General features: G+C 36.5%; 6 protein-coding genes and 1 non-coding gene across 27 annotated transcripts in view; 3 read left to right on the top strand and 4 right to left on the bottom strand.

Moving 5' to 3' along the window:
* LOC106075897 (protocadherin gamma-B1-like) overlaps positions 1 to 30,508 on the top strand; it is a 49,861-nt gene extending 19,353 nt beyond the window's left edge. The window contains exons 2-10 of the mRNA XM_056038138.1: positions 8,570 to 8,981; positions 9,594 to 10,298; positions 10,958 to 11,091; positions 12,038 to 12,236; positions 13,616 to 13,771; positions 14,920 to 16,222; positions 20,255 to 20,386; positions 22,660 to 22,789; positions 29,670 to 30,508. Of these exons, the coding sequence (XP_055894113.1) occupies positions 8,701 to 8,981; positions 9,594 to 10,298; positions 10,958 to 11,091; positions 12,038 to 12,236; positions 13,616 to 13,771; positions 14,920 to 16,222; positions 20,255 to 20,386; positions 22,660 to 22,789; positions 29,670 to 30,313 (3,684 nt within the window). The 5' untranslated portion in view covers positions 8,570 to 8,700 and the 3' untranslated portion in view covers positions 30,314 to 30,508. The remainder of the gene's footprint in view (positions 1 to 8,569; positions 8,982 to 9,593; positions 10,299 to 10,957; positions 11,092 to 12,037; positions 12,237 to 13,615; positions 13,772 to 14,919; positions 16,223 to 20,254; positions 20,387 to 22,659; positions 22,790 to 29,669) is intronic.
* An 18,135-nt stretch (positions 30,509 to 48,643) lies between these two features.
* Positions 48,644 to 48,716, bottom strand: Trnav-uac (transfer RNA valine (anticodon UAC)). The gene has a single exon. It is a non-coding gene; the product is annotated as a tRNA-Val (tRNA).
* Positions 48,717 to 52,571: 3,855 nt separating this feature from the next.
* Positions 52,572 to 103,322, bottom strand: LOC106075909 (nucleoprotein TPR-like). 6 transcript variants are annotated; one of them, XM_013236788.2, is made up of 12 exons: positions 103,241 to 103,309; positions 98,097 to 98,420; positions 91,930 to 92,598; positions 86,770 to 86,975; positions 65,822 to 66,120; positions 63,415 to 63,520; positions 61,158 to 61,289; positions 59,529 to 60,209; positions 58,219 to 58,407; positions 55,224 to 57,916; positions 54,381 to 54,499; positions 52,572 to 52,794 (listed from the first exon to the last, which is right to left on the bottom strand). In XM_013236788.2, exons 3-10 carry the CDS (start codon positions 92,297 to 92,299, stop codon positions 57,752 to 57,754), a joined length of 2,148 nt encoding a protein of 715 aa, XP_013092242.2. In that variant the 5' UTR covers positions 92,300 to 92,598; positions 98,097 to 98,420; positions 103,241 to 103,309; the 3' UTR covers positions 52,572 to 52,794; positions 54,381 to 54,499; positions 55,224 to 57,751. The 6 variants fall into 6 exon arrangements, with proteins under 6 accessions (XP_013092242.2, XP_055894117.1, XP_013092248.2 ...); XM_056038142.1 differs by lacking the exon at positions 103,241 to 103,309 and adding an exon at positions 100,280 to 100,501 and having other exon boundaries at positions 54,381 to 54,537; XM_013236794.2 differs by lacking the exon at positions 103,241 to 103,309 and adding an exon at positions 100,280 to 100,501.
* Positions 103,323 to 117,200: 13,878 nt separating this feature from the next.
* On the top strand, positions 117,201 to 157,193 carry LOC106075931 (tripartite motif-containing protein 2-like). Of its 7 annotated transcripts, none has more exons than XM_013236818.2 (14): positions 117,201 to 117,390; positions 119,107 to 119,457; positions 141,076 to 141,191; positions 141,359 to 141,554; positions 143,591 to 143,946; positions 144,898 to 145,077; positions 145,706 to 145,936; positions 146,719 to 146,995; positions 148,834 to 149,023; positions 149,646 to 149,785; positions 151,161 to 151,410; positions 151,774 to 152,011; positions 153,130 to 153,270; positions 154,307 to 157,193. In XM_013236818.2, exons 3-14 carry the CDS (start codon positions 141,090 to 141,092, stop codon positions 154,457 to 154,459), a joined length of 2,454 nt encoding a protein of 817 aa, XP_013092272.2. In that variant the 5' UTR covers positions 117,201 to 117,390; positions 119,107 to 119,457; positions 141,076 to 141,089; the 3' UTR covers positions 154,460 to 157,193. The 7 variants fall into 7 exon arrangements, with proteins under 7 accessions (XP_013092272.2, XP_055895536.1, XP_055895538.1 ...); XM_056039561.1 differs by having other exon boundaries at positions 117,201 to 117,394; XM_056039563.1 differs by lacking the exons at positions 117,201 to 117,390; positions 119,107 to 119,457 and adding an exon at positions 119,686 to 119,748.
* Positions 157,194 to 158,744: 1,551 nt separating this feature from the next.
* On the bottom strand, positions 158,745 to 168,748 carry LOC106075969 (CCR4-NOT transcription complex subunit 7-like). Of its 2 annotated transcripts, none has more exons than XM_056039573.1 (7): positions 168,557 to 168,748; positions 166,987 to 167,135; positions 164,177 to 164,370; positions 163,403 to 163,561; positions 161,056 to 161,233; positions 160,271 to 160,348; positions 158,745 to 159,445 (listed from the first exon to the last, which is right to left on the bottom strand). In XM_056039573.1, exons 2-7 carry the CDS (start codon positions 167,095 to 167,097, stop codon positions 159,290 to 159,292), a joined length of 876 nt encoding a protein of 291 aa, XP_055895548.1. In that variant the 5' UTR covers positions 167,098 to 167,135; positions 168,557 to 168,748; the 3' UTR covers positions 158,745 to 159,289. The 2 variants fall into 2 exon arrangements, with proteins under 2 accessions (XP_055895548.1, XP_055895547.1); XM_056039572.1 differs by having other exon boundaries at positions 166,987 to 167,117; positions 168,557 to 168,747.
* A 68-nt stretch (positions 168,749 to 168,816) lies between these two features.
* LOC106075977 (vacuolar protein sorting-associated protein 37A-like) lies at positions 168,817 to 205,663 on the top strand. Of its 8 annotated transcripts, none has more exons than XM_056039568.1 (12): positions 168,839 to 168,965; positions 185,001 to 185,072; positions 188,059 to 188,305; positions 189,517 to 189,591; positions 190,634 to 190,748; positions 193,509 to 193,597; positions 194,061 to 194,297; positions 195,202 to 195,329; positions 197,514 to 197,572; positions 199,397 to 199,559; positions 200,446 to 200,495; positions 200,818 to 205,663. In XM_056039568.1, the coding sequence occupies exons 3-12, from the start codon at positions 188,202 to 188,204 to the stop codon at positions 200,887 to 200,889; spliced, it is 1,092 nt and encodes a 363-aa protein (XP_055895543.1). In that variant the 5' UTR covers positions 168,839 to 168,965; positions 185,001 to 185,072; positions 188,059 to 188,201; the 3' UTR covers positions 200,890 to 205,663. The 8 variants fall into 8 exon arrangements, with proteins under 8 accessions (XP_055895539.1, XP_055895543.1, XP_055895542.1 ...); XM_056039567.1 differs by having other exon boundaries at positions 185,001 to 185,153; XM_056039569.1 differs by lacking the exon at positions 168,839 to 168,965 and adding an exon at positions 183,324 to 183,676.
* On the bottom strand, positions 178,239 to 183,272 carry LOC129927887 (uncharacterized). Of its 2 annotated transcripts, none has more exons than XM_056039559.1 (5): positions 183,154 to 183,272; positions 179,004 to 181,464; positions 178,811 to 178,875; positions 178,565 to 178,646; positions 178,239 to 178,454 (listed from the first exon to the last, which is right to left on the bottom strand). In XM_056039559.1, exons 2-5 carry the CDS (start codon positions 181,453 to 181,455, stop codon positions 178,258 to 178,260), a joined length of 2,796 nt encoding a protein of 931 aa, XP_055895534.1. In that variant the 5' UTR covers positions 181,456 to 181,464; positions 183,154 to 183,272; the 3' UTR covers positions 178,239 to 178,257. The 2 variants fall into 2 exon arrangements, with proteins under 2 accessions (XP_055895534.1, XP_055895535.1); XM_056039560.1 differs by lacking the exon at positions 183,154 to 183,272 and adding an exon at positions 182,314 to 182,443.
* Positions 205,664 to 213,894: the final 8,231 nt, after the last annotated feature.

Here is a 213,894-nt window from a genome sequence, read left to right as displayed (position 1 = left end):
TGGGAGACTGACAGACAGAGAAAAAATAGAAAGAGAGACAGTGACAGAGAAAAAGAGAGAAAGAAAGACTTTAGGCGTGTTCCTCACAGAATGCAAAATTAGTGTAAGTTAAACCCGAGACTGGATTAGAGCATCTCTTTAGACGTGTTCCTCATGGAACCGGAAGTTCCCCTTTCAGACGTTTCTAGAATGTTATTCCTCAGTCCTCATAGGGTATTACAAAACTGGAAACACTCTGCATTTGTTTTATTATTTCAACGCAATTAGTCACAATATCTGTGTGTGTGTGTGTGTGTGTAAATCTTTTTTTTCTTTTGTTCTCGTTTTTGTTTTTTTTAGATATTAGAAATGACCGATATTACAAATGTATTCCTCCCCCCCCCCCCCACTTTGTATGAATACGAAGAAAAACAAAATCTCTTCCTCTCCCTATCTGTTATTCTCTAACACTCTCTGCTGGTCTCCATGCGCCCTTCCCCCCCCCCCCCCCTGCCCCTTACACATACACTAATTCAAAAATTCGGCCTATATACATTTGAAAAGTAAATTAAGACCTGGTGTTCGTACACACACGTGGCGCCCCCTGCTTCAGCGCCACACAGAGCTTTGATGAGGCCATCCAGAAGCCAGGCAGTGCACTGGATTGTCTTGTAATTTAATAGCGCCCCGTACCACCCTCTACCCCGACGCCGAGGACAATTTCCTTTAGTCCCTCGGGAGATAAAACAAGGGGAGGCCACTTAGCTCTGCGGGAGACAAGAAGCTGGTGTAGCAAAGTTGTTGTGTCCCTTTGAATTTCACTTTTCTCTCTCTCTCTCTCTCTCTCCCCTCTTGTTCATTTTATACTCTCGTTGCTTCTCACCCTCCTAGACTTCCTTTCGCCCACTCTCTAATGAGTTCTGTCTTTTTTTCCTTTTGTCTCTCTAAGACTTTCCCTCTCTCTCTCTCTCTCTCTCTGGCTCTCTCTCTCTCTCTATCTAGTTCTCTCACTCTCTCTCTTTCTCTCTCTCTAGCTATCTCTCTCTAGCTCTCTTTCTCTCTCTCTATATATATATATATATCTCACTCTCTAGCTATCTCTCTGTAGCTCTCTCACTCTCTCTCTCTTTCTCTCTCTCTCTCTAGCTCTCTCTCACTCTCTAGCTCTCTCTCTCTCTCTCTCTCCCTCTCTAGCTATCTCTCTCTCTAGCTATCTCACTCTCTAGCTCTCTCTCTCTCTCTAGCTATCTCTCTTTAGCTCTCTATCTCTATCTCTATCTCTTTCCTTCTCTAGCTCTCTCTCTCTCTAGCTCTCTCTCTCTCTATCTCTCTCCCTCTCTAGCTCTCTCTCTCTCTAGCTCTCTCGCTCTCTCTAGCTCTCTCTCTCTCTCTATCTCTCTCCCTCTCTAGCTCTCTCTCTCTCTCTCTAGCTCTCTCTCTCTCTCTAGCTCTATCGCTCTCTCTAGCTCTCTCTCTGTCTCTCTCTATCTCTCTCCCTCTCTAGCTCTCTCTCTCTAGCTCTCTCCCTCTCTAGCTCCCTCTCTAGCTCTCTCTCTCTCTCCCTCTCACTCCCTCTCTCTGTTTCCTCACATCACAGCTCATGTCACTTAGCCTCTCCCCACGAATGTACTCAACTATTACGGCTCTACCAAAACCGTAAGATTCAATTTTAGTTCTTCGCCACGGACTGCACCAACCACGTGACCTCACCAACCACGTGACCTCACCAGGACCGGGAAGTAGTTGAGACGGCCAAAAGACAACATGTTAAAACGACGTTAGGTTTTTAGTGTCGGCCAAGCTCGAGGAGACAGAACTACGACACGCAAAAAAAAACCAAAAACAAAAAAAAAAAACCCTCCACAGAATTAAACCCTCATCAGTTACAACCTCGAGTGTTGTCCAAGTCGTCTGCTTGACCAATGAAAAGAAATGTTCTTGGGAAGGGGGGAGGGAGAGTGAGAGGATACAAAATAATGCTGGCAACATTAGGACTAGTTTAGATATTGTTTGAAATGATACAATAAGGAGGCTGGTATTGACTCTAAAAGAAGCGCCTCGCGATGCTAACTCTGGCTATTTGTAGGCCGGATGTTCTTCTTCCTGCCTCTGTGTCTCTAGGTCTTTCTTATGCAGACACATATTTTTTCTCTCTCTCTTTCTCTCTCGCCCTCTCTCGTTTCTCTCAATCCCTGTCTCGCTTACAGTTTCTCCTTCTTCCTCTCTCTCTCCCTCTGTCTCCCACCCTCTCTGTCTCTCCCTTTCCCTCTCTATCTCTCCCTCTTCGTCTCTCTCCCTCACCCCCCCCCCTCTCTGCTTTCGTCCCTCTCCGTCACAGACTCTCCCTCACACACAAAATCCCTCTCAAATACATTCACTCCCATATACACACGTTTTCTCTCTCTCTCTCTCTCTCTCTCTCTCTCTTAGCCAGGCGAAATAATTTAATAACCCCCTTCTTTTCAAAACGATGAAACTTTAATGCCACACTGACATCTAGAAATAGACCTCGGAGAGACGTGATGACAGGTTACTTGATTGAAACAAAATGACAGAAAATATTTCCAATGACATTTCTGCCTCCGCAGTCCATTCTCAATTGAACGTGAAACTATAGAGACTCGCAAACGAGGACTTTTATTCTCTCACTTTTATATGCTTCTAATCAATGTTGATCTTCTGTTTTTTTTTGGAATATAAAATGTATCTCTCTATATATTTATATGTATTTATAATAAATGCTACAACATTCTCATATTTTCGACCGTACATAAAAAAAGAAAAAAGCAATAAATAATTTGAATTCATTTATTTTTGTTTATATGACTTCCGAAGTCATAATATGACTGAAATCTACACATCGCTTTTTTTTTTTTTTTTTTTTTTTTATGAATCTATATTTTAGTGAAAATATTATAGGACAAGAAAAACATTTTTTTTAAATAAAAAAAATACTTTAAAAAAAACAAAAAAAAAACCTTTATTAACTCTTTCTCTCCTAACTGACGATACCAACGTTGATTCCACCAGAATGTGGTAAATAATTACGGAGAGAAAGAGTTAAGTGTAATTGCTACCAATGGTCTTAGAACAACTTTAGATATTCTAAGATCTCCGCTATTATCTAAGGAACGTTCAGACCAGGTTTCACTAACATTGGTCCAACAGATTTGATTTCTATAGAGAGCATATATATATATATTCTTACATGCATACATACATACATACATACATACATACATACATACATACATACATACATACATACATACATACATACATACATACATACATACATACATACATACATACATACGCCTTACATTTTACTTTATATATTAGATATCTGAAAAAAAAATCAAAGTAAAGAAAATGCGCAATTGATAACATACAAGTCTTACCAGTGTCTATATCTATATCAATATAGGATATACTTCTGTGCAACCAACTGTATAGTTACGTCGCTTAAATTCAATGTTTGGCACTGGCCTATAAATCTCTCTTTATGCATCTTAAAATAGATTCATTTACTATTCTTCATCCAATTGCAACTAAAGGCCAAAGGCATTTTTAAAAAATGTTCTAATGATGATGAATTCCTAGAAATCTTGGTGGACTGACCAATTAGGGAAATAAGATGTTATCTATTCGAAGATATTTTAATTCCTTTAGAATATAAATTAATGAGATTTTATGTTACATCATCATCATTTGTCCTTTGAATTTTGTCGTAGGGGTGCTGTGACAGTTTGCGCAACCAAATTCTATCAACTTTTTCCGGTCAGCAGCTGTTCTTATCAGGCCATCAAGAGAGAGGCTGGTCCTATTTATGTTATCCAGCCAGCTTTTCTTTTATACTACACTTTCTCCGTACTTCCTTCACTGTACCTTGAAGATAGAACTTTTATGTATCTTTAAAAAAAAAAAGTGAACATTCTTTAAAATATACAATTTTTCGTGATTGGTTTTGAATTTGTTTTGTTACTCTAAAGTCTAGACAGTCTAGGTTATGAGTCTGACGGTAGGATACTAACATCTAATGTATGTATCAATCGAACTTGACATTCTTCTAACAAGTCAAGGATGTAAGCACACCTAAAGTCAACACAGGTACTCGGTCCCAAGTCACGTTCAGTCAAGTGCACGCCCTGGAAAACTGACACCGAGGGGCACTTCTCCCTCTAGCGGGACATGAGACCCCCCCCCCCCCAACCCCTCCCGTCGTGTCCCTTTCATTCGGTCCAGTCCTTCTTCACATTTGAACGGTAAACACAAACCTGGGACGCAGAAAGTGCTGTGGAGATTTTGACGTATGTTATGTCTGCCTCCGCGCCCCCCCCATTCCAACACTTGTCTTGCACCCCCCTCCCCCTTCTTCAATATTAGTCTACGCCTTGCCCACCTGTTGACTCCAAGAGTTCTGTTACTTCGCTTTTCTTTTATGTGTGTTTCTGATGTTACCTACTGGAGAAATATGTCCGATGATTACCAGGGAATTTTTGAGCAGTGAGGACGTCATATCTGGATGACACTCCAAAAAAAAAAAGTCATTAGTTTTATGACTAATTGTGCTTCTATTTTAATCCTGTGTTCACAGCCGGAATCGGCTACTGCGATTCGTCACACCTAAACACTTAGATTGATGGCTGCCTGGTCGCGTGCAATGAGATGTATTTGCAACTGACAATCGACCACTTTCGGAGTCTTATATAATACAGACGTTACTTAAAAGATGATTACGTCCTACGCGTCATGCATTTAGTCATGCATGTTAACCAATGACCTCAGGCAACCCATTCCATGCTTTAAGAGCACTAGGGAAGAAGGAACATTTGTACGAATTTGTCCTAGCATATGGAACAAGGAATGTGCCTTTATCTTTGTGTCTTTCTGAGTATTTTATTCGTAAATATGAAGCTCCTAAATGAAAATTGTATTAAATAAACCTAGATCTAAGTATCTAACCCTCTTTATGCTGTTATATAAAGGAATGTGTGTTATGCCCTTATGCGACGCTTGATAAAAGTAGTTATATTTTGTATCTAGATTTTGACATATTTTTAAGTTTTTATTCTTGGTCTTCGTGCTCCTAGCTAGATAATACCTTTATTTCTTGTATACATAGAACCAAATCTTCCTAATTGTCCTACGGGTTGAGTTGAAGACTCTTTGGAACTTCAGACCTATCTGCCTGTCTTAATCAAACTTCTGTTTGGTAAAGATCTGAGCAAATTCTTAAGTTTTACATCCCTATTATTAATGCTCGGGTTATATAAGTGAGGCCAAAGGCCGAGAACATGTTTGAAACTCCACCATATTTATCCTCTGTACGACACTAGCCGTGCAGGTGTCCACCAAATATGTGTTGAAGGTGACATTTTTCAGGGGCTCTCTTCCATCTTTGTCAGTGCAATGGACTCGCCCCTTAGGAACCCCAACGGCGATCTTGTTCTGCTTCCCCATTTGCGAGTCTTCTCTGACGACAGTTTCCACTCGGGCGAGACGTTGAAGCTGAGAAGCATTATCTGGACATAGAACTAGATCCAGATTTTTATGAATTCTAAGAAACAGCGAACCGCGTTCAAAACCAGGCTATATGCACAGCATGTTAAAGATTAACAATTTTTTTTTATGTACACATTACACACACTCACAAACTATAACAAAATACATTAATCACATACACAAATGTACATAATTGTAGTGCAACACTTATATTACTCGTGTATTGTTTGTTTAACTGTGTACAGATGTAGCTTGTCTTGTAGTCCTTGTGATTTGATATTTCGTTTCATGTAAATCTCGGCTGCATGTTTTCTATCAGAATATTGAGTTTTGTAGACCGAATATTGACTTTCAAAATTTTAATTTGCTTTTTTTATGCCCCTCTCTCTCTCTCTCTTATCTCTATGAATCTATCTATCTATCTATCTATCTATCTATCTATCTATCTATCTATCTATCTATCTATCTATCTATCTATCTATCTATCTATCTATCTATCTATCTATCTATCTATCTATCTATCTATCTATCTATCTATCTATCTATGTTTTAGTTCATTCTACTCTTTCTTTCTGTAGTCTCTTTCCTTTTTCTCTTTCATTCTCTTTGCCTTTCTCTCTCTTTAAACTCTCTGTTGCTATCTCTATTTGTTTCTTTATCTCTCTTCCTTCTTTTTGTTTTTTTCTCTTCTCCTCCTCTTAGCTTCACTCTCTCTCTCTTTTAGTCTATCTTCTCTTATTTTCTTTTCAGACTTTCTCTTTTTTTTTCTGTTTTTCTCTATGTTCATTCTCTTCTCCTCCTCTTAGTTTCACTCTATCTTTCTCTTAGTCTATCTTCTCTTCAGCATTTTAATTTTTGTTTTTTTGTTTTCTCTATTTTCATTCTTTTTAAAATTGTTTTGTATTTACATTCATGTACCAGGCTAGAAGACATCACATCCCTACATGTCATCTACGTGTGTCCTTGCCGAATTACATAGCTCGCAATAAAACGAGAGGCAAGGGCCCCCCCCCCCCCCCCAATGATGATCGAAAGGCTGTCACCATATCAACCCTCCACCTGTCAAACCTTTCCCCTCTTCCATCTCTCTCTCTTTCTCCCTCTCCCTCTCTCTCTCTCTCCATCTGTCTGTCTGTCTGTCTCCCCCCCTCTCTCTCTCTCTAGGTAACTTAATTGTGATATCTCTGTTCTAGCAGGGACCAACTAAAAAAAAACAACTTGACAAACTCCAAGGCTTAGAACGCCCGGATAAAGGTTAGATGTAAATATCTCAAGAATTTGACGGGAAATATTTTCGCACTTTTTAACCTTAATAAGGTTGTTAGTGCTTAGCCCCCCCCCCTCCCCCACATGAACCTTCCTTCCAGTCTTCTACAAAATCCTCAAATCACAGCCCCCACCCTTTCTCCCTCCTTTCCCCCGTGGCCCAATACGAATCTGGACGTCTATCCCCGCAGCTTAAATATTGACACATCCAAAGCCTGGAGTGACATCAGTGTCAACAAGGCGCGTCTCTTTTGATGGACATCCTGGCATATTTTGACGAAGTCATCAGTGGTCATTATGACAAACCATTTGAGAAATTTGGGGGGGGGGGGAATTACTCCGCATTTGGATGTTCGACTCCAAACGTTTACAGGCCGGAGAGAAGGAGGCAGACGGGAAGAAAAATCTTCTGCAGTTTTTTTGATGAAATGATTGAATAGTTTTGACGCCATCTTCGTTTTCGCGCTCATCGAGTCTCGGTTTAACATCAGCCATGGAGTGGGCTTTTTTTTTCTTGTTTCTTGTTGGCCAGATTTATCAAAGTTTTACAGCTGAGTTCACCTCCTATGCTTCAAGATGGATGCCCTGGCATGCACATTTGATCAAATGCCCGTAACTTGTGTCAAAGGGGAGAGAATTGATTGATTCCAACGTCCATTAAACATCTTTCCCTTTCACTTACGTCCCTTGACGGTGCCCCAATCATTCTCCTTTAGTTTGAATTGGGTTAATTACTTGCGTTATCTATTCACATATCTAGTATGGAGGCCCATGATGCTTCGAGGGGCGGACGGGCGCCCTGATTATTTCTGATTTTGTTATCTCCTGCAATGCTGATTTATTTCCCTTTTTTTTTGTTGTCTCCAGTAATTTAAATGTAATCTTCAAAAAAGAAAAAAAAAAAAGATGTACGAAATTTATCAAGCTTTGCAGTAGACTGGACATTCAAGAAAACGAATCTTTCCTTTAGGTTACATTGTCTGGTCATCTTTGTATCTATTTCATGATTTTTTTAATAAAGTTCATAAATTGACACACCAAAAAAAAAAAGAAGTGAATTTAAAAGAATAAAATGTTCATCATCTTTGTGGGTTTGAATCTCTTCAGCTTTTATGCACAATATGTATACCGATTTTGTGATTGTGCTTTGACAAATGAGAGATTTTCATCAATATGGGCCAATCTAAGTATAGCAACATACATAGTGTATCCGGTGTGCATAATAAGGAAGAAATGATAAACTAAACTGAAGTGCACTTTTAATCACTGTAGAATCAAATCTCTAAGCTCATTATTTAGTTGGCAACTGGGAACTTTCTACATGGCCTCCTTGACATTGTGTAGTTTCTGTTTTTGTTTTGTTTTCGAAATGTCAATAGAATGTCATTTAATTTTGTAAGTAAATATTTTACTTACCTTTCTTTCTGCGAAAAATTTGCGTCAGTCAGTCAATCAGACAGTCAGCTAGTTAGTCATTTAACCACCAGGCGGTCCAAACAGTTTTGGTTTTCCAGACGCCCTGTTCCCTCTAACAGTGTACACAGTTTAAATGACTTAATGCTTAACACAATTTGCTGCCGCCTATAAATAGATCGAATGTAGAAAACCTTGTTTGTTTTAAATGAAGCTAGATTTCATCCTGTACATCATATATCCGTGCAGATATTGCGCTATATTTTCCAACCATTCTAGTTCCAACATTGTTTTGTTGAATATATAAAACATTCAAAGCCGATATAACAGTTTGTTTTTTAAACTTTGTTTCCATCAAGGCTATAATTACACATTGTATAACTTATATTTGTATTTTATTTCACAGATGATATTCGATTCAAAACCAGGACACTGTGGATAATGTTATGTCACGTGACTAAAAGAGTTCATCTAAGTCAGTCGTCGTAATAAACAGTCCTAGTTTTTGGAATCACTGTCTAGAGAAGGGAGATAACCATGTCTCATCACTCAGCCTGGAAAAATTGCGTCTTTTTCTCACTGTGCGTCGTGTTGATGGCCGAGGCTAGCGCGCAGAAGATCGAGCTGGAGTATAGCATCCAGGAAGAGGTCCCCATCAACCAACCCATCGGCAACATAGTCCAGCACCCGGTTCTGTTCAACTACGTTCAAGGTCTGGCCACCAGGGATCTTCGCTTCAGCTTTCTGGCGGAGGGGAATCCCCAGGCATCCTACATATCAATCAACGAGACGTCAGGAGACCTGAAGACCGCCTCCAGGTAACGTCAAACTATGTCTTAATTAACCCATTACTGCCTGGTGGTAGATTTGAATCCTAGCAACAATCAAAACTAGTCATCCAAAGTAGTAGGTTTACTATCGTTATGTTTTCTTATTCTGTCATACATCGATACTACAGATCTTAGAGTCAAAATAAGGATCTTATCTTATCTTATCTTCAAAAGAGAAGATAATTACATTCTACGTGCATCCATTTGTTAATCTAGCCATGCATGTTGATTAGAGACTTAAACTCTGCTAAGTCATTGGTTTTCCTGGCTGATTCAGGCAACTCGGGAAAAAGAAATTACTTAAGTTAAATCATATATATACAACAAACGTATATTACATTATAAGAACATGGTTACATATATAGTCATTTGTTTCATGTAAAAAAAAAAGTTTCAGATTGATTCGAGATTGGGTGTTTGAGAAATAACGTGTATAAACTTTTCGCCAGACAGACAGACAGACAGAGTGTGTTGATATACGTTTTGTAAAAACACAGGCCCGTAGTTAAAGAATTTTCTCAATCATTTTATGCAATTTTTATCATTATTATTCTTGGAAGGACCATGTGATGTTTAATATGACCTCTTTGTGTTTTGCAGGATTGACCGTGAGACACTGTGTCGGCGCCAAGTTACGTGTGAGCTACGTGTCCAGACAGCAGTTCAGGCAGACCTCAGCTCCTTCTTCATGTTAGTCCTGGTCAAGATTGTCATCCTGGATATTAATGACAACGCTCCTGCCTTTGCGTCCAACGTTTTTTCATTGAGAATACCAGAGAGCGAAGGGGCGGGAGCGACTTACCTTCTTCCGACGGCGACGGACCCGGACACTGGGGTCGGGAACTCGATCATCGCCTACAACACGGTGGAAACGGGGGCCCCATTCACGCTCCTGGTTAGCGGCAGCTTGGCCGCTTCCTTCGAGATACGGCTACGCCTGGACGACAGCCTGGACAGGGAGGTCACCCCTTCCTACCAGGTGCTGGTCAGGGCGCTGGACGGTGGTGAGCCCAGGCTGACTGGCACCCTGACTGTTAACGTGGAGATCGCTGACGTCAACGACAACGCCCCAGTGTTTGAACGCCGCCGCTACTCGGCCAACGTCTCCGAGGGAAACCCCGTGGATACGGTGGTCGTGACAGTGAGGGCCGCAGACCAGGACGTAGGGCCCAATGGCACGGTGACCTACGTGATGCTGCCCACACAGGACGACCTTGACGTATTCTCCATGTTCGCCATCAATAATGTCACCGGGGAGATTCGAACCCTGGCTCCGTTGGACAAATACGCAGGTAGAACCTACAGGTAAGTAATTGTAACTCTAGACACGCAGTAGATCTATGAACTCATCCATTCTAATACTCATTGAAGGCTACAACTACAAGGAATGAATGCTTAAACAAACAGTATACACTCTTGTCATAAGCTCTTAGAGGCGAGAAAACTACAGTTATTATTAAATAATAGATCTATAACTATAGGTTTCTTATTTGGACTACCTACAAAAAGAGTTTTTAGAGAATTTCTCTATCGCGAAAGATTAAAATCAGTGCACTAAGTACGTTTTGGCTACACAAGCTTAAGGCCCCGACTTTCTTGAGAGCCCCATAAAAATTAAGAGAGTTTGTGATGAATAATGCTGATTTTAAATCAAAATTTTATTATTTCCCTATCTATACACTTCTTTAATTTGTTTACCCCTCTAGTTAGGCCTATCTAAATATAATACTTTGCACTTACCTGTAATAGCTCGTAAAGCTTAGCTAGGGCCTTATTATGTCTTAAAAAAGGTCCTGGACAAAATGCTGTAGTAAGCTTTTCATGTCAGTAGAGTTGAACAGTATTGCTAAATTAGGACACACAGACCTTCATTGTTTCAACTCTAAGATAAAAATCTAAGCGTAGTTTCCCATCTCTACCACCAATCTATGTCCTATCCAAATGTGCTATCTCAATGTCCTCAGTTTGAGCATCCAAGCCCAGGATTCAGGTCCGACACCCAAAGCTGACCAGACATATGTAGACATCTCAGTGCTGGACACTCGGAACAGTCCACCTAACATTTTGCTTCATGTGCTTCGAACAGCAGGCAAAACATGTGAGTAGCTGTAGTGTTTAGGTCATTTACTTTTAGCATGTGAGTAGCTCTAGTGTTTAGGTCATTTACTTTTAGCATGTGAGTAGTTCTAGTGTTTAGGTCATTTACTTTTAGCATGTGAGTAGCTCTAGTGTTTAGGGCATTTACTTTTAGCATGTGAGTAGTTCTAGTGTTTAGGTCATTTACTTTTAGCATGTGAGTAGTTCTAGTGTTTAGGTCATTTACTTTTAGCATGTGAGTAGTTCTAGTGTTTAGGTCATTTACTTTTAGCATGTGAGTAGTTCCAGTGTTTAGGGCATTTACTTTTAGCATGTGAGTAGGTCTAGTGTTTAGGTCATTTACTTTTAGCATGTGAGTAGTTCTAGTGTTTAGGTCATTTACTTTTAGCATGTGAGTAGTTGTAGTGTTTAGGGCATTTACTTTTAGCATGTGAGTAGTTCTAGTGTTTAGGTCATTTACTAATAACGTTTAAGTAATTATTTGATTACCTCGTTTGATATGAATAGATATATATTAAGGAGTCAATGTTGAATTCACAGAGGTAGGTTTGGTATAAGGATACATCCCAGACCCTCCAAAGTTTGATCTCTGTTTAAATATGAACATAAATAAATGCATGCAGTTTGAAACTTTAGAATATCAAATTGGGTTTTCTGTGTAGTTTTATGAATGGTAATCTGGTTAAAAGAAAGAAAAGATTGTGTCTTTTATGTTACTTTTGTTTCAACATATTTTGTAGCAGAAGGTGCAATCCAGTCCAATTATTTTGACTGTTAAGTTTACCAACTTGAGTATCTTTATCAACTTTCTAATCATATTTTAAACAACCAATTGGAAATAATATTTGGGGAACCGTTTCTAAAGATAATGCTTTGATAAGCATTAGATGCTTGTGAATATTATCAATGACAATAATGACACAAGATCACGTGACTGTACCTTGCAGCTCAGGTCTCAGAACTGGCCGAGTTAGGACGTGTGGTGGCCTATTTCTCAGTATCAGATCCCGACCCCAAGACCAGCCCAAACAGTGTGGTCACTTGCTCTACGGACAGTGACCAGTTTGAACTTCAGGCCATGGATCAGAATCAGTACAAGGTCATTTTGTCGAAACGTCTGGACAGGGAGCAGGCAGCTTATCACAGGTGAAAGAATTGTATCTATAGCACATGCTAAACAATGTATTCTATTTTACAAGTTAAGTATTCTCCTCTCACTGAAAGGATAAAGATTCTCCTCTCTCTCACAGGCTAGATAAACTGTATTCTATTTTTCACAGATTAAATACTGCCTCCACCCTCTCTCTCTTTTTTATTCCTCTCTTCTCTTTTGTTCATTCTCTTTCAGATCTACACATTCTCTTTCAGATCTACACATTGTCTTTTCGATCTACACATTGTCTTTCAGATCTACACATTCTATTTCAAATCTACACATTCTCTTTCCGAGCTACACATTCTATTTCAAATCTACACATTCTTTTTCCGATCTACACATTCTATTTCAAATCTACACATTCTATTTCAAATCTACACATTCTATTTCAAATCTACACATTCTCTTTCAAATCTACACATTCTCTATCTGATCTACACATTCTCTTTCAGATCTACACATTCTCATTCAGATCTGCACATTCTATTTCAGATCTACACATTCTATTTCAAATCTACACATTCTCTTTCAAATCTACACATTCTATATCAGATCTACACATTCTCTTTCATATCTACACATTCTCTTTCAGATGTACACATTCTCTTTCAGATGTACACATTCTCTTTCAGATGTACACATTCTCTTTCAGATCTACACATTCTCTTTTCAGATCTACACATTCTCTTTCAGATCTACACATTCTCTTTCAGATCTACAAATTCTCTTTCAGATCTACACATTCTCTTTTCAGATCTGCACATTCTCTTTCATCCTTTGCTCATCTCTTCACAATTGTCTTCTCTATTCCTTTTCTCTTCTGTTTCAGGTACTTTTTTCTCTTCTCAACTCATTCTTAAACTTTCTCTTTTAATGTCTCCCTTTTTCTCCGTTTTACCTCTATCTCTCACACATAACACACGCCTCAAATAAAATGTCATCGACTTAATGTTCTTACATTACCATTAGCTTTGCTTAGTCTGGCTTGTCATGCTTCCCAATGTTGATATTATCCATTTATTCTACCCAAAACAACTTGGTTCAAGATAGCTTTTGCCGGCTGCATACCGTTGGTACTTCCATTCGGATTTAGCATTCAATGGACCTCAATCACCAATCGTAAACAAACAACATTGAGCCACGTGATAATATTGATAAAACAACGGGAAAAAAAACTGTCACGTGATAGCCTTTGTGTATAAAAAATAGATCGTAATTTGTATAGAAGAGATAGAGAATCACGTGGCTATATCTTGTTTGTTTACGATTGGTGAATGAGGTCCATTCTTCTTTACTTGTTTTTAATTAAGAACTCATAACAAGGGAATCTCATGCATAGAGAAATCATTTCTTGCTCTGATGTTCACAGTGTCAGTGTCACGTGTTTTGACGCTGGGAGTCCGCCCCTAAACGCCACCGCCAACTTCTTGGTAGAGGTGCAGGACGAGAACGACAACGCCCCTGTATTCGACTCCCTGTTCTACACCGCTGACGTCAGCGAGGGGCCAGTCATCGCGGACAACAGGTAATCTCCCCACTCCCCTCCATCTTTTTACTAGTTTCTCATTAGTTTCAGCTTTGGTTTAGATCCAACAGCCCTGGACATCTCGGCACAGTTTCTTGTTACATCATTAGCAGCTTCGGTGGCAGTTACTATAGCAACTACATGACAGCCTCCATTGTGACACTTAGATCTCATGCCACGTGACCCTAACAAGATCTAGAGTGTCATATTTTACCTCAGTGCCGAGGAGAGGTGCTCAAATGCCAAAGTGAACAAAATAGAATAAAAAATTAGAATATTAAAAAAAAATGTCCATTTCCACATAATGATGAAGGAATTAATTACTTGTAAAATGAAACATTTACTTCACGTCTTTGGAGCTGGTCTGCGATCAACTAGAGATCATTATAAAATATTAATATTATTATTTTTAATTGTGTTTCAGAGATCATATAGGCATACATATGAGAATGACCTGGAGGTCAGAAGGATATTGGACATTACATATTGCAGGGGTCAAGTGATTACTATGAGTAATCTGTTTTATTGTCCATGTCTATTACGCTTTATTACTGGACTGACTCTGGCCAGAGTATTAACACCCCCTCTTATTCACCCCCCCCCCCAAAAAAAATAAAAAAATCCTTTTCTCTTTTAAAGCTTTAACTTAAAAATCGTGGTTTGGTAAAGTTTTGTTAACACATCTCCAAGACACATAAAGTTAAAAAAAAAAAAGAACTCTTTCTAGACTTTGCGATCTGTAAGGCTGATAATATAAAGGTCATCTGATTTTCTATGGCCTACGATAAACGAGGGTGTAATGTGGCCAGAACGACGACAACCTTATTTACTTTCCCAAATTAATGTCAGACAGCTATGGGAGTCGTAAAAATTCCGAAATTTAAAAATATCAAAAACCTTTGTCGAGTATCGAACTCGAGACTTCCCTTTATGGAACGTCTCCAAGACAAATTCTTAATTATGGTCTAATAAAACCAGGAATGGTAGATTTCTAGATTATGCTATGATTATATGATCTTTAATCATTACTTTTCTACACATAATAAACATAAAAACACTGCCTGAAACTTACAATTCACTTAATGTAAAACACTAACTACAAATCGTTACATTCCATGGTTAATCCCTTTTTTTTTTGTTACCCACAGCATTATTCTGCGTGTCCACGCCTCGGACAACGATGTGGGAATCAACTCGCAGATCACCTACAAGCTGGCAGACAGGTCCGACAACGATTTTGGGATAAACGGAGAAGGAGATCTCTATGTGTCCAGGGCCAGGGGACTGGACAGAGAAGACAAGGTCAAGGGACCCAGGCGAGAGCTGACAGTTATGGCGATCGATGGGGGAAATCCGGCGCTGACCGGAATCGCCACGGTGGTTGTGACTGTGCGTGACGTCAATGACAACCCGCCTAAATTCTCGGAGCCGGTCTATTATTTTAACGTCCCAGAGAACTCTCAGAGCGGGCGCATCGTGAACAACCTGTCCGCCACGGACGACGACGCGGACATGAACGCCATTTTTTACTTCAAGATGTTACCGTTGTACAAGCATAAGATGCCCTTCGAGGTGGGCCTTGACGGAAACATCCGGGTATCCGGAGATCTTGACAGAGAGAGGCAAGCCAACTACGACTTCCAGGTTATTGTTTACGACCTGGGAGAGCCGCCTCTGACCTCCACTGTGACGGTGCACGTGAAGGTCACAGACGTGAATGACAACGCCCCTGTCTTCATGTTCCCCAATGACGACAACTACACTCTGCACATCCCACACACCCTGGGCGCCAACACTGTATTCGCAAATATAATAGCCAAGGACAAGGACGAAGGCAGGAACGGCGCCCTTGTGTACAGCTTAGAGGGGGGAAACGGCTCCAGGTTCTTTGACATAGTCTCCGATTCCGGAAAAGTTCTGCTCACTCGGCCTCTGTCCGTCAGCGATGTTGGTGTCCACGTTCTTAATGTCATGGCCCATGACCTAGGCTACCACAACCAAGAATCCACGCAAGCAGTCCTGCATATCCACGTCTTTGAAGGCAACGCCACCTTGGCGCATCTAGAGGGCGGGATCGGCTTCAGGAACATCCTGGTGGTCATCATTCTCATCGTGGTCACCCTGGTCCTCGCGCTGATCATCCTCATGACCATCATCCTCATCCGCCGAGTGGACAGGCAGCGCAGGCTGTACCACGCCAAGCAGGAGGAGACCAAGGCTGACACCAGCGTGCGGCACTTCTACCCATGCCAGGTTCAGGATGTGGAGTCTCCAAGCGGCGTCTCAGACGACAACGATGACTTCAAAGAGTGCAGCAAGAAAAAGAAGGAAGTTAGTTTCTCCTTGGATGAGGACAACAACATCAATCAGACGCCAACCATGACAACCTTCAACCCTGTTGTATCTGAAAAGTATGATCCACTGGTAGAGGCAGACAGAGATAAGCTAAAGGTAAGACATATTGTCTTCTTTTTTTTTCTCTATTCTCCCATCTAGTTGTGTAGTAATTGTCCACCACTGTGCATATAATCGGACTACCACCAATGGGTTGATGATATTAAGTTTTTTTGTAAATGTAAAGTAAAATCCGTTGGAAGCGATTCTTTCGTTTCTAATAACAGGCTGGTGCGATTAGCCGGATTAAACTGTATAACAGCATTTGTTTGGGTACTTCAGAATTGGATCCGAATAACCGATGTTTCAACTAACCGGATTCAATATAGACTAGGATGAAAAATACATTGTTTCAACCCTACAGCCAATGGAATGTATAGGAAGTGTTCTATAGGAGATATTCAAGCATGGAGGCCATTATATAAAAAAAACAAACTTTTATGGAGTATCCGGTTTATAGAATAAGGAAGAACCGAAGCATTTTAAAGAACTAAAAAGTAAATTAGGTGTAATGTTCAGCAGTGTGGAATCCATTTCTAAGTTCTATCACTTGCAAGACAAAGCTAATGGTATTACCTTGTTGGCAACAGCGATCTTTCAATAAGACGTCCTTGACCTTGTTTATATGGTCTATTTTAAAACGTTTTCCAATCTTAAAGTAAAGTAAAAAGCAAGTTCCCCTTTCAAACCTTGGGTATATATAGAAGATGATATAAAGGTCATCTGTTTCTATGGCCTATGGTTAACGAGGGTGTCATGTGACCAGCACAACGACCAACCGACTTTACTTTTCCCCAACTAATGTCAGGTATCCATTAAAGCTGGGTGGGCTCAAAAGCACCCGGAATTAAAAATTTGAGTCATCACCAGGATTTGAGCCCGGGACCCCGGTTCGGAAGCCAAGCGCTTTACCACTCAGCCACCGCACCTACTTTTCCCAATCTTATAATTTTTTTTTGTTCTTAGGTTCCATTATATGTCCGCCATATTTCTTCATCTCTCTTTCTTTTTTTCATTCTGTACTTCTGAAATTTGTAGCTTAAAGAACGGATGTAAAACGTATCTGTTTGAATGACCGACATTAGACAAGGTGTCCTGTGGTCATCACAATGACCAACCGCCTTTACTTTTCCCACTGTAGGTCAGGTTCACAATACAATTTGGTGGACACAGAACGTCCTAAAAAAAATCCTCTAATCCCAGTCTTCACCTGGACTTGAACTCAAGACCTTAGTTGATAGTTGCACACTATTTCAATTTAAGAAAATGTGTTTAGAGACTCAGTCGTGTTACCCTACTAACTCAGTCATGTTACCCAACTAATTCAGTCATGTTACCCTACTAACTCAGTCATAATATCCTACTAACTCAGTCATGTTACCCTACTAATTCAGTCATTTTACCCAACTAATTCAGTCATGTTACCCTACTAACTCAGTCATTTTACCCAACTAATTCAGTCATGTTATCCTACTAACTCAGTCATAATATCCTACTAACTCAGTCATGTTATCCTACTAATTCAGTCATGTTACCCTACTAATTCAGTCATGTTACCCTACTAACTCAGTCATGTTGTCCTACTAACTCAGTCATGTTGCCCTACTAGCTCAGTCATGTTGCCCTACTAACTCAGTCATGTTACCCTACTAACTCAGTCATAATATCCTACTAACTCAGTCATGTTACCCTACTAATTCAGTCATTTTACCCAACTAATTCAGTCATGTTACCCTACTAACTCAGTCATTTTACCCAACTAATTCAGTCATGTTATCCTACTAACTCAGTCATAATATCCTACTAACTCAGTCATGTTACCCTACTAACTCAGTCATAATATCCTACTAACTCATTCATGTTACCCTACTAGCTCAGTCATATTGTCCTACTAACTCAGTCATGTTATCCTACTAATTCAGTCATGTTACCCTACTAATTCAGTCATGTTACCCTACTAACTCAGTCATGTTGTCCTACTAACTCAGTCATGTTGCCCTACTAACTCAGTCATGTTGCCCTACTAACTCAGTCATGTTACCCTACTAACTCAGTCATGTTGTCCTACTAAAAATATTTAATGTCATTATAAAAAAAAATGTAAGGTACTCAGACTCAGACCTTACGATCTATTGGGTAGTTGATGTAGGAGTCATCTGTTGCTCTGACCCACGGGTTAACTAAGGTGTTATATTGCCTGCACAACAAACAATCGCATTTGCTTTTTCTTAATTAACGTCAGGCACCCTAAGCATCTCACAATTATAAATTTGTCTTCTTTAAGATTTGAACACAGAATGTTTTTTTTTTAATATTAATATTTACAGTTTAACCTGAAAGCATGGAATACTTAGTGTAAAGGTATAATTAAAATGGTTTCAGAATGTATAAAATGATGTTAATTCTGACAATTGTTAATAATATAAAAATGTGTTATTATTTAGGTCAATAATAGTTAGAATATTCGGGAATATTGTTTTAATTATATAATAATTTTAATGAAAGTTAACACTAGCGAGACTAACTAAAGATTGAAACGTATTATGTCACATATAATAATCTTCAAAAATGTATATATTAAAACGTCTAATTTCTGTTAAATCAATAGGTTAATAAAATAATCTTAATTTAGCTTTAGTTTTAAAGAAATATTACTCAGGATAGTCCTTTACAAATTACTCTCATCTATCTATCTGTGTATGGCTCAACAGTTTGGACACCACCAAGAAGTCATGAAAATATCACTCTTTTATTACTGCAAGTCGGACTAGAGTTACCCACATAGCCATAGTCACAAAAAAAAAAGGGGGGGGGGAAGTAATTTACTCTGTATTCACCCGTCTCTAAATAGCAGGGCCGGGCTTAACCATTGTGGGACCCTATGCGAAACGGACTTCGCGGGCCAAGTTTGGCTAGGGATACAGATAATACATGAAAATTAAGAGTTTGTATTGGAAAATAAATTCGTCTTTGGATTTTATTCATTCTTTACTACCTACAGAATTACTTTACGAGTCTTAGGTGTAGCGAAGTCCTACAGTATATCATAAAAATTCTATTTCCTACATAGATCACGCTCAGTAGCAAGAATTATCAAATGTTTCAATCTATCTTTGAGATTTGTTGACCTCAAGTAATTCTTGATTAGTTTGAGGCGCGAGAAGCTTCTTTCACCAGATTCCACGATTACGGGTATTGCATGATGCTGTTATTGTTTTGTTTTTTTTTTTTACCGCGCGTAGGAATTTCGTTTTCCATATTGAATAACACCCCAAAATGACAATTTTTGTCTATATATTTCAGGAGATTTATATGAGTTTTCAAAAGATTTTAATAATTTCCGGAGATTTCCGGGACTTTTTCGTATATTTTGCAATTTCAGGAGATTTCCAGGAGCTCCTGGTAAATCAGGAGGCCGCGGGAAATCTGTTATAATTTATAAAATGGTTTAATGTAATAATTTACACCTAGAATTAGCGCGGGTCCTATGAAATTGCGGGGCCCTTTGTGGTCGCATAGGTTTCAGTGGCCTAGCCGGCCATGCAAAATAGCGGCGTATGCTACGCCGTGGGTCGACTAGTTGTATATATATACATAAAGGATATATATATATATATAAAGGATATAATGGTCGATCTGATATATTGGTCTAAATGATATATGGTTGATATGATATAGGGTTCTAAAGGATATTGTGGTCGATATGATGTAGTGGTCATTATACGATATATTGGTCTAAAAGATTTAGTGATCGATATGATATAGTAGTCTAAAGGATATAGTGGTCTAAACGATTTAGTGGTCGATATGATATAGTGGTCTAAACGATTTAGTGATCGATATGATATATTGATCTAAAGGATATAGTGGTCTAAACGATTTAGTGGTCGATATGATATAGTGGTCTAAAGGATATAGTGGTCTAAACGATTTAGTGGTCGATATGATATAGTGTTCTAAAGGATATAGTTGGTCTATACTAGTCTATATGATTAAGTGACTTTTCGGATTTAGTGGTCTATAGTGCCTTCTTCAGGACGTAGTGGCGAAGACATAACACTAGCCATTGGTTCACTTGTATGCTTTCAGAACGACGTACTGACCAGCAACCACTACCAGGCCGAGAGTCTTCACAAAAGTTCCAGCTCTAAGAAGGACATTAATTCTTTCAACTTTCACCAGGTCCACCCTACGGGCAGCAACGTCCTAACCAATAGACAGGTAAAGAATGCATCTTGAAACGGTTCGGACGTCGTGGCGTTGGGGCTACCGATATTTTCATCAATGGCGGATACCTAAAAATAGCTTGTTCCCCCCCCCCCTTTTTTACTTCTTTGGTGTATCCGGTGTGCAGGATAATCTTTTTTTTTTTAAAGTTTACGATAGTATTATATACAAAGAAAAGAAAGCGATAGGTAGATATGTATTGGCGATATAATGGAATCTAAACAAAAAGAGTAAGAAAAGTGGATGCCTCTTTCAAAATGACTAGACGAAATAAACAAAGTCAAGGACTCCATATTGAAAGATTATTGTTACCAACGAAATTGTAAAATTACTTAGCGAGCTAAACAAGGAAAATATATTTTAAAAATATTATTGAAATAAAACTGATTTAAATCACTGCCATATATCTTAATACTGCAGGAAAAAGCTCTCGTTTTCTAGAGAAAAAAAAACATAATTAAATAACTACAACTAATAGAGCCATTAACTGGTCAATTTTGTGATTGATTGACGTAATGCCATCAACTATGAATAATTAGGTAAAATCTCAACTTGATCCGAGGATGGGAAATAGTAGAAAAAAAATGTATACATACAGTAATAAGGGGAATAAATCCATTTATATAGCCACATCTATCAATAAGCAGCATTTCTTTCCCTTAATTGATACCAAACAAAATAACTAATTACCTATAATTAGTTAACTCATTGGTTAATTTCTTTTTAGTAATATATGTTTTGTTAGTTAAAAGAAATATTTTTTTATTTAGGTACAATAAATAATTTTGTTAAGTTTCAACTTCATCCGAGAATGGGTGAGGGAGGAGAAATAATGTACAAAAATAGTACTTGACAGAGAGTGGGAGTTGATATAAGCTTTGTAACAAAAATGTGATTCTACAGTAGTGAAAAGTGAAAAAAAAAACAACTCTTTGCTTTATCAAATTCTTTGATCATTATGTCCATACTTTCCACACCCCACCTGATACACACACTCATACACCACATCAGATACATACACACGCGCACACACACACATACACACACACACATGCCAAAGCTTTCTATTTATGGATTCGCCTTTTTTTTTTTTTTTTTTTGAAATCTTCACTTGCATGCATGTTTAGACTGTTAGGGACCTGGCTGTAGACTTGAGTAGACGTCTCCTAATCTTCTTCTTCTGCTTCCTGGTTCTCATTGTTATGTTGGAGCATGCAGACGACAAGTCCGAGGCCAATACACGAGATGAACTGCGCAGTGGTTTCCAAATCAGGCAGCTCTCCGTATAGTTTCTTTCTATAGGGGGTATTTAGGGGTCAGCGATTTGCAGAGGTGTCTTATCTGGGTCTGTAGAATTTGTATTGATCAGAAGATAGGTTGCGGGTTTCTGTGCGCATAGTATTACTCGTGAGTTTGAAGCAATGCACACACAGATCAAGACACAATAAAGTAAGTCAACAGGTGCTTATAGAGTGTGAATGTTTAACTCTTTATCTCCGTAATTATTTTCCACGTTCTGACAGAATTGTTCTTTTTTCACATTTGTACATTCTACCCTGTTATGATTAAACTTCAATAACATTTTTGTTTGTAATCAGAAAACGTTACTTTTGGTATAGAACTATAGGAGAATGAATGCTCTTTTTATCAAACACAAAATTAAAGTTTATAAAATCAAAAAATTGAATTTATTGGGGTCAAATCAACGATGGTGTCGTTTATTAGGAGAGAAAGAGTTAATCCAAAACGTGTGCAGCCTAGTCTCAGTCACTGCAATAAACGGTGTCAATCCTGTGAAAACCTAGCTTCACATCTCCGTTTATCTATAACTAACATACAGCCTCGCTTTCAGACCATGCGTTCTAAAGGGAAGATGTTATTAAGGTCATTTGTTTCTTTGGCCAACGGTTAACGAGCAGGGTGTCATGTGGCCAGCACAACGACCAACCGTCTTTACTTTTTCCCAACTTAAGTCAGGTACCCATTAGAGTTGGGTGGACTCAGGGGCGCCCTAAAAATCACGAAGCTCAAAATCTCAGTCTTCAATGAGATTCGAACACAGGACCCCAGGTTCGAAAGCAAAACGCTTAACCACTCAGCCACCGCTGGGGAAGCCCTTTGCTTTGAATTTATGTCGTCCTAATTGTGCGTTCACTAGCAGTCCCCTAAAGTGCGTCTCTTTAGTATTTAGTGTTCGGATCTCTTGGTAAAGACTGCATTCTACTCATCAGCTCTTAAACCTTTGCCTCTCTCTACAATTCTTTTAGGCTGCTCACCCGCACCGTCACCATGACGACAACCTCAGCGACGCCAGCGGTGACCTCAGCACCAGCGACAGCGGCAGGGGCGGCAGTGATGTGGAGCTCCAAAGCCACGGCGGGGTGTCTAAGGACTCAGGTATGTGGGACTAAGTCAAAGTCTGTGTGTCCTTTGTTCCAGGAAATTAAAATATTTCTGTACATCATTCTGTTGTCACTGTTGTAACATATTCACACTCTCTTAAGATCCTTAATGTCTTCTGACATGGATCACCCAACCATCAATCCGTTTCACCCAATCATTTCATCCAATTCATTTCACTCAATCAATTCCACCCAATCCATTTCACCCATACCAATTCACCCAATTCATTTCACCCAATCCATTTTATCCAATCACCTCACCCAATCCATTTCACTTAATCAATTCAACCCAACCCATTTCATCTAATCCATTTCACCCAATCCATTTCACCTAATCCATTTAATCCAATCCATTACATTTATTTCATTGTACTCACTCGTTACAATCACTTTTTTTGACGGTTCAAATCCTCTTCTAATTTTTTTTTCATTATTTCCATCCGAACTAAACACAGAGAATACAATGACTGTAATAAGAACAGTCTGTAACACTAGTTCTACAATGACGGAGACCGGTCCCGTCCACAGCCACCACGAATTAACCACAAATCATTATGTTCTAACCAAATGTTTCGCCGGACCATATCGTCGATCTCTTGACCAGCTCGACCGAGTCCAGACATTAAATTGCACACCCCAAACACACCCACAAATATTCTTACAGCCAAAAACTCACCCAAAAACGCACAAGTGTCAAAAACCATTACCATCTGGAGATATTACGCGATGCCATGTAAACGTTTAAAAATCTGGCTATTTCATTAACGTGCATTAGGCCAGCTAGTTTCAAATGTGGAATCTAGAGCAGGGTCGCCCAAACTGTATTCCTTGTTCCCCGAGACCCGAATGGGTGTTCCACGAACTACTGAGATAATTCACTAGTAGGCCACCATGTGAATTAATTTACCTAAAAAATAAGCAAAGTGTTCCGATAAATACTCAGAATGTGCGAAGTGTTCTGTTAAGGAAAACGTTTGAGAAACACTGGAAGATAGAAAACAAGAAATAGGTTTATATTTGTAAGTTTTAGAAGTAATTTAAAGCTTAACTATACTTCTTCGACTTAGAATCAAACCAATTTACTCGGAGCATAGGTATTTAGCCATTGTGAAATAACTATACACTAAGAATTGAGAATCTGTTACAGGTGCAATTAATACTAGTGGGAGTGTTATGAGGCGGATTCATAGTAGAAGTTAGGGGAGAATGATTTGAAAAGTGTATCCTTTGGGTACATTATTAACATTGTTTATGATTGAAATGAGTTTAGGAGTGAATAGGCCAGAAGTGGGAGAAGCTGAGTTGATAAATAAGAGAAGGAGAAGGGGATATTGAGATATATAATAAGAGAAAGCATGTCACTTTAGTGTTTGTGTGTAGTTTTGTGTTGATTTGATTTTATAAGTGATTATAAAGATGAGAACAAAATCAGAGTTAAGCTTATGTGAAATTTGTTATTATTGTGATTGAAGAATTGCAATTTAGACCAAATAGACCAAGACTTGATTTAAATACTGTACAAATAGACGAAGACTTCATTTAATTACGTGTGCAAATAGACCAAGAGTTCATTTAATTACTGTGCAAATAGACCAAGATTTATATTAAAATCTAAATTCTCCACCAGCTTTATCAAATCCCATTGTAGTGCTGACTGTATCGAATCAATGTTCTTCTTCTACTTATAAATACAGACGTTACTTTAAAAAAGAAGATTACGTCCTACCTTGATAATTGCATATGCATAATGACTACATTGCAATATTGTTTACAAATGATATTAATATTGACTGCATAAAATTGGTATTGACTGTATGGAATAATGTTGTCAAAACTCAAATTTTATACCTAACTTTCGACTTAGCATAGCTGTTGATAGAAAATAAAAATAAAAAGTTGTCCGCTGTTGGTGACTGTATCAAACTAAGCTACGTAACAATTGTTATCATTATTTATTAGTCGGCATCACATTCCCCAGACTGCCTCGTGTATTTGAAAGTCTCGCCACTGGATTAGATTTAAACCCTTTGAAATTTCTTGACACAATTATCTTCCCTGACTTCAAGATTTATGCTCTTTTTGGCTTTAAATTCGTTTCCACATTTGGTGGCATCGCTCTTCCATCAACCCCCCCCCCCCCGTCATTCTCAATGCCCACATCACACACACACACACACACACACACACACACGCCCCTGAATCTCTTAGTCCGCGGCGATAACACGATAACGCTCAGCCATAATTTCAGTCGCCCCTATCATATCACGTCGCGTCTCGAGACATATCGAAAGAGCTGAGGGAGGGAACTAATACGCAGGGGTGGGGGTGGGGGTCAGAGAGGGAGGGAGGGGAAGGGCTTTCCTCATAATCGCCAGCTTATCCAGCCTCCTCCCTCTTAACCCAGCACGTGTAATCCAGCTCCACGCTCACCCTCTTTAAAGCTACGACGTATTAATGCGCTTTAGGGTGCCCACCAGGGGGGGGGGCCCATGTGACGGGCTGGGCGCTGAACAGGCTATTAGGATCAGGGGAGGGGGATGCACTCAGTGGATACTGCATGTCCTCATTTAGTTTGGATTAAAAGACGGGACTAGAGAAGATGTGAGAAGATATTATTATAACATTTTTATAGTTAGATCTCGCTGTTACAATTTCCTTTCATGATCTCTAGGATGCCTAAATATTAGCCTGTCCCAGACACAAATAATAGGTGATAATTATACACAGGTGCTTTTTTTTTAAATATCCATTTCATGCCATTGCTTTACTCAATACTGTAATGTAAAAGGAGACGGGATGGCTGAGTGGTTAAGCACTTGGCTTCCGAACCTGGAGTCCTGGGTTCGAATCTCGGTGAAGACTGGGATTTTGAATTTCTAATGTTTACCTGACTTAAGTTGAAGAAAGTAAAGACGGTTGGTTGTTGTGCTGGCCATATAACACCCTGCTCGTTAACCATTGTTTAAATAAACAGATGCCCTTAACATCTTCTGCCCTATAGACTGTATGGTCTGAAAGGGGAACTTTATTTTACAAGTTATGTAAAAAGCCCCCCCTCCCCCCATTTTCAGTCCATGTTAAGCTCATATGTTTCTATGGTCCAGGGTGTCATGTGACCAGCCCAACCGTCTCAACTAGGGAAATTAAAGTTGGGTACTCACTATTCATTGGGCTTCGAACTTGTCAGTCATGCGCGTCACCTCTAAGGCCACCACACCGCGTGTTGTAGTTGAAGAGAAATTTGTATTAGCTATAATTCTTAATGTGAACCAATTGGACTCAATAAAGGCTAACCGAATAGACGCCTGTCACCATCCACCTCTCAAAACATCTTATATTCTTCGTCCGTAGTAGCTACCAAACAATATCTACAGATTAAACTATTCAACTATATAGATACTCTTTATTAGAACAATACTTCATATTAAATTTGAGAGCGTTTCATGTACATACACTATCCGATTTCAACTTGGAGAGACGATTAAAAAAAAAATTCATAGCTTTTATATAGCGTTACTTTCATGCTTATAGCTTGCTCAGAGCAGTATGGTTCAATTTCATTGGTGGACCAGCCAGAGGAGGGGTATCTTGGAGAAGGTTTTTCCGTGCTGCCTTTAAACACAACTCTGTTCGAGACGGGTGTCGAACCTCGAGCCCCCTTTCATAGGTAGCCAAGTTCAAGCGTACTTAGCCTCTCGACCGCAGAGGCGTAGTGAGGTACCGTTTGGGGAAAGGCGGGCACGATTCCCGGGCGCCATCCTCAGAGGGAGACGCCACACGCAACTATAAAGTTTGTGTAGATATTTTAGCTAGGTAATACATTATAGAATTCAAAGTAGGCCTACTAGATTATTATTACACTCTTTTTACTTAGGCGGCTATATTTCTATGTGATGGTCATGGAAAATGGGGAGGGGGGGGCCAATAAAGTACTTTGAACCGGGCCCACGTTTTGCTCACTACGCCTCTGGACCATACGTTATTCACGCCCTGAAAAAGAGGCTGATTAAAATTAAAACTTTTATTGTGGTAAAATACTTCATGGTCCTTAATATGAGAACTCCTGCTAGTTCTTCACCTATATGGTGTTACTTTGTGCATTGAGTTAGCGCCCTTGTTGATTGGATGTAACATCCGAATGACCTCCCTTTGGTTATTTTAATGGCAGGTCCCCCGTGAGTAAAACTCCAGATTGAGCGTGTGATCTAAGCGTGGCGCGCTTCCTTAGCGTTCGCTAATTTACTGCTCCCAGTATGATTATTGAATTGCTCGGCAGAGTCTGGCCGGGATGGTCCTGCCTCAGCCAAGCGAACCTTTTTTTTTGTGTTGTTGTAGCCCCCCAGAGACTTCCATGCTCTTATTTATGTGCCCTCTAGCAGATGACCCGTGCCTCTTTTATCTGTTTGAGGGAGGAAATTATTTCTATTAATACTCACGCTAAAGTTCAGGGCATCGAGTTTTAAATAGTCTCACCTATGCGTATAGTAGGACTAGAACATTACAGAGACAAAGTGTTGAAGGTGTCTTCCCGCTTAGCAGTCACGTGACATACGTTGATCAAATGCAGTTTTGTTCGTTGACTGACAGTGACTGTAGTTTTATTGAAAACCCCCACCCCCATTCTTCGATTAAGTATTTAAACATCAATCCCACATTCTTCGATTAAGGCGTTAAACACCAACCCCCATTCCTCGATTAAGGAGTTAAACACAGAACTCATTAATCTTGCAATAATCTTTGTATTAAAGCTATAAGAGTTAAGTACCCCCTTTCAGACCTTCAAGGTCTATAGGGCAGCTTCGTCTGTTACTATGGATGACGACTAACGATGGCGTCATGTGGACAGCACAACGATCAACCTAAAGAAATACAAGAAATGCTCAAGTTCATTCCGAGACACACACACGCGCGCGCACGCACACAGAATGAGAGAGAGAGAGGGAGAGGCCCTATCAATTAGTTTTTTTTTCTTTGTTTCTTAAACTAACGTGATATTTACACGTTCGGACGTACTTCCACACACTGAAGACAAACAGCATTGAATACAATTTCCAAGAGTTTAATTTTCTTCAAACCCAACCCAACGAAACTACTCCATCAGATGAACCAATAGTCTTATGAAACATATATCACGTGACTAACAATTACTACCCTTGTTAAATAAAACACAGTGGATGTTTGCTAGACTAATGACTAATGACCTCGAGATCTAGTCTCGTTTTAGTTTTATAGTCTTTCAAAAGACTTTTTAGACAGCTACATAATTCTCTTGTGCCCTTCTTCCAAGATACTATCTGTCTGTCTGTCTGTCTGTCGCCCGCCTACTTGTTGAGATAAATATAGGTCATCTATGTCATCTGTTGATCTGCCATCTTTATTTCAAATCTGGTACAGATCTGAGTTTAAGATCGGCTGCTCTGTGTTACTAGTAGTATTAGCCTTCAATACTGAATCGACTCTTCTATTCGCCCAACCTAAAAATAGAACAAGTTACTTACAGTAATACCGATGGGAAGCTTAAATCAAACTAAATAAACTAACATAGTACCATACATCAGTGAGCTACATTATTACACAGTAGACAAGAGAACATCCTATCTGATCTACTTTAGTAACAGCCACATGGGCTATAAGTCATAAGAGCTATTGCCTCATACTCGTACACCCCTAAACAAATGTCCTGGTTGACCATAAACCAGTCTGTCCTTTCCAGTAGACCAGCCAGGTCACATCCCGCATCGAAACTTTACGTCATCTTGGCCAGAATCGATGACCAGTGACCATTAAAAACTGCCAGCCACTTTCATGTAAATCATGGACTTTTCAAGGATGCAGCTTTTATTATGTAGCTTTGGTTCACCGTGGACTGGTTCTATGTACATAGCATGACACCGAACAGAACATCTACGCATTTTAAAGCAGTAAACAATACATTCATGTATTTCAATACAATTAGCAGTATTCTGGTCATCTATGTATTTCAATACAATTAGCAGTATTCTGTTCATCTATGTATTCCAAGACAATAAGCAGTATTCTGTTCATCTATGTATTCCAAGACAATAAGCAGTATTCTGTTCATCTATGTATTCCAAGACAATAAGCAGTATTCTGTTCATCTATGTATTCCAAGACAATAAGCAGTATTCTGTTTATCTATATATTCCAATACAATCTGTTCATCTATGTGTGGTCGCGTTGGTTAAGTGGTAAAGCGCTTGGCTTTTGAATCTCGGTAAAGACTGAGTTTTGAATTTCGGGTTTTTAAGGGCGCGTCTGAGTCCACCCAACTCTAATGGGTAAAGGAAAGTAAAGGTGATAGGTCATTGTGGTGGCTACATGACACCCTGCTCTTTAACCGTTGGCCAAAGAATTAGATGAGCTTAACATCATCTGCCCTAAAGATTGCAAGGTCTGAAAGGGGAACTTTACTGTTCATACATTATTTCAAGACGATTAGCAGAACATCTATTTCAATTTACATAACAGAACATCTAGGTATATCAACTCACATTAAAGTATTTAATGCACTGAACTATACATCAAAGTATTTCATGGCTCTTAACTATGTTACCTTTGAAAACAGCAGTCAACATCTGTACTAAAATTTAAAATCTAAAAGTCATCACACTATTGTTGTAAAGAAGAATATTTATATAAAATTGTATCACTAGCATTGAGCTATACATCCAACTATTTCAAAGCACTGAACTATACATGTAATTATTTTAATGCACTGAACTATACATCTAATTATTTCAAACCACTGAACTATGCATCTAATCATTGTAATGCACTGAACAATATATCTAATTAAATCATGATAAATATTCTGAACAAAATCTCAAAGTAATTCATTAATTACTTCATTTCAGGTGATTCATCCTTTACTTCGCAGCGAGTTTTCAATTCACACAACAACCTCAGCAGCATCAGCAGCACCAGCAGCAACGTATTCAACAACAGCAGCGCTGGCGTCAGGGGCGCTGCCAGCAACAAGTCTGTTCATTTCCAGAACATCCACCCTGACCCTGTGAATGTCGGCTCTTTTCTGTCGCCCATGGCGTCAGCGTCTTTCATGGGCCGCCAGCCCCGTGTGGCGAACTACGCCATTGGAGGAGCCCCCACCACCATGGCTGGTGCTTCGGGTTCGCCGCTCTTCGCCCCGAACTTAAGCCCGAACGAGGTGATAAGTAATCGCCATGCCACTTTTAACATGAACGGGCGCCGGCCGAGTCCGTCCAGCCTAGCAACGGATGGACACCGAAATCAGTCCTTAATCAACTTTTCAGCCCACCCAAACACGAGGCACCCGATCCCATTCAACCCCACCGGCGGGGAGAGCACAGACCTGACTTCTGGGCGAAGATCCAACATGTCCCAGAGGTCGAATTCCGGGATGGACGTCACATGGGATGCTGACACCACAACCTCTGGCAGCTATACAGTGGATCCTCAGGAGCTGTGTGATGAGATTGACAAGCTCTTCTTCGATGAAGTTAAGGATGTGATTGTGTAGGTGCTGAAATCACTTCCACACAAACACACTCATACAGACTTTAGTGACTAAAGCACATCATTTTGGAAACTATTGACCACACGTAATAGGCGAGCAAAATATTTACACGGACCAAATGTTTAAAAAAAAAAAACAGCAAACAATAAATGATTCAACACACAAATAGATGTAGATTGTATTTTAAAAAAAACAAAACATCTATCCTATACGTCGTCGTTTGTTATAGACTGTACCACTAATGCCTATTTCTCTATGATTCCAGTCATCTTATAAGAAATATCATTGGAAAGTGTATTAACAGGAAGACTAAAAAATTCAGAAACTATAAACCACAAATATGACAAGTAATGGTTATAAAAAAATATAATTACATTCTTTATTGTGTCCACATTATGGAAAAGTTGTTCATTCACTGATGTGTTTGAAAGTGAATGTTATACCTATGTAATCACATTAAGTTATATGTGACTCATCTGTGTCAGATGACATACTAGTGACACCATACCCTTGAAATCTTTTATGTGATTTGAGACTTCATAGTATCATTTATTTATGTTCCATGAGAACTGTGAGATACTCCGTATGTATAGGCCATGAATTATAGTACTAGCTAGTTATTAGTTAAAATTTACCGCGAATGTAAATTCAAGAAAAAAGAGCTTTAAATTTGTGACATTTTTTTTAGTAGGATATGAGTGTCCAAGTCTTAGTCCAAGAACAGAGAATAAAAAAATAACGAAATAGAGAGAGAAAGAGAAAGAAAAAGAGGCAAAGAGAGAGAGAAGGAAAAAGAGAGCGAGGAATACAGAGAGAAAAAGAGAGAGGAAACAAATACGAGTGATATGAGCATGTAAAACGGTTACAAAGAGATTGAAATATCAATTAAAATCAAAATCAATTAAAATCAACTCTCATGCACATTGGGGTTATAATCCGACAATTTGTCAACAGTTTCCTTGAAGAGACTCCCCCTCAGTCGGTCTGGACCATCAATGCTGTAGCGGTATCCCCGTGTAACACCCAAACCACTCAAATGTATGTCCTCGCAGCTAGTCCAGCTCGTGACCAGTGGCGCAGCCAGGGTGGGGGGAGGTGGGGGGGGGGATTTTCAAAATCCCCTCGGGCCCACACTTAAGAGGGGGGGGTCCCCAAATGAGTGTTTATTTACATTGGATATATGCAGGGGCCCTAAAAGAGGCCAAGCCTCGAGTCCCAAAGGATGTCAAATTCCTAGCTACGCCCCTGCTCGTTGCTTTATTTGAACCTTCTGCTCACAATGCAGGAAAGTCGGAATGCTAAATAAAAGATAAAATGGAAGAAAAAGTACTGAGTCGTCCTGTAACACCTGTGTCAAACATGTATGTGTCCCTCTGGCTCAGAAAGGTGTATCACTGACATAGACTATTTCCACGTACTTCAGTATCCTATCTTATAGATTACAGACGTTACTTCAAAATTACACGTACTTCAGTATTTTATCTTATAGATTACAGACGTTACTTCAAAACAAGAAAATAGCAACGTCCTATGCATTTCATGTGACAATCCTAGTCATGCATGTTAATCAATGACTTACACTCAAAATCATTGGTTTACATGGCTGATTCAAGCAACCCATTCCATGTTCTAACAGCTCTAGGGAATCAGAAGCACTTGTACGATTTTGTTCTAGCAAATGGAACACGAACTGTATTCTCAAATCGGTCTATTCCAGGCATACAAAGTAGGAACATTAGGTTTAGTGTGAGTTCAGTTTTCAGGTGTCATTGAGTCTCTACTAGCTTTAAACACCAAACATTCGGTGTACATGTAGTCAGTTTAAATTGTGTACAAATATCACTAGTTATTGTTGCTGTAAATATTGTACATATGCTAGTGTATCTTTATGTCTATCTATTTATTTGTTGAACTATTTGGTTTCACTGGCAATGTAGCATTTTTGTCTGTGTGTTTGACTGAATCGTTTAACCCTTAAGATACGCATGGGTTTGGCCTCTTAACATCAAAATTGTAATTTCATTTTGTATGCATTCATTGTAAAACAGCTCAGCACTTTAAGGGTTAAGAGCAACTTTAGGAAGTTACATGGTTCTTAATACAGAGACGTCCATTTCTTAAACATTGGAACCTGTTGTCAGAGAAACATACAAATATTTTTGCTGCTAAGCCTTCGAGCCTCCTATATGTGGATAAATATGTCTCTGGTTGTTAGCAGATAAACTGAATCACTTCTGACACCATTACATCGTAGACTAAAGAATAGCTCACAAGTCAATGTTTAAAATAACTGTATCAATTGTAATGAATACGTGACTGTATAAAATTGTGATGTATGATTGTACAGATTGTGATGTATGATTGTACAGATTGTGATGTATGATTGTACAGATTGTGATGTATGATTGTACGAATTGTGACGTGTTAACTGATTGGTATATGACTGTGTAATCAATCACAGACGCCGGTGAGATGGAAGCTGCTTTTGAGTCTCGTCACTGAATCGTTCGACTGAATCTTTCAAATCATTTGATAATTTCTATTTATGTTTGATAGATACCGATTTTAAAAAAGAAAAAACAACACATGCTAATTTGTAATTTATTTATAATTATTGCCACATTTGATACTATTGCGCTTTTGTTTTGTTTATGTTCTTCTGCTTGTCGGATGTAGCTAATGGCGCCCATTTTCAAATTGTTGATGTAGATTTTATATTTATGTAGCAAAAAAAGCTTGCTTGTTTTATACAGCGTTGCTTGGGACTCAAATCGAAACCAATCGTGATAGTAGCCGTGAGCACTGACCTGCAACGTCTCAACCCGTGGGCAGCTTAAACCAATAGCTTGATGCAACTGCCACAGGTCTGTTGTGCCCACGGGTTGTGACGTCGCAGGCCAGTGCTCAGGCCTTCTGTCACGACTGGCCTCGCTCTAATCCTGACAGTTTTATACATGGACATGATTTCTTTCGCTGCATTTATATGTGTTGGCATTATGTATATGACCATAAGATGATATAAGACTAGTTAATATTGAAACCTAATGTGTTGGCATAATATATGTATGAAAGTGACTCTATCATTTGCTTACACTTTTGGGCTGGTGTATCGAGGTATTCTATTAGTGTGAGACATTGTGAGTCTGGTGGGCGGTTCTTCAAGTACAACTTTAAACTAACAGCTGTTAGTTTCTTCTTCTAAAGCTATAAATGAATTATTTGCACGGTATTATTAGGTGTCCGAATAATATTGAGTTTAACATACAGATTTATATTTTATGGCTCCATTTCTCTTGAGGTAGCGTACAACGGATACGCTCAGGTAGTTGACAGGCCTTGATTTCTTTGAGTCAGCGTAGGATCTGTTTTGACTAAACGTGCGGTACTGTGAAAACCTATACAAAAGATATAAAATAATAATTCTTCTTTTTCTGTATCTTCGTGTTTCGAAAACAATTTGCTGGAGAGGAAGCGCAGCCTGGAAGGTGGTGGTTGGGGGGGGGGCTATGTAGAGGCCTGTATCGCCTGGAAGGTGTGTGGGGGGGGGGGGGTATCTAGAGGCCTGTATCGTCTGGAAGATGGGGGGGGGGGGGTCTAGAGGCCTGTATCGTCTGGAAGGTGGGGGGGGGCCTAGAGGCCTGTATCGTCTGGAAGGTGGGGGGGAGGGGGTCTAGAGGCCTGTATGTGGCAAGTCAAGACCAGCTTTTTATGTTGTATGTTGAAACTTGTATTTATTTAATGATGTTCGCTGACTGATGTATGAGCCAACTGGTTGTACTTATTGCGTGATGAACTGATGTTCGGTATATTGTATAATTGTTATAAAAACTGAACTTTTCATTAATAAAATATTTTCAATTTTTTACAAACTTGTTGACCTATTTGCTTTGATATTAGAATGAGTTTTGTGGGGGTTTTTGTTTGTTTGTTTTTTTTTAGATATAAATAAGCAAATCAACACTTACTTTTAATAACGTGATGAGATACCTAACAAGAACATAATTATGAGGAAGACCAGACTCCCAAAGCCCAAAGCTTGACTGTCTTGCCAACAGAATATAATGCTTGTTTTCAAAACCGGCATTCTAAAATCTCATTGCTATAGGTCAGTGTGCTTGCCTTTATATTACCATGTGTAGCTATGGCACAATGAAATGTCCAAACGTGATTCTAAGACCAGACGTCACTTCCGGTAGCTCTAGTGTAATCAGTCTATGAATAGCAAGCAAACCGGTTTGTTTTGTTTTGTTTTTGGTGGCTTCTCAAGAAAAAAAAACTTCACCCCTACTTTAATTCAAATACAGTAATGTAGCAACCATGTTTCGAAGGTTTTTTTAAGCACAGGCCTACGAGCAGTTGTGGCCCAAACGGTCTCTTGCAAGAGAAAAATGTATCGACTGTAAGAGTTAAATTGTTCAAAAAATTACTGAAACCTGGTGAAGACTGGGATCTTTATATCAACCGAAGTGGTAATGACAACTGAACTCACATTTGAAGGCCTAAAGAGATGATCCTTTTTACCTGTCACAAGGCAGTACTGCTGCAGTCCTGTCACATCACTAGCAAATTTCTCATTGGACACTGTTAAAGGGACTACAATGAATTTTTTTTTTCCATTTAACGAAGCTCGTCCCTTGATGTGCCAGAGAATGAATATTGATTAATTTCCATATTACTAATCGATAAACAATGTGAAAAATTATGTATATTTGTAATAGTTATTTCTTTCTTATTGCGATAAATATTTACTAGTTAAGATACATGAATTAATAGTGTAAGTATACAGCAAAATTAAATCCAAGTTAATGTTAATTTTATGTAATTTTGCTGTATAATACAACGCTGGCAATGTAATCTTCTACTGGAAATAAAACGTTGGCTTTATATATTATAAGTATCTATATATTAGAGTTTAAACTCAACCCCTCTCCCTTGGCTGCACTGGGGCAAGTGATGGTCTAACTTGAACATTTAACCCACAATAAACAAAATAAAAGCAAACAACAGTTATCGAATTTCCCGGTGGGGAATTTCATTTCGGGGAGGGGGAGGCTGAACCCCAAATTCAAGCAGATCCATTTGTTTCCCGTCACGCTCAATTTACCAGAATGAGCCCATTGTCGTAATCCCAAATCCGAACCCACGGTTCCTTGCTAGGTCATTGTTTAAAACTTAAAATAGACTTTTTTTTTTTACATGATGATATTTCTTATCTTATCTTATCTTATATAATACAGACGTTACTTCAAAAAAGAAGATGATTACGTCCTACGCGTCATGCATTTAGTCATGCATATTAACCAATGACTTAAATTCTGCCGAGTCCCTGGTTTTCCTGGCTAGCTCAGGCAACCCATTCCATGCTCTAATAGCACTAGGGAAGAAGGAGTATTTGTACAAATTTGTCCTAGTATATGGGACGAGGAGTGATATTTGTGATAGTAAGTGTATGTGTTTTGAGTGGCTGGTAGTGCAGTGTGTGTGCCTGTGTATGAAATGACCAGTGGACCTTGATTGTACATGGCTGAGTTAACAGCAGCGTGTCAGGACTGTGTGTAAAAGGAAGTCAGTTTAGAGAACAAGTGGCTGGAGTAAAGAACATAAATAGAGACTAATAAAATCATTGTGTTTATTGAAGCTCATGTTGTTTTTATGGGTCTATTACAATATTCAAATTATTTTTACAGAAGTAGATGCAATTCCTTGTCAACCAGTTTTTGAAAACAAATAATTTACTTTTGTTAATTCATCATTAGTTTTTACTTCATGAGGAACACGCTGATATTACTTTTATACCATCAAATAAAATAGTAAATAAATAAAATTACTAGCGAAGGTTCAAGCTGAAAATAAAGTGGTTGATACTAAAATCTGACACATGTGTGCTCCTAGGTCCTGGGCACTGTCTTGTATGCTTGAGAAGGTAGGACGCTTACTGAAGAATTAGAGAGGAGGATCCTAGCAATGGAGATAGATAGAATACATGGATTCTAGCAATAGAGATAGATAGAATATAAGGATCCTAGCAATGGAGATAGATAGAATATAAGGATCCTAGCAATGGAAATAGATAGAATATAAGGATCCTAGCAATGGAGATAGATAGAATATAAGGATCCTAGCAATGGAGATAGATAGAATATAAGGATCCTAGCAATGGAGATAGAATATAAGGATCCTAGCAATGGAGATAGAATATAAGGATCCTAGCAATGGAGATAGATAGAATATAAGGATCCTAGCAATGGAAATAGATAGAATATAAGGATCCTAGCAATGGAGATAGATAGAATATAAGGATCCTAGCAATGGAGATAGATAGAATATAAGGATCCTAGCAATGGAGATAGATAGAATATAAGGATCCTAGCAATGGAGATAGATAGAATATAAGGATCCTAGCAATGGAGATAGATAGAATATAAGGATCCTAGCAATGGAGATAGAATATAAGGATCCTAGCAATGGAGATAGAATATAAGGATCCTAGCAATGGAGATAGATAGAATATAAGGATCCTAGCAATGGAAATAGATAGAATATAAGGATCCTAGCAATGGAGATAGATAGAATATAAGGATCCTAGCAATGGAGATAGATAGAATATAAGGATCCTAGCAATGGAGATAGATAGAATATAAGGATCCTAGCAATGGAGATAGAATATAAGGATCCTAGTAATGGAACTAGATAGAATATAAGGATCCTAGCAATGGAGATAGATAGAATATAAGGATCCTAGCAATGGAGATAGAATATAAGGATCCTAGTAATGGAGATAGATAGAATATAAGGATCCTAGCAATGGAGATAGAATATAAGGATCCTAGTAATGGAGATAGATAGAATATAAGGATCCTAGCAATGGAGATAGAATATAAGGATCCTAGCAATGGAGATAGATAGAATATAAGGATCCTAGCAATGGAGATAGAATATAAGGATCCTAGTAATGGAGATAGATAGAATATAAGGATCCTAGCAATGGAGATAGATAGAATATAAGGATCCTAGTAATGGAGATAGATAGAATATAAGGATCCTAGCAATGGAGATAGATAGAATACAAGGATCCTAGTAATGGAAATAGATAGAATATAAGGATCCTAGCAATGGAGATAGATAGAATATAAGGATCCTAGCAATGGAGATAGAATATAAGGATCCTAGTAATGGAGATAGATAGAATATAAGGATCCTAGCAATGGAGATAGAATATAAGGATCCTAGCAATGGAGATAGAATATAAGGATCCTAGTAATGGAGATAGATAGAATATAAGGATCCTAGCAATGGAGATAGATAGAATATAAGGATCCTAGCAATGGAGATAGATAGAATATAAGGATCCTAGTAATGGAGATAGATAGAATATAAGGATCCTAGGCATCACGTACAAGACAAGATCACAAGGGCAATAGGGCCCCATGTTAACTGCAAACCGATGTAAAAAAAAAACAAACAAACACGTAAATTAAAACTTTATGGCCATATCATAAGGTCCTCATGGCCCACGCTTTGTCTCTTTTCCTCACCCTCCAGTATCTCTCCTTCACTCTCTTTCTGGTCTTTTTTTCATCTTCTGCATTCTTTTCTCAACAATGTCTCATTCTTTCTCTCTCTCTCTCTCTCTCTTTCTCTCTTCTAAACACTCTCTTTCACTCTCCTGAACCATGTTTCTGACCGTTACTCCTTCTACTTCTCTTTCTCTCCTCTACCATCTCTCTTTCTCACCTCTACCGTCTCTCTTTCTCTCCTCTACCATCTCTCTTTCTCTCCTCTATCATCTCTCTTTCTCTCCTCTACCGTCTCTCTTTCTCTCCTCTAACGTCTCTCTTTCTCTCCTCTACCATCTCTCTTTCTCTCCTCTACCGTCTCTCTTTCTCTCCTCTACCGTCTCTCTTTCTCTCCTCTACCGTCTCTCTTTCTCTCCTCTACCGTCTCTCTTTCTCTCCTCTACCGTCTCTCTTTCTCTCCTCTACCGTCTCTCTTTCTCTCCTCTACCGTCTCTCTTTCTCTCCTCTACCGTCTCTCTTTCTCTCCTCTACCGTCTCTCTTTCTCTCTTCTACCGTCTCTCTTTCTCTCCTCTACCGTCTCTTTCTCTCCTCTACCGTCTCTCTTTCTCTCCTCTACCGTCTCTCTTTCTCTCCTCTACCGTCTCTCTTTCTCTCCTCTACCGTCTCTCTTTCTCTTCTCTACCGTCTCTCTTTCTCTCCTCTACCGTCTCTCTTTCTCTCCTCTACCGTCTCTCTTTCTCTCCTCTACCGTCTCTCTTTCTCTCTTCTACCGTCTCTCTTTCTCTCCTCTACCGTCTCTCTTTCTCTCCTCTACCGTCTCTCTTTCTCTCCCCTACCGTCTCTCTTTCTCTCCTCTACCATCTCTGTCTTTCCTCTACCGTCTCTCTCTTTCTCTCCTCTACCGTCTCTTTCTCTCCTCTACCGTCTCTCTTTCTTTCCTCTACCGTCTCTCTTTCTCTCCTCTACCGTCTCTCTTTCTCTCCTCTACCGTCTCTCTTTCTCTCCTCTACCGTCTCTTTCTCTCCTCTACCGTCTCTCTTTCTCTCCTCTACCATCTCTTTCTCTCCTCTACCGTCTCTTTCTCTCCCGTCTCTTTCTCTCCTCTACCGTCTCTTTCTCTCCTCTACCGTCTCTCTTTCTCTCCTCTACCGTCTCTCTTTCTCTCCTCTACCGTCTCTCTTTCTCTCCTCTACCGTCTCTCCTCTACTTCTCTTATTTAATTGCTCTTGTGCGTTGCAGTTATAGAGAAATATTTTCACTGATTTGCAGACTTTTATAGAGCCACTGCAGCAGAATAATTCACCAAAAAGCTTTAGCTCAATCAAACTGATGGCTAGTTAGAAAAGTAACTCTAAAAGTCTTATACCATCCACTAACGTCCGGTGGGCTTAAGTGGCGACTGGTCAAGATACTGACCGGGGCCAGTCAAAGATGCATCTGTTTGCAGAGGCAATATTAGCTCAAGGGGGGAAAAGTCAATGATCCCATGTTGTGGTGTGAATGTGTGTATGTGTGTTGGGAAGAAATGGGTGGGAGGGGGGGGAACTCTGCGGGACATTTTTAGAGATTGAAAAGAAAATAGCGAGAGTCACGGACTTTGGGTGGATTAAGGGTAGGGGGTGCTCTGGTATTGAGGGTGTCACCACTAAACCAGGAGAGTGCATTTCCAGCGCTTCCGGTGAATGGAGAGTCGAGTGTGAATGGTTCAGGGCCAGCCTTGCGGTCAATGACGTCATAGGGGACATATTTTGGTGTGTTTGCCGTGCCTCTAAACTCTCTAATACAAAATGACAGTCACGATCGAAAGATGTCATCCGCGTGACACCATAAAGATTCCATGGGACAGTTCTGTGAAAGAAAGGCTGACACTATTTGGCTCTGACTGTGTTTGTATGCCTCGAATTATGATCTCAAGCACGATGAACATTTCACTTGTCCCTGTCCTCTCAACCTATATTAGTTGAGAACCTTGCTACTGCCTGTCTGCTAACGTATCATGCTATCGATCTATGGAATTACTGCTTTTAAAAAAAATATTTGCTGCAAAATTTTTTAAGAGCGAAGGGAAATTTATCTTTGTAAAGCCAAGCCTTGAAGATATTTTACACACGCTGAATATTGATTGTTAATTTTTTGTTATAACGTTAATATTTTTTAAAGAGAACACATTGTATCGCCTTCATCTACTAAAAACTTTCTAACATTAAAGAATATTCTATTGGTTCTTAGGTTCTAAAGATTGTATATGAGTCCTATATTTAATGTAGTAAGTTCTCAATTGGTGGCAACTGGAATGACCTATCTCTCCTGACTCACACAGTGGCATTCCAAAGCGGAAAATATGGAGTCCCGGACCGGAAGTCTTTTTGGCATTGTATGAAGTAGGAGTTGGATTGAAGAAATGCTGGACAAGGGGCAAGTGGCTATAGGAGAAGGAAATGAACGAATTTATTTGGAACCAGGCATAGATTACCCAGCGTCCACTCTGATGGCTATTAGTAGGAACGAAGCGAAGATGGGAATTTATTATTCGTGAACAAATAAGTAGAAACTATCTGTGGAGAAATAGATCTCTCTACCTCTCTCTCTCTCTCTCTCTCTCTCTCTCTCTATCTATCTATCTATCTATCTATCTATCTATCTATCTATCTATCTATCTATCTATCTATCTATCTATCTATCTATTTATCTAGTACTCTATGGCCATAAAACATGCGGTTTTAAATCCTATGTCCCCTCTCTTGACACAGATTGCACGACTACTTCCTTATATTAACAATGTTTCGCACCAACCTTTTCATATACTTTTTGTTTATTCTATTTATTATTTTACATTATTCATCACCTTCACAACTCCCATATCTGTTGGACCGTCGGGGCACCACACTTGATTTCCATTCCTCTCGTGTCTAGAATCTCTAGACCTCCATTCTTTGATTTTGTCTTACATCGCTTTCTCTGTCTGACTCGTCTTCTTTTACCTGTTTTTGTCCCTTGCAGGAATGTGCTTGTGAGACTTGAATAGCTTGTGATATGGGTATATAGTTTAAGTTTGCGTTTTCTGAATTTCCTCTTGACGTCATTAACCACAAGGCTGGCCATGAGTTTCCTCATTAGTGGTGGGGCCTTTTTAGTTAACACCTAGGATCTTTCGATAGCATCTCAATTCCATGTCTAGTATCCATCTTTCTGCCCGGGCATGCTACCCAGCCTCATAGTGGCACCCGGGTGGAAACGATCGTAAGAGGAAACGATTAGGCTAAAGGGTAGCGAAACAAGACTCCCGTGGGGGTGCCTAAGGGGGTGCGAAAGCATCCTCATTGCATTGCGCGGAGTTGTAAAAAAGCTCCCACAACCTTGTCACAATCCAGGCGCTGTTCCTCAAGGGGCCGTTACATAAATGGCGTGTCCCGCACAGTTAGCCTGGTATAGAAAAGGAAAATGGCGGGGGTCTTAGTGTACGCGGTCTCTTACCGCGAGTCTGACCCACCCGTCAGACAGAACAGTGTACACTGTTCTCATTCATGCCGGTGAGAGGGAGCTCTTGTTCACTTTTGCTGGCCTAGAGTTCCAAGAGCCGAAGGCTCAACTCTACCTGACAGTTTAAGAAGAAGAAGAAGAAAAATCCATCTTTCTGGTTCTTCAGTTAGCGTCCAACGTTCGCAAGTATACAAGAATGTGGACAAGGCCAAGAAGTGCATCTGTCTGATTTTAATGCCGAGTGATACACTTTTGACTTTCCAAAACATCTTCAGCGACACTTTTGACTTTCCAAAACATCTTCAGCGACACTTTTGACTTTCCAAAACATCTTCAGCGACACTTTTGACTTTCCAAAACATCTTCAGCGACACTTTTGACTTTCCAAAACATCTTCAGCGACACTTTTGACTTTCCAAAACATCTTCAGCGACACTTTTGACTTTCCAAAACATCTTCAGCGACACTTTTGACTTTCCAAAACATCTTCAGCGACACTTTTGACTTTCCAAAACATCTTCAGCTTCGAAAGTGCTGCGGTGGGTTGAAGTCTGTCATTCTAGCAAGCAGTTCAGGTTCGGTTCCTCCATCTGAAACAACTGTTCCGAGGTAGTCAAAAAAACAACTTCTGAAACAGTTTTTTCGACTCCCAATAAACACCCATGTCCCTTGAAAGCTTTGATCGCATTTGGTCTTATGTGCGGTTTTTGTGTTTTTTTTTGGAGGGGGGGGGAAGGGGCATCGATTTTTATAGTGTATGCTCAGTTGACTTATGTATTCACACCAATAAGTATACTAGCTCCTCTCAGTTCCTACCACACCATGTTTGTCATCCACAAATCGCTAGCTAATAATTTTCCATCCGCCAATGCCTACAATACTTTGTAGTATTCAACACAGCACAAAGGGAGTTAATTTAGGTGTGAGTGTGAGTAAAAGCAACAAAGTGGCAGTGGAGGTGTGGCAGTGTGAGTAGATGCTTAGAGGTGAGAGGGTTAAACATCATGCCTTTCATGTTGTATTCTTCTTTTACTTCCCCAACCAAATCATTTCAAACTCTCACGTCAACAGTCTGTCGAGTTTTACGTTTTAGCTGCCCAAAGATGCGGCTTTTTGACCTTCCTCACGTCTGCGTATCACTCTGGTCACTCTAGATTGACCCATCCGTTCAGCGGACCCTATAGAATGACCTAGTTATTCAGTGGACTTCTAAAGAAACACCCACAAATTCAATGACCTCACGCTGGCCCTGTTCTGCCGTTTTTTTTTTTTTTTTCATCATTAACTTCATCAAGTTAAGAAATGGTTCCTCACCATCTTCTATTGTTGCACCCTCTAGTGGTCAATTGTCCACGTATTGTCTTTCCGGAGGTCACTCTCATTCTCAATATTCAACCTCCTTCCCCGATTCTTGGTTAATCCGTGCTTTGAAAACTTCCCACTCCCTCCCCGGGTCCCTCACAGCTGGTCACTATTGTGTCGCGTTCCGAGCTCGCGCTCCGTGTTTGCGTGACCAAATATTTGCTCAGCAGACGATGCCACTTGTCCGTAGCGGAGAGCCGTGACGCGGCATTGTAATGTTTTCCCCGCGTTCTGGCGATTCCCGAGATTAAGTCCCTTCCGTGACCGCCAATAGTTTGTGGTCATTAACGGACAGTAGATAGGGATACTTAGTCAAAGTAGCTGACCTGTGGTAGACTAACAAGGTCGATGAAGTTGCTGGCTCGCAAGAAAAGAGTTAGAATATTTATTACCCCCTTTTTTACCTTTTGAATCTAAAACAGGCGATTGGAGGTTTGCTACTACGGCTGTTGAGCATCTATTTATCTATGTATTTAGAATGTTATATTTACTGGATAAGGCTTATTACTAATCATTAGACCTTTTGTTGTTGCTTTTTTAAGAAGTTAAATTTTTTTAGCCTATATATTTTTTTATTATAAATTTCTAATAGATCTTTGGATCTACTTCTGGACGTTTTTAGTTTATACTATTACCTTATAAATTACAGACGTTACTTTAAAAGACAAGATGATTACGTCCCACGCGTGTCCCTGTGTAAGTCTAGTCATGCCTGTTTTAACCAGTGACTTAAAATCTGCCTAAAATAAAATGCTAAGCTTTTATGCTAGTAGCTTTGGATTTCGCCTCAGGCAACAATAAGCTTTTGGCCATTTTCCTATACGATTTCGACTGTTAGATCTAACCATAGATCTAACATTTCGAAGTAATGTTGAGGTGTCAGCCGTATCGTCATAATTTCCCCGGAACGCAAACACACACACACACGCACACACAGATTATTGCTAAAAATCATGCTAAAAATGTAGGACTCCTTCTTTTTGATGTAGATCTTGTGTTTTTTGATCCTTTAAAACTGAAGATCAAAATGGTTCTTTTCGGGGAAGAGCAAATTTACAGAAACTTTAATGTTCATTGTTTTCGACTATTGAATTACATTACAAGAGATGAAATTAGCGACTAGAAATTGTCTCTGTAATTCTATGTTTTATGTCTATGCTAATGAGCTATTCTAAAAGTTACTATCAGTAATTAGCCCTTTTATTAGCTTGTTTGACTTGCTCCTATTTTATCTAAAAGACAAAATAATGGAAGAGAAACAAGATTAATTTCACTTCCTTTCTCTCCAGCCCCCCCCCCACACACACACACACACGCACACACACACATTTCTTCCAACTGGTCCAGACCAAGTGATAGGATTTCAAATTCTATGAAACAACTATTTGTAACTTTTTCTTCTTAAAACTCTTCTGAGACCATTGAACTCATAAGAGCACCTTTCATACATTGCGGAAGGCGGTTGTTGTGGACACGTGACACCTTTGTTAACCTTTGGCCTTTGGCTTTATATCGTCTGTGCCTAGACTCCCTAGAGATAACAATGTCTAAAATGGCTACCTTTTTTTATATGTAAGAAGTAAGGACAAGTGGTGAATTTGTTACAAGCTCACAGAATATCAAGATGGGTGCTTCTGTTATTCAATATGGCGAGGCAGTGGCGTAGCTAGGGTGGGGGGAAGGGGAGAGAATTTGAACATCCCTCCAGGCCCCCACTTGAGGGGGGCCCTCAAATGAGTGTTCGAATTTTTTTTTACATTAAATTTACATTTACATTTACATTTTCTCATGTAACGATGCCGAATATCAAAACGCAGGCAAAGAGATTAAGCTCCCGGGCCCCCAAATGATGGCTAATTCCTAGCTACGCGACTGGGCGATGTTATCCAAATCTCCAACTGAGTTGTTTGGAATCCATGTACTCTCTACTATGCCAGTTCACGCAAGATGGCGCCTTAGCTGCTTTTTAAAGCGTATTTGGTTGGCATCTTTGTTACGCCTATTAATTTTCATCTTACCCAAAAAAAAAAAATTCTTTTTGCGCACCGTCGTTCATCATACGGACTATATGCCCTGCCTAGCGTAACTGTTGATGCCCTACCTAGAGTAACTGTTGATGCCCTGCCTAGAGTAACTGTTGATGCCCTGCCTAGCGTAACTGTTGATGCCCTGCCTAGAGTAACTGTTGATGCCCTGCCTAGAGTAACTGTTGATGCCCTGCCTAGAGTAACTGTTGATGCCCTGCCTAGAGTAACTGTTGATGCCCTGCCTAGCGTAACTGTTGATGCCCTGCCCAGCGTAACAGCATGTTGCTATGTTACTGACTAGGGATTGCATTCTTGCTTCACTTCTATGGATATCTTCTATAAGTGTATCTAAAATTGGGTTTAATTTAGAGAAAGCTAAGTGTTGGCAAGACATAGCTCTAGACCGCACCAGATGGAGAGAGACAGTGACCAAGAAAGCTATGGATAGCGAAAGAACACGGGCCTCAGCCCTGGAAGAAAAACGGACAATCCGAAAAATGGCCAGCTCCTCTACCACCGAAGCGAAAGCCACCTTAACCTGCGATATTTGCGGACGGGAGTGTCTCTCCAAAATAGACCACAAGAGGAAGTGTGTTCTGAGATGAACCATAGTCGTTCTACGACTGAAGAGGCCAATGAATGATAAGTGTTGGCAAGTCTAAATAATTCCTTTCATCAACTAAAGTATGTTAGAATGACATATATAGAGTGGAAAAATTTTAAGTACTAATCGCCTACCAATTAGCTGTTTAAAGTATATTCTTATAAATTTTCAATGTTTGTTTTGTATTTTAAAAAATATCAGTTTACATAATTCTGTATAGACTAGTGGTCCTAGTAAAGTAAATGCTAATGATTTATGTCCATAATAACATAAACATACAGCCTCTACAAGTTTAAATGAAGCGAATATAAAAATGTAATATTGGTTTTTTATTTCAATGTACAATGTTTTAAAAAATTCAATTGTGTTTTTTAATAATAAATATTTTTTTTTTTAGAATTTTCTAATATAGAAGTAGGAAATAATTTTGTTTATGTAATGTCATTTTTACTATTTATTTTAAAAAATGTATGACAAAAAATGCATAATTTTGTTAATAAAAAGTCAATAGAGTTCTCTTATGTCCTTTCATTACAAAAATAACATACGGAAAGGTCATTCGTTAAAGGTTGATCATGGTTGAAGTAAAATGCTATCTATTTGTAATTTATATAAATATTACTAGACTTACGCTTTCAAAGGTCAACACAAAAATATCTTTTTGTTTTGTTTTTTTTTTAATTATTTTTTTCAAATAATAATAAATAATGTTGGAATTAATATACATTACAACATTTTTAACAAATAGAGAGCGAGCATTATGAAAGTGTCCCGGATTGCAGACGCCATACACAGCACTAGTGGAAAGAAAGGTGAAAATGCAACAGCCCCTGGTGATTACATATGCCTAACCTGTGACCACAGCTGTGTATCAATGATTGGTCTCTTTAGTCACACAAAAAAGTTGTAAAGGAACTCATACAATACTCCATACGTAAAATTTTTAAAAGAGTGCAGAAAAAGAATAAAATTATCTTTCCAAAGAAAAGTTTAATTCGAAGTGTGTTATGTAGCATTGATTTGATTAGGCTGTGTGGTTACTATGATGTAGAAGAAAGGTACTGGGTTCAATTCTTAGTGAGAGATCACACATTTTTTATTAATATTATTTATTATTACTATTAATAAATTTGTAATAAATAAAAATCTGTTTTATAGTTTCCTAAAAAATGATAATTTTGTCTAAATACATACATACATTTTTTGTTTTGTAAAAAAGTAGGTGCCGGTACTCAGCGATTAGGTGCCGGTACTCAGTAGTTGATTGTATAACTTTTAGCTACTAAAAATTAATAATATACGTTAAAATACAGGAAATGTAAAAATTGTTTTCAAAAAGGTGGCCTGTATATCTATATTCATATTTTATATATTCTTAGCAGAACATCAAGAGATACGCATACCAATAGTTGTACATTGTTCAAAATGCACCGAACCTACATTTCGCTATTATATGAGTTAATTGTTTCACCACTATTACTTTGGTTTGAATTTTATAATGCTTGTCACAGATGCCATTATAGATTTATTTGTATATTTCACATTTAAAAGCTTATGTGTAAATAGAAATACAAACCCTTGACTGAGCCTCAGGAATTACCCCACAAATCTAGATCCTTGACAGCGCCTCAGGTTTTACCCGAGACGTAATTACGATGTTGCAAATCTATTGGTTGATTTGAAAATAAATAAAGACATTTTAGCGCCAGAGAATTGACGAGAGTAGAAAGAACGCCAGTCGATGAAAGAATTTCCTAGTAGACAGTCGCGTTTTCTAAGAGCTCTGATTTAAAGCCTTTGTAATGTTATTTGTGCTTGTTGATCTGTAACTTGTACATAAGCTGTACTTACGTTTTATATTTAAATAAAGTTCCAGAGTTGTGTTTTAACAAAGAATCTTTTATTGTGAATCCTAGATCGTCATTTATTCAACTATTTTAATTCAAGTGAAATCCCCGGCACCACAACACACGTTGTGACACTAATTTACAGTTAGATTGTTTCACCACTACCCTATGGTTAAATACTTTTACTGCTAAGTTACATATGCTACCCCTAAAGTGCGGATTGAATTTTTGTTTTGTTACAGTTATTATAGGGTTTGAATTTGTATTACTATTATTACTTTTCTTGCTTGTTCCACCTTTTTAAAATAGTTTTTAAAGTTTCATTGTTATGAAATATTTTGTATGTCTCATCGCTGTAAAATATGTTAACTCTTTCTCTCCTAACAGACGGAGAGAAAGAGTTAATAGTTTCCCTGCTATTCCGTAGTTTGAATGAAGGGAGGACTACAGCACTGTAGACTTTCAGTTTTGTGGATATGCTGAGTCCTCTCCGTTGCCACACTTGTCCTCGAAGTCCGCCAAAAGCAGCACTGGCAAGAGCAACACGGAAGTCAACCTCATCAACTAGGTTGGCGTTGGCTGATATGGTGCTATCACAGATAGAGAAAATTTTTGACATTTGATAGTTTTTGGCCATCCTTGAGAAAGACTGGTTCTGTGACTGAGTTAGGTGGAAGATGTCCAACACTTCTGTCTTTGTTACGTTGATGCTGAGGCCGAAAACTAAATCATAGCGGTGAATCTTTCAAACCATTTAAAAGCAGTGAAAAAGTTCAAACCGTATAAAAACGGTAAAACATTCAAACCTTACAATAGCGGTGAAACATTCAAACCTTACAATAGCGGTGAAACATTCAAACCTTACAATAGCGGTGAAACATTAAAACCTTGCAATGGCGGTGAAACATTCAAACCTTATACAAAAAAAAGTACAAAAAAAGTACAAATAAAAAAGTAAAAAAAAATAGTACACAAAAAAAGTAAAAAAAAAAAGTTAAAAAAAAGTACAAATAAAAAAGTAAAAAAATAAAAAGTACACAAAAAAGTACAAAAGAAGTACAAAAAAGTACAAAAAGTACCCAAAAAAGTACAAACAAAAGTACAAAAAGTACAAAAAAAAGTACAAAAAGTACCAAAAAAGTACAAAAAGTACCAAAAAAGTACAAAAAGTACCAAAAAAAGTACAAAAAGTACCACAAAAAAAGTACAAAAAAAAAGTACAGAAAAAAAAGTACCCAAAAAAAACAGTTTGTGAAAATCTCACTTAAAACCCATTTCCCTTTTTTTTTTCTTTTGCTTGTTCTTGTTAATTTTAATCAATTTAACTTTTTATTTTCAAACTTCTGGCTTAGCTTTGAAAACTTTAAAAATATTTCAATGGACCCATCAATTCGGGAACAAATTGTTAGAGAACACTTAGTCTGCACACAAATTGTAATGGCATCTACTGTAAGTGAATTTTTCGACAAAGAAAAAAAAATAAAAAAAAATTCTGAGGTTCTGGCGAGGTTCGAACTCGCGACCTTCTGCGTGTAAAGCAGACGTGATAACCGCTACACCACAGAACCTCATGCCCTGAAAATAATGTGTCATTGTTTTCTTTAAATTTTATTTTAAAAAATCAAATAATCAAAGATTGTCAATAATCTATAATTTGGACCAGCATTTGTATATTTGTCTCCGAACTAGGTAGGGCCTATTTGTACTTCCTGGTCATCAATAGACATGATACAAAGTTTGGTATCAATTTGTTTGCTGTAAAATACACTTTGTTTTTCAATAATCTCACAGACATATTGACATAAAAATATGTTATCAAATTTATTAATTTGGTTTCTTCGCACTCATTGTTTCAACATTTTTATATGTTAAATGTTATGACTACTTAGAAGAGTCCAGTATTAATGGCTTTATCAGTTACTAGGGCATAGCAATTTTAGCCATAATCGATCAAGGGTTGCTACATACTCTAAGGGAAATAATCAAATTTTCTTATATTTTGTTTTGCCTTAAAAATTATTTCCCTTTGGAGCCCGTGAAGAATACTTTATTAGATATGTATATGGAGTTATATTTTGATCAGATCTTTTTCAATTATGTCCGCGAGGTTTGGACATTGTGGTCATGGGCGTAGCCAGGGGGGGTTCTTGGGGTTCAAACCCCCCCCCCGAAATGAAATCCCCCCCGCAGGGGGGGGGGGATCGGAATTTAGTGACTTATTTTTAGCTTTGATTTTGTTTTTTTTTAGGTGAGTTTTAATACTAAACCATCACTTGCCCCAGCACAACTATAAGGCCTACCAGGGGGTTTTGAGTTTAAAACCCCCTACTGGGGGGTTCGAGTTTAAAACCCCCTACCGGGGGGGGGTCGAGTTTATTTTTAGCTTTGATTTTGTTTTTTTTTAGGTGAGTTTTAATACTAAACCATCACTTGCCCCAGCACAACTTTAAGGCCTACCAGGGGGTTTTGAGTTTAAAACCCCCTACTGGGAGGTTTGAGTTTAAAACCCCCTACAAAGGTTTTTTTTTTACAGTAAAATCCCCCTCTTCTATAAAACAAAACAAAAAAAAAATGCAAACGACTATCCCCGAATTCCAAGAGCACAGTTAAGGAATATTTTGATTTTAAAACCCCTCCAAAATTTACGATAAACCCCTTCTTCAATATAAAAAAAAAATACTCACTCAAAATTCTATGATCGTAGCCAAAGGGGTTTTGAGTTTACCCCCCCCCCCTCCCTTCAGTAGGGTTTGAAGCTAAAAATTACCTCTTCAATATAAAAAAAGCAAATTACGCACTCAAAATGTTATGAGCGTAGTCAAAGGGGTTTTAAGTTTAAACTCCCCTCCAGTGAAGATTGAAGCTAAAAAAATACCTCTTCATTATATAAAAAAAAGCAAATTACTCACTCTAAAATCTATGAGCGTAGCAAAAGGGGTTTTGAGTTTAATCTCCCGCCAGCGGGGTTTGAAGCTAAAAAATATATCTTCAGTGTAAGAAAAAAAGCAAATTACGCACTCAAAATGCGATGAGCGTTGCCAAAAGGGGTTTTGAGTTTAAACCCCCCTTCAGAGGGGTTTGATGCTAAAAAAATACCTCTTCAATATAAAAAAGTAAATTACATACTAAAATTATTTGAGCGTAGCCAATCCAATTGGGGGTTTTGAGTTTAAACCCCTCTCCTACAGATGTTTTTTTTTTAAAGTTTTAAATCCCTCCAGATGGTTCTGAGTTTAATATCTCCCTACAGAGCATTTTGAGGTGGAAAACCTCTATCTTCAATATTATTCTAAAGCAAACTACAGTTACTAAATTCTATTATCGTAGCTAAATGGGGTTTTGAATTAAAAAAAAAAAAAAACTCCAGATATTTTTTAGTTTAAAACCCCCAACAGATGATTTTGACGATAAAAGTTATCTTTTCGATATAAAATCTAAAGCAAACTACAGTCACTTAATTCCAAGAGCGTATTCAAGAGAGGCTACACATTTCTACCAGTGGCGGGGCTCCATTAATAAAGTGCAGTGAATAGTCATCTGCCGAAATTGAAAAACACTAAATGTGGCTCAACAAAGATGGCTAAGACAGATTTTAGGAGTCACTTTTAGAGATCCGATCTCAATCAAGGAAATCCTTTGCCGAACTGGGAGTCGACCCCTTAGTAAGATAGTGAAAGAGCGTCGCATGAGGTTTGCGGGACATGTTCTCCGACAAAATGAATTAGGCATAAGAAGAGTTGCGATGACATCCTAGTACAATTTGACGCCAAACATTCATGGAGGTCCTCAGAGCAGTTGGGAAGAGGCTTCAGACATTACCAGTGACAGATTTTTACGGAAACAGCTTGACGGCAAATGCACCGAACGGCGCGGGAGGGTCAGTAAGAAAAGCACATTAGGTTTTTGAAATAAAACGTTTTAATAGCAGGAAAATGCACTACAGATACGTCAGAATAAGCATTTTGTTGGCTTTCATTACCAGAAATAGTGCTTGGCGGCGGAACTTCGCCCCGCGCTGGGGGAGCTCCTGGCGCTCCCCCCAGGCCCCCTTGCTAGTAGGCTTAATGGCGGGGAAACTACACTTTTTCTACTAACTCCAGGAAAAACCTATTCTAGGGCACAATAAACGTGTTCCGAAAGAATGAAGGGTCAGAATGTAATAAAGATTATGTACACACACACATATAAATACATATAAAAAAAATTTCGCGGGGGGGGGAGAAAAAAAATCCCCCCCCCCAAAACCCTCCCCGAAAATAAATCCTGGCTACGCCCATGATTGTGGTATTGTATATTTGTTGATAATAGTATCAAAACGATATAAGAGATTTTTATCTATGATGGAATTAACAATAACTACCATTGGTAAAAATAATATGCGAACTAAGAACATGTGTAGAGACCTAACACAGATATATGGCTTTGGATTTTGTATTCCCAATGATATCCACCTTAGTAGAGAACAGGAACATTTTTTATTTTAGTTGCGAGTTTAATTGTAGTGTAAACTTTCGCGCAAGGAGGACAATTATATATTATAAATATTATATCCATCGAAAAATATTTTCTCAATTCCTTGAAACTTTCGATTTTGTTCTATTTAAGATAACAATAAATCTTTTTACGATCGCATAATTTTTTTTTATCTGTTTAAATACTTTGTTTGAAAAAGATAATCTGGTCTTTTCAAACGTTTTTTTATACTTTATTTTTACCGATTTATTTCCCCTGCCAATTTCCTTTTACAGTACATTTCCAACTATTACCAAGTAAATTAGACCAAAGAGATTCCGTCCGATATTATATGATTATAAAACTGAGACTTTTTTTTTTTAAATTTTCTTTAAATCGTTGCACAATGAATATAATAAATCAAACTGAATTGTAGTTCTCAACACGTTTTCAGTGTGTCTTGGGATTGTGCCGCCACTTTACGGTTGATTAGTGAACCACCTACAACCACGCAGTGCTTGAAAGAGGCATACACAGGGACACTGTATTAAAAGGGGCAATACTAATAATAGAAGTGGCAATCATAGTATCATTAATATGTTATGTGGGTGTAATCAAACTGGATCTAAAAGCGCTTTTACATAGATATTAACTAGTAGGAAGCCCTCTATGGTGAGATTTAGTGACAAAGCCAGTAACGATAATCTCTGCCTTCAAAGAAAATCGATGCTACAGTGAAAGTCTGGGTTTTCCAACATCCAGGCAGACGCTACATTTACCTGTGTTGCATGTGGGTAAGACTGTGTCTCCAGGATAGGGCTCCAGAGCCACACGTAGGGATGAGCCGTACTGGTTTTGCATCTGAAGTTCACTAACAACCAATCAAAATATGAATTCTAAAAATGTGTATAAGAACATAACAGACATGAAGGTAAAACATAATACAAAGATAGAGAACAATAGTCCAGGTATATTTTGGACCAGTCTTTATGTTCATTTAAAGCTGAGGAAGAAATTTGTTTTGAGCTTGGTCGGAGGAAGAGGTGAGTTCCAGACTCACGGTTCATGAGCGTAGGAGTTATTGATGTCTGACCTCGAGTTTTTGATGGGACGCAGGTACAAATCACTGTAACTTGTATCTGCTTTCCACCTTGGCTGTTGATCCGTATTGAAGTTATCTATAATCACAGATGACTGTAAGGATAAGCGACAATATCATTTGGAGATAAAAGTTGTTGCGTTTATATGTAGAAGACCTAATAATTAGAAACTGTCAAGAGCAATGAAGTAATCTTATATTAACTCTAGTGCAGAGGCGTAGCTTGGGTGGGGAGAGGGAGGGGGAAAATGATAAAATCCCCCTGGGCCCCAACTTGAGGGGGTCCCCCAAATGAGTGGGTTTTTTTTTCATTAAATATTAAATATCACGCAAAAAGCAGGGGCCCTCCCTAGAAGTCAGCCCCCCTGGCCCACAAATGATGGCAAATTCCTAGCTACGCCACTGCTCTAGTGAATGGTTAACATATATTATTGCTTAACTTTGCTTAATATTGTTCTATGTGATTTCTATTGTAATATGGTCATCATCTACTGCCTTTGAGATAATGTGTTTTTTTAAAGATAAAAAGAGGTGTTGGGATATAGGAAAAGTGAAAATAATGACAGATACGCCCATGACATAGGGTTTTCTTTGGACGCAGTAAGTCATAACTATGCAAACACCAGACAATTGAGGTCTCGTTAACTAGCAAGTTGAACATTTTATAGAGACACTATCTAGCAAGTTGAACACTATAAACACGCTAAGTAGCAAGTTGAACCCTTTATAGACTGATTATCTATCAAGTTGAGCAAGATTTATAGACACGCTAAGTAGCAAGCTACACATTTTATAGACACACACGTTGAACACCCTATGGACACGCTAAGTAGCAAGTTGAACACTTTACAGACACGTTATGTATCAATTGAACACTTTATAGCGTAGACTCGTTAGTTGCTAAAGTTTCATGTTACCGACAACTACAATCTTGCAAAAAAAAAACATGCTCTAACAATACTGGGCCTAACTAACACTATTCTCTGTCTCTCAACAGTTCGTAACACTTTAACCCAGGGGTTCTCAACCTATGGGTCGTGACCCCCTTAGGGGTCGATTGACGATTAGCCAGGGGTCGCCTAAGGCCATCAAAAATATGGATTATTTTTGTCTATTCTTCTATTGCTGTGTGGGTGGGTGTCGTTGCTGAGTGGGGGATGGCCGAGCTTAAAAGGTTGGGGTACACCTCATTCATCTCCAGACTCGCAGAAAAGCTTTATTATTAACCTACAAAGGAAGGTACGCTCTTCTGGAAAGAACAATCTAAATGCTTTAGTTATTCAATGACACCATAATACAAAATCAATTCCCAAATGTTAGCATGGAAAAGAACAACAAAACAAAATAAAGGAAGACACTTTGTTCTCACGACATCCTCACAATGACGTGCATTAGGAAAGAGGTTTTCTTATCTTCAAGCTCATATTCCCACAGAGCATTGAGCTCATGAATAAAACATTATTTTTGTGAATAGAAGAATTGAAAAGCTTACTGCCATCTCTTTTATAATTAAATATGAGATTTCTCTTTACTAGTCTATACGAATATTTTTTTTTAGATTACAGTGTTAAGGTAAAGTATAAATCTAGATTTGCTATTCCGATGTTCGGCAGCTGAGGCGCCCCACCTAGCGCCCCCCCCCTCAGCAACACCGCCAAAAGTTCAGGCACCTATGACTTACATTTAACATAACGCCGAATCCTTAGAAAGAGTTCTGCCGAGGACATGACTGTGATAGTAGACAGGACAATCAGGCGCAGGACAAGGTGACGCTGGACAACCACAAGATCGCCAAGTATTCTGACCAAAACAGAAGCGTGATAATGAAGAGTGTGGGCCTGGAGATATTAGAGTTCACGGTGCAGCTAGCATATTATGCGGGCCATTCCATTTGAAGTGCCCCCCCCCCCTAAAAAAAATACAACAACTGCTGGATAATATACAACATTATAAGCTCATCAACTATTTAAATGGGAAGGCAATTACTTTTATTATCTATTTGCTATTTTGCAAACCAGATCTAGAAAATATAAAATCATAAAATGATAAAAATCTACAAAATCTACAATTATTTACAGCAAGGATTGTCAAACGGTCATATTATCATATGTTGCTATCTCAATGGAAATTAAAGGAAATAAAATTAACATAGTAGATTTGCGTGAATAGTGAATATATAGGTCTGTGACTGAAAGCCTCTTTTAATTAAAACCCGCGAAAAGGGACTGCATTATTTCTAAACTTTAAAAACTAAAGATCTTTACTTTTCTGAGACAGAACATCTATTTCCACGATTGACAAGGCGAATTCTCTTATAGCTTCAAAGGTGTTACGTACCTAACGATTTGACTCGAAATTAGGCTGTGTTTTAAGTCTAAATACAATATTTATATAGGTCTGTGAGTCTGTTTTCTAGACTATAAATCAATATTTATATAGGCCTGCGGTCTAGACTATAAATCTAGATCTACGACAAAGTAACAAAAAAAAAATCAACAAATAAAAAAACCATGAGCTTACTTACAGAGCCACAAAATATAGACACCTCAAGAGATGGCGCAACGAGTCAAACATTATTTTAATCCATTACATCTTGAAATTACTTAAAATTACAAGAAATTACTTGAAATTACTTGAAAGTACTAATCCATTGAAGGTAAACTTTAAGTCCACAACATAATGTTTAAAAAGTGAGCTGCGTTCTCAGATCGGGAATACCCTGTCAGGCGTGCACTCAGTGATCCATCCTCTTTTACTATCAACAAGTGAGTTCTCTAGTTTAACCATGGTTTAACAAACACACGTATACAGTTAAACTAGATTTATTACATCCTTATATGTAATATACAAAAACTACTTTGTACAGGAGACTATAAGTATACGTCGTTAAGTCTGTTTGAATTTAATGGTATAAAATATATAATATCTATGCACATGCACGCGCGCAATCTCTTTCCGCCTTTGTCTCACTCTCTCTAGTGATCTCGTCATTCACACCTTCCATCAGCCATTTTTCATGAACTAAATGCAGGACACACAACTTTCTTTAAAATAATGCATTTTTATAATTAGATTATTTACCAATTTTATACAAAAAACATATTTACCACATAAATGTGACAATTCACTTAAACACGGTGACAACAGAGGATATCATTGCAGACATACATACCTGAACATGCAAATACAGATGTTACTTTTTTAATGTATGTATATTATGACTTACTAAATACACATATTCATGTCTGGCTGTCATCTCAATTAACATGTCAAGAGAAATAACCAATAACAACAGTTCTTATGCTTTGAGTTGTGTCCCTTGTACAATGAATGGTCTCTGTAGGTTCCCAATTAACTCTGTAGATGGGTGATGTATCCTAAACCATCAGAATCGTTCGCGTCTTGTTATGTACACAAAGTTTATGTACATTTAAGTTATGTACATTTACATGTTATAAATAAATTAATATACATTACTTGAGACAGTTGCTAGAATTATAGAAAAAAAAACATATTTTTAATGGATATGTGGAAAAATTATATATCATACATGTATCACGTACATTTTTTAAATTTAAATATATTTTTTAAAGAAATCTATGATACTGTCTCAAGATAGAAAAAAGTTCTTAGGCAAGTTATAAAAAAAAATAAGAGTTCATTTTGATCTTTTGAAAGCATCGTTATAAGTCTTGAACTCTGACAATAAAGCTTTGTGATAAGAGCTACCATGTGAATATAAAGCATCATAACCACGGTGTTTTGTGATGACACTGAATATGACACTAATCACTAGTTTTGAGTTTTAACATAAAAACATCAACGTATTGGCAGTGCCAGGGAGGTAGTTAATTGTGAAAGTAAAGGGGGGGGGGGCAGGACTCATTAAAATTACGTCATGAACTTACAGACGACAGTCTTAAACTGGGATCTCAATACCCAACCTATTGGATATGTTCAAAGTAGTTGTTTTAAAAATGTAGATTTTTTTGTAGGTTTTCCAGTTTCGGTAATGCATAAATTCTCCGTCGTTTATCTTATTAATAGATTATCTCTCTTTAATCGTCACTTGAATTTCAATTAGTGCGCGGTGGCTGAGTGGTTAAGCGCTTGGCTTCCGAACCTGGGATCCTGGGTTCGAATCTCGGTGAAGGTATTTTGAATTTCGGGATTTTTAGGACGCCCCTGAGTCTACCCAACTCTAATGGGTACCTGACTTTAGTTGGTGGAAGTAAAGGCGGTTGGTCGTTGTGCTGGACACATGAAACCCTGCTCGTTAACCATTGGCCACAGAAAAAGATGACCTTAACATCATCTGCCTTATAGATCGCAAGGTCTGGTAGGGTAAGTTTGCTTTTTTTATTATTGCATTTCAATTATACATTTCAGAGAAGGGATTTTTCAATACAAATATATCTCCATGCCTGTCTGTGCTCATTCTTTGCTACTATCTTGTGCTTTTATAGCCATAGATAAAGTGGGTTATACAAATTTCTTTTTCAAAGTTTTGATTGAAGGCCAAATCGTTTTTTATTTATTACCAATTCTGGGTCATAATAAAATGGTCCAGTAAAAAATTGTGTTTTGTTCATATTCACAATGACATTTGCATATTGTTGTCATAGCAACGCTGCAGTTTCCTGGCACATTCATGTGAAAACTTCTGCAGACGACACTTAAAGAAGCTTTTACACAAGACACATTGCAGAGGAAGCATCTGCACACGACACTTGTCGGGGAAGCTTCTGCACACGAAACTTGCAGGGGAAGTTTCTGCACACGACACATTGCAGAGGAAGCTTCTGTACTCACAATGGCAGAGGAATTTTTTGCACACGACACTTTCAGAATGGAAAACAGCAAGAGGAAATTCCAGTTCCTGACAATGTTGATAGATGCAATCGAATGGTGTCACGGCTTTCTAAATTACTTTTTTTCCAGACTGATTTGTCTTTCGTTGATTGCTTATTGCCACGGGCAGACATTTTTTTGTGTGGTTCTGGCAATACTGTGGTTAGGGGAAGTGTTAAGTAACATTCTCTAGTCGTTCACTCATTTCATCGCCGCTTTCTTCTTTCGCTCCTTGATTCTCTCCTTCAGCGACTTGGACAGCTTCACAGTACTGGGCCGGTCAATCAGATTGTCCAAAGTTTCCGGTGAGGTTTTGATGGTGTGGACGATCTCCAGCTGCAGCAGTTGACTAGACAGACCCGTCACCTAAATGGTAAGACAAGAGATGTAAAGTTAAAGGCAAGAAATGTAAATTGCATAAAATTAAGAGTCAAATTTTTGTTCTTAAAACAATTGAACTGCATTAGGCTGAATTGTATTATTTTTCTTAATCTTTGTAATTTATAAGATGAGGTAAATAAGAAAAGATAAATATAAGTGAAACGTTATTACTTATTTCTAATTGTTTTTGTTCATTTTTTTCTGCTCAGTTTTAATCACCTAGCATTTCTTCAAATTAACATGATGTGGCACTGAGATATATTTAGATAATTATCTCTAATTCAGACCTCGGCCTCCAAATCCTCCAGATTTTCAGAGACCTTGTCCAGGTCAGACCTAAGAGCACCATAAGATTGTTCCGAAGTGTTGATCTTGTGGGTGAGCAGTATCTTCTCGTGTGACTTGGCCAGGATTTGATCTTGGACCACTTCCAACTCTGACTCCATGGCCCTCAGGTAGTCTTCCAGGTCTTTCACCTGGTAGAAAGTGAATGACAGATTGTGCTTCAGGTAAGAATTAAGTTTCAACTAGAGATGAAAATAAAATTTTATTATCGGGCCTACAGGTTGGGTAAGAATAAACAGCAAACAGCAATTGAGCAAGAAATCTTAAGACTAAGTGGAGCTAGATTGGATATTGAATGCAAAGAACAACTGAAGACAATGCGAATCAAGCTCTGGACTTGAACCCACACGGTGAAAGAAGAAAGACCAAAGCAAACACGAAGTAGATCAAGAAACATAGACGGAAAGATGGACATTGTCCAAACAAAAGTGGAATAACCAAGAACAGAGTTCGATCGCTAGGAATTGTTACGGACCTATTTCATTAGGAGTTAAAAAGATTAAGTGAAGAAATTAAAGAACTGACGAGAAAGGTCACTTTAGAGTTTTGTTCTTTTAAAACCATGTTCATTCCAATGACAGTGAATACAGATTGAGTATTTCTTTATTTTTCTTTATTTGCTATGAAAACGTTGATACAAGGGACGGACTGGCTACATCGACATTCGCGCATATGTCCGGTGGGCCGAAACCCAAGACCCGATGGGGCCTAGTTATGGGCCACTTTGACTGCTAATGTTACAGCCTCTCGCTTTAACTTTTATAAAACATATTTCCAGACTTCAGTGTGAAATACTATCAACATATTCCATAATAATGAATATACTTAACCCCCTTTTACCGTACCTCTTATGAGCTACAATAATAAATACAAATAAGGCCTATAGTTTGTGCAGTCAGCGTGTAGATACACGGAGAAATCTTTAACATAGGCACCAAAAGATGTGACGCAAATTGTGGACCGAATCGTCTGGTAATGTCAGGGCCGATTTGAACACCGAGTTTTATATACACATTTTTAAAAACACTGTTTTCATTCTTTTTAAGCTCAACACATTTGTACAAGCTATGTATATGTCATGAGTTGGTGGAACCAATGGTCTTAAAATTAGTTTTGAAAAGGTCCAGCTAATTTGAGAATTACATTGAACGATGCATTTCAAAGACAGTAATATTCTATATTGCATTTCAAAGACAGTAATATTTTTTTTATCTGCATTCTGTAAGTGAAATGAATAAAAATGACTACTTACTTGGCGCAATAGCTTTGACCGCTTTGACTGTAAGCTGTAATTACGTTTAGTCTGCTGGGCAGTGACCTTAAGAAAGTCCACCATATTCTCTTTTTGCTGAATCATGTTCATTCTGGTTCTCTGCTCTTCTCTGGACGTGTTCAGCTTCTCCTCCAGCTCCTGGAGGTCAGCTTCTATCAACTGCAGCTTTTCCTTGTTCCGCTGCAAGAGGTTCTGGGCCACGCGAACGTTTTTCTCCACGCGCTTCTGTTTCTGTTTCTCGGTCTGAAGAATCTGCTCCCTCTTCCTGGTCGCGGTCCTGGTCTCACGGATGAAGGAGCTGATCTCGTGCATGAAGCGTTCGTCGCGCGCCAGCCACTGTCTCGCCGTCGCGCACATGCGAACTATTTTGTCGCAGACGTCGTGGACCAGACCCAGAACCGGAAATGCCTTGGTGTCGCACAAGACCACCAGTCTCTCCGAGAAGGCGCTCTTGTCCATGAGATCCCGATGAAGTCCGCTGTCGAAGCTCTTCAGGACGAGCCTGGCGTTGGTCATCTGGTTGTCCATGTCTTTGAGAAAGTCTTCAATGTCCAGTGCGTACTGCTGGCAGACTGGAACTAATATTTCCGCACTGTTGCCACCGATGTAGTTGTTGCTGAGTCGCTGAAAGACAGTGGAGTGAAATTTCTCCAGGAGACACTGGAAATAAAACAAAGTTTACAGTTTTATTAATTCGAACAAACGGTGGAAAATTTGGAAGAGTAACATCAGCTTCCCAGTAAAAATAAAACTTTTCTTGTCACTAGCGGTCTTTGTTCTCCCAGATGGATGTAAAAGTTGGGCACTGAACGCTGAGGCTGAAAGAAGAAAGCCTCTGAGAGTACATGCAACAGAAAAACAATGCTGGATATCAGTTACCAGGAAAAGTTGACGAGTTTGTACTTTTAAAAGTTAACACTCTGGCTGGCAAAAAGGAGGAACTTCTCAATGCTATGAAGAGACGAAAGCTGAGTTAGATCGATCTTATTCTAAGACAGGGCAAACAGTCAGAAGTCATACTTCAACGTGGAGTGGAGGAAGTACGAAGACCTGGTCTGCTAAAGAAAATCTGGCTGGACAACGTAATCTGTTCTCTTCATTGCCTGCTTAGAACATCTGCTGACTGAGAAAGGGGAGGGACTTTTCTTTTGATAATTTCACAGCACTTCTAAGTCAAAGGACACACGAGAAGACCAAAAGTGTTTAGTAAATAGGAGTAGTGTTTCAATAAACGAAATCTTCTTCGCCATTAGTATTGGGAAAAAAAAATATTTTTAAAAATTTGTGGCTTTTAAAGAAAAAAAAATGAAAAATTATATTTCGACCTATTAAGATTAGCAATCTTAACGACGATCCCATAAGGATATAACATTGCATCATATTGCGTCATATTGCATCATACCAGAGAGAGTAATAACATGATTAGAACAATGTTGCTGCACCGAATGTGGCAAAATATGTAGGTCGCAGCTGGGGCTGCGTATCAACGTGAAACACTGCATTCGTTAATAAGCCTTACACATAATAACCTAATATTCAAACAAGATATAAACACAAAGTCCGTATTTAAAAAAAAAACAAATAGAAAAAGAGCACAGATGCTGTTACCTGTAATGTATGGGCTGAGGTCTTGACCTCTGTCCAGAATGTTGTGAGCGTGTCCACTGCCATCATGTCAGGAGTTGGGTCATCTCTCAACTGGTTCAGTAACTTGACCAGCCTAGTGTCACTGTCAATCACCTACTCAAGGGGAAAAAAATGACATTCACAGAACATATCGCTTAGGGCAGCGGTTCTCAACCTTTTAAACTCGGCGACCCCTTTTTTTACAATCACCCACTCTGCCGCGACCCCCCCCCCATACACAAATACAGAATTGTAGGGTAGACAATAACAATCCATATTTTCGATGGTCTTAGGCGATCCCTGGAAATGGTCAATCAACCCCCAAAGGGCTCGCGACCCACAGGTTGAGCTTAGGGGGTAACAAAAGACCACTAGGCTACCTATGTTTATTTATCATCTGTGGTCAATGACAATCTGATACATCGCAGAGTTTGTTCATCAGCATACCAGTCATAAGTTCACATATTGAAACATTGATGAGGAAACAAGCTCTGAAATATTGATGAGGAAACAATCTCTGAAACATTGATGAGGAAACAAGCTCTGAAATATTGATGGGGAAACAAGCTCTGAAATATTGATGAGGAAACAAGCTCTGAAATATTGATGGGGAAACAAGCTCTGAAATATTGATGAGGAAACAAGCTCTGAAATATTGATGAGGAAACAAGCTCTGAAATATTGATGAGGAAACAATCTCTGAAATATTGATGGGGAAACAAGCTCTGAAATATTGATGGGGAAACAAGCTCTGAAATATTGATGAGGAAACAAGCTCTGAAATATTGATGAGGAAACAAGCTCTGAAATATTGATGAGGAAACAAGCTCTGAAATATTGATGAGGAAACAATCTCTGAAATATTGATGAGGAAACAATCTCTGAAATATTGATGAGGAAACAATCTCTGAAATATTGATGAGGAAACAATCTCTGAAATATTGATGAGGAAACAATCTCTGAAATATTGATGAGGAAACAAGCTCTGAAATATTGATGAGGAAACAATCTCTGAAATATTGGTGAGGAAACAATCTCTGAAATATTGATGAGGAAACAATCTCTGAAATATTGATGAGGAAACAATCTCTGAAATATTGATGAGGAAACAATCTCTGAAATATTGATGAGGAAACAATCTCTGAAATATTGATGAGGAAACAATCTCTGAAATATTGATGAGGAAACAAGCTCTGAAATATTGATGAGGAAACAATCTCTGAAATATTGATGAGGAAACAATCTCTAAAATATTGATGAGGAAACAAGCTCTGAAATATTGATGGGGAAACAAGCTCTGAAATATTGATGAGGAAACAATCTCTGAAATATTGATGAGGAAACAAGCTCTGAAATATTGATGAGGAAACAAGCTCTGAAATATTGATGAGGAAACAATCTCTGAAATATTGATGAGGAAACAATCTCTGAAATATTGATGAGGAAACAATCTCTGAAATATTGATGAGGAAACAATCTCTGAAATATTGATGAGGAAACAATCTCTGAAATATTGATGAGGAAACAAGCTCTGATGCTAATGACGACAACCTAGCTAATAAACATTTATGGGGAAAATGTACTCTAAAACTGATGCGAAAAAATCTCTGAAACATTGATGGTGAAAACAATCTGAAACTTTTATAGGGAAAGTGATACCTCAAAATGATGGGAAAAACTCTGAAACATTGACGGGAAAAAATATCTCTGAAACATTGGCCAGGAAAAAAAACTCTGTTAACAATCTCTGAAACATTGACGGGAAAACTTTTTCTGAAATATTGATGGGGAAAACACTCTCTGAAACATTGACGGGGAAAACACTCTGAAACATTGACGGGGAAAACACTCTCTGAAACACTGACGGGGAAAACACTCTCTGAAACACTGACGGGGAAAACACTCTCTGAAACATTGACGGGGAAAACACTCTCTGAAACATTGACGGGGAAAACACTCTCTGAAACACTGACGGGGAAAACACTCTCTGAAACATTGACGGGGAAAACACTCTCTGAAACATTGACGGGGAAAACACTCTGAACCATTGACGGGGAAAAATAATATTTGAACCATTGACGAGGAAAACACTCCAAGCAATAGAGCAACCCAAATAATAAACTCTCGCCTGCCATAAACAAAAAAAAAAACATTAATCACGTTCCTACTGGAAACTGGCTGAATCAACTTTCATTGAAAGTCAAACGAAATGTGAAAACAACATGTACTTATGTGTTACCTCTAAAGGGATTTTATTTCTTCGCAGTGTTGAGTTGGCCTGTAACAAAAGTTCATTAATCTGCTTCAGGTAGGGGAAGTAATCTCCAAACCTTTCCTCGTCCACCCTTTGAAAGAAATAACATTTGAGAATGTCTTGATATCAAATGCACAATGTTTTATTTTACTAGAAAGGTGCGTGTGTGTGTGTGTGTGTTGCACTCATTCAGTGGAGTGTTAATGATTCCATTTTGTTTTTTAACGACATCGCATTCAATCACTCATTTACTCACACACACATCACTGACTCATGGACATACACAATCCCTCACTCACATACACCGTCCTCAACTGTGTACACCCACCCCCCCCCCCCACACACACATACACACACACACACACACACTCTCTGCATTCACCGACTCATTCACTCACCCATACACATCACTTATTGATCCCCCCTAACACGCAATAATCAATACAAAAACTAATTGCATATCTCATTTTTTTAAAACCTAAACATATGGTCATAATAAGAGAATCCCACAAGGTCGACTCCCACAAGACATTCTGGTGATCTAACAGAAGGCAGGAGAGCCGCTGATCGTCCACTTCTAATGTAAAATGTCTGCAAACGCGACATGAACCTCTTCAAAATTGACACTAACAATTGGTAGCTAGCACTGGATTGATCTACACGGAGATCTAGCATAATGGAAGGGTCCTGGATTGCAGATGGCATACAAACCGGAAGTAGAAAGAAGAGTGAAAGTGCAGCAGCACCTGGTGATTACATGTGCCCAGCCTGTGACCGCAGCGGTGTATCAAGGATTTGGACTCTACAGAGAAGTTGCAAAGGGAGAAGATTATTTCTGGTGACGTAAAATCTCACATGTTGATCACCAAGAAGATTATATTGTTCAGAGAGCAGAGCAAGAACATTTCAAAGAAATCTCATCAAACCAACCCTAACAGAAAAACAAATTATGTAGACACATAGACAAATAAATGGTCTCCTCTGAGTTCTTCATATAACATTTTAATACCATTTCTCAGACAACTGAATTGCTTTACATAAAATACTTTATTGTTGGTATATGCATTATCTTAAAGACTCACAAAAAATCGTAAAAGTTTATGCATTTATTACTCCCACGTGTCAGGCATGACATGTAGTCTGCAAGACTCTAAATAACCCTAGTTGTAAATTTCAGTTTTAAGAGTCAATTCAAGAGCACAGTTTTGCATTTAATGTGGACCATTATTATTTTTATTTTGTTCTAGATGAGATTGGTTAACGACTTATGAATGAGAAAAGTGTCAATAAAAGGGAAGTTAGTGGACAAAGTTGAACACAAACGTCTTAAAGTATTGAAGAAGCGAAAACTAAAAGAACTTAAGACTTACACCACTGTTTCTCAAATTTTTGCTGGTGGCGCCACCCCAAACGAGAAGAATATCATTCTTTCCACCTAAGCTAGCTGGGGAGCTTCGAGAACGCTGTAAGATCAACCAACGGGATTCGGGGCGGAGCCCCTGCGCCAAAAACGCAAAATCTCATTTTCGCTCATCAAAAAAGGTTGAAGTAAAAAAATAAATATACAGGCCGATATTGAAATGTTTTCTTGCAAAAAGAGCATACACTATTATTTCTAGTATAAAAAAGTCACAGATCAAATTACGTCTAATAAAGGAAAAGACAGTACGGGCCAAAATGTACAATGTAAGAACATTCGAAGCACATATAGCGCACCTACGTCATAAGGTCATCTTTGTGTTAAGTAAAACGTCTTGTCACGAACCATTTCTTTTTGTGACACAAAACATGTCACTATAAAGATGTACAACAGTAGTAAGAGTTTCGACCATTCTAAGAGAAGAAAGTCGAGAAGAATCACGTTGACGAAGACGTTTTGAAACGACACAAAGTTTTCTGTCGATATTTATGCCACACGCCTCGTACAAAAACAGTCTTTTTTTTTTTTACAAGGGCTTAATTAATTATAGAAGATAAAACGAAGTCTGATATACTTTAATCTGACATTGCTAAATATGTCCCTTTACTAGATTAATAGTCAAATATAGATTGATAACTACAATAAATATAAAACTTTTTTTTTTGCTCTTTGAAACAGAAATTAACCGGCTACACTTCTCCCCTTTTCTAAGAACTTTGACATTCATAGTGACATAATGTGACTAGACTTCGAGTCCTATATCACCCCATCACATGACTTCGGAACCTGCAAGCGTTACATGTAGGGCAAATGTAAAATAATGGACAGCTACAACTGCCTGAAATCAAAAACATCGATTAAGAAATCGTTGATAGTCTAATAAAGTCTAATTGATTTCGGACGGATTTCATTATTATTCTGACACAACCAACAGGCGAGCATCCTGACCCAGTTAGAGTCAACATGACCTACTTGTGAAATTCACGCTTGACTCGCTCCGCCTCCTCTTCCACGTTGGTCACATGACTTCTCATGTAGTCCAGCCCTTCCAGGTACACCCTCTGGAGCCCCACGGTGCTCAGCGCCAGGGACGTCCTCTGGGTCGCCGGGGGCTCCCGGGATGTTGTGATCAGTGCAGGAAGCGGATCGCGTGACGCGTTCGCCTCACGGGCTGCGCTGACGTCAGAGGGCGCCTTGTCGCCCATCCTCCTAGAGTCGCTTGTAGCAGACGATGGTGTAGATGGCAAGCGTTCAGTGGGCATCGGAGATTCCTGTGGAAACAGAAAGCTAATAGATGGAGATTTACATGAAAGTCAAACTCTGGTTTGCATTCGTTCAGAAAATGATGAAAAAAAATCAAATAATGAAAATATGACTAAAGAGAATCTTATAGGCACGAATTGTACCGATGTGCCAAAAATATAAAATTTCAATCCAATCCGAACTTAAAAAACATAAAACAACATCTATCAATAACAAAAAATAAAACAGGAAAACCAATAAATTGGCAGAGTTAAAGTCTTAAATTAATAGGTATGCACATTAGCGTGGACATGAAAACTTTAAAAAAAAATCTTAAACACTATGCTCAATTTCACCCTATTAATTGTCTTTCCACAAGTACATCGAGTTTGTTCTTTGTTTTCTTTAAGCAGACACTATAAGTAGTGTCACATCATCCTCTGTATAGCACCCCGTCATTCACCGTATAGCACCACATCATTTACTGTATAGCACCAAATCATTCCCTGTATAGATCATCCTCTGGATAGCACCACATCACCCTATATATAGCACCACATCATCATCTGTATAGCTCCACAACATTCACTGTATAGATCATCCTCTGGATAGCATCAAATCATCCTCTATATAAATGAAATGAAATTGTTATCCTTGTAGCTTGCTTTGTAGGCCTCTACTGTTTATTATTACTACAAGTTCTCCTATCAGCTTGCATATTCTACATGGGCTCAAAAAAGTTGACAATTCGAAGACAGCTCAAATAATTGCCTTCAAATTTGACAGTATATGTATATCTTTTGGAACAAAAATATAACTCAAAGCGACAAAATATTTCCTATACAAAAATTCTCGGACAAGTTTGAATTTAAATCGAATATTTTGTCTGTTCAGCCTTTATTTTCTCAAAGTGATTTTTTCTACGCTACCGACAAATGTTCGTGAAAAAAATGTAAATATTTTATGAGAATAAAAAAAAAAACTCAAGCATGTTACGGTTTTTAAACCAAGGTTTATAAGACAATGTAAAACTATATTTTCGAGCTGTAGCCTCATCACTATGTCAACACGCCAGAGGAGTAGTGAACAAAACGAGCGCCCGGGCCAAGGTACTTTATTGGCGCCCCACACTCCATTTTCCCAAAACATCACAACGAAATATAGACTGCGTGTGGCGCCCTCTTGGTGGAGGCGCCTGGGATATCGTGCTCCCCCCTTGCCCCCACCCCTCACTTCACCTCTGCTACACCTATGTCATAATGAGAGGGTAGGGAACGTACCTTTCTCGATGGTACCCAATCCAATTCATCACCAAATTTTAGTGACACGTAAACACACCGCACATTTTTAAAAGCACACATATGCAATAAGTGTGTACATAGTGTATGTGTTTTTAACTAGGTGTGAAAACAGGTGTACGTATTCTAGAATTGTGCATAAAGCAACAGACCTGGGTTCAGTGTGACATTGATCTTCTAACCACCTGACATTATGATTCTGAACATAAAAACATTCAACCACACAAACACACGTGTCCACACATGCGTTGAAGCACACACACACACACACATGCAGCCTTAAACCCTTCCCACACCCACACACTCAATGCCAACGATTCTCTAAATTAATTCCGTCGATCCATGTATTGATTTTATATTTGAGAATTCTAGGGGAGATGACCTTAGAGCATTTCGATCTTTCTGATCAGGTTACCGGACTTGGCTTATCACAAGATACCTTTGTATTAGTTGAAAATGCTAGTCTGACGTGAAACTTTGCGTACACTGAAAGGGAAAAGTTTCTAGATCTAGTCTATAGACAAAAGAAATGATACAATTTGGCCGCTCCTTTGATGTAAGAATTGCTTGGGCTATATATAACTTTATTTACGTATTCATAACTTATTAGATATTTACCAATGGGAATAACGTATTATGCAATCTGCGTGCATCAGTAATAGATTGTGTGATTGGTTATATTTATTATCAATATCAATGACTAGCCTGTCATTCTTTATTGATTAGTAATATCATTTTGATTATAGATTTTGTGATTTTTTTTTTAAACTGAGAAACACATTCTCTTAATAAAAAGAAATCAAATGTTGTATTGTGCAGCGTTCATTGAATATGTTGAATTCAAATCAACAAGAGAATACAGAAGAACAAGATCTACAGAAGAACAAGATCTACAGAAGAACAAGATCTACAGAAGAACAAGATCTACAGAAGAACAAGATCTACAGAAGAACAAGATCTACAGAAGAACAAGATCTACAGAAGAACAAGATCTAGAGAAGAACAAGATCTACAGAAAAACAAGATCTACAGAAGAACAATATCTAGAGAAGAACAAGATCTACAGAAGAACAAGATCTACAGAAGAACAAGATCTACAGAAGAACAAGATCTAGAGAAGAACAAGATCTAGAGAAGAACAAGATCTACAGAAGAACAAGATCTACAGAAGAACAAGTTCTAGAGAAGAACAAGATCTAGAGAAGAACAAAATCTACAGAAGAACAAGATCTAGAGAAGAACAAGTTTTAGATAAGAACAAGATCTAGAGAAGAACAAGATCTAGAGAAGAACAAGATCTAGAGAAGAACAAGATCTAGAGAAGAACAAGATCTAGAGAAGAACAAGATCTACAGAAGAACAAGATCTACAGAAGAACAAGTTCTAGAGAAGAACAAGATTTACAGAAGAACAAGATCTACAGAAGAACAAGATCTACAGAAGAACAAGATCTAGAGAAGAACAAGATCTACAGAAGAACAAGATCTACAGAAGAACAAGATCTACAAAAGAACAATATCTAGAGAAGAACAAGATCTACAGAAGAACAAGATCTACAGAAGAACAAGATCTAGAGAAGAACAAGATCTAGAGAAGAACAAGATCTACAGAAGAACAAGATCTAGAGAAGAACAAGATCTACAGAAGAACAAGTTTTAGATAAGAACAAGGTCTACAGAAGAACAAGATCTACAGAAGAACAAGATCTACAGAAAAACAAGATCTACAGAAGAACAAGATCTACAGAAGAACAAGATCTAGAGAAGAACAAGATCTACAGAAGAACAAGATCTAGAGAAGAACAAGATCTACAGAAGAACAAGATCTACAGAAGAACAAAAATAGATCTAGTCTCCGTAAACCGCCCAGTATTTCTAAGTCCCAGACATTTGACTTATGCTCAAACAACACGTTTAACTCCAAACAATTCCCCTCCCACCCCTATTTAGTGGACTAAAGCGCAAAGAATATCCCAAATAAAGCACTAGACGCACTTTACACACAAGCGCACACAAAATAAAATTAAATAACAGATACAGAAATGGAAACTAATACGAAATGTCTTTATTTCACGAGAATATAGATCTATAGGTCTGTGATTAATAGCCCGTTCTAATTCAAATCCACTAAATGGTTTTGCATTATTTCTAAACTTTGAAAACTAAAGATCATTACTTTCCTAAGACAGAAAAGAGCCATTATCCTAGATTACAGCTGAAAGAAGAGTTACGTACATAATAAAGTATTTATATAGGTCTGTGATTTGATCATTATCGGATAAGAATTTGTTTCCATTTTCCAGTCTAGGTATAATATATTTATACGTCTCTGTCGTACTTCAACAATAACAAAACTATGTTACATTCAAAGCTTTATTACGCTGAATGACAAACAACTACACACATAGTAGAGATCACAACACGAAATAGGGGTCAGTACACAGTCTAACAAATGTAAACAAACACTAGGGGCGACAATCAAATGAAGAAATTCACGACAGTCTGTGCTATGCATTTAGTTCATTTCACAATCTTAAAACCCAGTGTGGTGACTCTCTTTGTAACTGGAGATCTTAATCTTGCAATAGAACGGTTAGTATGCTAAGCCTAGTGTAGTTATTGAAACAGAACAAAAAGATCAACATGTTTGATTAGTCGATAACAAATGAAAACTAACCTCGTTGTGTCTGCACTATTAACTTGGAGAACTAAGTTTGATCTAACGAATCAGACATTATTTACAGTAAAAACAATACAAATATTCACGATATTGGCAGAAAACACTTAGATCAAGATCCAAAACAATGTTCAATAACTCGACTGAACTTGAGAAAGTGTTACTTCCCTTCAACGTGTAATTTCTAATGGAAGAGACCTTGAGGCCGAGACTGTAACTCACAGCTTTTGTAAAGGAGTTAGCAATCACGTGATTCGCAACCCCCCCCCCGGATGTGAGACGCGAGAACAATGTCGGATCAAAACAGAGCGATATCAATTATTTACTAATGTATTTGAAATGTGATCAAACATTTTTTCTTCTTCATCCAGAGTGTAGATCTATTTCTTTGATCTCCATGACTATCAATAAATAATTGTCTTCGCTCACTGATGCATTTTTAATGTTTCTGGCATTCTCACGGGTATGAATAAACCAACGGTTCTCATTGTTAGGTTCTCAAAGTGTCGCCTGGACATCGATGCGAAAGATTGAAACCACAAACAATGACCACTGGTTCAGAACAAATATGTAAGTGAAATACTATTTTTACGAAACATAAAGTAATGTACTCTGTCTGATAAAAAAATTGGTAAACGTTATTTCTCCCACACCCATTCTCGGATCAAGTGGAAACTTTGCACCATTATTCATTGGCATAAACAAGACATAAATCAAACAACAAAATTAACCAATTTGTCAATTAATTACTGAGATTGAATTATTTAACTTGATACCAACAAGGAAAATTAATTTTTAATTTTTCAGCAGTTACATATGCATCACATGATGACCTGCTAATTACTGTGAAAAAACGCAAGCTTAAAATCTATGGCCATATTACAAGATCTTCGGGGCTCGCAAAGACCTTCCTTCAGGGAACTGCACCAGAAAAAAAAGAAGAGGCAGACAGAGAAAGCGATGGGAGGACAACATAAAAGAATGGACGGGCCTGCCATTGACGTTCTAAACAGGGCAAAGGACAGAGAGGAATTGAAAAAGACGGTCAACAAGTCTTGCTAGGTGCTCCAACGGTCCAACAGACTAAGGGATAGGTAAAGGTAAAAAAAATATATACAGCTAGATATTTAGGGTTTCGTCCCCTTAAATAACTGGATCGTTATTTCTCCTACACCCATTGAAGTCCATTCTCGGATCAAGTGGAAACTTTAAACAATTATTTATTGTTCCAAACAAGACATTAATACATAAACAAAAAGAACTAATTAGTCAATTAATTATTGATTATTAATTTTTATAGCGATTAGCCGAAATAACTTCTACATTATTGAGAGATATAGCTCAAAGTGCGGAGTTGTTTCCTTTCAATAAGCATTTTTTAACTATTTTTTTTAGGATTTATTATTTTGCTAATTCATAGATTTTAAGCAGCAGCGACTGGTGAGAAGGATCGTAGGACTAACACCGTGATCCTGTCTCCAATACAGAAGTCATTTCTCGAACTGGTGCTCGTCCCCTGTGTAAAATGATGGCCGAGCGTGGTGGGGGGGGGATACGTGGCACATCTCCTTAGGCACGTCGGACCAAAGTCAGCTCTAACGTAGCGAAATAAAGGCAGTCCACGTATAGAATAGTGTTCCAACTAGTAGACATAAAATATATGCGCAACAGCTGGGAAGCCACCTATGACCGATCCAAGACCAATCGTCACAGAAGGCGTGAACACTGACCTGCAACGTCACAGGTCAGTGTTGAGGCATTCTTTGACGATAAGTCTCGACCGATCTCTGTCGAGTGAAATCGCAGCATTATGCGCCGAGCGGCGAGGCAGGATCTTAAAAAAATTAGTCTAAGATTTCAAGCCTAGATTTTCTTCTTCTTCAAGTCCAATTACCCACAATAAAACACCCTCTTAGCCTTCTGGAACAAGTAAATCTACCTCTGAACGGGGGGAAAAAGTGTCATTCTAAACAACGAGAATAACAAACTATTCAATTTTTTTTTCAATCAATGCTTGTTTATAAAAAGTATATACTATGTTTTATATGTATCCATCAAATTTGTAATTGTCGAGAGTTTTAAGCCTCAGCTCTTGAAACTCTAGTCCAGCAAAACAAAAATAAAAGCTCCATTTTTCCGGCCTGGCTTAACTCTTTCTCTCCTAATCGACGATACCATCGTTGATTTGACGTCATTAAATTAATATTTAATTTTATAAACTTTTCTTTATGTTATATAGAAGGAGAATGCATTCCACTTTAACCCTATACCAAATAAAACATTTTCTGGTCAAAACAAAGTTATTGAAGCTTAATCATAATATGGTAGTGAAATACGAATGAGCAAAATGAGCTATTCCGTCTGAATGTGAAAATATAATTAGGGAGGGAAAGAGTTAACAGTTGTTTGGGAGATGTCTATAAATCACCTTACTCGAGACTCAAGATGCTCAGACTAAAGACTTTTTAAACTTTAAACAACAAATGCTATACACAAGTTATTCAGATCAAATAAAAAAATTAGGTTCATATTAAATATAAATGCCCAGTGTACTTACTGCTCTATAGAAAGTATAGTCGCATGTTATCTGTTACCATTAATTATGACTTAATATATTCCATGTAGCAGAGTGTAAGTACCAAACAGAGACCAGTGTATCTTATTGAACAGGACTGGGAATATATTGGATCTATAGTTTGATACAATGTTATTGATTTCATTTTACACTCCAGTGATCTTATAAGACCCTAATTGAAAGGTATATGAAGAGGGTGAGGAGGGGGGAGTGAAGGGTGTCAGCTGACACAGGGTCTGATAAAAAGAATCTTTTTTGTCATTATTTTCTACTTTATGTTACGTTCAAATTAATCGATTATTGTTTTGTTTTAAATACACCGGGGCACTGTTGTAGTTACACAGACTAAAAACTCAAAATATTTAGGTCATATACTTATATATTATATCTAGACTGGAAACCGGAAACAAATTTTTATCCGCGATTGATCGATTCAAAGACCTATAAATATATATATCTAGATTTTTATGTACATAACTCTTTTTCAAGCTCTAAGGGAAGTCGCCCCAATAAATCTTTTCTGTCTTAGAAAAGTAATGATCTTTAGTTTTCAAAGTTTAGAAATAATTCAAAATCATTTTTCGGATTTTCTTTAGAATGGGCTATTAATCACAGAACTATACATTCACGCTAATAAATAAAACAACGCCATTTCCTGTTAGTACCTGTTAGTTTCCATTGAGATAATCTTTCAAAAATCCTAGATCGAAATAATTCATGTCTGTTGATTTTAATCATCTTATGTACATTTAAATAGATTGATTACCTAGATTTTTTTAGATATTTATTTAAAAATTGCAAAATAATAATTATGAGACGAGAGTACTCTCATTTTTGATGTTCAGTTACTAGATCTAGATCTAAAAATTAAATTATATGTTACATAGGTTAGGGTTTAAAAAACAACTCCACTTTTTATAACCACTTTACAAAACAACGCCTTTGTTTCAGCTTTTATATTTTCACGGCATTTTTTTTTTTTGTAGTTTTAAAAGAGCAAGAACAAAGTCTTACAAGGGCTCTTTCTTCCTTAGTGACATTACAGCATGAAAAACTAATGACTTTACAGAGTTTAACTCTTTTTCTCTGTAATTATTTACCAGATTCTGGTGGAATCAACGCTGGTATCGTCAGTTAGGAGAGAAAGAGTTTAAGTCAGAATAACATGCATGACTAGATTAACATATAAAAAGTGTAGGATGTAATTATCTTCTTTTTTGAAGTAACGTCTGTAATCTATAAGATAATGAGAGAGAGAGAGAGAGAGAGAGAGAGAGAGAGAGAGAGAGGTCTTTTTTAAATTATACATGTAGTGAGAATGTATTAGAAACATTCCTTTAGAATACATAGCCCGGCACCCTACTTTCTCTTTCTCTCTATCTCGTATGGGTCTGTATGTCTTACTGTTTTGATTTGAAGGCTAGATTTTTGCGAACCTTTATGTTAATATTAACACTCATACAGGCATTTAATAAATAGCTTTTAGCTCTATAGAATCTTGACAAAGCGAACCGCCAGTGAAGAAACCTGCCAGATCTATTGCTCAGAACTGTAAAAGAAAATGAATCACTTAGTGTTAAGATCTGTTGGAGGTGTCTAGAATAAGGTCAAATAAAGTTCACTCTAACCTCTGTGATAAAGGCGGGAATATTTAGATTTATGCTAGGAGGCCTAACTCGCTATGGGAAACTTTTAAGGGAAGTCGTAAAGCGGTTGGTCAGTGGTGCTGGCTACAAACTCAGGGATTGTTGATTGTGATTGTGATTGTGATTGTTGATTGTGATTGTGATTGTGATTGTTGATTGTGATTGTTGATTGTGATTGTGATTGTTGATTGTGATTGTGATTGTTGATTGTTGATTGTGATTGTGATTGTTGATTGTTGATTGTGATTGTGATTGTTGATTGTTGATTGTGATTGTGATTGTGATTGGGCGGTCCAAGAGAACACTTTGCTTGCAATACTTGATCTATTAACGAACAGATAGGAGAGTAAATAATAAATATACAAGCTTATCAGTTTAGATAGAGCATGCAAAGCAAGAGAGAGAGAGAGAAGAAGAAAGTAAAGAGAGAGAGAGAGAGAGAGAAGAAAGTAAAGAGAGAGAGAGAGAGAAGAAAGTAAAGAGAGAGAGAGAGAGAGAGAGAAGAAAGTAAAGAGAGAGAGAGAGAGAAGAAAGTAAAGAGAGAAAGAGAGAGAGAAGAAAGTAAAGAGAGAGAGAGAGAGAGAAGAAAGTAAAGAGAGAAAGAGAGAGAGAGAAGAAAGTAAAGAGAGAGAGAGAGAGAGAAGAAAGTAAAGAGAGAGAGAGAGAGAGAGAAGAAAGTAAAAAGAGAGAGAGAGAGAGAGAAGAAAGTAAAGAGAGAGAGAGAGAGAGAAGAAAGTAAAGAGAGAGAGAGACAGAAGAAAGTAAAGAGAGAGAGAGAGAGAGAGAAGAAAGTAAAGAGAGGGAGGAAGAGGGAGGGAGAGAGAGCGGGAGGGAGAGAGAGAGGGAGGGAGGGAGAAAGAGGGAGAGAAAGGGAGGGAGAGAGGGAGGGAGAGGGAGAGAGAGAAAGGGAGAGGAAGTGGGAGGGAGGGAGAGGGATGGAGAGAGAGGGGGAAGGAGAGGGAGTGATAGAAAGAGGGAGAGAAATACAGAGAGGTGGAAAGAGAGTGAGATAGAAGGTAGATAGAGAAAGGAGGAGAAGGGGAAAGAGAGAGAGAGAGGAAGAGAGAGAAAGAAAAAGGCGAAGATAAGGCCGAAGGAAAGCGAGCAGGAAGAAAGGAGAATGGCTGCGAGACTCCACCTGTACCTGGTGACAATCAATCAAAAGCACAAGATCACTGTAAATTACAGCAACAAAAGATTAAGTCCCCTATACAGTCTACACTATACGTGTATTTCCCTCTCAGTACAAAGAAGTAGATCATACATTAGAGCAATAGAGGCAGATCAGGAAGTGAAATGGGGAACAGAGTATTTAGAAAGTTTAAACCAACACTAAGACATATCATTGGAAAGAGATTACTATAGTCGTAACATACCCCCATATTGATTTATACATAGCCTTTGAAGAGAGAATGACAGACTGGATAAACAGAGAGAGAGAGAGAGAGACAGAGACACTGGCGGATCCAGGGGGGGGGCGGTAGGGGCGATCGCCCCCCCACTAGGCCGACCCCCCCCCTGGAATAATATATACTAATTATTTATATTTCAAACTATTTTTAGATTGTTTCGCCCCCCCCCTCTAGTATGTTGGCCGATTAGGTGGGGTCGGGAGGGGGCGATAGCATCAATCCGCCCCCCCCCCCAACCATAAACTTTTGAGTTGGGGGGGCGGTCCAATTTATTTGTAGAAATCACAGCTTGCCAAAAGAATCAATTAAATATCTATATGATTAAAACTTGTTATTGATATTTTAACCGATCTTTATAGTATGTCGTTCCCCTGTTGTCCGATTGGTGTGTGTGTGGGGGAGGGGCGAAACCTCTACTGCCCTTCCCACCTAAACCCTTTGAGTGGGGGGGGGGCGGTCCTACTTTTATGGAGAAATCATAGTTTGTGAGCAAGATTAGTTGCATTGATATATAAATTTGATATTATGTCGCTCTCCTTCAGGTATCTTGGCCGATTCGGTGGGGTAAGGGGGGGGGGGCGATTGCATGTACTGCCCTCCCCGCTCTAGCCCTCTGAGTGGGGGGGGCGGTCATATTTTTATGGAGGAATCATAGTTTGTGAACAAAAATAGTTAAATTTCTATATAATTGATATGTGATACCATTTGTATATTATGTCGCACCACACTCTAATCTCAAATTTTATGATTAGTAAATATAAAAGGAAAAAGGTGGCAGGGGCGATACATGCCATCTCCTTTCCCTTATCGGACAAAGCAATAATTTTTCTTTTTGTATTATAGTTAAGAAATTACAAAATGTAAAAAAAAATCAGCCACTAATATAATTTATTCTTTAATGCCAAATGCAATCATTAGCAGAAATTATAAAAAGGATCGAGGATAAATCGTTTTCATTCTACCGCCCCTCCCATTTCCAGACAGAGTTTATGTAATTTCACATGAATTTATCATAATTATTTTAAGAAAGACTTTGCTTTGGAAAAGTTAGAATTCAAACAAAAATTTTCAGTATAAGAGTCACGATTGAGATGACTAGCCTTTTTTCCAACCTCTACTCAATCTAATATCTTTCTAGTTAAATTTGGGACTAGAACTCACAATTTATGCTTGAATTTTATTGAATATTATTTATTGCATTTTTTTTTCGGCGGCGATCCTCAAAGCCTTAATCTAAATATGTGGGGTATCTGATCTTTTCAAGGAACAAATCGGTTTTATTTGCAATGTATTAAGGGCGTATACATTCAAATTAGAATATTTTTCAAGTACAATATTATTCAAAAGGTCCTTTTTTAATAGGATGAATAATGAGCTTTAGGTAAGGAGAATGTGTTTCTTCAGCGAAGAATGCAAGAAAACGCTTTTAGCGTCGGGGCTTCGCCCCGAAAATCACTGATAAATAGTGAGCTGTAGTTATCAGGAGCAGGCGTTTCTGCAGTGAAAAATGCAAGAAAACGCTTTTTGGAGTCGGGGCTTCGCCCCGGACTCCACTGATTAATAATAAGCTGTAGATGTCAGGAGAATGCGTTTCTTCAGTGAAGAATGCATGAAAACGCTTTATGCGTCGGGGCTACGCCCCGAAACTCACTGATGAATAGTGAGCTGTAGATGTCAGGAGCAGGCGTTTCTGCAGTGAAAAATGAAAAAAAACGCTTTTTTGGCGTCGGGGTTTCGCCCCGAACTCCACTGATTAATAATGAGCTGTAGAGGTCAGGAGAATGCGTTTCTTCTGTGAAGAATGCATGAAAACGCTTTATGCGTCGGGGCTACGCCCCGAAAATCACTGATGAATAGTGAGCTGTAGTTGTCAGGAGCAGGCGTTTCTGCAGTGAAAAATGCAAAAAAACGCTTTTTGGCGTCGGGGCTTCGCCCCGAACTCCACTGATTAATAATGAGCTGTAGATGTCAGGAGAATGCGTTTCTTCTGTGAAGAATGCAAGAAAACGCTTTTTTGGAGTCGGGGCTTCGCCCCGGACTCCACTGATTAATAATAAGCTGTAGATGTCAGGAGAATGCGTTTCTTCAGTGAAGAATGCATGAAAACGCTTTATGCGTCGGGGCTACGCCCCCAAACTCACTGATGAATAGTGAGCTGTAGTTGTCAGAAGCAGGCGTTTCTTCAGTGAAAAATGCAAGAAAACGCTTTTTGGCGTCGGGGCTTCGCCCCGAACTCCACTGATGGATAAAGAGCTGTACATGTCAGGAGAATGCTTTTATTCAGTGAAGAATGCATGAAAACGCTTTATGCGTCGGGGCTACGCCCCGAAACTCACTGATGAATAGTGAGCTGTAGATGTCAGGATCAGGCGTTTCTGCAGTGAAAAATGCAAGAAAACGCTTTTTGGCGTCGGGGCTTCGCCCCGAACTCCACTGATGGATAAAGAGCTGTAGATGTCAGGAGAATGCGTTTCTGCAGTGAAGAATGCATGAAAATACTGACAAATACTGCTTATTTATTGTTATATATATATATATATATATATATATATATATATATATATATATATATATATATATATATATATATATATATGTATATATATGTGCTGTACGCACGTTTATGTATAGGGTTAGGGTTTACTGGGCGTTAGGGTTAGGGTTTGAAAAAAAATCGCCCCCCCCCCCCACTCCAAAGTTCTGGATCCGCTAGTGGACAGAGACAGAGAATAAAGAGAGAGTAAACAATAGATAACGAGACGAAGTTTTTCAAAAGCTAATATCTTTAACTTTGTCTGGTAAAAAAATTTGAACACGTTATTTCTCCCAAACCCATTCTCGGATCAAGTTGAAACTTTACATAATTAGTAATGGTACCTAACAAAACATGAATCAATACAAAAAAAATCAAACACTAGTCAATTAATTTCTGGTAATTAATTAATTTGGTTTGCTACCAACAAGGCAAATTAATCGTTCAGTATTAAGGGAAATGGCTAAATATGGGAAATTTTGTCCCCTTAGATAAATTGTACACGTTTGTTCCCAAACACTCATTGTCGGATCAAGTTAACATTTTGCAAAATTATTTAGCGTACCTTACCAAAAATTAACCAATTAGTTAATTAATTTTTGGTAAATAATTATTTTCTTTAATATCGACCAAGGGAAATAAATTCTTAGTTTAAGTATTTTTACATTTTTCCTTCTTTCTATCTATATTATAAAGTAGAATGTGAGGGGTATGTATGTATGTATGTATGTATGTATGTATGTTACTTATAGACATCAAAACCGCTTGACCAATCTTGATAAAACTAGGCAGGAATGTTCCTTGGGTACCAACTTAGACCTTAGTGAATGTATTGTAGCCCTAAAACAAATGTAAGACCCTCAAAAAAAAAAAAAAGTTGTCCGACTCTATTACAGCTATAGTATTTTATGGATCTAGGCCATGTCTACAATGTTGACATGAGAAAAGATAGAAAGGATTTAGACCTAGATCTAATTTTAAGAAATACACTTTGCGCATATAGTTTTTTACTTTGACACATGAAAAGACAAAAGAAGATCCATTGATTTCATTATATAATAAAATTAACCTTCAATTTTGTGTTTCAAAAGCATTTTTTACATTAATTAGTTCCTTATATCTGTGATTACAGATTTCCTGACGAACATTCTTTCATTAGACAATTCAGTAATGAATCGCGTACTAAATATTAATTCGTTTAATTGTTTACTTTATAATCCCATCCCTAGATCTAAAACTCTAATTCAACTCTAAGATGATAAAACTTCTCTTCGCACAGATAGTTTTATACTTTAACACATAGACATATTAATTAAAGTCCATTCATTTCATATTTTGATCAACTAAACATTCAAATTTGGTTTTCTAAAGCTACATTCGTTTACGAAAGCTGCGAAGCCGAGTTAAAGGCCTAGATCTATATTCATTCATGAATCGCGTACTAAAAATTATTTCGTTTTATTGTTACTTTATAATCCCATTCATTTAACAAAGCTATCGCTCTTTTCGTTTTTAATAGATAAGAATGTATCGACTTCGGGTAAACCCATTTTCGCAAACCTAATTTTATTTTCGTAGCGAAAGAGAAATAACGTGAAAGGATCATTAGCTAAGTTTAACATACATATAAATCCAATCCACTAGATTATTCAAAAGCATTTTTTACATAAATTAGTTCCTGATATCTACAGATTTCCTGGCGAACATTCTTTCATTAGACATTACCAAATGGTTACACATTAACACATCTCTCCTCTGAGGTCTGAGTCTATTCCTAGGCCTAGGTCTAAAACTCTTACTGAACTCTAAGATGATAAAACTTCTTTTCGCAAAGATAGTTTTATGCTTTAACACATAAACATACTAATTATTGTCCATTCATTTGATATTTTAATCAAATTAACATTCAAATTTGTTTTTCTAAAGCATTTTTAATACATTCGTTCGCTGTTCGCTAAAGCTGCGTAGCCGTGTTGAGATAGGCCTATATTCATTCATGAAAAAAAGTTCACGCATGCGCAGCACAGAACTCTAGATTAGTGTAGATTTAGATCTACGTCTACCTCAAGATCTACTTTATACTTTATACACATGAACATACAAAATTTAGTCTATTCATCTCAAATTTTAATCAAATATATGTAGGCCTACAAGCAAATGTTTTAATTTGAAAAAAAAAATGGATTTAATTAAGCCTATTAGCAATTTTGATTTGATAGCTTCATTCACACTATTTTTACATTGACACATTCGCTTTACTTATTACATTATTATTTCGTTTAATTGTTTACAAAACACTCTCAGTGACTATATCGACAGTAATGCGCAAATAAAGACCCGCGGGTCGCGGGTAACATATGTCTAGTCTATATTATAAAGTAGAATGTGAGGGGTATGTATGTATGTATGTATGTATGTATGTTACTTATAGACATCAAAACCGCTTGACCAATCTTGATAAAACTAGGCAGGAATGTTCCTTGGGTACCAACTTAGACCGTAGTGTATGTATTGTAGCCCTAAAACAAACTTAAGACCCTCAAAAAAAATAAAGTTGTCCGACTCTATTACAGCTATAGTATTTTATGGATCTAGGCCATGTCTACAATGTTGACATGAGAAAAGATAGAAAGGATTTAGACCTAGATCTAATTTTAAGAAATACACTTTGCGCAGATAGTTTTTTACTTTGACACATGAAAATACAAAAGAAGATCCATTAATTTCATTATATAATAAAATTAACCTTCAATTTTGTGTTTCAAAAGCATTTTTTACATTAATTAGTTCCTAATATCTGTGATTACAGATTTCCTGACGAACATTCTTTCATTAGACAATTCCGTAATGAATCGCGTACTAAATATTAACTCGTTTAATTGTTTACTTTATAATCCCATCCCTAGATCCAAAACTCTAATTCAACACTAAGATGATAAAACTTCTCTTCGCACAGATAGTTTTATACTTTAACACATAAACATATTAATTAAAGTCCATTCATTTCATATTTTGATCAAATAAACATTCAAATTTGGTTTTCTAAAGCTACATTCACTTACGAAAGCTGCGAAGCTGAGTTGAGATGGGCCTAGATCTATATTCATTCATGAATCGCGTAGTAAATATAATTTCGTTAAATTATTCACTTTATAATCCCATTCATTTAACAAAGCTATCGCTCTTTTCGTTTTTAATAGATAAGAATGTATCGACTTCGGGTAAACCCATTTTCGCAAACCTAATTTTATTTTCGTAGCGAAAGAGAAATAACGTGAAAGGATCATTAGCTAAGTTTAACATACATATAAATCCAATCCACTAGATTATTCAAAAGCATTTTTTACATAAATTAGTTCCTGATATCTACAGATTTCCTGGCGAACATTCTTTCATTAGACATTACCAAATGGTTACACATTAACACATCTCTCTTCTGAGGTCTGAGTCTATTCCTAGGCCTAGGTCTAAAACTCTTACTGAACTCTAAGATGATAAAACTTCTTTTCGCAAAGATAGTTTTATGCTTTAACACATAAACATACTAATTATTGTCCATTCATTTGATATTTTAATCAAATTAACATTCAAATTTGTTTTTCTAAAGCATTTTTAATACATTCGTTCGCTGTTCGCTAAAGCTGCGTAGCCGTGTTGAGATAGGCCTATATTCATTCATGAAAAAAAGTTCACGCATGCGCAGCACAGAACTCTAGATTAGTGTAGATTTAGATCTACGTCTACCTCAAGATCTACTTTATACTTTATACACATGAACATACAAAATTTAGTCTATTCATCTCAAATTTTAATCAAATATATGTCGGCCTACAAGCAAATGTTTTAATTTGAAAAAAAAAAATGGATTTAATTAAGCCTATTAGCAATTTTGATTTGATAGCTTCATTCACACTATTTTTACATTGACACATTCGCTTTACTTATTACATTATTGTTTCGTTTAATTGTTTACAAAACACTCTCAGTGACTATATCGAAAGTAATGCGCAAATAAAGACCCGCGGGTCGCGGGTAACATATGTCTAGTTTAAATATAAAAGTAAGTATAAATCTGTTCCAATAGTCATCATGCGTAGATTTATAACATTCGCCAACTTTTGGTGCTGTAAACGAAACAACTTAACAATTCTTTATTGCTGAAAATGTACATTTATTACATCTCTTATGACTTATTCAAGTGCTTTCCCTTGTCTATACTTCCGTGGTTTGTACATCGGATGCACCAAAAAGTAAGCTATTTATAGATTTGCCGCCAAGTGTGATCATGTCCATTTGAAACACAAACTAAATTAATCGAAATAGATATCGGCCCTAGCGGTGGTGTTTGAAGCAGCAAGTAAAACTTTTCTCCCAGGCAGCCTCCAGGTGTAATAATGACTGTGAAAATGTGTCTTTCATCATTTAATAGGAAAAGGTGGATTCATTGAATGTTGAGGGGTGCAAGTCATTTCTCAATATATTTATTCCCAGAATTTTAAAAGACATTACAGCCATACTATTTTGGTTTGCTCCCTTTGTTTATAATTGGCTGTAACAAATCATTTCTTTATGTTTAGTGTGAAGAGATCATTCGCATACAAAAAAATATAATCTCAAAGGCTTGTTACATTAATATAGATTCAAAGTAAATCCATGTATGCTGGCTATGCTTAAGATGAAACACAAAGTTCTAGTAACATATCTTATCTTATCTTATATAATACAGACGTTACATATATAACGTTCACAAGCTTAGTTGTCCTCACTGCGCATGTCTGAGGTTTATTTGACAAGTCAAAATGAAAAGTAAAGCCATAAAACCTTTACTGACCCATAAAATTATAATTAGGGGCTGCACGAAACTGCAGTGGTGACTCTACTAGACTCCTCCACCTCCTTACTTAAAGACTAATCTCAGACATTCAGGACATACACAGGAGAGCAATGGTCATATAGTCTTAGTCTTAAAGCAGTAGTGCACAAACTACGGCCCAAGGGTCATATTCGACCCGTGGCGTGATGTAATCTAGCAGATAAAAGAGGAACAGTTTTATTGAGCTTCTGATGAAGATAAAGAAGAACAGTGCTATTAGACTTATGATGAAAATAAAGAGAAACAGTTCTATTAGACTTATGATGAAAATAAAGAGAAACAGTTCTATTAGACTTACAATAAAGATAAAGAAGAACAGTGCTATTTGACTTGACAATGTTTCGGATGTAAAGCGACGAGTGACGGGTGAGTCAGAAATGGGTATGTGGCCCGTAAGTTAAAACATTTTGGGCACCACTTGTGACAGGTAGGGAAATGTGACGTGTGTTTGGCACGTTTTATGTCTAGGGGATGATTATTTTTGAAAGCAATCACACCCCCACTTATCAGCATGTGAATCGGGAGCAGACACGCAACGAGACAAAGCAATGAAAGATAGATACAAAAGTTAAAATAAAGGATATTTATTTACATAAATATACATATAATAATAAAAGGGGGAGGGTTTGCATCTATCTCTAGTATATCCTATGTTTAATCATCACTCTTGCACATAATAAGAGAGTATGTCACTTTGTCCTCTGACTTAGCTGGTATTCCTGTTGATGTCGCAGCTGGCTGTGTCCTGGCTTGAGGTTCTGCAGCTGGAGGTGGCGCTCTAGCGGATAGAGGGACGCCGGCGATATAGTTCTTGTGGAGTCTCAATCCCCAAAATCTATTATCTGTAGTGGGCACAGTAGGGCGGGTGGCCGGCTACCGTGGGCACAAGGTTACTGCGGGCAGAGCGGATCTGCCATGGGCAGCGTAGTTGACAGGATATGTCCAGTGAGTTGCAGAGGGTTGGCGTAGCTATGACGTCTCACACAGATCTGGGTCTATAGGGACGTCTCACCTAGTAGCTTGACAGGTGGGCTGTCGAATAGGCGGGCAATGCCGATAGCGCCAAGTGGTAGAGTTCAGTAGATCTCAGTAGGCGAGTGCAGTGCTGAATAGCACTAAGCACAGATGCAGGTAAATAGATCGTTGATCCAATGAATACATAGGCAGGTAAATAGGCAATAGGTGATTCTTGATAGCAACTAGGCAAGTGCAGCGCTGATTAGCACTAAGCACATAGATAGGCCAGTAGGCAAATAGGTAGGTCTCAGTAGGACAGTGCAGTGCTGGATAGCACTCAGCACATAAATAGGCAGACACCTGAGGGAGGCTGCGGATAAACAAAGACAAGTTAGGACATGTCTCTCATGCATCTTATCGATGCCCTCGACTGAGGTGCATTCGTCAGATTGGTGAAATTGCTTTAGAGCACAATGAGGAGATGATGACAAATGGGATTTGGGAAAATAGATGGCAGATAGTAGCAATATAGAAATGTACATAAAAGGGAAAGTAATAATATAAAAATGTACATAGAAGGGGAAATAATAATCTCAAATAAATAACACAGGTGGATAGAGAAAGAAAGGGGGGGGGGGAATGGGCGGTGGTCAGCGACCCAGATGGTTTGTTTACATATGACCGTGGGTCGAGAACAATGAAGCGTGCTTGAATGAAGAGGGTGTCCCTTCAAGCGGCGCAACTCTCCTTAGAGTAAAATGAGTACAGGGGAGACAATTCACTACAGAGGAGATAATTCCTATCTCTTTTCTAGACGCAGTATCAGTGCGCTAGTAAAGTTATCAAGGCGGTCAACCGAGATAAAGGAAATAAAATGGATGTACAAATATATACATACATGGTTGCACCAACGATCAATTGAGCAACGTAGCATTAATAGATTAATGCAATACAAAATAAATACGTAGGACATGTTTATGTTTTCTACTTACGCCAGTGAGAAATACACAATGCACTAATTAAATATAAATGAACTAGGCAAAATACACATGATAAAATCCAATGGAAATATACACAGAGTAATTAAGATGGAACTTGTGATTAAGTTCGGCTTACCACCAGGTATTCCTCTAGGAGGGAGAATAAATGATATAGTCCAGACTCGATCGACAGCGATAGAGGAGTGAAAGGGTCTGGCTTGAGTTGGTTTACTTTATATAAGCCTGGAAAGTGCGGGCGGACACAGGAAATGTCCTAGGCTAAGATTTATCTTACACGTGGGTGGATTTGACTCGAGGTGGGAGCCGCACCTTGGAATATCACGCGGTATGTTGACCAGGGTAATCTCTTAGATCAAAGAGAGACGTGAGAGAAGGGGGGGGGAAGGATTAGCTTGCATTCAAACCAAGGTGGTGTCAACCGCGACCGTCAGTCAGACATCCGGCGGATAAGACAAAAGAGATTGTGTGTCTACCTTTCCCCGATCAAGGGCAGATAAATGAAAGGACGCGCCTTAGCTATCTCCAAGGTGGTCAACTAAGTCTAGCCTGGAGAGGAAAGGGTGGCGCGGGTGAAGAAATTGGGGTAGGATGGAGAAATAATTAAAATAAAATAAATAAATAATGGAAAATAATAATTAATGCTGTCATAATTTTGAGTGACTCTGACAGCGAGTTTTTGACTTGTCACACCACTGTCTTTGTGCTGTATGGTCGGTAGTGTCGTCGGATCAAGGGAGATACCAGACACGTAGGAGCCCTTGTGTGATTACAGATAATTAGCCTTCATTTAGTCTTATCTCGGCTTGAAACAACAAGTTATTAACTCATTGACACAGTTCTCTCAATCGACTCTAGCCATTGTTTTCTTTCTCTACGAAATCATTTTACTCCAAGGTTGACAGCGGCATTGTCTTCTTTATAGATAATTAGATATTTAATAAGTGCAACCAAATCAAAGGCCGCTATGTAGTTGTAAAGGTGGCATTCAAGTAGGTACAAATATAGAACAAGGAATTTCTTTTTAAAAGTAGACATAAAAACTTGGCCTGTAATCATTTGTCACTAATATAAATACCAACATGATTGATTAGTTCTGTAAGAATGTACTGTTATAATCAGTCTCTAAACGTAGGTATCTATAAATAGGTAAGAGGGCTCGAATACTTATGCTATAATAAAAAACAAGATTACAAAGAGAGTTTGTGTTTTCACAAAAACTCGTGGTGGTTTGGGGGGGGGGGGGCCTGAAGGGTCAATTAATGAATCATCTGTTAGTAAACAATGCATTTAAAAGGGCTGGTTTCCAATATTCTCAGCTATGAAGTATATACTATCAATAACGACAGTTCTACCTCGCTCCATACAAAATAAACGTGTGCGGGGTGATACCCACGTGATTGTGTTTTAGCGCACTGTTATTGTTGTTATTAAAATTTAGACACAATTAAAATCGGGTTTTCCCCTTTTGTTGGCCTTAAAAATGTGGAACAAAAATTTAGTGTTCAATTATTAGCAACAAGTTTTTTAAAAAATCCTCCATTCTAAATGAGCTGACTTGTCTAAGATAACAATATGGTTTCAATTATTTATACATTATGTGCACTCTTCGTACCTCCCCCCCCCCACACCTACATAAATATTGCTAGCATTCAGAGTGTATCGTGGATTAACTAGGTAGCTAGAAAACTGGACACTGTTATCACTGACCTCGTAATTCAAAGAGGTGAGAAATATTCCTGGATGACCCTGCTCGTCGTCTTCTGGTTTCCTGACAGTGATACTAGGCAACCGCAGACGTCTGCTTCCGGTTCTGCTCCTGCTGCGTCTGGTCCCTCTAACGGACGCCTGGCCAGGCTGACGGTAATGTCGCGGGGTGACAATGTTTCTCTGACTTCTGCGAAGTGACGTGGAATCTGAAGGATTGAATGCAAAAATATATTACAATTTTTTTTACCTCTGTGTGTTTTAAAAATGAATATTTGCAGTGATGAAGTAAATGTCTACTTTGGCGACATAAAGATCCAAATACCAGAAGCGCAACAAGATACACGAGTTCAATAATATTGTTCTGCTATTACAGAGAAACGTTTTGTGAAATACTGTAAATGTTTCGGATTTTCTTTGAGAGTTGAAGATAATCTACATCAGGCATGTCAAACTGGGTGTTCGGGGGCCGCATGCGGCCCGTGACCACCTTGCATGCGACCCCCTTGGCCACCTAACAAATTATAAAAATAATGTTAAACTATTACGCTGGAAAACAAGAGATGACAAGCTACTTGAATTGAAAAATAGTATTTGTTAAACTGAACAACGAGGGTGAGTCTGCAGTGAAAGCAAGCTACATTTTGTCAAACTTCATTGTAAGCCATTGCAAATCATTTAATAAATGTGATTTTATGAAGAAGTGTGTCGTTAGAGCCGAAGTAATTTGTCTAGAAAAGCTGAAAGCATTCAAAGAAATAGACTTAACTAGTGACACTGTGGCAGATAGAATAAATGACATGTCAGTCAGGTTGCGTGAACAATTAAAGAACAAAATAGCTGATTTTGAATTATTTTCATTGGCTCTCTATGAGTCAACTTATGTAAAGGGTGTAGCACAGTTGGTTATATTCATAAGGACCTGTGACAGGAATTTTGACATACACGAGGAACTACTTCAGTTCTGTTCTATGCATAACACCACAACAAGCGAGGATGTTTTTGAGAAATGACAGGAGGTGATAATGCAGTACAATTTATCTATCTGGTAAAGCTATCAAGTCTAACAAGGTATGGCGCACCAACCATGAAATGAAATGGTTTTGATGCATTTTAAATTTGCTCATTTTCAGTGCATCATTTACCAAGAAACATTCTGCACACAGCAATTACAGTTTCAACATGTCATAAGACCGTTTTCAGTCGCTTCTCAATTTTATTCGTACCCGCGGTTTTAATGCTCGCCAATTTTTAATGTTACTGGATGACATTGGACACGAATTTGATTGTGTCCCCTACTACACAGAAGTCCGCTGGCTCTCATGACATATAATATTGAAGAGATTGTTTGCACTGCGGGAGGAAATCCTATTGTTTCTGAACATGAAAGTTGAACCTGTTGAACATTTCCAAACTGACGAATGTGTTCAGGATTTGGCATTAGCAGTTGATCCCACTGGTCTCCTGCAAGACTTGAATTTGAAACTTCAAAGTAAAGACAAAATTTTCACAACTGCGTGTAATCATGTGAAATGCTTTCAAGCAAAATTAGGACTGTGGATAAACCAAATATGAAGTGAAAATCTTGTACACTTCTCAACGTGTCAGGAACTAAAAAGATTAAATACGGTTGCGACATTTGGTGAATGTCTTACATCTAGAATCGTTAGTAGATGCTTTCAATGACCGTTTTCGTGACTTCGTTACATAAGAGCAAGAATTTTCGTGTTTTGTATCTCCATTCTCATTTCATTCTAAAAATGCTGCTGGAAATGTGCAACTAGAGCTGATAGAATAGCAGTCAGATTCTTAGTTGAAATCGAGTATATTGAAATGGCTGTGCCAAAAATGTAGTTATTTACCCTGAACGGTATGTTGAATCGCGGAAATTTGCAGCCAGAATTCTAGCTATGTTTGCATGCACTGGTCTCTGTGAGTAGTTCTTAATAAAAGCTACAAAAACACCTCACCGTTCGAGATTATCTGATCAAAATTTTGTCATCTGTGATGAAAGCGTCAGTGGCAAACAAACTTCAACCTGACATTAATAAAATGGTATCCCAGAAAAGATGTCAAGCATCAGGTCAAAGAAAATAATGCGTAATCAAAGTATTTTTTAATTAACCAAAAGTACTACAAATGTAGCTAAGGGACATGTATGCCATTAATTATTGTATTCTATTACATTATTTCTAATTTACAAAAAAACTAGTAGGCTGTTTTGCAACTGATTTTTTTTTTTTTTGCTGCGGCCCCTCAGGTCATAGTAAGTTTTCTATGTGGCCCATACACCTTAATGAGTTTGACATGCCTGATCTACATCCTAGTTCAAACCTCCCGCAGGACGACGAGGTGGTAACGGGGTATGAACCCGAGACCATCGAGACGACTGAACGACATTGCAGCGCGCATACCGCACGACCAGACAGACATTCTGTTTTCATATTTCACAATAAAACACTCAAAATAAATTAATTGAGATTTCATTATTAGCAAAAGTAGACATTAGAAGCTGTCTCCACGGCATTTTCTAAAACTTTATCATGTTCTTCATCGTCTTTAGCTGCCATCAACATGAGATGTCTCCGAATATTTGACAAGCACGTTTCTGTAGTACTTGCTGATGATATACCAAAAGGCTGTAGTACTTGATGATATACCAAAAGGCTGTAGTACTTGATGATATACCAAAAGGCTGTAGTACTTGATGATATACCAAAAGGCTGTAGTACTTGCTGATGATATACCAAAAGGCTGTAGTACTTGATGATATACCAAAAGGCTGTAGTACTTGATGATATACCAAAAGGCTGTAGTACTTGCTGATGATATACCAAAAGGCTGTAGTACTTGCTGATGATATACCAAAAGGCTGTAGTACTTGCTGATGATATACCAAAAGGCTGTAGTACTTGCTGATGATATACCAAAAGGCTGTAGTACTTGCTGATGATATACCAAAAGGCTGTAGTACTTGATGATATACCAAAAGACTGTAGTACTTGCTGATGATATACCAAAAGGCTGTAGTACTTGCTGATATACCAAAAGGCTGTAGTACTTGATGATATACCAAAAGGCTGTAGTACTTGATGATATACCAAAAGGCTGTAGTACTTGATGATATACCAAAAGGCTGTAGTACTTGATGATATACCAAAAGGCTGTAGTACTTGATGATATACCAAAAGGCTGTAGTACTTGCTGATGATATACCAAAAGGCTGTAGTACTTGATGATATACCAAAAGGCTGTAGTACTTGATGATATACCAAAAGGCTGTAGTACTTGCTGATGATATACCAAAAGGCTGTAGTACTTGCTGATGATATACCAAAAGGCTGTAGTACTTGCTGATGATATACCAAAAGGCTGTAGTACTTGCTGATGATATACCAAAAGGCTGTAGTACTTGCTGATGATATACCAAAAGGCTGTAGTACTTGATGATATACCAAAAGGCTGTAGTACTTGATGATATACCAAAAGGCTGTAGTACTTGATGATATACCAAAAGGCTGTAGTACTTGATGATATACCAAAAGGCTGTAGTACTTGATGATATACCAAAAGGCTGTAGTACTTGCTGATGATATACCAAAAGGCTGTAGTACTTGCTGATGATATACCAAAAGGCTGTAGTACTTGCTGATGATATACCAAAAGGCTGTAGTACTTGATGATATACCAAAAGGCTGTAGTACTTGATGATATACCAAAAGGCTGTAGTACTTGCTGATGATATACCAAAAGGCTGTAGTACTTGCTGATGATATACCAAAAGGCTGTAGTACTTGCTGATGATATACCAAAAGGCTGTAGTACTTGCTGATGATATACCAAAAGGCTGTAGTACTTGATGATATACCAAAAGGCTGTAGTACTTGATGATATACCAAAAGGCTGTAGTACTTGCTGATGATATACCAAAAGGCTGTAGTACTTGCTGATGATATACCAAAAGGCTGTAGTACTTGCTGATGATATACCGAAAGGCTGTAGTACTTGATGATATACCAAAAGGCTGTAGTACTTGCTGATGATATACCAAAAGGCTGTAGTACTTGATGATATACCAAAAGGCTGTAGTACTTGCTGATGATATACCAAAAGGCTGTAGTACTTGATGATATACCAAAAGGCATTTTCAAGAATCCGTATCTTCCAAATTATTAAAATTGAGTAAAAAAAAAAAAAAAGCTCCCCCTTCAGGCCTCGCGATCTATAGGGAAAATGATTTTAAGGTCACATCTGTTTCTGCGGGTGTCACATCTGTTTCTGCGGGTGTCACATCTGTTTCTGCGGGGGTCACATCTGTTTCTGCGGGGGTCACAACGACCAACCGCCTTTACTTTTCGCAAACTAATGTCAGATACCCATTAGAGTTGAGTGGACTCCGGGGCACCCTAAAAATCCCGAAATACAAAATCCAGTTGTCACCAGGATTCGAACCCGAGATCCCTAGGTTCGGAAGCCAAGACCTTTAACACTCAGCCTAAATGATGATTTATGAATCAACAAATGCTAGTTTTATAAAGCGTTTTTAACCATATATTAAAAAATTCGAACCGGATAACTGTTCCCTACGATTTAATGCTATTTTTAAAATATTTTTTCATTTTATTCTTCACCGCTTGGGTATAGGCTGGACATGGCTATGTACAAAAAAATCTATATTACTTGCTATGTACGCTGGTTAGTGTTGTCCAGTATGAGAAATAGAACAGGCCGGTCTAAAAATAACCACAAGTTGGAGTTGATGATAAACCAAAAAAATGTTAAGATTAAACCCCAACAACGTCTGACTAGGACACTGATCAAAGTGTAATGTTATGAAAACAATTGCACTTTGAAATCTAAACGTGACGGACGAACAGACAGAACATGTTCAAATGTTACAAAGCAAAGTGCAATAGTGATGCATCTGGTCTAGCAATGGATCGAGACCAATTGTTACAGAAGGCCTGATCACTGACGTGCAACATCGCAACTTGTGGGCCGTGGAGACCAATCAGACCTATGACCTGGCAACGGGCTTTTGGTCTCCACTGACCTCAGGTTGCGAAGTCACAAGTCAGTGTTGAGGCTAACAGTATAACGAATGGTCTCGAATGGACAATGATTGACACCAATGGGCAGTTCAGTGATTGATTTTAAAAGTACCTGTTAAAGAGTTTATTTGATCTACACTGTCAGACATGTGAGAAGAACTTTGACTATGTTTATCAAAACTGTTGCCATGGATACGCCTGATGTAACCTTGACCTCCTCTGAAGTTGTTCCTAGACCTTTCAAGGTCGGAATGTTTCACCTCGTAATCCATACTCGGCTCAAGGAATGATCCTTTCAGTTTTAAGGCACTCTCGTAATCCAAGCTGTCTCGGCTGGTCATTGCCAAGTTAAGGCGTTTCAGCCTGGACACTCGGTCAGGCAGGGAGGGGTGAGTTGGAAAAGGAAGCTGAGGCGGTATTGGAAGCATACTTAGATTTGTGGCCGATGCTGGCCTGCTCGTACTGGCCACGGTCGCCATCATGAAGAGACTCAAGAGAAGCAACTCTAATCCATTGTTTTGTAGACCAAGTTCATTGGATGATCAGCCCTTGGCATTGAAAAAATAAATCTGTCACTAGAGATGTTTGTTGAGCTGTTCACATGTCAGCGATGGGTTTAAATCATTTTCAAGCTCTTACAGAGTACAAGTTGGATGTAGCGGCCGATCTCAAACTAAATACAAAAGCGAAGTAATTATTATAGAGGCTGTGCTCCATATTATACGAACTTTGATTATTTCATATACAAATAATTACTCCATGACTCAGGATCAAAAACAATCTGGAAATAGAATTTAATAAAAAAAAAAAATAATTAAAAAAATGAATATAGAGAACAATGGACATAATTTTGTGTTAATTAAGTGGATCAACATATCAAAGAATATTAGTTATACAATTATTTTGTAATTACAATTTTTTAATAACCTTTTGTGATTTCGTCAACACATTTTAACAATTAAAAAATATTTTTTTTCTAAAACATCCGATCGAGTTTCCATCTACTTAACTGGATAAATAGAAGGATCTACATATTATAAAATAAGACAATTTTCAATATTTAATAGTTGTTTCTGTTAGTTTAGAGCTGGTAGATCATCTCATAACGAGGACCTATTTTATTAGGTCAGAGACCTCTCTGGCCTTCCCATCAAGACTCACGCTGATATTCGTCTCAGTGACTTCCTCGAGTTAAGCCCGTTTCCATCAGGTAGTCGTGGAGGTGCCCAAAAAAGTTCGAGATAAGGCTCTTTTATGAACCTTTTGAGCCGGGAAATGATCTTATCCCGTGGCCGGGATGAAGAATTGGTTCTTCACTGACCCTTCTGTCTGAGCAGCCCCCCCCCCATCTTCACTGACCTTTCTGTCTGAGGGCGCCCCCCCCCCTCCATCTTCACTGACCTTTCTGTCTGAGGGCCGCCCCCCCCCCCCCCATCTTCACTGACCTTTCTGTCTGAGGGCCCCCCCCCATCTTCACTGACCTTTCTGTCTGAGGGCCCCCCCCATCTTCACTGACCTTTCTGTCTGAAGCCCCCCCCCCCCCATCCCCCATCAACCAGATGATCATTTAATCACAGCCATCGCCGCCCGTATGGAGCCCATCAAATACTATATCCACTTGTTATTGACGGCCGTTAACTTGTGGAGCTATAGCACTCATTGACAACTAGACTGCTGCAGGCGTAGTATATCTTAACTAATAAACTCGAACTGACTTGAGTAACTTCTTTGTGAACTATACTACATACAACTTTTATTTTAATATACACAAAATGAAGTTTATATGAGATAAAAACAATGTACTAGACTATAGTACTAATATTTCTTTAACAAAAATCTCTCTACATAAATACACACGTTCATTCTCTCATATTGGAGTCGTCTCCCCTAACCAGGACCAAATAACGACAATGCCACCTATGTTGCATCATTGAGAACCAATCACTAGCCTAGTCCCATCGTCACCATAGAAACACACACACACACACACACTCCATAACACCACTCTAGGCACATTTTTTCTTATTTCCTGTACTAGAACAAATTCGTAAAAGTGTTCCTTCTTACTAAGTGCTGTTAGAGCATGGAATAGGTTGGTTGAATCAGCAAGGCTAACCAATGACTTAACAGAATTTCAGTCTATAATTAACATATGGATACGAGTAGGACGTAATTAGATTCACGTGTAAAAGAACGTCTGTAATAATTAAGATAAGAAAATGTATGTTGAAAACTTGAAATATGTAAACTCCAGAAAGTGTCACAAAGTCTGATGGCTATAGGCACATATCTTGCAATAGTAAAAAGAAGTACATTGCCACTTTCGGAACCTGAGATCTATAGGGCAGATGATGTAAATGTCATGTTCTTTCTATGGCCGACGCTTAACGAAGGTGTCATGGGGCCAGCACAACGACCAACAGCATTTACTTTCCATAACTCAAGTCATGTACCCATGAGAGTTAGGTGGACTCTGTGGGTCCTAAAAATCTTGGAATTCAAAGTCACAGACCTCTCGGTTCGGAACCCCAGCGATTTGCTACTCAGCCCGAAAGTTCTATATCTAGCATCAGTAAAAAAAAATTATTAAAAATTCCCTTTTCAGACCTTTCGATCTATAGGGCAGTTGATGTTAAGGTCATCTGTTTCTTTGGCCAACAGTTAACGAGCAGGGTGTCATGTTTTGCATCAGTGTCCTGAGATTATAAGAGCTTTATGATGTTACACACTTAGTTTAGTTTAGGAACGCACTATAGTAAACTGACTTTGAACATCACATTATCTAATGACGGCATTGGGATAGAGATTATTATCGTAGAATTTTTGGATAGTGACTGCTAGGCTATTGAAGGGATAACATTGTTTTAGTGACTGGCTCGACTAAGGACCATTCTGCATTAAACTTTGTTGTCAGTTCATCTCGAGTGAGTTATTGACTGTGCATTAATCCTGTTGGTTACTTTGTTAAGTGACGCGATGTGTGGCCGTGCTCGCATCAGTAATACACTATACAAGATATCCAAGCATCTAGGGTTATCAAGGTACTGTAGAGATATATCAAGTACAAATTATATATACATCCGTTACAATGAGGATGATGATGTTGCATTAAGCTTTTGTCACTAGATCTGTACGGTAACTACAAGGGTACTAACTCCTGGCAGCTCAGTTTTATGACAGGACACTACAGAACAAGTTATCCCTCTTGGTCAGATCTTATCTTAGTTCATCTCAGATTGCAATAAGCTTGGATGTTTGATTACTAGGTGAGATGACAGGTGTCATGTCCCCACACAAAATATTACCCCACTCGTAGCCCCGCGTTTGATAGATTGTCGGACGCTGCAGTGCTTATCCCCTCCCCATCTCTTAATAAGCACGGACTGTTTCTGTCTCCATGGTGACAAGAAAAACAATAACATTGAATCCAAAAGTGTCATAATAGCAGAACATGATACCCTGAAGAGTGTAGCAAACAATGATTCCCTACGGCGTCACGTCCAGCAGATCGTTATCCTAACATTCTAATAAACACTATAACACGATAACAGTATTGTAACAGAGTGGTTTATATGTACATTTGCACACTAGCGAGTCAGTGCTACACCACTTGTGTTTACGTAATAAATGGAGTTCCTAATATGTCTTCCCTCTTAAACACTAGTTTGTTATTTGTGTAACACAAATATACGAAATGGTGTCATTAGTTGACAGTCTTAATTATTTATCAATTACTAACCGGATATGACCCAAGACCTGCGGGCCTTAGTTTGGTTTATACTGATTTAGTAGATTTGGATCTTGATCAATGTCAAATATAGCTGCATTTTTTTTTTTTATTCTCAAAGAAAATAAAAATTGAGAGTGAAAAAGGATTTACCCTTTTAGCTGACACATTTGTATATCTTCTTCTATAATATAAAGCAGAGAGTAAGGCGTATATATGTATGTGTGTATGTCCTGAATAAAAATCAAAACCTTTTGACCGATTTTAATAGACAAAATAGACAAAAATTACCTAATTGTATCTTTATACCTAATTGTATCTTTATACCTAATTGTAATTTTATACCTAATTGTATCTTTATACCTAATTGTATCTTTATACCTAATTGTATCTTTATACCTAATTGTAATTTTATACCTAATTGTAACTTTATACCTAATTGTATCTTATACCTAATTGTATCTTTATTAAAGAACGAAACTTTTTAACATAGGACTACTAAAAACTTTTAAAGAAAACAGTGTGACACTTGGATCAGATCCCAAACAGAATAGAGCATTGACTCTTTCTTTACTAGTCAAGCTCTAGTACGGAAATTGCGATAAATGAATTTCAGTTGTAATAGTAAAAGTTCCCCCTTTCAGACCTTGTGGTCTATAGGGCTGACGATGTAAAGGTCATCTGTTTCTGTGGCCCACGGTTAACGAGGGTTTCACGTGGCCAGCACAACGACCAACCGCCTTTACTTTTCTCCAACAATTGTCGGGTATCCATTAGAGCCCACCCACAACAGAGGACCCTAATTTTTAAAATCAAAACAACAAAAAAAAACTAAATTCATGTCTATTAAAGAATGAAACTTTGTAACAAGTCGGGTAAACCCGTTTTTACATATTTTATATTTTATATGAATAAGTCGGCTAAACGGGTAAACCCACTTTCACACTCTACTTTCATTTTCGTGGCAACATTTTAAAATTTGAATGAAACACTGCCATATTTGCCAAAGATCTAAATCCATTGCACTAAATCAGTAATACCCTAAGTCCCACGGGCCGCGGTTTCAATCCGGCTAGTTTAGTATATTAAGAACATTGAATGAAATATCTCCAAATAAATGTCCTCGTTGATATGAAATCCAACAATTTAGACTGAGCAGAATAAAAGCCTTCACAAATATATAGGCTATAGAGAAAAGTAATACCACCAGACCTAATATACAAATGTACTCAAAGGTAGCACTTGTATATGTTGGAAAGAATAGTAAGCCATTCAATAATATACAGGCCTACAGATAAAGAGCAGTACAGATCCTTATATAACTCCCAGTAAAGCTTTGCAATTAAATAGCATAAAAAGTACACAGGTCTGGAGAAACACGAATTAAATTACTGATAGTTCTTGTCCACGTTGCATCGTTGATGCGTCTCCTTGGTAACGGCATTCGCGTGACAACAACTACATTGCGAAATTTGATTGGTTAATCCCATTTCTAATTAAATGAATTGATTTTTATTTGTTTCGCGTGTGCAAACACGGAATTTATTTCTCTTTCATGTTCATTCCATTTACAGACATCCAAATAAAATTCACATTTTAGCATTGAAATATAAACCCTTTGTTTTTGTTTTATTAGGTTTACTTTTTTTTTAAATATTTTTTTGAATATTGTTATTTGGTTATTTGGATATATGGCCATTAGCTTTGTGATTATTCGAATATCAAATATTGACAAGAGGTGCAGTGGCTTGGTGGTAAAGTGCTTGCTATCCGAACAGGCGGTCCCGGATTTGAATCCAGATGAAGACTGGGATTTTTAATTTCAGGATCTTTGGACGCCTCTGAGTCTACCCAGCTGTAATTGGTACCTGACATTAGTTGGGGAAAAAAAGTAAAGGCGGCTGGTCGCTGTGCTGGCTACTTTACATCATCTGCCTTATAGATCGCATTGTCTGAAAGGGAAACTTTACTTTTCTTTAAATATGGTCATTGTGAAAGCTTATCTTAAAGGTGAAAAACTCCGCCCTTAAAACTAAATCTATCAATACTGTACAAGTTATTTCCCTTATTTGATATGGAACAAAGTAAGTAATTACCACTATTTAGTTGACTAATTGTTGTTGTTGTTGTTGTTTTACTTTTGATTCGTGTTTTGTGAGTTACAATAAATAATTGTTTCAATTATCAACTTGATCAGAGAAGGCTTGAGTGAGAAACAGTGGTAACAATTATTAAAAGGGACTAAACCGAAACTATTTAGCCATATCTACGGATAAAGAAGGATGAGTTTGACTTGTTAGTTTCAAACAAAGTAATTCATTACCACCAATTAATTAACTAATTGGTTACTTTTATTTTATTGATATCATATCTTGTCTATACCAATGAGTAATTATGTGAAGCTTCAACTTGATCCAAGAGTGGGTGTTTGAGAAATAACGTGTACACTCTTTTTACCAGACAGATAGACAGACAGAGTTGATATAAGCTTTGTAAAAAACTAAACTGAAATAATGGTTACTAAATGTAAACTTTAATATAAAGTAACTTACTTTCAAATCTTAATTCCTCACTAACTTAGAAAAAACACTGGCTTACATATTGATATAACTTAAAAAGGAATTAATTTTGTATCTGATTCCTCCAAAACTTATCATCAAACGGTCCAAGTCCTTCTGTTGTGTCACTAACTGCTTCAGTTTAATTCCTTCGTGTTTACACTCTTTCCCTTTTACTTCGTTGTGTGTGTGTCTGCGTGTGTAGTTGGAAGTCAGTGTTGCGAATAGTTGGTCTTGTTCCTCCAGCCTAGATACTGAATACACCCGTGTTTATGTGCCAGTTAGTAGATCGCCCTCGAATAGTCGATGACCTCTGACCTGTGACAGAAATATCAGAGAAGAATAACAACACTTCAGCGCCCTCACATTGCAATAAGTTTGTCACTAGATCTAGATCTTGTCACTCTGGTCTGGTTCGTATTGTTATTACAGGTTGTAACTATCACATTTTGATACTTATTCGAAAAGAAAATCTAAATCGACCACCGGCGGAGAATGGTTGTGCTTGCCCTGGATGTGGCAAAATATGTAGGTCACAGCTGGGGCTACGCAGCCACGGGAAATACTGCATTCCTCACTAATCTTCGGACTCGAAGACAAGCCTTATAAATTATTATATGTTTAGTATATTCTGAGTTGAAGACCGGGGAATGGCGGCGGGTAGGGTTCGAACCCGGGACCACCGAGACGACAATACGAGCGCATACCACAAGACCAGGCAGCCATTTATACAGTGGCTCTATCTAGACTGGATTAAAGCGAGACGGTTAGAGGTCTAAATTGGCCAATGTCCTTAATGTTTGAGAACGCAACTAGACCAGAGACTTAGTTACACGATATAAAAACATAGTTTTAAAAAGCACATTATGAAGGGGGAAAATAAAAGCTCATATGTAGGAAAGAACTGCACGTTTACTGCCATGTATCTCAGTACTGAAACATTATTCCTATTTTATTTTTCTATAAAAATCAAAATTAATAAATAACCACTAACTAATTAACTAATTGGTTAATTTTTTTTTATTGATCACTATAATCACTATGAATGATTGCGCAAAGTTTCAACTTGATCCGAGAATGGGAAATGGGAAAAAAGTGTAAAAGAATTTTTCCGGACAGACCTGGTGAAGACTGAGATTTTTTATTTCGAGAGTCCACCAAGCTCTGATAGGTACCTGACATTAGATGGGGAAAAGTAAAGGCAGTTGGTCATTGTGCTGGCCACATGACACCCACGTTAACCGTAGGCCATAGAAACAGATGTCCTTTCCATCATCTGCCCTATAGACCACAAGGTCTGAAAGGGGAACGTTACTATATCCTAGGGAAATGCATAAGTCCGATAATAAAGTTGTAGTTCCTTATAGAATTTTCTCTTCTGTCTGTTTGTTTGTAAAATGTTTTCCATGTTTCATGTGATCTTTCAGAGTAGAAGATATTCTTCTTTCTAGTCCAAACCTCCCACAGGACGACGGGGGATGGCAGCGAGCAGGGTATGAACCCTGGACAAGCCCGAATGACAGTCCAGGGCGCAACCCGCAAAACCAGGCATATGTCGCTGTGACTGCGCTTTCTTATCCTGTCTTATCAATTATAGACGTTTCTTTTAAGAGAAGATAATTGCGTTATTCAGCTATTCATGTGCTAACGTCCTACATGTGCTAACGTCCTACATGTGCTAACGTCCTACATGTGTTAACGTCCTACATGTGCTAACGTCCTACATGTGTTGACGTCTTACGTGTGTTGACGTCCTACGTGTGTTTACGTCCTACGTGTGCTAACGTCCTACATGTGTTGACGTCCTACATGTGTTGGCGTCCTACATGTGCTAACGTCCTACGTGTGCTAACGTCATACATGTAATAACGTCCTATATGTGTTAACGTCCTTTATGTGTTAACGTCCTACATGTGTTAACGTCCTACATGCGCTAACGTCCTACATGTGTTAACATAGTGCATGCTAAATCTAGACATAAACCCTGCTAGTGCCTAGGTCATTGGCTTTCCTGGCTGATTCAGGCAACCCATTCCATGCTCTAACATTACTAAAGAAGAAGGAGAACTTGTACGTATTTCCCCTGGCCTATAAGAAATGTCCCATTTCGACGTTGTGGACGTCACTATTGTACACGCAGACTGCAATTAATAAGAATTATCATAATTTGAACTCACATCCCTCCGTTTGGAATCACAGCTCTATCTAAAAACCACCGCTTCCAGTTATGCTGAACACAGGCTTTTTTTTTGTGTAAGTCTAAAAATACTTTTTCTAACAAGAGTACAAGAAGTATTTCACAGTTCTAAGCTTAATCTAGTTGAGACCAGTAGGCTATACAATTGACTCTCGTAGCAGGATCCAAACTTTTACCCTACACGCTTTCTCTCTGACAGTGACGGTGAAAACGGCGCCATTCTGGTGAACAAACTCTTTGATAACGGGACGACAAGAGGTCCCAGGTTTGTTTTGAGGCAAATGTTTACACAGAGATCAATCGATACCGGAGTCACAGATTAAAACAAGGATCGATAATTTAGCCACATTAAACAAAAAAAAAAAAACTATTACAAAAAAAAAGGGGGGGGGGGAGGAACCTCTTCAAAGAGATAATAGAGAACTGAATGTCTGAATAGAGAGAAAAAGGAGAAAGAGGGGAAAGGAACGAGTTCAGGGAAAGATCAATAAATGTAAACTAAAGAAATAGAATGACATAGTTTGGATGTGTTAGAGTCCATGTGTTTGAGAACTTTATTCAATTATTGTGTTTTTTAAGTTGATCGATAAGAAGAAACATGTTTCGCTTCCGAAATGTGGCCCCTGAGTTCAAATCCCGATAGAACCTTTATTTTTTTATATAGCCTATTTTGATTTAAAGACGCCTCAGTCACTAGAGTACAAGCCTATTTGGATCTAAAGACGCCTCAGTCACTGGACCACAAGCCTATTTGGATTTAAAGACGCCTCAGTCACTAGAGTACAAACCTATTTGGATATAAAGACGCCTCAGTCTCCAGAGTACAAGACTATTTGGATCTAAGGACGCCACAGTCACCAGAGTACAAGACTATTTGGATCTAAAGACGTCACAGTCACTAGAGTACAAGCCTATTTGGATTTAAAGACGCCTCAGTCACTAGAGTACAAGCCTATTTGGATTTAAAGACGCCTCAGTCACTAGAGCACAAACCTATTTGGATTTAAAGACGCCTCAGTCACTAGAGTACAAGCCTATTTGGATCTAAAGACGCCTCAGTCACTAGAGTACAAGCCTATTTGGATCTAAAGACGCCTCAGTCACTAGAGTACAAGCCTATTTGGATTTAAAGACGCCTCAGTCACTAGAGCACAAGCCTATTTGGATTTAAAGACGTCTCAGTCACTAGAGCACAGGCCTATTTGGATTTAAAGACGCCTCAGTCACTAGAGCACAAACCTATTTGGATTTCAAGACGCCTCAGTCATTAGAGCACAAGCCTATTAGGATTTAAAGACACCTCAGTCACTAGAGCACAAGCCTATTTGGATTTAAAGACGCCTCAGTCACTAGAGCACAAACCTATTTCAATTTAAAGACGCCTCAGTCACTAGAGCACAAGCCTATTTGGATTTAAAGACGCCTCAGTCACTAGAGCACAAACCTATTTGGATTTAAAGACGCCTCAGTCACTAGAGCACAAACCTATTTGGATTTAAAGACGCCTCAGTCACTATAGCACAAACTTTTTTGGATTAAAGACGCCTCAGTCACCAGAGCACACGCCTATTTGGATTTAAAGACGCCTCAGTCACTAGAGCACAAATCTATTTGGATTTAAAGTCGCCTCAGTCACTAGAGCACAAACCTATTCGGATTTAAAGACGCCTCAGTCACTAGAGCACAAGCCTATTTGGATTTAAAGACACCTCAGTCACTAGAGTACAAACCTATTTGGATTTAAAGACGCCTCGGTCACTAGAGTACAAGCCTATTTGGATTTAAAGACGCCTCGGTCACTAGAGTACAAACCTTTTTGGATTTAAAGACGCCTCGGTCACTAGAGTACAGTCAGCTCCATTGGTTGTCAGAACTTTGTGTGAAGAAAAGTAAAAGTGAAAAGTCGTTGTGCTGGTTTCTTAACACTCTCGTTAACAATTGTCTAAAAATAGAATCTAACTTCACATCAACTGCCTTTTACTACACACTCATAATCTGAAATATGTATTACGAAAGTCATTTAACCGACTGATATATAAGCGCAATGTTATGTTTGATAGGTCTAGTAGATGTGAATAGCTGAAAAACAAAGCACACAATTTTTCTTTGGCACAGTCTGTAAAAAAGCTTACAGCTCAGCAGCCAAAAGCTGGCTAGAAGAAGAAGAATGTTTGAAATGTCAATTTAATAAGTCAGTTTGATGTCAGTTAGATATGTCACTTGTATGTCAGTTAGATATGTCAGTTTGATGTCAGTTTGTAATAGTTAACAGTTACAAAGTAATTGAAGGTATTAGCAGAAAGAAGAGACAGAGGCGCCCAAAAGATATAGAATGAGGCCTCAAAGAGTGATAGAGACTAAAAACAAATGTCTCTAATAGTCATAGAGGTTAAAGTGAGGACTCGTACTTTTGTGACTAAAGTGAAGCCTAGAAGAATGATAGGGACTTTATGATGGCTGTTTTTTTAAAGCCTGTTTGTGTATGAAACCTGCGTATAACGAACAGCTTTGTATAAAAGTAGACTCTATCAAGCAATGTGATAGTATTTTGGGCAATGGTTTATCTTTATGTCATACAGCGCAGTGGCCGAATCGCAATCTAGACTTTATAATCTGAGCGTCTCGCGTTCAAATCTTCAATGCAAATTTATTTTCAAAATTCCTGGGACGTTTCTGTCAATCGATTTAGAAAATCAAAGTTACTCACTTAAATCTTGGTCACAAAACTTTAACTCTTTCTCTCCGTAATTATTTACCACATTCTGGTGGAATCAACGTTGGTAACGTCAGTTAGGAGAGAAAGAGTTAATATAACAACAAACAGTTAATATTAACTACAAGTCTTAAAATATACACAATACACATAGGTTCTCCAGAAGGAACACTCTATATAAAACTTAATAAAACTATGACGACTTGTGTATCAGTAAAATATTTCTACCTTTCAAGTTTACTCCGTTCTAAGTCCAGACCTGCCATTGAATAGAAAACAACACAGCGATATATTTTGTATTACGAGCAGATAACTCGTGTCGATTTAAAAGTTATTCTCCCTTGTTTGTTGTGAGTGGGCGGGGTTGGGGGGTCTGTCTATTTTTAACTACAAGTAAGTTGAACTTCAGACTGTCTGTACTCTATTATTTACTGAGACAGACCATTTCCTGGACAGGACATTTTTGTCTGCTGTTTAATTCATCAGATAGATTTCCTAATCAGACCTTACTCGTCTGCAATGACATGTTGGAAATGTGTAACTCTATGTCTTTTGTTCTCTCCCTTTTTATCCATTTACTTCTATCATAGTCAAAGAAAAACTTATTTTTTTTATTTATTTACTTATTTTTATTTATTTTTATTTATTTATTTTGTTTTTGGTTATTTATTCCCCCCCTCCCAACCGTTTAATTAATTTGCAATTTCTCAGCTATTGAATTATTTTTTTTACATCTTTCTTTCTCTCTCTCTCTCTCTCACACACACACATAGGTCAATGCAGTCATGTATGTTAATCAATGACTTAAACTCTGCCAATTCTTTGGTTTTCCTGGCTGACTCAGGCAACCCATTCCATGCTAGCACTAGGGAAGAAGAAGCATTTGTAGACTATTTGCTCTAGCATATGGAACGAGGAATGTGCCTTTATCTTTGTGTCTTTCTGAGTATTTTATTAGATTTTGTTTTTGTATTTGAAGATTATGGTTTTAAATAGATTTTCTAAAGAATTAGGTTTCGATTTTAATGCAAGAAAAAAAATTGAACTCAATTTTATCAAGTTTCAAACTGTTTTGTATCGAGGGTTCAATTCTCTGAGGGCTCCAGGGCTAGCAAAGTAAAAGACAAACAGACTTGCTCTCATATCATGAAATATCAACGCAATATCAAGCTTTCATACAAACAGAGGCTTAACTAGAGATCATTTTAAAAATGCATTTTTTTAGTATGTATTCAGATTTAGTGTGAACGTAAGATTTTGTTTAAACAAAGTGTACCAAAAAAGTTAGAATCTGTAGGAGGACAAAATATTTGTTTAAAGACACATTCTTCACCATCTTTACCATACAGACCTGTGACATGGCGACAAGCTATTGGTCTAAATTGCCCACAGATTGTGACGTTGCAGGTCAGTATTCAGGTCTTCTATCACGATTGGTCTCGGTCAAGAGCCCCGACAGATCTGCCACTGGAACTGATAGACTTACAAAGCCACACATTCCTTTTTGACACATTTCAAGCGATGCAGACAATACATTTCTAGTCCGTGTTACATGTAGAAGCGTTGCCAGAATCTCCGAAAAGATGGATGATCACAATGTTTACATGCACTGGTCTGGGGGAACACATTTGTTTCAGTGAGGACACTGGTCTGGGGGAACACATTTGTTTCAGTGAGGACACTGGTTTGGGGGAACACATTTGTTTCAGTGAGGACACTAAGCGAAACCTATGTTACGTCCTCGGGAGTCTCGATTCAGTGCTCCGGCTTGGTGGCTCATCTATGCAGCCCGATAATTCAGAAGTTTGTTTCGGTAAACTGCAAACATCCTTTTGATAAATGTAAGATCTAGATGACTTAAAGTCAATTTTATTTCTTTTTTTGTATACTTTCGTTGATGCGGCCCATGACACTAGTGTCGGAAATTAAATTGGCACGTACACTGATTTAGGTTGGGCATCACTGGTCTAGATCTTTGACAAATTTAATTACATGACTGATTACTAAATTAATTAATTCAACTAGGCTTAATATAAACTTTTTTTTAAATTATTCATTTATTTTTCTTGCTTTTCCTTTGATAAGCGCAAAGTCATGTATGTGATACCACTTGAGCATCAAGGTTTCTGAATAGCATGTTTTTCAGGACACATTTTTTAATGTCCTATAAATGTGGCGTTTCATATTGTATTGCAGATTTGTTCATCTCCAAATGCGTACAATAACTTGCAAAAACTGAAACTTTTTTTTTTTAATGTTTATTCAGTACTGAAGAGATTACATTGCCAACAACACATAAGACACTAACATAAGTTTAAGGTTTACACAACAATTCACATTAACATTGTTCATGAACTGTCCAAACTTGACGATCACTGGGTTGTCCATTGTCCTCTGCTGTAGACAAACGAAGTTTTTGGGATTCTTTCGGAAGGATCTGTCATTATTTCCTATGGAAGCCCAAAGATTCCAAGTAATAGAAATGGTTATTAAGTACTGAAACAGATAAGTAGCTTTTCGAACGTTATTTATCGAATATTAAAATGTTCCATTTACTATCAATTCATAAAATTAATTCATGTATTTTTACAAGTAAACAATTATTGTAATAATATTCAAAGAAATAATAGTTATCTGGGAACAAGTATAATTCCATTGAGTAGACTAGTAGAGTACACTCATCTTAATTGTAATTTTATTCAATTAGTTTTTAGTTTTAGTTTATTTTAAAATCTGACGCATGCGTAGTTAGTGAAACACTGTATAGAGAAAGATGAGATATTACGTAGCGGCTGGGGGGGGGGGGGGGCTATATACATTTGTTACTATTTGTTTCAAGGGAAGGGGTATATAAATTTGTTACGATTTGTTACAAGGAAAGGGGTATATAAATTTGTTACGATTTGTTACAAGGAAAGGGGTATATAAATTTGTTACGATTTGTTACAAGGAAAGGGGTATATAAATTTGTTACGATTTGTTACAAGGAAAGGGGTATATAAATTTGTTACTATTTGTTACAAGGAAAGGGATATATAAATTTGTTACGATTTGTTTCAAGGAAAGGGGTATATAAATTTGTTACGATTTGTTACAAGGGGAGGGGGTCTGATGATTTGTTACGTAGCGAAAAAAAATAGTTTTAAAAAAATAACAAAAAAATAAATTTTATAGCATTTTGTCATTTGTAACTATTGTGTACATGTTTGTTATGTCACCACAGCGCCTTCTGCCTAGACCAATGATCTCGGTTCGGCCTGCCTAGTATTTGCTGACGCGCTTTATAAATTTAATTATTATTTTAAAAAATATATAGTGGACCCTTTGTCTTTCTAGGGTTCGACTTACACCACGGTGCTGTGAAAGAATTTCAATGTGCGTGTGTTTGTCGTGGAGTATGAGTGTCATCTTTAAGTTACACCGCTGTCCTGTGGTTGAATGGGTCAGCCTTGGGTCATTGGTTAATATGCATGACTAAATGCATGACGCGTAGGACGTATTCATCTTCTATTTTGAATTAACGTCTGTATTGTATAAGATTATAAGATAAGATAACGTGAGGTCAGGACTGTAGAACGACAGCTGAACGTCAAAGATAAAAACTTAGTAGTGAATAAAGTTAGTAGTGAGTAAAGTTAGTAGTGAATAAAGTTAGTAGTGAAGAAAGTTAGTAGTGAAGAAAGTTAGTGTGATAGTAAGTGTATGTGTTTTGCGTGGCTGGTAGTGCAGTGTGTGTGCCTGTGTATGAAATGACCAGTGGACCTTGAGTGGACATGCCTGTGTGAACAGCAGTGTGTCAGGGACTGTGTAAAAGGAAGTCAGAGTATAGAGAACAAGTGGCTGGAGTAAAGAGCATAAATAAGGACGAATAAAATCATTGTGTTTATTGAAGCTCGTGTTGTTTTAGTCTATTACAGTTAGTAGTGAAGGAAGTTAGTAGTGAAGGAAGTTAGTAGTGAAGGAAGTTAGTAGTGAAGGAAGTTAGTAGTGAAGAAAGTTAGTAGTGAAGAAAGTGCTGCAGATTGATATGAAGTAGAGATACACGAGTCTGTCACTTTGATTAGATGCGAGTTGTTCAATAATAATTAGAAAGTCATCACAAAGAGGCTTTCAAACAATATTAAAGGAAAAAATAACCCGTTATATTGTTTTAACACCACTGGGGGGGGGGGAGTTACTGAATACGTCACCGTAGCGCCGATTGACGTCAAGACTTTTCCCATCATTTCTATAGAAAATGTTCGAGTTACTTACCTTTAATAAATTTAATACTGCAGCAGTGTTCCTCAAACTGTACAACGCGCATCCCTAGACAACCTGCTGGGGGAAAGGAGAAAGGCCCCCAAGTCTTGACAATGGGGGGTGGGTGCTGGGGGGTGGAACGAAACTGGTCAACTTCCTATTCAAGAGAAAAAACAAGCAAAGGTAAAAAAAAAAAAAAAGAGCATATCTAAGGGTAAGAAATACCTTTCCAACCATATTCTCTCTATACTGTAAGATGTATTTTGCCTTTTTCTTATCTTATCTTATATAATACAGACGTTACTTCAAAAAAGAAGATGATTACGTCCTACGCGTCATGCATTTAGTCATGCATATTAACCAATGACTTAAATTCTGCCAAGTCACTGGTTTTCCTGGCTAGCTCAGGCAACCCATTCCATGCTCTAATAGCACTAGGGAAGAAGGAGTATTTGTACAAATTTGTCCTAGCATATGGGACGAGGAATGTGCCTTTATCTTTGTGTCTTTCAGAGTATTTTATTAAATTTTGTTTTTGTATTTGAAGATTATGGTTCAGTGTTTTATGTATGATTGCTACTTTACTTTTGAGCCTTCTGTCCTGAAGGCTTTCTAAATTTAGTGATTTTACTAAAGGTGTTACTCTAGTCAAATGTGAATATTCGTTTGTTATGAATCTCACTGCTCTATTTTGTGTCTGTTCCAGTTTCTTAATGTTTTCTTGAGTTGAGGGGTCCCAAACGGAGGATGCATATTCTATTATTGGCCTAACCAAGGTTAAGTAACATTTTAGTTTTATGTTCTTATTTGATTTATAGAAATTTCTTTTAATAAATCCTAATGCTTTGTTTGATTTTTTTGTAGTTTCATCAATATGTGGATTCCATGATAGTTTTTCATTTATTATAACACCTAGGTATTTTGCGTTTTTAGTCTGTGATACTGGTTTGCCATGAATAAGATAAGTGGAATTAATTTGTTTTAGTTTTTTTGTTACTCTTAACAACTGACATTTTTCTGGGTGGAAAGACATGCTCCAATTTGATTCCCATTTCTGTAATTCATCTAATTCTCTTTGTAAAATATCTGTGTCTTGTGTTGTTTTTATTGTTCTATATATTATGCAATCGTCTGCAAATAATCTGACTTTTGTTCCTGAACTAATGCAATTTGGTAAATCATTTATGTAAATTAAAAATAGTAGTGGACCCAAGACTGTACCTTGAGGTACACCTGAGTTTACTGTTATCGGTGTTGATTTAGAGCCATTTATTATTACAGTTTGTTCTCTCCCTATCAGAAAGTCTTTAATCCACTGATGCAGTGGACCATTAATGCCGAAATATTTTAATTTTTTAAGCAAACTATGGTGGTGAACTTTGTCAAAAGCCTTAGAAAAATCTAGTAAGATAGCATCTATTTGTTCACTATTATCTAAACCTTTTGAAAAATCATCAATTAGTCCTATTAGTTGTGTTTCACATGATCTATATTTCCTAAAGCCATGTTGGTATGGTGTGAGGACATTATGTTTGTCTAAGTGGTTTATGATGTTGCTACATATTATGTGTTCTAGGATTTTACATGTGATGCTGGTAAGTGATACTGGTCTGTAGTTCCCTGGGTCAGATTTTTCTCCTTTTTTAAATAGGGGGGTGACATTAGCTTCTTTCCAGTCCTTTGGTACTCTGCCCTGGTTAAGTGAAGCCTGAAAGAGTATTTTGAACACTGGGGCTAGCTCATTACTTAGTTCTTTGAGTAATCTAGCTGGAATACCATCAGGTCCAGAAGCTTTATTTGGTTTGGTGTTGGCTAATAGTTTTTGAATTCCATTTTCTTGTACTACTATATCTTCTATGTTGTCTACTTGGTTCAAATTCAGTAATATGTCTTTGTCTCCTGGGGCTGAGAATGCTGATGCAAAGTATTTGTTTAGAATGTTTGCTTTAGTTTCATTATCATTATGTATTATGTTATGTTCATCTTTTAATGGCGCTACGCCTGTTGTTTCCATTTTCTTAGACTTAATGTATGACCATAGGTTTTTGTTGTTATCTTTAGATATTACATTGTTTATGTATTCACTCTGCAGCTGTCTGCTTACTTTTTGGGTTAAGTGTTTAATTTTTATATACTTTTTGTAAACTCTTTCTGCATTAGTTTCTTTACATTTTCTATAGAGGTTTTCCTTTTTATATAAACCACAATGAATTAATTGCCACTAATTAATCAATTAATTGGTTAATTTTTATATATATATAATTTATGTTTCGTTTGAACCAATGACTAATTAGTGCAAAGTTTCAACTTGATCCGAGAATGGGAAGTGGGACAAATAACGTGTTCAAAATTCGCACCAGACAGACAGAGTGAAGTTGATTTAGGCTTTGTGGAAAAAAAGTTAGTTTTCATTGTAGTTATGAATCCATGTTTAAAATATTCACACAAGTTTCATCGCAATGCTTCCAGCACTAAAACAACGTTACGTAGTTACGTCTTAAAAGTAGGACCTTTACAAATCCATTCCGTTTTACCCACAGGCGTCCGGCAAGAGTATCGACTCGAAACAGTTTGAAGAATGCATTGAAAAACGCGATTTTTTTTCGTCAGAGCGGAAAATTTCTGATAACAATTTATTGTCGTTATGTTGATGACTTTTAAAAACAACAACAGCGACAAAAAAGTTCCGCGACAAGATGTCTCAATTAACACGAAGAGGTTCTTACGACCATTACACACATCCCCTATATTTACTGCCTCTCTAATAATTAGGAAAGGCTTTTTACCCCGAAGGGCTTTTTACCCCGAAGGGCTTTTTGCCCCAAAGGGCTTTTTACCCCGAAGGGCTTTTTACCCCGAAGGGCTTTTTGCCCCAAAGGGCTTTTTACCCCGAAGGGCTTTTTACCCTAAAGGGCTTTTTACTTCGAAGGGCTTTTTGCCCCATCTTATTATAATAGCCAGTGCTGCCTCCTTCTTTATTAGGCGTGTACTTTAACGTGCCAGCCCGTCTCAGACTTTATAATACAAACGTTTGTGACAGGAACAGTTCTGACTATGACTAGAAAGTATTAGAGAAACTGCGATACAAACCTGCTGCCTCTCCGTTACTTTCTCCAGAACAAAAAAATCTTGTCTACGAAACACTTTCTGTCTACAAAACACTTTCTGTCTACGAAACACTTTTTTCAATTTAAAAAAAAAAGTTCTTCACGGACTTCTGAACATTTATTACGTAACTCTGGACTACAAATGTCAGTACGTTTGCTGTGCTCAACAAGGATTTACTGCACACTTAATAATTAAAAAAACAACAACTTTTGAATGCAGCACAGAAGCCTTCTCCCAGATTACCTCCCCTCCTCGAACTGGCCCACAAAACTGATTGGATTGGAACGCGCATCCCTTAAAGTTCGTCAAATTATATTTAAAAATAATAACTTGATTAATTCAAAATAGTTGATGCAATTTCACTTAATATAAGCTTTGTTTAAAAATTAAATTAAATTAAATATCATTTTCCAAAACTTATGTTAACGTATTCCGTCTGTCTGGGTGAAATCTTGTACGTGATTTCTACGCCTCTCCATTCTCGGACTAAGTTACCTTCATCCTCTAAAATAGCTCAAGATTTGTATCCTTTTCCAGCAAGAATAAAAGTCGTTGGTTAACATGCATGACTAGATGCATGACGTGTAGGACGTAATCATCTTCTTCTTAGAAGTAACGTCTGTATAATATAAGATAAGAAGATGTTATATAGTCGATGTTTATGGAAAGTCAGGTATATGTTACTAGAAACTACAGTCTACACTCTAAAGAGATACGAACATATGCTTTTATATGACATGAGAGAACTGCTTGGGACCTATAGACATAAAATAAACATATTTAGTGCACATTAAACATTAGACAAGTTTCGGTTTTAATAGACAGAACGAATTTGTGCGATCGAATCTATTGAAATAGGGGCGACTATTAAATTTGAAAGGCAATTCGTTATCTTTGATACTTTTCATCATTACCTCCCTTTTATTTTTTCCATTTTAAGATTATGGTTAGGCATTCCTGGTAGTTTTAAATAAAGATTTCATTCAAAATATTTCCACTTACACCAGTGGAGCATTGGCTATGACAAAACATTTCTACTTCACCCAGTGGAGCATTGGCTATGACAAAACATTTCTACTTCACCCAGTGGAGCATTGGCTATGACAAAACATTTCTACTTCACCTAGTGGAGCATTGGCTATGACAAAACATTTCTACTTCACCCAGTGGAGCATTGGCTATGACAAAACATTTCTACTTCACCCAGTGGAGCATTGGCTATGCATGGCTATGACAAAACATTTCTACTTCACCCAGTGGAGCATTGGCTATGCATGGCTATGACAAAACATTTCTACTTCACCCAGTGGAGCATTGGCAATGGCAAAACATTTCTACTTCACCCAGTGGAGCATTGGCTATGATAAAACATTTCTACTTCACCCAGTGGAGCATTGGCAATGGCAAAACATTTCTACTTCACCCAGTGGAGCATTGGCTATGATAAAACATTTCTACTTCACCCAGTGGAGCATTGGCAATGGCAAAACATTTCTACTTCACCCAGTGGAGCATTGGCTATGATAAAACATTTCCACTTGCGGCTTTACCGAGTAACCAGATAGCACGGGTTACGGGCCAACTAAGGTTTCACATCACTTGACTGGAGACGAAACTCTTCCCTTTCAACTTTTTGTTCCTTGTTATGTTCTATTTACAAAACGTATTGTTAATTCTCTCTGTCCGTCTGTCTGTCTGTCTGGTAGACATTTTGAACACGTTATCTCTCCCACTTTCCATTCTCAAATCAAGTTGAAATTTTGCACAATTATTCACGTTTTCCTATTAAAAGAAAAAATAAATAAAAATTGTTTCATATCGAAAAGGAACAAAAAATCAAACAGTATTGATAGCTATGGCTGTCAATGTGGAGTTTTTCCCCTTAGATAAGCTTTGATTTTTTTATGCATTTTTTTTTATTTTGCTTGTTCTTTTCTAATTAATCTTTTGCTTTTTTTTTTTTGTGGCTTTTATATCTATCTCAGCGCCAGGTATTTTTGGTTCTTCCTGTTACTTTTCGTACCATGTTGTTTCTATTAAGTTTGGTCAATGTTGGAGATAAAAAGAGCGTCGATTCCTTGTTAGTTCAAATATATTAATGTCTTGCAGACATCTGATTGTTGCCAGATCTGGTATTTGTAGCCAAAGGTCAAGGTGAGTATGGAGTCAATAACTCTCTTGAACAGCTGCTCATTTGTCTTCAATCCAGGTGTCCTCAGGTTTTGTGATCTTCACGATTTGAAGAATACTCTTTGATCTAGATCGACTTATTATTAACCTCCACCTATCCCAGGTAAGAAAAATAAGTTGTTGTTTTTGTTGTCGTAGTTGCTGCTATTTATTTTACCCTCATTAAAAAGATTGAATAAGGTAAATAAAATATATAAATATTAATAAAAGTTTAAATGTATAAATGTATCACTTTGCATAACAATGTTGACTGCACTAAAATACATGAAAATTTGGAAAATCTGGAAATTTGGCCACCGGTAATCTGGGCTCAGGAAATTTGGCCACTTTTTGACAAGAAAATTGTCACCGACTTTATATCTATCATTATAATCCTTTGGTTTATGGTTGGGAGGGGGCAGTTAATTGATAAAAGTAAACATCCCTCCCCAGGCTCCATTTTACATTTACCAAGCAGTAAATACTAAGTTGGGGTCAATACCGAACCTCACGATGCCTGATCATTTATTTATTTTTTTTTTGCCTTTACGCTATGGGGAGCTTCTGGGACTTTCTAGTTTTCTGGTAGAGCGAGAGAAGATTAAATGGGAGGGGTAATTAAAACGTTACCATTCCAAGTGCCCAGAATCGGGATTTAATCTCAATGGAACTCAATGTTTGGGACCATTCGTCGCTAGATCTTATAGGAATTACACTGAAAATGTAAAGGGCTGTTGGTCATTGCACTAGTCACACAATCATTCTGTTCTTTCGAATATTTGTTATTGTTTTTTTTTTACGAAATGTGGGTAAGATTATTTATGTCTAGGTAAGAAACCCTTAGAGATATTTTACTTCTCAAATAAGATAAACATAGAATGTAAATGGTTTATATCAAGAAGAAAAAAATACTGTTTTATAACAATATACCATTTGGTTAATACAAAGCTCCATTTGGTACAAAGTTCTATGGTAATCACTCATTTGGTACAAATTTCCAAGGTATCCACGACTGAACATGAGAACCGCTGAATAAATCAATACCAGAGATGCTATTTATATTAATATTTCAATACAAATGCTGGCAAGCTGGCGATCTTTCTTTTGTTCAAGTAACATTTATTTATAGACATTGTTACACCGTGAGTCACGTCTATTTATAAATATGCTCTAATGCCTGTATACATCTACAATGCATGTACTAGTTTTTAGTAGTTTTTTGCTTTTTTTTTTTTTCAGACCAATTTATCAGTCGTACCAATGGAGTAGCTAGGTTTGGAGATGGGGAGTCCAAATTTAAAATTTCCCCCGTGCCTCCACTTGAGGGGTACCCCAAATGGTTCGCAAAATGTTCCTAAACATTAATTTATTAAACTCTTCAGCCAGAAAAGCCTTACATTCGGAAATTTCCGAAAGTATAGTTAAGAACGCGAAAGTCCTTTCAAAACCAATGTTGGATATAAACCTAGATCTAGATCTCTAGCCAAATTTAAATTTATTTCATTTTTACTTGATAATAATAACGGCCAAACTAGAGTTTTCCCCGTGTCGCCAACGAGCTAGTAATTCATTTCTCTAGAATGATCTTAAGAGCCGTTTATGAGATCGGCGTCCAGGTTCTTCCATGAAGTTCAGACTTGAATAGAGGTATTGTAAAAACTGGCAGCCCATGGGGAATAGCTCGCATTGGGTGCATCTCAATATACGCGTATACATCATACACATGTATATACGATAAATGTTGCTTGTACTGATACAGTATTTGTTTGTGAGGATAGAGCTACCAGACGTCCATCATGGAGTCGTGTCCTCAGTCTGGCAGGCATTTGCCTAAATTGAGAAATATCCGGCTTTTGTTCTGATGTTAGTTTCAAATGCATTTTATCCATCAATTGATTTTAATCAATTATACCTTCTGTTTCATGCACACAGACTCAGGCAGACCTGATAGAAAGAAAATAATTGACAATGACCTTCAGGAACATATCGTCTGCTTCAAGGTCACAAACTCACGCAGAACTTACAGATAGGTTTTTTGACAGCGTCCTGCAAGAGCGGATGTTCATGTTTGACAAGTCAAAACAGTTTTTAAAAACTTTTTTCTCGGAGCCTCTAAGAATCTGTGATCTATTCTTAAAAAAAAAAAAAAAAAAACTACTGAAAAAAAAATCCGCTTGATCTGGGCAACATGATACTTCATACAGTGGCCTAAATTAACTGATATATTTTAAGTAAAACATTGTAAGTCTAGATTTTAAAATTCACTTTGTCTGGGTATTATTTTCATCCTCCTTTATGTCCTCATTTTTTGCTTGCTTTGGGGAGCTCTGTTGTCAGGTAATTTAGAGGAGGACCAGTTTTGTCATCTATGGGGTTGATGCTCAATATAGCATACGAATGACTTCTGTTTATGATTTAATGTTAAATACACACATTTCTGTTTTAACTAATTTGGAGTCTTTGTCCCAAGCATCACACAATGTGATTTAAAAAAATAATCTTCTCAAAAATACAATATTTTTAAATTTGTATTTAGATGAAACCCCCACTGGGCATCGATCTGACAAGGACTCACTCAGCCGTGACAAGCTGGCATGTTTTGTTCAATTAGTTACGGCCGCTTTGAAGTCCCAAGTCTTTAATAAGGTGTCTGGCCCCGTAGCTTGGTAGAGTAAATTAATTGTCGAGTCTTTAGGAGCAGCCAGTGTTCATGTGTTCAGTAAACTATTTGTATTGGGGATAATAGCAATATAGCCTGTCACAAGGATCGTGTGAGGTAAGGTCTTTGCAATGTTTGTTTCGGAATCTTTTCTCCGGTGCTACATTTTCTATCCACTAGCAGACGAGATTGTTTTAAAAATATTGAGTTTAAATATAAGTGGAAAAGGTATGTCATGTTGTAATAGTACTTCATTTAATACTGACTAACGGAAGACTAAAATGTTAATGTAAAATGTAAGTAATTTTAATTAAGATAAAGTAAGTATTGTTAGTATAGATCTGTATATAAGAATAAAGACAAACACAAATTTGCTTGTATTTGCGTAAAGGATAACTCAGGAAACGACACATCTTTGTTCTGGGTGATTTTTTGGCGGAAAAGCCGCTTTCGATTTTGTTTGGTGTGTCTGTCAATCTGTCCGTCTGTCCGTCCACGCTCAGATCACAAAAACAATTTTTTAAAAAAGCTTTTGAAAATCCGATTTCATGATATTTTGAAGCTAAAAAAAGCCAAGGTGCAACTGTTGTTTTTTTGTTTTTTTTTCAGTGAAGCGTTTTTGTTTTTAAAATTTAAAATTAATTTTGCAAAACCTTCTTTTAATAATTTTAAACATTTTGAAAAACAATACATAAGCGAGATTCTATTTTTTCGATCATAACATCGACGACCAATTTATTTTCTAGGTGATTATGTAGTAATCATCATTTTTGAAGTAACGTCTGTAATATATAAGATTGATCAAGTAGTTAGACTGGCGTAGAATACAAAAAGATGACGTAACACACAAGTGATTTAAAAAAATGTTCTGTAGAATATTATTTTTTTTTGGGAGGAAGTAGTAAGAATGAACTTTGACCTATTTCCCACGTCTGCGAGTGGTAGGATGCCCCGCCTCTAATATAGTACATCAAGAAGCTGCATCGGCAGCACGAGGAAAGTTGTTGAATTGGGAGGGGAAGGGGGGACGGAAGAATTCGTTGGAGATAAAAAATTTGTTATCAGTTTCCCCTAGCCCTACTCTACCTCTAGCCTCCGCTAGCCCTACTCTACCTTTGGCCTCCCAAATTGTAAGTTTTTAGTTCATACCCTCAACCAACGAATCCTATACGAATCCTCACCAAAACTATACAAGGCCCGGTTTTGTGTTTGTAACCTGCAACAGTCATAGATGTACATTTTAAACACAAAATTAATATGAAGTGATCTTACATAATATATAAGGCTTGTCTTCGAGTCCAAAGAATAATGAGGAGTGCACTATTTCACATGGCCACAGCTACAGCCTACATATTTTGCAAAATCCAGCGCAGACATAACCGTTGTCCGCTGGTGGTCGATTTACATATCTAATAAAAAAAACAACAAAAAATCTTAATATTTAAAAAAAAATAGATTTGTAATTATGTATTTGTTGTTTGTTTTTGTTTTTGTTTTTTTGTTTGTTTTTTTTTTTTTTTTGTTTTTCCATGACAGACTGGTAAGCCGAGTAGGAGCGTGGCGGCTTGAAGGGTTGAGAAATAGGCCCCTGATAGCATTTCGGTATGATTCTCAACAACTGTGTGGGATTTATGCCTGAGTGGCTAAAACCGCTTGACTATTTATCAAGGGGGGGGCTAGAGTTCAAATCCAGATCTGAGTTTGTTTGCTGAGCGCTTAATGGAAGCCTGAACATTCTCTCACAGATAACCTCAAAAAGAGATTGGACCATATCACACTAATCAAACGATGTGCTGTACAAAAACAATTTAAAAAAACAAAAAACCCTCTTCAAGTGACTTCATCCACCGTCATGTTACACCGTGTGAGTCTAAATGTTTGTGTGCGCGCGTGTGGGAGTAAAAACTATGTGCAATCACGTGACTCAAGTTTTGCTTATCTCTCTACCGCGTGGGGGATGGGCGGGTGTGGGGGGAGGTTGACCTTTGAACTTCAGGAAGGTGAGATGTACAGGTCCAGTTGTGTGAATCTTCTTATTTCTGTGAGAGATTGTCACTTTGGAGTCTGGGAGTATTTGTTCTCATTGAGTATTTCGGCGTTGGATTCCGTTGCGTGTGTATAAGTGTAGAGAGCCTAGGACAGCTTGAAGTCAACAACAAAACATTGTGACCTTAACATTGTCACACAGTTTTGTCATAGAGTAAGTAAGTGAGCTATTTTTTTTATTTTTTTTAAAGAAATCTATAGCTGTCCTTGTGTGTCACATGACTTAATCATCTAATGCAAAAAACCTGTAAGAAGATTGTGTAGTCAATCTAAAATCTAAATCCTTTCTTTTTCATTATATATATATATATATATATATATATATATATATATATATATATATATATATATATATATATATATATATATATATATATATATATTTATATATATATAAATGTATTTATTTATATATTTTATGTATATATATATATAAGATACACGTGAGGGATATATATATATATATACATTGTGAGACACTTAGTATTATTATTTGTATAGAGACGCACCATAGTTGATGAAAGCGACATTTTGTGACGTTACGACTTAGTTGGGTTATATAATATTGTTGTAAACATTGTCAGTTGGTGTTAGGACTTCAGAGGGGATCACGTGATATTATGACAGAGACTAGCCAGTGGCCTTTTCAATATTAAACATCATTCGGATTTGTATAACGGTTTGGGCTTAGTTCTTCCACTTGTTACACATGTAGGTCTTGTTACTGTTAGTTAATTACATTGAATACACCCGTACAAGAAACCTAGACATGTCCTTCGCGGTCAGACCGTCATAAGCAACTACAAGAGCAAGGCCTATCACAAATATATATGTATAACACACGCTACACTCAATCTCCACTCTCCACACTCAGAAGCACACACGTATTTATCTTTTTATTTACTTCAACCACACTTACTACCCATGACACACACACACATATATATAAATATATAAACACACACACACATAAGTAAACACAGATACATGCACGCATTAGAAAGTGGCAATAATCAATCAAACACTGAGCTAGAACTTACAAAAATACAAAATTACAACGCAGTAAAAGTCTCAGAAAGACACAATTATAGAGGCGCATTTTTTTAAAATTCCGTACGTTAAGACAAATTCGTACAAGTGCTTCTTCTTCCATAGTGTCATTAGAGCATGAATGGGTTGCTTGAATCAGCCTGGAAAACGAACGACTTAGCAGAGTGTAAGTCTCTAATTAACATGAAGGACCATCTGAACAAAATTATATACGCGTAAGACGTAGTTATCTTCTATTGAAGGGACGTCTGTAATGTATAAGTTATTTAAATAAATGAATCCCTTTTTTTCACTATGATTAAATTGTGATGTGTTAGTAGAAATTTAAAAAAAAAGATGCTTGAAAAATGTTAACTTTACATAGAAAACAAAACAATGGTTAGGGGAAAGAACTGGTACAGTATTTATCTTCAACCGTAACAAAAACTTTAGGGACTGTGAGTGCAATATCAAAGTACCCTCTTTAGAAAATGCAGTAGGATACAGAATGTCTCTCTCTGTCTCTCTCTCTCTCTCTCTCTCTCTTTCTCTCTTTTTCTTGTTCTAGAACTTTACATTTTGAGCTAGAGATCTAGATCTAGTTCCTTTCGCAAAAAAAAAAAAGCAGAAATGACTTTCAAGAAAAATTCTTTGCTTAAAAAATAGACTTTAATTTTGTTCGACCAGTAAATCTCGTTGAACTTCACTCCGTCCTCTGGCTCATCATCCAAGTTCTAGATCTTATTGTCTCAAAATGTTGTTTGTTTTTAACTTAAATGACATCCATGATGAATCGTGTAACAAGTTCCAATAACAATAACTCTATTTTCTTTCTGCCCAGGTAAACAGCAGACGACCAGAATCGCATTGGAAGGTAGCAGCGTCAACAAACGTGCTGGACCTGAGCGCGGTCTTCGGAAAGCTGTCGCCAGAGTAAGCCAAGCGTGAGCTCAATTCAATCAATGGCACATTGCGCGTGAGCACTTCTGCCCGAAGCCCTCTCCCTCCCCTGAGTGTGTGTGTGTCAGTGAGTTCTCCAGTCCTGCCTCCATAGTTTTTTTTCTTTTATTGGCTACCGCTCTCCCCCCTAACCCTGTGCTTGTTTCTTCATTCCGGATTCGGAGATATTGATTTTTGTCTGCAGTATGTCCAAGATGGCGGAATACAGAAGCCTTGCAATAACATTAAACTGGTAAGTGTTGAGCTTGTGTGTTGTGATATTTTTTTATTTTTTAAAGGATCCAGGGGACACCCGATTACATTATCGTGACCAGGACATGGTGTCAGAATAGTTTTCATAATGCTTGGACACGGCGGAAGACCTGGGATGCTAAGGGCCGTTACTAAGTTAAAGTGACCTAAGTCGTGAAAAGGTTGGCCCGTTAGCCGATGATGTCACAGCCGGCAACGCCAGCACGTGAATCACGTCTGTCTGTAAAACTGTACGCCACTTCTGCGACCGTCATCTTTTAATTTTCCCAAGGTCTGGACATTTTGGTTTTTTCTTTTAGATCTAATTACGGACTGTGTATTTCGTCTGGAACCTAAGCGCGTGCCGTTTTGCAAGGGGAAAAAAAGATTGTTCCCAAGATAGTGAATGTAAGTTATTATTAGAAATATCTTGTATTTAATCTTAGCAAAAATCATTCAATATACACGGAATTGATTAATGTCTGGAGCAGACACAGTGAAATCTCTTGGATTTCAAAGAATTACTAGGAAGCAAAACTAATTGGAACTTAATTCATTGCAGATATTGATATACCTTAGAGAGACGATTTATTTCCATTATAAACAATTTAAAAATAATAGAAGTATGCTTGGCGTGACAAGAGAATTGTAATTTCTTTCAAATTAAAAAAAAATGAATTTAATTTTATTGTTGAAGACTTTCATTACGATTGCAGACGATAACTAAAGCTTGTTAGTCCGCCATTTTTTTTTGACTGCAAAAAGCTCAATATTTCGTCAAGTGCAGAGGAAGAGCAGGGTCCGATTTTGATAAGTCGTCTTTGAGGGTCATCGCTTCCTCCCCTCCCCTTCCCAATCAGGAAAAAGCTAACTGTTGCCCAGACACTTGGGTTAATGTGACCTAATGGTAAAACACCTAGCTGTTGATCTCGGTGACACTTTTTTGTTTTTGAAAAGCTTTTCTATTGTGGACCAGCAAGGAAGGGGGTATCTGCTTTGTGTCAGCCTTTTGTGGTCCAGCAAGGAAGGGGGTATCTGCTTTGAGTCAGCCTTTTGTGGTTTCAGCAAGGAAGGGGGTATCTGCTTTGAGTCAGCCATTTGTGGACCAGCAAGGAAGGCGGTATCTGCTTTGAGTCAGCCATTTGTGGACCAGCGAGGAAGGGGGTATCTGCTTTGAGTCAGCCTTTTGTGGTTTCAGCAAGGAAGGGGGTATCTGCTTTGAGTCAGCCTTTTGTGGTTTCAGCAAGGAAGGGGGTATCTGCTTTGAGTCAGCGTTTTGTGGTTTCAGCAAGGAAGGGGGTATCTGCTTTGAGTCAGCCATTTGTGGACCAGCGAGGAAGGGGATATCTGCTTTGAGTCAGCCTTTTGTGGTTTCAGCAAGGAAGGGGGTATCTGCTTTGAGTCAGCCTTTTGTGGTTTCAGCAAGGAAGGGGGTTTCTGCTTTGAGTCAGCCTTTTGTGGTTTCAGCAAGGAAGGGGGTATCTGCTTTGAGTCAGCCTTTTGTGGTTTCAGCAAGGAAGGGGGTATCTGCTTTGAGTCAGTCTTTTGTGGTTTCAGCAAGGAAGGGGGTATCTGCTTTGAGTCAGTCTTTTGTGGTTTCAGCAAGGGAGGGGGTATCTGCTTTGAGTCAGCCTTTTGTGGTTTCAGCAAGGAAGGGGGTATCTGCTTTGAGTCAGCCTTTTGTGAGACTAACGTTAACTAAAAAAGCGGCTTTATAGAAGTAATGATGTGTATAGCAGTAATAATGTATTGAAGTATATAAAAGTAATGATATATTAAAGTATATAGTAGTAACAATGTATTAAAGTATATGTCCTATGATGAGGGGTTTGTGAAATGATACATATCCATCTCATTTTTTTCTCTATTTCTTTTCTTTCTTCCTGTATTCCTTATCTCCCCATCACATCATTCCTACAGAAGAGTGTATCACTTCCTGTTTGCTTCTTCCCTTCTTCCCTCTCACCTACACGAGCTGATTACGCCCCTGCCTTTGTTTTTACCTTCAGTTTTGAGACGAAGTAACCAATCTGTTAAGCTGTGGAACTGTACTAGTAGGCCTACGATGTTAGGGCGCTTCAGACAGACGGAGACCTCTGTCAAAACAAGTCGTGGCCTAGACATGCTAATTATTCTCTGGTCAGCATCGATCTGCTGTTCTTTTTCTATGTACTTTTTCCTTTCTCTCTCTCTCTCTCTCTCTCTCTCTCTCACTGTCTCTCTCTCTCTCTGTCTCTCTCTCTGTCTCTCTCTCTCCGTCTCTCTCTCTCTCTAGCTTGATCTCTGTATCTCTATATTTCTTTCTTTTCCTCTAAATCTATGTTTTCTTTTCTTAGTTCTCCATCTCTCAAACTCTCCCTCCAACTCTCTCTTTCTTCTCCCTCTCTTTCATTAGGTCTCTCTCTCTTTCTCTTTCTCTCTCTCTCTCTCTCTCTCTCTCTCACTCACACTTTTTTATCCTTATCTTTATTATAAAACTTATATCAACTCTGGTAAATTTTTTATCAAATGGTCCAGACAAGTGATGTAGCTAAATGCATGCAATTTTGCGCTAAACAAAAACAGTTTGTTAAACTATTTCTAATCGCAATGATCTGTTGTTGTCTAGATCTATTACATATTAAATCACAAACCAAATGATTCAATTACGCTTAATATTCGCTTGTTTTTTTTTTTTTGTTGTTTTTTTTAATTTGTTGTTGCTTTTTGTTAGTATTGTGTATATTTTTCTAATCTCTAAAAAGACGCTCTCTCGCTATCTCTGTCTCTCTCTCTCTCTCTCTCTAGTGTCTGTGGCTCACTAATGTTAACTATGAACCCTAACCCTAACTGCCTAGATACAATTCAAGTCTGAAAGTTTCTGTATTGATTTGTATGTGTGTCTCGTTCAATCTGCAGTCTCCTGTTTCCTTCTATCACACAGTGCTATAAGACTCTCTCTGTCACTCGTAGGACGGCATGAGTTCAATTGTAGTTCTGTACCGTGCTGGTGTGACTCACTCGGCGGGGGGAGGGGGTACTTCACGCGCTTTGTTACCGTGCACAGGCATACGTTCATACATACACGCACGCGCGCACGCTCTTCATCACATACACAGCATGCACGCATTGAAATGTTATTTTAGCTTTTAAAGAATACACAATTCGCGCTTCTGTTCTGATGGATATTGAAAGCAAAAGGATGTGAGGATGTTCCCTTTCTCTCTCTCTCTTTCTCTCTCTCTCTCTTTCTCTCGCTCTAATTCTGGCCGAAGAAGAATCTGGTTCTACGGCTGGTTGCATTTTGTATGTACACTCGCGTGCAGAGAGGGTCTGAAGGGGCAGCGGTGCTGGGCATGGGAGATAGCCAAGCGACATAAATCTAGCAGTTCTATGTTTGCTGGCTATAAATGGTCCAGGCTGAGTGTAAGAGAGAAGTTGCCTCACTGTAAGAGGCTGTAAATATCCTTCTTTCGTATGGGGAGGAGAGTAACTTAAAGTCCTTTTTTAGTGAATTTGCTCAGGAGCTAGTTTTATTGATTATGTAATGGAAGCGGAATAGAAACAAGGCCGGATTTAAGACAGTGCACAACTATGCGTTCTTCCAGAGCCTCATTGTTAAAGGGGCTTTCCACATTAAATCACACACACACACACACACACACATATATATATATATATATATGGGTGTGGCAAAATATGTAGGTCACAGGTGGGGCTGCGCAGACACGGGAAATACTGCATTCCTCACTAATCATCGGACTCGAAGACAAGCCTATATATATATATATATATATATAAAGAAAGAAAGAACATTGACTACTGTCTAGAAAATAGTATTTTTATCGACAAGCTCAGGTACTTTTTTTTAAAATGTTATAAAACAGTGATACCTGAACTATGACACGATTGCCATATCCGGCCCATTCTATTCAGTCCCTTTGAGATTTCTACCCACAATAGTAACTGGAGCTATAGAGGCTGACGATTTATGTATTTGCAGTAATGAAGCCGGTGGCAAGCATTTCGAAAATGTTTCCCCCCCCCCCCCAAAATAGTTTTTTCCCGTTCTTTTTTTTTCTTATTTAATATTTGAAATGTTTTAAAATTAATAAACTGAGATAAACCAGCACAAGCTCCTGGGTGTGATTTACTGCTGATAGTTCTAGACTATTCTAGAGCTATATAAGGCAGCGTCTGATTTCATTTGGTTTGACTTGGATAACTGTGTTTATTAATTATTTTTCTTACAAATTAATCATTTATTTGCCTTTCAAATGATAAAATATCTGAATTTAGAATTAATTCTAATACCTTTGTCCGTATTTATGTATCTATAAATTTATTTATTTATCAATATGTCTTTCTATCAGAAATCTATTGTCAGAGTACTGCTGAATGTAAATTTCACTGCACATGAGTATTTCAGGCGAATAAAAATAAGGGAGGCAACAGTCACTTAAGAAAACAATGTGCATATTTTATAGCTTTGTCTCCCTTTATTTAAATGCTTACCTTAATGTTACATATATCATGCTTAGTAACAGCGGCGTCTTTAGGGTCAGTGTCAACCGGTGCGGTTAGCTAGCCCCTTTTTCCAATCACATTTCCCGAAAATTATTGCATTAAAATTAGTAGTACATGTAATTTATACAAGTGTGAAGTAAATATTTAATTAGTATTGATTGACAGAAGAGATAGCTACTGTCGATTTGTGGGAGAGTGCTGGAGGGGAGCCCATGGCCCAGGACATCACAGAACGAAAATGGAGCTGGATAGGACACACCCTGCGAAAACCAGCAATCAATGTTGCAAGGCAGGCACTTGACTGGAACCCACAAGGAAAGAGGAAAGTGGGCAGACCCGGGCGGGCCTGGGGGAGGTCGGTCGTCGGTGGGGCTGAGGGTGCTGGAGTGGCATGGGGGCGGATGTGAGGGGGGGGCTGCTCGGGGCCGAGTTCGGTGGAGAGGTGTAGTGGCGGCCCTATGCTCCCCTGGGAGTGCACAGGATTAAGTCAAGTAAGTCATTGATTGACATGGTATGTACTTACTCTATGTAAACTAGACAAGATGCAATAAAAAGGCAAAAATTCATTGTTGAATAAATCACAGTCTGTGTCTTTGTAAGTCTGTACGATTAATTTCTATCTATCTATCTATCTATCTATATCTATCTATATCTATATCTATATCTATATCTATATCTATATCTATCTTATCTATCTATCTATCTATCTATCTATCTATCTATCTATCTATCTATCTATCTATCTATCCATCTATCTATCTATCTATCTATCTATCTATCTATCTATCTATCTATCTATCTATCTATCTATCTATCTATCTATCTATCTATCTATCTATCTCTCTATCTATCCATCTATCTATCTATCTATATCTATCTATCTATCTATCTATCTATCTATCCATCTATCTATCTATCTATCTATCTATCTATCTATCTATCTATCTATCTATCTATCTATCTATCTATCTATCTATCTATCTATCTATCTATCTATCCAACTATCTATCTATCCATCTATCTGTCTATCTATATCTATCTATCTATCTATCTATCTATCTATCTATCTTATCTATCTATCTATCTATCTATCCATCTATCTATCTATCTATCTATCTATCTATCTATCTATCTATCTATCTATCTATCTATCTATATCTATCTATCTGTCTATCTATCTAATTATCTATCCATCTATCTATCTATCTATCTATCTATCTATCTATCTGTCTATCTATCTATCTATCCATCTATCTATCTATCTGTCCAGTAGTTTATCTGTCGTTCTGTCCCTAAACCTTTTTTCCTCCTCTCTAGTTATTTACCAATCTCTGACTTCTGCAAGTTTGTCTTATTCCCCTTACGCTCGGCACCTGATCGCTTGGTTCACCTGTAGTGCCTTGCGACCACTATAAATATAGGCCCTACTGTCCGCGCGTTAAAGGGGCAGCATGTTTTAATCCTCCTGCCAAGTGTCAGGACTCCTGACACCACACTCCTCTGTTTGCCAACAGGTCAGATGTCACTGCATCTCCAACACCTTTACCACTAACGTGGGTCTACAAAACCATCTCCGATCTTCACCCACCCTATCTTACGCTTCAATGTTTTATTGTTTAAGAGGGAAGACATATTAGGAACTCCATTTATTACGCAAACACAAGCGGTGTTGCACTGACGCGCTAGTGTGCAAATGTACATATAATACCACTCTGTTACACGCTTTTTCTTTGAAAATACATTTACAAAATGTTTTGAAGAGGAAATTTATGTAAATAGAGTTTATTAAAAAAAATGTTTTTCGAAAATAGTGTACACAAGGAACAAAATATTGATAGAGATCTTATTGTGGACGCAGCCCCCGAGTGTTGTACAGCACAAAATATTGATAGAGATCTGATTGTGGAGGTAGCCCCCGAGTGACGTACAGCACAAAATATTGATAGAGATCTTATTGTGGAGGTAGCCCCCGAGTGACGTACAGCACAAAATATTGATAGAGATCTTATTGTGGAGGTAGCCCCCGAGTGTTGTACAGCACAAAATATTGATAGAGATCTTATTGTGGAGGTAGCCCCCGAGTGTTGTACAGCACAAAATATTGATAGAGATCTTATTGTGGACGCAGCCCCCGAGTGACGTACAGCACAAAATATTGATAGAGATCTGATTGTGGACGCAGCCCCCGAGTGACGTACAGCACAAAATATTGATAGAGATCTGATTGTGGACGCAGCCCCCGAGTGTCGTACAGCGAACAGTGCTGCAAAATTGTATTCTCCTGGTGTTTCTAAGGTTCATTATTCTGATTGTACGATGAACGCATGTCAAAAAAGCTCTGGGACAGGTCAATGCGTACGTCAAATTATGCTTAATGAATGTTATTTTACCTGCTTAATAAATTTATAATATACTGTTAAAATATTTTTTTCCATTAAAAAAATAAATTGAACGGCTTCGCGTCTCCCCCCCCCCCTTCTTTTTGTCAAGACGTCACGTTCCCTTATGACAATGATTGACAGTACGTCGCCCGCCATAGTTTGAGAAACGCTGCCTTAACAGACCAGTAAGTAGGAGTGGCTGTGTGAAAGGGATTCAAAGTCATGTGTGGCTAGCGTGTGGTTGGTCTTGGTGTGGTTCTGATTCCACTCGGTGTTTCTTTGTTCCTTCTCCTGCAACCAGTTGACTGACTGACTTCAAGGGAGACACTTCTCCAATTAATGCACATTTGACTTATCTTTTCATTCTTTAAGAAAAAAAAAATAAACAAGGGAAAATGAAATAACTCATTAGTCTGAGCTAGACTTCTGAATTCAAAAATACATAGAAAACCCAAAAGAAAACTTAGAAAGCGTGCCAATACATCACTGCTTGCTGCCTCGTCTTAAAACCTTTCGTTAAATATTGAACTGACTGGCTGTCAACCTAATTTCTCCTCCCTACCCTCCCACTCGCTTTGTTCCTCTTCTCACTACCTTACAATCCCACGACTTTTCGCTCTCTTTCTCTCTCTCCCCCCTCTCTCTCACACTCTTTTTCTCTCCTTCTCTCTCTCTTTCTCTCATTCTGTCTCTCACTCTCTTTCTCGGTCACCACCTCTCATTCTCTCTCTCTCTCTCCTTCTCTCTCCCTTCATTCTCTCTTCCTCTCTCTCTCCCCCCCCCCCTCTCTCTCTCACACCTTTTTTCTTATTTTCCTTCTGCAGATATTTCTAATTTCACCTGTCTTGAAGACTCTCTCTCTCTCTCCCTCTCTCTCTCTTTCTCTCCATCCCATACACACTCACGTCATAACAAACTATATTAACAAACTTTAATTGCATTAATCAATATGGGACGTAGACCTCCAGAGGCCGAGACAATCCCACGAAGTCTACCATATGATCCAACCAACTAGTCAACTACACATGTGTTGTCTGCCTGAGGGCCCTTCTTGTTCAATATGTTTAAATAGATGTATCAGATTACGATTAGATTTATATATTGGAACGAACCAAATGACATGTCTATTTATATTTTCTTATTGGTCTTTTTTTTTTTTACTAATAGTTAAAATAAAACCTTTGAAAAAAATTTTAAAGTGTAATGCTCGGTAGTTATAGTGGAGCAGCAAATGCTGTACTATCTCACTTTGTACTCTCTCTCTCTCTCTCTCTCTCTCTCTCTCTCTCCCTAAGAGGAAAAGAGAGAAAAGAAATATAGATTAAGATATTATTATAGTGTTCTTTGCTTCACAATATTGAAAATTACAATATTTCCATCTCTCTCTCTCTCTCTCTCTCTCTCTCTCTCTCTCATGTCTCATTAGATTATTGTGCCATTTTCAGTTGCTTGTAAATGTTTTTTAAGATTCTCAAACTGTAGTGTGGGGCTTACTTTGTGGTTTACCTTGTATGGGATGAGTGAAACTAGCCCCCAGCTCATCTTATTGAGGACAGCAGAGAACGTCGTAAGAAAACAGGAGAGATTAAAACTGAAGGATTAAACCAAATTAGCTTTACAGGTAATAGAATGCACACAATTCTTGCCAATATGACACCACGTTTCGACAATGGTTCTTCAACTGTTTGTGATATTGACCCCCTTGTAACATTTCATTGTGCATCTCATTTGCTTAAATTATAGATTTACCAACAACGATTTCTCTGGGTCTGGTACTCTGATCAATATATCTTTATGAAATGTATTAAAGTTGAAACACACTCTGATTGTCTTTCTTGTCTCGCTCTACACACTGGGATGAAAAATGATTTGCAAGCAGTGGCGTCACGAGAGGGGTGCACGAAAGGTGCGGGCCACACTGGGGTGACACAAACCGTAGTGACATTACTGCTTGCAAGAACATTATAGTGCTCTGCTTGTCATTGAAGTGTAGTTTGACCTCACTAGCAAAAAGCTTTGTCAAGATATCCCTAAATCCCTAAATCGTTCTGTATTCCTACTGGGTATTTGTGGCACTAACATTAGTCAACGTGAAGCTTTGGTCAATGAGAGTGATTCAAATGAGTGGCGAAAATAAATAGCAGGAGGGGCTAGAGGATTCTAGAAAGTCATATTTCTGTGTGGTTTAGAGTGTAGAAAATCAAAGGACGAAGATATGTGAATGTAAAAAATGGGGGCGGGGTAGAAAAAAAAGAGAGAGAAAGAAAGAGTGGGAATGAGATAGAGAGAGAAAGAAGAAGAAAAGAGAGATAGATAATAGAGAGAGAAACTAGAGGAGAGAGTGAAAACGATAGAGAGAAATGGAAGAAAAGAGAGAGAGGAAGAGAAAGAAATTGATTGAGAGAAAAGAAAGAACAAGAGAAAGAGATAAGAGAGACAGAAAGAGAAGAGAGATAGTGGGGTTAGGTCGTTATTCTATGCAAGTCAGATAATACAACAGTTAAACGTAGTCTACAGAAATGAGAATTAAATTTCATTCATTTTCGAACCTTTAGTTCCTTAAGTAAACATTTTAGCACGCCTTTAGTGTGTGACCTTTTTTTAGTGGTTCATTATAAATCTACCTTTAGTTTGTGACCTTTTTTTTAGTGGCTCATAAATCTAGATTTAGTTTGTAACCTTTTTTTTAGTTGCTCATTATAAATCTAGCTTTAGTTTCTGACCTTTTTTTAGTGGTTCATTATAAATCTAGCTTTAGTTTGTGACTTTTTTAGTGGTTCATTATAAATCTACCTTTAGTTTGTGACCTTTTTTTTAGTTGCTCATTATAAATCTAGCTTTAGTTTCTGACCTTTTTATAGTTGCTCATTATAAATCTAGCTTTAGTTTCTGACCTTTTTTTAGTGGTTCATTATAAATCTACCTTTAGTTTGTGACCTTTTTTTTAGTGGCTCATAAATCTAGCTTTAGTTTCTGATCTTTTTTTAGTGGTTCATTATAAATCTACCTTTAGTTTGTGACCTTTTTTTAGTTGCTCATTATAAATCTACCTTTAGTTTGTGACCTTTTTTTTAGTTGCTCATTATAAATCTAGCTTTAGTTTCTGACCTTTTTTTAGTGGTTCATTATAAATCTACCTTTAGTTTGTGACCTTTTTTTTAGTGGCTCATAAATCTAGCTTTAGTTTCTGACCTTTTTTTAGTGGTTCATTATAAATCTACCTTTAGTTTGTGACCTTTTTTTTAGTGGCTCATAAATCTAGCTTTAGTTTCTGACCTTTTTTTAGTGGTTCATTATAAATCTACCTTTAGTTTGTGACTTTTTTAGTGGTTCATTATAAATCTACTTTTAGTTTCAGACTTTGTGAGCGTTTCGTAATAAATCTATCTTTAGTTTGAGACTTTATTTAGCGAGTCTATAACATCGAACTCTGCTGTCTCTATGGTAACGGCATGTTTGAGGATTCAGTGACATGATTAGTGTCTAGCCTGCGACAGTCTCTCACACAACTGTCATCTATGTCGGTCCCAACGGTGGCAACTTCCGATTCATGGTGTGTTTGTGTGTGTGTTGTGTGTGTGTGTGTTACCAGAATGACGTCTCGGTAAGTATCGCGATACACGCAATCGTGTAATTTAACGTGCAGTTAAAGACGGAAGTGACGTCACTGCCACCTTGTCGGCAGAGAAATTAGTCAGCCGAATGTATTTGCAAGAGTTAGTTTGACATTTAAGATCTACAAATTGTTAGTTTGAATTTGTCATCAGAACTAGCAATGTTCAATCTTGGTGTCATTACTTGCACCATTCTTTTCACTTCTTTACTAAGACTGTTTTATAGATGCAAGGAACTGTCTTCAGAGCTTTGCACTTGGGATGCAGGAAACTGTCTTAACCTGAAATGCAGGAAAGTGTCTGTGGTTTTGTAATGCAGGGTACTGTCTTCAGAGTGTTCCACTTGGAACGTAGGGAACTGTTTTGCACTGGAATGTAGGGAACTGTCTTGCACTTGGAATGTTATCAACTGTCTTGCACTTGGAATGTAAGGAACTGTCTTGCACTGAGAATGTAAAAACTGTTGAAATAGGAATGCAAGGAACTGTCTTTTATTTGGAATCCAGGCAACTGTCTAGCAATTGAAATGTAGCTTAATGTCTAGCACTTAGAACGCAGGGAACTGTTTTGTACTTGAAATGCAGGGAACTGTCTTGCTCTTGGAATGAGCCTACACTTGTTACCAGTTCATTCTGTTTCTAAATGGAGAGCCTCAATGGTTACTGTACTTCTACCGACGGTAAACTAAAAGACGTGTCTCTTATTAATAGGCTATGGACAATGTAACTTAAACATGTTTAGCCCAACTGTAGATCTATGTGAGCCTAATTACTCATAGTATTGTTCTGCTTTCACCTATTCAGTAGTATTGGGGCTGCAGCTTTACTGACGTAATGACATCAGTGATGCTCAAACTCTGTCCCGCGAACCACATCCGGCCCTTATATTAATTAGAAAAAAAAAGTCTAAACTATGCATTTTAATCAATCGATTTGGACTGTATCCACAGGTAATGCCTTGGTTGGGGGGACCTAAACAAAAAAACAACAACAGCTAATACTTGTAGGGTTTGGGAGTTGTGTAACTCAATCCTCTGTGTATTTCTGTTTTTGTAAGCATTTTTTAAAAAAAAGTTTTTGAATGACCTTGACATTTACGCTATTGTTCGCATTCCAGACAGGAATTGCTTAGTAGCAGGGAAAATGGAATCCATTCACCTGGCACGTACGGTAAATAACTATTAAAAAAAAAAAGCAAGGTTGAAAAGGGGGTGGGGGTCTGTAGGTGACTTTTCAAACTTTTTTTTTTGTGTAAAAGTAAACATATTTTATTTATATTGAGATATTTAGAATTAGAAACAGTTGATCCTTCTTACAGAATGTCCCTAGTAAAACTTCTAATATCTGGAAATACAGTTTTATGTATTTTAAACACAAATAGTTGGACCGTTTTCATGTTGATTGGTTAATTAAACAACTATGAGAACTTAACACTGCATATAACTCACACCCGCCACTGCATGAGTTTCAATAGTTCCTATCATATATTTTAATGTTATTTCCGATATATAAACGAGACAGAAACAAACTATGTAGGCGACCATTGTAGGTTTCAGATGTGTTTCATAACAAATTTATATAGGCCACTATATAGGTCTACACATACTGGAGTTGAGATGGCTGAGTGTTAAAGCTCTTGGCTTCTGTACCGAGGGGTCCCGGGTTCTAATCCTGGTAATGACTGTGATTTTTTAATGTAGGGATTTAAGGGCGTCTCTGGGTCCACCCAGTTCTAATAAGTACCTGACATTAGTTCATCAAACCGGAAGAGGACGCCATTTTTAGATCATAAATTTTCGTCTTTTTTCCTTATTAATTGGTTTGACCTCCATTTTATTTCCATCTTGTGGCGTTGAAATGTAGATGTCCGATAACCCTTGGTCTACAAGTCCGCGCGAGGACGCACAGTGACCAGAAATAAAAGTAAGATCTATTTAGTAAGTTAGTTCCCCTTTCAGACCTTGTGGTCTATAGGACATATGATGACTATAGTTCATCTGTTTCTGTGGCCTACGTTTAAAGAGGGTGTCATGTGGCCAGAACAACGACCAACCGCCTCTACTTGTCCCCAGCTCATGTCACGTACCCGCGTACCCATTAGAGCTAGGTGGACTCAGAGGGCGCCTAAAGATCCCGAAATTAAAAATCCCAGTCTTCACCAGGATTCGAACCCGGGACCACCTGTTTGGAAGCCAAGCGCTTTACCGCGAAAAAGAACAACACACACACACTTGCCACACACACACACTTGTCACACACACACACTTGTCACACACACACTTGTCATACATAAACTTGTCACACACACACACTTGCCACGCACACGTCATACGCGCGCACACTATTGCCACACACACACTTGTCACACACACACACTTGCCACACACACACACTTGTCACACACACACTTGTCACACACATACTTGCCACACACGCACACTTTCCACACACACTTGCACCACACACACGCACACTTGCCACACACACACACTTCACACACACATAATTGCCACACACAATTGCCACACCCACACACGTCACACACACATAATTGCCACACACAATTGCCACACACACACTTGTCAAACACACACTTGCCACACACAATTGCCACACACATACACTTGCCACACACTATTGCCACACACACACACTTGCACCACACACACTTGCATCACACACACTTGCACCACACACACACACACTTGCCACACACACACTTGAACCACACACACACTTGCACCACACACACACACTTGCCACACACACACTCACACAGATTGTTGCACACAGCTCTTATTTATTTCCAACCAAACCAAGCTTTCATTAAACAGGCAGACTTGGACCGCGCAGTCTCTTTTAATATTACATAGAACAATCTATTACATGTTTTGTTTACTAATGAAAGAGAGAGAGACACACACACACACACACACACATTTACACATTTGTATATGTATATATACATTTATATATAATTACATACACACCATTCACAATGGTTTTTAAAGGCCATGCTGGTCACATGACGCGCACCTTGGTCCAGTATCTGAGAGATATGGATTAAATCTCTGCGGACTTGTTTGAGATAATGTAGACCTGTTATTGTTTGTGGCGACAAGTGACAATATACATGTACAAGTCCAGATTAGGTCTACATAATTATATATACATGATGAATGTTGACATATGTGCCAGGTTTGACCTCGTATTTGATTTAGTTCGGGCACATCATTACGCAAACTTGGAAATATTAATGTGTAGTTTTTCTTTTTTTTTCCTCCCCCTCTCTCTCTACCTCTCTCCCCCCCCCTCACTCTCTCTCTCTTTCTCTCTCGTTGTCTGTTATTGTCCTAAAGACCGATGTTACCTTTAAGGCAATGGAAGGTGCCACCTAATCATTGGTGTCTGTTTCACTATTTGCGAATATCTAGATTACAATTCCTTCCCTTTATTCGTCTGCCACTAGTTGTGTGTTAATGTTCTATGGTTTCGGACCACAAAGATAAAGTTGCACTTGTCATTCCAAATGCTAGGGCTAATTCGCACAAGTGCTCCTTCTTCTCTAGTGCCATTTGAAAATGGAATGGGTTGCTTGAATTAATCAGGAAAACCAACGACTTTGCAGAGTTTAAGTCACTGATTTACATGTATAACTACATTCACACATGAAATGTCTAGCACGTAACCTTCTCTTTTGAAGTAACTTCTGTAATTTATAAGATAATCTCTCTCTCTCTCTCTCTCTCTCTCTCTCTCTCTCTCTGTATTTCTCCATCTGTCTTTCTCTCTAAAATATACAAAATAAATTGGGTAACGCAAGACTGTTTTGTAGCCCAGACTCCTCTCTCTAGCTCTACGCAGACAACAGACAGACATAAAGAGAGAATACAGAGACAGAGACAATAGAGAGAATGATATACGGATAGTAAAAGATCGTTCCTTCTTTCTCTCTCTATCTCTCTCGTTACCTTTTCTCGTATCAGCTATTTTCCCGAAGCTCTTTCTTTCTCTGCTCTCTCTCTCTCTCCAGTCTCAACCACTGTGTGGTATTTTTACCTCGGCTACTGTCTTTCCCAGTTATCATTTTAGTGCACATCAAGGTGAAACTCTCTAGTGATTGGTTAAACGAAAGAGAGGGAGAGAGAGAGTAGAGAGATGAAGAAAGTGTGTGAAAGAGAGAGAGATAGGAGAGAGAGAAAGGCCAGAGCCAGGTTGAACAATAACACTACAATCGCTCAGTTCAATCAGAAACTTCGCCCAGTCAACAGTAGATCAGGATCTTGCTGTGGGGCATTGCGTGTTATGTTCGTAAAACAAGGCCAGTCTTTAATACTGAATGCGTTTTGTTTACCTGTACTTTCTCTCATTCCCACGTAGCAAGTGTTACACTTCACGTTTGGACTAATGGATTATTATAACATATTCTTGTGTTGGAAACATTTGTTCCATTTGTAGTATTTGGAGCAATTCTAACAACACATTGGATTATTTGATATTTATATCATTCATTTCAGTGTAGGCCTTATAATGTAACTATCCTGAATATAGTTACATGAATAATATTGCAGGTGAATACTATTATTTTTTAAACTATCATTTGATGAAGTTTAGATTTAATTTACTTAATATTGTATTCTTGCTAATGGTTGTCCTGTTTTCTGTCTGTTATTCGTCAAGCCCAGGTCCAGTATAAATTTAATGTGCTACTCCTAATATCCCTACTAGACTTCTATTATAAGTAAAGCCTATTTATAAACAGTCCGCTAGATGGCAGTGAAAGCATCAATTATTGGATAAGCCCAATGCCTTTTGTGTTTATATGATAATCAGAATGAATGATCCTCACTTAAAATTACTCCACCTCTCTTCGCCGACACACACACCCCCCACATCCATACCCACACACAAAAAATATCTACACCTTACGATCTTAAGATCGTCTCATATTGTATCAATCATTATCTCTTGCTTTGTACTAGATTATGACCTTTATTTTTGTCGTGACAGGGAGGATATAAATTATGTAGATTATGTATATAGCTTATGCATTCTGTAAATAAAACTAAAGGGATATAATCACAATGCGAGCCATCCATTTTCTTGGGGTGCCCGAGTGTCTGCCCTTGGCATTATCGTGTTATTGCAGAGCTCGGAGATGTCTTAGAGACCTACAAGACACATTTGTTAGAAAAAAAATTGAAAGAGTTTTGCCTTGAATTATGATCTTTCTAACGACTGTCCAATCTGAAACAGACAAAGAACAAAAAACGAGTGACAATGAACATTTGTATTTAACCCTTCCCCGACCCCCAGCACCATCGACAGTTCCTTCCCCCACCACCAGCACCATCGACAGACCCTTCCCCCACCCCCCAGGGCAAGTTGCACACTTAATTAATGACAGCTAACCTTCTGAACAAAATGAATTTAAACTAGCATTAAAGGAATCAAATGTAAGAACTGTGTGTAGTAGCAGACATACAATACTTCACCCAGCCTTAAACTGGCTTCGAAATTAAAGCAGTATCAACTATCATATAACCAGCTGGCCAGGACTATGTTGATCTGTCTCACCTATTCTCTTAATGTCCCCATGTCACCAGTAACTCCCAATTGAACTCAGACAAACAGCATGCTTCAGTGCACTCCTGAAACTTATACTGACCTGCCAGTTCAAAGCTTATCAATTTAGTTATTGCCTTTTTTTTTTGGTCATGTCCCCCTAGCGCTTGGAGCCTACATTCTGTTTCTTAACAGCGGTTTGTAAATCGATGTATTATTGTTACTATTATGATTGCATCATTATGATTGTATTATTATTATCATCATTAACTTTTTATCCAATGGAAGGCCCTGCAATCACTTGACATTGTCTTCTCATCGTTTCTTTTATTTGCCTTTTGTTGTTGTTGTTGTTTTTTGTCCTGGTTTGTTCCTTGCAGGATGTCCGGAACATTGTGACTTATGGCAGACAACAGATGATCAGAAGTTAAGTTCCTTCTCCCCCCCCCCTCTCTCCAGCTCGCGTTCCATCTCTATCTTTTTTTTTTCCTGTGCGGTGTTAATGTCCCCCGACGTTTGCCCTGATTAACATTTTCATTAAGTAGTGCACACAGAACGTTTGCTGTGGGTGTAGCCAGGTCATGCTGCAATGTATTTTAGAGGGAAACATTTATTACATGTGTCTGGACTGAGCTAATAGATATCTCTCTGTCTCATTCTCTCTTTCTGTTTGTCTCTGTGTGTCTCATTCTCTCTTTCTGTTTGCCTCTGTGTGTCTCATTCTCTCTTTCTGTTTGTCTCTGTGTGTCTCATTCTCTCTTTCTGTTTGCCTCTGTGTATCTCATTCTCTCTTTCTGTTTGTAACTGTGTGTCTCATTCTCACTTTCTGTTTGTCTCTGTGTGTCTCATTTTCTCTTTCTATTTGTCTCTGTGTGTCTCATTTTCTCTTTCTGTTTGTCTCTGTCTGTCTCATTTGCTCTTTCTTATTTGTCTCTATGTGTCTCATTTTCTCTTTCTGTTTGTCTCTGTGGGTCTCATTTTCTCTTTCTGTTTGTCTCTGTGTGTCTCATTCTCTCTTTCTCTTTGTCTCTGTGTGTCTCATTCTCTCTTTCTGTTTGTCTCTGTGTGTCTCATTTTCTCTTTCTGTTTGTCTCTGTGTCTCATTCTCTCTTTCTGTTTGTCTCTGTGTCTCATTCTCTCTTTCTGTTTGTCTCTGTGTGTCTCATTCTCTCTTTCTGTTTGTCTCTGTGTGTCTCATTCTCTCTTTCTATTTGTCTCTGTGTGTCTCATTCTCTCTTTCTGTTTGTCTCTGTGTGTCTCATTTTCTCTTTCTATTTGTCTCTGTGTGTCTCATTTTCTCTTTCTGTTTGTTTCTGTGTGTCTCATTTGCTCTTTCTTATTTGTCTCTGTGTGTCTCATTTTCTCTTTCTATTTGTCTCTGTGTGTCTCATTTTCTCTTTCTGTTCGTCTCTGTGTGTCTCATTCTCTCTTTCTGTTTGTCTCTGTGTGTCTCATTTTCTCTTTCTCTTTGTCTCTGTGTGTCTCATTCTCTCTTTCTGTTTGTCTCTGTGTGTCTCATTTTCTCTTTCTCTTTGTCTCTGTGTGTCTCATTCTCTCTTTCTGTTTGTCTCTGTGTGTCTCATTTTCTCTTTCTATTTGTCTCTGTGTGTCTCATTCTCTCTTTCTGTTTGTTTCTGTGTGTCTCATTCTCTCTTTCTGTTTGTTTCTGTGTGTCTCATTCTCTCTTTCTGTTTGTCTCTGTCTGTCTCATTTTCTCTGTTTCTCATTGTCTTTCTCATTATCTTACTTTCCTCCCGTATCAACCAATAGAAGCAAGGCTCCAATAAAACGTTTTTGTTCAATACAATAAATAAACAAATCTCGGGGGGGGGGGGGGTCCCTGTCTGTTTCCTTCGCCTTATCTCCCTTGCCACACTGTAAGCATTCATGGTTCTACGACTTCTGGTCATCTCATTCAAAATCCACTTATGGCGTGTATTAAAATGTATGTTTCGTTTCAAGGTCTTAAAAGAAACAATTACTTTCTTTCGGTTCACTGCAAGCTCTCCTAAATCGAATTTTTATTTTTCTCTCTTGTAAAAATCGTAATAAACTCAAGTGACAGACACTCTCTCCACAAGCATGCTATATTCTTTTTTTTTTAAATATCTGCAAATATACATAAAATTTCCCTCACAGTTTGCACATAAAGAACTTTTATTTTTTGTTTCTCTTTATAGTTCAGTTTCTCATGAACATTTTAAAGTGAAACTTTCAATGGAAATTTTTGTTACTTGTTTTTTTTTCTCTCTCCTTTGTACTGGTTCGCTTCAAAGAAAAATATAAAACCAGTGATACAAATATTTTCTATGGTTTTAAAAAAAGTTTTAAAAAGTTGGCAATCTGTTCATTGTAATAGGCTGCAAAATGTAGGAAACTAGATTCCAACAAAACTGACTGGGGTTCGAGTCACGCTACAAGATTGTCCACGAAAAATTGAGTCTAATTCTAGTAAGAGACCGAGTGACAAGAGAATACTTTCTAGCTAGAAATCAGAAAACATTTCTTTACCGCAAGGCGTGACCTTATGGCGACCCAGTAACTAAAGGAAATGGTTCCTACAGACCAGTGATTCCCAAAGTGGTCTATATAGACCACCCAGGGGTCTACGAAGACTTCCAAGGGGTCTACGAGCCAAAAAAGTTTGGGAACCACTGCTACAGACTATGCCGGCTTGTGACGATGTTGCCGTCTAAGAAAAAAACTTCAAGGGTGAGTAATGACCTTGAAGACCATCGTATTGTGGTCTCCAATGTCACTAGGTTAATGGTTGCAGTAAGAAAAATGCTACCAGAAATAACTAAAAGACGAGACACCATTCACAGTTTGACCTATAGTAGTAACAGTTATTTTAACGATCCTAAAAGACTACCTGAACCCGTTAAAACCACGTGTTACATCAGATCTGAACATTAGGGATGAAACAAAACGATTTTAAGACTTATCCCACTTTCGGTCAGAGTGTTACAAGGTCATCTGTCGGGTCACTGAGAAGCACATAGGAGTCTAATTCATAAAGCGCTGGTTAAGTGTGTGTGTTTCGCGTGTGAATGTTGTTCGTATTTGCATCTAAATTCTTATTGTCATAGAAGTTATCCTTAGGTAGACAATTGTAGTCAAACTGAATTACTATTTGTTGGACAAATAAAATTAAAAAATAAGTCTTTAACAGAAAGTCGAATACAGATAACACAAAACAAAAACATTTTGTTCGCAACCTTCTTGTTTGTTCGATGTTTCTTCCTTCAGCCAAAGCAACCTGAGAACCTTCGACACAATCGACCATGGGGTTTATATTTCTTAAGTCTTCTCTCGATGTCATACTTACAACACCTATTATGACCTGTCTGGGGGGAGTCTAACGAGATGTTGAGAAGTCATTTCAAACGTGGCAGGGGGGCCACAATGGGAAGGGGCGTACCCGACCCACCCATCTAATTCCATTCGCTCTGTTGGAGATGCAGGTGACAACTAAGCCTGACACGCCTCTGACACGGTGGCATAAAGGCTGTATGTACATGGGTACTGCTATTATAACATATCCGTCCAACAATCCACCTGAATCATGTTTGCTAAGTCATTTGAACCGGGGTGAAAAAAATGGTGAACCGGGCTTTTAAATCCACTTGATACCTTTTTTTTCAGTGTAAATAATTGCTGTCTACGATTTGGAATGACATATCCTGCAATTCCTGTGTTGAGTTAGGTCAGAGAGTAAGCGAGAAGAAGAGGATTATAGCAAGCTTTTTTGGAGATTGAAATAATATTATCCTTTGTTTAAATATAATGTTTCATATGATAGAGAGAACTGCGTAGGATAGATAAATGTTTCAAAAAACATTGAGATCTATCTATTTAGCTAGTTAATGCGTGAAACTAATAATAATATTCACGGATGTCTAACATCATTTTATATTGTAAAAAGTGTCAAATAAATTTGTTTTTCCTGGCATGGTATAAAGTTTAGAAGGTAACCTTTGTAACTTGTACGGCAAATGTATTCAATTCTTATTAAACGAGTCAAAATAGTTTTCATTTTCTCTGTCTTCTTCCTCGTTCTCATTATTATGTTGGCGCGTTCAGATGACTAGACCAATACATGAAATGAACTGCTGAGTGGTTTCTAAATCAGGGAGCTCTCCATATAGTTTTCTTTCTATTGGAGTGTTTTGGGGCCAGTGACGTGTACGGTCCTCTTGGTAAAGAAAGCAGTTTTAAAGGATGTGGTCAGCTTTCTGTGTGACGCTCCACATGGGCAGATTTCGCTAGTTCCAATTTTCAGCTTTCAGAACATATGTTGTCTCTGAATGCTAGGGCGTACCCATGTACCTGAGAGGTTCAAGATCGAATCTCAGTGAATACTGTGACTTTGACCTTAAAACGCCTTCGCCCCAGATCATTCAGTTTCCTGGTGTATTTGAGATTTACGGGACAAAGTTAAAAAGACTGGCCTTGTGCTGGTCACATGACACCCTCGTTAACAGTTGGCTACACACTCTAAAGTGACAGTTATTTGATCTGCCCCATAAGCTGACAAATACCAACGAATGTATTTCTCACGTATTAAACATAATAGTCTAAATGTCAGTTGAACTGATCCACATTTCAAGTACGTCATTTCTAGGCCATTGAATGCGGTTATTTACCATTTACTTTTCTTGATAATATAAGTATTGACATTTGATTGCATGCCACTAAATTACGTTTACTAAACAATAAATATTTTTTTTTGTAATAAGCCACGAGAAATATCCATAGTCTTTTCGGAAGTTAAAAAATCTAAATATATTTGCTTGAAGAATGTTGGTTTAAGACTTTTGTCTACACTGGTATTCGTGGCATTAATAATGACTTAAGACTGCTCATTGCAGTTGAACTGAAAGCTGTTTCTGTGACATAAATATAGCATGAAGGTTCCATCTGCTTTGCACTAACATGGAGCCTGTTTCAAATTGAAGAGACGCTTGGTTATTTGACATAATAGTCATTGCACAGAGTCTGCATAAGTCTCATCTGATAACTATTATGTTGCAAATTTGTTTCTAATCATCGCCATACTCAGCCATACTGCCTGGCCATACACACAAGACATGCTAGATAATTGTACGTTTGATAACGTTTTTGGGGGATGTAATATCTGAAAGAAAGGCTTTTGAGTTGCTCTAACCTAGAAACTTAAATACCTTTCATTGTGGTCATCATTTCAGTATGATGTTGTGCAGCCAACACACAGACTAGAGTCACTAGACTCTTTTTAAGTTACTTTTCACACCAGCTGACACTAAAATACAATCCCTTTTTTTTTTCGAATCAGAAATGTCTTCGAATTTGATTAAAAATTCATGTCTCCAGTTACCCGAGATCCGGACTTTAAACTCGTTAAACCACACGTAACCAAGGAAACACGTGACTTTATGTGATTCGTACAGAGTTCCACGTTGAAAAAAAATTTAGAGTTGTTTTTGTTGTTGTTTGTTTGCTTGATGAATCGCTCGCTAATTACAAAAGATTAGTGATGACAATGTCATGTGTCCTTTCATTTGTGTCATCCAAGGTGCTGTTTCACGAATGACAGCTATCAGAATGACATCTACCGCGGCCAGGTTTTGGGGCTCTAACATCAATCTTCTCAGCTGCGCCATTTGTGACCACAGATACAAGGACCCAAAGGCGAGTATTTCCTTCGAGCGTAACACACCCAAACACACACCCAAACATACACCCAAACACACACCCAAACACACACTCGCATGTAAGAATTGCGCACAATAATAGACAGCACTGACCATATCCAACATTTGCAAACATTAACTTTAATGAATGTGTCTGGTCTTCAGGTTCTACCGTGCCTGCATTCCTTTTGTGAGCAGTGTCTTAGTAATGTCATTCCTTCTGAATCTCTGTCTGTCACGTGTCCAGTTTGTCGTCAGCAGTCCATCTTGCCCCTGGACGGGGTGGCAGCACTACAAAATAACAACTTTCTTTTAAATCTACTCAAGGTCATCACATCACCGGAAGTGTGCACCAGCTGCGGTAAGTTTCTCATGGAGATCTACTCCGAATTTTTTATTGGCATTAGCGAAATCGGGTATTGTCTTTGTTTTTCCTTTAAAAATGTATACAATTAAAAGGGTGTATATGTTGATATTAACTAGGACTATAATGAACAGCAACATCCATAGACATTTAAAAGGGGACATTATATCTCAAGTTATTTTCCTGACACCAAAATCTTGGATAAATGTACATCTAATACAATCCTTGCAAACCATCTTTTAAAATAATAGGACTGCGTCTCTTTCTTTACCTCACAGGGGCGTAGCTAGGAATTTGCCATCATTTGGGGTCCCGGGAGGGCTTGACATCTTTGGGGGCCCATGCATTTTGCGTAATATTTAATATTTAATGTAAAAAAAACCCACTCATTTAAGTGACCCCCTCAAGTGTGGGGGAGGGGGGGTCAAAATCCCCCCTCCTCACCCCACCCTAGCTACGATACTGCTACCTCACATATTTTGTTGATGTAGGAGAAAGTGAACCAAAACCAGAAAAAAAAATGTAGATAAAAAATGTTAATTTCTTGGGACGTTGAATGTGAAATATTGGATGGGTGGTAGACCCACATAACCGCATACATTTAACACCGCCTCTGGTTATACCAATCCTTTGGAATAGATTTCATTAGCGGGGAAAAGATTTCAAGGTTAGGAGCAGACGTGAATCGGGAAATCATGAATAGTCGACTTTATTTTTTTTTTATGTGGCTGTGAAGAAACTATACGGAAAAAATCTCAGTAACTGTGAACTAATTATACAAACTTTGTTATATTAATTTAAAAAGGTAGACTTGACTACATCCCAAGAAATAAGTAACATTTTCTATCTTCATTACAAAGCGTATATAAACTCACTCTCGTCTTTTATTTAACAACAGTAGCGATTGTACTTTCTAAAACAACACAGCAAATAATTTTTAAGGTACTGAATAACAGAAACAGATTTAGCACAAGTTGCATGTGTTTAATGTCTATGTTCAGTAATTAAAACAAACAAACAAACGAGATCTAATTTTTGTTATCTTTCTTATGATTAACACAAAAAAAAGGGGGGGGGGGAGATGAGTTTTGGAAGGGACGCAAGCATGGGCACATTGAAGTGGTCTTAGAATTATCTCTAAACCTGTAGCAGACCACTCGACTCATGAGTATCAGACTTTTGGAGAGTTCCTTATCAGTCACGTGATATGTTCAGCCCGCCCTGCCGTTTATATACACGTAGAGGCCCACCTTAATTACTTACATAGATCTCTCATTTACAGAAATGTCTTTACTGAGTAGTCTTACTGCTCCCTATTCTGCTGGCAATGTTTAACCAGTAAGTTGTGTTGCTTGTGTATATTATATGCTCTTCGGTTTGTCGATAAACAGCCCTGAGTGAGACACCCGAGTTCCAGTCTTGCTCTGACTCTGAGCCATGATCCGCCATCCCAGCCATGCCGTCCTGTTTTCGTGTCAGTAATGTGGTTTTAAAATCTTCTTGCTATTGGGCTATTTTATGCTTATCCATTCATTAATCCTACTTAATGAAGAGATTAAGCAAATCTATAGATCTATTAAAAATATCTAGGCTGAATTAAAAATTAAGGTCAGACTTAATTTCCATTACAAAGGGAAGCAATAATGATAACTTTGAAAAAATGTAATATTTTAAAATTTATAATAATTTATATTGTTATTTATATACTAGCTAGATCTATAACCTAAATATATAATCTATTGCAACATTTTTAATCAAAAATTTCTAGTTAATACAGGACCTACATAGATCTATATTTTAAAATAAATAGCAAGAATTTTTTTGCATTGATTTATAAAACATTCGTATAATCTGTATTTTATTGTAGGCTACATACAAGTATAGACATGATTAAAAGACTGATCGTATAATGATTTTATTGAACTAATTACAGATACTGAGGACCTATATGTCTAGCTCTATTACTGGCCTACACAAGTTAGGCCTTTTTAGACTCTGAGATATTAATGGCACTTTGTAATATTGTAACACAGGTCAGTTGGCATCCATCCCTACTTCCAAGTGTTTGGATTGTCAAGAAATTTTATGCGCTAACTGCAGCATCAAACATACCAACATGGACAACACTAATAATAATATTGGCGGCTCTGATCACCATAGAGACACAACAAACAAAATGGAGGACGCTCCTCAGGAGAAAAAGGAAGTCCCAGGACAGCATCATCTTGTTTTGTTAGCTGAAGCACCAACCTGTAAATCGAACTCTTTGACCAATGGCGGTTCTAAAGAAGTGGAGTTAGGGGCCATAGTCTGCCCCAGCCATGCAGGGAGTCCTCTCAAGTATTATTGTTCACTCTGTGATACAGCTGTCTGTGAAACATGCACTCAGGTAGATGAAGATCTATAAATAATACTATTAATATAGATGATTTGTAGAGTTGTTTTGTCTAAATGATTAATAAGGTTAAATTTCTACTTAATAATCTATAACTATAATCTATGTCAATATCTATAGATAAAAGAGACTTTATTATCATATGCCCCTACAGGGTCCACTATATATATAGTCGGTATATTGAGTCTACTAATACTATTATATGCTGTGTGTAGTATATAAGTATAGACATGGAATATCATATCTTATAGATTACAGACATTACTTCAAAAAAGAAGATAATAACATCATACACATTTGATGTCAATCTAGTCATGCATGTTATATGTACATGCTAAACAGTGACTTAAACTCTGCTTAGTTGTTGTGCTAAGTTGTTGGTTTTCCTTCCTTCCTGGCTGACTCAAGCAACCTATTCCTATTCCATTCTCTATTGGTAATAGGGAAGAAGGAGCACTTGTACTAATTTGTCCTACCATATAGAATATGATATAGCTTATGATATAGAATAGAATCTTGTATAAATTTAGATTGATTCATTCTTTATGTATACTATTTGATTTATCTATATCTTTATTTATTTGTCATAACTATAGGCTACAGTTATATTTAAAATAGTTCATTTTGATATAAATGACATTCAATCAGACATATTAAATCTTGAAAAGAAATTAGTCTATTTTTTTGAAAGATCTATGTTAATTTTTGATGTTCCATCTTCAATGAGTTTCACTGTTAAATTACAAATTTAGATCTTTAAATGTAGATCTAGATTCATATTGCATTAATACAATTACAGCAAACTTTAATTGATTTGATGTATTTTAAAAAGTAAAAAGAATATTTAATTGATTTATTTTAAAGTAAAAAGTAACTTTTAATTGATTTATTTGGAAGTAAAAAGGAACACTCTACTGACTTGCATTCTTGCTGTGATCTGTGCAGGTAGAACATATAGGTCACATGACCGTCATCTTATCAGAGGCAGTGACAGAACACAAAACTTCCCTCGCCTCTCTTGTGTCCAGAGTCAGACAGATGACACCAGAGGTTCAGCATGCGATAGAAGAAGTGGACGCTGTACAGGAAGTTTTGTGTCGCAATAAACTAGCTGCTGAACATAGGGTCAGTTATCAGTTGGTTTGCCCTGCATAGAGATGTATTGTTTACTAAAGTCAAGTTCCCCTTTCAGACTCTGTGATCTATAGGGCAGATGATATAGGTCATCTGTTTCTGTGGTCCACTGTTAACAAGAATGTCATCTTGCCAGCACAATTAAAGTCAAGTACCCATAAAGCTGGGTGGCCTGAGGCGCCCGAAGATCCCGAAATTAAAAAACCAGTCTTCACCAGGATTAGAACCCAGGACATTCCTTTCAGAATCCAAGTGCTTTATCACTAAGCCACCACGCCTCCTAGATGTATTGTTTAGAAGTTTAAAATCATTTTTAAGTAATATAAAGTCAAGTTCAATGTGACATTACCTTTTAGATCAAAACAATAATTACGGTATTCAGCTAATAAAGATGATCTAGATTAGTAAATTTCTTATTTAGACATTTTAGATAATAGAATGAGCCTTTAGCCTCTTTTACTGTTTTAACTATTGTATTTGTTACATTATAAAGATAGATTTTAAGTACTTTACATTATCACTCAATATAATGGAATCTACATTCTTTAAAAATATATTTTTGATGTTATTATATAAGTAAAATGATACATCCTTGTTAAATTTTTTAATTATGTTTCAGATAACTGATTTATTTAATGAAATGACCTCATTACTAGAGGCTAGGAAAAAATCTGCCATAGAGGAATTGAGCCGAGTGTCAGCCATAAAGGAGAAAGTGTTAGAGGAACAGAAGAGGTCGCTGAAAAAACATCTAACCTGCATTAGTAGCTGCTGTGATCTAACGGAAGACTCACTGCTTCATGGGAATGACACTGATGTTGTAATGGTAAAGAAAGAAATGGCAGGCAAGGTTAGATCATTTGTCTATGTCTACGTCTATGTCTGTTCCAATTATTTTTAAAACAAATCTTTTTACTGTTGTTATGGTGGCATCATTTATTTATTTTTAATAGGGGGGGATAACTGTGACATTGTTTACTAATTGTTTTTGAAAGTATTGCTCAAGCAAGATGTGGTGGCCCAATTAGTATTGAGCTGGCCTATAAGTATTAACTTTTTACTTTTTGTTACAGTATCTTTTAAAGTAGGTCTGTACGTAAGTAATCAAAATTACCTTAGCATATTATGTATTGTTTGTGTTTTTTTCTAATGTTTCATAGTAGTCCTACTTTATGATTCTGATACATGGAAAGACAGAATTTTCCAATAACATGAAAAAAAGTACAGACCTTCATGTTTAATAAATATCTTCAAAATGCAGTGATGTAGAAAGCATCAAAACCTGGGCAATGTGTTGACAAATATAGAGGTGCCATGCTTTGAAACAAATAGGCCCAAGATTGTAATCCCCAGGACACAAGATGCAGAGAAAGAACATGTCAACACACTGTACTAGATTAAGTTGAGAGGGCAGGACAGACAATTAAAAGACTAGCAAGAGACTGCGGAGAGCGACATATTTTTATTGTGGCCCTATGTTCCATGAGGATCACTAACAATGGATGATAATGAAAGAGTCATGGAGTTATCTTGCTGTCTTATGATAAAAAAAAAAATTAGTCGAAGTATTAAGCTAAACATGTCAAGGTAACCTAGCTACTCTTAACAAGAACTTTTTTTTTTGCTTTGCAGCTAAATGACCTTCTAGCCTGCGGAATTAGCCTACAACCTGAGACCAATCCACTAATTGTATTTGATGACAAAGACTTTGAAGGATTAAGGGAGACTATCACTGGCATAGGCTGCGTTTGCAACAATGCTGCTGTTCCACATCAGACTACAGTGGGCGGGGAGGCTTTCAGCAACTGTATTGTGGGGAAGGCATCCACAGTGACAGTCACCACAAGGGACAGAAATGGTGATCTGGTTAAAACTGGATTTGCTCCCATTACTGCTTCATTGTCAACAGGTTATTTCTCTTTCATCATTTGCCAGCTCAGAAATTTAAGATTATTTCTTTATTTAATTGTTTATATTTGTCGATTGATTGATCTAACTTATATAATCTAAAGAGAAATGTGCAAAATCTTTTTTTGTGTGTTTCCAGATTCCCACTCTTTTATACTCACCAATTTACTTATATTACAAATGTTGCCTGATAATGTGGTATGCTCTCTAAAATGTTGTCTGTATGGTCCCAGATTTGAACCCTGCCCAACCCCGCAATACAGCACTGTCCTGCAGGAGGTTTGGGCTACGATGCAATAATCTTCAATTGTGAAAGAACATCAGAAACATTTAAAACATCCATCCATCCATCCGAGTGGCGCTACTGCCCATGAAGGGCTCTGGCCTGCTTCAATACATCCCTCCATTCAGATCTCTCCTTGGCCTTTTGTCTCCATGCCCAATCCCCAAGCTGTTGTAGATCTGTCTTCACATCATCAATCTATCGCATTAGGGGTCTGCATTTGGGTCGCCTGCCTTTGGATTTTGCCTGTATACAATTTTCGGTCCTCTGTTCTATGACATTCTTTCAAGGTTACCTGCCCAGCGTAGTTTTTTCTTTTAAAACAAACAAGCATTATTAAATAAATAATGTGCTTAAGAAAAATTTTAGACCTTCTTGACTATCATCTCATTGGTCCCAGGTTCAAACCCAGCCCACCATGTGGTCCTGCAGCAGGTTAGGGCTAGGATGTTATGATCTTAAAGTCTGAAGAAACATTTAAAAAGTATAAAACAACAAAAATCATTTTATTTTCAAAATAGATTTTGTTGCACTCTTCATATTAAAATTATTTTCAGGTTAAAACTGCACAGAGGTAATATTGGTGATTAACTAGTTTAGCAGCATATTTTGAACATTTAATCTTTCCAATAAAATCATTGTTGGGAAATTTGATTTACGTTTCCTATAGTTAACTTATCTCATATATATCTCTCTATATATATATAATTTAAATTATGCTTGGCTGTTGTTGTGCTTGATTTTGATTTTTAGCCATGAATCTTTTAAAATGTATAATTTTAAACTATAACTTTTTAATATATCTTTGTAATAAGAAATCTGAATGCTACCATTTTGTGATACATATACTGGAATATTTGGGGTAAGATGTCCCCCACTGTAATCAGAAAAGTACTGGCAACTTTTAATGAAAACTAAATGTTCAAGTAAAGAAAAGAAATCACCCTATATATATATATATATATATATATATATATATATATATATATATATATATATATATATATACATATTAAACCTCTCCACTACAGCAAAGTTTAATATATAAACCTCTCCACTATTTCATTTAAATGGGTTTAGAAGACATAAAGTTGAGTTATTATATTATTAAGTTTTAGAGAGTTTAGATTTTAGGTAACTGTGTCATATTAGTTACACTAAAAAATGAACAATATTTTTTAATATGTTTTGTTTTGTTATTTATTATATTACCTTTTGTTACTGCTTTAGTTTCATTTCAAATACATGCTCTAATAAATAAAATAGTTGTTTTTATTATTATTCCTTACTTAGAAAACTTCCTTAATCATGAAGCTATTTTGTAATATCTATCCATTCATATTGAAAACAAAAATAAATAGAAACAAATTTGTCTGAAACTACTAAAATTCTCTCAACTATCTCAAAATTTATGGGGAAAAAAACTAATTCATTGATATATTATCACATGTCCAACATACTGGTCATTTACATATTTTTATTTATGTCAAATGTTTATTGGTAAAATTGTATATCATATTTATATATCTATATCTATTTCTCTTGATTCTGAACAGATAAAAGTGAAGAGAGGTTATTTCCTACAATCACAGATCATCAGAATGGAACCTATGACCTGACCTTTGTTCTTCAGTCACCTGGAGTGTATTATCTTAGTGTTTGTATGTTTGGCCTACACACTAAAGGATCACCCTATAAAATTCGTGCAGTGGATATAGGAGATGCAAATGGTAATGGAACCACAAGGTAATTGAGCTCACTGCTAGTCCCTATTTTTTTAAATGTACAAATGGATAGTGAATATCAAGTATATTCTCTTGATCTACATAGACTTGTTGAAAGTTTTTTTTTCTTTTTATGATTTATATGCAAAATGATATTCACTTACTTAATCATGAACATGGTAGGGACAAAAAAAAGGGAAAAAGTAATTCTTTTATATGAATCTCTCTGAAAGGTAATTTAAGTTTGACTTGTATGATAAGCAATTTACTTTTCACATCTTAAAAAAAATTACCAGAGAAAATATTAAGCTAACATTGATACAAGGCTTTGGTTCTAGTGAGTACAAGTAGTCAATTATGTAGGCTACTCATGTGAGAAATGAACATTCACTGGCAATAAAGGGAAGTAATTAAGCAGCAATACATTTCAAGCTTTTTTTTTTATTATGAAACTCGAGTCCAACGACTGCGTTTATATAATTAAGAAAAACATTTGTTTTCATAATTCACATATTTGTTATGTAACTAATTTCATTATTCATGTTTAATAATTAAGATTATTTATACAGACATGATAAACATTTGTGTGTGTGTATAAAAGACAGATTTTTCCAATAACATTTTTTACATAATATACCCTCCAGAATTCCTAGAACTATGGCTGTTAAGCAAAAAGGAGTGAAGCGTCCCTCTAGTTCAAGGTCTCAAGGCTCAAGCAACAGAAGAACCAATCGTATTGAAGATGATCTTATTATCAGAATTGGTGTTAAAGGCAGAAACAAAGGTCATTACCATTTCATTTTGATTTTTGTTGTTGCCCTTGATACTGCAAATTTATAATAGCCCTATAAATAACCTTAGAATTCATTCATTGTAACACTATAATTTCTAGCTACTTTAGTACAATTTTTTTTTACTTTATTTTTGGTCTAAAAAGCTTAATAGGACAATAAGGCTTGTCTTCGAGTCCGAGGATCAATGAGGAATGCGGTATTTCCCGTGGCAATGCAGCCGCAGCTGTGACCTACATATTTAGCCATATGCAACGCAGGCATAACTATTGTCCACTGGTGGTCAATTTAAATTTTATTTTCAGCTTCTACATCAGTCCTCGGCAGCAGATTTTCTTTTGGTCTCAAATGTGTATCCTGGGCCATTGTAAATGACCTCCAGCTGTCTTGTTGAAGCTACATGCAATCAGGTGCTTTCTTCTATGTCGATTAAAGCAAGCTGGTGCTTAAATCTGGTCTTTGAGGCATTTCTGTGGGGCACCTGTGTTATGTCAACCACATTTCAGCTCACCAAAAAAGACTGCTTTTGGCATACTGGTTTTAATAACTTTTCAGTTTCTAAAAAAATATTTTCAGCGCTTCAATAATAAAAAAAAAAACTAAAAAAAGCAATTTTGAAAAACAATAAGTAGTTTTTTTATGTCTTGACGTATCTTATAAATTCTTTAAACAAGAAGATACTTATGTCATGCAACTAATGTCCATGTGTACATCTAGTTGTGCATGTTAATTAAGCTTTGTTAAGTCAATGGTTTTTCTGACTGATTCTGGCAACATCTTTCATGCAATATTTACCTGTAGGAATTTGTCCTTGCATATGGAATATAAAAAGTGCTTTTACCTTTGTGTCTTTCTGAGTATTTTATTAGTTCATGCACTGGAAGTATATTCCAGTGTTGCATTGACATTTTGAAGCACCAAGCCTGTACATGTCATGATATATCTCAATATGAACATTATGTATAAACTAATTTTTAATAAAAAGTTTTCCTCTATAGCACTCTTACTGCAGTAGCCAGATTTCATGAAACCACCACATTGACCGAATAATCTTATTTTTCAAATTGAATGTCATGTTCTCAGTGGTTGGACTTGCCCATCCATCTCTAGAATTCTGCCAATATTCTATTGACAAACTTGACACATTTCTAATACAAATTTGGTGATCTAGTGTTAAAGTATTTCTTATAGGAAAATGGTCTAATGTTAAAATATTTTTAATAGAAACAATGTGGTTTAGTAATGTATTTTATCACCCCTCTATTTCAAATATCAATTAAACTTTTATCACTTTGCTGATTTAACCATTTAAATATTTTAGTAGGCCTACTTGTAATTCAAATGATTTTTTTCCATTTTTTTATTAAGGAGAATTTTCAAACCCACAAGGTCTGTGCTACCATGACGAGAGAGTTTTAGTCGCAGATAGCAACAATCAAACAGTTCAAATTTTTCTGCCTTCTGGTGAATGTTGTCTCAAGTTTGGGACACCAGGTCGAGCCCCTGGAAAAATGCAGAGACCGACAGGTGTAGCCGTTACGCTCAATGGAAATTATCTTGTTGCTGATTATGACAACAAGTGGGTCAGCGTTTTTAACCCTGAAGGAAAATATGTCAGGTAGTAAAATGAAATAGAGGCCATGTGTTATAACTTGAGAAACATAAATATATTTTGATCAAGATGATCTAGACTAACAAATGCTGACTGTTGAGTTCAGTTACAAAACATAATTTAAAATCATATTTAATGGACATTCACTTCTTATCTTATAAATTACCGACATTAGTTCAAAAGAGAAGATAATTAAATTAATCTAATCTTGCATGTTAATCAGTGATGTAAAATCTGCCAAGTCGTTGGTTTTCCTGGCTGTTTCAGGCAGCCAATATCCAAGCTCTGTTATCACTTGGGAAGAAGAAGCACTTGTAAAATTCTTTTGTTGTAAACATATGTAGTAACTTTTTTTCTTCGTTGTTGCAGTCGTATTGGCATCGGTAGACTTCAAGGTCCAAAAGGAGTCGTAGTGGACAAAGAAGGAAGAATCATTGTGGTAGACAACAAGTCCAGCTGTGTTTTGATATTTCAGTCCAACGGTAAATTGCTGCACAAATTTGGGTCAAGGGGAAACCGAGATGACCAGTTTGCAGGTCCCCACTATGCGGCTGTCAATGAAAACAATGACATCATTGTCTCCGACTTTCACAACCATTGTGTGAAGGTATCAACAATTTTTCTAATTGATTTTATTTGTTAACAATGTGTTTCACATGCAAAAACTATTTACATATCATAATGCCTTGTGCTGGTTCTTCTGAGCTGATTGATTTATAAAACTTCAAAGTATTTCCTTTTCGGTCAATAAAAATAGTAAATAAAATCTGCATCACAAAAAATATGGGTGGGGGGGGGGGAGCAACCCAGAGTAGTAGAAGTCAAAAATGTTTTAACCTTTCAACTCAGTGATGGGCCCACAGAAAGGTATAATCCTGCCCAACACATTTTATAACAATCATTCAAAAGTATGATTTCTATCACAATTTAAAAATTCAAATTTTTAATACGAGTTAAAACATTGAAGTAATTAACACAATTTCGGAGTACATTACATGTTATTATCGAGTGGATGGTAGCTGTGTTCCTGTAAATGTTAATTAAACTTTTCAACTATAAAATGTCAAATAAAAAAAACTTTATTAGTAATGTTTCATGTTTAAGTTGTAGTAGAGGTACTTTTTCCTAATTTGTTAAAGACAAACCTGTGTGACTTTACAATGAAACTGTGGCCTTTTATTTAGACTATAATATATAGAAACATTTCACTTCTACACATAACAACACTCTTTATGCATCCATGGCCGATGAGGAAAGAAAACAAAAGCTGAAGATCTCATAAAAAAACTTATAACTTATCAATTACAGAGGTTCCTTCAAAAGAGAGGACAATAAAGTCCAACAAATAACCATGTTTGTAAAATGTTTTACATGTTTCGGATGTTCCTTTAAAATTGAAGATAATTTACTTCCTAGTCCAAGCCTACCACAGGACGACGGGTATGGCAGCAGGCAGGGTATGAAGCCGGGACCATTGAGAAGTCTGAATGACAGTCCAGCGCGCATACCACACAACCAGGCAGTGTCAATCTAGTCTTGCATGTTAATTAGAGACTTAACCTCTGCTAAGTAATAGTTGTTTTTTTTTGGATTATTCAGGCAACCCATTTCATGTTCTAAAAGCACCAGGAAAGAAGGGAGCCCTTTTATAAATGTGTCCTAGCATATATATAATAAGATATATTTTATAATAAGATATATTTATTGTATCATTTTCACAAACAGGTTTTTGATAGAGATGGCAACTTTAAGTTCTGTTTTGGCTCTTGTGGAGAGGGCAATGGACAGTTCAATGCCCCGACTGGAGTAGCAGTAGATGATAAAGGCAATATGTTGGTAGCAGACTGGGGCAATTCTAGGATACAGGTTAGTACAACCAATCTTTTTAGAAAACAATATCCATGTGATCACTATGATCATGGTCGTAGATGAGCAAATTTCTTATAGCCTGTAAATTTGAAGAAGGATATGGGGTCCTATCCTTGCTCTAAAAAGAAGCCATATATAATATTTATATAAGAAAAATAGTTTCCTGTCATTATTTGATCTGGTGGTAGCTAGTAGTTCTCAATTATTTATATAAATTTTTTACTTTGACAAAAAATATAGTTACATTAATATCTTTAAAAACAACTGTATTCTGTGGGTACTAAAACAGGTACTTGTTGGTATAAATTAATATTATCATCATTATGTATCTATAGAAGTATTTTATGCTATGAATAATGTGACAGTATAATAAGCAAAGTTGGACAAAATTGCTATGTTCTAAAATAACTGACTAGATTAAAAAAAAAAAACATTTGCAGACTTTTTATGCAGCCTTTCTCTTAACTTATCGATGTCATTATGTAATAAATACTAGATCATCAAAAGCCATAAATATATTAAAATAGAGTCATGTAACATAAAGCAGTTTATCTTTTATGGGAAAAACAAGTTGTTTATTCTTTCATTGTTTTATTTTTTTATCAATACTAGGACAGAATATATGCGTCGTAAAGTCATGTCGTTGACAGTAACAACAAGTTTAGAAGCATTTAGAAAAGCTTGGAAGGCTCAAGAAAAAGGGAAAGGACTTAGATTGGTGGCTATTTAAAGAGATGGATTATGAGTTTCTGGGGGACATCAGCGACTTAGTAAATTTATTTTAATTAAATTGTACATTTATGAAGTGTATATATCATCATAGTTAAGTATTATAGCAGCACCATGATATTCTTTGAGTGTTCAGAAATTGTTTTGTTTTACAAAATTAAAGCTTCAGAAACACATTGTCTGATCAGCACAATCCTATATGGTAACATTTCAACATATCATGACTATATGAACATCATCCATTCACTTGTATCTGTTTATTTATTCAAAAATTGTTAACTGATAATGTTTTTCTTTCCTTCAGGTATTTGATTCGACTGGATCATTTCTGTCTTACGTCAACACTGCCAGTGAACCACTTTATGGACCACAAGGACTAGCTGTGGCATCATTAGGTGTTTTAGTTGTTGCTGATTCTGGGAATCACTGTTTCAAATATTACAAATATCTGCAATAGTGATCTATGCATTACTTGTTGAGACCAAGTAAAGAGACTCCTTGCTACTTGCAGATATTAATAAACCTACCAGATTTATAAACAATTCAATATAGATAAAGACTTGCCGTTTTTTTTCTGTTTTCAAGAAGATTCCAATTAGTGTACAGTTCAGAAGTGAATAACTCAATGGACTTTTCTATTGAAGGATTGTTTGAAAAGACTGCATATTGCAACATGTGGTAGTATCGCTTAAGTTAAATGGATCATTTTCCATAGACTAATTCTTGATTGTGGCTACTTGCTTTGAAACCTTTGTGTTCTTACTTCACTGATTCTGCTCACAGTAGTTACACATGCCAAGTTCCATAAGTGGTATATGATACAACTGTCCTATACTTCGCAATTTGTACAGAAGATGATCATAATGGTACAAGGAAAATAATTCTTTGGTTGTTTGTGTAGACTACCTCCTGTTTGTTTGAGTGAAGAGATTGCCTGCTATGGATCTAGTCAAAAGTCACTTCTATTGTTGCATATATGGATAATTAATTTGTGTCATCAAATCTATGTGGAAAATATATATTAATTTATTATAAGCTGTACAAGGCTATGAATTATTCTTTTCTTAGGATTCAGAATACACATTTTTTCAGGATATGATGCAATCAAATTTCACAGACAGAATTAAAGCCTGTAAATTTAGTCACTTTAAAAATTTCAACTGTATAATTCCTGATTATTCTTGGCCAAGGTAGGCCTTGGAGTCTTATTACATTTGCAAGCAAATAATCCTATTTCACATTATTTCACTATTATACATTTTTATCATGTAACTGGTTTTGTCAGGCATTTAAAAAAAAAACAGAACATCCATGACATTATTTCACATCTAATGCCTGAGTTCTTAGTCAAATTTTGGTATCGGTTCGAAAGAAAAAAACACAATTTTAAAATTACACTGTGACCTAGTAATGGCGCCTGTTAGTGTGATTTGCACTCTGAACTGTTATCTCGTTGAAAGTGGGTTTAAAGCCTGCCATCCCCTGTCGTCCTGAGGTAGGATTTTGGTCTAGGATGTAATAATCTTCAAATCTGAAGGAACACATGAAGCATGCATAATTTACAAACATTTCCATTATAAAGTAGCTCATTAAAATGAAAATTAGGTTTAACACATTTGGTATATTGACTTTTTCATAGATCTTTAAATAGAACTTAAATAAGTGGCTAACCATCTATAGATTGGCTTACCATCTATAGATTAATGACTTCATATACTTGTATCATAAAAAATATTGTGGAAGTGGACTATTACTTCTTAGTCATCAAGCATGCTGGGCCCTTTTTTTTTTTAAAAACATTTTTTTGTAAAATGTTTTACATGTTTCGGATGTTCCTTCAGAGTTGAAGATAATTACTTCCTAGTCCAAACCTCCCGCAGGACGACGGGGGATGGGAGCGGGCAGGGTTTGAACCCGGGACCATCGATAAATCTGAACGACAGTCCAGCGTGCAAACCGCACGACCAGGCAGCCATCCATTTTTTTTGTGATGAACAGTGTTTTGCTTTTTTTCTTTACCGCAGCACTATGACTATATTAGATTTGAAGCTCTAAGATGGCCAGTGTAATGGCTTCCAATGGTTTATTGTAATTATGTTTTGTTTGGAGCGACTCAATGACCAGTGTAATACAAAGACATTCCAGTCAATTATTTGTAATGAAAAAAATTTGTCATAAGGAGATGTGAAATTAATGAGTGGGATTAGACTAATGGGAGCCTAATCTTGTTAGCCTTGCAGTACCACAATGTATTCATGGGATTGAAGTGCAGAGCTTTCATAACTGTGTTAAGCTTGATGCTATGTATGGCATGATGCTAGGGACCAACACATCAACTAGCCTATTGTTCTCTTGTATAGTGTTTATCTAAAGCTTATTGTCATCCCATGCACAGACATCTATTCAAGCAGCTTTTAGAGCCATTTGATTTTCTTTATTTTATTTTTTTCTATTTCACTTTGAATGAATCTCACTAGTAATTCTATAAATATTGTATTTAGTGTTAAGCTTGATACATTTTGACTTGTCACATATAGCTTGGTGAAAGTTTATCAAGATGAAATGAATGTGTGTTTTAATTTACTATGTCTTTCATGAGAAGCAGGAACTAGCTAGTCCTTTGATGGCTTCAGATATTTACTACTAATTGAATGCATCTAAACCTTGGAATGCCCGTCTTAAAAAAAAACAACAACTAATTACTGAAGGGAAAGTTGTTTTTTCATCTATTAGGTTAATTTTAAAAACTACAAATTTTGTAGTTGGTTTTGGGTTCATAATAGTGTGAATGTTAGTATTATTGGGAATGTGTAGCGATTTCTGATTGGTTAATGGGGAATAATTGAAAAGCCAGCATTAAAATGGATCTCTTACTATAATTGAATAGATTTGACCTTTGACTAGCTTTACGATTTCTAAGAATGACCATTGTTAAAAAAAAACCAGTATTAACTGAATAAGGTTTGCTGGGTGTGACAGATGCTATCTCATAGGCTTGATACATCTATTTGTATAATTTGTATTGTGTCAGGAGACATCAAGTCAGCTATTTCACCTGCTTCATTCAGCACCAAAGTGCTTCAAGAAACAGCATAGTTGAAGTGAGGAGTAAAATGAAACTATAAAATGTGTTGTCATTAACTATCATTCTGTTGCTCAATGTCTAATAAATGTTTTGGTTTTGCATCAAACTCAAGTCTTAAGGGTTTATTTGTTGCTGTCTTCAGTGTTAGCTGTTGGGATGTGACTGAAAGAGTTGCCACAAAGTGTCTTTAAAGACAGTTCTTCTTTTCCTGTCAAATCAAACTCATGATTTTGTTTATCCTTTCATTAACTGAATATAATAATTCCATTCACAATACATGAATATATATGCATAGCAAAGAAACTATTTAAGGGCTCATGCTATTTTGTTTTTCTAATGTCAATGTTTTTAAAACAATGAAAACACCTAAAGTGCAGCAGAACCAAGCTCGATCCTCTTAAATATAGAAAGCAATAGAGTTTTCCTTTTCTTAGTTGGGTAGCAAGCATGATTTTATGTTTGGTTGAAATGTAGGGGAGGGAACTGAACATATGTTGTTCACCGATAAGAGCTCTACGTTACTTATAGACATATAAAAAGAGAAATGACTATTCAGAGAATATCTGACAATAAAAACCATTACAAACCATATAGAAATATAGACCAGTACATTACTGGATGCATAAGAAGTAAATAAATCAATTTTTACTCTTTTTTTTTTTTTTTCTGGTCTAATATCTAAGGATCAATTCAGGAATCACATTTCAAATAAAGAAGTACCCTAAAGGAACTGAATGTCCAACTGAACTTTGCTGCTTAAACAACATTAAAAACTGATAAGGTTTGGTTTCATCACAAGACCCATGAAAGACAGCATGGGTCTCATACAGCTGAAGACATCCAAAACAATTTAGTGAACTTGTCAACAGAACAATTTAGTGAACTGGTCAACAGAACATTTTAGTAAAATGGTCAACAGAATAATTTATTGAACTGGTCAACAGAACATTTTAGTGAACTGGTCAAAAGAACATTTGGATATCTCAAGGGCTGGGGCGATAAGGGGCAGATGAAGTAATTTAATAGACTTTAGATAACATATATAGAATCCTTCAATTTTATGAGGGGTTAAACAAAATTCCAGCAATATTTTTTAAATTAGCAAAATAATTTAAATTTACAATAAGACATGAACAAAAAAAATATTTTTTTATTGATTCTATAATCTCAGCAAAAACCTGATTGATTGTTAGACACTACATGGGTAGAACTGAAAATACAAAACAGTCTGACCTTATCAAATAAGTTATGAATACATAGTATACAATTTATCGAAGCTGCCATATTGAAATATGAATGTTGCTCTGAAAACCTACAAGATACTATGAGAGACTATCATAAGTTTTCAATACAAGTGATAGCGCTGAGTATGAGATTAAAACAATCAAAGCCATCTTATAACAATGTATTCATGTGACATTAAGTTTGACCTTAGTTCAGGAAGTGCTTGTCAATGTACAGTTACTACACTAGACCCACACAATAGGAGCTAGGTTTTACAATGATACAAAGAAGAAAAATAAAGCATCAAAGGAGTAAAAAAATTTTCTTAAACTTTAATGTCTTTTTAACAGTATTTGATTTAAAAAATTACTTTAAGAATCTCAATCAAGAGCTGAGACCATAAGCAAAATCATTTACCAACTTAAATTATAAAAAAATTTAAAAAAGATACACACACACATTTAAGCACCATTTGTATTCACCACTTTTGCATCAACAAAATATTCAATAAGAAACCTATTTCCTAAAAGATAGTTAATGAATAAATTACCACTCCTACACAATGAAAGGGAAAAAAAAAAGGTGTGAGTAATATCTACTAGAAAAATTCTTAATATTTTTTCACTTAATAATATACATACAACGCCCAATAAGAAACCTATTTCCTAAAGGACAGTCTACTAACAAATACCACTCCTATACAATTCAGACTGTCATGAGAAAAAAAAAAGGTCTAACAGTAATATCAGCTTGAAAATGATTTCTTCACTTAACCAATAATATACATACAGTATACTATACTGACAGATTGTATGTTTTCTTAACTATCTAGACCAACTGGTCAACCACTTCCTAAGAGTCATAACATTACTCAAAAGAAGCACAAATATCATTCCAGTTGTGACTAGCTTGAGTTTATTTGACTGACATTAAAGGATGAAATATGTTGCATGATCTCTACAAATAAGATGGAGCTGGTCAAGAAGCTGTGCCTTGAGTGCCATTGTCAGCAGCTGAGTCATATTCACCATACCCAGATCCATTGGTCACATTTGCAGCACTGGCAGCAAAAGGTCCAAGCCCATACAAGTGTCCTGAATATTTCTCTCTTTCAATATTATTCTCAAAATAGAGCTGGAAAAAAAAAATCTCAATTTACTGGTTTGAAACAACTAGCTACTACTAACAGTTGAAGCTAAAATATTAAGTAAACTTTTTAGGGTACTAGGTAATTCTTTTCTTTTCAACTTTCAGAAGTTTGACATATCGATAGGCTATCTAGATTCCCTGGGAGTGCTTGAGTGATTAGAACTTACTTTGTAAAGCAGACAACTATTCTAATATTAACATAAAAATATATGGCAGAGCTATGATACAATTAATGAGAGAAAATGGTGAAGAAAGTATGCAAAACAAAGGCTAACAGTGCAACAGGCTGACAAAAATACATATTATATATAGCTTTAGTAGTGCTAGTACTAGATGGTATTGAAGCCATTTTACACTGGATTAATGTTACATAAAGGTCTGACTAAATAGGATGTCCAAGACACTTAGCAATGAAGTACTAAAAATTTCAACTCATAACATGGTTCAAGAAGTTTAGAAATCTAACAATATCTTTGTAGTATTTTTTACCCAAATGACAAAAGTTGAACATATTTAAACAGGCAATAATCAGCATTATTTTAGTTAATTCTAATTTAGTTTTATTAAATGTGATCCAAATTGTTAGTAATTTGTTGTTTTATATGTCTACTATCTAAACTCAGTTGGAAAAGAAAAGAAAAAAAAAAGGTAGATAATCATTTATCTCATTTTAATCCTATCACTTATCTACAAACTTTAAAATATTGTTTGTAGCTAACATTTAAAAAAACAAACAACATCTAAACACAAGATCATCACATTTAAATTTAGCCAAGGTGATGCCTAGAACTATTATGAGAAAACAATTACCTCTCTCATTTTAAAAAAAGCCATTCCTGTCAGCAGACTGTCACTTCCTGCTTGATGCTGAGGTCCAACTCTTTTAATCTGTCAGATTAGAAATACATGCCACTTAAAACTGACATTAAAAGTAATTACCGGAACCAAACCAGAGAATATCACACACACAAAAATATAAAAGATGACTTTGAGAAACTCCATATGAAGTCATTTGATCCACTCTTCTACAAACTACCAAACAAAATATTGACAGTCATGTGATCAATATTTCAAGGGAAAAGAAACAGGGAAGTTGGTTGGAGAGAGCTGGTCATCTAGAGCGTACTTCTTGGGAAGTGTGTAAGTTTGCAGAGGAACAGTCGCCAGTGTGTGATATGATCAAGAGACAATAAAAGTTTGTGTGTTTGACATGACGAGTTGTTTCTTATCTTACAGCTGAGCCCGAGGGACACCTGGATGACTGGTGTATTTTCTAGTGTCACTAGTATAGATTGTATATGTATTGGAGTGCAGTGACCATCTTAGTTTCCTCCATATGAAATGTACTATGATTAGCAGGAAGCATTCACATCCAATGCACAAAATCTGAATGCTGCCACCCTAAACATTGCAAGACTTTCTACATGCAGAGAAAGAGAACAGACAGAATGCTAAAATATGGTAAAGGATTTTCAACAGTAATTTTAGTCTTTGAGATCTAAATGCAAAAGACAGCAAAGAAAAAAAAACAAAAAAACACAAAACTAATAGTGTCCTTTTGGAGTCCACAAAGGAAGTGTGAAACTGAGTCTTACTTGGAGATAGTCAGACACTTCTTGCAGTCCTCCTTTCAGATCTTTACAGGACTTCATCAAGTATTTCACATCATAAATATCAGGACAGTGTAACCGAAGCTTGGAAAAAAACTCCTCATCATCTTCCTCCAGGTCACTGTTCTGCAGCATTTTGATGAAATAGCCAAAGTCATAGCCACTGAAAGAATAGCAACAGGATGTCATATTGAAAGATTTCTTTTGAGATCCAAGCAAAGTAAAAGAAAAAAAAATATATATCTAATATATAAAGTAGAATGTAAGGAGTATGTATATATGTAAATGTTCCTTAGATCATGACATTTTCAACATCCCACCCACAGTCAAAGGCCTTTAAAATTTAACAAAAAATTTTTTTTTAGCCCTATTAAAGAACAAAAAAATTGAATAAACCCGCTTTGATGGTATTTTATATTTGATGTCAATGTCAGCTAACTGGTAAACACATTTTTGCACCCTACTTTCATTTGCTATGTTTGACATAGATCTAGATCCGATCCACTAGATCAGTAATGCCCAAACTAAGGCCTGCAAGCCACGGGCCATATCCACCTATATATATTACAAATTAAATGTTAGTAAATGTTATATATATATCTATATTATAAAGTAGAATGTGAGGTGTATGTATGTATGTTACTTATAGACATCAAAACCGCTTGACCAATCTTGATAAAACTAGGCAGGAATGTTCCTTGGGTACCAACTTAGACCGTAGTGTATGTATTGTAGCCCTAAAACAAACTTAAGACCCTAAAAAAAAATATAGTTGTCCGACTCTATTACAGCTATAGTATTTTATGGATCTAGGCCATGTCTACAATGTTGACATTAGAAAAGATAGAAAGGATTTAGACCTAGATCTAATTTTAAGAAATACACTTTGCGCAGATAGTTTTTTACTTTGACACATGAAAATACAAAAGAGGATCCATTGATTTCATTATATAATAAAATTAACCTTCAATTTTGTGTTTCAAAAGCATTTTTTACATAAATTAGTTCCTTATATCTGTGACTACAGATTTCCTGACGAACATTCTTTCATTAGACAATTCCGTAATGAATCGCGTACTAAATATTAATTCGTTTAATTGTTTATTTTATAATCCCATCCCTAGATCTAAAACTTTAATTCAACTCTAAGATGATAAAACTTCTCTTAGCACAGATAGTTTTATACTTTAACACATAAACATATTAATTAAAGTCCTTTCGTTTCATATTTTGATCAAATAAACATTCAAATTTGGTTTTCTAAAGCTACATTCGTCTACGAAAGCTGCGAAGCCGAGTTGAGATAGGCCTAGATCTATATTCATTCATGAATCACGTACTAAAAATTATTTCGTTTAATTGGTCACTTATATAATCCATTCATTTAACAAAGGTATCGCTCTTTTCGTTTTTAATAGATAAGAATGTATCGACTTCGGGTAAACCCATTTTCGCAAACCTAATTTTATTTTCGTAGCGAAAGAGAAATAACGTGAAAGGATCATTAGCTAAGTTTAACATACATCTAAATCCAATCCACTTGATTATTCAAAAGCATTTTTTACATAAATTAGTTCCTGATATCTGTGACTACAGATTTCCTGGCGAACATTCTTTCATTAGACATTACCAAGGCAAATGGTTACACATTAACACATCTCTCTACTGAGACTGAGTCTGTTCCTAGGCCTAGGTCTAAAACTCTTATTGAACTCTAAGATGATAAAACTTCTTTTCGCAAAGATAGTTTTATGCTTTAACACATAAACATACTAATTATTGTCCATTCATTTCATATTTTAATCAAATTAACATTCAAATTTGTTTTTCTAAAGCATTTTTAATACATTCGTTCGCTGTTCGCTAAAGTTGCGTAGCCGTGTTGAGATAGGCCTATATTCATTCATGAAAAAAAAGTTCACGCATGCTCAGCACAGAATGAACTCTATAAAAGCCAATTTTTAACTCTAGATTAGTGTAGATTTAGATCTATGTCTACCTCAAGATCTACTTTATACTTTAACACATGAACATACAAAATTTAGTCTATTCATCTCAAATTTTAATCAAATATATGTAGGCCTACAAGCAAATGTTTTAATTTGAAAAAAAAATAGATTTAAGCCTATTAGCTATTTTGATTTGATAGCTTCATTCACACTATTTTTACATTGACACATTTGCTTTACTTATTACTCTATTATTTCGTTTAATTGTTTACAAAACACTCTCAGTGACTATATCGAAAGTAATGAGCAAATAAAGACCCGCGGGTCGCGGGTAACATATGTCTAGTATATTTATATATTAGTTATAGTTATGTTTGACAAACCTGTGAAAAGAAAGAAAAACATTGGGCTGCAGAACTACACCAGCTCCAATTAATTCAGCAGCAAAATCAAAAGGGTCCATGCCATCTCGCTCATGTCTTTCAAACTGGATACCAGATTTACGTAAAAGTTCAATAGACTCTTGAGCATACATGTCATCTCTGTAACATTTAATTTGGTAAGCCAATCAGAAATCTTTATTTACAAAACAAGGGCTAAGATAATAATTGCTAAAGAAAACTGCAAGGCATCAGATAACAGGATATGAAAACAAAGAAGTTTTGTGTTTTGACAAGTCAACACCCTTGGATGGCAAAAAGATTTGATTATGCAAACCATCACAAATGGGACTGATTATAGTGTTCTATTTGTAGAATTTCAGTAGTGATACACAATATTCATATACACAATTTTTAAATAGTTCCCATCACCAAAACATGTTTAATAAACAGGATGGCAACAAAAAAAAACTTGAACCGCTATTAAAGAGCAAATAAAGACTAAAAAAAAAAAATCAGCAAATATTGCTTGATGAAAGTAATGAAGTGAATAAAAGCTGACCTAGTTTCTGGAAGCCAAATATCAACAGCAACAGTTTTAATTTTTAAAAAAATCAGGAAACAGAAAGAATATTTTTTTTTTATTTAAAAATGACAATCTTAAAGGAAAAGGTTAAAATAGAAAGAAAACACAAAAGTTTGATGTTTACCTGCACAGATAAGTTGTGAGGCACTGGTAAAAAAAAAATGAATAGAATAATATAAAATATTAATTACCCAAGACAAAATTTGAAGTTAAACTGCCATGTTGATATTGGCTGGGCTCTGTTTCCTTCCTCATCAAAAAATGTAAAACCAATCTGGATAATTTTCAACAAATTGACATTACATTTCATTTGGTGGTAGGTATACTCTTGTGTTGACCTGAACTCTCCAATAGGTCTTGCGACAACACCTGGAAATTCTGTGTCCTGTCAAAATATTTGAAATAAAACAATTTTAAGAAGTAAAAAATAATAATAATGACAATGTACTCAATCCCAAAAGATAAAGGATGAATGCAGTGTTTCACACGACTACACAAGCCCAGTTGCGATCTGCATATTTTGTAACATGATGCTGTTGGTCACATTTGGCATGACATTGACCCTGTGCAGGATAAGTGCCCGACCCAGCAAAGCTGAATGGTAAGTAGTGCTTCTACACTGTCCTCAATGGCCTAAGGCACAGCATGGTTATTTGTAATGTAGTCCAGCTAGTAATTTGCTCATTAGGTCTAACAACCTCAAAATAATGGAGGTCATGTTCCAGAAATTAATGTGAATGGCCACTTCCTTACTGTTGTTGACCACTTCTTGTGCCTGGACAGCACAGTGCTTAACGATGTGTCACTGCCAAGAGAAATAGAGAGAACCCTCTCAATTACGTCTCCAATTGAGAGTATGGTGGAATAGGTCTCTTCGACTAACAACAACAACAAAATTTTTATAAAGCATAGACATTAAAGTCACGCCAAAATATTATATAACAATAGTCAAAGTTGGTGTAATTTAGGTTTAATAAATAAAGTACATTACAATTAAATAAAATTACCATACTTATGATATTTAAAATTCCTGCCATCACTGTCCAGAGTTTAGAAAATTCAGTGTTCACAAGCTGGCTAAAGAAAGTATTCAGTCTATCAGAGGTGACACTGAAGAACTGGGAGGCAGCAGAACTTGTGGTTAAAATGGAATTGTGCCACTATACAATTCAGATTTTATGCTAGATCATGGTCATCTGCACTAATACAGCCAAGCAGAACCCTGATGCTCAAAATGGCACATAAATAATTTAAGGAGCTATCAAAATCTTGCAAAGGGTATTTGGGCTTTGGCCATTTTAAACTCTTGATAATAGCATTCTTCAATGGAGATTTTTCAATGAGTTTGAGAACTGTTATCAGCAGAAACATTCTGCTTTCCATCTAGAAATTTAAAACATCCAACATCGTTGGCTTAGTTTTAATTTTTTGTGTCAGTCAAATCTACACTAAGCAATGCTGTAACAGAAGTACATTCTTTGAAAACAGCTGGTGTCATACATCTTTGCTACAAAAGACTGAAGCATGCTAATTAAGTCTTGGGCCATAAAGCATTAAAGGGCAACCAACAATAGTGCATCCGATTGATATTTTTTTTTTTAGTAAAGGTTGCAAAACCTTTGCGATTGAGATAAAGCTTTCAACTTTTGGCAAACAGCCTGTAGGGTACTCAAATAACTATGTGTTGATTGCCTTGTTAGCAGTAATTAAAGACTGTATGAATTTGTTGGGTTACTAGCATAGCTGTCTGTGTAGGATAAGTGACAGTCACTGTGACTGTGGCAGCCTTTTTGACAAATATGGCAGCCATCTGATTTAACAGACTCTTGTTTGTGCTTATCAGATTTCAGACGCAATATAAGTGCTGCTTCACCCATGTTTGAAATGATAATTTGTTTTTTACAATGACAGCAAAAAGCTTTGCCACTAATGGACGGTTTCTGAAGCCAAGATTATAGATCTAAAAAATTTAGATAGGTCTATATCTTTTTCAAGCCAGTCTGGCACAGTGCATTTAACTTAAATGCCTAAAATGATATTTACGATGTCTCGTATTAAGGCATTTTAATACAAACTTTAACTAAGTTATAATTCTAAAAATGTAGTATTCAAGAACTGTCCAATGATCAAACAATCAAGTCTTAACTAGATTAGACTTACAATTCTTGTATAAGACTAGATTCTAGATCTAACTTAGATTGAACACAGATCCACACACAATAAGAAACGTAGATCCAGAAATAGATTAGATCTAGAAATAGATTAGATCTAGAATTAGGACACAGATCTAGGTCACTAGACTAGATCTATTTATTAAATCCCCAGTCCACAGAACTAATATGATCTGATAATGGAGTCCAATGAAAATATAAAGGCACAAAATGAAACAGGAAAAATTAAGTGTAAAAAATTATAAGGTCTGAAGATGTTTCACGTAAATCCAATTTGGATGAAAATCAATGTGTTCATGGAAAAATCGACCCGATAACAATACCCTATCTATTGTCAAGGAGCAGTAAACACATACTGCGCAGACTCTGAAACACTAATTTCACATTTATTTCTGCTCGTGACGACCCATCCACTGCAACAGTGCCAATTTTTTTATTTATGCCATTTTTTTTTTCAATGATCGAAATTCGAGGACATTCAAGGAGATATTTTAAAATTCCTGGAGGTTTCCAGGACTTTTGAGTTTTTTTGAAAATCTAAGACATCCTGGAATTTCAGGTCATGGAAACCCTGTAAGAAGAATCCCTAAAAACATTAACACAAGATATCTATAGCAAAGTGACTTGGCAGAATTTAAGTCATTGGTTAATATGTATGACTAAATGCATGACGCGTAGGATGTAATCATCTTCTTTTTTGAAGTAACGTCTGTATTATATAAGATAAGATAAATTAAACTCCAGGTCTACTGCTATTCTCAAGATTTATTTGAACAAAACAATATATAGATTAACAATATAGATCTAGTACAAAATATTCAGTAAATTACCATGGCTATGTATCGATGAGTTTTTACAACTCTGCTGATGTTTCTCAGTTCTTCCTCCATATTTGAGGCCCAAACATCTCGTATTCCATGATCCTCTAAGACAGCTGGCATTTTGTAGTGATTTCTTCAACCTTATAAAAGATCTAGATCTATTAAATTAATTGTTAAATTTATATGGGAATAATATAGATCGATAAAGAAAAAAATGTTAATGATTTAACGACTGTAAAAAATTACTAAATTTAAACTAGATCTGGAGCTACTTGTTTATTATACTATACTGTATAAAAGTTATACATTTTTCTCAATGTCAATATTATCTTGACCATGAAGTGGAACACAGTAATTTTTTTTTTTTAGTTTTGAATTAGATATATACTTATATAGATAAAGAATCTCTAACTATGGTGTAGATCAAGATCTACTGATCAGGATGTACTATAATGAATATATATATATATATATATAGATGCCTATATGTACTTAGATTGGTCATTGGTAGATTTAGAACTAAAGAGTAAATTTCACATTTAATGATTTACTGAGGAATGAGTTTACGGAAACGAAAACTTATAACACTAGTCTAATAAACTCTAATACTTTTTACATTTTACGTGATCATGATAATAATTTTATGATAATACTTTATCATATCATACTTTTATTAACTTTATCACTTTATTAAGTTTATACTAGAATGTCACTATAGACCTATACAGCTATAGACATAGTATAGTAATCTAATAAATTATTATAAATAGATCTAAATTATTCTTTTACATAGATACTACTTACTAGACTCTATACTCTATAGTCTATAGACTATGAGATCTAATAGTACTTAGTATTTATAATAGTATCTAGACTGATTAGTATAGTATAGTCATAGATTATATATATATTTATAGATTTTAAGAGTATACTTGTACTTTAGTATTAATAGTATAGACTATAGTGATAGACTGATAGTGACAGTATAGTCTGAGTATAGTATAATAGAGTATAAAATAGAGTTATACTATAGAGTTAGTTCAGTTAGTTGAGTTAGGTATAGATATGGATATGGTTAATATAGTAAGTTACTTTGATAAAAATTTCAGACTCAATATATTCATATTGTAATGAAACTTATATAGTTAGTTAGAGCTTTTGGAACCGAGTTTATTGATACCTCATTTATGTTTCTAAGTTGATTATAGTTGATATAGAATATAGACTAATACTCAATAGAGTATACTATAAGTAGTATAAGTATAGAGTCTAGATTCTAGATCAGATTAGTAATTAGTTAAATTAGTTACTAGATTACTACTTACTAGAATCTAGATCTATTGCAAATCTACTGTCTAAAAAGTACTCTAAAAAGTAAATAAAAATGTAAAAGAAAGTCTACTAAACTGCCTGAGGCTAAGTAGTAAACTCTTAACTGACTTAACAAACTCTGACTAGTAAAAATAGTATGACAAAGTCACAAACTCATGATTGACATGAAACTTCAAACTGACGAAAACTAAAAGTCTAAACTTGAGACTTGACTAAAGACTAAAAAAAAGGCCAAACATGATCATACCGAATAGTCCTTATCTAGTCTAGATAGATCTACTCTGCATCACTATTGACTAGATATATAGATCTAGATCTAGACTTAGACTAGTTTATTTAGAATTTAGATCAATAGATGTCTATTTTTTCTCAACAAACATCAGAAAATCAAATGCTTTTCTATTATTTTTTTTAGCTCTTCTGCATTGAGGATCACAAAAAGAAAACAAGGAAGTTTGGAAATGAGAAATTGTGCCCATCAAGACCTATATAGAGTCTATATAAAGTTTAGACATTTGACCTAGATCTAGATCTAGGAAAAGAAGGATAATAATAATTCCAGTGCAAAGACTCAACGATACAAGTAGACCTACTAGACCTAGACTAGATCTATATAATAGATAGACTCAATATGGTATTAGTTTATGTACCTAAATGTAAGTCTAGATCTAGACTGAATTCTAGATGTTCTAGATTCTAGTTAGACTCGACTAGATCTAGTTAAATCTAGTAATTCTAGTTACTGACTAGTCACTAGTAGTAGTAACACGACTTACAAGTAACTAACAGTTATTACTAACAACTTATTAATTAGATCTAGTCAATTATTAGTTCTAGAATCTAGAAATTGGAATCTAGATTAAAGAACGATCATTGATTAGATATTATAATTATCTATTCTAGGTCTAGACTCTAGAATAAAAAAAAATAATTATTGATTGATAATTATTTTTTACTAGAGTCAGTTGAACTTGAGTTACTATACTAGACTAGAGGGGAGAGTTAACTAGAGTCAGTAGAGTCAGAGTATAATACTTAAAAGTATACTAGTATAGTACTGTATAGTCATAGTATATTTTTATAATTAGACTAGATTGTCACTAGTCACTAGATCTACTTACGGTAATCCTGTATATCAGCGTCCCGCGTTCATAAAATGCCGATAATTAGCCAGGATAAAATTTAATTCATTTAATACATGTAATTAGTGTTTTTAATAAATTTGGATTAAAAAAAAGAACCTTTACATTTTGAATGACATGAATAAAGTACGTTAGCGACTTTTAATATGATCTGCACACCGCCATTTTGTTTGTTGGTAATGTACAGTGGTGTTGCCAACTTGTAGTATTTTAAGGATCTTTTTTTTTTTCACATTTTGTTTACTGAAGGCTGTTGCAAGTGTACTAAAGATAAATATAGTAATTAATTATAGAAACTAAGTTAAATTTTAATGATGGATAGATGGGTGGATGGATGTTTGTGGTTGGTTATTTGCTTGGATTGATGGTTGGTTGCATGGTTGTGTTAGGGTGTTTGATGTTTGGATGTTGTAGGTTTGCTGTGGTTGGTTGGATGGATTGTTGTGTTAGGATGTTTGATGGTTGCATGTTATTATTTTGCTGTGGTTTTTTGGTTGGCAGTGGTTGGATGGTGTTGGTAGGTTGATTGGATGGATAGTTTGTTGGTTGATTTGATTGATGGTTGTGATTTTTTTGTTGGTTGACAATGTTTTTTTGGTTATGGTTGAATGGATAGATGGTTGGCTGGAAGGTTGTGTTAAGGTGTCTGATGGTTGGATGTTGATTTTATGTGGTTTTGGTTGGTTGGATGGATGGTTTAATGGTTGTTAGTGGGTTGTTGTTTTTTGGTTGATTGGAAGTGGTTGGTTGGTGGGATGGTTTGACGGTGTTGCTAGGTTAGTTGTGGTTGGTTTGATGATATTGGTAGGTTTGTTGGATATTGTTGGTTTGCTGTGGGTGGTTGGTTGGTTATTGTTGGTTGGATGGTTTGATGGGGTTGGTAGATTAGTTGCTTGTGGTTGGTTGGATGGTTTGATGGTGTTGGTTGGATGGTTGTGGTTGGTTTGATGGTATTAGTAGGTTTGTTTGTTGATTGGATATTGTTGGTTGGATGGTTTGATGGGGTTGGTAGGTTGGTTGGATATTGTTGGTTTGCTGTGGATGGTTGGTTGGTTATTGTTGGTTGGATGGTTTGATGGGGTTGGTTGGCAGTGGTTGGTTGGTTGTGGTTGGTTAGATGGTTTGATGGTGTTGGTTGTGGTTGGTTTAATGGCATTTGTTGGTTGGTTGGATATTGTTGGTTTGATGGTTTGATGGGGTTGGTTGGCAGTGGTTGGTTGAATGATTTCATGGTGTTGGTAGGTTGGTTGGTTGGTTGTGGTTGGTTTGATGGTGTTCTTACATTTGTTGGTTGGTTGGATATTGTAGGTTTGCTGATGGATGATTGGATGGTTTGATGGTGTTGGTTGTTTGGTTGGCAGTGTATGGTTGGATGGTTTGATGGTGTTGGTTGGTCAGTTGTGGTTGGTTTGATGGTGTTGGTTGTTTGGTTGGTTGGATATTGTTGGTTTGCTGTGGATGGCTGGTTGACAATGGTTGGTTGTTTATGGTTGGTTGGTTGGTTTGATGATGATGGCAGGTTTGTTGGTTGGATATTGTTGTTTTGCTGTGGATACTTGGTTGATAATGGTTGGTTGGTTATGGTTGGTTAGATGGTTTGATGGTGTTGTTAGGTATGTTGGTTGGTTGTGGTTGGTTGGTTTTGGTAGGTTTGTTGGTCGTATGGACGGTTTGTTGGTTGATTTGATTGATGTTTGGTTGTGGTTTGTTGTTTTGGTTGGTTAGCAGTGGTTGGTTGGTTGTGGTTGGCTGGATGGTTCTGTTACAGTATTTGATGGTTGGATATTGTTTGTTTGCTGTGGATGGTTGGTTGACATTGTTTGGTTATGGTTTGTTGGATGGTTGTGTTAGGGTGTTTGATGGTTGGATGTTTTTGGTTTGCTGTGGTTGGTTGATTGGATGGTTCCGTTAGGCTATTTGATGGTTGGATAGTGTTGGTTTACTGTGGATGGTTGGTTGTCAATGGTTGGTTTGTTTTGGTTGGTTTGATGGTTATGTTAGGGTGTTTGATGGTTTGATGTTTGGATGTTGTTGATTTGATGTGGATAGTTGGTTGTGGTTGGTTGGATGGTTTGATGGTGTTGGTAGGTAGGATGGATGGTTTTTGTGCATGACTGGTTGGTTGGATGGTGTTGGTAGGTTGGATGGATGGTTTGCTGGTTGATTTGATTGATGGTTGGTTGTGGGTTTTTTTATTGGTTGTTGTGGTTGGATGGATGGTTCTATTAGGCTATTTGATGGTGGGATATTGTTTTTTTTTATTGCTTGGTTGTGGTTGGTTGGATGGTGTTGGTAGGTTGTTGGTTGTCGGTGGTTTGCTGTGGATTAGCAGTGGTTGGTTGGCTTGGGTTGGTTGTGTTAGGGTGTTTTATGGTTGAATGTTGTAAGTTTGCTGTGGATGGTTGGTTGGCAGTTGTTTGTTTGATAATGTTGTTTGGTTGGCTGAATGAATGGCTTATTAGTTGTTTTGATGGTGTTGGTAGTTGGTAAGTTGTGGAAGGATGGCAGGATGATTGGTTGGTTAATTTGTTTGATTCTTGGATGTGGTTAGTTGGTTGGTGGGCTGTTCAACAGTCTCCCGAATCGACAGGAATAACAAAGAAACTAGTGCGACCATAAACGAAACTAATAACCGATTCTCACTCCATCACAACTACGCTATTACACTCCTGTTACTACTTGCTCTTATCGAGACCTAAACAGGGACTGAACTAGCCTCCCGTAATTCTATCTATCCTAATTGCACGCTCGTCTGGTGTAGGGATTTGTGTCTGTCGGGGCTTTAGCTAATGCTGAACTGATCAGCCGCCGCCCTAGAGACTAGTAGAGGGTCAAGCCATCAAAATTTGCGGGCCCTAAACTGGTGGCTTTAAAAAAAAGGTCTCCTGCCTCACTCCACTTTTGTGGATTAAACCCAGCCCATACGAGCGAGTGGTTGAATTAACTGATCTTTCGATCGATTCATAGTTCAATGTTCATGTCTGGACTGTTTTTCACTGCTCGCTCTAAGGAGCAACCCAAATCTCCTCCCCCTGGAGGAACCCATACCAATGTCGACTAAAATTACAAAGAAAAGCGGGTCTGAGCAGACCCTAACAGGCTCCGCTGGCCAGGTAAAGGGCATTAGGCCTGGCATCGAAAAAATGTGCTACTAATCGCCTCGCAACGTTGGTACATATGGAGAACGGGCCACGTTGTGAAAAAAGAGCTACCGTTCTTCCCAACACACAAACCCTGATAACATCCTTTTTCCCCCAAACAAGCACTACAATTAAAAAAACAAAAGTCTCAGAAAAAATTTACCCAACACCAACACCTCATACTGGGAAAGTAAGTACCCCCCACACTAATTTAGGTGGAAAGATAAAGCAACATGATCCCCAAATTTCCAAATCTGATGCTAAAACTTTCAAAGTCCTTCAATGTAACGTCCGAGGACTTATTCCAAAGACACTTGAAATAACTAACCTGCTCCACAAAGAGTGTGTGGATGTTGTCTGATAGGTAAAAAAAGAAGTGTCTCAATACCCGGGTACTCTGTTTTCCGCTGCTCCTGAGGAGATTGCCGAGGCCTGGTTACATTGGTGGCTAATGCTCTGGTCGCCAAAAAAGTGTCCACAGACTTGAGTCAGGGGAGGACAGACACTTTGGTGTTAGAAATTAGGAAAAATAATAGACGCTTCAAGTGCATCAATGTTTATAATCCACCAAAACAAGAACTGGCTTTAGATCAGGGGCGGACTGGGTATCAAAATCGGCCCGGGCATTACCTTATAAACCGGCCCACAAATGGCATGTCATATATTTTCGGTGGGGGGGATTTTTACGCCACTCCGCAATTATGTATATAGGCCTATTAGTGTGTGTGTATATGTAATTAATCTTCATTATATTCTGATCTTTCATTCTTTCAATCTTTTTTTTTCTAGCCTAGAATACTCTCTTACTATAATTAGTGGAAAGACAGTACACACCGCCTAAGGGCAGCTAGGTAGTAAATGCATATTCTGAGGTATATACAGTGCAATTAGCCTGCTACTCTTTCGCTAAAAAATTCAAAAACCAAATCTGCTGTTCAATGAAGTCCAGCGACTAGTAGAAAATGGTAAAATGCTTTAGTTTTTGTATTCGAGGGGGGAGGGAAACCACAAAACCCCTTTTGGCTACGCTCATAAAATTTGGTGACTGTAGTTTGCTTAAGTTTGCTGCACTGGGGCAGTAAGTAAAATTTCCCTTTCAGACAATGAGGTCTGAGGCAAGTGATGGTTTGAAGACCCTCCCCTCCCGGTTACGCCCATCTGTTATATTATAGGTGTAAGCCTAATTCTCTACAAAATATATAAAGTTTGATAACGCATCAAAAACTGGATGTATGCATTCGTAGGATTACATAATGTATTCTATTTATACATGTATGTAGTCTGAAAACTATAAACAATACAATAGCAGCCTAATGAGTTAGAAGCTTTTTGGAATTACTTATAGATTACAGACGTTTCTTTAAAAAATAAAATTGTTACGTCTTACACATTTCATCTGTCATTCTAGTCATGTACGTTGATTTGTGACTTAAAATATGCTAAATCATTTGTTGTCCTGGCTGACTCAGGCCACCCATTCCATTAAAAGATAAGAGAAAGTAGAACGGTTAGAGAGGCACTTACTTAATGTGAAAAGCTCTTGCTTCCTCCTGGTACATTCTCAAAAATGCCATTTGTATAGGAATATACCATGACCCATTATTGAAAATATAAATCTCCTTTCATTAAATATCGGATGTGACAGCGCTATATAAATTATTGTAATTATTGTAATAATTTTCATCATTAATGACTTCATACTAAGTTGCTCGACCGACTAACCCACTCTTTAGTGGACGAGGTCTTATCTGTTAGCCAATGTGGTTTCAGAGCCGGCAGAGGTACATCTAACATGATATTTGTTCTGCGACAATTACAAGAAAAATGCAAAGAGCAGAACTTAAACCTATACGCTGCCTTTGTGGACCTCACCAAGGCTTCGACACAGTCAGTCGCGATGGTTTGTGGAGGATTTTAGCCAGGCTGGGATGCCCATCTACGTTCCTATCCATTCTCAAGCAGCTTCACGTGGGACAAAGAGGCCATAAGGTGCCCTTTCTGATCACTTCCCAATAGAAAATGGCGTGAAGCAGGGTTGTGTACTTGCTCCTACTCTATTCGCTATCTTCTTTGGCGTAATGCTGGGTCATATGAGGCAGCGATTGCACGAAGGCATCTATATCCGGTTTCGTTCTGACGGCAATGTGTTCAATCTTCGACGTCTACTATCCCATACAAAAACAAAGGAAATGGTCATAACGGAGCTACTCTATGCCGATAACTGCGCCCTGCTAGCTCACAATGAACATGACCTCCAGAACGCGGTAAACGAACTTGCATACGCTGCCGCCTCTTTCGGTCTATCTATAAACCTCGGGAAAACAAAAGTCATGTTCCAGAAGTCACCCAATAAAATATACTCAGCCCCAAGGATCACCGTAAACGGACAGCCCCTTAATGCGGTAGACCACTTCACATATCTAAGTAGTATAGTGTCAAATGACGCCTTACTTTCAAGGGAAGTTGATAACCGTCTGGCCAGGGCCAGTAGCGCTTTTGGACGCCTTCATGTGAGAGTTTGGCGGAACAGATCGCTCCGCCTGCCTACAAAAATCAGTGTCTACGAGGCGGTGGTTCTGTCAACCCTTCTGTATGGCTCTGAGACATGGACACTATACAGGAAACATCTAAGACTTCTTGAGCGCTTCCACCAAAGATGCTTGCGCTCTATCATGGACATACGGTGGCAAGACCGCACTTCAAACAGCGATGTCCTCTGCGAACGCCAGTATGGACAGTATAGAGGAACTTCTTTTGGTCCCCTGCATTTACAGCACCACGGTTCGTAGTGTCCCTAAAAAATGAAAAGTGACAGTCTCATAAAATCCTCCTAAAAATTGCCCTCACCTAAAATCTAGGCCTACTTGTAGCAGTGGACAGTCCGTAGATCTTCCTAGTGACAGTCACAGTGTCTACCTTTAGATCTAAGATGTAGTGAAGATAAGTCGCACCTTACCTGAAAACTCTTTGAATTTTAGTCACTTTAATGCTCTCTCTATATTTAATGTCTTGATTTACGCTAAATCACTAGAATCTAGTGAATATAATTCGCACAAATGCACACCATGACCATATATAAGATACATATAGGTACTAAAAATATACATTTTCAATATAGAGAATATTATGAAGGCATCTCTAAAAGAATGTTTCTTATTTTAAAAAATATGGAATAGCGACATATTTGAGATGTTTAAAATAAATCTTTGGAAAAAAAAACTGTTCTCTGTTCTGGCTGGGATGTTGGCAAGATATTTATTATTTCCACAATCAAGTACCAATAATTTATTTGAAAAATGCATAGTTTTGTGTATGTTTTACAATGCATCAAACAGGGCAGGACAAACTGAATATATAAATGTGTATATGTGTGTAATGTATATATATATTAATATATATGTATATATATCACACATACAGCTAGACCATACATTCTATCCTTAAAGTCTCCTTAAATTTTGTCATGGTAAAATTCTACTAACATTGACATCTCAATATCTTATATTTATTAATGGCTGTAATTTGATCACAGCATTTTATTACTATTTTAAGTTTTTAATTTCTGAAAAAAAAAATTCTGGAAAAAATGAGTAACAGAGCCTAAAGAAAAACGTAAGACATAATAATTATTTATACTGGTGAGGTATCTAATAAATCTGGACATAGATCTAAAACATTCACAGCATAAGAGCAAAAAGCGTTATATATAATATATAGGCCTATAAATATATATATATATATATATTTGACATAGATCTAGATCAAAACTCTAAACAAACAATGTGCATTTGAAATAAAAATACAAAAACAAAAATATATATTTACAATAATTTATAAAAATGTTTTTTTTTTTTTTTAGATTTGGCATAAAATAAAATCGTTTTCTTATTTTAAAAAAATAGTAGTTAGATTTGTAAAAGAAATGTTTATTTGTAGTTGGCAGCTTGCAAAATGACACGCCTTCCCCCCTCCCCCTGCCAAAAAAAAAAATCTAGCTTAGTTGCTGATCAAGCCTTGACAACAAAGAATGTCGTGAAAATGACGCGAGGCGCTGATCTACAGGATTACCCTACTTACTACTAGATTACTAGATCTAGATTTAATCAAGATCTATTAGAATTCTGAAATTAAAGAATCTAGATATCTAGTTGATTATTATTATTATTATCTAGATTATATTATAATACAATAATCTAGACTCTAGAAATCTAGTTCCAGTAATATATTATATACATGCCATATATATGTAATAAACCTGGTGGTGGCACAGATGAGGGTAGTGGTATGTGTGTAGACAGGCAAATTGCCCCAGGCCAGAGCTAGACGAGCGGTCAACCATGATGAGTTACAACGGTCAGCCAAGATAGTTCAGGAAGGATCGGTGTTGTGAGTTGAGCTCAAAAGCGTCAAAAGGGATTTGTCATCTGACCACCCAGAATGGTCGAGCGATGTTCTGTCCGGTTCTAGAAAGCCATTAGGGACCCAATATATCAAGAGCGGAGGTGTCGCAGTCAAGACTGTTCACTACAGCCCGGTTGAATACAGTCCGGTCGACTACAGCATAGTTCAGTGTGGTTCTGTACGGAGCATTACAACGGTTCAATGCAGAGTACTGTCAAGAACAGCGTCTTGGTCTTGGTCTACGATCCAGTCCAACACAACGAACCCGTGTGTGAAGTCAGTCCGGAACAGCTGAACCCACTGTAAGCCCAGAACGAGATGGAGAGGCCAGTGGAAGAGTGGATATGTCTGTACAGTTGTTTACTGAGAAATTTTTGTAAAGCCTGTGTTATGTGTTGCCAATTGTACAGTTTTGGCAGAATTTATCGAACATTAAAGTGTTACTTCGGAGCCCCGAGTTGTCAAGTTCTTTAAGTTGGTGGTGTATGGTGCAGTTTGCAGAGAGCCTGGATAGGGAGATTCGTTACATATATGAGTGTTTCTCCAGTACTGGTGCCAAAAAGTGTCACATTATGCTAAAAATTAAAGTTGAAGTTTTTGGTTTCATTTCAACTGTATTCACTTCTTCAACCAGTTCACTTTAAGAATTTATCAATAGAAAATGAATTGCAAGATGTAGATTTTGACAGCAGTGTCTATTCAAGGGGTACCCCCTTTTGCGTCACAGGTGCATCACCGGGACACCACTTGATAATTTAAGAACTACCAATTGATAAATTCATTGTATTTTAGCATAATATAACTGTCTTTATTGTTACTAGTCTTTAGATACTGAAATTTATGCTTTTGTATAAAAAAAGTGGATTTGAGCTCAATTCAAAAATTGGGACACCGTAGCACCTGTGACACTACAAGTTAAAGTTTTTTAAAAAGATATTCTGTGAGAATATAGAAATTATTTTATTTTTGCACTAGAGTGATCCATTAGACTTATTATTAAGTTCACTATTCTAGTCATAAAGTACCCATTTGTAAAAATGCTGCTTCAATTTCACAAAATGTTGCGGGTGCTTCATGGGACACCATTTTTTAAAATAATGTTTAAAAGTTTAAATTTTTGTTTTATCTGTGCACAAGTAAATTGTCATTAATATTTTTAATGATTGACAAATATATATTTTATATGTTTTGTTAGTTTTAACACACAGAAAAAGGTTTAAAAAAAAAAGAAAGAAAAAAGGCATAAAACTGTACACAAATTTTATTCAGAAATCAAAACCTTCCACTCTCCACTCTCTCAAACTATTGCCATTTGGTATCAACATCACTTCAGTAACAATCATGTCTGCATACACTAATTGTATGTCCTGCACTTCTGGGTATACAAATATATCTCTTTTATTTCTGTGCCTTTTTAAAAAATTTATTCTGCGCTGATCATCCAGGACTTCTGTCACAACTCCTGTTAGAAAAAATTACCAGCAATGTTGAAAAAGTTAATACTTCAATCTAAAACATACTTTGAACTTGTTTATTGAATGTAAAAGGTACACAGTACAAAAAAAATTATACCTGGATAGAATATTTCCCCATACTTGACAATCACACAGCTATTTACAATGTACTTTTGATTTGTGGAGGACAATGTTTGGGCCTGAAAAAACAACAACATGGGGCTGAAATACTTAAATTCGACTGAAATGAGTCAAAAATTATTTAGCAGGGTATATTATTAAAAAAACAACTTATACAATACAGGTAACATAAGATTCAATGAAAAATGTTAAAATGCTTATACTGTATGTAAAAGCTCTTTACCTTTGAATTTGAGCATATGGGACTGACATCCAAAGAGGATTCAAGATTTGATTGAGATTGCACCACTGAAGAAAAAGAAACAATTACATTTAGAAATCAGTTAAGTAATTTTAAAAAGAATAATATGTTTTCTCGGATAATTGTAAAATGGCTATTTAAAAAATAAATAAATAAATAAAAGTACAGTACTTACCATTCTGTTTCTGAAGTTTGAACATATTCCAAGATCCACATATTTCATCATGCAGGCACTGACTGCCATCTGAATTTCTGCAAGGAAAGCAGAAACAGCTTCTTTTTCTGTAGGCAATATTGTAAGGTGTAATACCTCTCACTGCATGGACTGACCTCGATCCCTGAAGGCTTCGAATCTTTTCGTTGGACCTGTCAGGCCTGTCTCGATTGATTTCTCCTTGTTCCACAAGGAAAAATGTTCTTTTACTTGTAGGCTCTGCCTTTGTCATGTATTCTTTTGCCCAAAGGAATAGCCCCTTTGCATCAGAAATAATGGCCATTCTTCTTTTAATGGCCAATGTAGCATTTTTTTTAACAACACCTATTTCAGCATCGCATGGCCCTTTTCCATGGCGACTACCGAAATAGTGCCTCTCTATGGACACATTTGTATCTTCCTTTGAGAAAGATAAGTCTACAAAATTTAATTTTCCTTTGTACTGTGCTGCACATCCATCACTAAAACTGATAACTTTAGTGAAAGCATGACCACGATTAGCTAACTCATAAATCACTTTCATTTGAAAGTGTTGTGATGCATGGCCATCATGTTTTAGGTCATTTGATAAAAAAACCATGCTTTCTTTGACTATCAAATCTTTGTCTCTGTAGTAGCTCACTACTGGGTGAATAGTGACCTCTGTTCGAGCCCAGTGTGCACCTTGGATTTCATCCTGGTGGTGGCATGTGAAATTTTGACCAAAATCAGAAACTAGCAAAAGCCAGTCACATGGTAAATCTTGTTTCAAATCTGCAAACTGCTGCTGTTGCCAGTTAGCTGTAAAAAGATGAAGGCTGAATTTTTCCAAATCTTTCTGCATTGATGTTACTAGGTCATTGAAAGGGCCTTCTTTATTTACTGGTCGCCACTTTATTACCTTTCGCAGTGTACCATCACTCTGAACATACTCATCTGTCATCTTTGACCAGATGCTCCATTCTGCTAATTCATCCATGCAATTTTTTAAAGGCTCAAAATACTTGTTAATTAAATCCACACCACAGTTGCTACATGATCTTTCAATGCACTGCAGCTTATGAAAACAATTGGCATTAGTTCTTGGGCATAGAGTTAAGTCAAGTGATGAAGCTGGATTTTTTAATGTCAGCTCTCTGTGTCCTTTTTTGATTAGAAACTTATTAATGCCCTCCATATAAAGAAAAATCTTCATACAGAACTCACATAAGCAAGACTGCATCTTATTATGTTGAGTAGCTTTTGTCATAAATGGTTTCAATTTAGCAAACTTTGAGAACGATACCTTTAATGTGGGTGCATGAGTACTCAATTGAGTATATGCCTCCTTCAGCGTTTTCTGCATGAAGCGTTTAGGTTTTCCAGTTCGTGCACTCACAGATGATTGAGATGGATCAGTTCTTGAGACATCCTCTCTGCTGTAAAAGTTGTGAATTGTTTCCAAGGCATTTTGTGTAATGCAATCACTTCGTTTTTTTCTTGCTATGTTTTGTGATTTGCACTTGGACATAAAACTTCTTGAAAAACCAAAATGTTTGAAATGAGTAGCACAACCTCTGAATTTGTTATACTTAGTAAGGATGTTGCAGAGTACTTGTCTGCGAGCATTAGACATCTGACTCCTTTTTTTGCTGGTAGAGTGTAGATAGGTTTTGATGCTTTCATTAATGTTGTTTATAAAGATGAGCTTTCTTCTCTCAGGTAGACGCAGAAAGCCTATGTCTTGGAGAGCTTTACTTCTTCTTGGGGAGCGTATTTGTGAGAGACCTTCAACAACTGCAGCATATTTCTTAGGTGATCTAGGTAATTTCATCAAAGCCCTTGAAACAGCCATTCTTTTTGCCACTGGAGTCTGGAATCCAGTACCAAGTGATTCGCCAACCTCTGCAGAGTTGACACAAAGGGGACTATTGGCTTGTGGACTATTAGCTTGCTGTTTTCTTTCTTTGCGTTTTCTGTTTATCCAGGCTTTTTCATGTGGGCTTAACTTGGCCCTGTATGCAGCTTTTCTCAACCTCTCTTTTTCTCTTCGCTCTAAAACAGCAGCACGTGTTTCAGGTTTTACTTTTTTTTCATTAAGAGGGAGACCTAGTTCTTTCTTTTTTTGTCTGCATTTTTGTGTTCTTAAATTACTTAAAAGTCGAGCTCTTTCTCTCTTTTCTGGTGTAATATTTTGTCTGTAAAGCACACTTCGTTTTCTATCCTTTTCCTTGAAAGCAGCAAATTTTTCTGGATCAGCTTGTAGTTTTTCCCTGTGTCTTCTATACCTTATAGCACTAGGTGTCAACCCAGAAACATTATTTTGAGTGACATTTTTTAGCGACACAGGCTCTGGTACTAGTACATTTAGAAATGACTCAGGCTCTGATGCTTGTATATTTAGAGAGTCTTTCTTGGCTTGTAAACGCTTTGAAACTCTAACAGATAGCTCCATTACTGAAATCTGTAATTGATAAAAATTTATTAGTATCAAAATAATTAGATCTATTATGTACTAATAGCACTCGTAAACATATAATATATATTGGTGCATTATTTAAATCTAGTCTAGTAATGCCCATAATTGCTTTATAGGGATAGACTCAATGGTGTAGGACTAGTACAGTTAATTCATATTATATAACTTAAGTTACAATCATTCAGTGATAGACTAAAAGAACTGAATACAATATTCTGTATAAAAAATACAATGGAAATTAAGTTAAGGTTAAACCAAAATTTTCTAGATACAATCTACATTTCAATATAGGTCTATAAAAAATACTATAATATAGAATTATAGATCTAGATTATTCTAGAGACACTTGTCTATTGAAAGAAAGAATCTATTATTTATTATCTATAATTAGATTCTAAATCTAGTCATTAATGACCTAGTCTAGAGTCACGAGTCTAGATTCATTATAAGATCTAATCTAATTCCCTAATAATCTACTTATTTCCACTATCTAGTCTAGATCTAAAGTCTAAATCTTGATAATGAATTACATAATTAGATCTAGGTTTAGAGTAAATCTAGAATAATCTAGATAATGAATTACATAATTAGATCTAGGTCTAGAGTAAATCTAGAATAATCTAGATAATGAATTACATAATTAGATCTAGGTCTAGTCTAGAGTAAATCTAGATGATGAATTACATAATTAGATCTAGATCTAGGTCTAGTCTAGAGTAAATCTAGATGATGAATTACATAATTAGATCTAGGTCTAGTCTAGAGTAAATCTATATGATGAATTACATAATTAGATCTAGGTCTAGTTTAGAGTAAATCTAGATGATGAATTACATAATTAGGTCTAGATCATTAGGTCTAGATCTAGACTAGATTAAGTTTTAAAGACAAGTGTCCGAGATGCGCCTCAAACGGAAAATCAATTAGATCTAAATATTCTTTACAGTATTAAGTACTAATTTTTAATTATTTAATATTTCTTAAACACTATCGTTTTATTTATTTAATGTAGCTAATATTATCTGATACTGTAAAATCTTTAACAAAATATCACTAAAATCTATTTGGACTTAACAGACGCAAACTAGGACACCATTTGTAAACAAACGAAGTGTTGTCCACTGAAACGCCCCAAACGATGATAAGTAAAATTTCAAAAAAATATATATTGAAATATATCAAAAAATGTTCATTTAAAATTATTAATTATGAAAATATTTTATTACATACATAAAAATCATTTAATCTTGATTGAAACTTTCCATGAATAAAGAAAACTTAATATACCCTGAACTCGTACTAGACGCTACACGTGACGTCATAATTTATGCATGGAAAACACCAACACGGGGTCCCATGGAACGCCTCAATGCCTAACCCAATTTACTTCTCAAAATAAAAAAATGTAGATTATTTTTAATTCTTTCACACGTCTACTATTACATCAACATAATTGTTTAGGAAATATAAACTTTTTGTTTAGTAACAGGCTTTAAAATTGATTAACTTTACGATTTAAGACTAAATTGTATTCAAGACGCTTCACGTGACGTCATGATTGAATGGCTAAATCTAGTAACCTCGTTCTAAAAAAAGCACTTCGATTAGGATATTGCAATCAAACTTATTCGTAATAAGCTTAAATTTCAGTAGAATAATGAAATATCTACGTACCTGATGGGTTGTTGTTCCACAAAAGATCACAAAAAACAGTTTAAATGAGATGTTTGTACAAGATTGCCGGCGATTGATCGTGTCGACACTTGGGGCGCATCAATGGTTAATTGTGGGACACGCTATTGTTTAAGTACTCCTGTTAATTACTACGCTAGTATTTCCAGCGGAAGCGGCACTTTTTTTGTTCTACACAATACCTGTGATGCTCAAAAGAACTCTCATTCATAAAAAGTAGTGTCGTGGGAAAAATAATCCCATTCTTAACACACGCAGCACAGGCGCTTCATCTGGGACGCCTCGACCTATTTTAAAGACCAACTGAAGAGGTTTTTTTCGAAATTGAGATAGCGATTGATTCAGACAGTAGATAGCATCAAAGTTAGTTCCTAAAATTTTGAGATTTTAGAAAAGCGTATTTATATTAGAAAAAGTAATTTGAAAGTGGAAAAAATAACGAGATTTGAAAATCAGCTTCAATGGCCGAAACCGGAAGTGACGTCTTGTAATGGACTGAGAAAATGTAAATAAAAATAGACATGGCTGGATACGTTATTGATAGCGATTCAGATGATATACTTATCTAAATCTAGCTGTCAAAAAATTTTAAATGATACTTATCATGGAATGCACCAAAATGCCCTGAAGATAGTCTTCTACTTTTTCTAAATATATTATAGAGCAGACTATTTAATTAATATAATTATTATAGATAGATTAATAGAGAGGACTAGACTACTTAGACTTGACTTAGACTACTAATACTAGGCTAGGGGGTAGACAGTCACTTATGACTAGATCTAGATAGTAGTAGATTCTAGATCTACTATAAATTATAATAATAAACTATACTAGTATACTAAAAGTATAAGTCTATTATAATTTTTATTATAACAAAACTAAATGGATAGATCTATCTATTTCTAGATTCTAGATCTAATTCTAGCTAGGCCTTCTAACACTTTTACTAGTCACTCACTAGATCTAGTTTATATAATAATAATACTTGACTTTGACTTGTAGTAATATTAAAACTAATAGAGTTTAATACTTATACTAGAGACACTAGAGTAATAGTTTATAAACTAGTAGATTTAAGTAGATCTAGAGTAATCTAGACTACCCTCTCTGTGATCTATGTTAAGTCTAAGCCCAATCGCCAACATTTTTTAATGCTTGAATTTGTATATCTCTGTAATAGTACTAGATCTAATTGTAAGAGTAGTAAGACCTAATGAGTAGTGTCCTAGCATAAAGATTATTCATAGATATTTTTAAATAAATATTATATTATATTAGTCAAGGACTAAACCTAAAGCCTAAGCTAAATCTATAGAATATATTTATAAAAAAGATCTAATTCTAATATAGCCCTCTACTAGCCCTTACTATACTTATTAATAAGGCTAGACCTTAGACCTAAAAAATAATAAGTCATCATTTATATTGGTAATATTAAATATGTGACATGTCTTAAACTTAAACAGGGTCGGTCCTAACGATTGCGGGGCCTTATGTGAAACTGATTGCGCAGGGCCTAGTCTGGATGGGAATAAGGAAAATAAGTGGAAATTAAGCTTTTGTATTTTAAAAAAATTCGACTTTGAATTTTATTCAATCTTTACTAAGTACAAGATTACGATCAAATTAACTTTACTTTACGAACTTTGCAACCTAAGTAATTTATTATTATTAAGAACAATAAGAGTTAGATGTTTATGTTAGATCAGATAATCAGTATAACATATAAGATATATATATATATATATAACCACTAGTTCTATATATATGTATACATAATTAAGTATAAATGTTAATAAATAAATTTTTAAAAATCTATTTTACAGAAAACATATGACATGTGGCATACAGACAAGTTTACTAGATGGATCTTTCATCATTTTGGAAATACAAGAAGAGTTAATATTCCCTGTTTCTATTTTGAAACAAATCACAGAAACATTCTACAATTTTATTTTATATAATAAATACCAATAAATGTAAATACAAAATCACATTTTAATAGAGTTCTTCATTATACACACAACATTATTTTAGTATGTTCCTTTTCACTTGCTAGGTTTAGACAAAGCTTCGAATCAGGATTTAATATTATTATGTCATAGCCCAAAACTCCAGCAGGATGTTAGTTAATGGCAGTGGTCAATGTTTGAACCTGAGACCACAGAGAAGACAGTTCGGAGCGCAAACCACACAACTTTCTGCGTTTCGAAACGTATTGAAATATTGATCATTTCTATGTTATTGCAGTTTTGAATGTCCATTGCAATGATGACTTGATCTGTACAGGGGTTACATTTAAAAAAAATAAGAGTTTGATCTCATTCTTCGAATGATGCTACTTATTAGAAATTGCAAGGTGGAATAGATATTACTCATTAGAGGCCAAAAGAAAATCCACTGCCGAGGGAAGACGTAGACGTCGTAAAGAACATTTAAATTGACCACCCGCTAGGGCTGCGTAGCCATGGAAAATACTGCATTCCTCATTAATCTTTCGACTCGACTGCCAGCCTTATTTATTTAACACTTTAAATTATGAATAGCTCTGCATTTTTTAATAACAATAAAATATATATATTCAGTGATTAACTGGCAATAATTGGGTTACTAAAATTTAATAAAATGAGTTGCATAACTACATCAACAGTAGCCTATATGCATTACTGAATATTATATTGATGCCACAATTTATTTTCCACTTCCCAGAGAAAAGAAAACAAAAACAACTCCTTTTCCAGTAGGATAATCTCTTCTATTTATAGTCTAAACACAATTTAAAACTTTGTTACAGTTACAGATTAACTTGCTAACTTAACTATCTAATGATTCTATTTGTGAGATAAATGAAAATTCAATTTTTACATATAGATTTATAGAACTATTTAAGTAAGAGTGTAACAAAATCCATATTTCGTATATTAATAATAATATAGAATTGGTAGATCTAGGTCTAATTTTTGCCTGTTTTTAGAAATTTAGATCTAGTAGATCTAAATCAGACTACCTTTAAGTCTAGGTTAAGGTTAAAGCTATTTGCTAGTGTTGTACGAGGTTGTGACTCTAAAGATTCAAACTAAATATAATCGTGTACTACAATAACTACATTGAATGAGCTCAACATTGTAATTAATGTTGTTTTTTCCCCATATCTGGCCTATTTAGGGACGGCTATAGGTTAATAATCACTATTCAGTGTATAGATAGAGTATATAATTTTAAACTTTGTTTTTCTAGATCTAGGCCCAGCACCTCGATCGGATCAGTCTACATAGATCTATATAGATAGGTCTAATCTCTAAATATCCAATAGGCCTACTACTATTCCTAGATCTAGACTTCATCTAATTAAATTTAGGTCTACTTCATACATCATTAATGATCTGAGAAAAGAAGATCTAGCTCTTGATCAAAAACAGTAGATGTAGAACTAGAATACGCCTGAAGCAGTAACATAAGCCATAAATTGCGTAACTTGACTAAAACGAATTGAGGCGCGCGGTACTGCGTGGGCTGAAACGCTGTTCGCTTGACTAGACCAAGAATAAGCCGACAAACAGTAGATCTAACATGCAAAGCCATAAATTGCGTCATTTGACCTAATTTCCCCAACTCTAACATCCACTTTTTATAAATTGGTGTGTTTTAGTCGCCTTTGTTTTCAGAAACTGGCATTCCGGTAAAAAGGAATAGGGAAGTACGCTAAGCCATAAACTGAAAAATTTGACCTAATTTCCCTTAAACTACGTCATCGACCTTGGTTGTCTGGGAAATACTGATCTCGAATGGCTTCGAGATTGTGAAATTTAATAGTCCCTAAAACGCACATTAAATTGCTTATATCTAAATAATTACAAAGAATATATGTCTAATATTTCGTATGTATGTTTTTTTAAGCATTATGAAACTAAAAAAAAGTATTACACCGGTTTCCGCGTCTGACCCCAAAACCTCTTCAGTTGGTCTTTAAGCTCGTTATGCATGTTTAGAAAGCTTTTAACAAAAAAAATACTTTAAAAGAAATCTTTAATGCTTGTTGTAACAGAAATGCAATGTTGAGCATATTATTTATTTCTTGTTTACAATTCATAGAGGATTGTAATTCCGTATAAAGTGGGACACATCGCGATGCGCCTCAAACGCCTTTTTGTGGCCGTGTTTAATCAATACTTTGATAACCTTGAGAAAAACTAAATAATGACATTGAAATATGAGGATCTTGTTAACATATCCCAACAAAGATGGAAGTTTTATGCCCCTTGGTTTTAGTACGATATTAATTCAATCATACTATGGTGTTCCGTGTTACATCAAAAGCCGCCATTTTGGGTAGTAATTTCACACATTTTTTACAATTTCAATATTTCCCTAGCACCTTATGAGCTCAAAATATCAAAATTTATAGATTAACCATTTCTTAATGCAATGTAATGCAAATTGTCACATTTGAATAACAATCTTATGAAATACGGACTTTTTAGTGAACCAACACCTAGTTGTAACCAGTACTGGAGAAACACTCATATATGTAGATCTAGATTCTATGGACCGATGATGTAAATTATCATCTGTTGCTGTGGCTCAGGGTTAACAATTTGTCACCAGTACAATGACCAACTGCCTCTACTTTCCCCAACTAATGTCAGGTACCCAATACAGCTGGGCGGACTCAGAGGGGCCCTTAATTAATATCCCAGAATTTAAAAAATCTGCCTTTACCTGGGAGCCCTTGGTTTGGAAGTTTAACGCTTTACCACTCAGCCATAAACGTACATATTATATATTATATAATATGCTAGATATCTATAGGTTAGGTTATCTATTAGATATTAAAATAGATATCTATATAAATATTTAAAATAATTATTGTTTCTTTATTTCCAGAGCCCAGCCAGATTATTTCTAAAGATTAGATCTGCACATACTAGAGTTTATGTTTAGATGTTAAGATAGTTGACCTGACTAAATTTAAAACCTATAAACGTCTCAGTCAATCAGAAAAAACTGAAATCTAAATTTGACTCTAAATGATGAAAATGAATCGCTTATTTGGGGGTGGTAAACACAAAGGTCAGGCAACCAATCTTCAAGCCCAACGAGCCAAGCAAATAGAAAGTCTTAAGAAACTTGGGTATGTTTGATCTGCATGTTTACTCTTTTACTTAGAATCAGTTGATTAAAAATATTACAGCTATCAACAACCTCATTTACTACTCTTTGAATCCTATACATGCAGACACAAGGGAAATTCATTCAAATTGACATTATTGTTACTACAATAGATTTTGATAAAACAATGAATGTTGTTTGTAGATTGTTGTTTTGTTTATTGTTTAAGTTCCTTTTGCTTCTAGGTCATCTAGAAGAGAGAAAAAAATATAAGTTGTAAAGTTGAGTAGTTAGGTTTCATTTAAGGGCTACATTTTTTTTACCTGGTTAATGCTAATTTCTAAAGAGCTTGCCAGTTTTCTTTTATTTTTTGGATCTAACGTCATGGCGGAAAACATTTACATCCTCATAGTGCAAGTGCTATGAAGATCAAATCATGTGCCACGCCCTCACTGGCATAGAGTAAAGCAGATGGCCTCTGAAAGAGACAGCTGGAGAGCTCTCATAAGGGTGCTGGACAGACATTTGACCCGGGGCTGTCAAATGCTTTGTCTGTATCAGATGTGGCCTCTTTTTTTTTGCTCGAGTAATAAGAAAAAAGTTATAGATCTAGCATGTCGAATTTATTTTTGACATATCAGCTACTGCATTGAAGTTCTGAAGTTCAGCTAGACTCTAGAGAAGTCTATGACCAGCATTTAAAATACTTTTTCAGACCTTGCTAGATATCTAAATAAGGTTAGAATGTTAATGGGCTAGAAAAATTGTAATACTGTTCAATATTTCATGAATCCTCATTATCTGTCTGTGGTCCTGGCTGGGGCATAGGACACCAATCAGCTTTCTTCACATGCGTCTGTTCTGGGCAATTCTTTTCAAATCCCCATGTCTTGCCAATCTACTTGACATCTGCTTCCGAATCTTGGTGCTATGTATTACTCTGCCATTCCCTCTTTCTCTTCCCTTGGGGTTACGAGTGAGGGCTTGTCTTGTGATGTTGGATGCAAACTTGGGAAGGGTGTGGTTTATCTATCAATACTAGAACACATTTATAGTGCCACAGACCACCTAGATAAACATCATGTTCTAATTGGAGAACCAACTTGTGAAACTTAGCTAATTTTAAAATGGTTTCTATAGGTATAGTAATGCTGTAGTCATTTATAAATCTTATATAAGTTAAAACTTGTTGGTTATAAAATACTCTTTAATTATTCTTTTTAAATTTGTTAGAGCCCATGAAATTTTGAAGGATACTGAATACAGAGTTGTTACTCAGCAAGGAGGCACAAATTTAACCCTACAAATGTGAGTAGAACAACTTTCTCTTAATTAAAACCCTTGTTACTGTTTTATGATACATTATTTGATTGATTCATTAATTACCTGGTAACTGACCAAGGGTTAAAATACTGAGTGTTGGAAAAGTAGTAGGTATATGTCACCTGGATTATACCTGGTTATTTAAGTGGTGAATGGAGCAGCACCTGAGAGTTTGAATGGCATGGTGAATGTCAGAGGGCCAGATCCTAGTTGAACAGCAAGTACAAGGATTAAATGCTGGTATTGATCTGAATCTGTTCTGAAGTTGCTGAGCCAATTATAAACTAACTACCTTGCAAAAGTTGACTAGGAGTAAAGCTTCTAGTTAATATAATGAACTTCCTTGGCTATAGATAGGTAAAAGGTTCACTAGGACAAGTCCTTTGGAACATAGTGTATAAATCTCTTCTTTGGGAAAGGGGGAAATAACACAGTTGCTCATTTTCTTTTAATTTTAAACCATTTTTTTTTTCATTATAGTAGCCTACTAACTTTTTCTTTAATAATTTGATTCAAATTTATATAGCATTTTTATTCTGACCTTTACTAACCTATCCTATCCTAAAAAATACTGACGTTACATCACAAAAAAAGATGGCTACGTCCTACGCATGTCCCTAGGTCAATGTAGTCATGCATGTTAAATCAATGAGTTAAACTCTGCCAAGTAACAAAATTGCTTATCTTAAATCACTAACTTTAAACAAGCCGCCATATTGGTCAGTGGGAGGGTGTAATAATCTAGAACTCAATAATTACTTCTGACAGTGTTCAGTTAAAAATAAAAAATGCACTCAGTGTTAATTTCTTTATAGTTCAAAATTTTAAATAACTCTTTAAATTGAGGTTAGATTTAAAAAAAACAAAGAACAAGAAAAATATCATTAGATGGAAACAAAATATTAATGGCACAGTTTTATTCATATTACTATTTACTATGTCAGTATGCCAGTTAGGAGTTTTAATGTTTGCCTTTTACTTTTTTTTTCTAATAATTTTTCCAATCTTTTTTTTTTATTATCTCCAGAAATTTACCAGCACAGTTCCCAAGTGAAAAACCAATCCTCACTGTGCAGCCTGCAGTCACACATCCATGGGTGGATTTACAGATGAAAGTAGTGGGATGCCCTAATATAAACAATGTAATGTAATCACTTAGATTATTATTTTCAAAAGTGTAATGCTAGCTGGTCAAGGCCACATTTTTTATACGCTTTGCAAATTTCAAACGCTGACTGCATAACTAGGCAGGAGGAGCCTTGCAATAGAGTTGATATGTTACTTAAAGGTCCTTGGCATCACATACAAAGACTGCATCACAAACAAAGAGATTAGAAGCAGAATTGATACAGCCATGAACCCCAAAATGGGCTCACTACATATGTAATTAATGTCCCTCTTGCAGTTATAATATGCTTAATTTATAGTTATTATGGTATATCTTTGTCACTGTTCTGGTGCTAGAATGGTTAGGAATTATAGGGAAATAAAAAGCACTGCCTCATACTATGATCAAGAAAACTAGCACTAAGCTTTTAAGTAATTAACCAACATTGAATTGCGTTTTTTTTCGACTCAGAATCAGACACAACAGAATGAGACAACATATGTTCTGGAAGGTCAAAATTGGAACCAATGAAATCTTCCCATGTGGAGTGTCACCAGAGAATACTGACCATGTCCTTAAAAACTGCATTCTTTACCAAGAGGCCCGAACAAGATTCTGGCCCAGGGGTGCCACTTTTCCGGAAAAAAGATGGGTCCGATTTTCCCCCCCTCCGGGTTTGCCTTCTACAATTTTGTAAAAATCCAGGGTTTTAGTTGATTTAGATTTTTTCGAAATTTCTGGTCATTTTCCCCCGTTAATTTTAGTTTGTTAGTTCCTATCGCGCGAGACGCCATTTTTAAACAAAATCGACCAGTCTCATATCTCGCTATTCGCGAGACTTTCACTTTGCATGCGCACTAAGCTTTATTTACCAGTACAGTTTTTTTTTTTTTTTTAAGTGACAAAAAAGTGTAAACATTCTAGATCTATAGAGAATTTCTAGATCTACGGAACGCGCCTCGAATCGGCTCGATTTAGAGTCTAGATCTATTTCTATGATCAATCTAGATCTGATCTAGACTGTAAAGTCTTGTATTTAGTATAGATATAGTCTAGAATAGTCTAGATCTAGATCTACTCGCGTACCTAGCGGCTAGTCCTAGATCTAGAAATAGAAAGAAAAAAAAATTCATGAGTGAGAATTTTTTTTTTTTCCTGTGTTTTATATTTTAAAATTTGTATAGGTTCCATATAGACATAGAGCCTTAGCCTATGTCTAGAGTATTATAGAAGTAGGATCTAGATTTAGGATATTTATATCATTTTTAGATCAGAACTAGAATCAATGATTGAAGAATTAAATTAGTAAGTTTGCATTCGCCTGAAGGCTAGAAAAAATATATCGATTGGTCAATAGATTTATAGTTTTTTTTTTATACAAATAAATTATAACTATGTATAGGCAGTCCAGCACATTCTAGCCATCTAGGTCTACATTTAAATATTAGAAACTAAATCTTAATGTTCATTTTGGAGTAGATCTGTACTAAATCTCAAAATCAATTTTATCTTGTTGCAATAGATTTACAGGTCCATGCGTGTACATTGATGGAATCAGTTTTATCAATGTTGAGTAGGCTGCTTCAAATGAATAATGAGGGAAAAAATGTTAAGAGAGAAACATCATTTAAAATAACTGTGTGTTGGGTGGGGGGGTTACAAACATTGTTAATATAAAATTGTACTAAATCCTCTTAACTTGTATTACAAGCTTTATCAATAAATACAGACAAACTCTATTTATTATAATGATAGGCTTACTAATTACATATTTAAAACATGGGGGGGGGGGCATATTATGATACAGATCTAGGTAGTAATTTAATACTGTTCTTCTTTCGTAAAATTTTGGTGCTTAAATTCTATATGCGGTACGTTTCAGGGTTGGTAAAGTTTGGGGTTTATGATTTCAGGGTTTGTAAAATTTGGAAATTCTGGTTTCAGGGTTTACTTGGTCTCATCGGTGGCACCCCTGTTCTGGCCCCAAAGCACCCCAAAAGAAAGAAAACTATATGGAGAGCACCCTGATTTGGAAACCAGTGCACAGTTCAAATTATATATTGGTCTAGTCATCTGAATGCTCCAACATAAAAATGAGAATGAGGAAGAAGAAAAAGAATTGTGGTTTTAAGTATCTGAAGTTATATTGGCTGAAAAAACAAGCAGTTATATCCGTATGCAAGGATGAATTCTCAATAGTCTGTAGAGAAAGGCATTCTTAAGGAATGCCATGATCAAAGCTGAATTCCTATCTAATCTAGTCCATAGTTATGATGTTTCATGATACGGTACATCTCCCATATACTATATAAAGCCTTGTTTCAACTTAAGTGGTTTAGCATTGTAAAAGTAGACTCCTTCCAGACCAAAGCAGTATTTAATGAAGATTGAGAGGTCTGCAAGAGATTCTGTATCCTCTACCTCAGCTGCCTCTCAAGACTTACCTGCCCCAGTATCTCCAGCATCTTCTGCAACTTCCTCCTCCAAATAAGTCTTTTTTTTTTTTTTTTTTTTTTTTTTTTAAACTGTTTCATTTCATTTCTAAACATATTTTACATTTCCTTAATGTGTTTTATGATAATTATTCAGAGTAATATTTAGGATAGGTGTTAGGATCAGATAAGTGCATACAGTATTTACGTACAATAGTACATTATATTTTCCAAATTACACTGAAAATCAGTTTATAACGCAACATAGGAACGGATCAACATTGTTATCCGAGGACTTCCTGTATATATTTTTTTTAAATCCCTGTACTAACTGTACATATATTTTTTTTTTTTTTTTCTAGTTTTCTATGCATTCAGACTTGGGTCAGGCTGTACAGGCTGTACTAGAAGAATTCAAGAAAAGTCCTCCTGCCATTGTTCCCCAGCACTAGTAAGTTTTTATTTATCTATCAGTCAGTCAGTCAGTCAGTTGATTTCATCAATAAATCTAACTTCAAGGTACTTATTGTGCTCAATATAACCCTGCGTCAAGGTTTACGCATAACAAAGGCTGTAAAAACAATGTGTACAATCGGATTAGTCTTGACTTAGTTTGTGAGGAAAATTACAATTAGAAAAATAAAATAAAAGCTGATTTTGTTAAAATTTTAAAAAAAAATAAATATTTGAAGCTATTTCTAGTAATTTCATAGTTATAAGTAAAACATTCTAGATAACAAGTTTTCAACCTAATACTAAACAGATAGTTCCCTTTTCCTTTTTTATTCAACATTAATTTATTTGTAGATAGAATCAGCTTTTTAAAACTTTGCTTAATTTTTGTGGGTCATTAGGTTCACCAGCTCTAGCTGATTGAAGACTTAATTTTGTTTCTTTTTTTTTTTTACCTATAGCATCCTCGGATCAAGTAACCCAACTATTGGATCAGCAGTCACAAAACCAGGAGGACCACTGCCAAGCTATCCTGGCTTCAATGCTTATCCTGGTAGTCAGCCTAGTGCAATCCCCCCACCCCTGCCTCCACGGAGACCCCCAAGTGGTGTGGGTGACTTGGGATTGGATCAGTTGACACTGGGATCCATCGAAGTAGCAAAAATATTGTCAGAATTTCCTGCCTTGAAAGATATGAAGTATGTCCTAATTAGTTAACTGCTATTCCTTTGAATGAAAAAACAACTCTGTTCTGTGTCTTATTAAAACAGCATGAGAAAGATTTCAATATTCATAGTTTCAAGGATCGATCCATAAACTCTGTTTTAAATTACTTTATTGACCAAATATTTCCAAATCAATAGAGCTTTTAAAAAAAAAAACTCTCATTTTGAATTACTTTTATAATTTAATATACAATTGAATCTGGTTAATGGATGCTATCGCTTTGGTCTGATGAACTGGGTTCAAATGTATAATAGGATTTGTTTCAGTGCTTTAGGATTTAATTGAAAATGAAAACTATATGGGCGCTCTGAAAACTATAGTTTTAGAACTATATGTTAAAAATATTTGCATCTCTGGTTTCTTGTATAATCTATTGCCCCCCCCCCTTCCCCCACACACCCACACACTTATAGTAATATTGAAGAAAGTATTGTCATTGTCCACACCTAACAAGCTTTCAGTAACATTTGAAAAAAAAATATATGGTTTACAGTACTATGGAAAAATACTTATTTATATGTAATGTCCAGGGAATGAAACTAGACAGTAAGTTTACTATCATTTAGTCTAGCCGTAGAATTTCATCTTCTAAGCAATGTTGAAAATTCCTGGAAAAAAAAAACATTTCTAGGCTATTGTGTTCTCATTCCCTCATCATCATGTTAGATTTCTTACTGAAACTTTATATATAGAACTATGTTATACATGATGCTATACTTTAATTTGGGTTTCATTGGCTCTTATACTGTAAGTTGGTCATGCATGATGTTACTCCATAATGTGGCATTAGGGATTAAATTCATGTTACAATAGTGCAAGCAGATTAAATTGTATGAACATTGAGATGAACTAAGAATGTCTTCTTATCCTACACAGAATACATGAGTTGAACGAACTGTCAGAGGATGAAGATAAAATTATGGAGATGATCCAGAAAGCACCCGACCTGGGGAAGTTTATCCAACAACGCGAGGCTCTTGCATCAACCTGTGTCCAGTTAGCTCGTAAGTCCCTGATTATTATGTCATCTACATCCCAATCTTGCTAGATCTAAATGTTATAAAGTAAAAAAAAAAAGTCCATTTTTCAGAAACTGAAGCAAATAGTTTGGAGATTGATTATAAAAATTTAGAATCATGAAACAAAAACATGTGAGACTTGACTAATAATGTTCCATTTAGTAGAACTAAACAACAACCAAAAAATAGCTTCCTATTGACTTTTTACTTTCTCTGCAGTAACTGGTTTTGTTGGAAACTTAATATGTATATCAATATTAATGCTATAACTTTAATTTTTACATCATAGAGTCCAACAGTTCACATCTTATGATTAACTGTAGCTTCATTATAGTTAGATTTTTTGTTTGTTTGCTGTTGTATTGTTCATGTTTTTTAGGAGTTAAGTTTCTTTTATGAATAACATTTCAGGCATATATTCATGAATATTTTAGCAGAAATGTAAGAGTTATTTCCTCCTGTAGAAAGTAGTCATAAAATAAGTGTACAGATTTAATTTTCTTTTAGTGCAATTAGTTGGTATGGTTTGAAACTGAAGTGTAACTGGTATTAACATTCTGTATTTGTTGAAGGTTTTTTTTGGGGAACACTAACTTCTGGATGACTAATTAGCAGTAATTAACTACAGATACATTTCATTCTTTGTAAATAAGTGTTTACTAATCATCAATAGGTTGGTGTAATCCTTTTATGTAACAATTGTTCTCTAACATTAATTTTATATTATATTGTTGTATTCTTTTTGTGATCCATACACTGTATGTTATTAGATAGATTTTTTTAAATACGTTTTTTTCCAACTTAAAAAAGTAAAGTACCCTTTCAGGCATTGTGATCTACAGTTTAGGGCAGATGATGTAAATGTCATCTGATTTTCCCAAAGTACTTAACTAGATCTTATGGTTCCATAAAACATATTATAGAATTTGCTAAACTATTTTTAAAAATTCTGTGATGGCATCAGTAAAAAGTTAAGATTTTGGAAACAAAAAGTTTTTGATTTTTTTGTTGTTGTTGTTGTTTTTGTGTGTCTATATTCTAACCAGTATTTATTGTTAAAAGTTGTAGACTTGATGTCTGAAATAAAAGAACAAAAAAAATTAAAAATGCTCCTCTCCAATAACATTTCTCCCAAGATAACATCTTTCTTTGAGTCCCAATAACCATGCATATATATATATATATATATATATATATATATAAATATATATATAGATATTTATAGATATAGATATACATATATATATATATATGTATATATATATATAGATAACATTTGTTTAAAAAAAAAGATTTTTGTGCTTCTTAAATTTTTTTGAATGGAGTATGTATGAAATATATTTTTGTAATAATTGTTTTCAAGTCTGTAGACACGTTTATTTAGTTTCATCAATGTGCTTAGGGATTTATCTGTGTCAAGAATTTTTAGAGTGGTTTAAAATAACTATATTTATTGCATTGTATGTTTTTTTATATTGTTCTTAAAAAAAATTTTTAAATGGGTTATTTTAAGGTCTTAGTTCTAATCAGTGATTTAATGGAAAAAACTTTTAAAACATTCATTTTATTGAAAAAAGTGGAAAACCTAATTTTTGTTTATATCTTTTTTTTTATACATATTTTGTGAGTACCTGATACTACTAACAATTCAAATTAAAAAATTCTAAATTTAAAAAATGTATTTATCTTAGCAGAGATAATGTTTAGGATTTTTTTTTCTGGCCATTTTATTTCCTATAGGCATGCGTCATGAATCACCGTAAAATAAGTATAGCTCCCCTTTCAGACTTTGCAATCTATGGCAATAACTGATTGTCTTTATTTTCCCCAACTAATGATAGGTACCAATTAGAGCTGGTCACAACTCCAACAAAACACGTTGAACTTATTATCTTCGTTTTTTTAAGGAGCATCTGTAATTTTTCAAATTAGTTTAGAAATGATATAAACTTCTCTAGAATAATCTTGATGTGGACAGAATAGACCTTGTGGGTATTATTACCCCTGGCAGTTACAGTTATGACCTCTGGCTAAACACGCTGTTGGTGAAAACTACCTACAGGTTTTGAAATTAAATTTATGAATATTTTTTGGTTGTTGTTGTTAAACACTTATATACTAGATGGTGTTTGTATATTTTTAAATGGAATCTTCTTTTCATTTTCCCAGAATCAAATCTTTCTAAAAAGTCAGAAATAGAGAATTTAAGAAAAATCTTGTTGGCCAAGGTAAGGGTTAAATGAGCTTTATGTTGGAAGTGAGTCATTTCCCTTTGTCATGTATGGCTTGCACAATGTCCAGTCTCATAGCACTCTTTAATATATATTTATACTTTTCTAAATTCAATACTGGCTAATCACTTTTTTGTTTTTCAGTTAAAAAATCCAAGCCACTAAGTTTCAAGGATTGGCTAGTCTTATAAAAATTTTGAAATAAAATACATGCATAAAAATACATTTTAAATCAAGCTACTAATTAATATGTGGTACTTACTTGATTATTTGTAAACATTTTTTTCTTGTTTTTAAGCATTATCAGATTAACTGCCTGTTTGGCTTAGACTAAGATACAAACAATTTGGTGATGAATGAATATTAAATCTAGTTTCAAAATTAACAAAAAACAATAGCATTGGAGATTTTGATACAGATAGAGATTAGTGGCAAGCAGTGGTACATAGATGCCTGCTAGATTCCAGTACATAATTAATCAGTTCATAATTTGTTTGGTCGCACAGTGGCTGAGTGGTAAAGCACTTGCTTCTGAACTGGAGATCCCAGGTTCGAATCCTGGTGAAGACTGTGACTTTTAATTTTGGTATGTTTAATCTTTACATCATCTGCTGTATAGACAGCATGGTCTCAAAGGGGAACTTTACTTTCTCTGATTGTGTCATAAGGCTTGTCTCGCTTCAAAACAATATTAAAACTTGATTCACTCGTTTAGTGACAGGAAAACTAAATTATTCCATTTCTGTTTATCAGTTCTTTTGCATAATGTAATTTGCATTTTTCAACAAGGTTGTCATTGCCAGAAGTGGTAATGGATATAAGCACTCCTCTAACCTATAAAAGGGTCACGGTTGCTGAGTGGTTAAGCACTTGGCTTCTGAACCTCGGTTTGAATCTTGGTGAAGACTGGAATTTAGAGTTTCAGGATTTTTAGGGCGCCCCTGAGTCCACTCAACTCTAATGGGTACCTGACTTTAGTTGTGGAAAAGTAAAGCTGGTCACATGACACCTTCTTTAACCGTGGGCCACAGAAACAGATGACCTTAACATCATCTGCCCCATAGATGGCAAGGTCTGTATGGGGAACTTTACTACCTATAAAATGCTTCCTAATGGCATGCGTCTCAAATAGCCTCTGACAACCAGTCAAACTCAGGGCCCTCATGTATGGCTCAGATATTATTGAGTCCGTCTGAACTATTTTCACTAACATGAGAAGAGGCAAAGGCAAGTAACAGGTGCCTAAATCATTAAGCTTCATCTGGAGGGGTTGTTAGCCATTGTTGGCTACCTTCCTAGGAGAAGGAAAATTCTGAATTTAAACCTCTGCTGCCTTGCAGCTATACCCAATCAGTGCTACACCCTTACAGTGCCTGGGATGCCGCTGACCCCAAACTGTATCAGGACTCGCCACTCCTTAGGAAACATCAACTGCATTGAGGGGGGTAACTGATGTGTGGGCGACATTGTTCAAACCACAGCTAATGACAAGGCATTCTCATGAGATCCATTGTTGCTTTGCCACTGAAGAATGCCATAACAAAACAAATTTGCATTTTTATTTTTGGGGTGACTCAGCATGTAACTATATAGAGTGTATTCTGTTTCTTTAAAGCTAAATTTACAATTTCAAAGCAAAGCAGTTTCTTCTTCTCTTCTTTCCTTGTGTAATTATGTGCTAAATTAACTCGACCCTACTCCAATCCATCTGATATACATTTATATATAGTTTTATTGGTGTGTATTATTTTTATTAATGTTTTTTGTTTGTTTGTTTGTTTTTTTGCATTATCTGGTAATATTCCCCATCTCTCCATTAAGAGTGCTGAGTTGGATAACTTAAAAATTGAATTTGAGAATCATTGTGAACGACACATGAGTCTGTCTGATGAGTACCACCCATCACACATACAGACTAACCTGAAAGTTGCTGTCATGGAGGCAGATGAAGAATCTGAAGTTGTCGCAGAGAAATTTTTAGATAGTGAGTACATTTGTATCTTTAAAATAAGCATCGCTTTTATTTTGTGACTCAGTGTGCCTAAGTTTGATAAGTCTGCTTTATGCAATTTTTTATGAGCTATAATTCTCAACACTTTGAATTTGTAATCTTTATGTGTTTAAATATTTGTTTGAATAAAATACCAAAGTTTTTCATTATTCAGATGTTTCATTCTTCACATTTTTTGTTTTAAGAAATGCCAGTAAAGTTTTTGCCACTTTGTGCTTTAGCATTGGTTATATTCTATTGCGTTATTTGTAATTTATGTATTGTTTTTAAAATCCCATATGTCCTATTTTAACTATTTGCATTTGGGAGTGAGATTTATTTGATGTGCAGATAGCCAAATGTTTTAAAAACTGATTTTAGTAAGTTTACCCACAAATTTCATTTCTAAAAAAAAAAATATTTGTGAAGATTTCCTTGGCTTGCTGGCTCATCGTTTTTTAATTCAGATGACCTTTCATTTGTTCAGACATTTATTGTCATTTAGTGACTTAATCAGGTTCCACTAGATGTTTCATCTTTCTAATAGCTTAATGGTGGTTTGAAATTTTGTACTTGTCAGTAGATTCTGTGGTGAAATTAAACCCTCCTTTTCAAACACTGTTTACAAGTTCTAATAAGATAAGTCTGTTCCTAGTTATGTGTGGGATGGCTGGTTGGGAGTTTGGTTTGTGCTTGGGACTGCCCTCAGCCATCCCATGCCAACCTGCTGAAGGTTTGGACTAGTAAGTAATAATGTACATTTCTTAAGGAGTGTCTGACACTGTTACAAACAAATGTGTTCTTATCTCAAGACATATAGTCAACACTAAGAGAATGGTATTTAAATGGATTATCATTGTTTTGTTTGTTTTTTTCACAGAAGAGTTAGATGTTGATGAATTTTTGAAAAGCTTTATGGAGAAAAGAACAGTGAGTAACTGGTTTATGCTAGTTAGACTTTGTAATTATTTTGATATGGCTAGTGGACTGCTACTTTAAAAAAATCCCTTTTTGTTTGGTCAAGAGTAGACTATAATAGTATATGTATATAAACATTTGCTACTGTAGTGTAACAGTTGTCCTGCATGTCAGAAGGTCATGTCCATTGTGTGTATGTGTTACTAATACTTAAACGTCATGAGTTGTTTGTGCTCGTTCACTGTTTACTGTATTGGTTGAATATAGCCATGATATTGGTATTCTAGTATAGTTATATCATTACAGCTACGAACCTTTGCATTTTTCTTTTCAGCTTTGTCATCTACGTAGAGCAAAAGAAGAAAAATTAAACCAAATAATATTGTCACAGGGCCTGCGCTACTAGCCAAGAGACTCAGTTAGAAGTCCCACATTGTTACAAATACCTGATTTGCACATATAAATACAACTTTGTTGCAGTTTGACCTACAGCAAAGAAAGATGTTGAAACGTTCCAACTAGTCTGGTCTTGCATTATTCTAACTAGTGGATTAGTACTTTGTTTTTTTTTACTTCTTTTTAACTCTATTGAAATTCCAAACTGCAGTGAAGAGTGAAGTGGTTTAAAAAAAAAAAAAGCTGTAAGTTTAATCATGTAGAAACCTTCATCTAAGAAGTTGTTGTTTGTTTTTTTTTTTAACAAGGAGTTGGTTTCTCAGTTTCATGTTGCTAATCAAAATCTCTTCTTTGAATTGATTGATACATTTTGTTTGTTTTTACATTCATTGTATTATAATTGCTGTTGCTAACATTTTTTTTGTTATGTTTTTTGATATGATAATATCAAGAAAATCCATGACATAATAAAAAGCCTTTGGAAATATTCCTATTTCTAAGTTAAATCCAATTGGTTGTATAATTATTAATTATATTGTATTATTGTGGGGAATTTGTTAGCTTGTTAGGAGTTATGAGCTCCTATAATTATTTATTAAATCTGGGTTGTGGAATATGTTAGTACTACTTTGTGTCCAGTAAACAATGACCAAGGTGTTTTGCACTTTTTAGATTCATCTTCACCTGTCTTTTTTATCTAAGGAACTGTTCGAGCACTACACATGATCTGTCAACCATCCCTCTCCATTTCTCTATCGTTCGCCAAAATCATAGTCTGTTTCATAGACAGGCCCATCCATTTCTTGATATTGTCTTCCCATCCTATTGCAGGGCCCTATGCGAAACAGATTGCGTGGGGCCCAGTCTAGGTAGAGATAAGAATAATAAGTGAAAACTAATATTTTGTATCAGAAAATAAATTCGTCTTTACATTTACAAGTACAAAATCATGATCTAATTTACTTTACGAGCCCTGCTTGTAGCGAAGTCATACAGTATATCATCAGATTTCAGTTTCCTACATAGATCACGGTCAATAGCTAGAATTGTCAAAATGTTCAATCTATCTTCGTGAATTGTTGACCACAAGTAATTCTTGAATAGTTTGAAGCACGAGAAGCTTTCACCAGATCCCAATTACAGGCATTGTCAAAAATATTATGAGTGCAACAAAGTAGTTTGTGGAAGCAGTGTATCTCTCATTAGTGGAGCTAAAATTTCTACCAGGGTTTTAGTTGTAGAATAGGCCTAAAATTTGACAATTTTGTATATTTTTTTGAGTTCTCAGTAGAGTTTAATATGTTCGGGAGATTTCTAGGAGCTCCTGAAAAATTATAAGTTATAATGGTTAAATTTAATCATTTACACCTAGAATTAGTGCGGGGCTCACTGCAGCCGCCTATGTGGCTGCAGTGGCCTAAGGCTGGCCCTGTTCCCATCTCTTGTCTTGTCCTTTTCCCTAGTACTGTTCTCTGCAGAAATGTCTTTGCAAGTCCTGAGGACCTCATGATATGGCAGGAAAGTCATGGAAAGTCATAGCTTGCAGTTTTGACATTGGTCTGGTCATCATGGGACCCAATAGCCAATGTGATCCTTTTTCTTTATTTGTGATGTGGCGCCTTGAATCCTTCTGTAGTATTTAAGTTCTAAGAACAAGATTCTTCTCTTTACTTCTGCAGTTCAAGTCCAACATTCACAGGAATGTCACCACGACCAAGCAGTGCACCAGTCTGACTTAAAATATCGAAGGCTATGCCTTTATCTTTCCAAATGTCTTGAGCCTCACAAGTGCTCCTGTAGAATGTGCAATTCTGGCCAGTAATTCTGCTCTGGTTCCTCCGTTTGAAGTGATAGCTTCAAGATATTTTAAACTTTTGACACTTGTCAGTTATTGGCCACTGTTAAAGCCTTGCTCACTGTTAGTCAAAAATTGTAGCTCAGGGTAATCATTTCAGTCCCATGTGTGCCCTGAGATCACTGATTCAAATAACTCATAAGAAAATGTCTTTGCTTCCCAAATGTATGTTCCTGGCTCCCTTTCTCAGACACAACTGTTTTTGTTTTTTTAAAGATAGCATTATTTTGTATGTCAATAAATATTTTGTACAAAAAAAAAATTCTTACATAACTTTCCTAGTGAAAGTGGATGTTGGCATTATGTAAAGCATTGCGGAAAAAGAAATAATGTTTTAAACAAAACCTTCTAAAAGTCTCAATTTGTTATGTACCTTTATTGCTTGTTAAATAATGAATATTCCGCAGAATAGTCATTAATCTGATATTGAAATTGTCCATTACACTTATCATCTTCTTACTAGTTAATTGTTATTTCTAAGAGAAATGTTTTTTATTGATTTAAAAAGAGCTTGGATTTCTATAACATTTTTTTTCCTCCTGTCTAGAAACAATTTTGCTCTCGTTTGTTCCATTTTATTTTTTAATATAAAATTTTATTTTACTTCATGTAGTTCTGGTAACAATTAATCATATTCTTGACTTTTACATTTTATGTTCTATTCACGACTGTAATTGTTTTTTTTTCTTTTTTCTTAACCTAACTGTAAAAATTCTGCATTCCTGTCATTGACATATCAATGTCTTGTTTTCTGCAATTAATATGATAAACAGTGTTGATAAACAAGAAACCATTTTTATTGTTTAATCATTTCCCCCATGCACCGGATAAAATGTTATCTCAGATATAAAAGTCATTTATAAATACTTTAGTGACATTGGAATTACATGATACATTTTGTTAACTTAGCTTCACATCTATATTACAATGGCAATGTCTTCGGTTTCAAAGATTTAGGACGAGTGCAATGATTTACATGACTGCGCGAACCCAACCTGCTCATTTTTTCACATCTCATGCAGACAAAGCTGTAGTTCGCCGGTGGTCTATTTAAGTTTTCTCTTCATTTTCTGCACCTGTCTTCAATAATGACTTTTTTTTTTGGGTCGCAAATGTGCATCCCGTGGCCTTTGTTAGATCTTTCCAACTGTCCTTTTCAGAGGCCTTCTGGTGCCAGCCACTTTTCCTCTAAGCTATTGCTAATTTTTTATAAATATCCTTTTTTTTTTTGTGAAAGGGAAGGGGGGGGGAGATGTACAAACATTGATAAGCATGTTTGCAGCTGTATTGCCAACTTTTATATTAATTTTATAATGTGAAGAACATCTGTGAAGGCGATGCTCATTAATAAAATAGCAATGTTTGGAGAAAGAGTCTCAAGTGTGAAACTTTTTAAAGGATTAACTTTTTACTAAGTGATTTCTAAATATTCTTGAATGCACCCACCTCTTATATTATAAATCTCTGATTCTTGTTGGTGAAAGTAAAATTGGGTACCTATTGTGTTCGTCCCATGACATCCTTGTTGGAATCACAAGAGCTTAAATGTGCCTGTATCAAGGAAGTTTAGCTCATCAGAGGGAAATGTTAATGTTTCCCCTTCAGAAAAGTTTAGTTTAGTTGCTTATTTTTTTTTACCCTCATTTTTTTTAAATTGTATAAGTAGATAACAATTTTTGTTTAATATGCTTTTTAAATTATTGTTTGGTTTATTACTTTGTTTCATCTTTGTTGACTTCCATGCTCTTTCTGTGACATCATTGTTTATTTAATGTTTTCCTTTGGTATTTTGTTTGTTTTTTTGTTGTTTTTTTTGTCACAATTTTAATAAAAAACTTTTTATGTATTTTATCATAAGGTTTTTCCTTTTATTAATTCAATATTTTTTTTATAGCTAAATCTTAAAGTGAAAAAATAAAGATTTGTTGTTCTCTATCTATAAAAGCAAAGTGACACAGTGATGTTGTGAAATCCAGCTTCACTATGGCTGGATTTTAAAATACACCTGGAACTAGGTACTAGTGATGTGAAGGGTGTAGTGGTTTTACTAAATGTTCTGTTGGAGGTCTCTCTAGAAATTCAGTTTAGTATAGGGATGGTAAGCACTGTATCTTAATTAGCTGGTCTCAGAACTTTACTTAACCAAAGACTCAGAGCTTCACTTGACCTCAGAATCAGAACTTCACTTGAGTTTCAAGCCAACTTCAGCTTTCTATCAAATTATATTTATTAATTATATGAGTCAGCCATTCATTAGACCATTTTAAACTAGTTTGATTTATGAATCTGATAAAAAGACTTCATCTAGTTTTTGTTTCCCAGAAAACCTGGATTCATCATATTCAAAGTGTTATTAACTAAAAGTAAAGTTCAATCATACATTGGTACTAATACATTGGATGATTAAATTTTTTTAAAAGACATTGTGTGTTACTAAACCCAGAAGTGTTTTTCCAAATATATAATTGTGTTTGTATTTCAATTTGTCTTGCATTCTTTTAATGACAGTATTGTAAGAAATCCAGAAAATAAATCATATGTTTTGTCTGTTAGTCTAACACTTAAAGTGTTCACAGCATTTCTCTATCTCATTAACAAAAATATGTTGTGTGTACATTTTTCTATTTCCTAAGGTTCTATTAGTTATTTTTTGTTTCTGCCAAGCTGCACAATGTAGACACTTCTCTTTCAGATTATCATGTGGATAGATTGAGTTGTTTTTTTTCTTCCAGAACTAGCATGAAACTTTATGTTTGCCTCAAAGTTTGACATTTGGCATGAAGTTTAACTTTCTGTTTGTCTTAATCTTAAAGTTTGACATTGTTCTGTTGCATGCACAAATCTGTTGTTTTTTCAATATTTAATTCAGAGTGGAACTGGTGGATAGTTCAATTTATTTATTTATTAAACTTGTTTGACACGCTTCTAATCTGGCCTTCACACTTGCATATATATTTATGTTGTTACTTCTGTTTCTTCTTTTTTTACATGACGTACTATGGGAATGTTTGCAAAAGTAAAATACATTGTTTGTTTGTTTGTTTTTTTATTCTTACATTTGAGTGTATAATACTTATGTATTACCAATGAGTGGTTTCTGTACATGGACTGGTTGACCAAATCATTTTCTTTCAAAAACCAATCAATCCAGTGATGTGGAGATTACACTTAATGATTTCATTACTGCTGTCCCCTGCTATCTAGCTGAAGGCTTAAGCACAAGTACATACATAATCTTAAAATGTTTATTTGTTTTGATTTGAGAGAGAATAGCAAAGCACTTTCAAAAGCAATGAAGATTTTTTTATTAATAAGTACTTTTGGATATCTTTGAAATATTTTTGGTTATTATCTGGTATGCAAAGTGATACAAGATGGTTGTGTGGTATACACTCTGGACTGTTGACTCAATGACCCCAGTGTTGTAACCCTGCCTTCACCTTTCACTATTCTGCAGGAGGCTCGTGCTGTTATTATCTTCAGTTCTGAAGAAACATGTAAAACAGAAATGTATAAGTTCCCCTCTCAGACCTTGCGAGGTATAAGGCAGATGATGTGGCCAGCACAGCGACCAACCACCTTTACTTTTCCCCAACGAATGTCAGGTACCCATTAGAGCTGGGTTAGACTCAGAGGTGCCCTAAAGATCTCAGTCTTCACCAGGATTTGAATCTGGTATCCCTTTTCAGAAGCCAAGCGCTTTACCACTCAGCAGCAGCGTCTCCAAAACAAAAAACATACACAAAAAAAAACAAGATACAAGAAGTAGACAGAAAAATTTAAAATTAATGAAATGTTATTAATGGTCTTTTTTTAAAATCCACATTGTAAGATTTAACAATGATTTCCATTGAGTTTGATTAACTTCCTGAGGTCAGTTTGAACGGCTCATTTAGACAATGCCATTGAACTTGACGCTGGTCATTCTAAATGACCCTAACATCTTGTCATTTTTTGACAACTTACTTCACTCACATTTCTTGATGCATTTATCTCTCTCTCAGAGCTTCATACAGTTTTTTTATATCCCAGAAATGTGAATCAATCCTATTCTAAATAAATACATTAATTTATTTCCTTTATTGCTATTGGGCCTGTGGTGCACTGTTTCCACTGTCCATAATTATTGTATTTTTAATCAGACCAATCCTGAAACAAAAAATTATTTGTTTGTTTTTTTTAGCCATGATTGATTTTCAGGGTAGAACTCATAATTGTTTAACTGGATGGCTGCCTGGTCGTGCGGTATGAGCTCTGGACAGTCGTCTCAATGATCCTGAGCTCAAATTCTGTCCACCACCTTACCCCACCATCCTGTGGGAGTTTGGGCTTGGATGTAACCATCTTCATTTCTGAAGGAACAAGTAAAACAAATAATAATCAGACTGATTGAAATATATTAGTACAATAATATCTCAACCAAATGCTCAAAATTAGTTGATTTACACTAAAAAAAAAAACAAGTAATTCCCTCTGCTCCAAGACTTATTTTATCACTTTGGTATTAGTTTACGTGACTAGATACTTTTATTGGTACAATTTGTGGATTTAAAAAAGAGATTACCTGCATCTATTTAAACTATACAATTTTTTGTAGCATTTTGTATAGCTGTCTATTAAAAGAGTTGACGAAATGTAATTTTTTTTTTCTTGGTTGTAAAAAAACATTTTTTAAAAACTCAAGCATTTCTAGCTTTACAAAAACATATTTGTTTATTGTTTAGTGAATCCTGTATATTGCCCTTTTCTTGTATCTGACTTTGTTCCCATGGCCATCCTCTCCTACTCTTGTGTGTTAAAGATCACATTAGGGCCAACTCTTCAATGTCTAGCTTTATAAAGTTTATAAAAATGACACATATTATGTGTAAGTAAGTCTGCTTCACAGACCTATATATACTAAACCTATACTGGACATGGCGATCTTTAAACACTACATGTGCTTCAAATTGTGCTTGGTTTCTATGGTAGGCGAGATCTGCAACTGCAAACTACTTCTATTTCCCGATTGTATTTAAAATAAACTTAAAACAGGGGCAGGGATGCAGTGAAACAAAACAATAAGCCCTTTGTAAATGCATTTCTTATCTTATATAATACAGACGTTACTTCTAAAAAAGAAGAGGTTTTGTCTGTATTTTCTGCAGCGATTGTACCCCATGATATCCTGCTAACTATTGTAAAAAAAATGTAAGCTTAAAACCTATGGCCACACTACAAGGTCTTCGGGGCTCGCAAAGACCTTCCTTAAGGGAACAGTACCAGGAAAAAGAAAAGTCAGAGAATGCGATGGGAAAACCACATTTAAAAGAATGGACGGTCCTGCCATTGAAAGAGGTTCTAAGGCAAAAGACATAGAGGAATGGAGAAATACGGTCGACAAATTTTGCATATCTTGCATGGTGCCCCTCGTCCCATAAGCTAGGACAAATTTGTACAAATACTCCTTCTTCCCTAGTGCTATTAGAGTATGGAATGGGTTGCCTGAACTAGCCAGGAAAACCAGTGACTTGGCAGAATTGAAGTCATTGGTTATCATGCATGACTGAATGCATGACGCGTAGGACTTAAATCATCTTCTTTTTTGAAGTAACGTCTGTATTATATAAGATAAGGTCCAACAGACTAAGGGATAGATAAAGGTAAAAATAAAAATAATTTACATATAGCCCTAAAACATGCTTCCTCAATATGCTCTAATGTCATTCTCACAATAAATTAATCATACCCATTTATCTATTTTTTTTCTTTTAAAAGTTTTTTTTTTTTTTTCTGAGGCCTATGCTCAGTGCACTCTGGTCTACCATGTTCATATCACATAGTCAGTGCACTCTGGTCTACCATGTTCATATCACATAGTCAGTGCACTCTGGTCTACCATGTTCATATCACATGGTCAATGCTCTCGTCCAATCTCTTTTGTGCTCTGGCGGGGGGGGGGTCTGAAAAGTTTACTGGTTGCTTTCTTTAAGACTCAAGTCATCGAATTGTGTTGTGTCGAGTCGAATCAATGCAAAGAAAATCATAGGCCTACTCTACATCAGAAGTTGAACAATTCGTTCGAACATGCTCTACGTCGTCTGCTAAACTGCTTTAGGCCTAACGCAAGTAAAAATCGTGTAACCCGTGGACAGCTCCTACTGATTTCTTGCTAGCAGTGATATCTGGCAATGCAGAATTTGAAATCTGATCAGCACAACAACATCGGGGACTGGTTTAAAACCACAGTTGGAGTGAGACAAACAAATAAACTCCACTTATCTTATTCATGGTAAACCAGTAACACAGACTAAAAAACGCAAAATACCAATAGGTGTTATAATAAATAAAAAACTGTCATTGAATACCCATATTGACGAAACAATAAAAAAAAACAAGGTTACAAAAGACAGTTTGTGTGGAAACACAAACTCAAAATCGGCCCCCGAAGTAAAATGTTTTACATAATTCGGATAATCCTTCAGAGTTGAAGATAGTTTACTTCCTAGTCCAAACCTCCCGCAGGACGACGGGGGATGGGAGCAGGCAGGGTTTGAACCTTCGATCGTCGATAAATCCAAACGACAGTCCAGCGCGCAAACCGCACGACCAGTGGTCCACCCAGGTAGGCTTCAATATTTTCAGAAAGAACATCCGAATGAAATTATATCAAAGACAAATGAGAGATAAGAATGGAGAAAGAAGGTTAACAGATCTTGTGTAGTGCCCCAACCGTCCCGCAGATCAAAGGATACGTGAAAGTGAATGTAAAGTTAGATGTGAACCTGGCCTAACTAGTTTGTGGTCTATAGGGCAGATGATGTAAAGTTCATCTGTTTTTGTGGCCTACGGTTAACGAGGGTGTCATGTAGCCAGCACAACCACCAACCGCCTTTGCTTCTCCCCAACTAATGTCAGGTAGCCATTAGAGCTGGGTAGACTCAGAAGTTGAAAATCCCAGTCTTCACCAGGATTCGAACCCGGGACCCTCGGTTCGAACTAAATAAGTTAATTGTTTTGAAAAGGCTCAATCTCATATTCGAATCTTCAAAAAAAAATAAATAAAAAAAAAAAATTCCGCTATATAGAAAAAGTGTTCACGAAAATAATGTTTATAAGATTACTATTCGTCTTAAATTAGGTCTAACATATAATGCATACTAATTAGCTTTTTCTTATAAAAAAACTGCTTGCATAATTGATTTTAAAAATTAGAATTTTCGCTTTCAGGAAAAAAAAAGTAGCCGTTGCATCAGAACTTTGAATGGTCTAAAATATTGTGAAGTCTGATTTTCAATATCTCTTCTAGTTTACGAGATCTAAACGGGACGGACGGACAGACGGACAGACGGACAGACGGACAGACATTCCGCACAAAACTAATAGCGTCTTTTCCCCTTTCGGGGGCCGCTAAAAATCACACAAACATTAGGGTTTATTAAAAGAAATTTCTAAAAATCAAATAAGAACATAATACTAAAATGTTATTTAGGTTAGGCCAATAATAGAATATGCATCCTCTTTTTGGGACCCCTCAACTCAAGAAAACATTAAGAAACTGGAACAGACACAAAATAGAGCAGTGAGATTCATAACAAACGAATATTCACATTTGCCCTGCGACTTTGATTAGAAACCCGTTGATCCTGTGCTTCATTAATCAATGGGATATTTGAAATTCATATTTTTTTTTCCTCCAGCGTCAAGAGATGGCTTCATTTCTCTACTTAAAATATGAGCAACATTGTAGCTAGATTTTCAACCATGTCATTTTCCTGTCTCTTTCTGGTAAATATTCCCATCAATCCTTCAATCTCTAGGCGTAGTTTAACATCTTTTATTCGTGGCTCAAACCAAGAATGCCGTCATCTTTGTTTTATAATGTCGTGTTTTTTTTTGTTGTTGTTGTTTTTTAAATAGCCACACTTTCTTTATAAAACAAACGTCGCGGGCCGGATCTGGCATAGACGATGCATATGGCATGCAAATCAATGCCGAAAAAAATACAAATTATGACCTATTGCCAACGTGGTAACAAGCTGACAAGTGTCAGTATTGGTAAATACCTGGAGTTATTGTCTCAGAGGAAGCAACCAAGCTTGAAATACTAACCAGAATTGCAAAGTTTAAAGCAGCTGTTGCATAAGGATTAATACAGCGATTGGACTCAATGATAATCTGCTAACTACTGTTTAAAAAAACGCAAACTAAAGCTCTTTGGTCCTCATGGATCGCAAAGACCTTCCTTCAGGGAACAGTACCAGGAAAAAGAGGCAGACGAAGAAAGTGGTGTGAATACAACATAAAAGAATGTGCGGGCTAGTTATTGAAAGCACCATTTTCTGTTTAAACGAAAGCTTAAAATTGGTCTTGAAAAATTCCGCCAGCAGTGTTCATCATGTTGCAGATTTGTATGACTTAGTGTGTTTTGTTTTGTTTGTTGTTTTGTTGTTGTTGTCTTTTGTTTGTTTTTTTGCTTAAACCATAGTAAGATGATGCTTCTGTAATTCAATAGTTCGAAATTAATGTATAGGACACTCAACATTCAAAGCATTATGGTTTAAACGCCATGTGATTTATCTATTTGACTGAGCTTGGCGTGTTAAGACAAACTACTTTGTGTTCTCCGAAGGGTAAAAAAAGACGCGAAGTTGCATCAATCGGGTGGAAAACAATCAGGCATTGGATACGTTGTTTTTGGTTCTATGTGAGCGTAATCAAAGTTAATCAAAAGCTCAGCGGCAAAATCTTTTTATATCTCTTAGTCAAATGGAGGTATCTAGGCTCTGTAATGAAGGATGAAATTTGGGCAAATGGAAGCTTCAGTAGTAACTCGATCATGGAGTGTGTGTGTTGTTTTTTTTTGCCAGCGTCTTCGATACTAGATTTTACAGGCTTTTGAAAAAAATATAGACTATTTTTATCATTAAGAGTTTCAAACATTATCAAATCATTCTCACTCTTTATAAAGCATGTAAATAAGTAGTTGGATATGGATACTAATAAATACTGTAAATAGATAGTTGGATCTGGATAATTGTAAATGGATTGTTGAACCTTAGAGGCGGCCCTAGGTGGTGGCGAGTGGGGCAACCTCCACTGTAAATAGGTAGTTGGATCTGGATAATTGTAAATGGATTGTTGAACCTTAGAGGCGGCCCTAGGTGGTGGCGAGTTGGGCAACCTCCACTGTAAATAGGTAGTTGGATCTGGATAATTGTAAATGGATTGTTGAACCTTAGAGGCGGCCCTAGGTGGTGGCGAGTTGGGCAACCTCCACTGTAAATAGGTAGTTGGATCTGGATAATTGTAAATGGATTGTTGAACCTTAGAGGCGGCCCTAGGAGGTGGCTAGTTGGGCAACCTCCACTGTAAATAGGTAGTTGGATCTGGATAATTGTAAATGGATTGTTGGACCTTAGAGGCGGCCCTAGGTGGTGGCGAGTGGGAAAACCTCCACAGGCCTCGTGCATGCTGGTTATGATTGTGTGTTTCGTTTGTGAATGTAGTTCGCATTGGCATCTATATTGTTATTGTAAAGTAGTTACACTGAGGATGTCAATTGTAGTCAAACTGAATTTCCATTGGATTGGATCAATAAAATTTATCTTATCTTATAAGAGATTCCCTTGTTTCTGAATCTTTAGTTATCTTAATTAAAGGCCACTAAATCAATATTGGAGGACTGGGGACAAAGTCTTACTAGTAAATTTATTACAATAAATACTTGATGTAATCAAATGGCCAATAGTCTAGTACCTACGTAAGGTACTATGTTTTGTAACAATAAGAAGGTCCACAGCACAGAGGTGGACCACCCCGTTGGTGTGATGGGGTAAGTATATTACACTACACTAACGAAAAACACTCGCCAGGGTGGCGGCCAGGGACCCAGCGTACTGCTAAGGCTGCCTCTGTGGATCTGGATAGTTGGATGCAATGCTGGATTTAACTAAATGTAACACACAAAAAAAGGTTTTATCTAAGGACCCAAAACCCAAAAGATTACAGGGATATTTTATTTTGAAGACAGCGTAACCAATGGGGGAGTGGGGTGGGATGTGGATTTATTAGGGGTTCCATATCCCAAATAGCTTAGGGCTTTATCAATCTAGACCCAGTTTAGGTTGGATATGGATATTTGAAAATGGATAGTAGGATTTCGATAGTTGTGCTATTGACGATATTGTCTTAGCTTTCACATAGTTTTGGTCCTCCCGTGTGATTCATAAAATACCTATCATAGGTAACAGATGTTTGCTCTACCTGTAATTTTCAAACGTTGTTCTTTTTAATCTACACGGTTTGTTTGTTTTTCTAAAAAATCTATTTATAGCGACCACGCGCAAGAGGGCAGTGTTTCTAAAGTAACCGCAAATCTCCTTTGTCGATTCCATTCACCGATTTCGATACTCTCCCCGCACATGCCCCTTCCCCATTTATGCTTTATTTTTTTTATTTTTTTTTTTAACTTTTGGTTGATTGACTCTGCAAAGGTGAGCGCCAGGGAAAGCTCACTACTAAACACCAGCACAGAGGCCAGCGCGTGCCTCATGCTACGTGTGCAGGGAGGAGGAGGGGGGTTCTCTGTACAGTGAGCTATCATCGGCCTAAACGTCTCGGGTGCGCGTGTTTTAGAGCGATGCCATTTTTTTTCTTCATTCCTTCTTCAGCGGGAAAGAAGAGATGGAACGAAATGTGACATTTGGGTTTATTCTGAGTTTCTACATATTGTTTTGTGTTTTCTTCATTCCATCCTTTCTTTTTGTGGAATCCTGTTGTGGTCTAGTAGTTTGATTAACTGTGGATTTATTATCACGATGGATGGATTTAATCATAAAAATGTGTGTAGTATATATATATCTAAGTGTAAAGTAGTCAAGGCTAGTTTTCTTAATATATTTATGTATTGGCGTCATTGATTCTTAATAATGGCAAAGTCTTCGATCCAGAAGATTAATGTAATTCATTCTCAGCTCGGGTCTGGATTCTAACTCCAGTCCCCTTGATAGGTGGCCAAGAGGTTAATGCCATTTCTTTATTGGACATACCGGACTGCATACCGATATAGTGTGTTGGGCCAGGGCCGGACTTAGACCACTGCAACTTAGGCGGTCGCAGTGGGCTCCGCACTTTCATAGACCACGCGCTAAGTCTAGGTGTAACATATCAAATTAAAAC

The sequence above is a fragment of the Biomphalaria glabrata genome, chromosome 8, assembly GCF_947242115.1.
Source record: "Biomphalaria glabrata chromosome 8, xgBioGlab47.1, whole genome shotgun sequence".
NCBI lineage: Eukaryota > Metazoa > Mollusca > Gastropoda > Planorbidae > Biomphalaria > Biomphalaria glabrata.
This window is presented reverse-complemented; position numbering and strand designations above follow the sequence as displayed.

Coding starts and splice junctions, on each gene's coding strand:
- LOC106075931 (XM_013236811.2), top strand. Junction 146,996..148,833: donor TACTGCTTCATTGTCAACAG/GTTATTTCTCTT, acceptor GATTCTGAACAG/ATAAAAGTGAAGAGAGGTTA. Junction 149,024..149,645: donor AATGGTAATGGAACCACAAG/GTAATTGAGCTC, acceptor TATACCCTCCAG/AATTCCTAGAACTATGGCTG.
- LOC129927887 (XM_056039559.1), bottom strand. CDS start 181,455: ATGGAGCTATCTGTTAGAGTTTCAAAGCGTTTACAAGCCAAGAAAGAC. Junction 178,876..179,003: donor CAAACTTCAGAAACAGAATG/GTAAGTACTGTA, acceptor CTTTTTCTTCAG/TGGTGCAATCTCAATCAAAT. Junction 178,455..178,564: donor TGGGGAAATATTCTATCCAG/GTATAATTTTTT, acceptor TTTTTCTAACAG/GAGTTGTGACAGAAGTCCTG.
- LOC106075977 (XM_056039564.1), top strand. CDS start 188,202: ATGATGAAAATGAATCGCTTATTTGGGGGTGGTAAACACAAAGGTCAG. Junction 188,306..189,516: donor GAAAGTCTTAAGAAACTTGG/GTATGTTTGATC, acceptor TAAATTTGTTAG/AGCCCATGAAATTTTGAAGG. Junction 190,749..193,508: donor GATGCCCTAATATAAACAAT/GTAATGTAATCA, acceptor TTTTTTTTCTAG/TTTTCTATGCATTCAGACTT.
- LOC106075909 (XM_056038140.1), bottom strand. CDS start 92,299: ATGATGGCGACCGTGGCCAGTACGAGCAGGCCAGCATCGGCCACAAAT. Junction 63,521..65,821: donor GTCAAGCGTGAATTTCACAA/GTAGGTCATGTT, acceptor TTTCTTTCAAAG/GGTGGACGAGGAAAGGTTTG. Junction 57,917..58,218: donor TGGAGGATTTGGAGGCCGAG/GTCTGAATTAGA, acceptor CTTACCATTTAG/GTGACGGGTCTGTCTAGTCA.
- LOC106075969 (XM_056039573.1), bottom strand. CDS start 167,097: ATGCCAGCTGTCTTAGAGGATCATGGAATACGAGATGTTTGGGCCTCA. Junction 164,371..166,986: donor CTCATCGATACATAGCCATG/GTAATTTACTGA, acceptor ATATTTTGACAG/GACACAGAATTTCCAGGTGT. Junction 159,446..160,270: donor CTTTTTTTAAAATGAGAGAG/GTAATTGTTTTC, acceptor TTTTTTTTCCAG/CTCTATTTTGAGAATAATAT.